This window comes from Schistocerca cancellata, chromosome 2 (assembly GCF_023864275.1).
Source record: "Schistocerca cancellata isolate TAMUIC-IGC-003103 chromosome 2, iqSchCanc2.1, whole genome shotgun sequence".
Classification (NCBI taxonomy): domain Eukaryota; kingdom Metazoa; phylum Arthropoda; class Insecta; order Orthoptera; family Acrididae; genus Schistocerca; species Schistocerca cancellata.
This window is the reverse complement of record NC_064627.1, coordinates 816,618,826-816,907,183: the sequence shown is the minus strand read 5'-3', so window position 1 is coordinate 816,907,183 and position 288,358 is coordinate 816,618,826. Positions and strand designations below refer to the sequence as shown.

General features: G+C 43.1%; 1 protein-coding gene across 1 annotated transcript; it reads left to right on the top strand.

Moving 5' to 3' along the window:
• The first annotated feature begins 49,020 nt into the window (after window positions 1-49,020).
• Window positions 49,021-261,933, top strand: LOC126158891 (protein sister of odd and bowel-like). The gene is made up of 4 exons (XM_049916474.1): window positions 49,021-49,027; window positions 49,126-49,367; window positions 49,524-49,777; window positions 261,489-261,933. The coding sequence occupies exons 1-4, from the start codon at window positions 49,021-49,023 to the stop codon at window positions 261,931-261,933; spliced, it is 948 nt and encodes a 315-aa protein (XP_049772431.1).
• Window positions 261,934-288,358: the final 26,425 nt, after the last annotated feature.

Here is a 288,358-nt window from a genome sequence, read left to right as displayed (position 1 = left end):
TGCTAAAAGCTCGCCCCATTCCTTTGCTTATGAGGCGTCCCAATAACATCTGTTATCTCGGGTCTAGTAGATGTGGTAAGGGTAACACCTGCCTCTTAATAGCGCTATCGATATCTGTACTCCTGCAGCCTTCTGGCTGCTAAGGCTTTACCAACATCTTTAGGCTGTGAATTGATGAGACCGTGTCTTTACTATCGTGTGTGAAGCACCTAACGGATGTCCACCTAGCCACTGGCTACGTGCGATGTATTAATAGGGAACTTTCTGCTATTATACAATATAGAGCGCTTGTTTTAGTGTCAAAATGTATGACTTGACAGTGGACGCAAAACAGGAACTTCAAGGCTTTTTTCCAAATAAAAGTGAGAGATTGGAAAAAGTACTAACACAGATGTCAGTAGTCATTAAAGTTTCTCACAATATGTAGGCGCCGTGAGAAAATAGGTCAGTCTTGACATTAAACTTTTTTTTTTCCTTTGAAGTCTCATGCGAAATCATTTTGTTGATAAGACACAGTTCATTATTGGTGTGGGTCCCCAATACCACGCAGAGTTATAAGAAACTAGTTCATTCAGCTAGTACTGCGAGATATGTAACAGAAACTGCTGATCTTTTGCGTCAAACTCCGAGAGCGGTGACTTCCGAGACGTATGATGAATAAAGCTGTGTTATATTACAATGCTACGGAAGATAAATCACGAAGTCTGACTTGAACATGCGAAAATTCAAGCCAGGCTCTAGCGTACCTATCAAAGCCTAGGTGGCCTATGGCTTCTTGACTTTCCAAAAGTCTTCGCCACACTCTTGTGCTGTTGCCCATTAAATAAATGAATACCTGAGGAACATCGGAAACGTCATGTGATAAAAGTGAATGCTGCACAACAAACAGGGCTCAGTTGGATGTTCCCATTGGGGAGACATATTTGGAAAGGAAGATAGCGTCGGATGTAACTCTGCACGATATAGCCTGTAACCAGGCGGATAGAAAGATTCAGCAGAGTTTTCAAAATGTGGAAAACTTTATTAGCTTGTACACTCTGTTTATGACTTTCCTAGAATGCCCATCATGTGTAATGCTGATTCTTGGATTATGGATATGCACTTTTCCAGTTATTTGAGTTTAAGTGATTAATGTTCTCATTTTTGTCACTTTGCAAAATGCCCCCTTCGTGGTTTTATCTCCCTAACCCAAAAACTAATTGGGAATTGGGGCTGGTCCCTTCTCTAAGATCTATCCTATTAATGGACACGTACACAATTTTAGACGGCTATCGTTTCAGATCCTAAAGTGGGAGATTATATAATAACTAATATGAGCGAGGGTATCCGATAAAAACAATCTTTCGTTTAAACACTCTAATTTAGGTCATTAAAACATTAATCTTTAAATTCACGAGGAAGAAACATTGAAAACAGTTGATGAATTATATCTGTATGAACTTTCTGATTATAGAGTATTATGGATATCAGTAACACTATGCTACATGACAAATTTGTAAGCAGTTAACTCACATACCTGTCTGAGACTCAAATTTAACTCCACAAATTCCTGACGAAAAAACACAGTGACTCGTTTACTGATGATTTCTTAAATCGATCATACACCCAACACACGAATGTTGAAGCCGAGACGGGCGATCGTATGAAATTCCACAAGTGTGGAACAGAATGAACTAGCTCACCGGTGCCGCTTTTAAGGCTCATCGCAAATTTCTATTGCGCTGAGATGAATGCCACTGGTATGGAGGAGCCTCGCCGGAGAAGACGCATTGCGATAACTGAAACACAGTCCCCTAGTCGTCTGCTAAGATGCACTTCTCTCCACATCATCCAAATCCTCCAATGAACCACGCGAATGATGTGCTTACGACTGGAGTCAGCCAGCTAATCTTCACGGACTGTCCTCGACGGAAGTTTACATGTGAAACCCTACGGACCACCGCCAACCCCGTCAATTCTCCATGTGCCGTCACCGACTGAAGTCCGTCCCTGAATCTTAAGATTTAGTTTTCCTGTACGCTCTTTTTTCCGCCGAACGGTGTCTGTTGCCAGCAGGAGTCTTACAAAACACTGTGGTGCAATAGCGATGTTGTAAACCAGACAATGCTTAGCGGCCGTTGTGTACTCCCACACACAGAAAAACAGTTAGAAACCATTGAGTCCCTCAGCACGTTAAAAAATGAAGTTACACAGCGCACCGTACTATTTCCTCGTTGGTATCACACGGTTCTCATTCTCTGAATTACTAAACCGGTATCAACATTAATGAGAAAGGAATGTAAATTTGCCTGTCACGTTTCAGTATGTGTTTTTTGTTGTCTTTTCTAATGGCCTGGTCTAGACAGTTGAGTGAGTTTTCTCGTTCTTCTTCTCTTTTGACATATACAGAAAACCCATATGAAGTGCCACTATCTCAAATGCAACCTTAAACCACCCGAAGAATCAGAAACAGACACATGTTAAACAGACTAAACAGTATCCCCCAAAACACTTCTCATTACCGAAAAAAAAAATTGTTCAAATGGCTCTGAGCACTATGGGACTTAACAGCTGTGGTCATCAGTCCCCTAGAACTTAGAACTACTTAAACCTAACTAACCTAAGGACATCACACACATCCATGCCCGAGGCAGGATTCGAACCTGCGACCGTAGCAGTCGCGCGGTTCCGGACTGCGCGCCTAGAACCGCGAGACCACCGCGGCCGGCCATTACCGAAAAGTACTGGCTATTATGAAGCATATAGAATTAAAAAATGGTCGCATAGAAACAATGGTAGACAAATTACACAGAAAAATAAGGGCACACAAATAATGAAAACATTAACCAAGACACACCAACGCATACAAAGAGGCATACAATCACCCACAACAAATTCACACAAAAAATAGGTAACTTATTCAAGAAACAAGGCATAAACATTGCTTATAAAACAAAAAACTCAATACAAAAGCATATCTCAAAACTGGAATCAAAACCAGAGAGACACCAACAATCTGGTATCTGTCAGCTCAGTTACAGAGATTGTGAAAGAATGTGCTGGAATGACTGGCAGGACATTCGACGCAAGATATGAAGAACACGTCAGACACCGAAGTACGGTGCAAGTCATTCTACATTCGCAGACCATCTGAAACAGGAATACCACAGACCAAGCAATATTGAAAAAGATGTGAACGTCATAAGTATCAGTAAAGACAGACACCCCCTTCCTTTTCAAGAAAATTTCCTGATATACGAAGCATTCACACAAACAGTTGCTCAATGACCAAATAGATAAACCAGACATTATATAAAATAATTGAAAAACGCATGAATAAGAAAAGAGACTTTTCCATCCGTCACCCTCTCCCCTCCCACACAATCCCGCTGCACTAGTGACGTGGGTCGCTCCGACGGATACAGTAAGGGCTAAATGGTTCAAATGGCTGTGAGCACTATGGGACTTAACAGCTGTGGTCATCAGTCCCCTAGAACTTAGGACTACTTAAACCTAATTAACCTAAGGATATCACACACATCCATGTCCGAGGCAGGATTCGAACCCGCGACCATAGCAGTCGCGCGGTTCCGGACTGCGCGCCTAGAACCGCGAGACCACCGCGGCCGGCGATACAGTAAGGCCTTTATCAAATCGGTAAGTATAGGTAAAAAAAAAAAATTATAACAGCTATGATCACGATCAAACATCTATACGAGATACGTAAAAGTCACACCGTCAACAAGTGAACAAAACATCTAATCTAAACCATCTTGGACAGAGTCTTTTTACAGTTATTTTCGACTTAAGCAACCTCGCCGACTAAGTAAGCGCATTGCAGCTGGACTTGTTAAACGAGCATAATCACTCCTACTTGCGAATCTTGGCAATTACGTGCTGTCCCTGCGTATGACTCGTCTGTGTATACTGACTGTGAACGCAGGCAGGCCGCACATTTCCGTCGTGGTCTGAAACCTACCGCTTCAGCGCTCGTAAAAACTAAACAATAGACTGCGGAATATAGTTAGCACTCCGTCTTCAGGCCACAAGTGCCCCACCGGGGCCCTCCGACCGCCGTGTCATCCTCAGTTGAGGATGCAGATAGGAGGGGCGTGTGGTCAGCACACCGCTCTCCCGGTCGTTACGATGGTGTTCTTTGACCGGAGCCGCTACTGTTCGGTCGAGTAGCTCCTCAATTGGCATCACGAGGCTGAGTGCACCCCGAAGGAACATAGTTACCGTATCGGTAATTCCTACCTGATTAAGTATTTGGGCCATTTAGGTCAATCCAATTTTTAGTGTTTATTCCAAATAAATGTTTGCATTTCTCGACTCAAGCTCGCTACATTCAGACGGAGAGCACTAACCCTGGAAACGACAGTGGGTCGCCCCTGTCTGTATTTACCTTCTTACTTCATAAGTTTGTTAAGCGGTCACTTAAAGTAGGTGTACTTAATGAATATGCAAGGAAATAAACACCTAAATAAACCTTATCGGAATAGCAGACTGTTTGGTGGGATTAGTGTGGCAAGTGCTGAGCCATCTTCAGGAAAGTTAGCTTTTCACTATGAGGAACAGTGACAGGAAGCAAATATTAAAGGCCGACAAAGATTAGAAAATTCAAGACGCGTTATTAACGAAGTTGGATGAACTTGAACGTAGAGCTGAGATAACCAGTACAAGACAGCAAGGGATATAACAGCAGTAGTAAGAACGATGACTTGAAAACTGCCTTGAGAAAGGCAGAGAAGTACATTATTAGTGACGGCTAATCCAGGGAGGAAGGCGTGTTCAATTTGTATGCACGGGGGTGCTTGTCGTGTGGAGTTCAAGCGGTGAATTAGAAAAATTTTGGAAGTAACGTCAGCTGTGAAACTTCCTTGCAGATTAAAACTGTGTGCCGGACCGAAACTCGAACTCGGGACTTTTGCCTTTCGCGGGCAACTGCTCTACTAACTGAGCTACCCAAGCACGACTCACGCCCCGTCCTCACAGCTTTACTTCTGCCAGTACCTCGTCTCCTACCTTCCAAACTTTACAGAAGCTCTCCAGCGAACCTTGCAGAACTAGCACACCTGAAAGAAAGGATAATGCGGAGACATGGCTTAGCCACAGCCTGGGGGATGTTTCCAGAATGAGATTTTCACTCTGCAGCGGAGTGAGCCACATCCCCCAGGCTGTGGCTAAGCCATGTCTCCGCATTATCCTTTCTTTCAGGAGTGCTAGTTCTGCATGGTTCGCAGGAGAGCTTCTGTAAAGTTTGGAAGGTGGGAGACGAGGTACTGGCAGAAGTGACGCTGTGAGGACGGGGCGTGAGTCGTGCTTGGGTAGCTCAGTTGGTAGAAGACTTGCCCGCGAAAGACAAAGGTCCCGAGTTCGAGTCTCGGTCCGGCACACAGTTTTAATCTGCCAGGAAGTTTCATATCAGTGTCCACTCCACTGCAGAGTGAAATCTCATTCAACATCAGCTCTATTTGGTACATAAAGTCATTAGAGCTATGGAGAAATGGATGGTGTCTGGAGGCGGCGTTTCAATAGAAATGTGAGTGATAGAGGCGAAATTACACACAAGAAACTTTCAAAATTACGTATCTACGGACACCGGTTATAGAATATTGGCTCCTGTTATGAACGCATTGGTCAAGGTCAAGGGACTTCAGATGGTGTAAAGGAACACCAAAACTGGTTCTTTCAATAAATTAAATGCGCAAGTGTCGGCTACAGGTATTTCAATTTTCATTTCAGCATTGGGTAAGGTCATGCTGAGTGTTTTTTGGGACTGTGGTAACATATTACGCTCGTAAGGGCAAACTTCAGGTTCTTGTCAAGACAAAGCGTCCCTGAAAGCTGTCGAAAGAGATGTTTTTGCTCCTTCAGCATTGGACATAGCCACAAACGCTGCTTCTCTCAATACCCCCCTCCCCCCCCCCTCCACAAATACACACACTCGTTTAGCTTCCTGATATCTCTGGCATTTGGTGACTCTACAACTTTTCCCTGTTGATGAAAGAACAATGTGACAGGTCTTTCCAGCATGACTACCATTTTCAGGGTAGAACGTCTCCTGAACGATCTAAATACATATTTTTACAACCATGGTAACTGCCAGATGATCGATATTTGGGAAAACTGTTTACCATCGAAGGGTGCATATGTAGAGAAGGACTAACAGCATTACAAAGTTTCATTGTCACAGATTGGTTTTATTTTTTTCGATGTGATAAACGACTGCATTTATGTGATTTTATAAGAATTACAGCTTCAAATTTTCACTGTTCTTGTACATAATTAAGATAAAAGTTTGTTTCGATGTATCATTTAATTCTGTGTACTGAATACCCCTTTAGGAGTGACTTGGCTGTATAACGGCACAAAATTGTCAAAAACGAAAAAAAAATATTGTCATCATTAGTAAACAGAAAAACTGAATACCTGAATGGACAGAAAAGACTCATGGAAAAATGGTTTCTGGCCTTGCTTTTAGCTTTTTGTCCACCACTGTTAACCCAGAGGCCTTACAGGAAAAGTTATCAATGTGGTTTGCTTCACATTAAATATTTTTTTTTTTTTTTACGTGAGACGGGCATCTCCAAAAGAGGGACCCGACCTTTATCGGTTCCGCTGCCGGGTTCCGGAATAGCAACTGGATTCCCTTTCAGCCGGTGGGGACCTATGCTACGGTTGCTTCAGATTAGTAAGTGAACAATACAGGCCGCAGACGCACTTCATGACATTCCACGTCCAGTACATTCCTTCCGCAGGCCAGAGCAGAAATTCTGTTGAGGCCGCGTTCTCAGGAGCAGCATCACTAGTAGCAGCTGGGCGCCTGTTTGCAGACAACGCCCGGCGCCTCCGGTGTCTCATTCGCGGATGCCGACGCGGATGTGCCTCCACCCTCAGCTGCGAGGCATTTCCGGCCCGCCGTGGCGCTCTGATTCATGGCCGACCCTCACCCCGCGCGATAGCCATCTCTGTCCTTAAAACAGACACCTCGTTGCGGTTTTGGTGAGACGGCTGTATTTAGACGCAGAGTACCGGTCAGTTCCCTAGCGAAAAAGCCGACACGCTACCGGTTTCTCGGAATTCAGTGGTTTACTGACAAGGCTCCTCTTAATTGCGGGTGTGTTTTATACGGCCTGTGCCAGAGAAAACGGCGAAGCCATAAACGGAACTACCATCTCTCGCACTGTGTACGACTTGAATAGAGCTGTAGTAGCAACGTATAATCTGTGCATTAATCATACACTTGCAATAAACGTTACTAGGCAAAGATTCCGACGTAATGTGAACACAGTAACATCACTCATGACTGACGTCGCTTAAAAAAGTCCGAGGCGAACTCCTTAATTCTACCGCCTACGCGAGTGGCGGAAATTCCAGTTCAATCTTTCCTAACAAACTGTGCGCAAAATGTTTTAGTTAGGATGGTCGTATGAGACAGGATAAATCTCTGTATTTTCGGACTCAAGCAAGTCATCTTCTGCGCTTATGTTAATATCAACTTGTTGACGATAATGGCTGGTTCAAATGGCTCTGAGCACTATGGGGCTTAACTTCTGAGGTCATCAGTCCCCTAGAACTTAGAACTACTTAAACCTAACTAACCTAAGGACATCACACACATCCATGCCCGAGGCAGGATTCGAACCTGCGACCATAGCGGTCGCGCAGTTCCAGACTGTAGCGCCTAGAACCGCTCGGCCACTCGGGCCGGCTGACGATAATGTAATGGGGCCACTAATGTTCATGTTAAACTTGACTTAATTTGTAATCGGTGCTGATTATAGCTTAAGTGCTCATATGGAGATGAGCTACTTATACTTATGTCTAGTGTGACTTCACAAAACCAACCACTGTTCCATTGCTTGATACCTGACAGTAGATACAATTTGGTACAGCATGTATTTGCAAAACATAATTCTGTAGTGCTCCAGTGCAAAACCTGTTATACCCCGATCGAATGATTAATGGCAGCTACACCATCTGCTCAAAAATATCCGAAACTCATGTTATTCCTGGCGTACAAGGGACGTGCCGGGATCTGCATTCGACAAGTCACTTATGAACAGCCAGTGTTAAGTCTTGTACACGGGACCGCAGTGTGTCAACGTTGCTGTGTCACAAATCTCCATAATTTTTTGGAGGGCAGAAAAGTGAGCACAAAGTTTATCCAGCACATCTTGACTCCCAAAGAAAAAGAACTATGCGTGAACGTCTGCAGCGTCTTGATTGAAATGCAAAACGCGCACATTTCTTTTTTGGAAATAATCATCATAGGCTAAGAAACTCGTTGTTATTAACACGAACCTACCACAAAACTACAAAGTGCAACAACTCACATAAAGGGTCAGCGCTTTGATGTAATAATCGACTTTCAATCTAGTGCCTTTTATAGGCAGGACACTTAGAAAATGTAACAGACCTACTAAGGAGATTTCTACACTACGCTTGTCCGTCCTGTTTTAGAATACTGCTGCGCGGTGTTGGATCCTTACCAGATAGGACTGACGGAGTACATCGAAAAAGTTCAAAGAAAGGCAGCACGTTTTGTATTACCGCGAAATATGGGAGAGAGTGTCACAGAAATGATACAGGATCTGGGCTGGACATCATTAAAAGAAAGGCGTTTTTTGTTGCGACGGAAACTTCTCACGAAATTCCGATCACCAACTTGCCGGCCGGTGTGGCCGAGGGGTTCTAGGCGCTACAGTCTGGTACCGCGCGACCGCTACTGTCGCAGGTTCGAATCCATCCTCGGGCATGGATGTGTGTGATGTCCTTAGGTTAGTTAGGTTCAATTAGTTCTAAGTTCTAGGGGACTGCTGACATCAGAAGTTAAGTCCCAAAGTGCTCAGAGCCATTTATCACCAACTTTCTCCTCCGAATGCGAAAATATTTTGTTGACACGGACCTACATAGGGAGGAACGATCACCAAGATAAAATACGGGAAATCAGAGCTCGTACGGAAAGATACAGGTGTTCATTCTATTCGCGTGCTATACGAGATTGGAATAATAGAGAATTGTGAAAGTTGTTCGATGAACCCTTTGCCAGGCACATAAATGTGATTTGCAGAGTATCCATGTAGATGTAGATGTAGTGCGACGCGCGATTTAAATAACATGTGAAGGAAGCACATTACTCACAATTCACAGGACTGTATGAACGAACGTTCAGTGCCTTGTACTAAAGTGGGGCAGGCTATGTAGAACACCTGAACCATCAAAATCACCCTGTTTTCTTTGTATTTTTTCTTTTTTTTTAGTAATCTAGTCTATAAAGCTTTTAAATTCACGGAGTATATATACCTTTGAACGCCTGTTTGATCTGAAGTGTACCTCTACAAGACATCTGCTCTGATGTAAGAGTTCCTACAGCATAGAAAGACGGTGATGTATAGAGGGCCGGGGTGTACTGAGCCTCGTCTGACGGTGCAGCATGGCACCGACTCACAGTGTCTTCACATCGGTGCAACTGAGGGAGTGAATGCCTTTGGAGGTTATCTACACTGCTAGGAACCAGAACACTGACTAGGCGCTGCATAGCACAAGGTGTCAACTGAAATGAGGACTGCGTTCCTGTAGGCCAAAGCGACTGTGCTTCTTCAGAGTGAAGTATCTGGGAGTACGCATTAGGAGTGATTTAAAATGGAACGATCATATAAAGTTGATCGTCGGTAAAGCAGATGCCAGACTGAGATTCATTGGAAGAATCCTAAGGAAATAGAATCCAAAAACAAAGGAAGTAGGTTACAGTGCGCTTGTTCGCCCACTGCTTGAATTCTGCTCAGCAGTGTGGGATCCGTACCAGACAGGGTTGATAGAGGAGATAGAGAAGATCCGACGGAGAGCAGCGCGCTTCGTTACAGGATCATTTAGTAATCGCGAAAACGTTACGGAGATGATAGATAAACTCCAGTGGAAGACTCTGCAGGAGAGACGCTCAGTAGCTCGGTACGGGCTTTTGTTGAAGTTTCGAGAACATACCTTCACCGAGGAGTCAAGCAGTATGTTGCTCCCTCCTACGTATATGTCGCGAAGAGACCATGAGGATAAAATCAGAGAGATTAGAGCCCACACAGAAGCATACCGACAATCCTTCTTTCCACGAACAATACGAGACTGGAACAGAAGGGAGAACCGATAGAGGTACTCAGGGTACCCTCCGCCACACACCGTCAGGTGGCTTGCGGAGTATGGTAGTAGATGTAGATGTAGAGGTGTGTGTAAATGAAGACTGTGGCATGTAAGCAGGGCAGTATGGTGACCCGAACAGACTTCAGTGTACGAGTGGGAGGCCGATGATGACAGCTCTCCACTGAGTGCCGGAGGCCATCTGGTTATGGTCACTGGCTCAATCCTGTCTAGTGGCTGGGTAGGTGTGCAGAGATAAAGCCTCCGTAACTGTTTGCTTGGCTGTCTGGTAGCGAAGGCATGCCGCGTCCATGACTCGTTAAGAACGTCTTGCCGGATATTGACGTAATGTGTAGGATCCTTTGCAGGTGAGCGGTAGTATCAGGCCCATGTCTAGCTTGAACACAACGTCTCAAATCTCCCTGGCATCATGGTACTCCACTCTTACTGCAGCAGAAGAGAGTGAGTGAGTAAAAAGGATAGTTATGTGGATAACTGCAAGTATGTTAAACTGGAAAAACGTAGCCATCTTTAATGCCGAGCTTCCTGTAAGAAATTTACTGTTATGTCAAGAACACTCTCAATGAGAAAATTTACTCAAAGAGACATTACTTTATAGTGATTAAAACGAGATACTGATCGATGCCACATATGTACATAATATGTAGTCGTGATGAATACAATAACTTTCGCTGGGCCAATAATGTCCCTGGAATCTTTTACACATCATATAAATACTGGAAAGGCATTGTACAACATTTATTTGTGATCTAATAGCATAACACAAAGTAGCTAGAGGAGTTCTGTAACCTCCCCACAAAATTTTACAAGGAAATACTTAATAAAAAATGGAGCCAAGTGTAACCTCCCGTAATGAAATTTACTGACAATGACAATTAAACAAAAATTAGCAATCTGACTCACAAATAAAAAATCAAAAACAATTCAGTGCTAATGAAATCAGTGGCAGTGAAAATTCAATTAAACCGAAATATCGGTCTTTGGCCCTGTGCATAAATCAGAATTAAACTCTTACCTCATTGTAACTGCTAATCACATTTCTGCTCTTATTGTTCCGCACTGCTTGGACGAACTGCATTGCAAATAATAATATTCCTTTTTTTTTTGTAATTTAACTGAAATTTGTCTTTAAGGGAAGTGGAATGAATTTTTTTTGTAAAATGCTTTGAAATCAAAATTATTATTGGGGCACTTGTTGGAAATTAATTACAATAAATAAACTTTACATTATCTGATGATTACCTTAATTAACAATATACCTCATTCAGCATCTTGACCAGTGTTGCCGACAGACCACATCACACAACCGCACTGGGCTGCTACTACTGACCGACCGCTCTGCATGACGACTACTCCATAACTCCTCTCAACGACAACTAACTGAGTACTGCTCTCAACTAGACAGAGCTGCAGACTCGCAACGACTTACTCACTGACTGAGAACCGCTCGCAACACTCGCGCGGTCAAGCGCATACTCTCTGGTCACAGATGCTACAATGCCTCGCCATCGCTGCTATGTTACATACGTGTTTCATAACCCTCCACTGGGGGGGGAAAAATTTGGCAGCGATGGTGAGTCATTTGGACTTGCCATCGCAAGAAATTTTTTTACAATTTACAGAATATTCAAATGTAGTACATAAATTAAATTTTGTGCACATGCACTGAGTACAAGATATATCAGAGAAAGACAAAATGTGAATACAAAACATAGTAGCAAATCAGAAAACTGTATATACAAATTATTTAACAGAAACAAAGTGCACACGCACTGAAAAAATTCTTTAGCATATTCAGAACAAATAAACAGACTGGCAAAAAATATTATGTTGACAAGTGGCATGAGTGCACATGCACTGCAGTTGAGAACATATCAGTAACAAATGACATAAGTGCATACGCACTGAAGTATTGAATATACAGAATGAGTACAAATCATATTGAAAAATGGGAAAAGTGCACAGGCACTGAAGTTCAGTAGAAAACATATTAACACACAACATAAGTGCACATGCACTGTAATTCAGAACATATCATTAAAATAAAATACTAAAAAAAATGTATATACAATATAAAAGACAAAAGTGCACATACTGTACTTGAGAACAAATCGAAAAAATGTCTTAGGTATTTTTGCAATAAATAAACATAATGGCAAAAATCATATCGACAAGTGACATAACTGTACTCGCACTGGAGTTCAGCGAATCAAAAATATGTATAGTCATGAACATAAATAATGTTAGCAAAAAATTATTTTCACAATGTGACAAGAATTAGGATAGGAAAGGGAAGGATTGCATCATGGTTGTAGCACTTTAGATTGCACACAGCTGTTCTGAAAGTCCATATCTTTCCACAGAAGTACAACACCAAGTGACACAATTTGCAGTTCTTTTCCCATCAGAATTCATCAGTGTAGCCAAGACACTGAACTCTCGTAGTAATATTTCATGTTCTCATTTTGGCAGTACATTAGGTACACCAAACAGTGGGACCATAATAACGTCTTCATCGCCCACGGTGGTGGACAGCATGTCGTGTCAACACCACGCTTTTACAAGACACACCAACGTAGAAGTAGTGCAAACCCAAAGGTAGTGCTCCATGATCACTAGGATAGACAGGACAAATGGACATTGCAGTAATTCAGGGTAGTTAGCTCATGAGGTGAAGGACATTAAGTCACATAATATTGATAATTACAGTTTGCATTTGGGGCATGCATAGCCCCGTGTTGAACATTTCTGTACCATGAATGTAGTATTACAGAAACTGTTCACAAAATTAAATTATTGGCATCATGGGTAATCGTATTACAATATTTAGTATGACAGAATTGAATATTACAGAACATTACACTCATTCTTGGCACTCAGTGGCCAGCAAGTACTGAATAGTACACAACATTACACTTATTATTGGCACTCAGTGGCCCAGCAAATATCGAATAGTATAAAACATTGTTCCTCATTCAGTATTATTCAGATCATTAAGAAGTAATAACAATTCATTGGGTGACATTCAGATCATTACGAAGTCATTATTAAAAATCAGCTAATTACAGTCATAGCATTAATAATCATACACATTATAAGTAGTCTCATTACAATAAACAGTGGCAGTTATTAGCCAGTTACAAAGCATTATTTTATACATATATTTTTTTTGTATCTTTACGAAGTCATTACTGAAGTGACATACTATTCAGAGTTGATCAGTATTATTCAGAACTTTCTCAAACTGGTATCACTATTTGGGACTGGTAATACATTTTTTGTTAGCAATGCATTGCGTTTGGTAATTATAAGAGAAAGCCAGAAGAGAAAAAGAGAGAAAAAAAATAATTGGTAGTGGGTTGTTCCTGTAAATGAAAAATGTGTAACGTCATTCGTCATGAGTCAGCTGTAGCAAGATTGTGAAACAAGGCAGTAATGTGATCACATGTATAAATGATAGACACAAATGGGTAAAAAAAAAAATAAATGCAAGTACTAGAACAGGTATAATAAGTAACAGGTTTAGTATGTATCATGAAAAACTTCTCCTGGAAAAAATACAAAATGGATTATTGACCTGAAAGAAGAAACGCACACTATGCTGAAAAGTAGTGAACTTCGAATTAACAAGTAGTGAAATGTGTATAAACATGTGTTCCATAGCTGTCCTTTCCAAAACTTTCTGTCATCCTACTATGCAATATAACACCTGCTGTCAAAACAAACTGCAACAAATACTTAAATAACTACGTAGCATAAATACATGACTTCAACATTATCCTCATCTGTAAAAAAAAAACTTCATTGTCAATCACTTCATTATTCATAACTCCATCATTATCATTACCTGTAAAGAAAAACTTCATTATTCATAATAGCATATTCTTCATCATTATTCATCAGTATTCATTATCATCTGCAAAAATATCACTTCATTACTCATTATACAATTATTCCTTATCTCTAGCATATTTCATCACTAAAACTAAGACGTGTAGTTCAGTCTGACAGCCTGCATCAATCACCTTGTATTCTGAAAGAAAAAATTAGTTAAGACTGCTATTCTACGATGAGTATAGTATATTCTTGTTAATGCTTGTTAATCCTGATCCATTTACTCTTCCTCATAAAGTTATTGCATCTTCTATCGTTTATTCCGTAGGTGAAATTCCCATTTCTGTTTAATTTATTTTCTTTACACGTTATTTCTTTCTGAAAATGATGAACAAAGATTAATGTCTTGCATTCAAATCATATACCCACTAAATAATTACTGATTAACGATAACAGAATCAAGCATACAGCATAACATAACAGAAAACGTAATATGTCAAAAGCATAGACAGTGTTCAAAGACAAAATGTACACGGAATATCACAATGCAGCAGCAAAAAAAAAAAAAGGAAAAGAAAAACGTAAAATAGTCACGATGTTGAGACATCATAGGGCAAAAATGTCAAAGTCAACTGGTGTTTGCTATATCTTAACTAATTCATAGTGCATACAAACAAAACAGGAAAACAATCATACACACAAAAAAATGGAAAATGTGCACGGTCTGACGTGTAACGACAAGAAAAGCGACCTGCTAACCTTACCTTGCCGGGCACTTGCCAAGAAAAAATACGACACTCATCAGTAGGTAATCATATAATTGCATAAGTGAATGGCATCATAGCATGTTACATCATAAAGTGATTTCATTCAATGAACGGTTTAATGTTTGAGATATGGTGATTGCCTTTCGATTTTCTGGTTCTCAAAGTTTCGACGTGTACAACATTGGGGTGAGGGATGCTGCGAATCCGATATGGACCTGCGTATAGAAGTTCAAATTTACTGCACTTACCTTTTAATTTACTGGATAAGTAGTGTGTACGTACTAATATTTTCTGTCCAACGTGAAAGTCGCAGCGTGTACAAACCTGTTTTTGCTGTCTTCTCCGGCGCTCTGCGGCACGTTTGATGTTGTTCAGTGCAATGTCAATTATTTCACGGTGTCTTAGTCGACGACAGGTAGGAAAATTTACAAATTCCTTAATTTTGTTTGGTGGTTCAACGTTTTTCAGTATAACAGACGGAGATAGCATAGTGGATTCATTTGGAATTGAATTAATTACATCTTGGAATGAGAGTATGTGTGTGTCCCAATCAATATGTCTTTTATGGCAGTATATTCTACACAGTTTACCAATTTCTTTCATTAATCGTTCACAGGGGTTCGAAGAAGCATGGTACTTGGATATATAGATCGGAGAAATGTTTCTAGCTCGTAACATTTGTGTCCATATTGCAGATCGAAACTGTGGTCCATTGTCGGAAATTACTTTCATCACATGCCCTACATGAAATAAAAAATGCTTTACAAATGCTTTTGAAACAGTTTTAGCAGTAGCTTTGCGTAACGGACTGAAAGTAACAAATTTTGAAGTGAGCTCAACAGCGACAAAGATGTAGCAAAAACCTCTGTTAGTTCTCGGAATCGGACCAAAAATATCTACTGCGGCCATGTGTCTTAATTTAACAGGTACAATGGGATATAAAGGAGGAATATGTGAAGTGGTGTCTGATTTAGCTTTCTGGCAAATTTTACATGACGCTAAAACTCGTCGTATACGTTTCTCCATGTTGTTAAAATAACAGTTCTGTCTCAGTATAAGAAAACATTTTCGTGCTCCGCAATGTGCGTAACTTAAATGAGTATACCAAATTAATTTGTTAACCAGTTCGTCAGGGATGCATAATAACCAATTGTTGTTGTCAGGATGAGAGCGGCGAAACAGAATGTCATTGCGTACAGTGTAGTGGTTTCTAATGGTAACATTATTCCTATCTTGCCAAAGCTGTTTAATTTCTTTCCACACGTTGTCTTTACTTTGCTCTTGTGCTATGTCCTGTAATGACGACGAAATAAAGTTTTCAAATGCTACTTGCTGAATGTACATGACACTGAAATTTGTTTTGCAGAAGTTGGTTGCTACGTCTTGCTGATTGTTGCTGAGAGAACGCGATAGTGCGTCTGCTACTACATTTTGCGTACCGGGAATGTGAACTATTGTAAAATTAAATTCCTGTAAATAAAGTTTCCATCTGCTTAATCTGTCGTGAGTGAATTTAGCTGAAAGTAAAAATTGTATAGCTCTGTGGTCTGTGTACACGGTGGTATGTCTGCCATAAAGAAAATGTCGAAATCTCGTAAAAGCCCATACAACACCTAATGTTTCAAGTTCTGTAACGGAATAATTTCGTTCAGCAGGCGACAAAATGCGGCTTGCAAATGCGATGTTTTTAATTACTGTAGAACCATCTTCTTCAATTTCCTGGAAAATGTGTACGCCTAAAGCGGTGTTAGAGCTGTCGGTGGCAATGGAAAAATTTCTGGTAAGATCTGGGTGCGATAAAAGTGGAGCATTCAACAAAGTATGTTTCAGGTTCACAAATTCAGAATGTGCTTGCTTATCCCAAGACCAAATACTGTTTTTACCTGTTAATTGGCACAACCTGGGTGTGTCTAAAGCGGAGTGATGAATAAATTTACGAAAAAAGTTAATTAAGCCCAAAAAGCTGCGTAATTGTTTCTTCGTCGTAGGAACAGTAATGTCACGTAGAGCTTGAAGTTTTTCCGGATCAGGTGCAATACCTTCCGCTGAAATTACGTGTCCAAGAAATTTTATAGAAGTTTTGCCAAAGTGCGATTTACTAAGATTAACTGTGAGTCCTTGTGCATGGAAAGTTTGTAACAGTTGTTCAAGAATCAGATTGTGATCAGACCAGTTAGCTTCTGCGATAAGAATGTCGTCTACATATGTCGTAATTCTGTCCTTAAGTTCTGTCGGAAGTATTGTGTTCAAACCGCGAATAAAAGCTGCAGAAGAAATAGTTAAGCCGAATGGTAATTTGCAAAATTGATAACAGTCGCCGAAACAGAGAAAAGCTGTATATTTTCTGCAATTTGGATGAAGTTGAATTTGCCAAAATCCCGATTTCAAATCTAATGTAGAATAAATAGCTGTACCATGAAATTTCTGTAAAAGTTCCTCTAGTGTCTGTGGTCGATCTGTTTCATTAATAATAATCTCATTAATGTGACGTGAATCAAGTACGAGGCGAAGTGAGCCATCTTTTTTCTTAACAATATGTAGCGGGTTTATGTACGGACTAACTGCTGGTTCTATAATTCCTTGATCAAGCATATCCTGCAATTCTTTTTTAACTTGTTCTCTGTGAATATATGGAATGGGATAATGCTTTGCTTTAAATGTGTCGTGCTGTTTCACTTGAAATTCATACATAAAACCGGACATAGTACCAGGAATGTTGTCAAAAACTGGAGCTTGCTGTAAAAGAATTTCGTGTAAGTGCGTTCGTTCGTCGTCTGTAGTTGCACTGCTTTGTCTAACTTTATCGGAAATCATTTGCATTACGTCGTAGTCAGCTTCGTCTGGAGTATTATCGTTGTGTACGTACGTATTCGTGAACAATGTGGGATTACAGTCTATGTTACGTGTTGCGGAAATGACCTCTGTGCGGTTAATTGTTTGTTCTTCCGCAGATAAAGAGTGCTGAAATTCTAAAGCAAGTTGTACATTTTCATCCTTTAGCATTAAATAAGAATTTTGAAAATCGATAACTGCGTCGTGTTGTACCAGAAAATTCGTACCTAAAATTACGTCTGTTGTCAATAAAGGAACAATCCAAAAATTAGAGTGGAAAGTATGACCTCCAATACAAAATGATAAATGCGTCTGTAATTTAACGTCTACTCCTTTACTCGAGACTGCTCCTTTCACTTTTGTTTTGCCTAAAGGTAATGTCGGATAAGTATTCTCTTTGTTGCACACGTTAAAAGTCTCCTCATTTATTACTGATATAGGTGATCCAGAATCAATTACTGCTGAGAATTTCGATGAACCAATTTTAATTTCGATGACAGGATGTGAAATAGTTTTCTGAACAAATGGTCTTTCCTGCAAGAGAGTGTCTCTGATGTCGTCAAAAGTAATTACATTTTCGTGGACAACATTTTGCGTGTCTGAAGTAGTGCTTGTATTATTGGAAGATGCGATCTGTACAGTATCTAGTCAGATTCTATCTGACGTGTTATTATTATTAGGAGGATTCTGTGGCATTTCTACTATTTGAACTGTTCTACTACTTCTTCCAGACGTGTTACGCTCTGGATGGTACCTACTGTCGGGTTCATTCATGAGAATAGGTTCTTGTGTAAAACTTTGCTGTTGGTATGTCCGACTGTTATTATATGTACGCTGATAATTGTGCTCATCGTTTTTACGTTTGTCGTGATAGTCATTCCTATACGGTGCATTGCGATAGGAATTGAAATATTGTCTTCTTTGTACGTAGTTGTTTCCTTGCTGTCGTACGTTACTATTTGTTGTATCTGGGACTATACGTGCTTGCGGCGGAACATTGAAGCCTGGTTGACCTTGTGCATTCCATTGTTGGTTAGGTATGCTAACCGGCTGGTTTTGATGTTGTTGTTGTGAAATACCTCTATTGTTACTAAAGTGTGGTTCCTGTTGCTGAAAATTTTGACGATATTGACAATCTGAATTTTGTCTGTGATTTAAGTTCTGGTAGTTGTCGTTCCTAAAGCGTCTGTTACTTTTCCTATTGAAATTACGTCCCTGATCATAATTACTGTAAGTTTGTTGACCTTGGTTATTATACGAAAAGTTTTTATTCACAAATGAATAATCAGATTGCTGTACTTCTAAAAGCTGCAAAAGATCCCTGAATGCTGAAATGTTTTCTTTTTGCTGACCAGTTAAAAGTGACACTCGTAATGACCTTGGTAATTTAGAGATGCATAATTGAATAAGTGCTGATTCACTGTACGGTTCACTTAGGTACTGGTTTTGTTGCACCATGTGTTCAAAAAATTGCGTGACACTGGGAAAATTTGTGTTCTCATAATTTGGTAAGCTAATTAACTGATCTTTAATTCCGCGCTGTGTCGTCTTCGACCAGTACGCTGATAGAAAAGCATTCTGAAATTCTTCTACTGAATAACATTGCCTCGCGATCGGTCTCATACGAGTTGCCGGCTCGCCTTCCAAAAAACTGCAAATAAATTCAAGTTTGTGTGTTACGGGCCAAGTCGGTGGAAGAGCAAAGCTAAATTGTTGAATCCAATCCAGTGGGTGAATCTGCGTTCTATCGTTTCTAAAAACTTTAAACTTTCTCACTGACAGAAAATGTTTGTAGTCGAAATTATCATCTCTGTGTGATGGAACATGTTCAGGATCGTAAGAGAATCTATTGAACTGTGGTTGATCGGAATCTAAGTCCCGTACTCTCTGTAGACTACCCAAATTAAACGCGTTGCGTGAGTCTGGCAAATGTTCGAAAAGTGGCGCCTGCTGTGATGTGTTATTAACTGAAATATTTTTAATCTCTGTTACTTCTTGCTGTAAACTCGACAGTTTTCTACGCAACGTGTTGTTAGACGAGTCGATCTCATTAATTGTCTGCTGCAAATTTTGAAATTCAGGTGTTTGGTTAAATGAAATCGGTGAAGTATCGTCTGATTTATTGTCATTAGCACTTTCGATAGCATCAATACGACTGGCCAATTCATCATATTTTTCAGTCAGTATTTTTGCCTGATCATCGGTTTTAGAATCGGACGCATTAATCTGTTTTTGCAACTTACGCGTAGTTTCGCTCAGTTTTTTAACATCAGCTTTGATGACATCGCAATCCTGTGTCAGTTCTAATTGTTCGAATCTGTCTGTTACTGTTTGAATATCTACTGTGTGTGTATCTGTTTTTGATTTAAGATCAGAGATTTCATCCCGTAATTCCGCGTTCAACTGTTCTATGGTATTAATTTTGTCGGACACTGTAGTAATATTATTGTCTACATACGTCTTCGCTTTCGCGAACATTTTACGTTTGTCTTCTTGTCTTTGTGCAGTGATTGTTTCCATGACCTGACGTTTGACTTTATTTTGATCCTGAATAAATTTGCGGAAACGCGTATTATTGTTTTCTATGTGCTGATTAAAGCGCTCGTTAATCTGAGTGTTCTGCTGTTCGAATTTCGCGTCTATCTTTTCATCCATTGTGCGCGAAAGTTCTGCTGTCATTGCTTTAAACTCGTCGCGTAATTGTGTAGCCTTATCAGAGCATTGTTTAGCGACTCCGCTAATTTCGTTTCTGAGTGTTTCTGTTGCGGCTGTTTGCATTTCCCTTAATTCTTGCGCAACAGACTTAATTTCTTCGCTATTTTTACGTGAACAAGCCTCAATTTCCACGCGCAACTGTTCCTTAGTGTCATGGCACTGCGCGGCAACGGCTCTAATTTGTTCACTAAGCTGTCTGGAATTGTCGTCTAATTTTTCATTTAACTGTCTGGAATTGTCGTCTAATTTTTTATTTAACTGTCTGGAATTGTCGTCTAATTTTTCATTCTGTTGTCTGACCTGTTCACTAAGTTGTTTGAGATTTTCATCATTATTGTCAAGTTTTTCATTTAAGTGTTTGTTATCTTCCCTCTGTTGTTTAAAATTTTCATTAAACTGTTTGAAATTTTGCTGCAAAAATGCCATAATTGGATCCGATTCAAAATTAGCATTTCTATTCTCTGTGCTATTCAATGGTCGATCTGGAATTGTCTCGTTTTGCGTGACCATTTGGTCATTCTGTATTTTACAAAAAGGTTTGCCAGTTAAACATACACTGTCAGTCCCTATTTCGGAATTAAATAAATCCGTCGTACTTTCAGTATCCTGTTCATTTTCATTAGACAAATTTGTCTGTACGTTACTTGAATTTTCCAAATCGGGTATGTTAGGCTGGGCATCGCTCATTACAATAGAGCGTTCCGCATCATCGATTGTCGTCAAATCAACAGAAGACACAATCGAGTTCGTTCGTTCATCATTAAGACAAAAGTCATCATTACTGTTTGGAATGCACTCATTGTTAGTGAACGCAGGACTGTCATCATTACACTGCGTGTCACAATTTCTATCGGTTAAGTTGTTTGAGTCAGTAATTTCGTTCACAATACCTCGCGATACACTATTCACAGTCTTTCGCGGCATTTTTGCAATAGTCACAATTATTCACAAAACAATAAACAAATGCAAAAACAACACACAAATACAACAGAGCAACGAATTGCCGTTGACCTGTAGAAAGAAAGTCACAAGATTAGTAAAAGCGTAGCGCCAAATCCTAATTATATCTAAGCAAATAAGAGCAGATATCTGACTGTTTTTCGGAAGACTCCCACGAAATACGATCCTGGACTGGGTGTCGCCAAGTGTAACCTTCCCACAAAATTTTACAAGGAAATACTTAATAAAAAATGGAGCCAAGTGTAACCTCCCGTAATGAAATTTACTGACAATGACAATTAAACAAAAATTAGCAATCTGACTCACAAATAAAAAATCAAAAACAATTCAGTGCTAATGAAATCAGTGGCAGTGAAAATTCAATTAAACCGAAATATCGGTCTTTGGCCCTGTGCATAAATCAGAATTAAACTCTTACCTCATTGTAACTGCTAATCACATTTCTGCTCTTATTGTTCCGCACTGCTTGGACGAACTGCATTGCAAATAATAATATTCCTTTTTTTTTTGTAATTTAACTGAAATTTGTCTTTAAGGGAAGTGGAATGAATTTTTTTTGTAAAATGCTTTGAAATCAAAATTATTATTGGGGCACTTGTTGGAAATTAATTACAATAAATAAACTTTACATTATCTGATGATTACCTTAATTAACAATATACCTCATTCAGCATCTTGACCAGTGTTGCCGACAGACCACATCACACAACCGCACTGGGCTGCTACTACTGACCGACCGCTCTGCATGACGACTACTCCATAACTCCTCTCAACGACAACTAACTGAGTACTGCTCTCAACTAGACAGAGCTGCAGACTCGCAACGACTTACTCACTGACTGAGAACCGCTCGCAACACTCGCGCGGTCAAGCGCATACTCTCTGGTCACAGATGCTACAATGCCTCGCCATCGCTGCTATGTTACATACGTGTTTCAGTTCAGTATGTCTCATTCACACACTATAGATCCCCAGAGGTACACATATTTTGTTAAGTCTAAAACACCGTGTATCAATGGACCATACTTATAAAGCCTAACTTTTGTATAACACAGGTTACCTAAAAAGTCCAAATGAAGAACATAGATTCATTTCTTACAACTGTATTTTGGTTTTCCTAATGCTGACAGTTATTTGGTTTCCTCCAGTGCTATATTTCTCTTTATTTTCTTCATCTCACATACATTATTTGCCTTGTCATTATAATTACAGACCTACATAGAAGACTGATTAATTAAATGAACTGTTGTGTGCTTACAAATAAGAGGGTACATATAGCTGGCAAGCCGCCCCCTGGTAAGAAGCTGAAAATCTCAAGGTATTAATTACTCTTACTGCTCTCTGCTTCTGGATGGCGATCAAACATGGCATAAATCTTCCTGCAGAATTATATGGAATCTCAAATATTCGCTGAATACACTAAAAGTAATTTCTGACTGGCTACAGCATATCTAATTACTGCTTAAATTCGTAATAATAAAATGATTTGAACAAAATTATCATCACACTTGTGTGACCAATATTAGTAATGTTATTGAAACTTCCTGGCAGATTAAAACTGTATGCCCGACCGAGACTCGAGCTCGGGACCTTTGCCTTTCGTGGGCAAGTGCTCTACCAACTGAGCTACCGAAGCACGACTCACGCCCGGTACTCACAGCTTTACTTCTGCCAGTACCTCGTCTCCTACCTTCCAAACTTTACAGAAGCTCTCCTGCGAAACTTGCAGAACTAGCACTCCTGAAAGAAAGGATACTGCGGAGACATGGCTTAGCCACAGCCTGGGGAATGTTTCCAGAATGTTATTAACATTTATGTGTAGAATTGTTTATGACAATAGTGACAAAAGTTACAAAGTATTACATAAGACACTTCACCTGAAAGAGCACGAATTCAGTTACTAAATAAGCATATTTAACATGCCAATAGACATTGTCAATAAACTACCATGTAATTGTATCAAATGCACCAAAACAAAGAATTCTTCACAGTTCTAAAACGATTAGCCTCCACATAATAGATCAATAACATTGCTTCTTGTTGTTTACGTCTAACAAGAAATTTGTGAATTGGTGTTCATAATATATCTATTAATCTAATGTGGTGAAGACCTCGCAAAAAGGATAAAGATGTTCACTTGACTAGCATTCACCATTCCAGTTTGTACAAAGTATAAAAATTCAATAAAAAGTCACATATTTGTCAGTGTGTAACTAAAACTAAAGTTCATTGTTGATATGATATGATAATTAAGACTTGTAAGGAAATATATTCATGAAATGGTGGTCAAGCAAGCAATTGCCCTTTTGAGTGAAGCTGTAAGACACATGACAGGAGTTTTAAATAAGAAGCAGAGAATTTATTAGGGGCGTTTTGTTATTGTTCTCAGTTGAGTAAAATTGATGAACAGGACTTTAGAGATAGAGTAAATGCCTGGGTTCAGCAAAAATGAGACAGCAAACAATGGTGCTCTTTTCAGCAGAATCACAGTTCTGTTCTGCTTAAGCAGGGTAGGACAGGATACCATTGAACGCTAGCTGAACATGTCTTTGAGTCCCACTACTACCTGATATCAGTCTAGCACTGTTCAATTTTCTTATCACTTGTGTTTCCACTAGGCATTACTGTTTTAGAAGATATAGGGTTTATTTAAAGTGAAATATGGAAATTCATGAAATGATCATAATCATTTATGTACAAATAAAACACTCAAAAGTGTATTTCAAAGTGTCACAAGAACATTGAGTGTAATTGTGCAGTGATCATTCACAGAACAGGAACATGTGTTACAAAAATATGAATAATTGTAAGCAACTGAATGCTATTTATAAGAAGTACAACACTTAAATAAAAATTACATACATGTGAGGCATAAATCAGTAAAATAAAAAAAATAAAAAATCACTGAAGAGGTGAAATTAACACTAAATAAAGCACTTTCTAGTTATATCCCTCATTAGTAGCCTTGTTGGGATAGCAATGAAATAATCATCTAGATATATTTAATTTGGGCTAATAACCCTTGTTAGGATACATAAACCATTAAAAGATAGAAAATTTGAATTCTGTTATACAGTCAATACAGTTCATAGAGACACTGGTTTTAATTATATATAGACTATAACAGTTAAATCTAATAATCCTATGTAGTAGCTATATTTAAAAATACGTTTGGTACAATATCACTTATTCGCAAATGACCCTACAAACTGACATACTTTTATTACATTTTCTGAAAAACATGTTGACTATGACCTCAATGTTAATTTTTGTTTGTAACATATATGGCAGTTAAGAGCAACAATGTAACACTTATTTCCAAACTCTTGTTTTGTGCAAGTTGCTGGTTTCAAATCATTAAGTTTTTGAGTTAGATAATACAAGATGCCATAAAAAGGTGAAAGTTTTAATATTCAAGAGAAGTCTCACATATTATGGTGATTAGAAAGTGAGGAAACAAACTTCTTCTTCATCATGAATGAATTGAGTGTGTCACACTCAGTGACTTCCACATTTTGAAGGACAGAGAGAAAATACAGTCTGTTTCTAGAAACAATTATTTAACATGGGCGACATCATCTGAGCACAAAGAAAATGAAGAAGCTTTATTTACATGGTTTAACAGGCAAACATCGAATAATGTGTCTTCCAGTGAAAGCCAATGAATTTACATATATGTTGGGGAATCCGAACTTCTATTGTTCTTCATCTTTGACTAAAGGTTTCTGAGCTCACTATCAAGTGATTGTCAGGAAAATTTGTGGGGATGCTACTGGTGTACCTGATGGCATAACAGACAAGTGAGTATCTAAGAAGTGGCTTGTTTTGTATGAAGGTTACCAGCAAGATTATATATTCAATGCAGATCAAACTGGCTTGTTTTAAAACATGATCCCCTCAGGTAAGACATTGAAATTTAGAGATGAACAACTGTGTTAAGGTGGAAAGATGTCTACGACAAGAATCACAGTTATGGCTGCTGCAAATATGACACGATCGTGTTAAGATAAGCTTTGGGTAATCAGAAAATGGAGAAAACCTAGACATTTTAAAAACATTCGCTTGATGCCAGCAATTTAAGAAAACAATGCTAGGGTGTGGATGACATCTGCCATTTTTGAAAAGTGCTTCCATAACTGGGAGTCTCAGCTCAGATGAAAGAAACAAATAGTTATTCTCCTGGTCGATAATGGACCTGCTCATCTAGTAGTCAAGACACAGTGCATAAAGCTTGTGATTTTACCTCAAAACATCACTTCAGTTCTACAACTAGGAAGTTAAAAAATTTCTGAAAATGAAGTATGGGAAATATCAAGGGATGAACATGTTACAAAAATCTAATAAGATGAAGAAACAATTTTCTGTGTTCTTGATGTAGTTTTAATAATATTGGAAACACATGAAAATGTCAGTCAAAAGACTATTGCCAGTTGTTTTAAATATACAGGATGCGGAAATAATTCTTCATCATCCCACAGTGAGAGCTACTCGTTTTCAGCAACAGCTGATTGTGCTGATGATGAAGATGAGGATGACATTCCTCTGGTGGAATTATGGCAACAACTTTGTCCATCTTTGCCAATGTGTGAAATAGAGGACTTTGCACAGATATACAACAATTTCACCCTGTATGCCACAGTGAGTGAAGAAGAAACTGTAGCTGGCATCCAAACACAATATGTGATTGACAAACATGAAAATGAACAAAAGAAATGGTTTACTGTGGCAACATTTAATGAATCTCTCACAGCAGTGAAAATTTACTAAAATTTCTTATTTTCAAAGCGGATTTTATTACAAAAGAAACAATAAGACATTAAAATGAAAGCATCAAATACAAAATGTATACACACATCTTAAATGCAAAAACAAAGGCAACTAGGACAGTACACTGCAATGTGTGTGTTACTGAATGGCAGTTTAAAGCAACCGGCTGAAAAACTGAACAATACTATCTTCACAGTGAATGTAGAAAACTAGAAAGTTAAATTCCAGTGTGTGTTAGTTTTTCAAACTGCAGAAGTGGAATAATAGTGTATTTGTGATTGTAGTTTAGTAGTTATGTTTCAGATATTTTAAATATGTTCTGTACAATTCATCAATTTGAACAAGTCAGTGAGAAATCTGGGAAAAAGTGGAGGCTGTGTGTAATTTATATATAGAATGCTGTCTTTTCTTCATTGTACATACAGTAACTGGAATGAAGCTGTATCATTCATGATTCTAAAGCTATACAGCACTTACAGTAAATTGTCCATCATTTATCTCATTGATCATGGAAGACCGTGTTTGAAAGTATTCAGAAGTGTTACATTCTTTCTAGTTCTTTCTTCACTTATTACAGGTTTTTATGTTTTGCTGGCACATGATTGCTGTAAGTACTCCATGAACATAAGAAAAATTCTTCTCTAGTCCCTCTCCACAAATATTCTATTTTAAATATCAAAAGATACTGCATTTCTGCTACTTTTTTAAGTTTTAACTTTTAACTCTATGGCAGTCTAAAGTTCACATGTAAGAATTTGTTATTAGAACAAGCAAAAACCTTGTTTGTGCAACTATTGACTATAATTACCATAAATAATCGATCCCTTCAATATTGTAGTAAATGTTTTCAAATCTTTGTGTGTGTATATGTGGTGTGTGTGTGTGTGTGTTTGTGTGTGTGTGTGTGTGTGTGTGTGTGTGTGTGTGTGTATGTGTGTGTAAGAATAAATTTCTGAGAAGCTCAGGCAATGGGGAACAACAATAAGGATTCAGTTTTCAGGTGTTGAATAAAGACTGAAATGAGATAATAATATTTTGGAATAGAAATCAATTTCAAAATTTGTTGTAAATGAGAAATAAGCTTTTCATACAAAACTGACATTCAAAACCATATTAAAATTTTCTGTAGATGTCACTGTAAGAAGTATTTTGTGTAATGTAGTATGAAGGGGTACACAAGGGAAAAATGATGGCAGCATTTTCATCACATAATTAAAATACATGAAATATCTATATTATGGAAGTTAAACAGAGAGGATTTTTTGAAGGTAACAATGATATATACCAGGTATTACCTGCAATGGTTTAAAGTGGAAATACTGACAATAAAAGAAGCAGCAAATCTTTGTAATTAGTTACATGCTTTATTTTGCACTCAGTTTCTTTTACAATATACTTTTTCATGAAACTTTTATTTCTTGTCATAGTCATGTTCCTCACATTTCACAGTCTATCAACAATGAATAAAAATTTTATTTTAAAAGTAATTCTACAAAATTACTTTTGTTCAATTCATATAAGAACTGATACATTGAATTAGATATTTAGTTTCTTTAATTTTTCTTTGAAAGTCTTTTTAATGTATTCACTCCAAAAATATAAATCTTATTTCTTATTGGAACCATTACAGTGTAACAAGATGATGAATATTGCACAACAGGAGGTTTATGACACAACCCATTCAATCTGATATATATGCAGTAAATACAAAAACTGGATAAAACTCTGATAATCCTTCTCCACTACCTCTATACACAATAGGTACCATCAGACATGTTATTTATGAACAATGAAATACCAGACTACAGCTAAGGAGGAGTTGGAAGTCTCCATTTATTTGTGAAACTAGCAAACAATAGTAGCAAAAAAATTATGTTCCAGCTAAGAAATATTATTTCTTTTATTTTATTCTCTGTTCCTACACCCTTACATCTCAATTCATAAATTTTTAAATCAATATATCATTTCCCAGTTTTCTCCTCTTTCTGCACTGACGTACTTTTATTCAGCTCTCATGATTATTTCTAATGTATTTCCCACGTCCATTATGACCATATTCAACAGCGAAGATGAGCACACCATAATAAAGGATTGTTACTATTAATCCCCCTATTATTTTCAACTTAAATATGCAGAAACTGAATTTTGGTGAAAAAGAAATGAAATTAAATGAATTTATAGAAAGTGTATACACCAACACAAAATGATAACTACAAGATTACAAATGACATATTTTGTATTGCTACAAATAGATTCACAAAGATAATTCCAACCCTTGTAGTGTAAAACATAAGCATAACAAATGCCAAAAAGAAATTAATGTAGGTAAAAATCAACATACACAGAACACAATATGGCAATAATTTGAACTATAAAAAAAAAATACATGTTTACATTATAGACTGTCCAAAAATACTGTGTACCTTAAAAACTGCATGAACAGAAATACATATAAATGATGAAGAGGAACTGAAAAGAAAACAAGCATAAACATACTTTCCAGTTTGACACAGTTAATTAGAAAGAGCTTTATAGTTCAGGCAACAAAGTGTATGGCTCTCTATGAGGACAATTTTCTGCCAGATTTTGCTATGGGGAGTTTGACAAGGAGCTAACCAAGTATTCAATACAAATTAAACATTGAGAAATAAACAGAAACTGCCATAGTTATCATTCTTGGAATGCTTAAGAGAATGATGAATTTTTTTAACAAAAATGAGAAAGTATTTTTTTCTTGAGCTATATAGTAAACCTTCCTTCATCTTCAAACTAGGAAACTGCTCTTCTGCCAGCAGAGAGAGCCTGTCTCTTGGTGCTTCCTCCATTATCTTGAGATCCCAGAGTTCTCCCTTACTCTAACTTATTCAGTTTCTTATGTCCTCTACAGTTATTTTGACAACTGGAATTAGAATTCCATTTTTGGCCAGCACTTATGCAGCATGTTTTGCACATTTGAGCTGAGGCAGTTGGAATTCTTACTCTCTTTACTGGCACAGTTGTTTATCACACTCAAACTGTTGGTTTCAGCTGGTCAACATATTTCCTGCGTTACCCTAGTAGGAGGTTGTCATCAATAAAATTGCTTTAGTCCTTCCTGTGTGGAATGGACAAAGCTCTCACTATTGAGTGTACCTACACTACCTATAATTCCCATGTACAAACAGAAAATAAAAGAGAGCTTCAGAACAGCGTGGTGGTGATATTTTAGAATCCACATAGTATGTGGCAATCAGAAGCATTTTCCAGATGCAAGTTACGAAGTATACATCCAATCAGAGTCACATTTTATTGTTGATTAAACAAGCTTAAACTTTCCTGTAAATGAATTTTGTTTTAACAGAAGACAGACATTGATGGACAGCATCCATACCAATGTCTGGGAAGGTGAAAGTGTCAGAAGTTAAAGTAAGAAGAAGAATATAAGTGGCAATTGTGAGAAAGTAACTGTTACACATACATAATAGTGGATATGAATGTGTGTCTGAATGAAGTGTAGGTTATGTGTAAGCAACAAATGCTTAACATTAAGGTTTGTGAAAAGCTGTGCATCATACATAATAGCAATATACAATTCCATAAACACTGTGTGACTCATGAACTGTTTTGTGTGTAACACTAACTACCCTCCTAATAAGAGGACATATAACTATAATTTAGTTTCATTTGCATGTGACAAACTAACAATACATACATGCCTCTAACATATACACTGTCATGATGACCTAAGGTTTTTCCAAACAGCGCAATAGCTTAAGCATTGTTAATAATATAGTAGTATATATAACAAACTTACATAATTTGCAAATAAGATTCATGCAATACCAGAACACAGTTCAGGTGGCTTGAGATTGAAAGAGATGCAGTACCTTTTTATGATAATACATTTACCGAAATGTGAGGCAGCAGAGGAACAACTAGGCAAGAAGACAAAGCCTAGTGAATTATGTGTGAAATATTAAACTTAAATGATGAAAGGAGAAAATTCAGTAAATCAAGCAAACAAAAGGGAATAAAAACACCTCCGACATGAGCAAAATGGCAAAATCGGAATGGATGGAGAAGAAATGCTAAGCTGAATCATGATTCATAACAATGGAAAAGATGCTGCTGGTGGGAAAAGTAAAGAAACCTTTGGAAGTCGTAACTATGCAAAGGCGATGAGGCTTGTATAGGACAGACCAATGTGAAGAGCTGTGTCTAATCAGTCTTCAGACTGTAGACAGCAAAAACATTACGAACATCAGCGGACCCAAAATAAAAACTGTGTGGTACCATGTCTGATTACTAATGCTATGTAACTGACATCAAACTGTTATGCAAGTAAGATAAAAACCACAAAATGCACTACTGTCACCACAGGCTGCCTTTCCCTGACTGTTATCTGTAATGGATGCCATTGGATTCCATGACTGTTCCTGCAGAGGGTAAAGCTGAAGGGAAACCACTACCAGTGACTTTTGAAGGCAATTTCTTAAAAGACCATTGGATAGTCTCATCTTTACATGATTATGTTCCATTTCTTCACACACTGAATACTGGAGATCATTCTTTAACAGAACAATAAATTTTATGTGATGATCACTAAGGAGATGCAAGTGACAGCACTGGGGGACACAAGGTGATAAAAGTTGAATGTATTAATATACTTACATATAGATAATATATACATATACATATAGATATACATAATAAATATGGTAAGGTAACAGCGGTAAAGCCAATAAATAAGTAATAACGATTGGGTAATTCGATCTGTGTGAAATTACATTAATGTATTCAATTCTTGTCACTTTGTTTCTTTCAGTATTTTCTGTCACATCTCCATAGTAACCACTTAAATTGTCTATTATGTCAAACATTGCACTCCATCAACGAATGTGTATAGAGGAAACTGAATGTAGCTTTGTTTTAAAGAAAGGCGTGACTAATAGCACGTTTTATTCAGCATCCTCTTTGAGAAGGCAACGGCCTTGCCGCAGTAGAAACACCGGTTCCCGTGAGATCACCAAAGTTAAGCGCTGTCGGGCGAGGTCGGCACTTGGATGGGTGACCATCCAGGCCGCCATGAGCGGTTGCCATTTTTCGGGGTGCACTCAGCCTCGTGATGCCAATTGAGGAGCTACTTGACCGACTAATAGCGGCCTCGGTCAAGAATACCATCATAACGACCGGCAGAGCAGTGTGCTGACCCCACGCCCCTCCTATCCGCATCCTCCACTGAGGATGACACAGCGGTCGGACGTTTCCGGTAGGCCACTCGTGGCCTGAAGACGGAGTGCAAAAAAAATCCTCTTTGAGAGATCGGACTGCTTGAGCTTCTTGTCCATGAGTGAAACTTTTCATAACAAAAAATGACATATAGTTGACAATGCAAAGGCGACACTGAATTTTTTTCCCCTATATTTGCTAGTTGAAAAAAATGACAAATTTCGCATCTTCTTACACAGCAGTTGGAATATCATTCATAAGTATCACAAACACCAACAGACATAAAATAGACAAAAATCGTGAGTGGAAGTGATATACAATACACTGCTTTCTGTCACTCTGGTAAGCTTAAGGGGGGTAGGACGTCAAACGGGCCGACTTGGAGCAGGAGAGGCATCTCAGGACATTTTAATTTCCAGTGTCTATACTTTTACAAGTAAATTCATAAAACTTTGTCAGCATCACCAGGAAGGATTCAGGATTCACACTCATTGCAGTGGAAGTTCGAAAACATAACAAAATAATTTTTTTACGTGTGAAATTCATCATTTTTTCTCTTACTGATGGCTGCATTTGTTGCTATAGGTACACTTTTCTTCGTAAGTTAGAGAGATTCTTCGATGAATTTTGCACAGCATACATACCATACTTACAGGTGTATGAAACTCTAGAATTTATTTAATTTATGAAAAAACGAATGATCTGTTGTATTTTAAACTTCATGTTTAGAAAAAACACAAATTTTGTAGTTAATTACCTCAATTTTTACCACAGTTTTTAATAGATTTGGAAAATTCTAGAGTTTCATATACGTTTATGTATGGTTTGTACGCTGTGCAAAATTCATGGAACCATCTCTCTTACTTATGAAGAAAATTGTACCTATAGCAACAAATGCTGCCATTAGTAAGTGAAAAAAATGATGAAATTTCACATGTAAAAAAAATTACTTCGTTATGTTTTCGAACTTCCACTGCTATGAGTGTGAATTCTGAATCCTTCCTGGTAATGCTGACAAAGTTTATTCGTAAAAGTATAGACAGTGGAAATTAAAATGTTCTGTGGTGTCTCTCCTGCTCCAAGTCGGCCCGTTTTCTAGGTCTGCGCGCGTGCGCGAAGCGGGCGCTCGCCTGGAGGGGGGAAGGAGTGCGCGGAGTGACCGCCGGGCGGCGCTGGCGGCGCGGCCTGGCGCGTAACGCGACGAGGAGCCGGAGCGGCGGCGGGCAGCCTGGGCCGCAGCAGCAGCCAGCATGCAGCAGCCGCCGCCACAGCCAGCGCCGCGCGCCGGCGCGGGCTCCGACGCAGACGTGGACCCCGGAGCCGGGCCGGGCCCGGCGGCCGACCCGCCGCTGCCCGACGACGACGACGGCTGCAGCCCCGAGGAGCGAGCCATCTTCGCCGAGAACGTGCAGCGCCTCGCGCTCAGTCTGCAGGTGCGACGCGCTTTTCGCAAAAGCCGCCTTGTCTGTCAGTGTGAGTGTGTCTGTGTGTGTGGAGGGGGGGTCCCGGCGTGCACCACTCTGTGTGTGTATGTGTGTGTGTGAGGCGAGTCACCGCCGGCACGTGACACGTCGTCACGCCCCCGGTACGACATCTTTTTCCTGTAACCGGTCGCACCTCGATATGCAAGTGTGGGCTCAGCGTCACTCACTGATAGTTTTATTGTGTAATAAGATGAGTCACGCCGTAAAGGGATAGCTCCTTCTCGGCAACACGGAGGGAGTGGGGGGTGGGGGCATTCAGAACGTGACTGGCATTCTAGTTATCGCTTGTTTATGGTATCGTGCCACAATCGGTAACCTTATTCGTATGAAACCTAACCCGCTGATCCTTTATTTTAGAGATTTCCTAAACTAGTTTCACGTGGATGAAGTTGCGGAATGTTAGCAGCTGTAAATGTTTTTTTTTTCACTGCCAGAGTGCTTGTGATACTTTTGTATTAATTAATTCCATCTTAAGATTTTTTTTTTTCAAACGTAATATCCTCAGTAAGGTTTTTGCTGATGCTGAAATTTTGGTTAATTTGAAATTTGAAAGCGAATCCTTGGAGCTTAGAACGTAGACCGGCTACCCAAAGCAGCTACAGGCGCTGTGTACCGTTTTCGATGAAAAGGTGCTTCAGTGCCCGCACAGAAATAACCTGACCGCTCGCACCATGTATCTTAGGAACAATAACAGTAGTATCATTTCGTCTCTCCCACAGTTCTTCCTCCTTTACCTTCCCAGCTACCCCTCCATCCACCTGGCAACACACAGTCATAAAAAAATGGCTCTCGATTTCATCATCTCTTCGCGTAATTACAGACACACAGTTGTGATCTCCTAACAGGTACACTCATGATCGCAGTATCGTATCTACCACTATAATTTTTGTACATCATTCTATAGGGCATAGCGAGCAATGAAATCCTATAAAAATGAGGTTTTCAAGTCTTTCGCTGCTGCGTTCTTTCATTAATGCTTTGCGTGCTAATGATGGCTCTCTTTATAAGAAATATAAAAAATGCGTAATACCTGCCTTACAGTAAAGGAATACCCTGCGAACGCCTGGCAGAGAGGAAGCTGTAGAACGAAATGATTTCTCAGCTGTTCTGCAGTGTCAGCTGTTTCTTTAGTGCTTTCTCACAAGAGCTGGAAGGCGCTCAAGTTTAGTTAATTGCTAAATAACGGCAGATAAAATAATCGCTACCGTTCAAGAACTAATGTTTGTCCATTTTAGCCCCAATTGTTTCACTGCTATGATTTTATATCGTTTAAGATAGAGAAAAATTTGAAAATTTCTCGTTTAGAAGTTTAAAATTCATGGAACTAAAAATAAATTCACACTTGTTGCCTCGACAGTTTTGGTTTTCGTCTCGGATTTCACTAGACTGTTTCACTGGTAATCGTCTGTGCAAGAAAAATGTTAACAAAAATTTGTCGTAGTGAAGATGAAGTTTCACGGCAAGAAATTTACGTCTGGTCCTTCAAGAGAAGCGCATTTTTATTAGGTACCTAATAAATTTCAAAGGTGGCACTGCCTGATACGTTTCAGTTATGAATAATATCTTGCCTGATACATGTCAGGAGAAACTTGACAGACAATGGCATCATATATATTAATATACAGCTGGTTTTAATCTTAAAGGCTTTCCTATGTCACTGCAATAAGTATGAAAAAAGTCACAAACATGAGGAAATTATTTTTAGCTACGGTAAATTGTTGTAAACAATTTTGATGGGGGTTTGAACTTTTTAAACACAGAATACCTAAAAAGTTTCATGTTTACGCCAACAGATAAACAAGACTGTGTGCTAGAATTGAATGTGTTCTGGATAAAAGTCAGCGATTGCTAAACATGAGTGATTGCTAAAGGGTATATTTGTTATGCATATTAGTGCAACCATCTAACTGGTTGGACATTCAAATAGGTAAAAAAAAGCGATATCGGAACTGGGTCGGCCACTTACCGTCAGTGACGTTTGTAAATACATAATACATTAGGTACACCTATGATTAGTTGGAATATTTGTGACGAGAAAATAGAATAGAAAAGAAGCGGAATACCACTGGTTTTGGACATTTCGCAAACGTAATAAAAAGAAACGTTATAGACCCGATACAGGGATTCGGCTTAAGCTACTTTGAGCCGGTTTCCTACATCCTATGAAAACTTAAGACACCCATCATTGTGATAAATCGTTACCTGAATCAATTTCGTCGAAATGTAGTTCATTTAGCAATCTAAATGCTGTGTAAAACACTGAAGCGTCGATCCCAGGACCGATTGTTAAATTCGAAGACACATTTCAAGCAAGTAAGTCAGCACTGTACAGCTCTTCACTACCTTATGCCTTTCCTTCTGTTGTTTTGAAAGTAAGATATGTACAGCTTTCTTTCTGAAATTTTGTGTACCATGGACCGCACTTCAGATAATGTCAATCATTTAGTATTCGTCACTTATTTTCCACACATCGTACTTAGTTTTAGGACTGGTATATCCACAGGCCATCAGAATACAACGTGCATCAATTTTGTTATAATCAAAATAAAATTTACTTCCTGATGATTTATTTATTGCGTGGTTATTCAGCGCTAAGATAAAAAATACAAAAGTAAATTATTTAATACATATTGTCTTAAGTTGTTTAAGAGCACTCAAAGGCCTTGGTGTAGATAATGAATTCTATTAACATTTAAAAACAGTATCATGCTTCTCGAGTTGCAAAATAAATTTTTTCGTTTACGACACATGATTTGTGTGTCGCTTTCTTTGTTGCTCTGTTAAGTGCAGGTGGTATCGTGCGATGTTCCTTATTTCGTTTCCATTCCTTGTTTCTTTCCGTTTTTTGTATAGCTCTTCCCTTGTAGTTAAGCCTTCACTATCAACTGGGTTCTTGGTACCGTTACCAATTTTTCTCTCTCGTGAAATAAGCCTTATTACTATTAGTGCTGTACTCGACTTTGTTAACGATAATTGTGAATTCTCAGTATAGGTAAAGTCATCAACACTTCATTGAATCTAATTACATTCTCTATTTTACTGATCACCGCGAGGTCGAATTCTGAATATTTAGTAGAGCTTTGCTGAACTTAACCTTATTGTACTTACAACTTCATCTCAAACTTACAAAATTAATGTCATCATTACTGCTTCACTGAAGAAAAACCATATCTGCACTCTATATTTTTTTTTTAACAAGCAGTTTATCAAATCACTAGTTTTCCGTTAAACCCATCTTCCGCTATGTGTTGTAATGATCACTGTGTACCAGTAATTCAGTTGTAAGCCTCATACCAATAATGTCAGAAGTGCAGATGGAGCTGGTATCCCGTTCACTCATCGACTCTCACAATTTGAGGCAATGAAAACGAAATAAAGCTTTTTTTATTTCCAGCTTGTATATATTCACAGAAACATTGTGGGAACTCTTGCAAGCGTGGGCTTGTGCAAAACGCATTTTCGCATTACACAAAAAGAATATTGTTCATCACAGTGTTGTTCGCTAAAGCATTTGTGCATACACATTTATGCCTGGAAGACCTTGAAAAATCTGCCTCTGTCAATCAGTGGGGTATAGTTATGTTTTTTACACGGGAAATATCACACGTCGTTAGTACATACCTGTGTGTTGTGAAGAGATTGCAAGAAATCCCACTATCGATCGACATGTACATTTGCGTAGATGAGGAATACGTTTCGTTATACAGCCTCGACGATATTTATAACGGCCAGTTCGTACCTGTATTCATGTACAGTTGTTCAAGTTATGACTTCTTGTAAGACACACACAAGCGCGCGCACGCGCGCGCGTGAGCACGCAAATGATTACAAGCGAGTCGAAGCACTTATGCACATATCTAAACTCGTTTAAAACAGCAGGGTTTATGAATATAATGAGGGTGCCTTTGGCAGTTCATTAATTTCTGGAAACGGGCATTCATTTCCGAGCACTCCACGCGGTTAGAGGTGACAATGTTCGGAGAACAGACGCCACGGCGTTTCCGAATTATGCGCATGTTCCCGGCGCATCCCGCCATAAATCCAGGTAGCGCTGCGTTACCGCTGGTTCCCGCTGGGGTCCATTATGTTCGTGCTGGCTCGACACCACCACACTGTTTTCGTGTACGTGTAAAAGGCTTAAAAATGTTCGTCGCTTGTGGACATGTTGACGTCTTCATTCAGAAAATTATTTTCGGTAATGCACGACCGAGCATTATCTCAGCAAGCGCCGGGGGAAAGCCTATCGGAATTTATTCCCGGCGTTGCTTCTTCTGTCCAGCAGATGAATCACCCGGGCTATCTCCGATCGCGAGAGTGGTCCCGAGCCTTTATGCGTCTTCCCTTGTGTTTTCACTCTCTTTCCCCTCTTCCTTCCACCGTATCTTTGTTTCCCTACTTCTTCGGTTAATGCCTGCCCTTCTATGGCCTCTTTCGTTGTGTTTTTTACATCTGTCCCTTCCTGCGTGCCCGTGCGTGTGTGTGGGGCAGGGGGAAGGAGCGGAAAAGGGGGGGGGGGGGAGGGGCAGAAAGAGTGAGTGAGCCGTTGTGTTTCTGGAGCTGGTCGGCTGTTACGGTGTCACTGAACATCCGGCGGAATGATTTCATCCGCTGGACCACCTGCCAGCCGGCGGTAACCCTCGCTTTCTTATTCGTGCCGCTCCGGCCCTTTCTCCGTCTGTTAACACATACATTTCCACATGTAAGAAACTGACAAAACAATGGAAATGTCGCGCTGCTACAGAGATAGTTGTGATACTTTTGAACGATCTTAGACTGTGACGGCCTTTCCGTACGTCAGCTCTGTATTACGCAAATAACCGTAGGGTGTGTGACAGCGAACATTTCCGTTACCCCCTACATTGTCTTTGAGGACATGCCGTGTAAGGTGTCACTATGGATCAATCTGGTGAAGGGAATATGTAAGAACAGCTGACTGGCACGATTTACTTCGAAATTATGTAGAACAAATCAATTTACAGGCTACGTAAACATGATATATCTGCGTTTACAGTTCTATGGAATGCATTTGTATGTTACTACGTGCGTAATATTCAATAAAAACGTACATGTTTGTCTTTGACATTATGCGTGTGACTGGTGGCAATATTTAAACTTAACAATAAAAGAAAACGTCTTTGCCTTAAATACTTCACAGGCCCTTATTAATCCGATAGTACTTGCACGTTAAGTTTACAGCTTCTACAGATTTCAAAAAACTTTCCTTGGCCCTAACGTATACGAGCATAGAGTCACAGTGAAAGTAATCAGACGCTGACCAATATTTGTTAGAAAGAAGTGAAGAAACTGTGCATAATCTGCATGGAAAGATTGCCGTATAACGTAAGTCGAAATTTAAGGTAGATTGTTCACATATGCACAGAAAACACGTGGAACATATTACTTACGAAAGCGTTGTGATAATCGAACATAACTTCTGAAAATCCTTCTTCCACTTAAATTATTTTCGGAAGAGAAATTAGATAGTAACTGAAAACAAAGTTTTCGTGTATGTGTTATTTAAAATGAGTAATCGAATACGGAAAAAGTACGAAATAAAAAACAATAAAATTTAATCTGTTTGTGGCACCGTACATACAACACTATAGTGTTGACTTCAAACAGGATAATGGCTACGCCAGTGTTGTAGTATAAGAGCAATAATGCAATACAAAAGAGATTATAGGAAAAGGAATGAGAATTTACAAATACAGGTGACAGTACAGGTAGGAAAATTCAAGGTTAGGGAACACAAAGGAAAGTGGCTTCATCAAGCAGGAAAAGAATGGAAGCCCCAGACTCCTAAAAAGCTTGACAAATGAATCAGCTGGATGAAAAGATTTTGAACGCTATAGATGAGGTAGTGAGGCATGCTGTAAAACCAGAACATACTTTAGAAGGCGAAGGAGGGAGAGGCAGAGGAGAGACAAAGTGTTCGTGTTCCTAAGAAACATGATTTATATCAACACTTGAGCTTGATGATTCATTTATTACGCCCAGCAATAATTTCGTAGGCTTGTTCTAAATAACTCGGCGCCCTCGTCAATTACCTGCATATTTCTACATTGGAATCATCTCCTTGACTGGTAGCTGACGCACATCTAACCCTTATACCAAACAAAGTAATACCACCTCGACGATTAATTCTCTATGCGGCTGTTCAGCATTGCTTATACGTTTTTGTTTCTTCATGGTTACAAATTTTACACAGTTATCGAGCGAGTGATCAGTCTGAGCGTCACATTATTGTACTACGATCTCATTAACCCTGGATTATATTTCCTCTCCGACAGCGTCGTGTTGATTCTTACCCAAATTAGAATGGCTCGTTTTGGCCTGTACTATGAATTTTATGCTGTTGTGGTTACACTATTACTTTACAAAAATGCGGTTGCGGAACCCAAGACCAAGGAGTTATTTAGTGGCAAGTAACAAACTAATGTAGTGTGGCATATTTTGCAAGGACATAGCACTGACAGAAATATCACCATGAGTTTGACACCCTCTGAACCACGGCCATCAGCCGTCACATGAACTATCCAAAGACCTTAATTGATGATACAATGAAAGCCGGCTAGTCAAAGAACCAAAATCCCAAGAGCAATGAAGCAGCTTCAAACGTATACAATGCTAGTTCTTAAGCCGATTTTGTGTGAACTGATAGGTCAGAGTATTATCCTCTTTATGAAATATTAGCACACTGACGTTCAACGTTTGGTATTTTCTTTTTCTACTAAGTCCCAAGGTTCTCAAAATACGTTGTATATTTTTTTGAATTTTCATCCAACCCCCCGCATGCTTCACTGTCTCAAAATAACTTACGAATTAAAATACAGATTTCATTAGTTTTATTGTGTTTATAGCTATAGCTCGCAGCTAACGTAAACATTGTATTACGTTATGCAATTAGGAACATGAAAGACTTTATATTATGTTATCGGCTTGTCACATAAAGACACACGCTACATCACTCCAGACTATAATGCATAACTTTTCTAATACATTAATAGTGTGATTTTAAGAAGTATGTTCTTTGATCGGGTGTGATATATCACAGTTAGATGAAGCTACCGGATTACAATTTTAAAAGCATCGTTCCTAAGCTGGTCCAGTTGGCGGGGTTGACAGTGAAGTGTCTTTCGAAGCACACAGTAGGCTCATAGGGCACAAGTACTTGTCATGCCCATTGTTTGCCATTCATGGTTCGCTTTGTCTTAGAAGTTCATAAAGGGGTTGTTAAAACAGTTAGCCATTAGACTGTGAAATTACAGAGTAACCAAAGGCACGGAAGAAAGTAACTAGTTAGGCGCCAAGAGATAAATGGGAAATAAAATAGAAAATAGACGTAAAAGAGGTAGCGGAGGGGGCAGATACTTCAACGATCAAATAGAGCGCGGGGATTGAAAATCAGTGGCTTTGACACAGAGATGTAGATATGCTGATTGACTACATCAGGGAATATAGGAAAAGTGGTCTACCCTAATTTGTAACGCAAATAGTAGCACTTCTAGTAGAAGAAGGATGGATGTCCTCACCAGCCGAAGAAGAATGAAGAAACATAACTTCATGGTATGTAGCGAAAGCTACGTTGTGTACAACAGTCACTACCACTACAGCTGAATGAGCGTCCCTGTGACACCTCCGTGCTAACTAAGTGAGACAGTGACGAAACGTGCTGCTCTTCTTTGGAGTTTCTCTATTTCTTCTATCAATCTTATGTTGTACTCAGATACGGCCGAACAGTGGTTTCGAGATCGGACTTCACTTCCTGGGAATTCTTCTAATGAATCGTAGTTTAGTTACTGTCTTTCATCCGATTAGTTCCAAACGGTCGTTTAAATCGATCCGCATGCATACTCCAGATATTTAATAGATGTGACTGCTCCCGGTGAATATTCGGCAATCATGAAATAATGCCTGGTGCCTATAATCAAATCGAAAGGTCTAGGGCTATAATTGTCGTATGGCAGGGAGACTTCGTAGATATTCTGATGCGTTAATGCGGAACCGATTTACGCTGGAAAAAGTTAATTCCAATTTTGGCCACCAGGTGCAAGTCTGACTCTGTGAAAACAATAAAATCGTATATAAATGTACTCGTATGTAATGGAATAGGAACGGCACGTGGGCAGAAAAGGTTGAACAAGTGAGAAAAGCAATTTCGGCAGTTCCCTGTATTCACTACATCCTGTACCGTAAAATGTGCCTCGTGACTCCCCAGAATATTACCCGGCCACATGTCATCAACTTCGATCCACACCAGAAACCGAAGAACAAATCAATTCAGAACATTGCTTTGTATCACGAGGTATGAGTCGCTGCGTCACCTGGACTTTGTACAGGTACCAGTGTAAAATAGAGAGCAAAACTTTCCGTGCTGTTCACCATGGGATGGACAATTCTTGTGATACTGCACGAGCACTAGCAGTACCTGCGGCACAGCTTACGTGGTGAGTTACAGCAACAGCAACCTCGTCAATAACTTCCACTGGGTTCAAATGACTCTGAACACTATGGGACTTAACATCGGAGGTCATCAGACCCCTGGAACTTAGAACTACTTAAACCTAACTAACCTAAGGACATCACACACATCCATGCCCGAGGCAGGATTCGAACCTACGACCGTAGCAGTCGCACGGTTCCGGACTGAAGCGCCTGCAAACACTCTGCCACCGCGGCCGGCAACTTCCAGGTGCCACAACTAGTTCACCCGTGTTTTCAATTTCACTATCATCTTCCTCAAAACTTTCAGTGGGCGATACTCTGTCAGTGTAACTGCTGCCGTTCACATGAAACAGTTTCACTAACTCCGCACGGTCTCTTCTCGAAAGCCAAACTTTGCACTCACGTTATGGCCTGTCAGATGACAATGTGGACGTCAAAGCGTGATACAAACAGTGTACAGCGCCAGATTTGCACCTGGTGGCCGCTGTTGGAACTAATTTGTTTTCCAGAGCAAATCGGTTTCGTATTAACGCAGTAGTATATCTACCAAGTTTACCAAGTTTCGCTGCCACGAGGAATTACCGTCCACACTAGACCTTGTGAGTAACTAACAGCTACTGTGCGGTTGGTTCTGGCGGAGGTTCGAGTCCTCCCTCGGGCATTGGTGTGTGTGTGTTTGTCCTTAGGATAATTTAGGTTAAGTAGTGTGTAAGCCTAGGGACTGATGATTTTAGCAGGTAAGCCCCATCAGATTTCACACACATTTGAACATTTTTGAACTAACAGCTGTTATATTAGTCACCCGGTACATAACAGGTCGTTCAGCCTATTTATGTGTAATATGTTACATTTATTTATGTTGAGCACCAACTGCCAATCCATGCACGAAGTGTTAATGCTGCGTAAGTCTTCCCGCGTTTCTCTAAAATTTCCTTGCACTGCGACTTCGCGTGTGTCAGAGAAACTTCTCTTTAATATGTCAGAAGTTTACTGATTGGGACTGCCGAATTCTAAGCCGTTGTGTATCAACAACTGGTATACCATCAATAATTATAACGATTCGTTAAGACTCCACAGGTCTCGATGTTGTATAAGGCTTAGTAGTAAATTTATAATTATCAACTAGAAAAAAAATAGAGTTACGACTTTGAAACTTGGTGCGGTGTTATCCCTTCCATACATCTTCACCCTTCAATGTTGCGATTTTCCCGACGATGGATGACAAGGCGGAGTGCTTGGTTGTAGAAGTCCGCATTTTCACTCTTCAGGAGACGCCACGTCAGGAAAATGGGGAGTGAGAGCCAAAATTTCAAAGCCCAAAGAAGTTCCGAAGCTTCGATTTGATAGCTTTCCCTAAACCTCGTCAGGAGATTTCGGTGTCCGTCCCCGGTAGCTGAGTAGCCGGCATGGTAGCTCAGCGTGTTCGGTCAGAGGGGTAGCTGCCCTCTGTAATTAAAAAAAAATAAAAAAACTGAGTTAATCGATCAACAACGAACTTAAACGGATGTCTTACGACGTCCGCCCCGAGCAGATACAACGAGCAAAATAGAACAAAATGAGAATTGCCGGCACGGTAGCTCAGCGTGTTCGATCAGAGGGGTAGCTGCCCTCTGTAATTAAAAAAAAATAAAAAAAACTGAGTTAATCGATCAACAACGAACTTAAACGGATGTCTTACGACGTCCGCCCCGAGCAGATACAACGAACAAAAGCGAACAAAATCAGATAAAAAAAAGTCGTCAGCGTGACAGAAAGTCAATCCTAAGGCCCCGGGTTCGATTCCCGGCCGGGTCGGAGATTTTCTCCGCTCAGGGACTGGGTGTTGTGATGTCATAATCGTCATCATTTCATCCCCATCGGCACACAAGTCGCCGAAGTGGCGTCCAATCGAAAGACTTGCACCCGGCGTACGGTCTACCCGACGGGAGGCCCTAGCCACACGCCATTATTATTATAGGAGATTACGGTAGTATGGTCTAGTGACAGTTTGCCTTTAAGAACACAAATGTTAGCACCACACCTTGGCAGTCCCAAAAACACATCAACCATCATCTTACCCGATGATGGGTAGATCTTCGTCTTTTGAGGCGATCGTCAGTCCACATGTTCCCATTGCTTCCTTAGCGCCTTTGTTTGTGGTTTTATGAGATACCCAGCATACATCCACTGAAGAAGTCATTCGAATTGGCGTGACGGTGCTGCAACATTCCCTTGCTCCTTCGGGCTGACCGGTAATGGGTGCGAAATAGCCGTTGAACGTTTGTCACGTTCCAGTAGTTCCAAATGCTGGAAACAGGTCCATAACTAATTTCCACTTTTCCCATCGTCGCCTCAATTTTGGTACGTCGGTCTTTGAGCACTAGGGCCATCACTTCGACTGTGAATCCCTGTTCGTCGCCGAGCGGTGGTCTGCGACTTCGTTTTACGTCACTGAGATTTATTTGTCCACACAATAGGTGTCTACCATACTTAACCATTGTGTCATGTGATGTTTCATTGTTACCATAAATTTCCGACAACTCGGCATCAATTGTTGCAATGTTGTTCCCCTTCAACGGCAGAACACGAATTACCAAACGATACTCCACTTTCATTAATGGACTACGCCATTTTGTTGTGGTTCCTCTAGCGGTACCGCTGAGCCACGATTTCAACGTGGAGCAAGACTGCAGATATGTACCTGTAAATCTACAAGACTTTAGTTACCGCATTTTATTTTTTCTACGTGATAACTAAATCGTTAATTTGACTTCTCGCGTTGTTTTTGTCGAATTAGTTGCCGATAAACAAAATCAACATATATTTTTTCAGTGGAGCATCTACCCACCATCTCCTGATGGGACACTACTGTTGGGATCACTGAACTGACGCAACGTAGGAAGCTACTTCCCCATATGTGGAAAAATCGAATTGACACTAAAGCCCAAAAAGGAAAGACGGAAAATCAAGGTTTAACGTTCCGTCGATGATGAGGTCATTTGAAATGAAGCACAAGTTCGAGTAGGGGAAGACAGGGACGATATGGGCCGTATCTTTTTCTAGCGAACCACCTACGCATATCCTGGAAGGAAATTTGGACCGGACTTGAGGCCATAAACACTGTCTACAGTGGAATGCCTATTTAAAGCGTCAACATACACGAAACAGCTGACTTATTGTGCCTATCTTGCCTACCAGAGTGGACAAATGGTGCAAACGCCAGTAACAGGAAACGTGGTGCCGAAGCCATAAAGGCTTTATTATGGAGTCATTTGGTCAAGTGCCTTGTTTCACGCTGTTTCCAACAACTGGCCGAGCTTTATTCCTAAAAATGAAACATGGTGGGAGTTCGGTGACGATTTGGGCATCCATAGCAAGCAGTAAAGGAAACGAAAGAAAAATTCGGGGTAGGTATTAAAACCCATGGAGAAGAAATAAAAACTTCGAGGTTCGCCGATGACATTGTAATTCTGTCAGAGACAGCAAAGGACTTGGAAGAGTAGTTGAATGGAATGGATGGTGTCTTGAAGGGCGGATATAAGATGAACATCAACAAAAGCAAAACGAGGATAATGGAATGTAGTCGAATTAAGTCGGGTGATGTTGAGGGTATTAGATTAGGAAATGAGACACTTAAGGTAGTAAAGGAGTTTTGCTATTTGGGGAGCAAAATAACTGATGATGGTCGAAGTAGAGAGGATATAAAATGTAGACTGGCAATGGCAAGGAAAGCGTTTCTGAAGAAGAGAAATTTGTTAATATCGAGTACAGATTTAAGTGTCAGGAAGTCATTTCTGAAAGTATTTGTATGGAGTGTAGCCTTGTATGGAAGTGAAACATGGACGGTAAATAGTTTGGACAAGAAGAGAATAGAAGCTTTCGAAATGCGGTGCTACAGAAGAATGCTGAAGATTAGATGGGTAGATCACATAACTAATGAGGAAGTATTGAATAGGATTGGGGAGAAGAGAAGTTTGTGGCACAACTTGACCAGATGAAGGGATCGGTTGGTAGGACATGTTCTGAGGCATCAAGGGATCACCAATTTATATTGGAGGGCAGCGTGGAGGGTAAAAATCGTAGGGGGAGACCAAGAGATGAATACACTAAGCAGATTCAGAAGGATGTAGGTTGCAGTAGGTACTGGGAGATGAAGAAGCTTGCACAGGATAGAGTAGCATGGAGAGCTGCATCAAACCAGTCTCAGGACTGAAGACCACAACAACAACAACAATCGTGGTATTCCATGGACCTCATTGGCAGTGAGCAAGGTTGCATTACGGCCAAGGATTATGTGACAGTCCAATGGTACAACGTTTGTTTAATTGTGCGGCAAAAATGGTTCAAATGGCTCTGAGCACTGTGGGACTTAACATCTTAGAACTACTTAAACCCAACCAAAGTAAGGCCATCACACACATCCATGCCCGAGGCAAGATTCGAACCTGCGACCGTAGCAGTCGCGCAGTTCCAGACTGAAGCGCCTAGAACCACTCGGCCACACCGCCTGGCTATGGTGCTGCAGTGTTCCTAGGCCCGCAGCTCGTGGTCTTGCGGTACCGTTCTCGCTTCCAGTACACGGGGTCCTGGTTTCGATTCCCTGCAGGGTTAGGGATTTTTCCTGCCTCTATATGACAGGGTGGACAGGGGCCCTGCTCACACAGCTCGCGCCGTCCAGGACTGGTTTCGTGGGCGCGAGGTTGGATTGTTACATGCCGCTGACCACCACAATCACTAGATTTCAATATTACTGAGCCTTTGCGAACTTCTCACTGTTTTCAGGAACAGTGGTATGTGTGACTCCCTTAAAAACCATACAGGACCTGCATTTATCCGTTGCGAGACGACTGGAAGCTGTTTTGAATGCCAAAGGCATGATAATTTGTTTTGCTGCTTCCATATTTTTGTCCAACCCCTGTACCTCTTTTGTGGGTGGACTACACGTCCTCAGGAGCCTTATAATGAATCTGCCGTACCTGCCACTAGTTAATGTGGTTGTTTCACTGTATCGCTCCGTAGGCTCACTCCTAAATATTTAATGAATGTGACTGCTTCCAGTAATTGTACTCTAATTGTGTAGTCGTACAATAATGGGTTATTCTTCCTATTTATTAGCAATACGTTAAATTATTTTTTCTTCAAATGGATGACCTATATCTTGTCCGATGCGCTCCGTATCGGTCAACAGTTTTCGAATATGCGTCGTATGACGACTACCCTACATTAGAAAACACGAATTGATACTGACTAGGGGCGGACCTCAGACACGGTCACCCAACTGACCTCATACTTTGCAAGTCGCTTGTATACAACCCAGTACGAAAGACTCTAAGGTATTTTGACTCAGTACCTCCCAGGTTTTGAGAAAACGATGGCTAAAGTTCAATAAGCGGAATCGAATCAAAATTGACGAAATCGATAAATAACCAAAACGAGCGTTTTCACATAATAGTGGGGTCCGCAACGGCGAATTTCCCTAGGAATCGAGGAATGAATTTATTACGAGAGCCATTTAAGTACCCACAAGGTAAACACTATTTAACGAAATAGACCAAGGCATCTGGCACAGGAGCGGAGAACCTGTTCGAGGTCACGTCACAGAGTCAGTGAAAGATCCATTTTAGGGCGACCAGGATTAAAATTTTAATTCCTTAATAATCAAAATCGTATGAGAAATTTATTTTCCACCTTGTTATTACTCCGTATTGAATTTTTTAGCTTTTAACTCTCCTACTCCTAACAAAATAGACAAAAAGGTAGAAATGAAAAAAAAATTGCAGAATACATTTGGGAATCGAACAAAGGTACTCTGCTCCTTAGAGAGATGCCTTGGTTGTATCACTAGGGGCGCTTTCGCTTACTAGCGTTTATGTTATTCGCAGGTAAACGGTACTGGTAACAGTTGCTTTCGTCGCGTTTGAGGGTCCCACATTTGAAGGTGAAATATGTCCAATTCTCAATTACCTATCGCTCAAATAAATTTTGAGTCGGTTGCGCTTCATGAACTTTCGGAGTGATTTTCTCAAAAAACGAGAGTGCGTGGTGGGGGTATTGAGGCAAAATATTTTAGTCTTTTGTTTTAGGTTGTAATCTAGCGACTTGTCAGGTATGAGCCGAAGAGGTTTGCCGTCTTTGAGGCCTTCACCTTTCGAATTGTACCGAAAGTCCTTCTGTATATATGCAGATTGAAGCAACGAATGAAAATTTGTACCAAGGGCAAGATTTGAACCCAGGTCTCCCGGTGACCAGGCATATGCGCTAACCACTACACCACCCTGGCTCTGTATTGGAGTAGCACCTCAGCATCGGACGAAACCTGAAACCAGTCGTAGGTGCTTTGATCAAATGTAACTATATGGTTCCAGAGATCTTTTCAAGTCTTAAAACATGTATGATGTACACATGCAGACTGAAGCGACGGGCCTCTGCAATGCTGTACGAGTTTAGGAAGAATACCAAGCGGGTTGAGGCGTGAATGGGAATGTGGGTAGAGGAGAGTGGCGTGTTATGTTAGTACGTGCTATTCTGTAAAGCCACGGTGGTCAGCGCACGGAGTGGTCAGCGTATCTGCCTAGCCAGCAGGAGACAGGTTCGAATCCTCGCCTTGATGCATACTTTCATTCGTCGCTTCTATACACTACTGGCGATTAAAATTGCTACACCACGATGATGACGTGCTACAGACGCGAAATTTACCCGACAGGAAGAAGATGCTGTGATATGCAAATAATTGCTTTTCAGAGCATTCACACAAGGTTGGCGCCGGTGGTGACACCTACAACGTGCTGACATGAAGAAAGTTTCCAACCGATTTCTCATACACAAACAGCAGTTGACCGGCTTTGCCTGCTGAAACGTTGTTGTGATGCTTCGTGCAAGGAGGAGAAATGCGTACCATCACGTTTCCGACTTTGATAAAGGTCGCGTTGTAGCCAATCGCGATTGCGGTTTATCGTATCCCAACATTGCTGGTCGCGTTGGTCGAGATCCAATGACTGTTAGCAGAATATGGAATCGGTGGATTCAGGAGGGTAATACGGAACGCCGTGCTGGATCCCAACAGCCTCATATCACTAGCAGTCGAGATGACAGCCATCTTATCCGCGTGGCTATAACGGATCGTGCAGCCACGTCTCGATCCCTGAGTCAACAGATAGGGACATTTGCAAGACAACAACCATCTGCACGAACAGTTCGACAACGTTTGCAGCAGCATGGACTATCAGCTCGGAGACCATGGCTGCGGTTACCCTTGACGCTGCATCACAGACAGGAGTGCCTGCGATGGTGTACTCAACGACGAACCTGAGTGCACGAATGACCAAACGTCATTTTTTCGGATGAATCCAGGTACTGTTTACAGCATCATTATGGTCCCATCCGTGTTTGGCGACATCGCGGTGAACGCACATTGGAAGCGTGTATTCGTCATCGCCATACTGGCGTATCACCCGGCGTGATGGTATGGGGTGCCACTGGTTACACGTCTCGGCCACCTCTTGTTCGCATTAACGGCACTTTGAACAGTGGACGTTACGTTTCAGATGTGTTACGACCCGTGGCTCTACCCTTCATTCGATCCCTGCGATACCCTATATTTCAGCAGGATAATGCACGACCGCATGTTGCAGGTCCTGTTCAGGCCTTTCTGGATACAGAAAATGTTCGACTGCTGCCCTGGCCAGCATATTCTCCAGATCTCTCACTAATTGAAAAAGTCTGGTCAATGGTGGCCGAGTAACTGCCTCGTCACAATACGCCAGTCACTACTCTTGATGCACTGTGGTATCGTGTTGAAGCTGCATGGAGAGCTGTACCTGTACACGCCATCCAAACACATATATTTAATGAATATCTGTTTATCACCTGCATTTGTTCTTGGTGTAGCAATTTTAATGGCCAGTAGCGTACTTTCATTTGCTGAGAGTGTTTCTTCCCGTGTACTGTCCGTGAATGGAATCGAAAGGGAAGAAAATAACATTGGTGCTGATCTGTAACAGTTGCTTTGAGGTGGCTTGAGGAGAACAGTGTGGAGTGGGACGGAGGCCGGTACAGAGTCCGTGGCTTACGACAGGGCGCCGTGGTGACGGCTCTGCAGCAGGCGGCGGCCGCGCCCAACCAAGCGGCTGCGGCGGCGCTCAACCTGCACGCCATCGAGTCCTACCTGGCGCTGCAGAGCCTCACGCAGATCGTCGCCTCCAACACGAAGCAGGTGGGCGCGCTGCCGCCGCTGCTGCCCCCGCCGCTGCCGCCCCCGGCGCACGTCCCCGAGGACAGCCCGGCGGTCGCGGCCGCCGAGACGCCCGAGCTACCTCCCGCCGTCGCCGCCGCCGCCGCCACGACCGCGGCTGCCACCTCCGCCCCCGCGGTCTCTGCTGCCTCGGCGCCACAGCCACCCCCGCCACCACCTCCGGCGGCCTCCGTCCCGGCGCCGTCGCCTTCCCTGGCATCTGGCACCTCCCACAGCCACCACGCGCACCAGCACCAGCACCACCGGCCCAAGAAGCAGTTCATCTGCAAGTTTTGCTCGCGGCACTTCACCAAGTCGTACAACCTTCTCATCCACGAGCGCACGCACACCGACGAGCGGCCCTACTCGTGCGACATCTGCGGCAAGGCGTTCCGGAGGCAGGACCACCTCAGGGACCACAGGTGAGTGGTTGCCAACTACTCTTTCCCATTCTCAGGATACGCTGGCGAACGGCTGGACTTACGATTTGACTCATCACGTAGATAAACCTGAATGTGGGTCATGTGTTTGGGGTCTAGTTCTTAGCTGCTGATGAGTCGTGGCCTGGACATCTTCAAAGGCGTTGCTGGAGACACAGAGCTTTGCCGATTCAGCGTCGCCTGGAGCACCTCTAAAAATGTCCAGCGCATCTTTGTACGAAACATGAACAACCAAAAAGTTTTTTGGACGGCCCGGAAGACTCACCAGTATTCAATCATTAAAGGCTTTCTGTATGATCAAACTACTTCTCCCATGCCTTACTTCTCATGTCTCTCGGGGTTGATCTTGTTAGTCTGGTTACGCCAGTCTTAAATTTTTTCGTACTTCTAGGATTCAGGCTCTTCGTTTTCTGGTCTTCCACTAGGTTGCTAACCCGTATATTTGTTGTGCGTCCAGGACTTCTTAGTACTGTTTTAGTCATGCCCGTGCCAGTATCCAGAAAGGTTTTCCACTGTGTTAGCTGCCTGAAAAGAGCCTCTTACTATCTTCACATCTCCAGGCTAGCGTAGCAACCTTGTCTCTGTTACATGGAGCTTCCGTTCGCTTGATTTTCACATGGCCCAAATTTGAACCCTACGTCAGAGCTGGCTTTATCGCTCCTTTCTATATACATCCTTTGACATCTAAAGGCATTCTCTCATCGCACATGGTTGCTGTTCGTGATCTCTCAATTTTTATACAATCTTATGTCTTTATATGTCAAATCTGTGGATGCTATTACTGATCCGATTGGTTGGTGTTAGCAGAGCATTGTGTAAATTAACACTGTCTGACTAAAAGTACTCTATGTGATCAAAAAAATCCGAACACCTCTATTTCATATAAGGTGCATTGTGCTACCACGTACTGGCAAGTACTCCATATGAGAGACCTCAGTAGCCATTAGTCATCGTGAGAGAACGGAATGGGGCGCTCCGCGGATGTCATGGCCTTCGAACGTGGTCAAGTGATTGGGTGTCACTTGTGTTATACGTCTATACGTGAGATTTAAACACTTCTAAACATCCATAGGTCCACTGTTTCCATTGTCATAGTGAAGCGGAAGTGTGAAGGGACACGTACAGCACAAATGCGTACAGGCCGACCCCGTCTGTTGACTGACAGAGACCAGCGACAGTTGAGGAGGGTCGTAATGTGTAATAGGCAGACATCTATCCAGACCATTACACAGGAATTCCAAACTGCGTCAGGGTCAACTGCAAGTACTATGACAGTTAGGTGGGAGGTGAGAAAATTTGGATTTCATGGTCGAGCGACTGCTCATAAGCCACACATCACGCCGGTAAATGGCAAACGACGCCTCGCTTGGTGTAAGGAGCGTAAACATTGGACGATTGAGCAGTGAAAAAACGTTGTGTGGAGTGACGAATCACGTTACACAACGTGGCGATCCGATGGCAGGGTGTGGGTATGGCGAATGCCCGGTGAACGACATCTGCCAGCTTGTGTAGTGCCAACAGTAAAATTTGGAGGCGGTGGTGTTATGGTGTGATCGTGTTTTTCATGAAGGGGGCTTGAACCCCTTGTTGTTTTGCGTGGCACATCACAGCACAGGCCTACATTGATTTTTTTAGACGTTCTTTCTTCCCACTGTCGAAGGGCAATTCGGGACTGACGATTGCATCTTCCAACACGATCGAGCACCTATTCATAATGCACGGCCTCTGACGGAGTCGTTACACGACAATAACATCTCTGTAATGGACTGGTCTACACAGAGTCCTGACCTGAATCCTATAGAACACCTTTGGGATGTTTTGGAACGCCAACTTCGTGCCAGGCCTCACTGACCGACATCGATACCTCTCCTCCATGCAGCACTCCGTGAAGAATGTTTTGCCATTCCCCAAGAAACCTTCCAGCACCTGAGTGAACGTATGCCTGCGAGAGTGTAAGCTGTCATCAAGGCTAAGGATGGGCAAACACCTCATAGAATTCCAGCATTACCGATGGAGAACGCCACGAACTTGTAAGTCATTTTCAGCCAGGTGTCCGGATACTTTTGATCACATCGTGTATCTGAACACCTGTTAGTGCAGATTAATATCGGGTGTGTCCACCGTTCGCCTTTATGGTGACTTGATCTCTGCTTGGGACACTGTCAATGAAGCGTCAAACTGTCTCTCGAGGAATGGCAGAGCCGGAAATACAGAAGATAATGATATTGGATTCCGGACTCTGGAGCCAAATCGACTTTCTAACTCATCCCAAAATGTTCATTTGGGATCCGGTCGGTATTCTGGGCAGGCTAATCTACATCAGGAATTTCATTACCCACAAACCATTGCCTCGCAGACGCTGCTTTACGACAGGGTGCATTTTCATGGTGATGCAATCATCATCTTCAGACTGTTTCTCTACTGTACCTATTACACTATCATGTAAAATCTGTTCATCTTCTTGTACATTTAGCATTTTCTTAAGCGCAGTGACCTCATTCTCACCTCTGAAACACCCACACGTCGTAACAGCACCTCCTCTGTACTTCATTACTGGCACTATATGTGATGGCAGATAAAGTTCTTCTGCCATTCGCCAGACCAGAACCTTCCCACAGGTTTGACAATGGTCTGCAGTCATCTGCGGTCCAATGACATCACTCTTTACATCAGTTCATGTGTCACTTAGGGTTGACTACAGATATATGTGGTTTATGAAGAGCTGCTCGACCATTTTAGTCCACTGTTTTCAAGTGTTTGCTCACAGTCGTGCTCGCTGGGCTGCTGGCAGTACTTCGAAACTCACGAGCGATTCCATCCGCGGATATCACGAGATTTTTACAACCACCTTCCGCAGTTCTCAACGATCTCTCTTCGTTAGAACATGAGGTATGCTTTGGTCTTGGTTAGTTGTCCTTTCGTGCTTCCGCTTCACAGTCTTATCACAAACAGCCGACTTGGGCATCCATAGTACGGATGAAATGCCACTGATGGATTTGTGACTCATAATCAGATGACGTTCAATGGGTAGCTCAGGGTCTAAGTCACTGAGCTTTCCTGACCAATCCGTTGTGCTGCTGCTGCCGCTTGTCCACTGACAACACAGTACTCCCCGCCTCCTTTTATATTGGCCTCTCGTGACATTTGGTGTTCAGTTACGCATTACATAAGGATGTAATAAACAGATTGTTTAGCCGCTGTTTGGAAATGGCGGTCTTTCCTGAAGAGGTGCTAGACTAAAACTGTGTGCCGAACCGGGACACAAATCTGGATTCTTGATTTTAGCGGGAAACACTCTTACCGACTGAGCTACAGTGGCATTATTCTCTACTCGCCCTCACGACTATACATCTGCTAATATCCCCTTCACTATTTCTCGGACCTTACATTCTACTGCATACTTTGCTGGACTGTCACTTCTGGTAGAAAGGTAGTGTGGAGAATTGGCTTAGCCACAGTAAAGTATTGTTTCTTATTTCAGTTGGCCCAAAAATGGAATTTTAAGAACAATTTCTGTACAGAAATATCTGACTTATGGTCTTCTTTTTTCTGAAATTTTTTCGCAATAAATAATCTTTGTGACATTTTAAATTGGAATTAAACTCTCGAATCTAGTTATACGGTAAGTAAAAGGCATATCGGTGGCTCTAGTTTACATCTTATTGGAAGACACATTCTGCCAAACTGGAGGCAGAAATACATAGACAATAAATCTTCTAACTGTACATTAAAGTTTCCAAATGCTCAGGTGACATACTTCCTCTTAAGAATCCAGTCGAATGGGAGTCTAAATTTGAGCAATGTTTCTACCAGCAATAGCTTCTACCAACTCCTTTTGCATGTATAGCTGTAGTATCATTACGTCAGTTCCTTTAACAAATTTTTTACTAGGAACACCTACTCACCCCGTGTTACAGCTCGCTGGAATTATTCTATCTATTCCATATCAGAACAACTCGGGTACTGTTCCGTTATCCTAAGAACCATAATCAAAATATGGATGTTTAGACTATATTTAAGAGAGACTGTATGATTTGATGACCAAGAGACTCTTATTTTAAAACCACAAGCGCATAATCCTCGTTTTTCAGACATCGAAGTTCTCGTAAGACGAGTTTTTGTGTCCGCTTCAAAACTCAGTTCCAACTAAATGAAAGAAAGGAAGTGAACGAAAATTATTTGTTAACAATCAACCGACATGGAGTAGTCTGGAACCGCGCGACCGCTACGGTCGCAGGTTCGAATCCTGCCGCGGGCGTGGATGTGTGTGATGTCCTTAGGTTAGTTAGGTTTAAGTAGTTCTAAGTTCAAGGGGACTGATGACGTCACATGTTAAGTCCCATAGTGCTCAGAGCAATTTGAACAATTTTTCTTGAGCTCATTAGACTTAGTATAGGTTCAATAATTTACAAATGATGATAGAAATTGAGCTTAGACTTGATAAACGGATGTTTTGGAATTCCTGATAAGTTATTCAGGGAAACCGTATAAAATCCAAGATTAGTTTACGAAAAGGAATTTAAGCCACTGGCCCTAACAAAATGGTGTATACCTTACTTCTCACGCGCCACGCTATGTCTCATTCGGAGACTATAATCGCATAGTTATTTTTCTTGTGCATTTTTGTATCATTTGTCTTGTACGTTGCTGTACATTTCTCCAGTGCCTTGATGTTACCATTAAACTGTATACGACACTTTTTTGGCCTGAAACGATTCTCAGACCAAACAGTAAGTCAAGACAGACGGAAGACGGATAATCAATTAATTTTGAGTTATTTACTTAATGAGTGGGGTCGTTAGATTGAAAACTGAGACTGGGCATTGTCGTTTATTTGCATCATTTCGTTTGAAGTTCTGCGTCATGTGTAAAGGGACAGTTCTTAGTTGTCTTAGCAAAAACAAAATTCCTGGTATTAACAAAAGTGGTTTGCTGAAATCGCGGAAACTAAAAAAGGAGCAATCGACCAGAGTTCTGGTCCGCTGCGGTGTGTCCGTCGCTTTGTGATGATGGTAGTAATGATCCGACATTTTATCTCTTCAAGTAGAAATGTGGCCAGTTCAAAGAAGGAGGCGAATTTTCAGTGCAACCTTAGAAGGTGAAAATGACCACAGGATAATGGATACAGACACTCTTCTTTGGCATTATTTCTGTTTTTTGGGGTCTTACACGATGGATACCCCACAATCTACTGTAAACCATTATTATTTTTTGTGATTGAAAGCCAGTCCTGTTACCGCTTATCATTTAAACCAATTGGAATGCCACAAGTCGACACATCTTATAAATTCCTCAATGTAATTTCTCGTCGAAACATACTGTACATCCTGTCTCTAGGGCAGAGGTAGGGAACCAAACCAAAAACTCACTTTAATCACCTACTTACTAGTCGTCATTCGCCTCCCTAAATATTAAAAATATCCCATACACCAGGTCTTTCCACCTCCCCCCACAAACTGTAGTATGTGCGCCCTTGCCAAATATATAGTTCAGTGTCCTGATTCGTTCTGGGTGCAGTTGTCTCATTGCCTCAAACTATACGTTATATGAGGGAACTCAGACCGCAGACCGCAGGTATCAGAAACTAGTAACGAGCTTAGGTATAGAATCACGACTAAGAACGGGTATCTAATCTTCAAAATGGCTCTGAGCACTATGCGAATTAACTTCTGAGGTCATCAGTCGCCTAGAACGTAGAACTAATTAAACCTAACTAACCTAAGGATATCACACACATCCATGCCCGAGGCAGGATTCGAACCTGCATCCTTAGCGGTCGCTCGGCTCCAGACTGTAGCTCCTAGAACCACACGGCCAATCCGGCCGGCATTCTAATCTTCACGGACAAATATATTCGTAGCTTCTCGTTTGAAATGAAATAATGGGAATGTCGTTGACATAACTTATTGCTATAGTGGGAAAAATGCATCGGAGCTTTTATATAAATGAACCATGAGTATCTAGTTACACCGCTAAACATGATTTAACATGAATGTAATCCATATTCTGAAGACAGCTGTGCAGAACTAGTGACGAGCCTTATTTATATACTTCATATTTTCGGTTATTTGTTGAAAAGTCAAGGTAACACAAAGTGATACCTCGCCATAGCAAGTACTGCGCTGGAGATCAGCTAGACCGCAGGTTGGCTCGTCCTTCCAGGAAGCGACGGGAGAGATCGGCGCTGGAAACCCTGGCCAGACCACCCACTTAATTAAGGCTGCCGTTATAATAGGGCGGCTACTACGGTCCTCCCACACCTAACAATGGGAACGGCTGTTACGGCAGGTAGGAGGGCGCCGCTATGGGAGAGCACAGTATAACAGTACGGTACGGTAATAACACTCATTTCGGTTCGGGGACGGATCCGCAACAGATAGCCCCGGCGCGCTCTGACGTTTACTGCCTCCGTGGGAAGGAGTGCGGATCCTTCACTGGACCGAAACTAGCAAAAAAGGAGCACGCGGCGCCCGCTGAGCTTACGAGTGGGTACTGTGTCCGTCCTCTGGTCTCAGGCACCATGTCGTGAAGTTTCTTACATTGCTATGGCGTTCAGTCTCGAGACATACTACGAATATAAGACAGCAAATCACAAGAACCACTAAACACTATCTTATGCGACCGTCAGGTTTTCCCGCGTATAGAACAGTGGTTCCCAACCTTTCTGATACGATAACCCACGACAGAGATCAGTAAATATGCCCGCCAACTACCTAAAAAAATCAAGTGTATACCCAACCAAAAACTCTGAGTCATAAAAAAAACAGGATTGTAAAATATTTTATCAGAGATTCACTTAACTCCTGGATTTTTTTACGAGTCAAAATTTTTGGTTTGGTCTACACTATATATAAACTCTAGGGAGGATACGGGACAGCTGGCCGGAGAGGCCGAGCGGTTCTAGGCGCTTCAGTCTGGAACCGCGCGACCGTTACGGTCGCAAGGTTCAAATCCTGCCTCGGGCATGGATGTGTGTGATGTCCTTAGATTAGTTATGTTTAAGTAGTTCTAAGTTCTAGGGGACTGATACCCTCAGAAGTTAATTCCCATAGTGGTCAGAGCCACTTGAACCATTTTTTTGATACGGGACAAACAAGGTCTAATGAACTTACGTCCTGAAATGCATGGTTTCCATGCTATAGACTATTTATTCAGTCGTATTCTGTTACAGAGACTGTGGTCTAATACGCGCTGTACCGTGCAGCCACAATTACAGTATGCACTGTTTTCTCATAGAGGGTGATACGGTGACAGCGAAGTATTAGAATCGGTGCAGCCGGAATGTGTGGCCCCGTATAATTGGCAACCTTTTTTTGGGGTCTTCCTTCCACGTCGCCTAACAGGCCGGGACTATCGGCGATTCTTGCGGGTGACTTTGCCTCCCCTGTTGGAAGAACTGCCATTGATGACTCGAAGGGTTATGTGGCTGCTACTTGATGATGCTCCAGCCCACTTCGCTGTTAACGTTCGGACGCGTCTCGATAGTGTCTTCCCTGGTCGATGGGTCGGACGAGAAGGTCCAGTTACGTCTCAACCCGTGCGCTTTTTGGTACTGGGCCATCTCGAAAGTATCCAGATGTGGAGACAATGGAGCAGCGTATTCATGCTGCCTTTGACACTGTTCGGCTGCAGCGTGGCCGATGTGAACGTGTAAGGCAGAACATGCTACGGCGCGTCCACGCATGCGTGAGGCACATGGAAACAATTTTCGGCACATACTGTAACTGTTGCTGCATGGTACAGATCGCATTAGACCACAGCCTCTGTAACAATATACACACATCAAAAAAAGTTTTGCATCACCTCGGTTCCGAGAGTTCCGGCACTGTTGGTCCAGACTGTCCCACTCCTCAACAGCGATTCGGCGCGGATCCCTCAGAATGGTTAGAGAGCCACGTCGTCCGTAAACAGCCCTTTTCAATCTACCCCAGGCAACTTCGATAGGGTTCACGTCTGGCAAACATGCTGGCCACTCTAGTCGAGCGATGTCGTTATCCTGAAGGAAGTCATTCACAAGATGTACACGATGGGGGCTCGAATTGTCGTCCATAAAGACGAATGCCTCGCCAATGTGCTGCCGATATGGTTGGACTATCGGTCGGAGGATGGTAATCACGTATCGTACAGCCGTTACAGCGCCTTCCATGACCACCAACGGCGTACATCCGCCGCACATAATGCCACCCCGAAAACATCAGGGAACCTCCACCTTGCTGCAATCGCTGGACAGTGTGTATAAGGTATTCATCCTGACCGGCTCGCCTCCAGACATGTCTCTGACAGTTGTCTGATTGAAGGTATTTGCGACACTCATCGGTGACGAGAACGTGATGCCAATCCTGAGCGGTCCATTCGGCACGTTGTTGGGCCCATCCGTACAGCGCTGCACGGTGTCGTCGTTGCAAAGATGGACCTCGCAATGGACATCAGGAGTAAAGTTGCGCATCATGCAGCCTGTTGCGCGCAGTTTGAATCGTAACACGACATCCTGTAGCTTCACGAAAAGCATTATTCAACATGGTGGCGTTGATGTCCTCCGAGCAATAATCCCTAGGTAGCGGTCATCCACTGCAGCAGTAGCCCTGGGCATCTCATCGACAGCTCTTGTCTCTCTGTATCTCCTCTATGTCGGAACAACGTCGCTTTGGCTCACTCCGAGACGCCTTGTTGAGAGCCCTTCCTGGCACGAAGTAACAATGCGGACGCGATCGAACCGCGGTATTGACAGTCTAGGCATGGTTGAACTACAGACAGCAAGAGCCGTGTACCTCCTTCCCTCTGGAATGACTGGAACTGATCGACTGTCGGATCCCGCCCGTCTAGCAGGCGCTGTTCATGCATGGTTGTTTACATCCATGGGCAGGTTTAGTGACATCTCTGAACAGTCAAAGGGACTGTGTCTGTGATACAATATGCACAGTTAACGTCTATCCTCATGAATTCTGGGAAATGGAGTGATGCAAAACTTTTTTTTATGTGTGTATATAGAGCGCAGTCCCTGTAGCAAATCAATGTATGATTGAATAAATGGTCTCTATCATGGAAACCATGCATTTCCGGACATAAATTCATTAGACCTTTGTTGTTGCGTATCCTCTCATCGACCAGTCACTTGAATTTGCACATGGTATAAATGTGTATGAAACACTGAGAAGTATTGGTCCGCAACACGTCACTGTAAGAGAACTTGTAGAGCAGCGGAACCATAATAAGTGATTTTAGCAGACAGGTGGCGTCCACGTAGATCCAACAGCGCCCTCTTTTCTATTACCGACAGGTCAGTGTTATGTAACACTTAGTCGTTGCGGAGCCGTCATACAAAACCAAAACGTGTAACCAAGTGCCACTATGCCTTGCCGACATCACACGGTGGAATATCTGTATGTGATTGTGTGTTTGAAAGGTGCAGAATGATTTGTCCTCCGGAAGCGGGTCTGTCATTCTGTGACATTGTGGGTCGTACAGGGCACACTGCTTCAACAGTGGGGCGTATGTGGAAGAGGATCGTACACATCTCCGATAGGGTACTGGACGACACAGTGTGACCACAGCGCGAGATGAGGCCCATCGTGTCCGCTTGACCGTAAGGGACAGGACAGCCTCGTCTACATTGCTGTAGCCACGTTGAGGCACAGGTGTGATATTTCTACGTCGAAGGTTCAACGACGTCTTCTGCTGGCTGGACTGGTTGCACACATGCCACTGGGTTGGCTTCCACTGATCAGAACCCACCAATAACGCAGACTGCAATGGGCACGTGAACGCCGACACTGGCGTGCAGCCGGCCGGAGTGGCCGATCGGTTCTAGGCGCTACAGTCTGGAACCGCGCGACCGCTATTGTCGTAGGTTCGAATCCTGCCTCGGGCATGGATGTGTGTGATGTCCTTAGATTAGTTATGTTTAAGTAGTTCTAAGTTCTAGGGGACTGATGACCACAGCAGTTAAGTCCCATAGTGCTCAGAGCCATTTGAACCATTTGAACTGGCGTGCAAAGTGCCAAATTGTAGTGTTGTCGGATGAGTCCCACTTCAGCTTGTCTTACAGTGATAGCTGCATATATGTTTGACGCTACCGTCATGAAAGCAATCGGGCGGACTGTTTGTTGAGTGGCATTCCGGACAAACTTCAAGTGCTATGTTTTGGGATGCCATTGCCTATAGCACACGATCTCGCCTCTTACGTCTTGAGGAAAATCTAAACAACTACCACAACATCAGGGAGTTTTAAAGCCCGAGACACTGCCTCTCCTGCAGGCCAGGCTACACGTCATATTTCAGCAGGACAACACCCAGCTGCATATGGCCAGGAATGTGCAAGCCGCCTTCGAAGAACGAAGGGTACCACTGTTTCCTTGGCCTGCCTGTTCGCCTGACATGTCGCCCATCGAACATGTCTGGGATATGGTCGGTCGGCGACTTGTTCGTTTATATACTTCTGTAGCAATAGTTCATGTTTTTTGGAAGCGTGCACAAACCGCGTGGTAGAGTATTCCCCCAGCAGCATATTCAGCCGCTCTTATTGCATGCCCCGACGCCTAGCGATTCTGAGTGCAGCACGTGGTGGCGCCATTCGGCACCGCGTATCCACAGTGTGAGTGAGTGAGTGTGTGTGTGTGTGTGTGTGTGTGTGAAGGAACCAAGAAATAATGACTCAATAAGAGAATTGCTACTGCTTCTCTCTTACAATAGTTTTATATTAGATTTGGTCACAGCCAACGCACAATGTAAATCATGGTTTAAGTTCGTTTGCATATTCACTTTTCTTTTCGTTGCTACTCGTACTGGAAATTCCATTTCCACACCAGTGAGATGTGATGGACGTAATTAGTATGATGTAATTTTAAGGATGAGGGACAGAAAGGAATGGAAATTGACTACTGGTATCAGATGCGTCAGGACTGTGTGCGACATCAGTGGCGACGAGTGAAAATATGTGCTGGACTAAGACTCGAACCCGGGATCTCCTGCTTAACAGGCAGTTGCGGTAACCACTGTGCCACCCAGACACAGTGTTTATCGCACTTTCGCGGACTATCTCGCCACGCCTCTCGGCCGACTCACATTCCCACCTAGAGCCACCTGTTCGTAGTCCCTGTCCATGTCCATGTCCATGTCCTCCACAAATATGGCTCTGAGCACTATGGGACATAACAGCTGAGGTCATCAGTCCCCTAGAACGTAGAACTGCTTAAACCTAACTAACCTAAGGACATCGCACATATCCATGTCCGAGGCAGGATTCAAACCTGCGACCGTAGCAGTCGCGCTGTTCCGGACTGAAGCGCCTAGAACCGCTCGGCCACCGTGGCCAGCATGTCCTCCACGCTCGCTAAGTTGAGATTCCCACAGGAGGTCCGACGCAAATATGCATCCGCACTGAAAGAACAGACACCACGCGTTCATCTAATCAATACTCTTAATGCTTTCTCTGTTGACGAAGAACCTTGACCAATTTACTGGTATTACCAGTTCTGTTAGTTCTGTGTGATCTTTGCAGAGCCCGGTAAATTATATTTAAGCTGGAATTTCACTCTCTCAAAGTATTCCTTCAATCACTTCTGTTTGTCTGACAACCCAGCCATTAACATCCAATTTTACAGATTTCGAAAACGTTTGTGCAGTTCTGTATATGCACTCTGTGCTTCATTTTCGTATTCTTTCAGCTTTTGCGGTACCGCTTGAAAATGGCCCAAATGCCAGTACTGCAGTTGTGAAATAAATAGCTGCTACAGTCAATGGCGAATATGACGTCCTTTAAAAAATTTTACATGATTGTGAATCCCGACCATGAGAAGTTAATCACTTGCTAACTGAATTTACTTCTTATGTCAAGTACACATCATTGTGCATTGTGGGAAGATCGAAACACATTGAACGTAAAACTTGTGATGGTAAAATTGCAATTTCCCAAGAAAATGGATGGCCTTATTTTGTGCCATCAGAATATTTTTCATATTTCCTTAAAGGCCAACGCTAACACATTTATTTGAACAACGAACCCCAAAAAATATGCCAGTTTTGACATGACTGCATTAGCCGTTTCTTTAGATCGGTCCGCGAGCGAACAATTGACTGACGACAAGCTAATTGGTAACTCTGTCGAACCACTGGACACGCCGCACCACGCAAGCGTAACGTTGCTTAAGTTGTCTTCGCGGCCTGCGCGCTACATTCAAATAACGCAGCGCTCATGAACTCGTTTGTTCATCTGAAAGAAAATCGTCTGAGTCATAAGTATGCACATAAAAAGTCATGAAGTAGGTGCATACGTTACAGATACACTCAGTCCCAAAAGTATTCGGACAGTGGAAAGTTTCACAATAAGTACTCGAGAAACACTGACTACGAAACCCAAACATATTTATTAGCAATATATACGCCTAACAACATTAATTACAAAAGAATTATTGTATTATTACGTTTCCAAAACATAAATAACAGAAAAATTAACAACAAATATGAAACCACCTGCACACCCTGCTGTTACCAAAGTATTCGGACACTATCCAATAAATGTTCATAAGTTGTACGACGAAAATGTCTATACCTTGTGGGTCCATCTTTCATTTTCAATACTTCCTCCAATCTACTAGGCATACTTTCCACGAGTTTTTTCCTGAAATCTGGGCCTATATTTCCCCAGTCTTGGCGCAGGTCTCCTTCGTATAGATGTTGTCCGCGCGGAGGGTCCGTTTCTCTTTATCCCACAAATGTTAAGGTCTAGTGATTGGTGAGGGGGTGCAATACTTTCGGGCAATTGAAAAGCAACCACATTTGTACAATATGCGGCGTATGCTTGGGATCATTAGCCTGATAAAAATGAAATATGTTCGCAATACCTAGATGTCGTGCTCTCTGCTTCAGATGTCCTCGCAGTATATTCAAATACGCTTCCTTGTTCATCGTGTCATCAATGAACACTAAATCACCCACACCATTGCCGGACATGCATCCCCACACCATGATGCAACCCACCTCCAAACTTTACTGTTGGTTTGAGGTTCCTGGGATTCAGGTCTTCATTGGTATTTCGCCACACGTTTGCCTTTCCGTCGCTTTGCAATAATGTAAATTTACATTCGTCGCAAAATATCACCCGATTCCCCCAAACCTGATCGTATGCGGCGTATTCCCTCGCAAACTGCATACGTGTCTTCTGGTTCACTGCATTTATGAATGGCTTTCGCCGTGCCGCTCGACCACGGCAACATGTGTCCAGTCATCAACAGTCCAGTTTCGGTGTTGACGGGCACAGGCGAGGCGTAAAGCTTTGTATCGTGCAATCATTAAGGGTTTTCTCGTTGATGTTTCGTTGAATGGTTAACAGAGTGACACTTGTTTATGGCCCAGTACTGAAATATGCAGCAATTTGCGGAAGGGTTGAAAAATGGTTCAAATGGCTCTGAGCACTATGGGACTTAAATTCTGAGGTCATCAGTCCACTAGAACTTAGAACTACTTAAACCTAACTAACCTAAGGACATCACACACACCCATGCCCGAGGCAGGATTCGAACCTGCGACTGTAGCGGTCGCGCGGTTCCAGAGAAGGATTGCACTTCTGTCACGTTGAACGATACCTTTCAGTCGTCGTTGGTCCCGTTCTTGCAGGGTCTTTTTCCGACCGCAGCGATGTCGGAGATTTGTTGTTTTACCGGATTCGTGATATTCACAGTACACTCGTGAAATGGTAGTACGGGAAAATCCCTACTTCATCACCACCTCGGAGATGCTGTATCCCATCGCTCGTGTGCCGACTATGACATCACGATGAAACTCACTTAAATCTTGATACCCTGCCATTGTAGCAGCAGTAACCTATCTAAAAACTGCGCCAGGCACTAGTTGTGCTATACAGACCAGCGCCGTATTCTTCCTGTTTGCATATCTGTGTATTTGAATAGGCATGCCTATACCAGTTTCTTTGGCGCTTCAGTGCATAAAACGGCTGTATTGTAATATTTGACATTATCAGTAGAAGATGGCAAAGCTCTTTCACTGCAACATGAAGTTACACTGTAGTATAGATTCACTATAATGTTTGCCTGACTTTGAAAGAGCTGCAACCCTGTTTCGTACAGATATGAATGTGAATTAGTACTCGAACAGTCCACGGGTGTACTGCCGGTCTATAGAGCCCAACGGGCACAATATTTCGGCGATCAGACATGTCGCCATCGTCAGGTGCGCTGACGAACTGAGCTCCTGATGCGCGCTGCAGAAGTTGTTGGGGCATCTTGGGTTGCCCAGTCTGAAAAAAAAAATGGTTCAAATGGCTCTGAGCACTATGGGACTTAACTCCTGAGGTCATCAGCCCCCTAGAACTTATAACTACTTAAACAGAACTAACCTAAGGACATCACACACATCCATGCCCGAGGCAGGATTCGAACCTGCGACCGTAGCGGTCACGCGGTTAAAGACTGAAGCGCCCAGAACGGCTCGGCCACACCAGCTGGCCCAGTCTGAAAGACAGGAGTACAAGCCTTGCGGCTACGCCTTCAATAATAACATATATCGGAAATAAAACGTTGGCTTCTTGGTGGGCTTCTTTTTACCAACATTAGGGCACCTACATATTTTCTGGCCAAATACCTTCAAGAAGTACTAAGCCCTTATGTGGGTAAATGCCCTCATCACGTTCGTAATTCTGTGTATTTCGTAAAACGTCTCGACAACTTCAAGCTGAAAGACAGATATCCTGGTGAGTTCTGACGTTGTTTCATTAGTCACCAGGGTGCCTCTTCGGGAGTCAGTTGAGCTTATTGCACAGAAATTTGACGAGAAGACGACCGACCTTTTCAAGCACGTCCTGACCACGTATTTTCTCTTTAATGGAGAATACTATGAAGAAACAGAAGGAGTCGCAATGGGGAGCCCACTCTCGCCTATGGTCACGAATTTCTATATGGCTTCGAGGAGAAAGCTTTGGCGTCATCCAAATGGAAACCTACTTGTTTACTACGTTATGTGGTTGACAAGTTCGTGATCTGGCCCCATGGAAGGGACAAGCTCCTAGACTTCCTTACACACCTGAACTCCATACATCCGAACATCAAATTCACTATGGAGTCCAAAGCAGAAGTAAGATTACCATTCCTGGTCGTCATGGTCAAAAGAAGAGCGGATGGCACCCTGGGCCACGGGGTATACAGGAAGCTGCCACCACCCTGCGCAGAGGAATGGGGTGCTAAAAACACTGGTGCACAGGGCGCGCACCATCTCTGACGCAGAGAGTCTGCCCCAAGAGCTGGAACACCTCAAAACTGTATTCCGGAAGATCGGGTACTCGATATGACAAATCAGACGCGCTCTCCGCCCCACCTCTACAGTAAGCATGTGTAGACCGAAGAAGTCACGGATAAAGAGATAGCCACTGCCTATATACCGGATACTGGCGCACTATCGGGGAAAAATAGGACGAATATTGAGGAAACACCGAGTAGGAACTGTCTTTTGTCCACCAAATAAAACGCGAGCGTTATTGGGAAGTGCCAAAAACGATCTCAGTTTGCGGAAGGCCGGCATATACCAGATTCCGTGTCAATGTGGGAAGACATATTGAACAGACAGTGCACACCATCGCAGATCGTTGCCGAGAACATCAGAGGCACACTCGACTTGGGTACCCCAGCAAGTCGGCGGTCGCAGAGCACTGCTTGTCCGAAAATCACGAAATGGACTACCAACATACCAAGGTCTTGGCACAGACATATAAATACTGGGACAGCGTCGTTAGAGAGGCTATCGAAATTCGTACCAGGGATGGACTCATCAGCCGAGACTGCGGCTACAACCTCAGCAGGGCATGGGAACCAACATTGAGTCTAATTAAAAAGACACTCAGCAAAGGAAACGAACGGGCGGCTAAGGCGGACGAGGCAATTACACCGACGCCACCACAGAGGCCGACGCCAGCGTGTCACCGACCGCTGACGCGCGGGCGCGGACCACGGAGAGAACGCCTCGCGAGGGGAGGGGGTTTAAGACGGCCGCCCGCCGTCAGGAGCTCAGTTCGTCAGCGCACCTGACGATGGCGACACCTCTAATCGCCGAAATATTGTGCCCGTCGGACACTATGGACTGGCAGTACACCCGCGGACTGTTCCAGCAAGAAATACGCCGGGAGAAACTGAAGAACCACATGAATTAGTACTGTTCAGATGAAATCGTCTCAGGCTTCCATATAGGTGGCTGCGTTGAAATGCTGCTACGTATCAGTAACCGTCACTCTCCTCATTTTCTGTCGAAGAAGATGATGAGGGTAACATCTGTACGTCGCGAAATTTCAACGCAGCCACCTAGATGGAAGCCTGAGACGATTTCATCACCAGTGCACGACAGAGAAGTCTATGTTCAAATATACTGCTGTTCAGCAAGTTGTTCCACCGTGATGGCATGTAATATGTGCTGTGTGACGTCAGAAGATGACATATATTTTGAACGGCCAGATGAAGCTGATTCTCAAGCGTGAGGTTACCAAAATGTATGACTGACTTTAATGTCGGTTTTAGAGGCAAATTATTGACGAATTTGGATGTGGAAATAACGTCGTTTACTTTGGTAATTTTCGTCGTCAAATGCACCTTGAACTGTCAGTTAGTTCAGCCGTAGTATCCACTGTTGTACTACACTGAACCGGTAGTGGTTCAAATAGCTCTGAGCACTATGGGACTTAACATCTGAGGTCATCAGTCCCCTAGAACTTAAAACTACTTAAACCTAACTAACCTAAGGACATCACACACATCCATGCCCGAGACAGGATTCGAACGTGCGACCGTAGCGGTCGCGCGGTTCCAGACTGAACCGGTAGTCAAGTGTATTGGATGACGAGAAGGCAAGACTTGTCAGAATAAGTAAAACGCTCAGTCTGCGAGTTTTGTCTTGCTAATGCCTGCGTACCTGCTTTGTGACACTTGTTAAGCATCACGAAACAATTTAGATGTGGAAAACAGTTTGAGGCTCCGTTGTGCCTTTCACTGTCTGTGGTACAGAAATTGAATTTTTCACATATACATGTGCTACTTGTCGTATTTTTTTGGGATACTTTGGGATTTTGGGATACTTTGGATACTTTTGAGCACGACCAAGATGACGGGTCTGAAGTACATTATGGCTGGCTGCTTCACTTTAATAGGCTGTTAAGTGTTTTTAGATGTGGAAGTGCTACAAGTTAGACCTTTAACGTAATTTTTGAGTAAAAAACTTGGCACAAAATAAGAAGTTCAGAGTGTTTAGATACTTTTTTCCATGACCATAATGGCTGCTTTGAGGCTAGATTGTGATTAGCTTTTTCATTTTAATTGTCTGAAAATTAATTTTAGATTTGGAAGTACGACATGTTACACTCCTTTAGTAATTTTTTGGTTAAGTACTTTTGAATAAGCCGAAAAATAAAAAAAACAGAGCATCTGGATACTTCTGAGTATGGCTAAGACGATTGCTCTGGTACCACATTGTTTTTGGGGCTGTTCATTTTAATTGTCTGTGAAGTACCAGGTTCTGATTCGTGGAGACGGGGAAGCGAGGGAAGGGGACGGATAATATTACAAGGCACAATTTGGCTAGTGCTGCCATCATTAAATTTTGTTCTAGAATTTTTCTTTTAGTTTCCCGCTATCTTGCATTTTTAAATTTTCCACCAACGCCATCTTGAATTTTTACATTTCCCACCATCAACCATCATGCCGCCAAATTGCATATTTTTAATTTTCCTGGTAGGTCATCCTGGGTTTTTTAATTTCGCGCCATCCGCCACCTCTTGAGTTTTGGAATTTTTCCACCAGCGACTGCGGCGTTGCGACTGCAGCGCTGAAGACTGGCGGAAATTTGTACTGTGGCTCAGAATGAGTGCGCCCTAAAACACTAATCATCGTGGGTCAGAATGTACACAGCAATCCTAATTCTGGCGCTGTTCACGTCCCCTGTATGTCCTGCCAGGCCTGTTGACAACACTAAACACGAACAACACAAGGGCATTCTGGTGGCCTTTGTGTTTATCATAGAGAACTGCCATTCTACAATCATTTACGTACCTGTCAATGGTATGAACGTGTGCGAAGTTACATTGTCATCCGACCGTGTCTTCTGGATGTTTCACCTTTTATTCGTTTTTTTGCAGGCTGTATACTTCTGACATCTTCCTTGCTTTAACAATCCTCTGCAGTCAGCTCTCTGATTGGCTAAAGGTGGTCCAGCACTGTATTAAGAGTGTTAGAGAGCATGCTTACATTAATTCAATAACTTCCTGCAATGACGAGCAATGTAGACACAAATTAAGATCCCTACATAAGTAAATATAATATCACTATAGAATGTCGTCGTCTCTTTCCTTTGTGTTTTTAACCTCGATCTCAAGATGAAACAAAGTGACTGAATTACATTACATCTTAATAATAGTGTCGTGTGACACTGAGGCTTGGACTTGGGAAAGGTCAACTTTCAAGATCATGAAAAAATTCGAAACTGTCTACAAATGTGAAGATAAATAGCAACCTATTAAGAATGTCGGTCACACCGATGACTATAGGTGCTATGTAACCGAGACAGACACTTTTGTAAAACATGCTCTGACCAAAAGAAAATTTTGTTTCATGCAGCTTATAATTAGAGGTATGAGAGACTATAAATGAGCAGCTATAACAAAGGTAACACGCCTCCAAAATTATTGTACTGGAACCCGCACCGCTGGCACGCTCTCCAGATTATCTGGAAAGCAAGGGGCGGGGGTGAACTCTCCGGAGTAATAATCAACACCCTTGCGGTCAGACGCAGTACTGGAAGGAAAAGAAAAAAAACAAAGAGGTATAAAAAGCAACGAAGTAGAAAACCAATTCAAACGGAGCGGTGCAGATAGGTAGTGAAGGAACAGGTGCAAGTGGGAGATTCCTCTCATACCGTAGCGCATTCCAATGCACACTGAAAAAGTTATATAGAAATAGCTCGAAGTCTGGGAAATATTGCAACTATTGCTGAATTTAAATCCATTACGGTCTTCAGCTATTGATGTCCTCCTTCTTCTGACATCTTAACGAATATTCAGTTACTCAGTAAATTTTATTTCCCATTCGAAGCACCACAAGCACTTGTAGTGTACTTCACACACATAAAGCAGCCCGGGTGAAAGCTAAGATTTAGATCAACGAAAGCTAAGATTTAGACCAAATATGTCTCAATCTGTTAAAGGTCGATGATTTTGTTTGTACCATAATGTCATATTGCTGTCCATCTGCTACTTGTGTAGATACAGGTATGAAAAGGATTATCTTATGCGCACTTGACAGTCGAGACAATTGATCGTCACGACACAAGCCGCACATCTTTGAGCAACGTTTAACGAAATGAAGTCCGAGACATGAAAGCGTGTATTCATTAGACTCTTTGACGCTGTGTCTTTTCCCCTGGTTTATCGTCTTCAATAACTCGTGCTATCTTCTGTCTGTCTAACCAAATCCCTTCAGTTGGTAGCAGGACGACATACACATAAACAATGATATGTGGGCAAAATTTTGTTTGTTATACGTCCAGAGATGATACTAGCGACGCCATAAAAGCGGAAAAAAGCGTGGCAGAAACCATTTTTAGTTTGTGGCAATAGAAGAAATTTTTTTATTTCCCCGTCACACTTTGAAGGCGGTAGTTTCGCGTTTCACCTACATCTCTACCCCGTATATCGTCGCCCGGTCTATGGCGGAGAGTACATATTCACTTTGCTCCCTTACTATCCCATTCGCGGATGGTATACACAAGAAGAAATATTGACAACATACATCAGTGAAAGACAAAATTTCTCTTATTCTACCGTCTTAGTCTTTCGCGAGGAGTATGTTGGAGGAAGTACTTTTCTGCCACTTTTTGAAACTCTCCACCAAGTACGGCGCATTTCTTGTGGTGTGTTCCACTATTCTTTGTAGAGCAATTCCGCATTAGCGGTAATGGAGCGAATCCGTGACGAAGTTTGCAAGGATTCTTTAAATCCAACTTGGTATGGGTCCCAGAATGTCGAATAACAAAAACTGGCCGAAGGAGGACTTTCAAGCGAGTTCTTACTTATGCGAATGCGCTCCTTTAGATTCTTTCGACTGAATTTTATCTTACACGAGGGTGAAAATATGCAATCGTTCCACCGTAAATCCTAGATACTTGGCGGTTGGGCAGATTGCAGTAACTGATTGCCGATCGTAGAATCAAACTACATCGGCACTTTTCGTCTGTTTACGCACACTGCATTAATTTACCGGGTGGGTGGGCCGCAAACCTTAGGACCAACGCGGATCTCCTTCGTATCTCATTCCAAAAACAAGACCGAGCAAGGTGGCGCAGTGGTTAGCGCACTGGACTCGCATTCGGGAGAACGACGGTTCAGACCCGCGTCTCGTCATCTGATTTAAGTTTTCCGCAGTTTCCCTAAATCACTGCAGGTAAATGCCGGTATGGTTCCTGTGAAAGGGCACGCCCGACTTCCTTCCCCATCCTTCCCTAATCCCATGGGACCGATGACCTCACTGTTTGGTCCCTTCCCCCGAATCAACCAAACATAAGAATTTATTTGCGGATCCGTCCCCCTGTACACAATTGCGTCCCTGAGTACAGACTTGGAAAGCAACAGACGCTATGTGCCAGGTCGTTCATACAGGGTGTTTCATAATTTCTGCATCAAACGTCTAGGATGATAAACGACGTCATGGAGAACAACTGTCGTTAGAGACAATATAGTCCGCTTCCCGCGATGATAGGTGTCCTTTAGTATAATGCGACCCAGAGACTACGAGATGTTACAGAACTATTAGTAAACCGCCATGGCCTGATGGATACACTGGTTTACATCAAATTGGCGAAGTTGATCACCGTCGGGCGCGTCAGTTCTTGGATGGGTTCTGTCCACATACGCTGGGTGCTATTGACAATTTCCCCATTCCATTTAAGGCAGAGGTGGCGTGGGGCTGGTGGCGTAGAGTCCCTGGCCAGTTTGCGCTAATGACCTGGGTGAAATTCTAAATCTCTACACAGTGTCTCATGAAGTAAGGGCATGTGACATTATTGATGGGGCCTTAAGCTTGGCGGCCCCCTTGGTGCACTTCGAGTGTTTTCACCACGTTTCACCGTCTCTCCTCTCCCATCATCTCCAACAAGAACAGGGCACTACACTACACACACACTCACAAACCATTACAGTCATCCTTAGTTCCAACAAATACACTTCCACACACAGCTCTATTTCTTCGCGAAGGAAAGGTGCCTGCGGGCGCCAAGGATAGAAAATACCTTTCCACTAATCTGCCTTCGGGGTCTCCTAGCCATTCTACGATACGGCTTCATATACTCTACGGAAGTAGCAGAGTCTGATATCCAGGTCTGCTGCTTACTACCTGCCCCAGTAAATAGGGTGATTTTCAACAAGAAAACATTAAGAACGAGTGTCTCTAAGCGGAGAAAGCTATTTTAGGGAATCAGGAACTTTATAATTCTGTTGGGCCTACTCTTTCATACGGGGCAGGAGACTGGATTACAGGCAACGCGCAAGGCATACACACGATGTAGAGTGCCTACGCCCTGTCTCCTCTCAGGGGCATAACCAATACAAAAGGACGGCTATCGTCTCTGGTAAGCACAGTGATCATTTAGTTCCTAACAAAAGTTTTTCCGCACCACGGGGCATATCAGTACTGAACGTATGACGCAAGTACGGTACTTTGAAAAACTCTGCACATATTGTGAATACTCAGGTCGTATCCATTTACACTGAAATATGGTGGACGCTGCTTTCGCTTCTGACAAAGTGTCTCCAATAGAAATGATGAACTGCGTGCTGTTTGCTAGAAGTCTGCATGTGTTCGAAATAATGGACTTCGTTACATGACGGGGTGAAATTTTTGGCAATACAATAAAAGTGGGATCGGCTTGTGCTCCGCTATGTACTGCCTTCTCTTGCGGTCAGTGGCTACGGTGACCGTGTTGGTTCCCACAAAGGAATTTTCCCCGGTTCCAGAAAAGCAATCGGACACGAGCTTGTTCAATAAGTAATGCAACACATTTTTTCTTGGCAGTTTCGGTTGAAAAATGCGAACTTTGTTGTGGGATATTCCCGGCTTAGCTCTTTTATAGTTCCATGAAATTCCCATTGTTGGCTATACTATGCGTAACCTTCAAACTGGCGTCTGTAACATAAGTGCGTTCCAAGTAGAGAGCTGTCATTGAGTTTCCTTTGGCGGACAACCAGAGCATCTCAGATATCCACAGGCGCTTACAGAATGTCTACGGAGACTTTGCAGTGAACAAAAGCACGGTGAGTCGTTGGGCAAGGCGTCTGTCATCATCGCAACAAGGTCGCACAGACTTGTCCAATCTCCAGCGTGCCGACCGGCCGCACACAGCTGTGACTCCTGCAACGTGTTCGTCGCCACGAAAATGCAAACCAACTTCTGATTCTCCGCGACAACGCAAGGCCTCACACAAGTCTGCGCGCTTGAGAGGGGCTCAAAAAACTTCATTGTGCTGTTCTCCCCCATCCACCCTACATCCCAGATCTCGCACCTTCCGACTTCCATCTGCCGGCCGCGGTGGTCTCGCGGTTCTGGCGCTGCAGTCCGGAACCGCGGGACTGCTACGGTCGCAGGTTCGAATCCTGCCTCGGGCATAGGTGTGTGTGATGCCCTTAGGTTAGTTAGGTTTAAGTAGTTCTAAGTTCTAGGGGACTTATGACCTAAGATGTTGAGTCCCATAGTGCTCAGAGCCATTTGAACCATTTTGAACTTCCATCTGTTTGTCAGAATGAAGGATGCACTCCGCGACAAACAGTACGTGGGTGACGGGGAGGTTATTGATGCAGCAAGACGTTGCCTCGGACATCGACTATTAGAGATGTATCATGTGGACATTCAGGCACTCCAAGAAAGGTGACGTAACTGGACGGAGATTTTGTTGAAAGACAGGTTTTTATAGGCAAATGAGTGGAGAATGATATAGTGTATTGGAATCCTGAATAAAACCAACATGCTTTCAGAAAAAATGCTTTGCATTACTTACTGAATGCCCTTCATATATTTCAGACTTCTACGGCATAGTTTTGTTAATAGGATACGAGAGAAAGTTCTGTCTTCCTGAAGATCGACGAGGTCATTAGTTCTGTGCGCGTGCAGTTCAGCCGACTGTGTAAGGTGGAACAGCCCCACCTCGCTATCCACAGGGAACTCCGCATTCTGCTGATGGTGCTGCAGAGATCCAGGCGTGTCTGCCATTTAGCCGCTGCAGAGTCGGTGAGCAGTTTGCGGGCCCCGTGCCGGATATCCTTGCAGATATGCTAATAGTAAGCCATAGCCGCGTCGCCCCTGCGACCTCCGCCGCCCATTGTGGGGTCGTCTACAGCTTACGCAAGTGTCGCCCGCACCGCAGCAACACGATGCAGCTGCCACGCGACATAGGGCCGCCGTACCAGTGTGCCAACAACCAACAAGTCTCCAGTCGTTTGACGGTACAGCAGTAGCCAGCCCCGACAACTGCACAGCGAATTCCTCGACACCACGCTCCTCGAGAACCTTTTCGAAAGCCTGATTTCAGTTCAGTACAAGACATACTTCGCTTTTACTGCCACTGATATATGTCTCAAGTATAACCTAATGGAATCTATATGGTGATAAACACATTAAAACTATAGTACAGTGAACAGTACACACAGCGTTGTTGTCTGCAATGAAGGTATGCAATGAAGCAAGAGTGTTGTCTGTAATACTAAGCAATTGTGAACAACATTAATTACAAAGTTCAGTTATTTTATGTTAATAGATTACGATGACATTTTTTATTTTAGAAGCTTACTGTCCTTTCCGCATAATCTGTATTCTGCTTCTTTATCTTTTTCTCCAAAAACAGGATTTCCTGTACGTCACTTGGAACCGCTGGTTCCTATTCACATGCTTCTCAGCGATCAACATTTGCGTCTATATTCCGCGACCGTGTACAGAATGTAGCGGAGGATACTTCACGTACCACTACAATTTCTCATCCTGTTCACGGGAAGAGCAACTGCTTATAAACTTCCGTATGAATTAGAATATCATTTGGTAACATTTATACGCGAATAAGTAAAATATTGCTCAGTCATTTGTGGAACGTAACTTCTCGGAATTTAAACTTCCCTTTGACGCCACCCTCTGGGTTTGCAGTTGATGTTGGACGAGCATCTCCATGATGCTTTCGCTCTTACTCGACGAAAACGTGATGAAAACCAATATTCTTTTCTGGATAATCAACGTAACCCTCCGTGAAGCAATCGTTTTATTGCCCCACTAGCAATCTGTTCCATAAATTCCCGGGATTTTTTTAGCACTCCTATTAACCCCATTTACCTAGGTTTAACTCGGAAATTTAATCCCTTTTTAACAGAGATATTAAAAGACATCAGCTAACCCGTTATTCAAAGAATGGACATCTGGCCTAACGTAACGATGGTGCTGATATACGAGAGTGCGCGCGTGCTTGTGTGTGTGTGTGTGTGTGTGTGTGTGTGTGTGTGTGTGTGTGTGTGTCGGACTAGGCCAATGATGCAGAACAGCGGGTAGCAGTTGAATGATGCCGCAAAGTCGATTTTTCTCCGGCCTTTAGGTATTTGAACTAATTCCGAAGGCGTATGGTGAATCCCTGCAGAGACGGAATAGCGCAAACATTTCCGTCGTAGACAGGAATGGTGAAGGAGGACGAAAGCAGTTGTCGATGGTCATCAGTTCAGACCTTTGGAGCGGTATAGTTGTCACTGAACTAACTGTAAAGAATCACAGCGTGAGAAGAGCGCCAAACATCCGTAACAGAGTGCCTTTGTGAATCTTGCGTGAAGATTTAAACAAGCGCGTGTATTCTCACTTGCTGTGACACGGGAACGAATTGTACATCGATTTCAGTCTTCTTAAGAACGTAAACTTTCACGGTCATCGTCGACGATGTCAAAAATTAGTAGCGATTGGTAGAACATATTTTTGCAGGTCTTACAGTCTTCTTATTGAGGCCTTCCTTCGAGAATTGGCTGCACACTGCGACATACTTTCTCTAATTTGAGGGAAGTACTTCACGTTTGCCGTCGTGAACGTTGATAATTGTCTATTCGGTGATGTTGTGTGATTGGAGAAAGCGTTCACCGGTTGTTCTAGACGCTGGAGGGCGAGTCGCGAGTTCCGCCTTGTTTGTGTCTGCGTCTGCAATCGCCGCTGGCGTCCTAGAAGCACTGAGGACAGGCAGCCACGCCAGCGGGTGATTAAAGCCATCGTCACGATCAAAATTGTTCTGGAGTGTACAAATTCGACTACTTGTCTGAATTCCCGTTTACACTGGTAGGTTTCTTTTGTCAAAACACGAAGATTAGCAAAATATACACGCATATCTTGAATACATGTTCGATTATGTCCAGTTTTTCACTGTGTTGCCTAAGCTGCCCCTTGTTCGTCCTCTTTTAGATTTTCTTTAACTGCATGACCTGTCTGCCCAGTTTATACTTTTACCACATTTGCACCTGATTTCTTCCACTCCAGCTGCGCGTAGCAGTGTTGGTTGGTCTTTCGTCGATCTTAATAACATTTTATTTTATGATCGCTTGGAAAAAAAGAAAAGCTTTAATCTTTTATCCCCTTGGATATGTCCTATGCAATCGGTCACTCTCTTTATGGTAGAAACAAGTTGCCGGCCGGTGTGGCCGAGCGGTTCTAGAAGCTTCAGTCTGGAACCGCGCGACCGCTAAGGTCGCAGGTTCGAATCCTGCCTGGGGCATGGATGTGTGTGATGTCCTTAGGTTAGTTAGGTTTAAGTAGTTCTAAGTTCTAGGGGACTGATGACCTCAGATGTTAAGTCCCATAGTGCTCAGAGCCATTTGAACCATTTGAAACAAGTTGCCATGATGCTGCGACTTTTTTCTCTTCCTTGTCTGTTATTTTCTTACGCTTCAGAGCTCGGTGGACTGACTTCCAATCATATTCATTTGTTACCTACGTTTTCCTTAGGTGACTTAACTATTATTTCAAATTTGCAGAGCAACTGATACGATATTACCTTGCTGCTAGCCAGCAGAGAACTGCCTACATGCGCACTGGGTGGTTATGACAATCGAGATGTGTATATACTCCTAATCTGTGGGTTCCTGTGTACCGGGCATCGAAGTACGGCAGACAGCAAATACTCTCTCTTTCCATAGTGGATCTCGGGAATATTTTCTCTTCCCGAAACTGAAAATTCTCGAGTCTATGACTGACTGACTGAAACACTCAAGATTTCCTTGGAATTATGTAGAAACTGAAAAACTGTAATCCATAGCTTCAAATGGATCCAGTGTGGAGTAAACAAACGGTCAAAGCTCGTACGACTTTGGTTTCGATTCTGTTATCTCCTGAATCGGTGAACGCACAATGTGTGTAACAGACTATCACTGTGGAGCATCTGTTAAGTCTTCCTGGTAAGTAGTGTTGTGTGTTTTGAAATTGAATTGCTTGAATTGAAGTTATTTCCTAGACTGGTTTGGGAAATAGTCTTTGCAGACAATCTGGCCAATGGACGAACCTATAAATAACCAAAAACGCCAGAAAGATCGCCATGCTAGTAGCTCGCCCATATGATGTTAGGTGAATGAGCTTAAAGAGCTAAACGTACAACAGTTATTAAGTTAAACATATACAATGTATTTGCTTTCGTACTGAATGGCCTCAAGCCATTCCAAGTACTGTCAATATTTGTACAGCGCCATTACATAAATGAAGATATTAATATAACAAAGCCTATGATTGTTAGTGTGTACATGCTAGTCGATCTTCTTCTCACTGGAATCCTCTAAATGTGCAATTAATAATAGGTTTGAGTTGAACATTACAGAGCATAACTTCAGCTGCATACTTTGCAATATATGCGTGTGAGAACAAGAGAAACATCAAAATACAAATAAAGATTCTAGCACAGATTACATTCCTGTATCGACGTGAAACCCAGATGTTGCGGAACGCAAAAAACTGTATCTTAAAAGCATTTACTCAAGACGACCCAAGAATTAGACCACCTTCTCAAGGCTACACATGCTTGTGCCAATGAAATACTTATTATTAGTAATAAAACACTATTGAAACTGCAAGGTACTAGGGCTTGACAGTAGCCTATCTCAACTATATTTTACTCTCAATTCGCTGTGATATTAGCTCACATATCTCAATAATCTCTTATTCAGCGTATAGTTCTTCGTGACGAAATAAGAGGGTTCTTCATTAATATTTATGAGAAGGACGAAACAACAAATATGCAGAATTGCTGACTAATATTTTTAACGTCCATCTGTTCCAAGAACATTCATCCACAATAATATACTTCCCAGGAAACACCACTTGAGTATAATACAACTCTCTTTTCCCACATACGATAACTTACAAGTAGTTGCCAGAAATGAAAATGTTGACTCCACCTTTGTAACTTTCCTAAGGGCATTCGATAGCATACAATCTGATCAACTGATATCGAAAATGTGGCAAACGTAGTTTCTTTTGAAATAAGTGATTTGCTGGAAGAACTAATTGATAGAACCTAGACGTTATATTACTAGGCGCATATGCCTATTCATTAGACACCAAAATAACACGGGTGCACCTTAACCAAGAATCACAGGACGCCTAATATTTTAAATATATGTACACGACTTATCAAATGGCGTCAGAACCAAAAGCAGTGTTGTCATCTACAAAATTCTATCGACTCTTGATAGCTCTTAAGAAATACAAAATGACATAGACCGTACATGGGCGTGGGGAATTTCAAAGTCATGGTTTCTTAAATATGGAAAAATAGGATATACCGATCAACAAGACAAAGAATTCGATGGTGTCAGATTACAACATCAGTTGTAAATTGTTGAATATCGTTTAAATAGCAGGAGAAGTTACGAATGAAACGAACATTTCTAAGTTTTAGGGAAGGGTAATGGAAGATTTAGGCTGATTGAGAGAACTAAGGAAAACTGCGATCCGTATTTAAGAAAGACGCGAATAAGAATCTGGTGCTCTTATTGTTACTCCAATGTTTGGTGTCCTTATCACCTGTGTGTTGTGAAAGATTTCAAAAGAATTCACTGAATAACTACTAGGACGGTATTTCGTCGATATAGCTCATTCGGATGTGGTACAGAGTAAATAACGGAATTTAAAATTGTAAGAATGGCAACGCTGTTCTCGCTAAAGTTCATTGAGTTAATTTACAGAAACGGCAAAGAGTAATGGGCAACGATTCTAACGACTGAATTGCATATAACGTGTAGAAACCACGCGCACAAGGAGATAGTAGAGTGTGGTACGGAAGCCACTTTTTTCTGGCTACCCAAGTGAAGTACAAGTACACAGAGTGTAATGGGCAGAAGTGCATATATTTTTTTTACACAGTGAAGACCACATAAACGTTTCAGCGCAAATATCTATGGAAGAACAATAGACACTGATAAACGACTTCCGCGGGCGTAAATGTAAGGCAGGGGCTCGTGAAAGTAAATACTATGAGACATTCTGAAACGTAAGCAAATATTATTTTCAACGCAAACTTACACTTTTTTAAATGGACAGCCCGTATAATTTCTTACGCAATTAATAACGTGAAAAATCTCAAAAAGAATGGCGTTGGTTGCATCGCAATACACCAGTCACATCTCCAGAAATTGCAAAGTGAAGTTGACGCTTGAAATAAACAAAAAGCGCCGCTCTTGCACATCCCGAGATGCAAGCGTGAACCACACGCTGCTCGTAACCGCGATATGATTGACGTACTATGACGCAGCAGCCGCGGTAATTATTGCTATTTACACTGTTATTAAATGGACTGAAAATAATACAGATGTCGAGTCATACAATTACGTACAACTACCAATTACCCTTCTGTTAGTCCTTGGTCATTTACCCTTGCCGGTGATATTCGGTTTTTCGTTACCGTTATGTTCCTTCTAGTACTATAGTAAAGATCAATGAAGCTCTAACGAGTAAACCCTTTTCCTACTTTTCATTGTGTGTGACTGGACATTTATACTCTTTGCAGTCCACTTAATAACAGTGCAAATGCTGGCCGGAGTGGCCGAGCGGTTCTAGGCGCTACAGTCTGGAACCGCGCGACCGCTGCGGTCGCAGGTTCGAATCCTGCCTCGGGCATGGATGTGTGTGATGTCCTTAGGTTAGTTAGGTTTAAGTAGTTCTAAGTTCTATGGGACTGATGACCTCAGAATTTAAGTCCCACAGTGCTCAGAGCCATTTGAACCATTTGGACAGTGCAAATAACAATAAGTACAGCGTTTTTTACATCCTAATATGTGTCCGTTTGAAGAAATTAAGTCTCCGCTAAAAATAATATTTGCTTACGTTTTAGACTCTCTCATAGTACTTTCATGAGCCCCTGCAATATATTCTTACACGTGAAAGCCGTTTTTCAACACCTACAGTTGTTCCAAAGATATTTGTGCTAAAACATTTAAGTGGACCACTTTGTAAATGGTACATTAATATGTAATCACATCAGTGTGTCGGCTGGTTTTCCTCTGCATCGAACAATCTTCCCCTAAACGCATCATAAACCTTACGACCTGATGTTTTCTGTATGACCGTAACTGCACTACAGTCGACTATGTCTGTCATTGCCAGTGTGGACGAATCGTTTTGCGTCTACATGTCCACATTTCAACACCTGACATCCTGTCCAGGAGAAAATAAGTATTAAGGACCTGCTCTTGCCACATGGTATTGAAGATATTAACCAATCTAAAAACATATAACATGTAGTAGCTATAATTATTAGTCAACAAATGAAGTAAATACTTATGTAATGTTGTTCAGTATACCGTCCCCAGTCAACAACAGAAACACCTAAACTTGTACCGGTTACATCTTCTACAGATAAAAACATTTCACAGACACGATGAATAACAGAACAGGAATTATAATCTGTGTGTGAGGGCAGTGCAGACTATTTCATTTACTTTTTTCAGTTCGTCTTTCCAACTGCTGTAATGTTCCGTATGTGCCAAGAAAGACTCCATCTCACAACAATGGCGTTAAAGATATCTAACGTTTAACTTGACTCTCAAAGCTCCGTAAATTTACGTACAATACAGTGCATGGTAACGTAAGAGAGAGACTAATTGCGTTCGTCGTAATGCCTCGTTGTTGCCATAGAGGCAGTACTGTAACCTCTGCAGTGCGAAGATATCAATGAAAGCGCAAGAATGAGTAATAGTAATAAAGTCGTGAAATTTTGTCTCATGACTGCAATGCACTTAAACTGAAACTAAAGATACACACAGTATTTCACTCGAAATGCAGCACTTAACCCAACAGTGGCGTGGTACTATGTAGGTAATGTTGTAACTCGCATGTGAAGCTCAAAAGACAAACATCAAAACTTTGTAATCAGTTTAACAAATGAGTCTGTTTCTGTGTTTTTGTTTTATGATTACCAATGACATCGCGCAAGTGGTAATACTTACAACTTGTTCTGTCTGAAATTAAGTTTCTGTTTTTCCCTATTGTATTTGTCACTGTTATCTGATCTTACGTTCGTCGAAATACTTCATTCGTCTTCCTTTTATTGAAGCTTCAACATTTAATCAAACAGAATTATATCGTTTCAAGCCCTGTCTGAATAAATTTTTAAGCCGAGATTAAAAAATTTAGCATGCTATTTTGGCTGTATTACAGATTAGCATTTCTATGCCTGTGTGTGCTGTATACAATGTCCAACAGCCTGCAAATATCGTATGCAAATCTTAACATTGATACTATCGGTAAAATAATATATTATTACTGTTACTTTTGAATATGAAATTAATATGCATCGAACCGTGACAAATATAAACTATATAATTAAATTGTAACAACTTTCGTTAGCTATTAGTTGCGAAGAGTGTCTCAAGAGGTCGACCATTTCCTTGGCGCAGAAATGCCGAAGCAAAAAGCTGTCAGAATCAGTGAAGAAGTGCGTAATCGCGTGGCGAATGTTCTTAAATGAGCAAAAACTTCCGAAAACATCGTTTATAGTCAATAATCAAATGTTCAAATGTGTGTGAATTCCTAAGCGACCAAATTGCTGAGGTCATCGGTCCCTAGACTTACACACTACTTAAACTAACTTATGCTAAGAACAACACACACACCCATGCCCGAGGGAGGACTCGGACCTCCGGTGGGAGGGGCTGCGCAATCAGTGACATGGCGCCTTAAACCGCGCGGCCACTCCGCGCTGCTAGTCAATAATCACTTTTCATTATCTCAGAGATTACTATTGGTTATTTCTTAGATATATAACGTGGCAATTAACTCATTGGACTCATATTCGAGAGGAGTGAATATTTTCCGAAGTTTCCTGAAATAAATTAAGGTGAATTTTAGGTTCATTCCTCTGAGCTCTTCACAATTTCGCTATCCATCCTTGTACTATTTCATCTCGTGCTTCCTCTATGATGATATCTTCCTCGATGAGACGTTTAACGCCTATTTTATTTTGCTTTCGTCCGTGTATTTATTGTTTTAGACTTTATTGTTTCAGAGTTTTTGATTCTGGCCTTGGCGTTTAAATGTCTGGAAATTTGCTCCCCATACAAACACAGAATTACAGTACAGCGCAACACCATATCACGTCAGATGTGAACAAATGTTGAAATCATTCGTCTGTTACTAGAGCAGAAATTAAATTTTGCACGTGAGTTCATATTGAGATATAACTTCATGGTGGATTAAAACTTTGAGTAACTGCAGAGCAGTATTTTGATGAGCAAAAGTAAGTTTAAGGTATAAGAGCTGTCCCGGAACACAGTACAATGTATTAGAAAGTTTGATTTGCCTCTTAACCGCTGATATTTCTCTTTCTCAAAACTGCAAGTTCACGTTTCATACTCTCTCTACTTCTGTCACTGTCAGCTGTTTACCTGTCCACCTACCCAAAACTCCTCTAGTACTTTCAGTATATGATTTCCTGACACAATTCCCTCGTCACCACCTGATTTAATTAAACAACATTGAATTACTCTCGTTACACTTTTGTTATGTTCATCTTACAATCTTTTTATAGCTTCTCGTATCTCAACATGCATTTCTTCAATCGTTCCATTACCTGAGGCGCTTATACACATTTAAAGTCCATAACCGACGCCATGTCTAGGGATACTGACCTTCTTCGCTATCATTAAAAAAACGCCGTCTGGATCACAACTTTTTGATCACCGTCTCCCGGTTTCAATCTGCGTTGCCGATGATCTTCCGGTCTGACGCGGCAAGGTGCTGTTTTCGAACAGTAGAGCAAAGCGTTTTACGGTAATGTTGACAAACTGTACTTCGCGGCGCCAAACCTGATGATCATATGCGGTGCAGTTTGAAACCGGAGGACGGTGATGAGAACCTTTCCATCCAGATGGTATTTGTATATAACTTATAAACTCGCACTAAAGTAATGTATGTTGGCTTTGTATGAGTACTGACCACAATAATGCATTCACTATGATGTTCATAACAGTTAGCCACATTCTTACTTCCTTGTTCATTATTAAACCTACTCCTGAATTACCTCTACATACGTCGTGTTTACTGTCTAAACCACAGTCATAACTGCCAGCCTCAGCAAAATGTAAACATCGATACATTTTGTACACTATTGCTTTGTTTTCGCATAAAGTTTCTGTATAACAGCGGCAATATTTTCTCACTTGATGTACAAACACAAGTTCATTCTTTCCGCCAGACGAAAATGCTACGCTCTTGTTGGTAAATAGACGCGACTCGACTATGAGATCGTGAGACAAGTAAGGACGACTTAAAAATACGTCGATCATAACAGTACCAAATACGCGCATGCCAAGATGTGACCAACGAGAAGGGTGAGGGTGGGGGCGGACGTGCGTGACGTAAACGCGTAACGCACTCGCGTGTGTACGTGTGCGCGGCCGCTGCCGGCCGGTTATAAATAAGCAGGCCATGTGTCAGGATGGGCATAACTCAAAGGCGGAGCAGTAAATATTTGACGGCGAGGGCCGTGCCTCACGGCTCCCAAAACAGGTCGGCAGCCGCCACAGAGCTCTGCGCCCCCCCACCCACCCCCCTCCATCCCCTCCCAACCCACCCCAAACATCCCCCTCCACAACTGCCGGGAAACACTGTGATAAAACACTCTGACGTAACTAAATCAATGTGAAGCAGTTGTAAACCTGAAAGTTGGTTTGGACGCCGCACTGGTTTACTACGCGTCAGGTAACGTAGACGGTTCCTTCTTCTTCCAATCGGTTTCGAAGGAATCAAAAGCGATTCAGTTGCTTCTTTCTATTTCCGGCATATGTCACATGCGAAGAGTTACTGTGCAATGGCCGGACCGTCTCGTCAGGCGCTCCACAGTATTTCTGCTACAGACAGGCTTGCCATCATTGCATCGACTTAGGACTGGGGGCTGGATGTCAAACTTTATTATGTATCCATTTACTTCGCCTAGAAAGACTTCATAGCTAGAACGCATCACAATTTGTACAGTACCTGAGCAATGTACAGTGTGTCCCAGGACGAATGGTCAGTATTCAGGCATATGAGAAGAATGATCGTTCGAAGTAAAGAAAGTCTAGTAAACATTGGCACGAAAATCCATACCTTAAGAGCCACGAGAACGTCTTCTTCAACACTGTGAAGCAAAATCTCTTGCGTTGGAAGTTCTTTGCTTTCCAAAATAAGAAAATAATGCCCAGTAAACTTGATCTCTAAAGTGCACACCTTAAGAACGGTAAGCAGATTTTCATCTTCGCTATGTGAAACACATCGCTTCTACTGAACAAGTGCTCATAGCAATTAAGGTATTCATTTTAGAGCCTATTTATACAAGACAACTTTTTCTTGTTTTTATCCCTACTACCTCTTCCCAAAATATGGAAAGCAAAAGCCGAGCAGTAAAAGAGTTGTTTCAGAGTAGCGAAGATGAAGTTCTTGAGGTATATTTTTTAGAGACCATGTTCACTAAACTTTTTTTCTTCACATGATCGTTCCTTTCATATACTTGAATAGTGACCACTGCGCCTGGGGCACTGTATAATAATAATAATATTATTATTAGTAATAAAGATATTTATAAAAATAAATATGTAGATTTTAAAAAACGCCATTCTCATTAATGCTGAGCAGTTTCCTCTTTACATTTTTGTCGAATGTGAGTAGCAAGAACTAACAGACACGTGTGACAACAGTACAGAAGGAGTCAACGTGGAGGAGAAGTTGACTGATCATAAGAAGAGCGATAAATAATAGTACTCTATTATTTCAGCAAGTACACCAAGTCCTTTCATCCATTCAAGAATTTTTTCACCATTACTAACTTTTCTACAGGAACGGGTATACAATGTAAATGGCATATTACTGTATACATAACTAGGTCTACTTTGGGTCTTCGGATCTATTAGTAGATGAGATGGAAGGAAGAACTTAAGTAGAAAGGTATGAGGAAATCATAGATAGTTTACAGTGTGGCAGCGATATACGATAAAATCCTCGCTGGACAGAATGAAAACAGCAGTAATATGCCGAGACAATGCGTAAGCCGATAATAAAAAAAAAAGCTTTAATCTGCTCTTGAATGTACAGTAGTTTTGGATAAGACGCTGGTTACAGGGCAGTTTGTTCCACAGTCGTATCGCTGAAATGGGGAAGGAGATGGAGAAAGATTTAATGTTATGCGAAGGTATGGCCAAGATGCTAAGAGTGTCCGATCTGGTATTACAGTTGCGGAATGACGACAGGTATTTCACATACAAGGAGAGCTACAGAGCACGCTAGCGATTAAGAAACCGATGCCGCGCGGGATTAGCTGAGCGGTCTGAGGCGCTGCAGTCATGGACTGTGCGGCTGGTCCTGGTGGAGGTTCGAGTCTGCTCTCGTGCATGGGTGTGTGTGTTTGTCCTTGGGATAATTTAGGTTAAGTAGTGTGTAAGCTTAGGGACTGATGACCTTAGAAGTTAAGTCCCATAAGATTTCACACACACTTGAACAAGAAAGCGATGGTGAGAAAATCATTCCACCTATCGGGTAGCATTCAACTTAAATGAGTACAGGAGGGACCGATGTGATTATAACTCCAACTTCCGCTAAGCGTCAACCAGCACGCCTTGAACTCGCCTCTGTAGCTGAAGTCGCTAATGAGTACTTGTGCTGTGGTTCTCAACTCGAGGTAGCTGGATTGAATCCCGAAATCTTAAGTATTTGGCCCACAAGGGAAGGAGAAGTCGTTTAATTTACCTCCTGATGCCACAGCCTACTAGAAAGTCCTAGGTTAAATTTCGAAACACTCCAAGTGGTTCTTGGTGTGAGAGCATGGGCACAACTGGTGATACGTCCGTTGGAGAGCGGTGTTGCCCTTTTCTCATCATCACCAAACAATAACTCGACACAACATTACAACACACTCATTTTGGTCACGTACATGCGACATTTTTTGGGCAAATCACACGATTGATGCCTAAGTGACGTCAATTACAAAGAGATTGGCACAAGGTCGTTGTCCTCATTAATTCGTACATTGAACTCCCATTACGATGACAACTCGGTCCTTTGCCGAAACATTTTTCGTGTCTACGGAGACTTATCGAATGTTTGACCGATAACTCTGTCTTCAGGGACTTATTGTTTGATATAGAATCTGACCCAGTGTATGAATTTTATGTATCATACGTTAAGTGGCACGTAGCAATTTTACTACTGTCTTATCCTTGGGTCCTAAATCTGACAGAAATGGTCAAAGAATCAGGATGTGCCTTAAACAAGACAATGAAGAGAAAGAATGTAAAACAAGATATGTGACATTACGAGGTATGAATGTTGTAATTTAGTGATATTTTCCTCCATAACAAAAAATTTCGATTGTAAACTGTCACACAGACAGGCTCCCATGGGGAAACGTCTTTGTGAAGGATATACAAGAAATATTATACTCGTTTTAAAGTGCTATCGGTACTGTGAGCCTTAAATACGCCAGAGGGTAAAGATGGGAAAAGAAATAAAGATATAAATTATATGTTTTTGCAGAAAAAAGAAAAATAGAAAGAGAATGAATAATTCCAGTTTGGGTAGGAAAATTATACCATCTGTCAACGGAAACAAAATCATCGTGAACGACCACATTCATCAAAAATCAAAAATTTATAGAAGTAGAAAATCAATCAGAACTGAAGTTGTCCGCGTCACTCATCATAATCCGGTTTGTGGTCGGTTAGAACTGGTATGAGTACTGATGATACTTGTGCAATATTTAAACATCGGCACAAACGGTAGGTACCGTGTGGAATACAAACACAGACTTGGACTACAGGATTGCATTTAACTTCCGTTTATAGGACACCAGCAGATGTACTGTGGTCTGTAGTAACCAGACTAGGATTATGTTAGTTAGTATTCCAGTCAAGACAGCAAGAAATACTTTTATCCCACCGAAGCTTTCAACCAAGTCACGTCCTTTTCGAAATTTCATATGTCAACCGTTTTCTGTTTATTTAGTTAGAGCTTATAAACGCGTTCCAAAGTTTGAGAACTTTAAGACATTATTTTACTTTATTAGTTCAAGAAATGGTTGAAATGGCTCTAAGCACTATGGGACTCAACATCTGAGGTCATCAGTCCCCTGCATTTAGAACTACTTAAACCTAACTAACCTAAGGACATCACACACATCCATGCCCGAGGCATTTATAGTAGAAATGTGAGGGACAGTATCGGATTGGAGACAGGTTTCATGTTCACCTTTCAACGGGAAGTGGAGTAAAGTGAACGAAATGCCATGTAAATGTAAGAAAATTTTATTTTAAACGTGAAAATAGAGGACAATAAACGAGACCAAGATATCTCTCACAACCTTAAGACTAATCGTAAAGACTAAGTAGGCAACACACACACTGCAGATTCACCCAGCCTTGCGACTGGCAAGTCCTTGTCCCAAGTGTTCAGCGCAGTCACACTCAGTCTTGTATGTACAAGATCCTTGTAGAGGACACACAACCGTATGGCGCTGCCTGCCAACGTCAGGATTCGAACCTGCGACCGTAGCAGCAGCGCGATTCCGGACTGAAGCGCCAAGAACCGCTCGGCTACAGCGGCTGGCCTTTATTAGTTCCATTTAATGAACACCACTTCTTAAAGCACCAGCAATCAAAAGGTCACCCACTTCTGAAAGTTAGTTGGTGAGGGCGACTGAGCTAAATGCGGTCAAATACCAAATTTCGATCTCAATGGGAGATACTTTTGAGCAATTTGAAAGAAGGTGTTGAGGATGACGGCTGTTCCGTATGTAAAATACGGAAGATACAGAATATCTTCCAGATGTAGAACAAAAGCACCCGTTTGTAGGTTGTGATACTCCTGTTGTATTGCCTCATTACGTTGATAATTACTCTTCTGCATGTCGATGATGGAATGTTTCATCACCAGTACTATTTAATGAACAGTTCGGTGCATTTCATTAAGCACAATGAATTTTGGTACCACTATTGGTTTATTTTATCCTTATGTAGTAGCAGAAATAATAACGTGCCTCGATATTCGAATAAACTTCAATCTTGGGCGACATTCCTTACTTGCGAATTCACTATCATCATCAGCAGCAGCAGGTCTTCATCTTGAAGAATTTCCAACCCCACGCTGGGTCCTTTGGAACACAAGCCTAACCAATTAGTTCTATTTTCCCATCATCTGCTCTCTCTGGCTCTGCCGGCCGCTGTGACCGAGCGGTTCTGGGCGCTTCAGTCTGGAACCGCGCCACCGCTACGGTCGCAGGTTCGAATCCTGCCTCGGGCATGGATGTGTGTGATGTCCTTAGGTTTAAGTAGTTCTATGTTCGAGGGGACTGATTACCTCAGATGTTAAGTCCCATAGTTCTCAGAACCATTTGAACCATTTTTTTCTCTTGTTCCGTCCTCGCCTCTTTTTTCAGCACCTTCCTACACACCTCTCAAACCTCTATCCCTTGGTCTTCCTCCCTGTTGTATCGTTTGCATCTTCATTTTATGTCCTTCTTGGGAATCTTCTTCTTTTCAATTCACTTTAAATGCCCATACCATTTTAGCCTTGATGCTTCTATCCTGCTCTGCGAGGGTTCCTCGTTCACAATTTCCCTTACACTTTCATTCCTCATCTCTTCTCTTCTTGTTATTCCTATCCTACTTCGGAGAATCTTCATTTAACTTGCCTCTAATCTGCTTACGTCTCTTTTCTTCATTACCTATGCTTTAGATGCATGTGTCATTATAGTAACTTCTATATACTGCTTTTTTGTGGAACATCTTTGTTCCAAATCAGGCTCCTAACACTTTGCGGGAATGCTCCTGACTCTTTGCCACGTTCACTGACCTCTTCCTCATTTCTTCTATTTTCCTACTTGTGAATTACTGTTTAGCACTCTTCCGAAAAGTCACTGTAATAATTCAGTGCACTACTTGGCTTTTTTCGAACGTTTGCACCGACATACTGTTCGCTTTCGATCACGCCTCAAGACTACTACCCCTCTGGCGCACGCTCAAAAACAAGTCATCGTAAAACGCGTTGTTGAGGCCACAGATACTTAACCGCGCGTTGTTGCACCTCCCGTAAGTTTTATGTGTTCTCCTATCGATCGAGATGCAGCAACGACAACCTCACAAGGTCACGCAAACAAGCAAGAAGCTGGTGACAAAAATCAGAAAATACAGTTATTTGACTGAATGTGAGCCGTCCGCCTCTGAGAGATGAAACAACTGTCTGCTGTATAGTAAAAGGTTGGTTACAAGAAGCGAAGTCGAGAAGCTATGATCATATCTTAGAAAGGTATCAGAAACAGAAAGAAAAATGACTATTTTAATTAACATGTCGTAAACACAATCATAAGCCTACACGAACAGAGAAGCGAAGAAGAGAGAGTAGTCGTTGGCACATAAGTCCTTCATAAAAAAGCTTAGTAGGTAAAGCGTTAAAATGGAAATTTTCGGCTTAAACCCATCAAGAAGTATTATTTTGCGAAATGGCACATAAAAGAGAAGTAATAATTGTAGGCATTTTTTCACCACTACATTTACGCAGGTTACTTGCTCTTAGTGTACACACTGCATTTCACTTTCATACAGTATAATATCTCTAATGACCTTTTCGTCAACGGGACGTAAGCCATTCTCTTCCTCTCTTCCTTCCTCAATTCAACATTTGTAAACTATGGCGGAATAAAAAATTATTGTGCTCAAATAACATTTGGTCTTCAGTTTTTTCTTTCAACAATCGTAAAATGTAGAATGCTTTGCACTCCCAGACGTTCAATATTTGCACGCAGTGACCAAACTGGTTAATCTAGTAATCTTAGTCGAATGCCACATTCAGCTTGAACTCGGGCTAGACAACATGCCATTGACCAAACGCGCCTATGAGAGCTCAGCTATCACATTCGATTATTTCTAAACCGGTCAGCTTTCGGCGTTTTTATCTTGCTCTAGTAGACTATTCGGGCCGGATTATACCCCCAAACTGTCACTTTACCTCGAGACATCAGTTTTAATCGTACATATACTCCCGATTAGTTTAGATTTTTGTAACAAATGGTTCAAATGGCTGTGAGCACTATGGGACTTAACATCTAAGGTCATCAGTCCCCTAGAACTTAGAACTACTTAAACCTAACTAACCTAAGGACATCACACACATCCATGCCCGAGGCAGGATTCGAACCTGCGACGGTAGCGGTCGCGCGGTTCCAGACTGTAGCGCCTAGAACCGCTCGGCCGCTACGGCCGGCTTTTTTTAACAGTTTCTAATAGTTGTACAGTTGTAGTGCAGCTGCTTAATTTCATTGGATCATTAGCGAGCTAGGTGGCGAAGTGCTTAGTATATTGGGCTGGCGTTAGGGAGGACGACGGTTAACCAGATTTGGGTTTCTCCATGGTTTCCCTAAATCGCTCCAGGTGGTACCTCTGACAGGGCACGGCCAATTTCCTTCCCTATCCTTGAAACAATCCGTACTTGTCTCCGTCTCTAGTGCTCTCCTTGTTGATGGGACTTGAAACCCTAATCTACTTTCCTTTTCATTGAACCATTGTCACAATAAAGTAGAGCGTATTTCTGGATTTGCTGAACGTTATTCGAAGCCCTCCTATGTAGTTAATGCTACGATCTTTCGAGATACGGACTGTGATTACGGCCTGTGTACTCTCAGAACAGAAAGAAAAACGTTTCTACAAAGATGTATCTTATATAATTTTAAGCGTTAGGAAGTCTTTTCTGATGGTCTTTGTTTGGAGGTAAGTCTTTTCTGATAGTACTTGTTTGAAGAGTAGCCTTGTACGGAAGCTATACGCTGACTATAAACAGTATACACAAAAAGAGAAGCTTTCAAAATGCGGTACTACAGGATAATGTCGAAAATCTGGTAGGTAGATCGGGCAATTAATGATCTAGTAATCTTCGTCGAATGCCCCGTACAACGTGAACTCGGTGTAGACAACATGAATCGAATCGGGAAGAAAATAAACTGATTCGTCACAGAACAGTCAGTTTGGTTAAGCAAGGAACTGTGAAGAGGGGGTGGGGGTGGGGGGCGGAGGGAGCGATTAAAACTTGGAGATGGACTCAATACTTGACACATTGACACCGGGGGAGATGACACAGTAGTTATCACACTGGACTCGCATTCGGGAGAAGAAGGTTCACAGATAATGAATATAGGTTGCATTCGTTATAAAGAGATGAATATACCTGCAAATGTTTTTTTTTTTTATTTCAGTCTTTGATCACAATATGAATTCTTTAGACGATGACCGGTTTCAGTCCGTAATGACCATCCTCAGATCTTTTTTTACACCATGTGCTAAAGTAATTACGGACTGAAACTGGTTTTCGTCTAAAGAATTCATATTGTGATCAAAGACTGAAACAAAAAAAAAACATTTGACAGTATTGGATCACTGATTGTATACGTGACCATGTCGCAGTTGGTGAAGATAGTTGCACAGGATAGACTAGTGAGGAGAGATGAAAGACTGTCGATATGTGAGTTAACTGACATGATCTATGTACTGTGTTAGTGCTGTAAGCATTAATGAAAGTATTGACTGCCCCACACAAGTTTCAAATAGTAATGCGTCATATACTCTTACTAATTCGAATCTCAATAAATCGAATTTCTCGACAACTCCAACTAGTGTCGAATCCTTTGAACAAACATCGATAACTCTGAGGAACCCCATGTGTCCTTCTGTCTTGGTCCAATCCCATGTGTCTTGGTATACGCGATAAATGGAAGCCATTGATATAAGAGATCGTTCTCTAAACACTCCACAGTTAGGTCAGCGGAAATTTAACACTCGTAATTAGAATCGTTTTGTCAGTTATTCAGATAATTATTTATTCATGCAGTTCCTCACGACACTCCATTTTATTCTCAACAACGCAAAACTTACTACAGTACATAAATTAGTTATAAAAATGATTTGAAGACGGACAAGTGTTTGACTTCGATGAAGAGAAATAGGTTATTGGTACCGTGAAATGTAGCGAGGAGGATATACCGAAAACTTTCGGAATTCCGTCAGCCGCGCTGTCGACAATCGTGAAACAGGAAAGAGAAGACTGTGCTGGAGACATATTATGAAGAGGGGGAAGAGGTCCTGTGGAGATAGCCTCCGGCGTTTCGAAGAATGCTTACTGAAATGGCTTTTTCAGTCTACAATACAAGATACACGTCTCGGAAATAGCGCACTTAAAAAAAGTTCAGTCATTCGATGTTAGTCTGGGCTTCGAAAGGCTCGCCGCTGGTGACAGGAGACAGTATGAGGATCGTTCCAGATAACCAATGACAGCGAGAAATTATAATTCGCTTTTAGCGCTGAAACTGAAATTTTTCTGCCTGAGTTTGCTCTTAGTGATTTGCGAAAGTGATTACAGTTCAGCCGCAGGTTGTTGACCGCTGTTTTCTCGGGTACACTGCACATCGCCAGGTTGTGGTTAGGTTAGGACGTGAGTTTGAATTCAGGGTGAGTTCGGAACAGGCAACAGCCTAATCCTTGAAATCAGATGATGATGATGATTATGAAGATGGTGGCTACAAAACGTCTCGTTTACCGCAGTTCAGTCATTGGTCACTTGAAATCAGCTGTCAAAAGAGCATCTCGCATTTCCGTCATACCTCGAGGCGGCAGATTCCAACATTTCCGCGCGTAACACGTTATTAGCGCTTGCGAAGTGACCCGACGTGTTTGTGAGTCGCCTATAATCGAGAAGCAGACAGCAGCCGATATCGCAACACTGTAGCGGCGAGAGACAGACGTCAACGGTCAAGTAATTTTAATCGGACTACATTAAAATTGTACAGATCACCCTCTAGGCGTGGAAGACGCTCATTTGACCCTTGCAGCAGAGACACTTGTCTGTGAACTGCATCCGCCACTGGTCCTGACAGCTGCGACGTGTAGACGAGCAGGCGACGTAAGAGCCCCGTACGGCGCCTGTGGCCGCTCTGCCTGCACACCCCCGGCGCCGTGCGGCCGAGAGTGGCGGCTGCTGCAACGGCCGGGCTGGCCGGCCGGCCGGCCGCACTTTGCGTGGGCGGGGGGAGGCGGCGCGGCCGTGACCCGTGCCCGGCCAGCCACCCACGCGGCCGCCGCGCCGCCCGCCGCCCGTCGCCGCCTTTCAAGTCGTCCGCTCACGGCGTCGCTGCCAGGCGGCCGAGCTGCGGGCCCACGGGGCGCTCCCTCCCCTGACACCGGCCGAAGGAGCCGCACTCTCCTACACTGTCGAACTGGGCCCCACCATCACTTCCTGTGCGTATCTACATCTACATCTAGTTTACATCTACATCTATATTCCGCAATCCACCTCACGGCGCATGGCGGAGGGTACCCCGTACCACTACTAGTCGTATCCTTTACTGTTCTACTCGCAAAGTGAACGAGGTTAAAATGACTATCTGTATGCCCGCATACGAACCCCAATTACTCGCGCCTTGTCTTCGTGGTCCTTAATCGCAGTGGGTGTTGGATGCAACAAAAACAAAATCGTTTTGCAGTAAGCTTCAAATGCCGGCCCTCTAATTTTCTCAATAATGGGGGGATTTATACTTGAGTTGCCGGATCACCTCCGTAATATTTACGTGTTGTTCGAAATTGCCATTATTTGCACATAAAACGGAAAATAGTGAGAGGTACCGTACAAATTTATCATGACTGGTAAAAAATTTGACCTGATTGACTGTAAAGTATGGTTTAAACTTATATTTGCGGTTCTCACAATAATAAATAGTACTTTGTTCCACGCAATATAATGTACAAAAAAAACTGCACTAGGTAAATACCGAACCTACGATCTTTCATTCAGTAACCATTAACGTTAACGGGAGACCATTATTACTGTTGTAGCCTTGTCGCTAATCTACATTGTATTAATAAAAATACAGTTGTTACTCTTTCCTATTGCCGCGCGGGATTAGCCGAACGGTCTTAGGCGCTGCAGTCATGGACTGTGCGGCTGGTCCTGGTCCTGGCTTAGGTTTGACTCCTCCCTCGGGCATGAGGGTGTGTCTTTGTACTTAGGGTAATTTAGGTTAAGTAGTGTGTAAGCTTAGCGACTGATGACCTTAGCAGTTAACTCCCTTAAGATTTCACACACATTTTTTTTATTTTATTTTATTTTATTTTATTTTTTTTTTTTTTTTTTTTTTTTTTTTTTTTTTTTTTTGCTACAGCCTACTTTTGGTCGTAGGCCTAGTTTTATTCGAACACACTTTAAAAATATTGTATTCTCTTGTACTTTCGTAATCATTCTCCTAATGTCATAGAACAATTTGCAGACAAAATTTTATGGGATAGATCTGATAAAAATATAAAACATCCGTAATCGTATAGGCACGTTTATCAGTTCTGTTTACTAAGGTACCGCGCATATATATGAATCCAATGCTTTATAACAAAAGAGACATTGGGCGAATTTTCGTAGCAGCGAGTAGCAGGAACAAGAACTAAGTCGATAGAGAGCTTTAAACTAGCAATGGATTTCTCCTTGCACTTGCGAACTAATATTGGTTTCCTTTTGTCCTGCTGACTACTGGATAGGACCAATTTAACGCTAATTACGAAAACAGGTGTTCAGACTCGATACTGCAATAAGAACTGTGAAATCTCCTTTCGCTATTAATCAAGAATAGCAGGGGAAAAACTATGTTTCATGCTCGCCACAACAAATGCTTTTCGACTCACTTAGCTTAAATTTGTTGAGATTTTTTGTTGCTGAATGTCCGACATGTTCCGTTTGAAGCCAGTGATAAATTTTAGCAGTGCATTAGAGCTGAGTGCACTTCTTTAATATACACTGCTAAAGGGCGCAGTGGGCCAAATATGGCGGCCACTGGCAAGTTGGCCATACTTTCCCTATACACAGCTTTAAGGCTAACTGGTATGACTAATGCGGGTACCTCAGTCCATGCTGCCTCAGCTCTACCTCAGACTTCATCAATTGTAACGGCAGTCAACTTGCGGCATGCCAATCACTCGGTAGTCAAGGTTGTTTTTACTGGGCAAAATATCTGGAGAATTTGGTGGCCAGAGTAACAGTCGGACACTTTCTTTATGAAGGTAGGTTACGGCACCTCGGGCAACATTCAGCCTTGTGTTATCTTGTTGAAAATAACATCACTGATAGCTCAAAGTCAGGAAACAACCACCGACTTAACCCCTGCAATGCCATGGCATTTTCTGCATTGCGCATTACCTAGGGGCCGGGGAGTTTTTTACGCCCACCCTAAAGATATTTTTAAAAAATCATTAATTGTTCATGAATTATTTTAACAACACACTTTTTAACGAGGTACTGATGTGTAGGTTGGGTTGAGAACATCAAAACGCCTTTTAGTACACTCTTAGCAGTATCAAATCACTTTCAATAATGAGCACTACTGACTTTATGACTAACATAAAAAATTTAAAAAATGGATATTTTCTTCACTTTTGTAGGCTTTTACTCTCAACATTCTATTTAAAGAGGTAATAAAATGTCAGTAAGGCCTTGAACGTTGAAATAATGAGTACGATATTCAGTGGGTAAAATGACACCTACGCCGAAATTTAAATTTTTAGGATTAAGTTTAACTGAAAAATTTCGTCTTCCCAAACAACGATGGAATTTTTTTGGATGATAATGCGCCATTCATCTGGCGATAATTATTCGCGATTAGTTAGAAGAACATTCTTTACAGTTCTGTCGAATGGTTTGGCCACCCATACCACTGGACATGGAACGTAATTGAGAGGTCAGTTCGGGCATAAAACCCTGCACCGGCAACACTTTCGCATTTAAGGTCAGATTCTCACTCAAATGAGCAAAAAATAGAATAAATTTGGAAATTGTTTTTGAGATAATGAAAAGACACACAAAGGATCTGTTTGGTGATTATGATTGATCACACTTTGAACTTTGTTTTAGATTTCCAACAAAAAAACAAAATGGTACCCGTAATTATGGCTTGCTCGAATGCCTGAGTGTTTGAAGTACGCAGACTGCATGCAATGTAGCTCCTCAGGAGTCATCTAAAATCAAAAAGGATAACGTCAGTCGATACGACATTAAAGTTATGGAAGCTTATACCTAACCACAATGAAGTAAACTTAAATTTAACGAAATGGTCCTAACTCGAGCTTTGAGTTCGATTTTTGGGGCTTTGTTTCACTTTATGATCTTACAAAAAGTAGATAATATTAACAAATTTCATATATTATATGTATAAGCTTCCAAGGAAAGCGTTTACTTTTCGAGGGTTGAAGGTATAAATTAATAGGCTGCACGCACTTAATGAAAAATCATCTCTCCAGGAAAAACCTGTTTAAGACTTAGGGAAAACTTTTATATATATTATTAGTGCATTTTGCATAAAAACTACATGTTATCATTTATTTCTGATGTCGCTGAACATAAATCAGAAGTTGGATTTTTAAAATTCAAAATGGTCAGGCGAATATAGCAGACCATAAATTGTGTAATGACCGATTGTGACCAAAATTTGACCAAAAAAATGTGTTTTCTGTTTTTACGTTTAGTCTCCAATTGCAGGGCCATATATCAACTCTTTATCTAACTCGAATTGTTCCTGGAGAGCAGTTCCCTCGTTCTTCTTGGTGATAAAAGCCGATCTAGCTGAGCTGGATATGCTGCGTTCGTCAGCCTGCAGAACATGCAACCCGTGTATTGTAAGACCATTTCGTCCTAACATTCGAGACACATATACCAATCAAAGTATGCAATAAAAATATTGAATTTTCGACCATCTTGAATGAGGACCTGGCCTTAAGGATGGCTATAAAGACACCATGGCTCAGTACTTCTGCTGGGGAATTCCAACGACTTCTGGAGTCCATTTCACGTCGAGTTGCCGCCCTACCCCGGGAAAAAGGAGGTCCGACACGAAATTGGGAGGTATGACTTGCCACCTCAGTGCATACAACAGCGATTTTAATAGACACTGCAGGTGCCTTTGATAATGTCCGGTAGCCCGCACTGTTTACGCTAACTTCATGTACCCGCGTCACTGTACAATAGTTCCTCGAACTATTGTGAAACCAGAGTAGCAGATGGGCTGGCGGGTACCCGCAGAGTAGTCAAAAAGATCACAAAAGGATGCTCCCGAGGTTCGATTTGCGGACACATCTTCCGGGATGTCAAATCGAAATCCTCCTGCCTCTCATGGGTGATAATGAACAGGGCCATGATTTATGCCGACGACCTACTGGTGGAGGTTTCTGCACACGCAAGACTGACATTAGAGAGTGAAGCCAGTGTTATCCTAAACACAACAATGGTGTCATAGAAACAAATTACCAATGGCGGCACATAAAACGACATATACGTATGTACCAGTAAAAGGTACACTACTAATCCCACAGCGTTTCGATCGGTCGCGAAATGGAAACGACTATGAAAATCCGATAAAGCTTTGCAAAGATGTGTTGGGCAGTGTCTCTAGTATGACTCTACGTACAATTATGTCGCTCTTTTCATTCCTGAGCTCTTAGTGAGTGCGTAAAGATGTTATAGAAAATAGTGTCTCCCGCCAAGTACGAGGGCCTGGTGAGAATCTTCCCCTGAAACTATGCAACCAACATTACATAACTGTCGTGCGGTTTCTTCTTCAAGACAATTCTCAGCCTCGTTCTGCAGGGGCAATGAAGATGCTAACTGTTACAAATGAAACATTGCTGATTTTCATTGTGATTTTCATTTCGCGATCAATCGTAACTTACTTTCTGGACAGCCCTCGTATATGACTGATTACTCGTACGAGCAAAGCTTAGAAACTACTACACAAATTGGCAAGCTGCAATACCACACAATACAGGCCACCAGTTATACGTATCAGATCGTACCACTTCGCTCTCTATGAATCAGCAGTTTGCTTTGCGGCAAGTGTTTGGGCGCAGAGATTCGTTCCTGGCGTGAACAGGACAAGTGTGAGGCGCGGACAGAGGAGTGTGCCCTTGTGGCAGTCGTGGGCATTCGGGGCCACCTCAGTGGAAGCACTGTGTGTGGTGTTGGGAGTCTTTCCGTACGGTACAACAATCAGATACCGAGCAGCGTCCTATTCGTTAAATATGGGAAGACCTGACAAGGTCATGGAAGTTACAGGAGAAAATATCGAACGGATGCCCCAACCAAACACTTGGAGGGTGGATATCGGACGACGACAGTGGGACCAAAGTGCTAAGAGTTGTAGGCTGTACACTTTTTCCCCAGCATCGAAAAGCGGTTACGAATGAAACTTGTCAATCGCATCCGTGGCATGGATCGCTTCCTAACTGGGCACCGTTGTTATGCAGTGCACTTACAACGCGTTTCGCTTTCCGAAGGCAATGACTGCCCGTCAGCGGATTATAGATCCACCGGACATGTAGTATTCAACTGTGGGCGGTACAGGCGCTTACACAGAAACATAACAGGGATAGCGCAGAGACACTACAAGAAACATTCAGGGATGCAACCAAATCGGAACAATTAAACAAACACCCAGATCACATTCTCAAAATTGAAAACACTACTTACAAACAAACAAGATCATATCGACATCGCCGCGCGGAGTAGCCGCGTGGTCTCAGGCGCCTTGCCACAGAGTTCGGCCCCCCCGTCGGAGGCTCGAGTCCTCCCTCGAGCGTCACGGTGTGTAAGCCTAGAAGACCGATGACCTCAGCAGTTTGGTCCCATAGGAACGTACCACAAATTTCCAAAATTTCATATCGTCATTGAGACGACTGGTTGGTTTAATTTAGGCGCTGGCTCCAGCGCAACAGACTCATCTGACACTGATACCAGTGGCGATACAAATGAAGAAAAGCCTGTATATAACACATAACACAAATAACGTCCCACACATGCAACGTGTGACAGTGAATACGAAAACAATAACATACGAAATATACCGCGACCGGCTATTGCCAGGGGCACTTTAAAACTGTCAATAGATTAAGCGGAAAAGATCGTCGGCTGTTATTGTATTAGGCGCCTTGTTAAACCTGTCAAGAAACTAAATTAGCATAGATTTAATGTGAATAATGTATGACAGCATATAAATACATAAAGGACAACTAGCGCTAGCAAGACTTACGTATCAGAATATTTATGGGAGGGGAGAATAAACTAATGAAATCCGAAACGTGCATTATCTCGACTATTCAACTAACAACGATAAGCACATCCCAGGAACGTGGAAGTCGATGTTACGTTCCGAGACCTCCTCCCTGAGCAGCGCCAGTGAAAGGACAACCGTCTCTTAGAGTAACCTCTCCTTTGTTCTTTTCTTTTCTCTACTACTAAAAACATCACTTTTACTTCTCTCTGTTTTTTGTGAATCAAGCCTAGAAACTTTTAGGATAGCGAGGTATGTGTTATTTGCGACTGGTTCCTCCATCAACGAGCAAAGTCGAGTAAGTGCGACAGATCGTAGCTCAGATCGGCCACTCTGACTCACTGGCAACAGAGAGAATACTCATTTAACTACATCATTGCCAAGGAGACTGTTTACAACGCTTCTAAAAGGAGAATATTTATTTCTGTGTTATGTCATGCAAATGGACGAAAAGGAGGCAACAAAGATAGAAACTAGTAGAGATTTAACTGTCACCTGTGAATAAGATTCATGTTTACTGTAAACCAACACCAGCAAGGAATAACTTGTACTGCCATTTCAATGCGGAGCTGCGTGGACAACTATCACGCTCGCAGAGTAGAGCTTTCTGCAACGGCCTTGCCGCAGTGGTAACACCGGTCCCCGTCAGATCACGGAAGTTAAGCGCTGTCGGTCTGGGAGAGCACTTGGATGGGTGACCATCCGGTCTGCCGAGAGCTGTTAGTAAGCGCGGTGCATTCAGCCCTTGTGAGGCAAACTGAGGAGTTATTTGATTGAGAAGTGGCGGCTCCGGTCTCGTAAATTGACATACGGCCGGGAGAGCGGTATGCTGACCACATGCCCCTCCATACCCGCATCTAGTAATGCATGTAGTCCGAGGACGACATGGCGGCCGGTCGGTACCGTTGGCCCTGCCAAGGTCTGTTCGAACAGAGTTAAGTTTTTTATTTTTTTAAGTGTAAAGTTGTCTACGTTAAATTTCATTGCTTCGGACATTCTATAATAATTTACATCAGCATTTCAATCTATTCCAAAATAAGCGTTCACTAACTGTTTATAGCACCTTCAAGAATGTACCCAGTACCTGAACTGGAAAGGGAAGAATCGGGAGGAGGGTTCTCTCACGTTAGTTTTGTAGTGAATGATGAAATAAAACTTCCTGGTAGATTAAAACTGTGTGTCGGACCGAGACTGGAACTCGGGACTTTTGCCTTTCACCGGCAAGTGCTCTACCAACAGAGCCACCCAAGCACGACTCACGAACCTTCCCCACAGCTTCAGTTCCGCCAGTACCTCGTCTCCTACCTTCAAAACTTCGCAGAAGCCCTCTTGCGAACCTTGCGGAATTAGAATTCCTGGAAGAAAGGATATTGCGGAGACATGGCTTTGCCACAGCCCAGGAGGTTTCATATCAGCGCACACTCCACTGCAGAGTGAAAATTTCATTCTGATATGAAGAACAGTTCCGAGAGTTCGCGATGGATCGCCTTGTATACACTTCCTACAAGCCAATACGCATTACTTGTTCTCGAATCTTCAAACTGATAATGATAGATCTGTGTCTCTTCGTTTGGCAGGGCGGAATGCAAGTTCGGTTTCGGAAGTTTTTTTCTTGTGAGGATAGGATATGGGGGCGTGGGGGAAGGAGGGTTGCAACAGTTGAGTATTGCTGCCCTGGCCCCTCTGCCCCTTACAATACCACTCACCCCTGGCTACCCACTTGAACAGTTGTGTTGTAAACGTATTGTGAGTAATGATCTTCGAAGGTGGAAAACATATTTTGTTTGGTATTGAACATTCGCCAAAAGCTTTCGATGCAAGTTTTGTAACCACATACTGAGAGATATAATAATACTGGTTTCTAGCACATATATTGCGTAAGACGATCAGTACGGGGCTTAATCTGTTGATCCCAGGTGTCCGCAGATACATTGTGCCACACTATGAACCAAAGTCACTGAAAGGTGATAAAGAAAAATTGCACACGTACTGAACGAAGATCTATTTGATCCAAGGAGTGAAAAAGAAACCACAGGAGCGTTCGAACATATGGAATGCATACTGCAGAAACAGTAGCGGAAGGAAATGACTAGAATATGCAGAACAGATTATATAGATGAAATGATTATCGGTTTCGATCCTCCTAAGGATCGTCTTGAGATCTGTAGGTTTCGCACTGCGAAAAGCAGTGTCTCAATGGAGACCGTTTAGGCGTATGCTGGGATGAATCATTCGAACAGACTTCGGGTGATTTCCTGTGCTACCCTTGACTGACCCGAGCTTGAGCTCAGTTTTGAATTACCTAGTTATCAAATCTTTAACTCCCTTCCGTCCTTCATTTTCCCGCCCACACGAACGACGCCAATGTGTACAGACGCCTATTAAGACTGCTTTTGCTAAGACTGATTTTCAGTTATTAATAATTTGTTTTTCTTATTGCACATCCGATTTCGGAAGCAGAGGGTTCAGCATCAAATTCCAACAAATAAAACTGATCATGGATTTGTGGCAGTCGGGCGAGTTAGTCACGAGGAATAAATCCACGCCAAACAACGCTTGGGGGCGTAGAAAGAGCAACCGGGGCGCCCACCTCGGGTGCCGACAAGGAACTGACTATGGGACCTGCCGGCAACCCAGCTGAACGTGGCGATGCAGGTGACACCTAATGATGCAACTGGTCCTGCAGTAAAGAAGACAAGTTACTTACAACTGATCGAATTTTTATTCGGTTTATATTTTCCTCAGTTGGGGATGTTCGACTGATCAATTAGTTCGTCTTCCAATAATGCTGGAACCTCATTTTCGAGAAATTCTAGACAACGGCGCCCTGCAAGACGACGTGGTAACACAACAGGCCCGATCAACTTACATAACACACTACAGAAAAGGATTCTTGAAAATATGTCTCTGCAAAAGCATGTGAGGTTTCGTCGGATTACCGTTTTGAGTTACGAGTGTTAGTGACTCCGCCACGAGTGAAAGTGAGTTATACAGTATTAATGAGATCACTCAGTGACTCACAATTAGCCAACGAGAGAATTCCAATTGTCTGCCATCGTCTCCTTCACGAAGGTGTTTAATCCGCTGTAAATAAAGAGAACAGAAGGCGTGCATACGTAATGTTTGATATGATCATGTATGTGAAACACCGAAACATGTAGAAAGTCTCCGTGTGCATGCTGAAGGATTATGTCCAACCAACTGAATAATGCCTTCTACTTAATCCGCACTCTGTTCATTTGCACGTTCACAACAAAAAAATGGCTCTGAGCACTATGCGACTTAACTTCTGAGGTTATCAGTCGCCTAGAACTTAGAACTAATTAAACCTAACTAACCTAAGGACGTCACACACATCCATACCCGAGGCAGGATTCGAACCTGCGACCGTAGCGGTCGCTCGGCTCCAGACTGCAGCGCCCAGAACCGCACGGCCACTCCGGCCGGCCCGTTCACAACAGTTACGACAGATGAGCAGTAAACAAATCTGAAGCAGTTCAGGAAAAAAAAGAGTAAATATCCTTGAATCTAATTTTATGCGATTAGCAAATCGCCTACCGTACTGTCTATAAGTAGCAGCAGTGTTTCCTCTACAAAACCAGTACACAAATACCATACTTGCATACTTAGCGTTTGCAAATGCCTGCGGCATGCTTAAACGTTACAATAGAATCAGCCAAAAAATCACAATATAAGATGAAAAACTGAATAATGTGAACTCAAGAACAACTTCATAACGTGAACTTTGGAATGAAAATAACAATGGACTAATGAACCCATAGCCAGTGAAGTTCCAACATGCGAAATGACAACTGAGCTCTGTAACCAGCTGTACCTCTGTAACCAATAATTGCTGGACATCTCTTATAAGGAATGCTTTATTTGAGGCAGTGTATACTACTGCCTCCTAAAGTGTATACTATCCTCCCGAAACACCTTGTGCGTAACAATGAAAATACGTAGTACTAGGAGTACGGACAGTGTCTGTAAATCAGCCTGGTGAGGGGGAGATAGGGTTCGCCGAAAGGCGTAGTATACAGAAATTTGTGTACATTTGTTGTCCTATTTTGTTGGCCTATCTTGATGCAGGCTCCGCAACTGTATTATTGCTTTTGAATAAAATTCCAGTAGCAGTTACGTATTTCTTTTTATTTTAAAAACCACTACCGGTTTTCGTCCAGGAGGACATTAACTGGTGGTATCTACATGCTATGGAACAACAAAGTACAACAGAATTAGTCAGATGAAGAGCAATGTAGCAATAGACACGAAAAACAGCAAATGTATTACAGAAATGTTCAGGACAACTTGTCCGCCGTGCAGGGTAGCCGCGCGGTCTAGGGCGTATTGTTAGTGTTCGCACGGCTCCCCCCCCCTCCCCCCCTCTTCTGGAGGTCCGAGTCCTCCGTCGGGTATTAGTGTGTGTGTTGTCATCAGCGTAAGTTAGTTTAAGTTAGTTTAAGTAATGTGTAAGCTTAGGGACCCATGACCTCAGCAGTTTGGTCCCATAGGATCTTCCCACAACTTGTCCACACACTTGAACAAATCAACAAATTGAAAAATAATATAGTGGAAACTCGTCTAATATTGAAGTAGAAAACTAAATAATGTTGTCAAACAACTTGCCAACAAACATCACAAAACTACCATAACAAGTCTGTTACCGCGTAGGAAATCGACGTGCAGTAAGTTATGCACTTATACGTCAGGCGTTGTCAGACATCACAGGATGACTGATGACACATTCCACGAGGTGTTACGTAAAGAGGGGAGAAACAAGTTACACGGAGGGCCTGTAAGGGGAGGTGGGTAACCAGGCAGAGGAAAGTGATGAGATATGAGTTAAATAAGATACTAAATGAAATTGAATTTAAAAGATTAATGGACGTACAAAAAAAGATATGTAAAATGTATGATTAAGAAAAGAAAAAGGAAAACACAAGATGGTTAGAGATAATGCGATAGATGAAAAGTCAATATCGGAAACGAACAATGACAAACAAACGGAAGGAGAAAAGGATATAATGTTCAAATGTGTGTGAATTTATAAGGGACCAAACTGCTTAGGTCATCGGTCCCTAGACTTACACACTACTTAAATTAACTTATGGTAAGAACAACACACACACACCCATTTCCGAGGAAGGACTCGAACCTCCGGTGGGAGGGGCCGCCCAATCCGTGCATGACGCCTCAAACCCTGCGGCCACTCCGCGCGGCTAGTCAGTAATCACTTATCACCAGCTCAGAGATTATTACTGGTTACTTCTTAGATGTATAACGTGGCAAGGACAACGATGAACTCATTGGACTCATATTCAAGAGGAGTGATGATTTTTCCGTAGTTCCGTGAAATAAATTAAGGTGATTTCATTCCTCTGAGCTCAGCACAATTTCACTATCCATCCTTATAATATTTCATCTCGTGCTTCCTCTATGATGATATCTTCCTCGATGAGATGTTTAAAACCTATTTTCCTTTGCTTTCTTCCATGTATTTATTGTTTTAGACTTTATTGTTTCAGAGTTTTTGATTCTGGCCTTGGCGTTTAAACGTCTGGAAATTTGCTCCCCAAACAAACACAAAAGTACAGTGCAACATCATGTTGAAACCATTCGCCTGTTACTAGGGCAGAAGTTAAATTTTGCACGCGAGTATTACATTCGTTGTTGACAATGCCAATTGCGAGTCATCTCCACGTGAGTAATTCAGTTTTAGCCTGTTGTTCACCACTGAATAATACGACGGAAATCCCAAAAGTAAGGCCTGCTATTTTTTTTATAAGTACATGATTTCTACAATGGTTTACATCAGTTTACAGCTTGAACATTAGCTATTTTTCGACATAATAATCATTTCTGTCGATGCATTTTTGTAGACGCTGTGGCATTTTATGTATGTCGATGTCATACCAGCTCGCCGCCATGCTGTTCAGAAAGTTATGAACCTCTTCTTTCACCTCGTCGTCGGAGCTGAATCGCTTTCAGGCCAAGTGTTCTGTTAACTTAGGGAACAGATGATAGTCACTGGGCGCCAAGTCAGGACTATAGGGTGGGTGGGTGATTATGTTCCACTGAAACTGTTGCAGGAGAGCAACGGTTTGCCGAGCGATATGTGGGCGAGCGTTGTCATGGACAATGTGTACGCCCTTGCTCAGCATTCCTCTTCTACATTTCTGAATGGCCCGTTTTAGTTTTTTCAGAGTCTCACAGTACTTGTCAGCTTTAATTGTGGAACCAGCGATTCAGCTCCGACGACTAGGTGAGAAAAGAGGTTCATAACTTTCAGAACAGCACGGAGGCGAGCTGGTATGTCATGGACATACAAAAACTGCCACAGCGTCTACAAAAATGTATCGACAGAAATGGCGATTATATCGAAAAATAGCTAAATGTTCAAGCTGTAAACTGATGTAAGCCATTGTAGAAATAAACAGGTCTATGCACTCATAAAAAAATTCAAGATCTTACTTTTGGGATTACCCTCGCACCTATGGGGGCGGAAACTGGTCTTAGGTTTTAAAATAAAAAGAAAAGTGGTGAAATGTGTTTTCTTATATGGCAACCATCCAAGGTGTTCCACCCAATAATATCCAAACAGCAGACTCTGCACACAATTTATTATTTTGCCAATACTAAACTCTTTTAAATAACAACAAATTCATATAACTTACAAAACTTAACAAATGGTTAAAGAGTGAGCTTTATAAACAGTAACAGTGGATTGCCACTATAAAATCAAGAACCTTTTACTATAGTGCTTTTAGAGTTCATCCAAAAGACAAAATCCATTAATAAGTTAACTTGGCATTACAATTTAAAATGATTTGTATAGAAAACTTTGAGGAAGATAATGGCGCTTGGCACCATAAAATGAAAAAAGCGCAACACACAACCAATAAATATAATAACAAAATAATAATTTCATACAACCAAAGGGCGAGGGCAACTCCCAACGCAATCACAGGCGAGCTCTTAACACTTCGGAGCCTTCCCACTAGAAACGGTCCCCGAAATAAACCGCTGACAGCTCCCCGACATGCCTGCCACAACTGCCCATCACTTACGCACCTTGCTTATGTTCTGTAACACACGACAGATAATATCAACACAAGATAAAATTCAAAAATACAGTATAACATCCCGACAGCACATGATAACCACAGCGCTGTTAACTCGGGCTTCTCTGCCTCGTGATGACTGGGTGTTGTGTGATGTCCTTAGGTTAGTTAGGTTTAAGTAGTTCTAAGTTCTAGGGGACTGATGACCATAGCTGTTAAGTTCCATAGTACTCAGAGCCATTTGAACCATTTAACTCGGGCGCTCTTAATAAGTGCCGGGAGCCAACACACGCATCTCAAACAATTCTCGCTTCCTAAAACGAAACAATAAAAGCCAAGCGCACATGAATAGTCAAACCACTGTCTTAGAAGCTCCTTAACGACACCAAACGCGACTATTCCATCAAGTTAATAATGACACAGTAAAAAAAAAAACAGAACATACCACTAAATCCTGTTACAGAACCAAATTGACTAGATCGTGTTGTTCATGTCCCAGAAGACCACATATACCAAGCAACAGTAATCTACTATGTATATACTGTACAAAACCGCCCTTCTTAGGCAGACTTTATCTAACACATCGACTGCCAAATATACCATACATTAACGCAACTCCGGGCAGGACTCCGGTTGAGCAAATAAATGAGTACCAACAAATATCGTAACGAGCCACACACACAGAAAAAAGTTCCAACAACACCGACCCACATCAGAAAAGTTCAGAAACCGCTGCTGGAGCTTCCACGGGAAAATCTGAAGACCCAACCGAGCCCACACCCTAATCTGGCAGACGACTCCAAAATTCATCAACTAGTTGTCTCCGGGCCAGAGAATCACAGGACTCCACTGGACCTCCACGTACGCCGACTCCAATTAATCACCACCGCATGGCCAGCACAACGGTGAGTCGCCTCCGCCCCAGACCACTCTGCTCATATTGCCAGGCACAACAACCTTAAGCCGTCGGCACACGGACCGTGCTGTCGAACGTTAACGTTGCGCGTACCAAGTTCAACGTGCTGCTGAACGCTCAGGAACGATGTGACTTGTGAATACAGTACGTGGGCCCCAACGTGGTATACGAGATCGCAACGCACACCAGTGGCAGCTGCGGAATGCTTCTAGTTCGTAAATCACACTGTTTACTCAACGGGCGCGCGTAAAATTCCCACGTTAGCTCTATTAAAACGCACATTTCCTCCATCGTCCACAAAAGGAAAGTACAATGTCCAATCAGTAAGGACACAGGCTTATAAGAGTTCGATTGCAAACAGTGCGGTACAAATTTGGAATACTTCTCCGCGTAAGATAAACATTATTTCATCATTCCCACATTTTACTAAAACACCAAAGTCAGTCTTGCTTGATCACTGTTTCTAGCCAGTAGCAGAATCTTTGCAACATGTGAATTACGAAGCGTAAAAGAAAAAGGAGCAAAATATACAAGCAGCGCAAGCTGTCCTGTAGATTAAGCCAAAAGGAAGGTGAAGTTATATTTACATAACATCAAATATTCTAGTATATACTTATATTAAACTAATAATAAAGTATCAGAACCTAATAATAACGCGAATGTTAGAAAAAAAAATTGGATGAGTCAAGACGCGAACCACCACCCCAAACAACATTTCTATACTGGACACTGACGTTACTCATTATGCTAAACCAACATCACGTCTTCTGTAATTAATGTTATTGTGTTAGGGCATTCTGAAAACCTTAATGGTAGATATGTTACTGATTGAAATTTAATTATATCCATTTGTACCAAGAACGTTTTGCGTGGATCTTCAGTGTGTCGCTGACTTCTAATAGCCTACTCTCATAAGTTACTGTAATTCTTCTGTCACGAATATAATGTATCTCATTATTTTATTGGAACCAATCACACACGTAACAACCGGTTTTGCAGTGTTTCTCAATTTGCTGGTGCTCAGAAACGGCATATATACATATAGGCTTGAAATGAATGTCAATATGGCACCTCACAACTCTGTACTGAAGGGAGAGGGCGTGCTTGTGACGTCAACTCATTGGTCAACGCTGAGATGCACGCTCAGAATATCTGACATGCCAGATATTGCTCTGCACGTTCGGAATGACTCCCGAGCGTGCTATTCCACGCTATGACGTCAGAAACTCGGCACGCTCAACGCTCAACGTTCGGATGCACGGTCCTTGTGCCGACGGCTTTAGCGCTAGTCACTAGCAGGTCAGGCAGAGCGAACTCCACGTTCCGTGCAGTACCCGGAAAACCAACTACCCTCTCGCTTTCCGCCGGCTACCGCAAACACACGCCAGCGACGTCATAGCAAGCCGCCACCGGAGCGCTACCTGCACCAGGAAAGCGAACTATAACCGATTACAATGCGCGCTCTGAACAAGATCACAGGTTAGCGGCGCGCGCCATATCGAGTGGTAATTGCGCTGGCGTTTTATTCAAACGCAACCTATACGTTGAGTTGAAATTCATAATAGTCTGTGTCGAGCCTTAATTAACGTGCCACCATTAAAATGATTCCTGTATAACATCGACAGTGCGTGTGAGGCTCCAGTAGCCGGCCGCACGCCCCCACGACAGCGCTGGCTGGCTGCTCGCCGCTGGCGCCCTCGGCGGCCGCTGTTTGGCCGGCCGGCCGGCGCGGCGTGTTCCGCCGCGGGGCGCCCGCTCCGCACCGCGCCGCGCAGCTCAGCTCAGCTCAGCTCTGAGCGCGTGCCGCAGCCGAGCCGGCCCGTGCTCCATTATTTAATTAACTCTTCGCCCCGAACCAGTTCCGCCGTCCGCGGCCCGCTGCTTTTATTTGTTCGCGCCTTTTGTAATCAACGGGCCGCGTCGCTCTATCATCATCCCAAACTAGCCGGCAACGCGAGCTGCTCGCAGCCCCGGCAAAAGGAAGAGCGGCGCGCCGCCCGCCGCGATATTAGCCGGATTTACACGTTTCTATTAGCGGCGAGCGTCCGTCCGGCGGGCCGCCGTTCCATTCGGCAGGGCAGGTAGTCTGGTTTCGCGTCTGTTACAGCGATTCGCACAACGTTCCCCGTGCGACAGTGATTTATGGATCAAATTATCGACTTACTACACGCACACACACACACACACACACACACACACACACACACACATAATCTGGGTCGCCTCGTCACCTTCTACCCTACTCTGATCCCATTATCAGGTTATTATTTTCTTATATACGAGGCGTGTTTTTTAAGTAAGTACCGTTTTGAAATTTAAAAAAAAAACATGCTAACATATCTCCACAATTTTATTTTTACTTGTAATATATTTTAACTAAAGTTCAGTCTTGATCACAACACTTATGTCTCAATAACATAGGTGGCCGGTTTCGGTTATATTTATAACCATCTTCAGACATATGGCTTTCTTGGAGGAAGGTAGGCGGAGCTCTCCTCAGCTGCTACGAGGTCCACTGCTCATGTCAGTTGACTTCGTAGCAGCTGAGGAGAGCTCCGCCTACCATCCTCCAAGGAAGCCATGGGTCTGAAGATGGTTATAAAAATAACCGAAACCGGCCACCTATGTTATTGAGACGTAAGTGTTGTGATCAAAACTGAACTTTAGTTAAAATGTAATACTCTATTGATCACTGTTTCCAAAAATGTTTACCAAAATTTTATATGTAAGCCTGTACCTTAATCTACGCACTGAAGCCATTACAGTCTGATTCTTCCTTGTTTACGTTGTGTACTGAGTGTTTAAGATGCCTCCGATAATCGTGAGTCCCGCCGACTGTGAAGTACGAGCTGCTATAGACTTCGTACTGCTAAAGGCCTAAAAGCGATCGATATTCATCGTGAGATGTGTGCAGTTTACGGAGAAAACATTATGAGTGATGGAGTGCTAAGAAAGTGGGCGAGAGCACTTAAAGACGGCCGCACAAATGTGCACGATGAACAATGGAGTGGGCGTCCTTCGGTCGTTAATGAAAGTTTGGTCAGGAAGTGGACAATAAGGTGAGAGAAAACAGACGTTTTACGATTTCCTCCTTGCGGGATGACTTTCCTAATGTTTCTCGTAGTGTTTTGTATGGCATTGTGACCGAGCACTTGAATTACCGAAAATTGTGCGCACGCTGGGTACCGAAAAGGTTGACGGATGTGCACAAAACCAAACGTTTAGCCAGTGCATTGACTTTCCTTGAGCGGTACCACAACGACGGTGATGATTTCTTTAGCCAAATTGTTACGGGCGATTAAACATGGGTGGCCTACGTCACACCAGAATCAAAGCAACAGTCCATGGAAGTTGAGCAAGGGCATCGTGTTGCTGCAAGACAATGCCCGTCCACATGTGGCGAATCAGACCAAAGATCTCATCACATCTTTTCGATGGGAAACTCTAGATCATCCTCCGTACATTCCCGATCTTGCGCCCAGTGACTACCATCAGTTCCTGCACTTGAAGAAACACTTGGGCGGTCAGCGTCTTCAAGACGGCAGACTTCTATGAGGAGGGTATTTAAAAACTGGTGCAACGCTATGACAAGTGCCTCAGTATTGATGGAAATTATGTATAAAAGTGGATTAAGGTACAGGCTTTCATGAAAAAATAAAATTATTGAGATATCTAGCAGGTCTTTTTTTAAATTTCAAAACGGTACTTACTTAAAAAACACGCCTCACGCCTCGTACTTGAGAACTGAGCATCACAGAAAACGCTGAAAACCGTGATTTCCATGCACAAATCGGTTGCTGTCACATAGCTGAGCATTCAAATCTCCCAAATTTTCTATCTCGACTACTTCGGCCACGCGGGATTAGCCGAGCGGTCTAAGGGCGCTACAGTCACGGACTGTGCGGCTGGTCCTGGCGGAGGTTCGAGTCCTCCCTCGGCCATGGATGTGTGTGTTTGTCATTATGATACTTTAGGTTAAGTAGTGTGTAAGCGTAGGGACTGATGACTTTAGCAGTTTAGTTCAAAATGGTTCAAATGGCTCTGAACACTATGCAACTTAACTTCTGAGGTCATCAGTCCCTTGAACGTAGAACTAATTAAACCTAACTAACCTAAGGACATCACACTCATCCATGCCAGAGGCAGGATTCGAACCTGCAACCGTAGCGGTCGCCTGGCTCCAGACTGTAGCGCCTAGAACCGCACGGCCCCTCCGGCCGGCAGCAGTTAAGTCTCATAAGATTTCACACACATTTGAACATTTGACTACTTCGTTATGTCATTACGTGTGAGTGAATACAACACAAAATGGTGAACGCAGTAAAACAGTGCGTGTTGACCGTCGATCGTTACGCGAAGGACGACTTGAAGAAAAACGTGTGCACAACTATTTGCGCAAGTGTTTAAGACTGGAAGTCTCTTCGTGAGACGTCCAGCAAAGTCTGCAATACAAAACATAGTGGCAAAATGGTGTGAAGCGGGCTGTGTAGCGAATAAAAGCCGTGATGTTCAAATTACGAGCTAATACCTTTATACAGGGCGAGTGAGGAGGAATGGTACATGCTTTGAGGGATGACAGTATTACTGATTCTGAACGAAAAAAGACATACGTCTTATTCCTAAAGGTTTCCGAGACAGAACACATTTAATATCACTTTTGTTCGTTTTCCTTGAATAACTGGAAAGCCGCACTCTCCAGCGAAAACATGTCACGGAACAAAACTAAATTTCCTATTGATTTTTTCCGTAGCACTACGACCTTCCATGACAAGAGCGCGATAACGTTGAAAATCTCGCATGAAGAGCATGCGTTGTAGCTTAGATAGTTTCTGTAGGTCTACTTGAGGTACTTCCCTGACATGGTGGGCCACAAGTGTCTCGCATCAATTTGTTCGTTTCCACTTACTCTAGACTAGGGATGTCCAACCTTTTAGCTTAGCCTCATCGATACTTGCTGTGTGCTGCATGTGGTCCGGGGGCCGCGGGCTGGACACCCCTGCTCTAGACTAATGTATGTTGTAAACAATGACGATGTCTGAAACATGCAGAAAATAAACAGCAATGTACATTAAATGTTTTCTGTTCAAATGGTTCAAATGGCTCTGAGCACTATGCGACTTAACTTATGAGGTCATCAGTCGCCTAGAACTTAGAACTAATTAAACCTAACTAACCCAAGGACATCATACACATCCATGCCCGAGACAGGATTCGAACCTGCAACCGTAGCGGTCGCTCGGTTCCAGACTGTAGCGTCTAGAACCGCACGGACACTCCGGCCGGCAATGTTTTCTGTCCTGGAAACCATTCGGAATATTGCAAATGCTCGTATGATGTTTTATGTTCAGAATCAGTAATACTATCACACCATCAAAGCATGTGCCTTTCCTCCTCAGACTGAGTATAAAGGGTGTCACTCCGAAGAGTCGTCAGGCGTATTTTCTCTGGTGTTTGGGCAGGTATCAGCAATTTCGTTTTTGCTATGTGTAGCTGGACTCAACCCAAACAAATACAGCTCGTCAAGCCTTTCATGCGACGGCCAGAGTCTACGGTAAGCGTGCATGTGTTTCCATTACAAACTAGATTATTTCTAAATCCGGATTTTACCTGCCAGTTCGATAGAGCGGCCACAAATTAGTCTAGCGTGATATACTTTTTATCGCTACGTATTAACAGGGACTACAAAATAGGAAGAATAACCGGTACTCCAGTAGCGACAGAACCGCCCTGGCCTGCACTCACTGCAGCCGCCACACAGCTGCGCTGCTTAATCGCTGCTAGAGTACTGATTATTCTTCGTGTTTTAGTGTCCCTGTTAAAGTATATCGACTAAACAAATGTCGCACTAGACTGCTCTATCGAATGGGCAAGTAAATTTCCAGTTTCGAAATAACGGGAAAGCAATCGACGCTTACCTTCGACTATGGGCGTCGCATTACTGACATTACGGAAAGTATTTGTTTAGGCTGACTCCAACTACGTACTGCAAAACCGAAATTGCAAAATATCTTCCGAAACATCAGCGAAAATACGCCTTTTTTTTTTTTTAGCCACCAGTGGGACTTCAACTAGGATAACTGCCTTTCTTCAAATTTTGCTCGTTACGATAAGATAAACATCGGTACGCGTTTTTATTTTAAATGATACCCTATATTTTTTATTAGGTAATCCGCTTCCTCTGCTCAAGATCTGTTCGAAACGTATAACAGTGGACTATTCACGTAAACATGATGTTATTAAAAATCTCTTCCTCTGTTCAAGATCTGTTCGAAAACATATAACAGTGTACCATTCATGTAAATATGATGTTATTAAAAGTGTAACACAACACTGATTTTCTCTCTCCTGTACTAACATACAGCGCAAGTTCGTAGGATAACGTGACTGGCTCATTTGCTGGAGTTGACAACAAACAAATGACGAAACACACGGCAAGAGCACACAAAGTTCATTCAGTCAACAGTCTTCAGTGGAAGGTTTGTGTGAGAAGAATGTATACTAACGAAGAGAAAGTAGAGACGTTACTGATCTGTGGATAATATAAGTTAGTATTTTCCCGTGTTTCGTTTACTGTCAATTTAGCTAGTGGACGAGTTGTGTTATCCTGTCTAAGTGCATCGAGTGCTAGTGCAAGAGAGAAAAAGTCAGTCTGCAGTTACGTTTTTAACAGCGTCATGTTTTCGTGAATGATACGTGATCGTTTTCAAACAGATCTTGAGGAGATGAAGTGAATTAATGAATGGAAAATTTAGGGTGCTATTTAAAAAAGATCGTACCGCTGTTCATATCGTCGTAACGAACAGAGTGACAAGAAAGGCAATAGTGGCGTGTAATACTTCCGCTGGCACTTAAACAACATTTGTTCGATATAGTTTTTATGTCCCTTCGGGACAAAAGTTATTTGGAGTTATTTGGAGTCGTCAAGATACATCGGACGCCCTATATGCAAAGTGTTATGCTTAGAAAATACGACACGAAAATCGTACACATTATGTAAACAAGGACGCGGAGTTTTGCTCCCGATGGGAGGAAATAGCGGTAAGTGAAAGCATATTTAGGCACACCTGAAGAAATCGTGTACGTCTTTATTAATCGGATCTATGTAGAGAATTAAGATAATACCGAACTTCTCATAGAAGAGGCCAAGTTCAGCAACGATCTTGCTACTGATGACGGGTCTCCTAGCGCCACTTCTTGACAAGATATTGCTGTCTAGCTCGTTAATTTGTTGGCGGGCTGTGGTCGTTGTAGTAGCGGCGTGCTCGAGACAGTTCTTGCTCCTTCAGTTTCCAATGACACACTCCGGTAAGAACCAGTACAAATACGTGTACCGTATCTGAGAGCGGTACGTGTAACTAGCTCGAGAGGATAATGCTAAACACTGTGTCAATTTTAAGAATGTAACTGCAACCAGTATGTTTTCTTGACACAGTGTGGTTGTACTCACGTCGACAGCACCTGTGTCATTTGCTGAAGTGTATGAGCCTCCGTCACTAATTCTGGACACGTCCCTGAATTGTACAGATGGCCCACAGTGAGGCTACACAGGTATATTTTAACCTGACTGTTAGATTATGGCGCGCTACGGCTTTAAACTCTTAGCCACAATAAATTTTCATTTAATATATTAAAGCCAAAAATGATTATAGCTTTTGAATTCTGATACAAGGCCCACATTTTTTGGGCTTTATTAGAAATTTATCCACCCACAGATCCTTACACACATTTGATTTAACTTCCTTTTTTTAACTCTAAGGCGCTGCAGTCATGGACTGTGCGGCTGGTCCCGGCGGAGGTTCGAGTCCTCCCTCGGGCATGGGTGTGTGTGTTTGTCCTTAGGATAATTTAATAATTTAAGTAGTGTGTAGGCTTAGGGACTGATGACCTTAGCATTTAAGTCCCATAAGATTTCACAGGTATTTGAACATTTTATAACTCTAACTTCTACTACGCCTAATGTTGGCCACTGTGTTTTATTTTTACTTTACATAACTATGTTCAAGATTCTGCTGATATAGAAATCATAAGTATACCACCTGCACGGAAAACAGAAATTTGTTAAAACTATACCAAGGACAATTGCTCTAACACAGAAGGCTCGGCTATGGTTAAAGAAAATAATCGTTTTTGTGTTGTTTCTAAAGAAGGAAATTCATAATCTATTTCCAGTTACGAAACAATCGTTTCTGAGTGCCTTACATTTCCTCAGTAAATACACGTGCATTTTGACGTGCCTATAAAGTAAAGGTATGTGTAAACATATGTAATAAATGTGAACGTATGTAAGAAAATCACTTCTGTGGAATGCGTCCTTGACCGTGTAAACACTAGCGAGTTATATGATATGCTTGATTATACGTAATGATGCTGTAACAAATTATGTTGAACAAACATATTTACCTGGTGTTCGTAATAGTATCTACTATTTAATTTAAAGAAAGTTGAAAGTTTTCCCGCTTTGCGTTTGCTGAATGGAAAGCAGAGAAAGACAATTATTTACGTAGAAGAGCAAGTAAAGTCAGGTGGAATGAAGCCCTGTTTTACAATTGCATGCTAGTTGCATTGACATAATATGAAACGACATGTGAATAAACTGCAACTTTCCACTCGCTATTTAGCTACTTTCACCAGAACCAGTTAAGTTCTTCATTTCTTGACTCTGTTACCCCTTTATCTGCAAGATTAATCCATAACTTCGATAAAGTTTTTCTTAAGAGTTTACTGCTTGTTGCTAACAATCCGCCATTGCGTACCAATCACACAGCAGCAGTAAATGTCTGGTGTAATGTGGACTGCCATATTATGTGTTCTAACAAAACTAAGCTCCCTGATTGTGTCGTTCGAGGACAATACTATTGCGCGGAAGAATGAGTATGTTCTAAGCAGCGAGTTGCAACATTTTGATACGCTGTAAAATAACCTCTCTTCAGTCACGAAGGTCGTTAAGTAATTGCATCGATAAAGTATCCCAACTGTCACAACATATGCTTGCTGTTTACTAATGATCAAGAGATTCTCTACACAACGCTATCGATTTGAATATTTCTATATAACAATGTACACCGTACGAAAGTCAGATGTTTCGTGTTACGAATTTTTAGTTCTTGCTTGTTTCTCATTCGATTGTGCTTGCTGAAAAACGTCACGACTTATTCAAATTCACTTCCTCTGGTGACGTGTGTGTTTCATCGCAAATGGCTCTGTTCAGGGTACAATGTAAACTATAAAAGCTGTATTCTTATTGAAACCCTACTGAACAGGAAAGAACGCAGGATGTTGAGACAATGTGGCTAACATAATCTCTCGGACCGTTTGGCGGCTAGGCCTAAATCCCAAGCGAGTGCTCAGAATTGCAACCAGCGTATGGCAGGCGTATGGTAACATTTTCCAGCCATCCTTAAAAGTTTGATAACAACCAAGATAATGCTCATGTTTGTCGATTTGTTAAGGAATAAATTCGTCAGAAATCACTTACACGGAAACTAAAATATCTCTACCGAGAGCTGTATACAGTTTTCTGGATTCGTATAACACTGGCTGCTTTAAAAATAATTATAAACTGCGTAAATTAATTGAACGATTGTGGGCTGTAAAACCCTCACCCGCGACGTGTTTGTATCGCAAAATAAAATGAACAAGTCTATGAAAGTGTACATAGGAAATGGTTTTTTTTTCGATTTGTTCCGTGTGCGTTCTCTGTTTTAGATTTGGAAATGTTTATCTGTGTGTTATTTACAATTCGTTTATAAACCACTGCAGACGAGATGTCTACCTGGTTACTGTCCGTAAAAGCAGCTTGGACTGCAAACTATCCTATATAATATGAGGTCGTCTTAGTATTCTACGGTCATGTGTATGTTAAGATGATACGTGGCGTTTGTTTTGTAATTTCGCGACAGTTAAAATTTTATACTAAGTATTATGATGTCCAAATTTTTTAATTCGTGTGAACTACATTAATTTCACAGCATTTTACCAGCGTAGGTTTTTCGGTTTTAGTTCAAAAAGCAAATATAAAAGCTATACTTTTTAATTATTCGATTGCTATCGCCCATAAACGTCACCAAATATTTGTATTTTTAATGGGCTCTGCAGTTTCATCGCATCTTACGAATTTCCGAAGTATCTTTTTTTTGTAGAACAGAAACTACTTCTCTCACTACCATGTGCTACAGGGATATAACATCATTGTCCCAATTGATTTTTTTCCAATTCGCTTGTTAATGAAAGCACGAAAGAAAGCAGCAATCGCTCATAAAACTAGTAACTTAGGACTCATGAAAGAGATAAATTCATTTTTATGTTTCCAAAATTTTTGCAAAAGTCCATATAAGGAAAAAACTTGAAATTAGCGCTACTTTGATAATTTCTCTAGTACCATCTGCACCTAGACATATATCCTACAAGGAAAAGAATACTTTCAGATACAAAAATTATGATTTGAACAAGCATTGTTTAGCTCCTTACTGGAAGCGATAGCCGTTCACACATTTCGACAACTGAGCACAGGATTCGACCAGTTACTCTAGATAGATCAACGCGAAATTCGAAACAGTATAAAATTTACCAGTTCTTATATAGGCTGTACATAAACAGATCTGAAGCCATTTTAAAGAACTCAAAGAAATCCTAGGCGAGTCTAGTGCTCGAGACTCGAATCGCTGGATTTAATAATGTGACGGAAGTGTTTCAACTACTACTGCTACGTCACCTTGAATGTGTAACACAATTCAGTGAAAGGTGCTACTGCGGTGTCCAGCTTATACTGCTGTTCAGTTACACTACCTTCAAATATCTTTTGGTAATACCACAAAATTGATAAGTGTCACACGAAACAATTTCGAGAAAGAAATCATACAAACATTGTAGTGAACACCCATATGCAAACAGAGGCAAACGGAAATTTAAAATACACCGAAACGGCCACCAAAAATGCTGCAACGATATAAATTGAAACACTACTGGTGTAAACAAACGGGAGGAAGCGGCAGAGACCTGTGAGAAGTTTTGCACTCATTTGTAACACGTAACTTGCCCGGTAACGCAAAGTTAACGCGACGATTTTTAATTGCTGCAGACTCATGGCGAGGAGAGTTTATCTTTAGTTTATCTTCATATTGTCAACACTGACCTACTTTTTGCTGCCTAATGAGTGTGCAGAGGAATACATCTTGTTTGCTTAAACGTCAGATATCATTTGACGTACACACTTACCTCAGACTGTATAATGAATATTCATACTAATGACCAGCCGCAGCTTACGTTATGTCGTGCTATTTATTTTGCTAAATTGGCAGCATTAAGAATGTGTTTGACGACCTTAAATGTAGACCTTGTCGCAAGTTACTTGTGTTCTTACTGGAGAACAATATCCGCCTCATCGTTCACGTTTCTGTGTAATCTGTCGCTTAATCTCTATCAGTCCTTCTGGCGATAACAAAACATAGTAATACAAAATGGCATAGGGCGAAATACTTTACAAAATATAAAAAAATGTCGGTGCAGGACGAGCCCCCACGCAGTACTTATTTAAAAGGCATATCAAACAAATCAACATAATGTTGAGCACAGCTGTATTCCAATAGTATGCAGTTTAGTTCAAATCACTCCTAATTTGCACAAATGATTTCAGCATGTAGCAAAACTGTGTCTCTAAAAGTATCTAAATGAAATACGTGTATGATTGTAACAATTCTAAAATGTTAAAATCACTTGTAAAAAAACACCGTAAAACGCAGAACGTGGCCATCTAATTATTCTCCGCTGATATACATGATAAAAATTACGCTGCAAAATTTGCGCCGGCTGTCGTTGCCGAGCGGTTTTAGGTGCTTCAGTCTGGAACCGCGCGACCACTACGGTCGCAGGTTCGAATCCTGCCTCGGGCATGGATGTGTGTGATGTCCTTAGGTTAGTTAGGTTTAAGTAGTTCTAAGTTCTAAGGGACTGATGACCTCAGACGTTAAGTCCCATAGTGCTCAGAGCCATTTGAGCCATTTTTTGACCAAAATTTTCCATGTACACTGTTAATAATCTTATTACCCAGTAACAATTCTTGAAAGTCGTGCGGTGTTACTCATATTGCATCTTGCAAAATATCTACAGAGAAACTGGCATACTAGTGAAAGTCTGAATCGACTATTAGTTGTGAAGATCGTTCATGTTTCTCTCTGACCTGTTTTATTCATTCTTTAGGAGTGAGCTTCTGTGTCTTTTCGAGATACAGTGGTAGATTTCCGTTTGATTCTTGTTGCGTTTCTTGATTGCCACCCCATTATTTTGATTGTTTCACCTGCCGTCGTCTTTTCTTGGACGTTCTCCTCAGTCCATCAAACCAGTTAATGTATTATCGCGCTCTCCAAAGCATCTCCATAATTCTTCTGTTTTATATGCGGACCTCCTTTCTAATTTTTCTACACTAGTACATAGTGTTGATCTTAAAAGATTTTATGAGTTTCATTGCCACTTAACATAGATCTTCACTACACTGGAATCTTACTCTTAGACACTTACATTTTCATTAACATTTTACTTTCCTTTTCCTGTTATCTATAAAAGTTGCTTACAATTCTGATGATTCGGACATGACTTTCTGGATTTAGTTTTACATTATTACTCGATCGCTTCAGTTTACTTCGATGCAGATGATCCTCGATTTCGTTGACCGTCTTCCCATAATTTTGTCGTTAGCAGACAATCTGCTTTTTTTGTTATTCGTCATCCTTAAGTTACTTAAACAAGATTATCTGACATTTTCAACTTTTATACTCCTGTCATCCTCAGTTGTGTATAATATTACGCTACGTTGATAATATTTATATTGGATTTCTATACATTTAACTTTTGTGTAGATCAACATCCACGAAATCTGTAAGTATAATGTAAATTATTACTGCGTCACTAGAGCATCAAAAATGCCGTAACTGTAGATAAGATATTTATGTACAACGTTGTAAATGTAGATTAAATAGCACAGACGAAAATATGTACTTATTCTAGGCCACGGAAGATGTCTTGCAAAGAATGAAGGCGAAACGCATATGGCACAAAAATTGTGCTTCATTCAGTTGTAATTATACGGTATCAAAATAAGAATTATAACATAGTTTAAAGCTTATTTCAATTTTCACAGCTTGCAGGTACACTATAAGCCTTCTGTTTACTATCTCTGATAATCTTTCTTTAAACTTTCGTATAAAGCTACAGAGTTGTTCTTCAATAATTTATAATTTATTCGATCTTAATGATGTACCCGTCTTCGTCATAGTGCCTACTATTTTCCCTCTTGTACAGATACTGAAACCTCCCTCAATAATTTCCTCTCGATTTTCTTTTTTCTGCATTCTATGAAGACGCTTTTTCCTTTGTGTGATTCAACAGTGTACAAGGCACGCGGCAGAACCACATATTAATTTAATTTAATTTATTTATTTTAAGCGTTAGTGTAAGTTACATACCATCACGGAACGGCTTTTCAAAAATATAACTGTCTGTAGGGCGCTGAAAAATCTGTCGTGACGATTAATTCGCATTTGCAATTAAAACTAAGGTTCGTAGTTCTCCGTATCATTGTAGCGCCTCCTTCCAGGATCTGAAAATTGTTCGTGAGGCACTCCAACCACAAATCAGTTAATATTGATTTACTTTCTGGAAGTGCTCCAGTGGTGCGTAATGATCCGTGGCAGCTGTTTGCACGAATGGAGTCGCACGTGAGCCATGATTCACAGACGGCTATTGCTGCGCTCGCTGATTTATGTGTCTTGGCAGCTACAACTCCGGAGCAGAGAACGTTCTTTGTAATCACGGTAACCATTAAGTCGACAGTAGACTGTTTTATATGTATGACATTTGTGTTCTGGACATGTTACGATTTTATATGTAATGCTGACTCTTAACAGGACACAACTAGGTAAGCCACTCTGAAATTTGAACTTATAATTGCCTGTCTGTGGTTTGCAGTACAACGAATTTCATTCGATACGATACGTAAACGTTCCGACGTGTTATCCCACTGCGAGATTTACGCTGTACCAACGTGAATATTTCTGCAATAAATATCACCAGTTACAGCAACCTTTTATTTGTGTTGTACAACAGACATTAAGTTACAATGCAGTCCTGGAAACGAAGCTATTTATGTGAAAACTCCATGGCTTGATGAAAAGCAGAATAGTTGACTTCGACTCCTGAAGCCACAACTGCATCAGGTTCACTGAAACATTCCTATCTAAACGAGAACCGGTATCGGCATGTCACATGGTACTGTTTTTCGACGCATAAAGCAATTAAACAACATAAGTTTTAATCCTTGACAAGTAATCGTAAAATTCTCTCATCGTCTCCATCAAGTCAGGTCCGCATGATCTGTTCAAATGGCTCTGAGCACTATGGGACTTAACATCTATGGTCATCAGTCCCCTAGAACTACTTAAACCTAACTAACCTAAGGACATCACACAACACCCAGTCATCACGAGGCAGAGAAAATCCCTCACCCCGCCGGGAATCGAATCCGGGAACCCGGGCGCAGGAAGCGAGAACGAGCTGCGGACTGGTCTGTTCATTTTGTTTTCCGAAAGTGGAACGTAATTACATTAGAACGTAACTTAAATGGTATGCATACGGATATCGTTACGAAGGGAAAGAAGACTAAGGTTTAACATCCCGTCGACAACGAAGTTATTGGAGGACTAGCTGGAATAAGGCAAGTATGGGGAATAAATCATCTTACTCAAGTAAAATATAAATTAGGATGATATGGCATGGATTTGAACTTCCCTAAAATACAGGGTCTGAGCCTTAACCATTTCACCAACTATATGAAGATCATGAAGTTTGGACGCTTTCGCAAAAGAATACAAGCTTACACCTGACTATGTAGCTAGGTCTTTAGCAGGTTCTTAAGGTGCAACATACTCAGCAAAGAAAAGTCTACATAAATTACGTGGTATGCTTCACATGAAACACTTCAGTAACACTTAGGTGGCATGCGAGGAAACGAAAGAAACGAATTCAGATATCAAGGATTATAATCAATACCGGTGAAACATGTTTGCGTAACAAATAAACAAGTTTTGAATCGAGTTAGATCCTAAAATTATACATTTAAAGTTACTAAAACACTACACAAAAATATTCAGCTACAGATATTTAAATTAAATTAATGGTACCACTACGGCCACTATACTGATGGCAAAACACGCCAGTTTACCCGTTCAATTACTGAGGGAGAGTAAACAGTTTCACATGTACTTGTCAAATTCTTTTTCTTGTTTTTCGCCTTTCCCATCTGTTCTTGTCGTAGCTAATCGAGCATCACAGTACTCTTTTGCTTTGTACTGGTGTGCCAGACACTGCACTAGGCTGTAATGTTCTCATTTTCTCGTATTACAAATATGTTTCGCTTGTTCCACAGTATTAATATTTATTTATTTAGTTTACATCTGAATAGTACAAACTGTTTGTTCATTAGTTTTAACATGTTGTCTTTGACATTCATTAACTAAGTTTTGCGGATAATTACCTTCACGTATTTGATCTGCCAACAATTCTTTTTCGTTGTAGGTGCTAATGAATCAGTGTCTAGATGCCCTCCGATAAACGTTACACAGTTTGTTTTCATAATCTATGATCATTGCTCACTGTCTCCCTCTTCTTGTTTCTCCCTTTGCTAGCTACACAAAGTTGACCACAAAAATCTAATTTTGGCCGTGCGGTTCTAGGCGCTACACTCTGCAACCGCACGACCGCTACGGTCGCAGGTTCGAATCCTGCCTGGGGCATGGATATGTGTGACATCCTTAGGTTAGTTAGGTTTAAGTAGTTCTAAGTTCTAGGGGACTGATGACCTCAGCAGTTAAGTCCCATAGTGCTCCCAACCATTTGAACCATTTTGAAAAATCTAATTTCCGCAGCCTCGATACTTGCATAGTCCTTCACTTGTATTGACCCTTTTCACCGCCATTTGGGTAACATGCTGTAGACATTTTTAACAACATTTATCCTGCTTCATACATTATAGTTTCCTTTCCGTCTTTGCGTGGAATTCTATACCACGCGTTCTTAATTACATGTGAAATTGCAGGATAGCCCAAATAAAAGTCGTTTGGTATTTCAGATAGGTAGATGTTTCACAGCAACAATTTTTTTCTGCGGTAATGAGTGGAAATAACGAGCAGATACTATATTACCTGCGTTTCTGATTACACACACCATACCCCATTAGATGCAAATGTCTCTAATTTTTATTGCGTCTCTGTTCCTAAGCATTGAGAACTACTACCATGAAAAGAGGCTAAAAGGCTACAATTTCGCTGAAAAGATAAGATTTGTTATTAAAAGTATATATAGTACATGGCACTATTGAAAACAGAGCCTGTAAATTTTCTGGATGTAGTAGCACACAAACTCTCTTGAATATCAAAAACAGCTTTGAGTACTGAAAACAAAAAGTGAGCTTCTAGGTAGAGAAACCAAAGCGGAAGTGTCCACATTGTTATAAACAGCACATTAATTATGAGACGTTCATTTCCCGTCCAGGACTTTTTCATTTTCTAACTAAAAACACACATAACACATTCTATAATTTCGGTTGTGTGGATAGCTACGCGTTACATTATAGAAATTACAGAATATCTACGATAAACGGACTGCTTTAATTCCACATACGTTTTGCAATAAAAGTCTGCCTTGAGCTAACAATTTTCTTCTTTTTCATGCATACCTGTTTCGACGATGTTATGGCATCATTAGTGGGTAAGTTTTATTTTCTGTCGAATGAAGTGTAGAAATTAGTATGATAATGTTTACGGTTTATGGTCATTAACATTTTTTCACAAAACGTATGCTGTACCTTAACAGCACGCGCTGCCATTCATGACGCCGTCTGTAGCGTGCAGAAGAGCTGCGTGAATGTAATTATGTGCTGTTAAGGTGTATATTTTGTTAAAGCATTATGAATATAATAGCCATAATTCCAAACCTCGTATATTACCATTCGAAATTCTACCTTTTATTCTACAGAAAATAAAAACTATGCACTACATCTACATTTATACTCCGCAAGCCACCCAACGGTGTGTCGCGGAGGGCACTTTACGTGCCACTGTCAATACCTCCCTTTCCTGTTCCAGTCGCGTATGGTTCGCGGGAAGAACGACTGTCTGAAAGCCTCCGTGCGCGCTCGAATCTCTCTAATTTTACATTCGTGATCTCCTCGGGAGGTATAAGTAGGGGGAAGCAATATATTCGATACCTCATCCAGAAATGCACCCTCTCGAAACCTGGACAGCAAGCTACACCGCGATGCAGAGCGCCTCTCTTGCAGAGTCTGCCACTTGAGTTTGTTAAACATCTCCGTAACGCTATCACGGTTACCAAATAACCCTGTGACGAAACGCGCCGCTCTTCTTTGGATCTTCTCTATCTACCCCGTCAACCCGATCTGGTACGGATCCCACACTGATGAGCAATACTCAAGTATAGGTCGAACGAGTGTTTTGTAAGCCACCTCCTTTGTTGATGCACTACATTTTCTAAGGACTCTCCCAATGAATCTCAACTTGGTACCCGCCTTACCAACAATTAATTTTGTATGATCATTCCACTTCAAATCGTTCCGTACGCATACTCCCAGATATTTTACAGAAGTAACTGCTACCAGTGTTTGTTCCGGTATCATATAATCATACAATAAAGGATCGTTCTTTCTATGTATTCGCAATACATTACATTTGCTATGTTAAGGTTGAGTTGCTACTCCCTTCACCAAGTGCCTATCCACTGCAGATCTTCCTGCATTTCGCTACAATTTTCTAATGCTGCAACTTCTCTGTATGCTACAACATCATCCGCGAAAAGCCGCATGGAACTTCCGACACTATCTACTTGGTCATTTATATATACTGTGAAAAGCAGTGGTCCCATAACATTCTCCTGTGGCACGCCAGAGGTTACTTTAACGTCTGTAGACGACTCTCCATTGAGAACAACATGCTGTGTTCTGTTTGCTAAAAACTCTTCAATCCAGCCACACAGCTGGTCTGATATTCCGTGAGCTCTTACTTTGTTTATCAGGCGACAGTGCGGAACTGTATCGAACGCCTTCCGGAAGTCAAGGAAAATGGCATCTACCTGGGAGCCTGTATCTAATATTTTCTGGGTCTCATGAACAAATAAAGCGAGTTGGGTCTCACACGATCGCTGTTTCCGGAATCCATGTTGATTCCTACAGAGTAGATTCTGGGTTTCCAGAAATGACATGGTACGCGAGCAAAAAACATGTTCTAAAATTCTATAACAGATCGACGTCAGAGATACAGGTCTATAGTTTTGAGCTTCTGCTCGACGACCCTTCTTGAAGACTGGGACTACCTGTGCTCTTTTCCAATCATTTGGAACCTTATGTTCCTCTAGAGACTTGAGGTACACGGCTGTAAGAAGAGGGGCAAGTTCGAAATAGGTATACGAGGAAAAGAAGCAACCAAGTGGACGAAATGAGCTCTCACATCAAAAAGTGTTGATTTCATTAATGTGCTTTGCCCTCAAACCCACTGTTCTGTACATAGTCCCGCGTAGTCAGCGCGTACACAACTTTCCCACTAGAGCGCGCCCCGCTAAGCACAACAGCGCAGGCGCAGCGCTCGTCCGTCTCCGCATTACGAGATGGCGCTGTCTTAGACACGGACCAAATTCTGCTTCCGCCGATCCGCGTATTAATATGTCACGCAGCCAATGAGATTGCTGCCAACGTAGAACCTTTTCTCCTCGCGGATCACACTCGTGCAGTGATGCCTGAACGCGCGAGATATTATAATGAGTGGACAGACCTCCGATTAGTCTGCATGAGTCTGCATTAGTCTATAATAAAGTTTCAGTCTGCACCTAAGAAGATTGTCATATTTCTGTACATAGCCATGAAGATAAATGTATAGACACTTTGTCAAGTATCAGAGTTATGTGAGAATAAGACTAACGTACCAAGACCAAAGGAACTTCAGATTGTCAATTGTAAATAGCATCCAGAATCAAGTTAAGTAATTTTATGATTTTTATTATTTTAATAAATGTGTGTGAAAAGTAATCAAGTTCTATTTAAAGTTGGTCACTGTCAATCTGCTACTCTAAGCGTGCAAGTGGCATTTCTATCATCTGGCCTAATGGTAGAAGATAAACACGCCACGATAAGACCACGAGACATATTGCTGACACTCGCCTACTTCGGTAGAGCGACAAGTCAAATAATCTGATGGTGTTGTGTACCGAAGGTCTTACAGTACACACACGACACCCACTCAGTCCAGATCGTTTGGCTACATTCAGTAGTTCCCAGCTGAGCACACTGCACTCGCAAGTTACCGGCGGGCCAGTACGTTCCTGGACTGCCGCAGTTTGTTACTTCGCTGCGGACAGCCTAGTACACGAGCACCCGCTCTTGGACCGGTGGCCTATTGCCTATGTAGCGGCAGAACACGTGGTGGTGATACGGGCCGCTTTCTCCTCTGCGGGCTCACCTCCAGGTGTTGGCCTTGACCCTATGTCGACGCCTAACACTACACCAGTCGAGTGTTCTCCTTCCAGGAATTCTAAAGGCTGGTACCAAGTTACAGGAATGTGTCGTCTGGCTCTTAATATTATCCTACCTGCAGTCTAAATCTTATCAATCATTTCTGCAGTTTAGGAAATCAGTACAAAATTACACAACTGACAACTTATAGCGCCGGGAGGACCCTGTACAAAATTTTTGGAGTTTAAAGTAGACAACAGTACATACAAAACACTTGATTAGCTTTTACATCAGCACAACAGTTCATGGTAATCTACATTTACATTCCGGGGGAAGAACGATTTCATGTACAGCTTCGCGTGGACTCGAATGAATCTAATTTCACTTTCATGTCCTTTTCGCGAAATATACGGTGGAGGAAGCAACATATTGGGTGACTTTTCTAAGAATGTACGCTTTCGGAACTTTAACAGTGTGACACTGAATGTCTCTCTAGCAGCGTCTGCCATTATAGTTAGCTGAGTATCTCCGAGACGCTTTCGTGCTTACTGAACGAACCTATAATGAAACTCGCATATCTTCTTTGGGTCTTCTCTGTTTCTTCCATCAGTCCTGCCTAGTACGAATGCCATACTGTCGAACAATACACAGGTACTGAGGAACGAGGGTTTCGTAACCTACCTCCTTTGTAGGTGACAAAATTTCCTGAGGAATTTTCCATTGAATCTCACAAGGATACCACACCCCAGTTGCATTTTTGTATTCTTTGTATTTATTGTGCTGAAGCTCAGACCTCAAATATCAATCTGTCAAAGCAGTCCGAGGCAACTCTCAAAAATTGATGATTGACTTTGAAATTTTCCGAGCATGCCCTAAATCAAGCTCTTCCTTTCGATGGCTCGCTCGTCTCTGCGAAGTGGATGGCCTGGATTCCATTTCCGGCTGATGCATATTTTTAAGCTAAGGTGCATGTACTGAAAGCATTTCTTTGAAACATAAAATACATAAAGATACAAAAAAACTGTAGTGCTCAGACTGCTGAACACTGGCTTACTTTTTTCTTCTTCCCATTAAGCTCGCACACCTACGTCATTGAAATATAAAATTCATCATATGTATGCTAATTAAAGCAATTAAAATTGCTGTTTTTATGCAAAATGCACGTATTTTTATTTCTAATTGACACCGCACGCAAAAATTCAATTTTCATTGCAAAAATAGATTCTTAATTAGCGACCTTTTATAACTCATTGTTAATAAAGATTACTTAAATTAAAAACTTTATAATTACATTTTTCATCTTTATATATTTTACGTCTCAGGGACATGCTCATAGAACATGCACCATTTCTTAAAAGTATGCATCAGTCGGAAATGAAACTGGAGACACCAACAAGCCAGGCCCAAAGTCTACAAGTACCTCATAGACATAAGACCCACCGAAAATTTGAGCTTATTTTCGGTTATTGACGAACCTCGGGAAACTTCAAAGTCGATTTTCTCGCGATTTGAGAGAGTTGCATCTAAATGCATGTGGGGATTGATATATTAAAGAAATACAAAAATCCGATTGGCGTGTGGTCTGTCAATCTGACACTTGCCTCACCAGCGAGTAGTTTTATGTGGTTCAAAATGGTTCAAATAGCTCTGAGCACTATGGGACTTAAGTTCTGAGGTCATCAGTCCCCTAGAACTTAGAATTACTTAAACCTAACTAACCTTAGGACATCACACACATCCATGCCCGAGGCAGGATTCGAACCTGCGACCGTAGCGGTCGCGCGGTTCCAGGATGTAGCGCCCAGAACCGCTCGGCCACTCCGGCTGGCTTTTATGTGGTCCTTCGACATTAAATCGCTCCGCAGGCATAGCCTACTCACAGGTACTTCTTGGCTGGAGCTGTTTCTAGTGATTGTTCTGAAATCATGCAATCGTACAATATTGTCTCTACCTGCCTCTATGTGGGCAATATGTTGTATTTGTTTATGTTGAGGGTCAATTGCCAAGTCCTGCACTGAGCGTCGATCCTCTACAAGTCTCCCTGCATTGCCCTACAGTTTTCCAGCGTTTGGACGTCTCGAACTTCCGACGTTATCCACTAGGTCATTTCTATATAGCGTAGAAAGTAATAGTGCTCTAACACTCCATAGGGTTACGCCCAAGTTACTTTTACTTATGCGGCAGCTCGAAACCTTATCGAGGGCCTTCTGGATATCAAGGAACACGGCATAAACCCGGACGTCGGTATCTACTGACTTCTGGGTTTCGTGAACGAACAGATCGTACAGTCTTCCTTAACTCACTAACAATAAGTCTAAAACTGTATGGGAGTTTTAGGGCATTTCCATTTTTATGGAACTACATGATCTGTTAAGGATACGATTGTAAGTTGGGCTAAGACCTTTTCCAGTAGTTATACTCGGTATATTATCATATCATACGTGAAGCAATCCGGTTCCACGACGATGGAAAATTTCTAAACTTACACTTTGCCAGGAGAATGATCAGCTATAGAAACAAATATACAATACAATTAAATAAAATGTTTGTATTCAATTACCCAAACCAGTTTTTCTTGATGGTGAAACAGAGAGCAGCAGTGAATACAATCATTAACAGATCGATAACATCTTACACTAATGAGATGACAACAGCCCAAGAATAAGTCAATAACAAAGTTAAAGTAAAATGTTTAGAACATAACTGCCTTAATAGGATTACGTGTAACCATTGTGAATAGTCACGTACAGGGAAACCGAAAAACGGTGTGTCAATTAGATCGTCCAAAGATGAGACGATGTGGAGACACCTTTAAACAGATTCTGCTGAGAACTTTTACCAGAAAACCATCGTTGTGAAACAGATATGGATACGTGAATGGAGACGTCAGAAATTAGTGAACATACAGCACAGAATACCCGGTTAGTTATCAATTAACAAAGACACTCTGCTATTGCCAATTTATTTTACCCGCAGCTGCTAAGGCTGTAAGTGCCCATGACCAGTTTTGTCTGTTCGAGACCATTTTCAATTCACTATGTTCCCCGTAAGGACCGGGTACGAGGGGGGGGGGCGGACGCAGGTGGAAGGCAGCAGAAGAGTATCTAATAGAAGACTAATCAGCGTGTTGTATGTAAGGAACATTTCTTACGCGAAAATGACGAGTTCAGCCTTAAAAATCGATGTTCAGCATGATACGAAATAAAGGGAAATTAAATTAATTTCCAGATATTTCCAAACGTAAGGATTCCTACAGATTCTGCTTTATTTACTAACCTGGTTTTTAGTATATTGCTATCTATTCACGTAGCTGCTTTTATCTGTTCTTTTTCGCGCTTTTTCTTTCTCCACCTTTCTTGATTTTTTATTTTGCGATTTCGGCCTTATTTAGGAATCGTGTAGCTGGAAATTCGCCTATATTTTCATGTTGTGGAGGTGATATCTCTTAATATCTCTCTTTCAGTGTTTCTGCTTTCTCAGCTCTTTTCTTTTCCCGTAACAATTTGCGGTGACGAATGCAACATCATTGCACGGCAGATCGAGATCTGAATGTGGCCTATGACACAATGAGAAGGACGAGATCTGAATGTGGCCTATGACACAATGAGAAGCTGTCCTGCTCATTTATATCGTTGCCGTGTCTAAGACGGTAGTTCAAACCTTTTATTCTCCATTGTTAAATTAGGGTCCACCAGTAATATTATTTAAGTTACAAGAATTATTTGTCATTAATTCTTCTGCGAAAAACCAATGGAAACTGTATTATCAACAGAAATATGGAGTGAAATCGCCTCTTTGTAAAAGTGACAAAGTAAAGCGTAGTAACAAAAGACTTTGTCGGTGTTTTTAGGAGGTCAGAATTATTGGTATATCTGAACACTTCTTAAATAAGGAGATAATTCAGAGGCTTCATTTACCAGGATACAGGTTGGCTGGCAGCTTTTCGAGGAGCTCTTTGCGGTGTGGGGGGTAGCCATGTATGTGAAAAACGGCATCCCATTTGAGTCAATTGATGTTTCAAAGTACTGCACTGAAAAGGTGTTTGGATGTTGTGCAGGTGTGGTTAAATTTAACGGAGCTAAACTTCTAACTGTTGTTATTTATAGATCCCCAGACTCCGATTTCACAACATTTTCGCTAAAGCTAGAGGAGGTTCTTGGTTCACTTTATAGGAAGTACAAAAAGTTAGTTATATGTGGTGACTTCAATATTAATTGTATAAGTGATTATGCAAGGAAGAGGATGCTGGTAGACCTCCTTAATTCATATAATCTTATGCAAACCGTATTATTTCCAACGAGAGTGCAAGAGAACAGTAGAACAACCATAGACAACATTTTTGTTCATTCCTCATTACTAAAAGGGCATTCTGTTAGCAAAAAGGTGAATGGCCTTTCAGATCATGATGCACAAATTTTAACTCTAAAAGATTTTTGTGCTGCATCACGTGTTGAATATAGTCATCAGCTGTTTAGGAAAGCTGATCCAGTTGCTGCAGAGACCTTTGTAAACCTCATCAAGGAACAAGAGTGGCAAGATGTTTATAGCGCTGATACAGTAGACGATAAATATAATGCTTTTCTCAAGACTTTTCTGATGCTCTTTGAAAGTTGCTTTCCGTTAGAACGTTCAAAACAGGGTACTAGCACAAACAGGCAGCCTGGGTGGCTGACAAGATGGATAAGAATATCTTGTAGAACAAAGTGGCAATTATATCAAAACGTTAGAAACAGTCAAAATGTAAATGCAGCAGCCCATTACAAACAGTATTGTAAGGTGCTTAAAACTGTTATTAGGAAGGCAAAAAGTATGTGGTATGCAGATAGAATAGCTAAGTCTTAGGATAAAATTAAAACCATATGGTCAGTCGTAAAGGAAGTGGCTGATCTGCAGAGACAGGTCGAGGATATAGAATCAGTGCGTAGTGGGAATGTCCGTGTTACTGATAAGTCGCGTATATGTACAGTATTTAATAATCACTTTCTGAATATAGTAGGTGAACTAAATAGAAACCTAGTCCCAAAAGGGAATCATATAGCGCTCTTAGGAAAAAGTGTTCCGAGACTGTTACCTGAAATGATCCTCCATGATACTGACAAGAGGGAGATTGAGTTAATAATTAAATCACTAAAGACCAAGAACTCTCATGGATATGACAGGATATCTAGCAGCCCAGTACTTAGCCATATCTGTAACTTTTCCTTTAGGAGTGGTCGGTTTCCTGACCGATTAAAGTACTCGGTAGTGAAGCCACTTTATAAAAAGGGAGACATTGATAATGTTGACAATTTTAGACCTATTTCTATGCCATCGGTGTTTGCTAAAGTTATCGAGAAGGTTGTATATACAAGGTTACAGGAGCATTTAAATTCACATAATTTGCTGTCAAATGTTCAGTTTGGTTTTAGAAATGGTTTAACAACTGAAAATGCTATATTCTCTTTTCTCTGTGAGGTTTTGGACGGATTAAATAAAAGGTTGCGAATGCCAGGTGTTTTGTTTGATTTAACGAAAGCTTTTGACTGTGTTGACCACAAAATATTACTGCAGAAGTTGGACCATGATGGAGTAAGGGGAGTAGCTTACAATTGGTTCTCCTCTTACTTTAAGAACAGAAAGCAGAAGGTAATTCTCCGCCATATTGAGAGTGGTAGTGATGTTCAGTCCCAATGGGGCACTGTTAAGTGGGACGTTCCCCAACGGTCGGTGCTAGGGCCACTGCTGTTTCTTGTTTATATAAATGATATGCCTTCTAGTATTACAGGTGATTCAAAAATATTTCTGTTTGCTGATGACACTAGCTTGATAGTGAAGGATCTTGTGTGTAATATTGAAACAGTATCAAATAATGCAGTTCATGAAATAAGTTCGTGACTTGTGGAAAATAATTTGATGCTAAATCACAGTAAGACTCAGTTTTTACAGTTTCTAACTCACAATTCAACAAGAACCGATATTTCGATCAGACAGAATGGGCATATTATAAGCGAGACGGAACAGTTCAAGTTCCTAGGCATTCGGATAGATAGTAAGCTGTTGTGGAAAGCCCATGTCCAGGATCTTGTTCAGAAACTAAATGCAGCTTTATTTACCATTAGAACAGTATCTGAAATAACTGACACTTCAACATGAAAAGTAGTCTACTTCGCATATTTTCATACGCTTATGTCGTATGGTATTATTTTTTGGGGTAATTCTTATGATCCAAAAAGGGTATTTTTGGCTCAAAAACTGGCTGTTCGAGCTATGTGTGGTGTAAGCTCGAGAACCTCTTGTCGACCCCTACTCAATAGTCTGGGAATTCTGACATTGCCCTCACAGTATATATTTTCTTTAATGTCGTTTGTTGTTAGTAATATTAGCCTATTCCCAAGAGTTAGCAGCTTTCACTCAGTTAATACTAGGCAGAAATCCAATCTGCATGTGGAATGCACTTCCTTGACTCTTGTGCAGAAAGGAGTGCAGTATTCTGCTGCATCCATTTTCAATAAGCTACCACAAGAACTCAAAAATCTTAGCAGTAGCCCAAACTCTTTTAAGTCTAAACTGAAGAGTTTCCTTATGGCTCACTCCTTCTATTCTGTCGAGGAGCTCCTGGAAGAGCTAAAAAATTAAGCAAATCCCAGTGTTATATTGTTGATTTTCTTTATTTAAACTTAAGACTTGTCACCTGAATATGTTTTTTTATTTCATTTTATCTGTTTCTAATATCGTGTTATAATTTCATGTATTGACTCGTTCTATGACCATGGAGACTTCTCCTTAATTTGGTCCCACGGAACATTAAATAAGTAAATAAATAAAAATAAAAATAAAAACAGCATACCCCACATCTATTCAGTGGCTCGCTGGAGCCCACATTTGTGGCGTTGAATGAACACTGACCACCATTCTTAGGCAGCGGCATGCCCGTATGCTTGACAAAAGGTTATGACTGTTAAATGCTCAGTGCGGAAACTGCTAATTTAACCAAAGACATGTACCTCATTTGAGATCTTCTTATGTCCTGTGCACCACATGATTTGTAATGCAGTAACATTGTTTCTCAATATTAAAAACAGCCGTTCATACCTTTGCAGTTGACATGCTGTACGCCGAAAAGAATGGCTACAAACGCAGAAAATATGCAGATAAACGGCGACAAATATAGAAAGCATGCCGTGACTCAAATGTAGAACGGTACTGTAAAACTAATCACACAATATAGTATCTGGAACGAAACATTACACTTGAAATAATGTCTGTGTAATGTTTTGCATATTTTAGAATGAAGAAACCGACTGATGATAGCGATATTTTCGCTGAAACTAATTTGGGGAAGAAATTATATGAAGAGTTTTGCATCAAGGCGGATCCACATCACTTACGCTAGACTCAACGTGCAATTAGAGGATATCACTGAGAACGTCTAGACGATACATTTTTAAAAAGTAACTTTCGCTTCGTTATGAAAAATACTTTTAAGGTTAACTGCATCGAGTAAGACGTGGGAGAGACGTAATGGGCCAGTTGTCAATGAGAAACAAAAACTTGACAGTGAAAGTTGAACAGCAATATGGCTGCGTTAATAATTCTATTGCAAAAAATGCAACCAGTCGCTTACATTATTCGGAAACTAATTTTGACCCTTCCCCCCCCCCTCCACACATCTCCCACCCCTCACCCCCAACCACCCTTACACCTCTCCTAGATAGCCCCCGAATGATTACACTGGAGAATGATACGGTGCGGAGTCAATAAAACCTTATTTTAGACAGAGTAGACATACTTCACACAAGCGCTTTAGCCTACTTAAGTCTGCAGGCTTTGGTGGCAATTATCTTTGATGGTAAAGTCTTCTAAGTTGTTAGACCACGTCGTGATCCAACTTTTAGATTACTGAACGTTTCCGGCTCATCTTCAGAATTTTTATTTTGTCACAATATTTCTCCCACAATCAAATACGAAAATTTTTCAATCTTACTTTGCGGTTTACGCTGTGACAATTACTGAACAATACGAAAAAAAAGTAAATTAGATACAAGCTACGGCGTGCAGACACTTTATTCCAGATGTAAACGTAACTGCCGGCCGATGTGGCCGAGCGGTTCTAGGCGCTACAGTCTGGAACCGCGCGACCGCATCGGTCGCAGGTTCGAATTCAGTCTCGGGCATGGATGTGTGTGATGTCCTTAGGTTAGTTAGGGTTAAGTAGTTCTAAGTTCTAGGGGACTGATGACCTCAGAAGTTAAGTCCCACAGTGCTCAGAGCCATTTGAGCCATTTTTTGTAAACGTAACTACAGATATTCGGATTTATGACATGCTCGATACGCCTTCCATCATTAGCAATGATGTGGCGCAGACGAATAGCGAAATTCTGCATGCCCCGCTGAAGTGTCGGAACATCTATGCTATCGATGACATCCTGAATAGCTGTTTTGAGCTGAGGACTGGTTTCTGTCACCTCTCTCCCCACATGCACCATTGCTGGCGGCTCACCTCCAACAACGCAAAGCGCTGTTCACATCCAACTGCCCAACACTACAGTAGCGAATATTCCAAAAATGTCAACCAGCCACGGATTGCACAGAGCACACTCAGTGATTTTCATACAGAGTGCTACGTGGCGTTACCAACATAAAAACCTAAACAGGCTACTTACAGTTTGAAGAACATTCTGGACAATTAGACAGGATGATTTGGCAATCTATATCGCTCGACACGAATCACGTCTAACATTCATGAGACTTCATCGAGAAATCAGTTCGTGCGTAAAATGCTGTACCGGCAACGCTTTTGCACTTATGGACGGCAACAGAGGCAGCATAGCTCAATGTTAGGTCAGCTCAGTGTAAGAACCAGTGCTTTCCTCGCAACCGCTTGGATCCCGTGTCGTGTACGTAATGCAAAAACAGAAAGAAACAACAGCAGTTATACAAGAATGGAGTACACACCGTTTAAGCCGTCTTTCAGTGAGATGCTCGCAGCGAGAAAGGAGAAAGCCATTGATATGCCGGCGGTAAAATAAACAAGCACGCGGGGATAGGTGCGTGGGGTGTCGGCGGGATGCAGCGCATCGGCGCAGCCAATCTGGGCCTGTTTAGGGGTAATTGCCGACCGCGGGCCGCAATTAGGCGCGCGCACGTCTAATTGTCGTCGGCGGACAACAATGCGCGCCTAATCCGCCGGCCATCGGCTGACTTATTGTCTGTGGCCGCGGCATTCCCGGCCTGGCGCGGCGTTCCCACGCGCACGCGTGCGTGCGCGCGCCTGCGTGCCGCCGTAATCGTCGCGCTCGCGCATGCGCGTGTGATCTACTGCGGTGCCGGCCCACGCCTAATTTTCCGGCGTTTACGACCGCGGCGCGGGACGGGCGCGCGCGAGCCGCCGGCGACGGGACGGTTCCGCACTGCGCGAATGAAATGTGCGCCGCGGCGCCCAGCCCGTGTCCGCCGTGCTTCACTGTCAGGCCGGCCGGGCTGCCAGCAAATTGTCCCATCAGGCCCGATCCCACATCGCGAACCAACAAATTGGGGGCGCGTCATAACAGACAACAACAGCCGGCTAGATATCTGTCTTATTTGCGAGTTCTGTTGCGTGTAGTTGAGCGCATGTCGATGTGCGAACAGAACCGCACCGAAGTGAGACTAAGCCTTATAACTTAACGCCACGTAGCGTACTTGCATAAAATGTAAAAATGTGTCAGAAAGCCTTCGGCAGTACTACGGGAAGAAGAGTTATAGTTTCTACCCTGGAAAAATATTGATATTTTTATTTTGTGCGATCTCCGCCTTCCTGAATGCACTGAGGTGACAGAAGTTATGGCATATCTCATAATATGGTGTAGAACCCTCCTTTGCGAGGCGTAGTGCAGCATCTGGACGTTACAAGGACTCAACAGGTCGTGGGAAGCCCTCTGCAGAAATATTGAGCCATGCTGGTATTATACACTACTGGCCATTAAAATTGCTATACCACGAAGATGACGTGCTACAGACGCGAAATTTAACCGACAGGAAGAAGATGCTGTGATATGCAAATGATTAGCTTTTCAGAGCATTCACACAAGGTTGGCGCCGGTGGTGACACCTACAAAGTGCTGACATGAGGAAAGTTTTAAACCGATTTCTCGTACACAAACAGCAGTTTACCGGCGTTGCCTGGTGAAACGTTGTTGTGGTGCCTCGTGTAAGGAGGAGAAATGCGTCCCATCACGTTTCCGTCTTTGATAAAGGTCACATTCTAGCCTATCGCGATTGCGGTTTATCGCATCGCGACATTGCTGTTCGCGTTGGTCGAGATCCAATGACTGTTAGCAAAATATGGAATCGGTAGCTTCACGAGGGTAATACGGAACGCCGTGCTGGATCCCAACAGCCTCGTATCACTAGCAGTCGAGATGACAGGCATCTTATCCGCATGGCTGTAACGGATCGTGCAATCACGTCTCGATCCCTGAGTCAACAGATGGGGACGTTTGCAGGACAACAACCATCTGCACGAACAGTTCGACGACGTTTGCAGCATCATGGACTATCAGCTCGGAGACCGTGGCTGCGGTACCCTCGACGCTGCATCACAGACATGAGCGCCTGCGATGGTGTACGCAACGACAAACCTGGGTGCACGAATGGCAAAATGTAGTTTTTTCGGATGAATCCAGGTTCTGTGTACAGCATCTTGATGGTCGCAGCCGTGTTTGGTGACATCAAGGTGAACGCACATTGGAAGCGTGTATTCGTCATCGCCATACTGGCATATCATCCGGCGTGATGGTATGGCGTGCCATTGGTTACACGTCTCGGTCACCTCTTGTTCGCATTGACGGAACTTTGAACAGTGGACGTTACATTTCAGATGTATTACGACCCGTGGCTCTACCCTTCATTCGATCTCTGCGAAACCCTATATTTCAGCAGGTTAATGCATGACCGCGTGTTGCAGGTCCTGTACGGGCCTTTCTGGATACAAAATGTGTTTGACTGCTGCCCTAGCCAGCACATTCTCCAGATCTCTCACCAACTGAAAACGTCTGTTCAATGGTGGCCGAGCAACTGGCTCGTCAAAATACGCTAGTCACTACTCTTGATGAACTGTGGTATCGTGTTAAAGCTGCGTGGGCAGCTGTACCTGTACACGCCATCCAAGCTGTGTTTGACTCAATGCTCGGGCGTATCAAGGCCGTTATTACGGACAGAGGTGGTTGTTCGGGGTACTGATTTCTCAGGATCTATGCACCCAAATTGCGTGAAAATGTAATCACATGTCAGTTCTAGTATAATATATTTGTCCAATGAATACCCGTTTATCGTCTACATTTCCTCTTAGTGTAGCAATTTTAATGGCCAGTAGTGTATTATATATGATCTTCGCCTTGCTGAATGCATTGAGATGACAGAAGTTATAGCATATCTCATAATATGGTGTAGAACCTGTAGTATGTCTTCAACTCTCTCTAGTTCAATACCGGAGTAGACGCAACTATGATGAAGAATGGTGGCACTTTCCCTGAACATGAGCGGCGTGTTAAGTCGGAATAGTCGTCTTCTGATGTTTTCTTGTGTCTTAGCTATTGTTTGAGTGCAGAAGGTACGATTGTATTACGGTAGCTTTTGTCTTGCTCTCGTTTAATTACTAGAACATAAATTACGTGTAAAAGAGTAACGTAAATATAATAAGCTAATCTGGAGTGCAGAGTAATCATTTAAGGAACCACGCCACATTTGTTATAACGCAGGAGTTTGTGTAGCATTTTCTGCAGCTGCTGCGGAGCTAGCCGCGATCATCTTTGACTAAGAAAGTTGGCCGCCATTTAAACTTTTTATTTCCACAGGAAATACGACGAAGCCGGAGCAGAAGAGCTTATTTAAAAATGTTATCTAAATTAATTAGCATCAAATCACAAGATTTATTTTATCATAAAGTGACTATTTTCAGTGATACAATTTATTATAGGTCAGGTGCCTTTTTCCATAAATTTTATTACGCTAACGCATCTGATTATTTGTAGGGAGCCTGTTGCTCGTTTTCAGTCAGAATTTAAAGTTTAATTTGGCAACCTGCAAATATAATATTGCTTATTTGTAATTGGTTCTTACGAGGTTTTATGAAAGATAGCTTTACGAAATTTAACTTCACGAACTTAAATAGAATCCTCATATAACTTACAGCACAAAGAGACATTACAAACCCCCTTTTGCGAGGCGTAGTGCAGCAACTCGACATTGCATGGACTCAACAAGTCGTTGGAAGTCCCCTGCAGAAATATTGAGCAATGCTGCCTCTATACCTGTCCATAGCTGCGGAAGTGTTGCCGGTGCGAAATTATGTGTACCAACTCGAGTATATCCCGTAAATGTTCGACGAGATTCATTCCTGGTGATCTGGATAGTCAAATCGTTCACTCCAACTGTCTGGATTGTTTCTCAAACCAATGACGAACAATAGTGGTACTGTGTCATAGTGCATTTTCATCCATAAAAATTCCATGGTTGTTTGGGAACATGAAGTCCATGAATGGCTGCAAATGGTCTCGAAGTGGCCGAACGTAATCACTTCCAAAGATCCGTTCAGTTGAACCAGAGCAGCTAGACGATTTCATGTAAACACAGCCCACACCACTATGGAGCCACCACCAGCTTGCACAGTGCTTTGTGGAGTCTACCATTCAGCTCTTACCAACCGAAATCGGGACTCATCCGACCAGTCCACGGTTTTTGAGTCTTCCAGCGTCCAACAGATATGGCCACGGGGCTAGGAGAGGCGCTACAGGCGATGTCGTGCTGTTAACAAAGACACTCGTGTCTGTCGTCTGCTGTCACGGCCTATTAACGCCAAATTTCGCCGCACTGTTATCACGCATACGTTCATCGCAAGTGTCACATTGATTTTTGCGATAATTTCACGCAGTGTTGCTTTTCTGTTAGCGCTCACTCAACGTAAACGTCGCTGCTGTCGGTTGTTAAGTGAAGGTCGTCTGCCACTTCGTTGTCCGTGGTGAGAGATAACGCTTTAAATTTGGTACTCTCTGCACACTCTTGATATTGTGGATCTCGGAATACTGAATTCTCTGACAATTTACGAAATGCAATGTCCCATTCGTCTAGCTTCAACTATCATTCAGCGTTCAAAGTCTGTTAATTGCGCCGGCCGGTGTGGTCGAGCGTTTCTAGGCGCTACAGTCTGGAACCGCGTGACCGCTACGGTCGCAGGTTCGAATCCTGCCTCGGGCATGGGTGTGAGTCATATCCTTAGGTTAGTTAGGTTTAAGTAGTTCTAAGTCTAGGGAACTGATGACCTCAGAAGTTAAGTCTCATAGTGCTCACAGCCATTTGAACCATGTGTTAATTGCTGTGGTGTGGTCATAAACAAGTGGGAAACCTTTTGACGTGAATTACCTGAGTACAAATGACAACTCGGCCAATACACTACCCTTTTATACCTTGTGTGTGCGACGCTACCGCCATCGGTATATATCCAATCGCCATCCCACGACTTTTGTCACCTAAGTGCAATGAAACTGGTGAAAGTGACTCTCTGCCGTTTAAATAAAGCTTTATTTAATGACGTAAACTATGTTAATTAGAATTTTATATGCATGAGTCTCTGCTAGTCCTTTGAATTAGGTTCAAGAAAAAGTTACTGACATAGCATCTGCTCTATGTGGTTGTACAACGATAGCGTTGAAATATGTAAATAAATATTGGACTGTACAGCTTTTGTAAGACATCGGACTTCGTATCTTACGAATGAATCAAGCAGGTTTTTGTTTGCAGATAAAGCCAACCGATCGTTCCCACACCTACACAAGCATCAGCTAGTAGCTACAATTACTGAGGCCACCACTATTTCAAACAGGAACTTCAGTTTTATAAGGGAGCGTTTCAGGGTACTCAGACTACTTGAATGAAAGTCAAGACTTATTTTACTCCGGTAATATTGAGATAAAACAGCTCAGACTTACCTCAAGGTGTGACACCAAAGCAGAGAGAAAATCGGAAGAGGATACCGAATTATGAATCATTGTCTTACATCCATTATTTTAAAAATAAACTAGGCATTACTATGGACATTACATAATAAATTACTGGGGGTATTGTTACTCTTTGATAAATTACAGTGTTATCTTTGGCACTCTGGCTATACCTTAAACACTTTACATCTTTTATTTCATGTACTTAACTTTGTGCCATGGAACCCGATGGAACTCATTTAGATTTAGTAAGTTTTATAACTTGGGGAGGAGGTTATAATAGTAAAAATGAAACGCAGCAAAACCGACCATACGGAGAAACTGGATGCAAGAACTAGGTATATTAATCATAAACGTTTAGTCTAGTTTCTAGTAAAGAAACGTAAGAATATTGGTACTTCAACGTGTGTCAGTGTTTCCTTCGTCCTAGAATAATATCTAATAGATAAGTGAGGCCTACTTTCAGTGGTGCACGTTTCCGCAGCTGCGTAATCAGCGCGGTGGATTCTCGGAGGAGTCGGAGATTTTCATAGCTGGGCGACTGGGTGCTGTGGTGTCCTTACATCCGTATCGTCGTAATTCATATTCTACTAAGGAGATGTGAGACGGCTGAATGGGCATGTCCCGAAAGCGAGTAAATTGAACGTATTCCTTGTCTTTCGATGTCAAATGTTTGAACAATGCAACCGATGCCAGAGAATACCTGCGATGGCACCAGGTTTCAAATTGGACGAACCAAAAGCACCTCACGCAATTAATGGACGTCCCCAGTAACCGCATGCAGGCTGGCCAACACATCGAACCTCATCGCTAATCCACCGGGGAGATTTGATCCGGGGCCAGCGCACCTCCCTGTACCAGAAGTTGTGCTGTAGCACGCACGGCTATGTGGCCAGAGGACTCTGATCCACCTTCTATATACATGGTGTTTCAAAAAGAATGTACGTATTTCGAATGTATCTTTCTTTCGCTTACGCCATAGTCTCGCAGTGATCGCAGGGTCGGCGTGGTTACAACGGAATTGGCAGTGTTAGTGTGAGGTATGGCCGGATGCTCTTCCTGCCGCCACCCCGTACCCCCCCAGGAAGGAATCAGTGTACCCCAGTTGTCTGCGTCGAGTGTAATCCATGGAATAGTGCGGCCATGTTCCAAATGTCTGCGATGCGTGTAACTGAGGCGGAACGTGGGGACCAGCCCGGTATTCACCTAGCGGGATGTGGAAAACCGCCTAAAAACCACATCCAGGCTGGCCGGTACACCGGCGCTCGTCGTTAATCCGCCGGACGGATTCGATCCGGGGCCGGCGCACCTACCCGAGTCCAGGATGCAGCGCGTTAGCGCGCTCGGCTACCCTGGCGGATCCGTACGTATTTCTAATTCATATATTTATTAAACTTTAAGACATAGGAATATGAAACTTTACACACATATTTACGAAGCTCTCAAGTTCAGATTACAGATGTTCAATAGGTCCTCCATCAGTGACACGAACAATATCTCATCGATACTCAAATTTCTCCCATACTCGGGCAAGCATGTCCTTTGACACTGATGTTATGGCAGTACGGATCCGGTTCTTCAACTCTTCCATGTTCTGTGGGAGTGGTGGTACATATACGTTGTCTTTTAACGAGACCCCACAGGAAGAAGACAGAGGGTGTCAAATCCGGAGACCGTGGAGCCCAACTGAGACATGCTAAGTCGCCAGCTCCTTGACGACCAATCCAACGGTTCGGTAGGGTTTCATTCAGATATTCACGGACTTGGCGACTCCAGTGAGGGGGTGTCCCGTCTTGTTGAAAAATGAAGTTGTCTTCGTGCAGCCTCGGGAACAACCAGCTTTGTAACATAGCGAGATGCTGCTGACCGTTAACCGTGTTTCCATCAAATAAGAATGGGCAGTAAGGAGATGATCGGGACATTGAACAAAAGACACTGACTTTGGGCGAATCTCGTACATGTTCAATGACTGCATGTGGGTTCTGTAGGCCCCAAATTCGAACATTGTGTTTGTTTACTTGACCACTAACGCGGGAAGTCGCTTCACCACTGAACACGATGCGTTGTGCGAAAGTATTATCATTTCCCATAGTATCAAGAGTTCCGTTATAAAATGCCACACGTTTGCGTTTGTCATCAGGACGCAGAGCTTGTAACAGTTGTAACTTGTATGGCTTCCTAACCTGCCAATATCCCAAAACACGTCAAATTGTTGTTGTAGGCAGTTGTAACTCCCGACTTGCAAGACGAGTTGATTTTGAAGGACAACGTTGGAATGCAGTTTGAATTCGTGCAACATTTTCTTCAGGAACACTAGGGCGTTCAGGACTCTTTCCTTTACATACACATCCTGTATCAAGAAACTGTCGATACCACCTGCGAATGTTCCACCCATTCGGAGGATCAATTTGGTACCTCAACCCGAAACGCCTGTGCACTGTAATCACGCAGTTGCACTTCGCAAACTCGAGAACACACAATGATTTCTGCTGCGGAGTAGCCATTTTAAACATATGACGGTTACCAAGCAAAACAGAAGACCACTGAAATCTATTCGTTTCTCCAATCGCCGAGCCGAGGCGCAGCGATCGATAGTTTGGACAAAATAATACTTTGTAATACGTATATTATTTTTGAAACACCCCGTATAATAACAATTTTTCACTAAAAGCTTTTAAACATACCAGGAATTACCTTCAAGGAACGCAGTTATTTCTTCTCTTTATATTTAGCACTAGAATGAGATTTAGAAATATAGTTTTGTTATCGGAAAGTCTGTGTGGAACTTATTTTGAAAGAAAAAACAATCCACTTTCCCGATTACTAGATTTAGATTTATTTCTAAAGGCATTATCAAGCAATGCATTATCAAGCAATTTATGTCTGACGGCGGCGGGAGGGGAAGGGGGGTGGAACGGCGCCAAATGTCGCTCGTGGGGAAAATTATTCTCGAACCAGCCATGTATTGAGTTATTATTTAGAAGGCATAGTAAACATTGTTGTTATTGAACATGATTCCCTCTCATAATTAATCATACGTTTGCTCACTGTAAGTCGGCCACTGTGGCCGAGCGGTTCTAGGCGCTTCAGTCTGGAACCGCGCTGCTGCTACGGTTGCAGATTCGAATCCTGCCTCGGGCATCGATGTGTGTGATGTCCTTAGGTTAGTTAGGTTTAAATAGTTCTAAGTCTAAGGGACTGATGACCTCAGATGTTAAGTCCCATAATGATTAGAGCCATTTGAACCATTTACTCACTGTAGTATTATTTTCTTTTTATTTGCCACGCCATGAGGTCATCTGATACAATGGATACAACACAGAGCATATAAACAAGATTCTAAAATGATTTGACCCAATGCATGCATTTCATTTCGGACTTACGCGACCTGGCGTAAGATGATTTATGTTTAGCGCTCAGACTGATTCGTGTCATGTTTCACAGGCTTATGAGCCGACAGGTTCTTGGAAGTGCAGGCAGTCTCCTGACGTGCGCTACAGTTACGACCTCCGTTCGGAGAAGGCACTCACTGGCTGTACAGCTAAGCACTGACGCACCGACAGTTCCTTTGAAACACGACGGCTCGTCCATCCAAGCTTGCGGCGCTCCTGACGGTGGCGCCGCCAGCGGCAGTTGCACGTACCTCAGACGAGCGTCCTGTTCTTCCTCAGCAGCGCGGTCGGTCGTGCTTAGACGATTAGTGCAAGTAATTTACCTGACAACGCGAAAAACCGTGCACACATCCACTCTTAGAGAATTTTCTGACTTGCAGGAATACAATAAAGAAATTTTTGTGCCGTTTCGATGGTAAGTCACTTGCTAGAAAGTAAGAGTCAGTCAGGACGACACCTAGCACTTCTCTGCGTCTATCTGACATGGAAAAAAAAAAAAAAAAAACATCATAACGGACCTCCAGCAGAAAATCATGGCACACAGAATGTTTGCTGCTGTTCTGTATACTTGACGATACGGAAAGTGGTATACATCAAATGAGTATGGATGATACATTAACATGAGAGGAGAAAGATGCAAGAAAGAAAAATATGAAATTTGTCAGATGTTTTGATAGAGAAGATTCACGATAGCAAATTACAAATCGACGCTCGATAACCCTATCGTATATAATCGAGAATAATGTAGTAAAGTGCGGGAAACACAAGAGCCCTTTGCCTGCTCTGTCTTCTCGCTCAGTGACTTCAATTGTTATACGGAAATCGTTAAAGGTTAAAAACCAAAACAGATCACAGAGATTTCAGGGTTGTTTTTATTTGCAGTGAATCCAAATTAAGTCAGTCGACAAAATGTCTCAAGGTTCCTTGTTTCACTTTCACCATTTTCATAACATGCTTACTCCATGTAGCTATGTTGTTCACCCGATCTATGATCGCTTGCAACTTAACAGTAGCCCATGTTCAGAAACAACACTCTGAAATTTGTGTAGATATAACGAAAATATGTTAAAAGAAAACGTAAATGCTCCAGTTATAATTACAGTCGCTTAATAATTAGCCTACAGACATAACCAATGCAAATAGAATTATAATGTAACACTTAAAATCGTTGCTTTCTATTCCAAAAACGTCTCTCATTCAGACAAGGTTTAGGTTTAACTTAACTGACGACGAGGTCATTAGACACATACGCAGCTGGATTTGGCAAAGGATATGAGAGGAAATCATCCATTTCAAAGAAATCTTTACATCTTTCGCCTTAAGCAATGGCAAGAAACGACAGAAAACATGAATGTGGAAGTCCGAGCAACAATTTGAAACGGTGTTCTCTCATCTGCGAGTCCAGTGTATTAATAACTACCTGCCTCTTAAATAGTTAAATTTGTTTTGAACAAGAAAGTTTATAATATTTGATGCAGTGAAATACCCCTAGAGGCCAACAGTAAAGAGAATGTTACTAGATGATGTTTCAGGTGGCAGACGTCCTTTCCGTTCATGTGGTCGTCGAAGAAGACATCGTTTATGTCTTTCTTGTCAAAAAGGGTCCGCAGCTCGTGGTCTAGTGGCTAGCGTTGCTACCTGTGGATCACGGGGTTTCGAGTTCGATTCCGGTCCTCGTTGGGGATTTTCTCTGCCCGGGGACTGGGTGTTTGTGTTGTCATCATCATTCATGAAAGTGACTAGGTTGGACTGTGTACAGAGTGAAAATGTGTGCGGGCGCTGTTGAGTGCACAACAGACCGAACGTCATCATCATATTATCAACAAAGGCAGTGATTTCCTAAACGAATCCGCAATTATTATTTTCCGAAAAAAACAGCCTTTAATCGCTTAATATATTTTGATATCAAGTCTAGCCGCAGTGGCATAATTAGCCACAGCCTGGGGGATGTTTCCAGAATGAGATTTTCACTCTGCAGCGGAGTGTGCGCTGATATGAAACTTCCTGGCAGATTAAAACTGTGTGCCGGACCGAGACTAGAACTCGGGACCTTTGCCTTTCGCGGGTAAGTGCCCTACCATCTGAGCCACCCAAGCACGACTCACGCCCCATCCTCACAGCTGTACTTTCTGCAAGTACCTCGTCTCGGCTGAAGCTGAAAACGAGTCAGGTCTAATTACACGTAGTGACTAGTTTTCTTACATCAGAATCGAATCCCTACGCGGAAATAACCCAATGGAAACTAACAACGCGTTGGAATAGTGTAGGGGATCGTAGCACAGTCAGGGTGTCTGCTCCTTTCCGTGGACGTCGGGTAATCACTGAGATCAGTCCAAGAAGTAGAAGACCGTCAACTGCATCAGACTATAGCTCTCAGGTTGATATTTTGAGAGGGGATTGACGAAAAACAAGTGAGGAAATTGTATATGAGGCCAGACTGCCTGGCAGTTCAGTTTACAGAATAATAACTGACGTGTTAAAGATGAGAAAAGTTGCTGCCAGATAGGTTCCGCAAGATCTAAGTTACGAGCAGAAAGCAGGTCCAAAGGAATCGTAGATGAATTCCTTCAACGTCATCGAACGGAAAGAGAAAAGTTCCTGGAGACGAATGTTGCCGTTGATGAAATCTGGATACGAGATTTTGAGCCAGAAGTCTCAGTCGTCACAATGGGGAAGTTCCTACTCTCTACGCACCAAAAAATTCCGGCGCAAAAACAATTAAAGGTAAACTGATGATGAGATTTGTGTATGGCATGACTCAAGTCATAGCTGCAAACAGAGTGCCCCAGGGGACCCCTGTAACAGGTGTGTACTACAAGCTGTTTCAGCAAAATGTTTTGTGCCCGCAGTTTCCTCAAAGAAGGCCTGAAATGCTTGTAGTTGCTGTCCTCACTTTACACGATAATGGAAGATTCCGTATTGCCCTCCCAGTGAGAGAAACGCTAGACACATATGGATGGGAAATACTTCTCCAGGCACCATACAGTTCCGATACGAGCCGATCCGACTTTAATGTGTTTCCCAAATTGAAGGACCAACTCAGTGGAAAACTTCTCATACGAGGCGTGTTTTTAAGTAAGTACAGTTTTGAAATAAAAAAAAAAGACGTTCTAAGATATCTCAATAATTTTATTTTTACATGAAAGCCTGTACCTTAATGTACGCACTGACGCCATTACAAGCTGATTCTTCCTTGTTTACGTTGTGTACTGAGTGTTCAAGATGCCTCCGATAATCGTGAGTCCCGCCGACTGTGAAGTACGGGCTGTTTTAAGATTTCTTAGTGCTAAAGGCCTAAAAGCGATCGATATTCATCGTGAGATGTGTGCAGTTTGCAGAGAAAACATTATGAGTGATGGAATGGTAAGAAAGTGGGTGAGAGCATTTAAATATGGCCGCACAAATGTGCATGATGAACAATGGAGTGGGTGTCCTTCGATCGTTAATGAAAGTTTGGTGCAGGAAGTGGACAATATGGGGAGAGAAAACATACGCTTTACGATTTCCTCCTTGCGGGATGACTTTCTTAATTTTTCTTGTAGTGTTTTGTATAACATTGTGACGGAGCACTTGAATTACCGAAAACTGTGCGCACGTTGGGTACCGAAAATGTTGACGGGTGTGCACAAAACCAAACGTTTAGGCAGTTCATTGACTTTCATTGAGTGGTACCACAACGACGGTGATGATTTCTTAAGCCAAATTGTTACGGGCGATGAAACATGGGTGACCTACGTCACACCAGAATCAAAGCAACCGTCCATGGAAGTTGAGCAAGGGCATCGTTTTGCTACAAGACAATGCCCGTCCGCATGTGGCGAATCAGACCAAAGATCTCATCACATCTTTTCGATGAGAAACTCTAGATCATCCTTCGTACAGCCCCGACCTTGCGCCCAGTGACTACCATCTGTTCCTACACTTGAAGAAACACCTGGGCGGTCAGCGTCTTCAAGACGATGACGCAGTCAAAACAGTGGTTAACAAGTCAGGCGGCAGACTTCTATGAGGAGGGTATTCAAAAACTGGTACAATGCTATGACAAGTGCCTCAGTATTGATGGAAATAATGTAGAAAAGTGGACTAAGGTACAGGCTTTCATGTAAAAATAAAATTATTGAGGTATCTAAGCACGTCTTTTTTTAAATTTCAAATCGGTACTTACTTAAAAAAAACACGCCTCGTACATCTGATGAAGCTTCCCTGAGGCGGCCCGAGTAATCGGACTGCTCAATAATGAAAGTGCCCTATTCGGAATACCGAAGATGCCGAAACGTTTGGAAGCTGTCACAATGAAAGTTATATTGAAGGCTTGTAAGGGTATTTTGAGAAAATAAATAATTTTCTTCGATTCTATCTTACAGGGTGCAGAACTCTTGAAATGACACTAGTAAAAAATTCTTGTATTTGTACATTGGGATAATGTGATTTTGTGTCTTGGCGGAAAGAAAAAACCTACTCACAGGGAGTGAACGTAGAAAGCGCAGATATTGCGTGAGAAATTTCCTTTTCTTCCGAGTTAATTAACAGAGCCACGCAACTGGCAGCGACCGCGGTATAACGACGTTACGTGCGCGGAATGTCGCCGCACCCTGTGGGTGGCGGGCTCACGTCCGGAGCCCCGCAGAGCTCCTTAATGGGATCGCCACCTCTCTCAATTTATATAAAGCCCGCCGAGGCGGCGAAAATACCCGATAAGGCTTCCGCCGTCCATCACCCAGCGGCGTCACCCGAAAGCAATCACAGAATCCACGATGCACTACGCATTGCTGTGAGGTACTCCGTTTTGTATCTGGGGTGGAATAAATTCATGGGATGCTGGGATCGCGCCTATGAAAGCAATGGAAACAAAATACAAATTATTCACCAGTCAAACACGTAATAAAGTTTTCATAGAGGATCTTTACATCCTAGCCCAAATTCGTAGTTGAAGTCACTAAATTTTGTATTAACTAAGCGAAACAATTTTTTTCTTTGTTTCACAATTTTTTTACAGCCTAGGATTCGGGTTGTAAGGCTACCATTTAGTACGCAACTGATTGCAGCGATGGCGTAAAGCAAGAATAAACACACATCAATTTCTTAAACTATCCTTCTCTACTTGAATTATAAAAGTTCTCTCTATTGACTATCATGACACAGTTACATCTGGATTGTACAACCTTATGACATTGATTACGGTAACATTTACTCTAACAATGACTGAACTTACGCTCGAACAGAGTTACGTGCACAGGATGGGCAACTGTATCATTACCTATTTTTTTAATGAAGGTAACCAAGGCTGCACTCCTATGTAGAAATTAGTAAATGTGGGGATACAGATACCTCTTTTTCTTATTTCTAATGTTTCTAATTGAACGAACTTTATACCTTTTTCCTCTATATGTAAGACATCTATTACTTATTTGTAGATCTGTTTCAAGCAATGTTCATTAAAGAATGAATTTGACTTCCATAACCAGTGGTGGTCTCTGTGCGTAGTACAGATAGACCAACCAGCCTGTCGTATGAAACAGGATTGGCGCTCTTGTCCGATAATCTTATAAAACCCATTGTTCATGACGGCAGGTTGTTTATTATTTGAACTGAAAAAGCATCTACCCAATGCCTACGGAACACAGAAAAACACACAGAAACGCTTTATCTTTAAAATGATAGCTATCCGATAAGAAATTTTGCCTATAAAAAATAAACTGCATCATTTCCTTTTTGTCTATCGTAAACGTTGTTCACTGGGTACAGTAGGGATCCGATTTAAACTGAGAATGTTAGAAATAATGTTGGTTTTAATTTCATTATTTGTAGCTATTGTTTTTAGTGTGTTAAGTTATTGGTCGTGGTTGGCTCGGGATGTGGGGATAGGAAGAGAGGGTGGATCATGTAGTGGAATATTACATATTTATAAGCTGTTGGGTTCACAGGAGAAACTGGAATGAATGTTTCACTAAATTTAATCCGGTAAATTTTAAATTTTTGGTTACTGTTTTTTACCTGTAAGTTGATATGTAGGAAATTAACGGTGGTAGAACGCCCTGACAATCCTGATGAATGTCATAATGCTGTACCGGTTGTATCCAACCGTAACAGTCAGAACAGTCAAAAGAGATAAATAATACAGTTTACGTTGAGAGATGATATGTTGACCAGTATTTACTTTTGATTGAGTGTAACCTGTGGAATCAGTTGTGTACTGCAAAAAGGTCCTACAACCAAGACCCTATATTGTACAAACAGAAAAAAAGTTTAGTTAATACAAAATTCATTGTTTCTCCCAAAACCGGCAGTTGAATCAAATAAAATAGTCAGCATGATTGTATCCGACTTCAGAGTAAGCGGCTCGTAATATAGTAGTGAAAGATACGTTACCGTACTCCTTCACTTGCAGTGTGTACAGAGGTGGTGATATGCCGTTTGCAGACTCTAGACTGTGCACGAACGCCATGTCTACCGATTTGTAACTTAACGTAACTGTTACACGTGATGTGTGGTTCTGATGGGAACTTCAAACTCTGCTGCTTCAATAGTGCTGTGCTGCAGGCGTTACAGGGCTCATGAGTATCAGCACTATGGGTTTATAACTTCATAGCTCCAATAGGAGCCAAGATACGGGCACTGGTCGATCTCAGCTCTGCATGAAGTACAATCAACCGTAGGTTGCCCTCCCAGAAAGTCTATAACGAACGCAAACAGGAGCATTTCGACCAGATCGTTGAGTTTCTCTTACAAGATGGATAATTTTATGTCATTCTCGATGGAAAGAAGAGCAGATGGAGAAACCAAAGAAATGAACTGACCCCAGGAAGCATTCTGGCCCCTTCCCTCTTTAGCCTATACCTAACGACCAACCAAAACCTAATCTTACTAAGCATTTCCCATTGCAGATCACTTAGCAATCACAACGAAGTGGAGAACTTTCGAGAAGGTAGAACAGAAGCTGGAGAAAGCACTCACAGTCTTGTCTGAATACTGTCAAAACAACTCGCTTAAACTGAATCATTCGAGGAATTGGGTAAATGCTTTCCACCATAGATCTCAGCAAGCAAAATGAAGGCTCAATGTTTCTTGGAATAATACCACATTGGAACACACTGATAAACTTGCCTACCTGGGTGTGACGTTGGACAGATCTCTGACATGTAAACACCGTTGTGGAAAGATCCATCAGATGGTGGCTTCCAGAGCTGATATTTTGCGGAACCTCGAAAACAGCAAATTGGGAGCAAAATCTGCTGTCCTGGAAACCACCACACAAGCGCTATGCTTCTCTGGATTTTAACATACCTACCTGGTATGGACCAGATCGACCCACATGAAGAAAGTCGACGTAACCGTTAATGAAACACAGCTAATAATAACAGGCTTTATGAAACCCATGCCCTTAGCAAAGCTTCACAGAGCTGCTGGTCTCACGAATTGACAGAGAGGCTGAGACAAATCATCGATGACAGACTCTTTGGCACTGAGTGCGAGCCTGCACAACTGATATCCCATAAAAGGTTCTTAAACAAAGCCACTGAAGAACCACCGGCTGACTATCCGCTAGCATAGGTAGCACCTGGAGTCTCGACAAAAAACTGGGCAACATGGTGGATCCTGAACCACATAACAACAGGAGAGACCTCAATGAAAACAAACACCATGTGGGAGTCGTGGTAACATGGGTGGTTCTGTGCATGACATGAGACACCTCCTGGTCTGTGCAAACTGTCTTTACAGATGCAGCCTGGATGATTTGTGGCTGGACAGAAAAGGAGTCCTAGACGAGGCCCAGTACTGGGCTGAAAGACTATGATTTCTTTCTGGACAGGAAAAAGTGAAATAAGTAAGGGCAAAACCGTGTTTTTCCAGTCCCTGATGTATAGGCTATCCAGCGTGAAAGGATTGCAAAGTGGGAACAGCATCGTCCTGTCAACGCAACCTGTTTTGCAGGGCAGCCTATATGTGACATCAAGAAACGGTTTTCTGAGCCCCGACATTTAGGCTGTCCTGCATGACAGGAGCGTTGTAAGAGTATTATCGGCATGCTTTATTGACTTGTAATCCAGGGGCTACATTTACTGATGAGCAGGGCTGGGGATAGGTTGAGATGGATAGAAGAGGGGATAAACTGACTAGTGGAGGAGGAAATGATGGAGAGAGGGGAGGATGAGGAGATGCATGAGGCAAGTCGACGTTCCAGAAAAGGAATAGAGGTAGATAGAGATAGAAAGAGAAAGGAAGGAGAGACAGAGAGAAGGAGATGAAGAGAAAGAGAGGGTGGGAAGGAGAAGGTACATAGATAGAGGTGGGAGGTCGACGTGGACAGACAGGGCGAGAAATGGGTGGACACAGATAGGGGGAGAAGGAGATGTGTTCAGCATATGTGTTGAAAGCATATGCGGACAAAGCTGTGTGGAACAGACTAGTACGTCCATCAAGTTTACCAACATAGTCCGATTCTGGGACCAACAGACTACCGTTTTAGCAAGTCAAATACAATTATAGGATTAACATCCTCATGCTCGATACGTGGAACCCGCTCCACGCCAAAGCACTGTACTTAAATTTATTGAATTATGTCAGTACCCCACGGTTAGAGCTTTGCACAAATCCAGCTGTCTGTGGATACCCACAGTAATAACTCCTTTGCGGAGAAAATCCTGCCGCGATGGGGGTCGCCCGTATAGCTACAGATATCAGTAGAAATCAAAGTGGTTAAAATTAGATGGCTGTCTCAGTATAACGCTTTTCGTCTGTTTACATTGCATAGTGATTATTATTGTCTTACGCCACTACTGTTACTGATTCAGGCCGCAGTTCCACTATACTGACTTGAAAGCAGTGTCCTGAAGAGGATAAATACTCTCCGCTCTACCTTCGGGCGCTGATAATCTCGCTGTTGTGCGCCCTAAAACACCAATCATCATCATCTCCGCTCTAAAAATGACGACATGCCATTTTTTTATTTCCTTCACAATTACACATACGTCCTGTTTCTGTTATACCAGCCTTATGCCCAGCTGTTTCATCTACATTCAGAGATAGCAAGGGCCGAATAGTGCGACAACTACTGCACCATCAGCTTAACACTTCCTGCAGCCTAGTTGCTGAAAAAAATAATATACAGAAGAATGGAAAAGAAAACTGAGGATCTGTTAGATGATGATGAGTGGCTTTAGGAAAGGTAAAGGCAACAGAGAGGCAATTCTCAGTTGCGTTTGATAACGGAAGCAAGGCTGAAGAAAGTCAAGACACGGTCATAGCACTCGTCGACCTAAAAAGAGCCTTGGACACTGTGAAATGTGGGAATATGTTAAAAATTCTGAGAAAAATAGGAGTAAGCTATAGGAAAAGACGGATAATATGCAAGAACCAAGAGGGAACAATAAGACTGGAAGTCCAAGAACGAAGTGATCGAATTAAAAAATGTTCAAATGTATGTCAAATCTTATAGGACTTAACTGCTAAGGTCATAAGTCCCTAAGCTTACACACTACTTAACCTAAATTATCTTAAGAACAAACCCACACACCCATGCCCGAGGGAGGACTCGAACCTCCTCCGGGACCAGCCGCACAGTCCATGACTGCAGCGCCCCAGACCGCTCAGCTTATCCCGCGCGGCGATCGAATTAAAAAGGGTCTAGGGCAGAGATGCAGATTTCCCGCTTATCGCAAGCGGTCGCCTTACCATTGGCTATGCGAGTTCGAATCATAGCTAGACCCTAACTTCTATATGTTGTCAACCATGTTTCTAAAACCGGTACTCGATCATTGTGTATATTCCCGTACAGGCGAGACATTTTACTCGAAAGTCGCTTGTCCTATAGATATATGGTTGACGACATATGAAAGTTCGAAGGAACATCGCATCGCAATTCGAAAACACAGGCACCGCAATATAGTATCGTATGGTACTATGTGCAACTGTTCCTACAGCGGTGGCGATTATATTGCAGCAGGTTTGCATGTGTAAGAAGGCACCAACCAATAACCAGAAACTTTCGTTTTATTACCTTTCGCTGATTGAGAATTACAGGCTTCTTCACAGATTTGAAACTATTTTAATCTGTAAAGCGTCAAAGGTGACCACAGGTCCCTAATACCAAAATACTCGAAAAATATCCCTACACGACTTCTGAGATTTTGTCGTCGGAGTTCTGGTTTGCCATGTTTATTTAGAACGCTTTTACCTAGAGAAATACACTGAAGCGCCAAAGAAACTTGTATAGGCATGCGTATTCAAATACAGAGAGCTGTAAACAGTCAGAATATGGCGCTGCGGTCGGCAACGCCTGTGTAAGACAAGTGCCTGGCGCAGTTGTTAGATCGCTTACTGCTGCCACAGTGGCACGTTATCAAGATATAAGTGAGTTTGGACGTGGTGTTATAGGCGGCGCACGAGCGATGGGACACGGCATCTTCGAGGTAGCGATGAAGCGGGGACTTTCCAGTACCACCATTTCACAAGTGTACCCTGAATAACAGGAATCCGGTAAAACATCAAATCTCCGACATCGCTGCGGCCGGAAAAAGATCGACGACTGAAGAGAATCGTTCAACGTGACAGAAGTGCAACCCTTCCGCAAATTGCTGCAGATTTCAATGATTGATTCATGGATTTTCGGAGGCGAAGACCCATCGTGTACCCTGGATGACTGCGGGACACAAAGTTGTATGCCTCGCGTGGGCCCATTAACACTCACATTGAACTATTGATGACTGGAAACAAGTTGCCTGATCGGACGAGTCTCGTTTCAAATTGTATCGGGCGAATGAACGTGTACGAGACAACCTGACGCATCCATGGACCCTGCAAGTCAGCAGAGGACTGTTCAAGCTGTTGGAGGCTCTGTCATGGTGTGGGGCATGCGCAGTTGGAGTGATGTGGGACTACTGATACGTCTTGATACGACACAGACAGGTGTCACGTACGTAAGCATCCATTCATGTCCATTATGCTTTCGGACGGCCTTGAGAAATTCCAGCAGGACAGTGCGACACCGCACACGTCCAGAATTGCTACTAAGTAGCTCCAGGGACACTCTTCTGAGTTTAAACACTTCCCGCTGTCCACCGAACTCCTCAGACATTAACATTATTGAATATATCACGCATGCCTTGCAACGTGCTGTTCGGAAGAAATCTCCACCCCGTGTTACTCTTACGGATTTATGGACAGCTCTGTAGGATTAGTGATCACTCCAGCACTATTTCACACATTAGTCGTGTCCATGTTTCGTCGTTTTGCGACACTTCTGCGTGCTCGAGGGGGCGCTGCACGATATTAGGCAGGTTTATCAGTTTCTCAGTCTTTTCAGTGTATAATACGTTAAACTGATTTAACATTGTGGTTAATTCAAAAAATGGTTCAAATGGCTCTGAGCACTATGGGACTTAACATCTGTGGTCACCAGTCCCCTAGAACTTAGAACTACTTAAACCTAACTAACCTAAGGACATCACACACATCCATGCCCGAGGCGGGATTCGAACCTGCGACCGTAGCGGTCACGCAGTTCCAGACTGAAGCGCCTAGAACCGCACTGCCACACCGGCCGGCTTGTGGTTAATTCGCGTACCTTTGATAAATAACTATGTAACTCACTTTTAACAGTATTTATAGTACTTTCAGTAGTATTTAACACAACTTCATTTGTCTTCCCAGTGTTACGCAGAAAATTTCACAGAATATGTTTCAGTAATTAGGACAGAAATGAGTTTGTACAGTTGCGGCTGCTCCACAAGAAGAACTGTTTGTACATAAACATGTAATTTACTGAACGTATCAAGAATCTGACACGCTGTGTCTTATTCAAATGTAATCACAGTAAACCTTTGTGCTATTATCAGTTGAGGTCCGACTTAGCAGACGAAAATTTAGCCTAGTGACAATCCTACCCGTCAGAGCATTGGCTACCGAACGGATTACAATGATGGTAAAATTTTAATATCCAAAAATTTGGATGAAATACTCACGAATTTATATGGAGATAAGAGATTTGCGGAGGCGATGCGAATGCTATTGGTACCTATTAATTTCATAGGTGTTCATATACTAGCATGGGATGTCCATGGCAACATACGGCAATTATCAGAAAGTATGGTGCGATTATCATATATTTTCTCAGGATACGGTTCTAACTGTAGGCCTGGCTCCTACCTCGCTGCATATATGCAACGAGGAACGACCGCCGCCAAGGTCTGGCCGCAGCAGTCGAAAACCACTTTACTGTAATGAGGGCGTGTCCCGCGGTCTCCTTCCGCCGTACAAGTTCACTGTCAGCGATCAGCGCAAGGTCTGCTGCGTTGCGTGAAGCGCATGCCCCGATGTGTGTTGCACGACTGCAAAATACCAGCTGCCTGACTCTGTTCACACAGTGTACCAAAATTACTCGTGGTCGGTAGAGGACTCTTAAGTCAGAGCTATGAGATTAGGGACTCAGTCGGACATGAATATACAGCTTTTTATCGACACAAATAACAGACACGTTACAGCAACAATTAATCGGACAGCAAATATAAAAAAATCGCGACCTCCAGTCTTAATGCAAGCTATACAACGACGCACGAATCTTTGTGTTACTCTTAAATGACTCTACTGTCTGTTGTAAGATGAGACAATTAAGACCACACCGACAAATTCCTCTTCAGTCGTTGCTGGGGCTTAGCTCCATTGTCTTCAGGGGAGGAAATCCACGGCATTGCGACTCGGGGATCGAGCTAATCAAGTGACAGGTCATTCTCTTCCAGTCCAATAATAAGAGTAATTGGTGTTCAGGGACTCAGAGAGGTCCAACTTCAGCAGACGTAAATTTAGCCTAAGGACAATCCTACTATTAGATCTCCTGTATACCGAACAGGTAAGAGTGTTTACTTAATTACTTACTTAAATTTAATACACGCGAATGCGAATAAAAGACTTGTGGATGCGGCCAACGGTCTTGCAGATGATGATCTCATTTCTCTTATCCGCGCAGTTATCGACGTACTCGTATTCTGCCGTCGGCGTCTACTTACAAAAAGTGCGACTCATCTGTCCAATCTACCCTTTTCCCATGGTTCTAACATCCCGTATCCCCCTTTACATAATTTCCTTCTGGGGGAAATATGTTTGACCGGGTTCGCGCGTGTCTCATAGAAAGTAAAATTTCGCAAAGCTATCGTTTCCGGAGGAAAATGTAAAGCTGAATAGTTTGGGAGAGGTTCACAACGAGTTATCTTTGAGGACAACTTATTTCACCTACTCTACTTTCAGTTAAATTTAGTTTAATTATCAAAATCGTGCAATCATTCACATATTGTTCCAACGAAAAGGGATACCACGTGACTCGGGATACAAAACAACAAAACTACTAATCCTTTTGGAATAAATGAGAAAACGCTCACCAGCCAAATGGACACTGTCTGTTCACTATGTAATTAAGTTCCGAATAGCAATGAGTAAGTAATAATTTGAAGTTGACAAATGTAAAGGTATTTTCGGAAGCATCGCAAGCAAAAGTTATAGAGTAGCTACTAATCGCAACATGTATGAATGGTCTAATGTTGCGAAATGCAGAAGACCTGCAGAGAATCGATTATTGTTGCAGGGACTAGCAGCCGACCCAGAACGCAAGTACGAGGGTCACTCCAAAAGAAATCCACACTATTTTTTTTAAATCCATCTTCTATTCTACATGTTTGAAAGTTTTACAGTGTGTAGATATATCCTTTAGGAACAATATTTTCATTTCTCCACATAATTTCCATCCCTCTCAACTGCCTTACGCCATCTTCGAACCAGCGCCTGTATACCTGCACGGTAAAATTCTGGACCGATCTGTTGGAGCCACTATTTGGCAGCGTGCACAAGGGAGTCATCATCTTCAAACCTTGTTCCACGAAGAGAGTCTTTCAGTTTCCCAAAGAGATGATAGTCACATGGAGCAAGGTCAGGACTGTAAAGTTTCTTCAAACCTTGTTCCACGAAGAGAGTCTTTCAGTTTCCCAAAGAGATGATAGTCACATGGAGCAAGGTCAGGACTGTAAGGTTTCAGTGTTGTCCATCCGAGTTTCTTTGTGAGCCACTGTCAACATCCTGGGAACCCACCTGGCACAAACCTTTTTTTAACACCAACACTTTCAGTATTCTGCAAACACTTCCTTCCTCTATCCCAACGTAGCGTGACAATTCGTTCACTGTGATGCGTCTGTCAGCAGCCACCAATTCGTTAACTCTCTGCACATTGTCTGGAGTGTGTGCAGTACGAGGCCTGCCGCTGCGAGGACAATCCTCAATATTGCCGTGCCCGCTTTCATCATGTACCCTGCTTGCCCACCGACTAATTGTACTGCGATCGACAGCAGCATCTCGATACACCTTTTTCAACCTCTTGTGGATGTTTCCCACTGTCTCGTTTTCACAGCACAGGAATTCTATGACAGCACGTGGCTTCTGACGAACGTCAAGTGTAGCAGCCATCTTGAAGACATGCTGTGACGGCGCCACTCACGGGAACAGGTTGAACTAAGTTTGAAAACAAGCGGGAAGGATGTATCTACATACTGTGAAACTTTCACACACGCAGAATGAAAACTGTATTTTTACAAAGTGTGCATTTCTTTTGGAGTGACCCTCGTAAATGCAATGTGCGTACATAGCCAAAGAGACACACTGTTTCATACAAATCAGAGGCAACAGCAACTATCGTAAGATACCTCGGAGTAATCATTCGACATGACCTTATATACGATGACCACATAACACTGACGGGAGGAAAAGCCGATGCCAGGCTGATTCATAGGAAAAATCTTAGGAAATGTAAAAATTCATCCACGAGAGAAGTGGTTTAGAAAACACTAGTGTTACTCATTCTTGAGTTTTTTCTATCAATCTGAGAGTCTTAACAAGTAGGATTAACTGAAGAAGTAGGGAATATGCAACGCGTTTATTCGCCGTGAGAGCGTTACGTGGATACTCAACAAACTCCTGTGACAGGCGCTACAAGACATGCATCGTGGAGAGGTTTGCTGTCGAAATTACGAGTTCGTATTTTTCAGGAACAGTCGTCCAGCATATTACTTCCTTCCACATGCGTATCGCGAAATGATCGTGACGAGAAAATTAGAGCTCATACGGAGCATTATCGACAGCCATTGTTTCAAGTCCAGTTCGTAGTTGGAACAGCAAAGGGGGCGGGGCGAAGACTGTTGTACTAGAAGTAACATCTGCCATGCACCTCAACCTAGCTTGTGAAGTGTAGGTGTCGATATAGATGTAATGGAGGAGTTTTCATAAACACGTTGGAAGTTTTCCGTGTAATCTCTTCTGCCGCGCCAAAGGAAGGCGTCGCTCTGTTTCTCCATAACCACTAACAAAACTTACCAAAGCCGGTGCTTTTGGCGTACATGCAAAGTTCAGGATTTTCGTCATTGAGACAGCGTCGCATTATCCAACCACGGATCAATGCGATGCACACTGATAAGCCAAAACATTATGCCACTGCCCACCGCGACGTTGGATGTCTTCTGGTGGCGTTGCGGACACGTGACGCTATAATAAAACTATGTAAGCGGAAAAGACCAGAACGAGGGAACACACTTGCAAAGATGTGGGCTTCAAATGGGGAAATCCATTGAGATAAGTGACTTCGACAAAGAGCAAATTATTATTACGTAGGGTCTGTGAATCAGCATCTCTAAAACAGGGAAGCTGGTCGAATGTTCACGTGCTACTGTCGTCAGCATCTACGGAAAGGGGCACGACAGTAAAACTACAGCCAGGCCCTCTTCACAGAACGGGGGGTTCGGAGGCTTGTCTGCGCCGTAAAGTAGGCTAGGTGGAGATCTGTGGCATCTCTGCCGAAAGAGCACAACGGTGGTGCACTCACAAGTTTTTCGGAGCACACCGTTCGTCGTACATTGTTGAACGTGGAGCTCCGCAGCCTATCACCACTACGTGTTCACATATTGACCCAACGACATCGTCATGTACTATTATAGTGGCCTCGGAACCATTGGGATTCGACAGTCGATCGATGGAAACATGTCGCCTCACATCGAATCACATTTTTGCTACACTAAGTCGATGGTCGTCTCCACTTACGCCGTCATCGACGTGAAAGGCGGCTCCAAACGTGCAGCGCGCCACGGTCACCGTCTGGTAGGAGCCGTATTGTGCCAACGGAGATATTCTTCTGCGCCTGCATGGGACGTGTGGTAGTAACCGAAGACACACTGGCAGCTGCGAACCACCTACACACCTTCATACTTGATGTCTTCCCCGACGGCGATGTCCTCTTTCAGCAGTATAATTGTCTATATCTCGGAGCCAGAACTGTACTACAACGAGGAGTATTATAGTGAACTGACCGTTGATGTTCCGGTGACCAAATTTGCCTGATGTAAATCCTATGGAACACATATGGATCGCTATAGGGCGCCGTCACCGCGTACGCAAATCAGCAGCCCGTTATTTACGTGAATTACGTGACCTGTGCGTAGACATCTATTGCCATATACCTCCACAAACTAACCAACAAACTGTCGGATCCCTGATACGCAGAATCAGATACGTATTTCGTTCCGCAGACGGACAAACAAGCTATTAATCAGGTGGTCATAATGTTTTGGCTCATCAGTGCATTCTCCTGAGGCGGCAGCTGTTGTACGGGACACGTTCAAATATTTACATCTGCTGCATCATACAGTCGTGACAGCTGCATTAGATCCTGGTCCAGGTCACACCATCAACGTAGTCTCTGAAAGAAGAAGATAAATGTGCTGGCATCTGCAGATACAGATGTTACAGTTCTTCGTGCAACGAATTATACCTTTGACTATCGCAAGACTGCCCTCCGTGGTCCAGACATCTCATTAAAAAGCATTAAGAACTTAAAAATTTTGCTCTCTTTTTGCGTATCTTGCCAAACATTTTAACACAGTGTTTCCAAGCCTAGGAACAAATTATCCCCTCAGGGACAAAACCTAATTTTCTGAGGGCTATAAAAAAAGGGATTCAACTGCGTTTCTGTCACGAAACTAAATTACTTTTAAAAGATTATTACTACTAACATTATTTCTAAGCCTGTAATATTGACAAGACAAGTTACGAATAATTACATTTACTATTTCAAATGCTAGCATTAAGGAATCACAAAATGTAGTTAAGATTAAATCTCTGACATATAAACCACACATGCTTAAACATCTCATGAAAATGAGTTTCGACTGGGAGGTAGTTTCCGTAATAGGCTAGAAAGTGCTTCATTATTTACTTTGCAATAGTAACTGAAATAAATGACGGCACAACACAACAGTAACCATGTACTGGCTACTTCACTTCTGTAGCATCTTCATATTATTATTATTATTATTATTATCATTATCATTATTATTAGTGGCAGTGGTCATACACAAAGCATTATCAGCCTGAAGTTTTTCAGTTTCTGCCAAATCGGAAGTAATGAGTCCAGCAGTGAAGTGATTTACAAACAGTAGGCCTAAGTACAGCGCACACATTATAACTTGGTTGATTTTAAATAGTGGTCCAAGGAGTGAGTGAAGCAAGTGTCTCTAGGGAGAGAGGTGGTTGAGGGAAAACATATTTTGTGATTAGTGTCTGTCTTCAGTGTGGAATGTTAGCTTTCTTTTGTGGAAATGATTGGCAGATAGCGCTCACGATGCACTGAAAAGTGCTTCATTATTCTCTAAAAAATATAAGAAAGCAATATCAATTGTCTCATTGGCTCATTAGTTCGTGGCTTAATAACACAGGTAACAAAACTAAATGCCATATATCTTCTGTAATTTTTAAAAAAGAAAGTGTTCAAAGAATACTATAGCGTACGAGTAATCATTATGCTGGGAAAACTTCAACACAAGGTCTGACGACATTCCAGCGTCTAATGGCTGGCGGAACTATTCCGAAGTGATCCTCCCCAACACAATAGCCAGTTCTAAGTTAATTCAGCGAGAATGTACATTTAGTGAAGAACCTTGCAAGAGGCTTTTCGGCTTCTGCTTTGGGAAGTAAATGGGTTTTCTGTAGCTGTCCGCACCAGGAATACTTCGGAAAATATGACTAAAAGTATAATGTAGCTCCGTCCAAACAGGCCTCGTTAGGCCCAACGGTACCAGCCTACCGCCGTGTCATCCTTAGTCGATAGGTTGTGCATATGGGGCGTGACATGTGATCAGCACATCGCCCTACCGGCAGCTGTCAGAAGACTGAGTGCAGCCCGCTTGCCAACAGCTCTCGGCAGACCCAGATAGTCACCCATCCGACGGTTAGCCAGCCCGATGGCACTTAACTTCGGTGATCTAAGGAGAACCGGTTGTAAGTAGGGACGTTTCACGGTGTTGCCACTGCGGCAAGGCCTTTGGCTGGACAAATATGATATCATCTGAATTATTGCATACTGTTTATGACTTCGTGTCTGTCCAGAGATACCTTTGAGTGGTGCAAATAAATCCAGAAAGTGCCGCACTATAATTGCGATAAGGTGAAAATCTCGGACAGCAGACGTCATCTGAATTTTTAAAAAGGTGCTGAATCTAATTATAGCCATTCATTTGTTGCTTCTAAATACCGCGGAGGAAATGTAGCCGCTGAGATACTACCTAATATAACCGTCTTGTTTATTCCTCTCCTGCGGGGAGAGTTAAGGCGACACTTAGCACGCTGGGAAACTGTGGATGTGTCGCCCGCCTCTGACAACGCGGCGCTGTCAATCTTGGCTCCAGTGTCGCCTTTGTGGGGACCCTCGCCAGCTGTTAGCAAGTGCGACCTGAGGGATGGACGACTCGCCTCCTTTTAGGCAGTCGCCGGCGCGCTCATTATAATGCAACAGCGCCCTGATTAATGCCGGCCATTAAGATATGGCGCTCTTTCCGCGGCTGTAATTACAGAAGTAATATCGCGCCGGCGTGACGCAGCGGTGTCCTCCGCCGCCGTTCATTAGCGTAAACACGCGCGGCCAGCGACTGCGTGATTTGTCTGTCCTCGCGGCTGCGGATTTTTACTCGGAGAGGCATAACTCACCGCTGCCGACGCGCCACGCGCTGTCCATGCAAAGCAGCGTCGCCCCTCCCCTCTACGTCGGCGGCCTGGGCCAGTGTTCCATTGCACAAGATCGGTTGCCTGTTGGCGTTACTCCGAGATTACGGCGAGTCTTGCATCTCCTTATGTTGCAGACACGAGCTGGGAGAAACAAGCACCTAAACCAGTGCGTCGTGGTCGCGTGCTCGTTGAGCTACGGAAATCTCGCACTGTCGCCCTAGGAAATGTCGCTGTGGAAGTATTTCCGTGTTGCGCTGTGTAATTGGGTTCAACTATCTCCACAGCTTGCGATATCACAGTTGCCTGTAACAACGCACGCTCAGGTAGGTTCACCAGACTAAATATCTGGTGGTTATAATAATGGTGTAGCTATTCGCAGAGGTCCAGTTAGGCCGTAATTATCGTATGGCAGCGAAACGTGGTAAATAATGCGTTAACGTAGAATCGATTTAGGCTGAAAAAAAAATACTTCCAATTTTGACCACCAGATGCAAGTCTAGTGTTGTGAATGCAAGAAAGACGATTGGAAATGGAATCAATAATTTGCGAGTACGGGTTTAATGGACGAAGAACGTGATGATGATGATAGTGAATACCTTACTTGGTTTGTGGGGCGCTCAAATGCGCGGTCATCAGCACCCGTACAAAGTCCCAAGTTTTACACAGTCCATTTTTTTGCACAGCCCACTCTAGCCACTTTCACGAATGATGAAGACGATGAAATGATGAGGACAATAGGAACACCCAGTGCCCGGGCAGAGAAAATCCCCAACCCGGTCGGAAATCGAATCCAGACCCGGTGATCTAGAGGCAGCAACGCTAGCCACTAAACCACGAGCTGCGGACACGAAGGACGCTGCAGTATGAGGGGCGTTTGAAAAGTCCATGCAAAAAAAAAAGGAAAAAAAAACTACTCACTTGTTTGGGGTAAACATTTTTTATTTTTTGACATAGTCTCCTTTTAGACTTTTACACTTCATCCAACGCTGTTCTAATTTGTTGATCCCTTCCAAATAATAGGAATCGTCCAAATCTGCAAAATAACTATTAGTTTCTGCAATCACCTCCTCGTTTGATTAAAATCTTTGTCCCGCCAGCCATTCCTTCAAATTGGGGAACAAATAATAGTCCGAGGGAGCCAAGTCTGGAGAATAGGGGGGATGTGAAACGAGCTGGAATCGTATTTCCATTAATTTTGCGACCACAACTGCTCAGGTGTGTGCTGGTGCATTGTCGTGATGGAAAAGGACTTTCTTGCGGTCCAATCGCCAGCGTTTTTCTTGCAGCTCGGTTTTCAAACGGTCCAATAACGATGAATAATATGTACCTGTAATAGTTTAACCCTTTTCGAGGTAGTCGATGAGGATTATCCATGCGAATCTCAAAAGACAGTCTCATAACCTTTCCGGCCGAAGGAATGGTCTTCACCTTTTTTGGTGCAGATTCTCCCTTGGTAACCCACTGTTTAGATTGTTTTTTTGGTTTCAGGAGTATAGTAATGTATCCATGTTTCATTCACAGTGACGAAACGACGCTTAAAGTCCTGCGGATTCTTTCTGAACAGTTGCAAACCATCCTTGCAACACTTCACACGATTCCGCTTTTGGTCAAGCGTGAGCAATCACGAAACCCATCTTGCGGATAGTTTTCTCATGTCCAAATGTTTATGCAAAATATTATGTACCCGTTCATTCGAGATGCCCTCAGCACTAGCAATCTCACGCACCTTAACTCTTCTGTCATCCATCACCATATCATGGATTTTATCAAAGATTTCTGGAGTAGTAGCCTTCACAGGGCGTCCAGAACGTTCAGCATCACTTGTGCCCATATGGCCACTCCGAAAATTTTGAAACCACTTATGAACTGTTATAATCGAAGGTGCAGAGTCACCGTAATGTTTATCAAGCTTCTCTTTTTGTCTACTGAGATGTTTTGCCTTTCATAAAGTAATGTTTAATCACCACATGAAATTGTTTTTCGTGAATTTTTTGACAGTCGCTCGACTTCCTTGATGCACACGAAAGACAAATTCAAAGAAATAGACCAACATGTGTGAAACTTGTTGTGCGTTCTTTCCAGAGATGCTACTAACTAAACATGACATCGATACGCGCCGGTGGTGCCATCTCTCGGTCTTTGCACGGACTTTTCAAACGCCCCTCGTAAGTTGGGAATTTGGGTCAGTCAGGGACCGTGTGCGGATGGCCGAAACGGTTCGAGTCACTATCCGACACAAATTTTCAAGTTTCGCCATTGTATTTCCACAATGTCCCGTGCAGCTAGAAGTCACTAGTTTCCCTCCGACCCCTTCGCTTTCCCTTTCCATGGCATTCCTCTACATCATATATAATGTATACACTAGCCGCATCAGGACGAGTGTTATCTGTTCTGTCGGGCAGAACAGACGGGTTAAGAATGCGACAAGGGCACAATAGTCAAACAATGAGAAAGGTAAAATTAACGGCCGCTTTCACAATTGCTTCATATGAGCTCTGGAGACGTCGACGAGATGCTCCACAGGGCCAGATTTGCACCAGGTGGCAAATATGGGAATTAATTTTTTCCGGCATAAATCGTTTCCACATTAACACAGTAGCATACGTACCAAGTTCCTGTACCATACGATAATTACAGCCCACGCTGGACCTCCGCGGGTAACTGCACTTCAGTTATAACCACTGGGTATTAGGCGCCCCCATTAAAAGAAGACACTGGTCGCTTTGCAGCGCTGCAGATGATTTAGAGCTGGTACGAGGAGCTCATGTGACTCACCAGCTCTGTCTTGTGTGTAAGTGCCAGTCGCTTCTATGGAATCAAAGCAGTAGGATGTGTTGATTTGCGGACGTGACAGCGTGGCAGAAAGGAGTTACTGTATTTTGAACATGTCTCTGGCATCACCATGAATCAAGTTCCCCGATTTGCTGGTGTAGCAAGGCATTCTGTCCGACATGTTCACAAGGAACGGTTTACCACTAACAGCCAGGTAACACTGCGTAAGAACAGTGACTGTAAAAAGACTTCTACCGATAGTTGCACGGAGCTCGTGTAACGCCTTGTCAACGACAACCGGTTTCATACCCGAACGGAACTGCGATTCTCAGTGAATGGGGACCCATCTTAACCAGTTTCCGTGCGAATATTTGGAGGGAAACTGCATGAAACAGCCATTTTTAGTTGAGCACCTTGTTCGCAGCGGCACATAGAGCTCTGCACGTCTTCAGTGGACAAACAACACAGAAACTGGCCAGTAGCTGGCCGGACACGTGTAGTAAGGCACGATGAGTCGCGATTTTGCCTCTTTTCAAAAACAATTTTTTTCTGAATTATTGGTTTTCAAGCTATTACTTTTATTGATATCAATCTTATAATTTTTTTCAAGACATTATCTGTTCCATTCCACTGTTTCTCCAAGTCTTCTTCCGTCGCCGAAAGAATTAGAACGTCATCGACAAACCTCAAAGGTTTTATGTCTTCTCCCTGAACTTTAATTCCTTTGCAAGTTTCTCCTTGGTTTCCTTCATTGCTTGCTCGATGTACAGACTGAATAACATAGACTATATGCAACAATCCTGTCTCAGTCCCTTCTCAACTACTGCATCCCTTCGAGTCTTATAACTGCAGTCTGGTTTCTTCGCAAGTTGCAAATTACATTATGAATGATTAAACATGCGATACTGGTGTAATATTCTAATCGTAAAATATTTATTATTTTACAAACCCGTTTCCGGCTGTTCAGTCGTCGTCAGGTCGCAAATAACCTTTCTCTCCCTGTATTTTATACCCGATATCTTCAGAATTTCAAAGAGTATATAGTCCAGACAACACCGTCAAAAGTTTTCTCTAAACGTACAAATCCCATAAATTTGGGTGTGACTTTCTTCAATCTGTCTTCTGAGATAATTCGTAGCGTCAATATACCCTTGCGTATTCCTACATTTCTTCGTAACCCAAAATGAACATCTCCGAGTTCGAAAACTACTAGTTTTCCATTCTTCTGTGAATAACTCATGTCAGTATTTTGCAAACCATGATTTATTAAAGTTGTGGTTCGGTAGTATTCACATCTGTCATCACCTGCCTTCTTTGGAACTGGAATTATTATATTCTGCATGAAGTCTATGGATATTTCGCGTGTCTCATATATCTTGTACATCAGGCGGAATTATTTTATCACTGATCTGAGTAATTCTGAGAGGCAATGCTTTCTATTCCAGTGACCTTGTTTTGGCTTAGTTAATACAGTGCTCATTCAGATTCCTCTCATAGCATGACATCTACCATCTCATTTTCGCCTACTCCCTGTACTTTTTCTATAGCATTGCCCTCAAGTTTTTCCCCTTATTTAGCCATTCTGTATACTTCTTTCACCCTTTCAGCATTTCCTTCTTTGCTTCGTACTGGTTTGCCATCCGCGCGTTTGATATTCCTACAGCTGCCTCTGTTTTCTCCATAGGTATCTCTAATTTTCCTGTAGGCAGCATCTATCTCTTCTCGATTCATGCAGCATCTAGCCATTTCTGCTTGCCAGTTTTCCACTTTCTGTCCTCCTCACTTTTATTCCTCCTCACCTGCTTCATTCGCTCTGTTCGTATATTTCTCCTTTCGTCAATTAAAGATTTCTACTAGGCCTTTTCTTTTTATCTATTTGATCGTCTGCTGCCTTTACTATTTCTTCTCTCAGAGTTAAGCATTTGTTTTTATTGCAGCCATTTCCTCAGCTTCAGTTAAACGCTGCCTAAAGCTGCTTCTGAAACTCTCAGCAACCTTTGGTTCCAAGAATTTAACCTGGTCCCATCCATGTCCCTAATTAACTACCTTTCGAAATTTTTTCTGAACACTACAAATTCACATTAATTTCGTTTCAGGTTCAGCATTTCGAATCGGATTTCACTGATACCATTTCATGTCATTGCACATCGTTGGTTTGTTTCGCCCTAATTCCTTTCATTTTATTTCAGTGAAATTAATTCAGACACCATGTCTGATCTCTGCCGCAAGACAAGCCACTGCCCACAAATCTATTGCTCTAGTAGTGCACATACATTCCGCAGGAGGGCCCCAGAAAGTATTGCTCGAAAGTAATGAGAGGCAGACAAAAGACAAAATTTTGAATAGAGATTGAAGATGTGCACAGACAGCGTAAAGGTTTAGATGTCTGGTCGCTAAAAGCTGGCTTCCTGCATTCCAACTCCCGTCTGCACCAACCTCCAAGAATCAAAACATAATTACAAGGAAAGAACATTATGTGGCCATATACAATCAGTCTTACAAAAAATGATTGGGGTTAAACGGCACTTATTTTTTCTTATGACGTACCGGCACGTTTGAAGAATGCATTTGACGCACAAAACTGGACTTCAGCCCATGATCCTCCATTTGGCATCTGTCTCCCGTATGCAACACAGTTGCGCATGTAAACTGCGAAAAATATTTGATGGTTCATTTACTGGAATTTTTTGCAATGCATCTTTAAGACATCTACAGTTAGCAGGAGCCAAATTGAAAACGTGGCGTGAAGTACAATACTGCTCACTTAAGACGTAATGGAACACAGCAGAAGTGCGCAACGGATGCGACTGCGTATTGTCTTTGAATCTGTAACTACGCACTGTGCACACTGTGCACAGATCAGTTGATGGTCACATACATGAATGTTCCTCAGCTCAGCAGATGAGACGAAACAGGGTCACCAAGTCACTGAAATATTAGTAATTGTATCTTCTAACTCATACAGACTACATAAACTAATCACCGAACTTTGAGAGAGGGAAAATAATCTGTTTGTGATGAACATTCTATTAACGTGACAAAAAAATGAAGCAGCGCCGATTTATCCGGAAAAAAACCTCTGATTAATGTTAAACATTAAATCATACACTTTTTTACCACCAGAAAGAAATAAACGCAAAAAGAAATTTGGCTCACAACAGTTGGAGCATATGAACAGAGTAAGTCATAATTCGGTGTGCTCGGCTATCTTTGTGTGGAATGTTCTGATCGCTTGGCCCTAGGGGTGGCGGTTACTGCTGAGACATTTGGTTTTCGGTTATATAGATTTTTCTCAACGCCACGTTATCCGGACTGTTAGAACCGCTCAGAATAACCTGTTTCTTATAGAACCGGTTTTCAGTTTTTTTATTCCTATTGTTTCATGTAATAAACTAGGAATCGAACAAAGATTGAAATATTTCGACATCCACAGTTTCAGGATACATAGAATCAAGATCCAGCGAAAAGCAGCGCGATTCGTCATGGGGACATTTAGTCAGCGCGAGAGCGTTACGGAGATGCTGAACAAGCTCCAGTGGCGGACACTTCAAGAAAGGCGTTACGCAATACGGAGAGGTTTATTATCGAAATTACGAGAGAGCACATTCCGGGAAGAGATGGGCAACATATTACTACCGCCCACATATATCTCGCGTAATGATCACAACGAAAAGATCCGAGAAATTAGAGCAAATACGGAGACTTACAAGCAGTCGTTCTTCCCACGCACAATTCGTGAATGGAACAGGGAAGGGGGGATCAGATAGTGGTACAATAAGTACCCTCCGCCACACACCGTAAGGTGGCTCGCGGAGTATAGATGTAGATGTAGATGTAGAAAATATTAAATTGCATTGCAAATAAATGACTCTTATTCCGTCCACCTTCCGCAGCTTTTCTCGAAAAGTGATAAGTGACTGACAACCACGAAATCAAACTTCCTGGCAGATTAAAACTGTGTGCCCGACCGAGACTCGAGCTCGGGACCTCTGCCTTTCGCGGGCAAGTGCTCCACCATATGAGCTACCGAAGCACGACTCACGCCCGGTACTCACAGCTTTAATTCTGCCAGTATCTCGTCTCCTACCTTCCAAACTTTACAGACCGGGCGTGAGACGTGCTTCGGTAGCTCAGATGGTAGAGCACTTGCCCGCGAAAGGCAGAGGTCCCGAGTTCGAGTCTCGGTCGAGCACACAGTTTTAATCTGCCAGGAAGTTTCATATCAGCGCACACTCCGCTGCAGAGTGAAAATCTCATTCTGGAACCACGAAATCACCAGTATATTGCTACTGATTCTAATTTTAGGAAACTCTGCTCAAAAACCATATTGTAATCGGGAATCATACCACTATTTATATGAAAGGGTAAAAAATTGAGGTCGAAGAACTCTATTTTTCGTGTTAATTTGTCCGTTTTCAAGAGCTACAAGATGATGAAGGCATGTTGTGTAGACATTGGCAGCTTCTTTCTATTTTAATTGTAACTATGAATAATCTGTTAAGTTTTAAGTTTTCTCCTTATATTATGTCACAAGTTTGTTGGGGCTATTCCTGTTTTTAATCTCTTAGTGCAAATGGAGCACTGGACTTCACTCATACAGCACTTCGTAAAATATTTCCAGACTAGGGATTGAGCCGCTCTGTAATACAAGCGATGTCCGACGGTGATTGCGTGTAACTACCATATAGACCAAATGGGTGAGTCTTGCACATTGCATGTACGCACTGGTCATCTAAAAGACAATGCCATATGAACGCAATATTTCAAAAATTCGAATTTTAAAGGTTTGTTTATAAAATTAGCACTGCTGCTATGGCTAATTGATCTTTCGGTTTTATACACGGTTATTAATAAGAAAATAAAAACACCTGTTATAACCGGGACCAAACGAATACAGAAAAATATCGGTTGTTCAGAACTAAAACACCGGTATCGGTTTTTACCGGTCTGTTTTTCCCTCCCACACTTGGTCCTCTTTCGTGCAGACTTGCAGCCCCGGACTCGTGTGTGGACCATGGATTTCTCAGGCGCAGAAATCGATGCTACGCGACGTAATGCGCTTGAAGCGTGGAGCGAAGCGTGAAGGCGAGAGTTTCATTTACACACCATGTCTGATACCTGCTCAGGGTTCACGGCTTCGCAGCCAAACGCGTTTAACACGAAACCTGACGTGTAAACTCGGCTTTCGCGATCCTGATCCGCGCGGTATGCCTGTTTAGACTGCAACGAAGCATTTCGGAAATTTAACCTCTCTTTCCAACTCTGCAAGTTAAGAGGCCTTAATTTTTAGCATCACTACAAACATGTTATTGTCTCTAAAACAGTTTATTTCATGTAGATGAATTTTTCCCGAGGGAGAATGCAGCTCAGAAGATTATTATTACGGCAAAGGAGATCAGGAATTCTCTGAGCTTTAGCATAGCAGTGGTTCGTGAACCAATAAAACATAGTAAATGCTCCTGCTGACATCAGACTCATTCTAAAGCTTGTCATGATTAGACCTCAAATGATACTATCAAAGATGCCTTAAAGTACATGTAAGGGCGCAGGTAGATGAAATTAAATTTCAATCTACTAGAAGTCGTTCGTGCTAACTAAGACGAATTTCTACTAAAAAAGAAATAGTATGTCAAAAAATATATACAGAGTGATGAAAATAAAAGTGGTCCCAACGAGTGGCAGCATAAACGGAGGAGAAAAAGACCTACAATTACTTCTAACAGGCTGTAGAAAGAGCCTCTACAGCCGGCCGAACTTTGGAGAACATTTACACAGTCTTCACGCCTGACAGAGAGGAATGCGGAGATCAGATTGGTCGCAGCCCTTGCTGGCCACCCAGGGCACCTGACCTGTCAGTGTGCTATTACATTCCTCAAGTCCAAGGTGTATCGCAACAACCCTCATAGTCTTCAAGAACAACAGCAGAAAATTTCGAATGACACTGCAGCAATTCCAGCAGTCGAGCTTCGATCCGCCTTCAGAAACTTGCTGATCAGTGCCCAAAAGTACTAAGAGATGACTGGTGGTCTCTTTCAACATCTTCTATAGTCGGGTTAGTACAGTATCTCCTTTCCTCGGCTGTGTTTATATGTACGGTGGAACTCTATTCTCCAGGCCACTCTTATTTGACCCACCCCAGTAGGTACTGACAGAAACAAAAAAGAAGAATTCCTGGCAGATTAAAACTGTGTGCCGGACCGAGACTCGAACTCGGAAGCTTTGCCTTTCGCGGGCAAGTGCTCTACCAACTTTTTTTTTACGATTACCATTTTTTCTTTTTTTTTCTTTTTTTCTTATTGTTCATTATTGATCGTTGTGTTTGGTCGTTGCGGACGTCGCAGGACATCCTGTTCAAGTTCGGTGGTTGATCATTCCACTTAGTTTTTTTTATTACAGAGGCCAACCGGCTCTCTGACCAACTGAGCTACCCAAGCACGACTCACGCCTCGTCCTCACAGCTTTACTTCTGCCAGTACGTCGCCTCCTACCTTCCAAACTTTACAGAAGCTCTCCTGCGAACCTTGCAGAACTAGCACTCCTAGGTTCGCAGGAGAGCTTCTGTAAAGTTTGGAAGGTAGGAGGCATATTAGACACCTATGAAAAGGTACGAAAAAAAAACTTTTTGAGTTTTCCGTTCATCAAAAAACGAAATTCATTGTATATGTGTATTAGTTTCAGAAATATAGACGTGCCAAATCGGATGATTCCTTTTGATACACCCTGAGTATAAAACCCTTTTGGTGTGTACATCATGGTGTGAAAGGCCATTCACCCTTTTACTAACAGAACAAACACCTATGGATATCTAACGTGTTAAGGCTGGTGGCTGTGCAGTAGTTTCGAGGCATCCGTGACGATATCTTTAAAGAAAATAACGCGAGAATGCATGTTGGCCGGTCTGGCCTGACGTACGTCCATATACAGGGCGTTCGGCTGTTGCTCCAACTCGCACGTTATCCAGATATTAACCCACTGAAAATATCCAACTATGGGTTTTCGAAAGACTGGCACATCATTCGCAGCCAGTTTGGCGTAGAGCTGAAGCGGCATGGAACAGAGTACTCATAGCGGTTAACCAAGCTCAATTCGACATGATGTCTAACCGGATTAGTTACACATCCTTCCAGTTTAGCTCTGCACTCTGTATACCCCCAGCGTCCTACAAATCTAACCATGGATTCTTCTTTCTGTGCTGCATACGCCCGATAAGGAAAATTTCGTCATTTGATACCGTTCCTGGTGTTGCAGTTTTAATAGCCAATAGTGTACTTATGCTTGGTGTATTGGGAATTACGTTTAGACAAACATTTGCTTCATCTCAGCTCTAGCAGAGATTTGTCTTTTCCTGTATAGAAAGATAAAATGTATGTGCTACGGAGTCTGCCGGTGACACTGATTTAACGGGACAGGGCCGTGGGCTTGCAGCTGCAGGTGAACGGTTGTCGGAGCAGTCCGGGAAGCTGGTCAGTAATTACGGAAGGCCGTCGTTAGCAGACGCTCTGTCATTGGGAAGGCCGGCTGGCCGACCTCCGGCCGTCCGCAAAAAGCGACCTCCCTCTGTTTCCGGACAGCTAGCTGACCGCAGCCGCAGCTGCCCCGAACAAGTCGTCAACCGGCTGCCATCTGGGGGGGGGGGGGCACCCGTCTCTAACCGGAGTCCAAAGACGCTCGTGATGGTCGAGAGGGCTCTAGTGGACACTGTCAACAGCCCACAACGCAATGTGAAACAGTATGTTATGGACCGTACCGTTCCTTTTCTGTAATGTGTCTGCACATACACTATGCGATCAAAAGTACCCGGACACCTGGCTGAAAATTACTTACAAGTTCGTGGTGTCGTCCATCGTTAATGCTGGGATTCAATATGGCATTGGCCCACCCTTAGCCTTGATGACAGCTGCCACTCTAGCAGACATACGTTCAATCAAGTGCTGGAAGTTTCTTGGGGAATGCCAGCCCACTCTTCATGGTGTGCTGCACGTAGGAGAGGTATCGATGTCGGTAGGTGAGGCCTGGCACGAAGTCGGCGTTCCAAAACATGCCAGAGATGTTCTATAGCATTCAGGTCAGGATTCTGTGCAGGCCAGTCCATTACAGGGATGTTACTGTCGTGTATCCACTCTGCCACAGGCTGTGCACTATGAACAGGTGCTCGATCGTGTTGAAAGATGCAATCGCCATCCCCGAATTGCTCTTCAGCAGTCGGAAGCAAGGAGGTGCTTAAAACATCAGTGCAGGCCTGTGCTGTGATAGTGCCACGCAAAACAACAAGGGCTGCAAGCACCCTCCATCAAAAACGCGACCATACCACAACACCACCGTCTCAGAATTTTACTGTTCGCCCTACAAACGCTGGCAGATGACGTTCACCGGTCATTCGCCATACCCACACCCTGCCATCGGATCGACACATTATGTACCGTGATTCGTCACACCACACAAAGTTTTTCCACTGTTCAATCGTCAAATGTTTACGCTCCTTATACCAAGCTAAGCGTCGTTTGGCATTTACCGGCGTGATGTGTGGCTTATGAACAGACACTTGACCATGAAATCCAAGTTTTCTCACCTCCCACCTAACTGTCATAGTACTTGCAGTGGATCCTGATGCAGTTTGGAATTTCTGTGCGATGGTCGGGATAGATGTCTGCCTATTGCACATTACGACCCTCTTCAACTGTCGGCGTTCTCTGTCAGTCGACAGACGACGTCGGTCTGTTTGATTTGTGCTGTACATGTCCCTTCACGTTTCCACTTCACTGTTACATCTGAAACAGTGGACCTAGGGATGTTTAGGAGTGTGGAAATCTCGCGTACAGACGTATGACGCAAGTGACACCCAATCACCTGACCACGTTTGAAGTCCTTGAGTTCCACGGAGCGCACCAGTCTGCTCTCTAACGATGTAATGACTACTGAGGTTGCTGATATGGAGTACCTGGCAGTAGGTGGCAGCTGAGTGCACCTAATATGGAAATTGTATGTTTTTGGGTTTGTCCGGATACTTTTGATCACATAGTGTGCGCTTGAACTCAACAACATAGCCGTGTTGGATAATTCAATCTTGTGCAGTGGGGCTTCATACAGAGGCCTGTTAGAGTGAGACTTGGTGCTGAAAGATATTTCATCGACAGTGTGTAACCAGTAATGTGGGTTAATAAAAGAGATAGAGAATACCCTGAGGAGCGCGGCGCGTTTCGTCATGAGGACGTTTAGTAAGAATAAATGTGTGAAGGACTTGCTCAGCAAAATCCACTGGTAAGCGCTACAAGGGAAGGGGTGAGTATCACGGACAGGCTTACTGCTGAAATGCCGAGAGCGTGCGCTCGGAGAAGAGTCGGATATCTTCCTCTTATGCGTGTCTCGCGACTCGATCACGACGAGAAGATTACAGCAACTCAACGTTTTCGATAGTCGCTCTTCCCATGAATCATTCGTCAACTGTACAGGAAAGGGGAAATGGTAGTTATTCTAGAAGGACACGCACGCACACACACACACACACACACACACACACACACACACTCCGTGACGTGACTATAGACGTAGTTGTACATGTAGCATATAAGGAAAAAAGGTGGCGCACAGTTTTTGATCATAAGACCTAACGCCGACGTCGTGGTTTAAATTTCAAACCCACCCTGTAGTATCCAATGTAGTGAGAGCAAGAGACACTGGTGATGGTGATCAACGCGTTGGATGGAGGCAAACTCGGCGGCTCCCTTGGTACTGTGTAGGAGTAAGGTACGCACCGGGACTAGGTTTTGACCCTCTCACTTCTGTAATCATTGTAACCTCCTCACTATAATTGTGTCTGTCTGAAATTTAGCTCAGTTTTATCTCCCACTCTATAAAAGTCTTCTTATTACCAAAACAATGTCCCCAGAAACTGCTATCCAGCTTAAATTCGTATGCTAACCTTTGACTAAACAGAAACCAATTTGAACTGAAACGTACCTGGTCTGAATACAACGTGTCTTTATGTTAAATGTGCAACTGAAGTAAAACAATTATCTGGCCCTAATCAAAATCTCCACTTACCTCTCGTCTTGACGACATTGTTGCAGATTTCTCGAAAGCACAACAGCAAAACAGGAGCAGGCAGGGGCTAAGCTAGATTTATATTTCTAAATAAAATTTCCAGTTGTTGCATTCCACATATGGTAATGCTTAACATAAACAGCGATGTGGGGAGAGTAACTATTCCTATGGAATGATATTCCAAGACAACGATTTTAGAATGAAGTATGTATTCAAAAAGACAGAGTAAAACTTCAGGTGAACTTCACATCTAACACCGGTCTGAACAGTACTATGCTTAACTACGTGAACAATGATTTAAAGAGCGTACAACGGTAACAAAGAATTTCAATAAAAACTAACTAGCTTAATCAGTTAATATGTTCGTGCATGGCTGGTCGGTGTGGCCGAGCGGTTCTAGGCGCTTCAGTCTGGAGCCGCGTAACTGCTACCGCCGCAGGTTCGAATCCTGCCTCGGGCCTGGATGTGTGTGATGTCCTTAGGTTAGTTAGGTTTAAGTAGTTCTAAGTTCTAGGGGACTGATGACCTCAGATGTTAAGTCCCATAGTGCTCAGAGCCATGTGAGCCATGTTCGTGCATGGCTCAGGGAAGTGGGGTGGCCTTTCTCTCAGATCTGAGCCGGTGATCGGAGTTAACTAGCTCCCAACAATCATTTCTATAAATCAGGTGCACAGTGCATCCTTGTTGTACTTTACAATGAATCTTTCTTCATCTAACAGATACCATGACAGGTCAACACAGCACTGCTGGATAAGTCCATCACCTACCACACTTCAACTAAGAATGCACCAGACTGCGTAGAAGCAAACACTGCCACGACGAGACCAAAGATTGTTTAACAGTAACGTAGCTTGCTCTCTTTCCGACGTGCACATCGATAACATACAAAAATCAAAATGATATGAAAACCTTAATCATAGGTAACACAAAAATCTACATTTACATCAGTACTGAAGGTATGTGGTGGAGGATACTTCTGGTACTACTAACTGATTCCCTCTTCCCTACTCCACACGCGAAGGACGAGTGGGAACAATGATTGTCGGTAAGCCTCGGAATTAGCTCTAATTTCTTGAACTGTTTCCAACAATTTGTCATGTAAGGTAGTCTTTTGCTTTTCTTATTTATGCGCAATATCTTACGTTTATTTATGTTCAGGGTCAACGGCCAGAGCCTCCACCAGTCACTATTCTACAAATCGATACGGTGAACTGCTGTTGCTATTTTCACAAATCAGATGCGATACTCGGTAAGTTCGTATTTTCTTCCCTACACGGAAGTGCTGGACGGTGTGAAATGCCTTCCTGAAGTCAAGAAACGTGGCATCAACATGTGCGCCACTGTCTACAGAGCTATGGATCTCATAAAGAAACAAAGCGAGCAGAGTTTCTTACGCTAGTAGCAAAAATATCAGATTCTAGTGGAATTTTTGATATTACAGAAACAAAAAGGGAAGGGCGTTCGGAAACTTATGCGACAGGTTTTTTTTCTGAAAGCAGGTTGATTTTATTCAGAATTCCGTAATATTCCCCACTCTTTTGGCTAAAAAAAACCCAATTTTTCTACACAATCTATGCGACGGCATTACGCCATCTTACTGGCGATCCAGCGTCTTGCTGCATCAGTAACCACCCCATCATGCACGCACTGCTTCCAGCGGAATGCATCCTTCATTGGGCTAAACACATGCAAGTCGGAAGACGCAAGATCCGGGCTGTAAAGTGGATGACGAAGAACAGTCCAAGGAAGTTTTGTGAGCTTGGAATGCACTACGAACAGAGACGACCAGTTGAGCAGCGAGGCATTTAATTGTGATCTGCCTATGAGCTCTAATGAGAGTGTCCGCACGTTCCAACGTTGCAGGAGTCAGCTGTGTGCGGCCGACCGGGACGCGGGGGTCGGACAGGTTTACGTGACCTCGCTGTGATGATCGCAGACACCTCACCTAACGACTCACTGTACTTTTTTTTTTCATTGCCAAGACTCTGTAGATGTTTTCCAAGCGCTTATGAACATCTGCGAAGCACTGGTTTTTCGCCAAATGCAATTCACTGACAATTCTCTGTTTGGAAAGCACCTGTATTGCAGGCGCCATTTTGAAGCGATCCCCCTATCCGCAGTTTGTGAAACTATAGGCGTCGAAGCGGGAATATTCCATGTTGCACCGCAACAAATCCCGCGTTTTTCAACAGAAGGTGGTCGGGGAAAAAATGTTTAGCATATCTTATTGATAAACTCTCGTAAAAATAAAGCAGACACAAAACTAAACAATTCCATTACTGTAGTAGGAGTGCGTACGGTGAGAGGAGGTTAACTTCCAATGTTAGTAGGCGACCCCAGGTCCCTGTTTCTGCGCTGCACGTTGTGCGACATACTCAAGATTTCAGAACTCTGCCCTCGGCACAGCAAGTAGATCATTGACTTCAATGACCCAGTCGCGCCGTGGCTGGCAGACGATTTACACGCAGCGCGTGACTCGCACTCACCACTGGTAATCGATTTTGACCAGAAGGTCACTCGCGTACGACGGGCTTACGCCGCAGTGGGCAGGAGTTTATGGGTGTCGGGAAGCGCTGGCGCGGTCCTTCCCCGACAGAGGGACTGGAGCAACGCTATGGTCCGCGCGGCGCATGCCGGCCGTCCACAAGAGAATCCCGCGGCCGCCTTCCTTTTTCTCTCCGTGAATGAATTAAGCGCGCGGTCGTTTGACAGCCATTCACACGTTTGCTGTGTCGGTAAGATGATGATTTAGATACGGATATCGACTGCGCGTGACGCGCCGCTACGTCCGGAATGCCGCGAGTCATCTCGCTGTCAACGGCTGGCTGGCGGCACAATGAGAGGGCCCTGTGTTGCCGTGTGATAGGCGCCGCCGCAGAGGGGGGTGGCCGCTCAGGGGGCGGCATTCCTGCAGGGCGCACGCGCCCGACCGCCTTCCACATCCATTTCTCATTTCACTTCGATAATGCATCGGCGCCGCAATCATTCTCCCTTCATGATCCTGAACATCTGCGCGTGCCGCCACAGTGACTCGTGCACGTCTCCCAGACGTCTTCATAACAACATAGTACATTTACCGTTTGTTTCAAACACCGGGCGTTTCAGAGAGATTATATTACTATTATTATTATTATATGTTATTTAATAAGCCACGGCAGCAAAATACTAACACGAAATCTTTACAGACGAATGGAAAAACTCGTAGAAGACGACCTCGGGGAAGATCAGTTTGGATTCCGTAGAAATGTTAGAACACGTGAGGCAATACTGACCCTACGACTTATCTTAGAAATTAGATTAAGGAAAGGCAAACCTACGTTTCTAGGATTTGTAGTCTTTTGACAATGTTGACTGGAACACTCTCTTTCAAATTCTGAAGGTGGTACGGGTAAAATACAGGGAGTGAAAGGCTATTTACAATTTGTACAGAAAGCAGATGGCAGTTATACGAGTCGAGAGACGTGAAAGGGAAGCATTGGTTGGGAAGGGGGGGAAGACAGGGTTGTAGCTTATACCCGATGTTATTCAATCTGTATATTGAGCAAGCAGTAAAGGAAACAAAAGAAAAAATTCGGAGTAGGAATTAAAATCCATGGAGAAGAAATAAAAACTTTGAGGTTCGCCGATGACATTGTAATTCTGTCAGAGACAGCAAAGGACCTGGAAGAGCAGCTAAACGGAATGGACAGTGTCTTGAAAGGAGGATATAAGATGATCAACAAAAAAAAACGAGGATAATGGAATGCAGTCGAATTAAATCGGGTGATGCTGCGGGAATTAGATTAGGAAATGAGACCCTTAAAGTAGTAAATGAGTTTTGCTATTTGGGCAGCAAAATAACTGATGATGGTCGAAGTAGAGAGGATATAAAACGTAGAATGGCTATGGAAAGGAAAGCGTTTGTGAAGAAGAGAAATTTGTTAACATCGAGTATAGATTTAAGTGTCAGAAAGTCGTTTCTGAAAGTATTTGTATGGAGTGTAGCCATGTATGGCAGTGAAACACGGACGATAAATAGTTTAGACAAGAAGAGAATAGAAGATTTCGAAATGTGGTGCTACAGAAGAATGCTGAAGATTAGATGGGAAGATTACATAACTAATGAGAAGGTACTGAACAGAATTGGAGAGAAGAGAAATTTGTGGCACAACTTGACTAGGAGAAGGGATCGGTTGGTACGGCATGTTCTGAGGCATCAAGGGATCACCAATTTAGTAGTGGAGGGCAGCGTGGAGGGTAAAAATCGTAGAGGGAGGCCAAGATATGAATACACTAATCAGATTCAGAAGGATGTAGGTTGCAGTAGGTACTGGGAGATTAAGAAGCTTGCACAGGATACAGTAGCATGGAGAGCTGCATCAAACCAGTCTCTGGACTAAAGACCACAACAACAACATTATTATTATTATTGCCAAGCTAATTTTTTAGAAAAAAGAGAAATATCTTTAGGGAGCTCCTAGGTTCACTCAAATAAAATGGTGATTTCAGAAGACACAAACATGAACTCTGTACACATATATAAAGAAAATCTATCATTCACAGTAGGATTGTTTGCTAGACCATATTACTTGTATGGATCCCATAAGATTAAGGCTGGTACAAACAGACCTCCAGGAAGTGTAAATAACAGAGGAGGGTATGCAGAAATTTATATCGCTCAAGAACAAACTCCAAAAGCGCCTCGTTTTTTTTCTTTTTTTTTTTTTAAAGTCAAAACTAGAACCTTAAGAAATGTGTAGTTAAGTGTTGGAAACTCACGCGAGATTATTGGCATAACGTCAAAGTTCAGCCCCTAGGAAAAGGAAAAGCGCAGTTGAAATTGCGTGGTCCGTAGATCGCTGAATCGACGGCGACAGTTATTAAGTTTTACAAATGTGCCCGTTTGGGTGAGTCTTGGCCAGGGTAGGCATTTGGAGGGAGGTTGTTTAAATTTCTCTAAGCACTATGGTACTTAACATCTGACGTCATCAGTCCCCTAGAACTTAGAACTATTTAAACCTAACTAACCTAAGGACATCACACATATCCATGCCCGAGGCAGGATTCGAACCTGCGACCGTAGCAGCAGCGCGGTTCCAGACTGAAGCGCCTAGAACCGCTCGGCCACAACGGCCAGTGAAGAGAGGTTGTGTTAAAAAAAAATAGCCACTTAGTTAATTCTTGAGTGCGGAAGGTAACGACGCGCCCGATTCGGAATGCGAGACCAAAAATGTATGTGAAATCTCACAGCTTATGGGACTTAACTGCTAAGATCAGCAGTCCCTGAATTATCCTAAGGACAAACACCCACACCCATGCCCGAGCGAGGACTCGAACCTCCGCCGGGACCAACCGCACAGTATATATATATATTGGTTGATCGTTGTGTTTGGTCGTTGGGGACGCCACCTGACATCCGTTCAAGTTCTTTTGTTGATCCTTCCACTCAGTTTGTTTATTACAGAGGCCAGCCAGCTCTCTGACCGAACACGCTTAGCTACCGTGCCGGCGACGCCTTAGAGCGCTCGGCTAATCCCACGCGGCGGAATGCGAGACCATTAGCCAGTGAAGGTTGTCATGGGAAGATGTGATTTTGGAGTTGAAAAAGTTCGAATATTAAGAGGAGAGAGGAGATGTTTCGCGTCGTTGCTATCGGAAAGCAGAAGCCTCGTTCGGCTCACCTGAAGATGGCTGGCAGTTGTCCAGCCGAAATATCGTGGAATGAAGTTTACGACGACCGCTGCAATCCCGAAATCTCTTTCGACAGAAGTAAGTTATAACGACTCATCCGTTCGTAGTGAATGTTCTTCTGTTTATACATATATTTATACAGATAAGACTTTTTCGAAGATTTCTGTATGTTTTCAATGAAATGAAAATGTCGTGTGGCTAGGGCCTCACATTTATTATCTATTCGGAGAATGTCTAACTATTACGTTGATATATACACACTTTCGAGGCGTTGCCCCAACCTGTAACGACAGTACTAGAAAACATGACACGACAGTGAAGTGTAATCTCTAAATGGTGATTAACTATTAAAATAAATTACCGAAATGAATAATAAGCTACCCAACTCGCTATTATCCCATAAACGCAAGTTGCCATGACCAAATGAATACAAAAATATCGCACTTTTTTGTCGCAGGTATGTATAACAGTGACGTTGCTCTGTGCCCAATTTTCATTTGACGCAGCACATATGTTTTCTCGTGATGGAGGGAAAACAAACAAGAATACAACTATTTTGTTTGCATTGGACGAAATTTTGTTGTGAAGCGCGGACTACAGATATCATTTCTCCTTTAAACGAACACATCTGCAATTGTTTACTTTGCATCAATCAGTTTTCATCCTACACCCTCCCCAGTCTCACAAAATAGCTTTGCTAAAGGCCATCTTATCCCGATAATCGGTCGTTTCTCCTTGTCAGCGCTGGTTTAAAGCAGAAAGATCGTCTCTTCTGTACCAACAATAAGTCACCACTACCCTTACACTCCTGCGGGCTTCAGTAAGAGAAAACGAGTCGACGAGTATAAAGCGACGCCATACTTCTCGGAGAACTACAACGGGGACGATCGAAGTCCGTTAGCACTGATGTAACAACGGCACCTTGATTTGTGAAACACGCACGCAACCCGTTTAATCTCTAATGGCAACTAAAGGTAATACGCGCTGTTGTTTCTGCAGTCATCTAAAGACCCTTGCCTTTTGCACCACTTATTGAGTCGTAACAGATTTTAACCCATTTTATTAGGGATATTACTCTCAAATTTTGCGCGTAATGATACCAGAATAACAGCAGTTCTAGTGATACCCGTATGGAAGATTCTGGCCAATTGCTTGCAACTACTTCTGCACCGTTTAAAGCTGTTACACACTTTAAAGCTTAGAGATTCAAATGTTGACGTACGTCAGAAAATCGCTACACTGCTATGCAAAGAAGACTCCTTTAAAACAACGCATTTATTGTGCTGTGCACAGATTGCAGGTTAATGACCCCGTTCTTCTTCGCTGAAGAAAACATTAATGCATTTTCTTACCTGGATACGGCATAACTATCGCTCTTAACGAAACTGCAGCGTGGAGAGGCGGGATTAATCTAGTAACAAGATGGAGTTCCTTCTCAAATGGCTCTGAGCACTATGGGACTTAACTTCTGTGGTCATCAGTCCCCTAGAACTTAGAACTACTTAAACCTAACTAACCTAAGGACATCACACACATCCATGCCCGAGGCAGGATTCGAACCTGCGACCGTATCAGTCGCGCGGTTCCGGACTGAGCGCCTTAAGTACTTTCTCACTGTTCGAAGTCCGTACGGCACTGCTTGAAGACATTGTCCTTAAACTCTGGACTACCTGCAAAGGAACGGATAATTAGACTGCTGCGGCTATGCAGTAACGTATACGTTAACGCGGATTGAGCCAGGCGATTTGTTTCTTTGCGAGTTGGGATCTGGTGTACGCATCTCCCCTACCAGCTGGCGTACCCGACTAGAGAAACAGGTTTGAAGCAGCTGTCGCGTCGATTACTCCAGACAAGCCGGTCAAGGTAGGCAGTTAACACGCCCATCAGCTGAACGTACGCTCACATTGAACTCTTGAAAGACAAATTATTTTAGACAATTTTTTCCCACTTCACGTGTCATTTGTCAATGTAAATCAAATTCAGTACCTTTTAATATACCGATATTCTTTGTCACTTTCCTAAACTAAGCTCCCAATTGTTTACAACTAGTATGCATTACCAGTTTTGACTTTGGGCCGTGATAAATGACTGTCAATGCGAAAACCATACAAAAAATTGGAGATGCTCGGCGAGGAATGGAGAGATGCATGCTTGTAGTTACTAGGAGAGATAGCAAAACGGACAAGAGGACGGGACAACATACTGGATTGGGAGCTGTAATTTTGACTTTAATGATGATATAGTCAGGCGAAAAAATGGTGGATGGATCAAGGAAGTCCTTTGCCTGAATCCAAGAGCTAGAAAAAGACCGAGAAAACGACTTAATGGAAGATGCGAGGATAACATCAGGAAATATGTGGGAGTAAAAGAGACTACTACAACAGAAGACCACAATGCAAGGATATGGTAGAAGCGACCTTAACAAACAATGGACGTCGATAGGTGCTGCATGTGATGATGATAATAATAATAATCTGAAATAACTATGTACGAATCGCGAAAAACGAAATGGCAGACCATCTATATCTAACGAACAGGGAATCTCAGGAAATGTGGATACCTTGCTCTTCGAAGACCTGCATGTCACAATAGAAGCGATAGTAAAAATTGGCCAATCTGTCATGGGTCATGGGGCTTGCGCGACATACTGAGTATGTCGCCAGCTAGGTTCCGAGGCAACGGAAAAAATCTTGCAGCTGTGTCAGAGCTATAGAGATGACGTCTAATCACCGGGACCAGTGTTAGGTGTGTCTTTTTGACCAGAAACAAAGGTTCAAACCAAGCAATGGTAGCATGTCGATTCACCAGTGCCGAAGAGGGCGAAGACCCAATATTCATCGGACGATGTGGCGCTGAGTCTCTTTTGGGGCTGTTATTTTCTGATGCAAACAGATAATGCTCGTAAGTGGCAAACCGTTACGAGAGTATCCAACAGAAATCTCCTGCACAGGTCATCGGTAGCTGTCGAGACGAACAGTGGCACGAAGGTGACTAAGGCAACGTCCTAGTTCATTCTATTCAGAACAAAGTCCTCGGAGCTTTCGCGGTAGCATGTCTGAATAAAGTATTCCAGGCTTACAAGCCGCGGCAATTCGAATAAAACACTCGACCTTTTGACGGCTCTCTCCGAAATCGTCAACAGGAGTAGAAAACCGGTGACTTTCGTGAGTGGGAAGGCGTTCCGCTTATACAGCGTGATCAGAAATAGTCTAAAACGCTTGTACGGGTGTTAGAGGGCAGGTTGCGCTGAGGAATAATTGTTAGGAAAAAGATTCGATAGCCGTCCGCGGTGGTCTAGCGGTTCTGGCGCTGCAGTCCGGAACCGCGGGTCTGCTACGGTCGCAGGTTCGAATCCTGCCTGGGGCATGGGTGTGTGTGATGTCCTTAGCTTAGTTAGGTTTAAGTAGTTCTAAGTTCTAGGGGACTTATGACCTAAGATGTTGAGTCCCATAGTGCTCAGAGCCATTTGAACCATTTGAAGATTCGATACGTTACGCCGTTTCCAAGTTAATTAGCATTGAAGTTAGCCAGTCAGGTCGTTCTATGCGCAAATTCATCCCTACCGCGGGGTACCATTAGTAGATCTTATCACACGAGGTTGCTCAGCCTTTGGCTTAGGTCAGACGCTTACGACCGTCCGAAGTCCTATTGTTGCATCGCTCCCTTGTTCAGTTTTTAGGAAACCAAACAAATAACACGTTTTGTGACACCGTCTGTGGCGAGACGCTTGAATTTGCACGCTCAACGGCCTGACTGGCTAACTTCAGTGCTAACTGACCGGGAAACGGAGCAAAGTATCGATTCTTTTCTTAACAGTTCGAATGGTTCAAATGGCTCTGAGAACTATGGGACTTGACATCTGCGGTCATAAGTCCCCTAGACTTAAAACTACTTAAACCCAACTAACGTAAGGACATCACACACACCCAGGCCCGAGGCAGGAATAGAACCTGCGACCGTAGCAGCAGCGCGGTTATGGACTGAAGCGCCTAGAACCGCTCTGTCACAGCGGCCGGCACTTATCAGTTATTTCTAAGCATAACCTATCCTGCAACACCCTCACAAGCTTTTCAGACTATTTCTGACCACCCTGTTAGGACCAATGGAAGGGTCTGGAATGTACCAGAGAGGGCAAAAGTGACCCATGCGGGGTAAGACGAGCGGGAAGCTAGTAAAAGTTCCGGCACGCCTCGGAATCAGGGACATTAGAAGAGGAATCGTTAGCGCCAGGATTTCACCCGGAACAAGTCCCGCCCACTCACCGCCGGTCTTCCCAGTCTTTGTTCGGCGCCTGGGATCGTTTCAGTTGACCCACGTGGTTTACCGCGTTCGGCTGCACTCGCTCGCGTGCACAGTTGGCCTCAGCTGTGCCAGGTACTTCCACAGCAAACATAAGAGAAAACAATTTAGCACTGAATTCTTTAAATACGAGAACTCAGTATTTATATGAATAGCCTATGAAGAAACACAGTTTTGTGTGAGAAAAAGCACCCAAAGCTAAAACAGGATAAACCTACCCTCAAATAATAATTTGCTCGGAGAAATATGAACCACGGTGTACTTGACACTCCAGTTTCAGAACTCAGACAGTATACGCGAAACAGGCATCAGTGTTCACTATAATTCCAGAGGGCATCAAAGCTACTTTGTTCCTGCACGCTATTTTCGCGTGTTATTCACTGAATAGTTTTGCTGAAACGTTTTAGGGGTGGAAGAAGAGCTAGCACAGCATGAAGAACGTTTTACAGCCGTGAAACACTGCAGCATTTATCTCCTCCATAACTGTTCTGTGACAAACATACACATCATCATTATTATTTTTTTAAAATGGTTTGAATGAAATTTACAAAATTAATGAATCTTTTGGTTAAAAATAGACAAGACAAAGAATAACGACAGATTATTTCCCTGAGACGTTTGCGACAGCATATAGTACATTAATCACACAGAAACAGCCACAATTCTTTATAACCTCGTTTATAATGCGTAGGTATTGCATTGGAAGAATTTACAAGTTAAAATTCACCCATTACCCATGCAGATACTAACGAAATATGTCATATAGGGAAATATCGTACTGCCTTCATTAGGCATTTCTACTTTATGGCATTCTTATATTCTTTAATTTTCGTGAGTTACTATGAGGGCCTACATAAACAAAACGACTTTCACTTATTTCTATATAACGTTGATTTTAGACAACAGAGTTAGTCGACTGCGTCCGTGGCTTTACTATCTACATAACAGATTCAAGACCATTGTTTTCGCATTGTATGTTTGCTCTGCTGTTACCCTCAAATAAACATATTATTAATAAGTGAATTAGTTAATGAAAATTTGTCCTTATTGCCCTTAAATAACATCACGTTATTTTTTTTTGTTTTCTATTGCTGGCGATGCTATCAATTCTCTATAAATATTGTTATTTCTTTAATAATGCAAATTCATGTTATATTACCATCCAGAACAACTTAAATTTCTTATCATTACTGAATTTCATCACAGTGTAACGTGTGTTGGACTGTGACGATAACAACTTTGTTGTAGCTTCCAGTTTGCGGAACTGGGAGCTGGCGGCTGTTTAGGGGAGGGCCTTACACTATGGAGAGGCGTGGAGGGGGGTGAATGGGCGGGACTTGTTCCGGGTGAAATCCTAGCGCTAAGGGCACGTCATTAGAAGGCAGGCGTGACATTTGAAACTGTCACTCCTGGTACCCTACAAGCATCAAACAAACGTCTATGGTGTCATTCGATACTACTTTCGCTAGATATCGAGTGACGTCACTGACCCCACGACTGACCAGAGTTGCTGGTAGCTACCCGACCCCCATACCTGCACATGGATGACTTATGCCCTCTCTGGAAGGTTCCAGACCCTGCTATCGCGACTATATAAGTGGAAAGCAGTGTAATCGCCGGTAGTTAGGGATGTTGGCAACAAGCGTTCGTATCTTACGAGGGCACCAACAACAGGTCCTAGAGGAATGGCTGGGGAAAACTACTGCACGTAATTTGTTACCAAGTAAACTTGAAAACAATTTATTAACTAACAATAATTTGTTTTCCTCATCAGCAAGGAACAGCAAGGATCAGCTTGAAAATCAGAAGAAAGATTAAACTTGAGTTTTCACCATTAATAAAAGGGATTAAACGTGAAATAACAGAAGCTATACAGTTTAAATATTCTTCAAAGTTTTTTTTAAAAAATTGCAGTTCACCAAAACATCAAATACTAATAATGTACGTTGAACGTCATGCTGAAGTATAACATAACCTGAAAATTACAATAGAGTAATACAGGGACGCCATGTCAGGTCAGGGCACAAATCCGCAAACGACACAACAGGAGGCCCGGGGCGTAGAGGAGGAGGAGGAGGAGGTTAGTGTTTTACGTCCCGTCGACAACGAGGTCATTAGAGAAGAAGTACAAGCTCGGATTAGAGAAGGATGGGGAGGGAAACGGCTGTGCACTTTCGAATGAACCATCCCGGCGTTTGCCTTAAGCAATTCAGGGAAATCACGAAAAACCTAAATCAGGATGGTCGGACGCGGATTTGAACCGTCGTCCTCCCGAACGGGAGTGCAGTGTGCTAGCCACTGCGTAGACGTAGACAGACGTAGACCTCGGGACCCAGCCCCCGGTGACGACAAGCTGAAGGAAGATAGGTAGGGCACTACAAAATACATAGCAAAGCTGTCTTAACCAGCGAACAGGTTAAATAAAACCAAAGCCTTTGCTCCGATTGTAAAAGATATCCAATAACTGACATTAAGTTAAAATTAGAGGGCCACTGAATGTTAACTCACTTCGCGATGCTAGTTAAAGTTAACAGGCTCGAGAGAGGAACACACTTAAAGACGGAATTGCTACCGGCCAAGTTGGAGCAAGTATTACCGCTATCTTAAAAAATGCAGAATTAGCCTTCAAACTAGTACCCACAAACCAAGGTATATATATTGCGTTTTATTAGCTCAATGACCAAATTAGAGGTTCTCAAGGACTTCAACTGTCCTCAAGTAATTATTTTTAGCACAATTTTACATATAATTTAACAGAAGATAGCATCATTGGTTTCAAATGGCTCTGAGCACCATGCGACTTAAATTCTGAGGTCATCAGTCGGCTAGAACTTAGAACTAATTAAACCTAACTAATCTAAGGACATCACACACATCCATGCCCGAGGCAGGATTCGAACCTACGACCATAGCGGTCGCTCGCCTCCAGACTGTAACGCATAGAACCGCACGGCCACTCCGGCCGGCATAGCATCATTTAAGCATGATATAAAATCCAGAATGAGATTTTCACTCTGCAGCGGAGTGTGCGCTGATATGAAACTTCCTGGCAGATTAAAACTGTGTGCCCGACCGAGACTCGAACTCGGGACCTTTGCCTTTCGCGGGCAAGTGCTCTACCAACACTTGCCCGCGAAAGGCAAAGGTCCCGAGTTCGAGTCTCGGTCGGGCACACTGTTTTAATCTGCCAGGAAGTTTCATGATATAAAATATTGCTCTTATTTCTCCAAAGGTTTATTGATGCACCTAAGGGAAAAAGCTCGCTGGCTGCAGGAAACGAAGTGATAGTAAACAAAGCGGATGTCTTTTCTTAAGACTAACGTAGTGACAAAATGAAATCACCGGGCGCCGCCCGGTGTGGCCGAGCGGTTCTAGGCGCTTCAGTCTGGAACCTTGCGACCGCTACGGTCGCAGGTTCGAATTCTGCCTCGGGCATGGATGTGTGTGATGTCCTTAGGTTAGCTAAGTTTAAGTAGTTCTACGTTCTAGGGGACAGATGACCTCAGATGTTAAGTCCCATAGTGCTCAGAGCCATTTGAACAATTTTTGAAATTACCAAAACAACAATATGCACTTTACTTAAAACTGAGTGCATAATTTTGAAAAAAAGTTACTCTAGACATAAGCCAATTTTCCCACGGGACAGAGTTGAGCATTTGCCATAAAGCATTTCAAATTACATTAAATGGAAAATGGGGAGGCGCACCACAAAATAAAGAAAAAATACTGAAAAGCCAAGAGGGAGCCATAGCCAAGCCGTTTCGAACACAACCAACAGCATGCAATGGAGACAAGTCACTGGAGGACACACAAACGACGCAAATCATAACAATAAGGAAGCGGAACCGGGCTCTTTCCTTGACCAATGAACCTGAAGAAGGCGTTGACTCTATGTACGACAAAATCCTGTGATGAAGGCGTCCTGATTGTCTACTGCAGAAGGAGGCACGAGCTTCGGGCTTCGCTGAATCGCGCTCAATTCTCCGGGAGGAACCTGGGTACTGCGTGACCAAATACAGCCGGGGCAGGACTAGGCTGGCCCAGCACGGCTGTCAAGAGTCCCACCGCCCTGCACTGAGAACGCCGACTGCCAACGTTCACACCAGAAAAACGATGCGCCGCCAATGCTGACCAGGTGCTCTCCAGGATGCCCCGACGTTCCACCGGACACGTCATCCACCATAACCGCCCAGTACTGTTTGTCACACTGCGTTTCCGCACAACCCATCTTCCCTCTTCTATCAGAGAATAAACCAAAGACCCTGTGACCGGCAAAGAACGTGCTCAACTCTCCGGGCGCGAGCTGTCGAACTCGGCGCACAGCTCAGTCAGTGGTTTCTTAGCCCTGATGACGATGGCAGTAACAGCCGTCGGAAGTTCGACTGTTTTATTTGCAGTGACACAGCTAGTAAAACCAAGACCGTTTTATTCTCACATGTTTGTTTGGACTATCAATATTGCCTCCTGAAATGACACTCTGTGACTTTTTCCTCTTGCATCTGATAAAGAGTCCTTTGCGTACCAGCCGTTCCCTGAATGCTGACGAGATGATTTTCGAGATGGACCGTTCCCTGAAGAGCGGAAACGCAGAGTTCCACAACCACGGTCTTTGCCAAGTCCTCCGCCGTTGGCGAAAAGTGCCACATCGAAGTACAGGAGGTCTAAAATCATCAAAAAATGCCATGGGCGCAACGCGTTCTTATCGAGGTGATAGTTAAAAAAACCTCTCGTATGTCTATTCACCGAATTGCTAGACGACCTTCTTTTTCAGTTTAGCTTCGGCGATATGGCAATGAGCGGACCAGCTGTCCCAGAATGACACGTTCGGGGCCGTGAGAAAGCCGGTTGCGCGCTTGGTGTTTGTTTAATGGCGGCGCATGGGCAGGTACAGGTAGGCGGGCGGCGTGCGGCGTGGGAACCGCCCCCGCAGCTCATTACACGGCGGGCCGTGCCTAGCCGCGCCGTGCCGTACCGCTCCACGCCGGAATGCCCGCCGCGGGCGAGAGCCGCTCTCCCCCGTCCGGCTGCGTGTCCGCGTCCACATGGGTCTCTCCACTGTGGCTGCGGTGGCGGCCCCGCTGGGAGCGAGAAGCCCGTCCACGAGGACACACGGCGATCATCTACATCTACATCTACATTTATACTCCGCAAGCCACCCAACGGTGTGTGGCGGAGGGCACTTTACGTGCCACTGCATTACCTCCCTTTCCTGTTCCAGTCGCGTTTGGTTCGCGGGAAGAACGACTGCCGGAAAGCGTCCGTGTGCGCTCGAATCTCTCTAATTTTACATTCGTGATCTCCTCGGGAGGTATACGTAGGGGGAAGCAATATATTCGATACCTCATCCAGAAACGCAACCTCTCGAAACCTGGCGAGCAAGCTACACCGCGATGCAGAGCGCCTCTCTTGCAGAGTCTGCCACTTGAGTTTGTTAAACATCTCCGTAACGCTATCACGCTTACCAAATAACCCTGTGACGAAACGCGCGGCTCTTCTTTGGAACTTCTTTATCTCCTCCGTCAACCCGAGCTGGTACGGATCCCACACTGCTGTGCAATACTTAAGTATAGGTCGAACGAGTGTTTTGTAAGTCACCTCCTTTGTTGATGCACTACATTTTCTAAGGACGCTCCCAATGAATCTCAACCTGGTACCCGCCTTACCAACAACTAATTTTATATGATCATTCCACTTCAAATCGCTCCGTAGCATACTCCTAGATATTTTATAGAAGTAACTGCTACCAGTGTTTATTCCGCTATCATACAGGGTGTTACAAAGAGGTACGGCCAAACTTTCAGGAAACATTCCTCACACACAAAGAAAGAAATGGACATGTGCGTGGAAACGCTTACTTTCCATGTTGGAGCTTATTTTATTACTTCTCTTCAAATCACATTAATCATGGAATGGAAACACACACCAACAGAACGCAAAGAGAACATTTGCACTGAAATGAGGATTGACACATTGTTACATGAACCATTCGCAGAAGTATACCAGTGGAGGCCAATCAGCTGTTGATAGTGCCTGCACACGCTGTACATGGTACGGAAACAACTGGTTCTCCCGTAGCACGCTCCATACAGTGACGTGGTCAGCGTTACCTTGTACTGCAGCAACTTCTCTGACGCTGACATTAGGGTTATCGTCAACTGCACGAAAAATAGCCTCGTCCACTGCAGGTGTCCTCGTCGTTCTAGGTCTTCCCCAGTCGTGAGTCATAGGCTGGGATGTTCCGTGCTCCCTAAGACGCCGATCAATTGCTTCGAACGTCTTCCTGTCGGGACACATTCGTTCTGGAAGTCTGTCTCGATACAAATGTACCGCGCCACGGCTATTGCCCCGTGCTAATCCATACATCAAATGGGCATCTGCCAACTCCGCATTTGTAAACATTGCACTGACTGCAAAACCACGTTCGTGATGAACACTAACCTGTTGATGCTACGTACTGATGTGCTTGATGCTAGTACTGTAGAGCAATGAGTCGCATGTCAGCACAAGCACCGAAGTCAACATTACCTTCCTTCAATTGGGCCAACTTGCGGTGAATCGAAGAAGTACAGTACATACTGACGAAACTAAAATGAGCTCTAACATGGAAATTAAGCGTTTCCGGACACATGTCCATATAACATATTTTCTTTATTTGTGTGTGAGGAATGTTTCCTGAAAGTTTGGCCGTACCTTTTTGTAACACCCTGTATAATCATACAATAAAGGATCATTCTTTCTATGTATTCGCAATACACTACATTTATCCATGTTAAGGGTCACTTGCCACTCACTGCACCAAGTGCCTATCCGCTGCAGATCTTCCTGCATTTCGCTGCAATTTTTTAATGTTGCAACTTCTCTGTATACTACAACATCATCCGCGAAAAGCTGCATGGAACTTCCGACACTACCTACTAGGTCATTTATATATATTGTGAAAAGCAATGGTTCCATAACACTCCCCTGTGGCACGCCAGAGGTTACTTTAACGTCTGTACACGTCTCTCCGTTGAGAACAACATGCTGTGTTCTGTTTGCTTAAAATTCTTCAATCCAGCCACACAGCTGGTCTGATATCCCGGAGGCTCTTAGTTTGTTTATCAGGCTACAGTGCGGAACTGTATCGAAGGCCTTCCGGAAGTCAAGGAAAATGGCATCTACCTGAGAGCCTGTATCCAATATTTTCTGGGTCTCATGAACAAATAAGGTCTCACACGATCGCTGTTTCCGGAATCCATGTTGATTCCTACAGAGTAGATTCTGAGTTTCCAGAAATGACATGATACGCGAGCAAATAACAAGTTCTAAACTTCTACAACAGATCGATGTCAGAGATTTAGGCCTATAGTTTTGCGTATCTGCTCCACGACCCTTCTTGAAAACTGGAACTACCTGTGCTCTTTTCCAATCATCTGGAACCTTCGGTTCCTCTAGAGACTTGCAGTACACGGCTGTTAGGAGGGGGGCAAGTTCTTTCGCGTACTCCGTGTAAAATCGAATTGGTATCCCGTCAGGTGCAGTGGACTTTCCTGTGTTGAGTGACTTCAGTTGCTTTTCTATTCCTTGGACACTTATTTCGATGTCAGCCGTTTTTTTCGATCGTGAGAGGATTTAGAGAAGGAACTGCAGTGCGGTCTTCCTCTGTGAAACAGCTTTGGAAAAAGGTGTTTAGTATTTCAGCTTTACGCGTGTCATCCTCTGTTTCAATGCCACCATCATCCCAGAGTGTCATCTTACTCGTCACTTGAAATAACGGTCTTCATAGCTACATAGGTCGATCGTAATTACGAGTATCTGTGCCACGAGCATGGAAAATGACTGTCACATGACATATCATACTCACAAACACACCGGACAAACAAATGGTCACCCCTAAAAGACAGACACTAATATCGTTCAACACCGCCTCTAGAAGTGATGATGATCTCAGTTCGGCGAGGAAAAGAATTCGCAAGTTTCTCTAGGTACACCATACCAGCTGCAGCCAGATCGTCTACATCTTCATTTACATTCCGCGAGTCGCTTATGGAAGAAGAAATTTTGTGTACCACGTCATTTCCTTCCTCTCCTGTTCCAGTCGCAAATAGTTCGCGGGAAGAATAATTGGCGGTAAGCGTCCGTGTGCGCTCGAATCTCTCTTATTGTATCTGCATGGTCATTTCACGAAATATACGTAGGAGGAAGCAATGTATTTGTTGACTCTTCTAGGAATATATGCCCTCGGAACTCTAAAGGTAAATCACACCATGATGCAAAAGGTATCTCTTACAGCGTCCGCCACTGAAGTTGGCCGATCATCTCAGTGCCACTTTCGTGCTTACTAAGTGAAGCTGTAACGAAACGTGCTACTCTTCTCTGGATCTTCTTGGTTCCTTATCAGTCCTATATGGTGCGGATCCCAGACTGACGAGCAATGTTCAAGTATTGGTCAAACGTGTGTTTTCGTAAGCTACCGCCCTTGTTAACAGACTATATTTCCTGAGGATTCTTCCAATGAATCTCGTCTGGTTTCTGCCTTTCCTGCGATTAGTTTCATGTGATGGTTCTACTTTAAATCGTTCTGTACGCATATCCCTAGACATTTTATGGAAATAACTGCTTTCAGTTATCGTTCTGTAATAGCGTAATTATAAGTAAAGGTTCTTTCTATGTATACGCAACACGTTACATTTATGTTGAAGGTGAATTTCCACTCCCTGCACCAGGTGACTTCCTGCATTTCGCTACAATTTTCTAGCGGTGCGTCTTCTCTGTATAGGCCCTACAACACCGCAATCCGCGAAAAATCTCATGCAACTTCCGATGTTGTCTACTGTATCATTTATATGCATTGTGAAGAGTAATGGACCTATACCACTCCCTTCGAGTACGCCCTGAATCATTTTTGCAACCGGAAGACGTTGAAAACAACATGCTGTGCTCTGTTTGCTAAAGAAACCACGCTGTTAGTGTGACAGTCAGTTCGCTTGTATTTTGTTCGTTAGCCGACAGTGAGGAATTGAACTGAATACCTTACGGAATTCAAGGCACACTGGATCCATCTGGGCGCCGGTATCCGCCGCCTTCTGTGTCTCGTGGACGGGCAGGGCGAGCTGTGTTTCGCACGATCGTTCGGAACTCATGTTCTTCCCTATAGACGAGATTGTCAGCCTCCAGAAAAGTCATAATACGCGAGTATAAAACACGTTCTAAAATACTACAATCGATTGACGTCAGAGATATGGGCATATATGTTTGTACGTCTGCTCTATGATCCTTCTTGAAAACGGCAATAACGTACGTCTTTTCCCAATCATCAGGATCACTTCGCTCATCCAAAGACCCAGGATGCACTGCAGCTAAACTACCAAGCAGCGGGCATGCTAAATGCGAAATTGATCCGCTGTTGCAAATATTCCTAGGCATTGGCAATACGATTAAGACGCGGTGATTTATCGGACCAGTCTAGACGCGGTAAGCTGCCCGAGTGTTCGTCAGTTCAAGAACATAGGTATGCAGCTTTATGAACACTGCTGTTGTTTTCCTGCAACACTGGGATATTCAGGGTACACCCGCCGTAAGGTTGTAGAAGAAGGGTCACCGCTGCTCTCAGAGAATGTTGAAAGGAACACACAGTTTCACGTTCTCGATTACCTGAAGAGTGGGCCCAAGCCATGATAATGGAGAACCATGCCCAAATGTCATATACACTGATCAGCCAAAACATTATGACCGCCGACCTACTATCGACATAAACCCATTCAGGCGACAGCAGCGGCACCTGGAGAGGAATTATAGCAAGTCAGACACACGTACGGGCATGTAGTATCAGTGAATGTGCTGCCCGTGCATAGAATGGGGAAGGAGCGCGATCTATCTGATTTTGACTTGGGTAGATTGCGATGGCTCGGATGCTCGGCACGCGCATTTCCGAAACTGCACAGCTTGTCGACTGTTCGAGGAGTGCTATGGTGAGTATGCAACTCGTGGCGAAACCAAGGCGAAATCATGTCCAGACGTCGTGGGGCTGGGCGCACACCCCTCATTACAGATGTCGATCGTCGTAGGTTGGGCTGACTGGTAAAACAGAACAGGCGGCGAACTGTGGCGGAACTAACATCAAACTTCAATGTTGGGCAGGGTATAAGTGTGTCTCAACATATATTGCACTGAACACTCCTAAAGATGGGCCAATGTTAACACCACGACATCGGCAACTGCGGCTTGAATGGGCACGTGACCATCGCCACTGAACGTTCGCGCAGTGGCGACAGCTGCATGGTCTGATGAATCCCGATACCTTCTTCATCAAGCGGATGGGAGCCTGCGAATCTGTCGTCTTCCAGGGGAACAGCTTCTTGAGACCTGTACTGCGGAACGGAGATAAGCTGACGGGGGCTCCATTATGCTCTGGGGAACATTGACGTGGACATCCATACGTCGTCGCAGGTTCGAATCCTGCCTCGGGCACGGATGTGTGTGATGTCCTTAGGTTAGTTAGGTTTAAGTAGTTCTAAGTTTTAGGCGACTGATGACCTCAGATGTTAAGTCCCATAATGCTCAGAGCCATTTGAACCATCCATACGTCCAATGGATCTCCTGCAAGGCACCAAGAATATCGCTTCATAATGATCATGTTTCCCGACGACAGTGACATTTTTCAACAAGATAAAGCGTCAAGAGGCCAGGAGTTTAATGGAGTGGTTCGAGGAACACAGTGGCGAGTTGATGTGCAGGCTGACAACTCGCCAAATCTGAAGCCGGTCGAATACATGTGGGATGTGATAGAACGTGGCATCAAAACTCATCGCCCCTCTCACGGAATTTGCGGGAATGAGGTAATTGTATGTGCAAATGTGGTTCCAACTTCCTCCAGCGACCTACCAGGCCCTCATTGCTTCCACGTCACGACGCGTCGCCGATGTTATTCGTGCCATAGGTGGACATACCGGGTATTAGGTAGGTGTCATACTGTTCTGGCTGATTAGTAAATTTCGACCACGGCCTCTCAAGTGGAAGGTTTTAAGAGACGTTCAAGTCTCACCTTGAAATAAGAGCCCTGCACTACGACGTGGAAAAATACAACCTGAAGACCGGAAGTGAAACTTTTTATAATATTTACAGTCGTGATGTGTATGACGAAAACTGCGTGCAGAAATTTTGCAGTCGTACAATATTATCCTTTCGTTGGTTGTTCAATTTTTTCCTGATGGCCACCTTCGCCTTGGCAGTCCCGTACCGGAGATCCGAATGCGGGACTATTCCCTAATCTTTTGCCAATGGAGAAACCATCGTGATACACTTTTTTCAACTATGGAATACATGTCCTGCGGATACACATTATGTGTCTTCAGTGCAGTGGTTTCCATTGGCTTCTGCATCTTCCTGCCGTTTATCATTGCTCATTCCACCGCCTTTTGGCGCAGTTTCTGGATAAGAGAGTGCCTTGGTCCTTTGACTGCTCCTCCGCCACCTCTGACAAGGCTGTTGCTCATGCTTTTTGTTCAGAATCTAAGCGGTGATTGGGTTCAAACCCGGGACCAATGACGTTTTGATTACTAATCAAAGACGCTACTCCTAGGACTTGCTAAGGATTTTACTCAGAAACACTGAGACGGATCCACTCAGCCTCAGAGCCATGTAAGTTATAAAACGCAGTGTTGACCTTTATGGTATTTGTTCTTATTTTTAAGTGTTCAAATGAAACCCATCACTCCCATGCACACGTTTTCATTAGAATCAAGGGTAGAAGTGTTCACCGCCAAGCTAAATTAATGATCTAGTCAATAGCGTGAAGTGAACTGGGAAAATCCGTGGCAAACATCAATAGGCATTCTTTCGAGTCGCGCGGGATTAGCGAGCGATCTAAGGCGCTGCAGTTCGTGGACTGTACGGCTGGTCCCGGCGGAGGTTCGAGTCCTCCCTCGGGCATGGGTCTGTGTGTTTGTTCTTAGGATAATTTAGGTTCAGTAGTGTGTAAGCTTAGGGACTGATGACCTTAGCAGTTAAGTCCCATAAGATTTCACACACATTTGAGCATTTTTTTCTTTCGAGTCACGAACATTCCGTTTATCGTATAACATTTTACTGGTGGGCCATTCCACCCGATAACTGCGCAAGCGGGTAAGTTTCGCTTTTTCTGAGAAGAGTGACCAGCAGAAATGTTACTAGTAACGTTTCATCTCTAGATCGTATCTGCACGCTTGAAACGGCAGGGATGTTGAGTCGATTTCACCAGTCAGTGGGAGCGGCATGTGTAACTTCCTGCACACTCCAGGGGAGCATCCGGGATGCTTGCCAGATCCGTCACGCTTACACGAAAGTTGCCCGCGTCAGCGGCTCAGCCGCGGGGCGGGCCTCGCACCGGTGCTTCCCGGAACAATTGCACGCGAGGGCGACTCCCAGACCGCTCGGCACACGCAGGGAGGAAGCTGCGAAACAATGTAGCGCGAGTGACGCACAGCTCACGTCTTCGAACGTTCTTCCTGGAACGAGCAGTTCGCATTAAGTACACTCATGTTCAGAAGGGGTGGGGGCGGGGGGGACCAGAACGACTAGAGATAGACCTCATATTGACAGGACGGGTACATTAGTGTGTTCTGCAGAAATTATTCGCATTTGAACCATGTCAGCCCACAGGTTGAAGATCAACAATGATATCGCGGCACACCACATACGCGGTAAAATGTGCCTACGGCTCTCGTTGTCGCTATAAACCAAAGGCAATGGAAGAGTGTGACTTGAGCAGAGGTGCAGGACGAATGCGTGAACAGTAACGTCAAATCAGTAAGTCCGAAAGAGACCGCACTATTGGCATGAGAGAATGTGACGTAGTCATCCGGAAAATTGCTGCTCGTATAGGGCGAAGTGTTTCGGCAGTGCAACGGGTGTGTGCAGAATGGTTCATGGAAGGCCGTAGAACACAATATGGGTCAGGTGGCATCACCCAGACCTCACCCTGAGTAGATCGACACCTCTTCCGAATGGCATTGCAGGACAGATCTGCGTCCTTCTCGGCTCTAGCGCAACAGTAGAACAGTGTAACACATCGCACATTGCCAGGGGTAGCAGTACATCACCATTTAGTACGGTATGGGTTACGTGCGCGTCGTCCACCTCTCCGCCTACCTTTGACGAATGTGCAGAAACATGCTAGACGGCAACGGTGTATGGAACGACGTCACTGGGATCACCAGTCCCGAACCCAGATTCTGTTTGTTTGAAAACGATAGCCGCATTTTGTTTCGCCGCAGACAGGGGGAGCAAAGCAAAAGGAGGATAATGGAATGCAGTTGTCTTAAATCGGGTGATGCTGCGGGAATTAGATGGGGAAATGAGACGCTTAAAGTAGTAAATGAGTTTTGCTATTTGGGTAGGAAAATACCTGATGGTGGTCGAAGTAGAGAGGATATAAAATGCAGACTGGCAATGGAAAGGTATGCGTTTCTGAAGAAGAGAAATTTGTTAACATCGAGTATAGATTTAAGCGTCAGGAAGTCGTTTCTGAAAGTATTTGTATGGAGTGTAGCCATGTATGGAAGTGAAACGTGGACGATAAATAGTTTAGACAAGAAGAGAATAGAAGCCTTTGATATATTGTGCTACAGAAGAATGCTGAAGATTAGATGGGTAGATCACATAACTAATGAGAAGTTAATGAATAGAATTGGGGAGAAGAGGAGCTTCTGGCACAACTTGACTACAAGAAGGGATCGGTTGGTAGGACAAGTTCTGAGGTATCAAGGGATCACCAATTTAGTATTGCAGGGAAGCGTAGAGGGTAAAAATCGTAGATGGAGACCAAGAGATGAATACACTAAATAGATTCAGAAGGATGTAGGTTGCAGTAGGTACTGGGAGATAAAGATGCTTGCACAGGATAGACTAGCATGGAGAGCTGCATCAAACCAGTCTCTGAACTGAAGACGACTAAAACAACAACAACAGCCGCATTTTGGTTCGCCGCAGACAAGGGGAGCGTTATCACAGTGACTCCATTCGCACAAGACATACAGCTGCAACTCAAGACTCTATGGTGTGGGGCACTGCGACCAGTGCACCTAAGTGAATGGCATCCTGCGACCCGTAGCCATATCTTAACTGCAAAAAACCCCAGACGCCATTTTTCAGCAAGACAATGCACGACCACATGTTTCTGAACGAACACGTGCCTTCTTGGTGTCACAGGATGTCAGCCTTTTGCCGTGGCCCACTAGCTCATCATACTTGTAGCCAATCGAAAATGTGTGGTATATTCTGAAATGACGGATGCAGCGCTGTGGCCCAATGCAAGCCACCGCAGATGAACTTAGGAACCAGGTGAATGCAGCATGGGAGGGTATACCACAGGACGCAATTCGCGCCTCATATGCATCGATGCCGTCACGCATGGAACAATTTATCAGGTCCCTTGGCGGAACCTGTGCCTACTAGGCAACAGGGTCCATGATGAACTGAGGTGACTGAAATGTTAATGATTTCTGCAGAACATATTAACGTACATGTCCTGTGAATATGAACATCCTTTCTCTAGTCGTTGAAGGTGTTCTGCTTTTTTTCTGAACATGAGCGTAGATAATTGTTTACCCTGTGCGTTTTTTGCATCACGTTCTTAAAATTGCAGATATGCTTTTTCTGGACAGCGCATGCGTCGTAGTAGAGAGAGGAACTGTTTTTCTGTTCAAAATAAAAGAAGGAAGATTAGGATGTAACACCCCGTTGATATGGAAATCAATTAGAGGTGAAGTTCGGACTGTTCCCAGGACGGGGGTGGAAATCGGCCGTGTTCTTTCAAAGAAACCATCCCAGCTATTGGGTGGATCGAATTACGGAAAACGGATTGAGCCATTGCCCTCCTGAAGGGTGTAGTAACCACTGAGCCAACCCGCTTTGTTTTTTTATTCTAAGTTGGCAGGGGGAAGTTCACGACATTCGATGTTCATCTGGATATAAAGGCCTCGAGTTTCCACTCCTTTCAAAATTTCATTCTTAGCATTCATTCATTATCAGCTGCGCACAATGTTTCATTTTTACCGAAACATAGCTCAGTATGATCGCGTACTAATAGACATACTTATGCCTTTTCAAGATATCCCGTAATTAACGGCATAATTCTTACACGAAAAACTAGGAGTCGATGAATCTTGAGACACTCCTGGTAAGCGTTATGTACATTAAATTTAGAAGACTGACTGCGTTTATTAAGTGGTTAAGGCACTCGACTTGTAGGGCGGGGGGCGATGAGATTCTGATTTCCGTACATTTTATTCGATACAGATATCGCATTGTTATCCTAAATAGTGCGAATGCTGCTGGGATGGTTACTCGGACAGAGCTACGGCTAACTGCCTTCTTAAGCTTATCCAACTAAAGCTCATTCTCTGCTTCCATCGATGTCTTGGTGGCGGGACGTGAAACTGTAATCCTTTTTTCTTTATCCTTCTGTTATCAAACATAGGGAAGCCTCTTGTTTTTGTTATCATGCTGAAAAATATAAGGATAAGTATATTCTGCACTAGGTAGGTAAGATACGAATCAAATTAGTGAGCCAAAATGATAGAATTCTGTAAATACAGGTCACCTAAAAAACCAACAGCTGGCCGTCTTCACCTCGATATTCAACACATCTTAAAAACTGTAACTCATTCCCGAGAACGGTAGAGTCAAGAAATGTTGGTCGTTTTAGTTATTCTGATCATGTCTGAGCTAATTTGCTCCATTTCAGAAACAGACTTCCATATGTATTAACTTTACGATCTCGTGAGTCTGGTGGGCTTCCGTGCTCTCGGAACGGCGTCGCTGTCTCGTAAAGCGAAAGTAGTGGATTCGACTGCCTCTATGGGTGTGGTTTTTAAATATACCGTTACTCTGTTACCCAACTGGTGGAATTTGAGGAGAAAGATATAGGTATCAAAAGTCGAGGAAAATAAAACTGTTACAAGTGTACACGAAGATAATATTATGGCAATGGTATAGGCAAAAACCTAAAATGACAGAGAGAGAAAAACTAGTAAGCAAGGAGAAGAATAATCAGCTACTGAGGTACACACTATAAAATTATATATACTAGAAAGTTGTTAAGTTGTTTCGAAGTTCGGAAAGTTAAATGGCCAGAGCAATGTGTTTGACTTGTTCACAGTTTCACTAAAATTCCATATAGCGACGGAAATTGGGATTTATTTCGTGAAGAGAGTGCGACTTTATCGCTGGTGCAGAACGCTAGGAAGTGAGATCTGGGTGCCAAACGAGTTATTCATCATCATTTACAGTTTATTACCCCCACCACACTGCGATCGATATTTACAAAAAATGGCTCTGAGCACTATGGGACTTAACATCTGAGGTCATCAGTCCCCTAGAACTTAGAACTACTTAAACCTAACTAACCTAAGGACAGCACACACATCCATGCCCGAGGGAGGATTCGAACCTGCGAACGTAGCGGTCACGCGGTTCCAGACTGAAGCGCCTAGAACCGCACGGCCACACCGGCCGGCATCGGCATTATCCTATCCAGACTAACCTGCTCCTGTCACCTTCCTTCTGTTTCTCCATTTCTCTCTCGCCTCCTCTTAGCAAGCCACCAAATCCATTATAATTCGTGATCTCTCATGATCTTCAAGCACACATCATCTACAGAACTCCCACCTTTCCATTCCAACATTTTCAACCATTGCTCTTCACAAGTCTACACCTTAAGAAAACTAGTAAACCTTTCGACTCTCATGTTTAACTTTCCTTCTATCAAATCATCACTTCTCACTACAGGTCCTTCCCTCTATGGAATGTTTCATCTAACATCTTCACCGTTTTCACCAGGCTCATAGAATAAATACAGGGTGTGCGCATGAAACGTGCCTGATTTCCAAATGTAACGAAAAAACTTTGACATATACATTGCTTGACAATTAATAAACCGACACATCCAGAATGATATTTTCACTCTGCAGCGGAGTGTGTGCTGATATGAAACTTCCTGCCAGATTAGAACTGTGTACCGGACCGAGTCTCGAACTCGGGACCTTTGCCTTTCGCGAGCAAGCGCTCTGCCAACTTTTTTTTTTTTTTTACAAAACCTTTATTTAAAAAAAACAATGTTACACATACCAAATACATACTAAGTTATACATACATGAAGTTATTTAAACAAAACGGTTTGATCATTTCAATTGCGCTGACATTAAGGAAGGACAACAGAAGATTGTGTTACTGTCTAAATCACCAGAAAGAAGTAAATTAAACATAAATACTTGAGAATGGCGGAAAGGAGATACATAATAAAGTTGACTAGCCTTCCAACTACACTTTCTGGACATTAATTGAATCTAAGTATTTGAAATGATCAGATCTATATAATCAGTCTTTCACTGCAGAAATGAACAGGGCAATGTGCCAGCCATTGAATATTACATTTATCAGATAGAATCTTATGGTTTTAACCAATCGATAAGGAGATTTCTATAAAAACTGTCTATTTCCAAATTTCTAGTACAAGCCAATAATGCACCTTTCATGTTTTGTGTTTGGCACTATTAGACACACAATCTCAATGTCACATAAGTTTTGTACATTAGCTTATAAATTTCAAAAAACTACTCTCTGAAGTAGAAAAAGCACACACCATAAATATACTGTAAAATCTTAAATAGTACCCTTAAGGTAATTACAATACATCACTGTCAACACAGTCTTCTTTTTTATATTAACCAATGCCCATTCTTTCAAATACAATTTTTGGCATATTACCGAACTTTTTCTTGTGATTCGAATAGCTTCTAATTTTGTGGAACTCACACAGCATGTGTACCTTGAACTCTATGATGCTATCGGATCCTAATTTGTTAAGGACGTAGTTAAAATTTCCCAGCAACCAGTACACAGCGTTATTTTTTGCTTCTGGGAAATAGCGTGCTTCAGGCCTGTGTATTAATGACAGCGATATACACTCAGGGGATGTTCTTGTAATCAGAGCTATTTGCTCCCGGATCCACTTCCAAATATTCATGTGACCACTGCAAGCATATCGATGAATTACTGTGTCAACTAGATGGCATTGTTGACATAAATTTGTTTCACAGAGTCCGACTGCGTGCAGTCTTTCATTGGTGCTAACTATGTTGTTAACTGTCTTGTACCATGACGTTTTTATATTAGACGTGATCACATTAGAACTAATGTTTTTCCAAATCTCAGTCCACTCAATTTTTTGAAACTGTCGTTCTATTTTGTCTCTTCCTTCGCTTTTCTTTCGTTCCCGCATTATGGCTCTCGATGTTAAGTGTCGGGACTGCCTGAGTTCAACACTGACATAACTAAACTCAACATAGAAAATCTTCACGTACTGTAAGCGACTGTTGATATTCTGCACGTCAATCGGGGGAAGCAGGCTTGGAGGTTTAATGATCTCGAAAAGTTGGCTGGTTATGCTTTCTCGCGAGTCTCTTATTAAATTAACTTGCCTTTTAATAAAAAGAGCAGAGGCTTTATCCGTTATATCAGTTAATCCTAGTCCACCATTTTTAGGATCTAAAGTGGCTACTGTAGCAGGTACTCTGAACACTTCACCTCTCCACAGAAATTTTGTGATTTTGGACATTATTCTCCTCGCTATCATTCTCGGTATTGGAAACAGCTGGGCAGTATAATAATCCTTAGCAAGGATGCATGAGTTGATATACTGTGTTCTTTGAACTTGGTTCATATATCGAGTTAAATTCTCTACAATGGCTCCTTGCACTTTATCTGCTGCAACTTTCCAATTTAAAGCCGTCATTTTCATAGGGCATGCTGTCAGGGTGATCCCAAGTGTTTTATGTTGTCGGACTAATTTTGCCCACTCGACGTTGATATTATCAAAACCTCTGAGATTTAACATCTTACTTTTTTTCCGTTTGCATTGGCTCCAGATGCTCTACAGTACGAATCAATCACTGTTGCTAGCGTGGTTACCTCGTCATTATTCCTTATAATAACCCCTATATCGTCAGCGTAGGCTCTTATAACTGTTTTGTTTCCTGATAATGTTAAACCTTTTAATGTAGCATGGACATGTCGGAGGAAAGGTTCCAGCGAAATTGCGAAGAGCGACATGGACAGAGGACTTCCTTGAGGAACACCTCGTTGTATTTGCATCGGCCTGGATTGTTGACAATTCACCGCTACTTTAGCATTTATTCCAGTTGCTATGTTCTTAATCAACTGTATAACCTTATCGTTGAAACCTATTTTCTTCAATGTCTGTAGAAGATATTCATGGTTTACTACATCGAACGCCTTATAAAAATCTAAAAACAATAAAGCACACTTTATGTTTGTTACAGAAGTTATTGCAATGATATCCCTGAATTCCGCATAGATTTTGAAAAATGGTTCTGCCTTGCGCACAGTTCTGATGTTGACTAATAATTTTATCTGTAAGGCATGAAATTCTCTTGTTTATTATTCTAGCTATTAATTTATAATCAGAATTCAGCAGTGAAATTGGACGAAAATTATTTAAATCATTGTTTCCATAATTTTTTGGCACCGGAACAATTTTACTCTCCTTAAACTCAGCCGGAATCATTTTACCTTGAATAACCTCATTTACAATGTCCGTGATTTTCGCACCTACTATTGGCCAGTAATGGATGTAAAACTCTGAAACTGAGCTACACAAGCACGACTCACGTCTCGTCCTCACAGCTATATTTCTGCCAGTACCTCGTCTCCTACCTTCCAAAGGTTCTCAGGAGAGCTTCTGTACAGTTTGGAAGGTAGGAGACGAGGTACTGGCAGAAGTAAAGCTGTGAGGACGGGGCGTGAGTCGTGCTTGGGTAGCTCAGTTGGTAGAGCACTTGCCCGCGAAAGGCAAAGGTCCCGAGTTCGAGTCTCGGTCCGGCACACCGTTTCAATCTGCCAGGAAGTTTCATATCAGCGCACACTCCGCTTCAGAGTGAAAATCTCATTCTGGAAACATCCCCCAGGCTGTGGCTAAGCCATGTCTCCGCAATATCCTTTCTTTCAGGACTGCTAGTTCTGCAAGATTCGCAGGAGAGCTTCTATAAAGTTTGGAAGGTAGGAGACGAGGTACTGGCAGAATTGAAGCTGTGAGGACAGGGCATGAGTCGTGCTTGGGTAGCTCAGTTGGTAGAGCACTTGCCCGCGAAAGGCAAAGGTCCCGAGTTCGAGTTTTGGTCCGGCACACAGTTTCAATCTGCCAGGAAGTTTCAAACCGACACTTGTTAAGGAACAACTGCCAGCTGCCAAGGGAAACCAACATTAGCTACGAAACACCCGACCAATGACTGCAAAAGGAAATGTAGAAGACGAGACGTAATACAGCAGCAAACCCTGTGCACGAACGCCCTTTAGGCATCCGGCAGTTCATGAGGTACGATGTTTGACAAAGGAAGTTGTGGAATCGATTAGTGTGACATTCGCTGTGATAAGACAACATGTCTGCAAGACATTATTTCAGTACTTGCGACTGTGGACGAGCAGTTGGATGGCTCGAAGCCGGTCAAAGTGCCACAACGTTGACCAGAGTAATGGGTGTGTCCAAAAGTGTTATTTCACGTTCAAAAATGCCGCTGAAGGTGGAAATATTATGCCAAAGCTTGCCGGTGGTCGTAGGCGAACCACCACACGACAAGAGGGTAGATACGTAGCCATTGTGGTGAAAAGAAACAGACATCTCGCTCCTAGGCAGATCGCTGCAGACGTTGTAGCCGCTACCGTTGCACGTGAGACTGTCAAGAGTCTTTTCGGCTGGTCCCGGCGGAGGTTCGAGTCCTCCCTCGGGCATGGGTATGTGTGTTTGTACTTAGGATAATTTAGGTTAAGTAGTGTGTAAGCTTAGGGACTGATGACCTTAGCGGTTAAGTCCCATAAGATTTCACACACATTTGAACATTTTTGAAGAGTCTTTTCGAGGTGGTTAAATCAGGCTGACTTGTATGCTCCGAAGTCTGTTAAATACATCCCTATTCACGCTTTCGTCGAGAAAGTGTGGTTGAAGCGTTGGTGTAGGGAGCATGTCATTTGGGGTCAGCATCCATGGTTCCGAGTAATGTTTTCCGATGTATCGCGCTTCGCTGTGGTAAGTGATACTGACCACCACCTAGTGTAAAGAGAGTGAGAAGAACAAGATACACACCACAGAATGATCATGAACGTAACTGGTGTGGCCTAGGCGTTACGCTGCGGGCGGGAAATATGCGCAATGGCTGAACACCGATGCATATCTTTGCGTGAAGCACCGGTGCAGCACAACAGTACCGCAGGGATATTATTCTGGATCATGTCCTTCTGTTTAGGGATACTGTAGGTCACCACTTTCTGTTTATAGAATACAGTGCACGCCACAAAGGATCGCTCAGATGTCGAACACACTGGGAAATGAAGACAGTGAACGTATGGAGTTGGCTCCGTAATCCTCAGACATAAACCCTATAGTGCATACCTGGGATGCTCTTTGAAGACGTGTTTCTCAGACAACGGCCCTCCTCAAACTTTGCAAGAACTTAAAACCGCGCCTGCCTGAGTGGCCGAGCGGTTCTAGGCGCTTCAGTCCGGAACCGCGCGACCGCTACGTCGCAGGTTCGAATCCTGCCTCGGGCATGGATGTGTGTGATGTTCTTAGGTTAGTTAGGTTTAAGTAGTTCTAAGTCTAGGGGACTGATGACCTCAGATGTTAAGTCCCATAGTGCTTAGAGCCATTTGAATTTGAACTTAAAACCGGATTGAGAGAGGAATGAGACAGTATCCTGCAACGGCTCCTCAACAGTTTGGTAACCAGTGTTAATAATAGGTGCAAAATGTGCATTACTGCCGGAGGAAGCAACATTTATTACTGAGAGCTTGATTTCGACATTTATGTTGGCAGTCTGACCTGTGTCAAACACGAACGTTATTTATTTATGTCTGTTATTCTGCTTTCCCTTGTGGTGAAATATGTACCATTATCCATTATAAATATACCAGTCCACCCTAATTACGTCTGTGCTGTATTTCATGTTTTCGATCACCGCCTGTGATTATTCTTGTTCAAGAATGTCTCTGTCCATAGCAACTGTAAGGCGGTGTAGATACTTCGGCTTTTCTCCGTCCCAGTAACGTATTAGGACGCAGGTTGGACTAAGGTTTCTGTACTTAGGCACTAGACGATCTGGAGAAACTTGTTTTTGATGGTGTGGTGCAGGCGTGTGGAAATGCTTTTAACTGTTTCACGTACGACTCATGAGCAGTCATTGGCGCTGTGCAGTAATCAATACCCTTGAGGCTGACACCGGTCACCGGGAGTTAAGTAAGACCAGTTAGGAACGCCGATGGAAAGAAGTTCGAGTAAACTGTTGCAACCTTTAGCTCTACAGATTGGTGTGTCAGTAGTAGCTACTCACAGTGATGTGTACAAACTCAAACTGAACGTATCGGTAGTTTGTCAACTAACCATCTCGGTACCGCTCATACGCAGGGCAAGAGTGTCTATAACAGTATTACGAAGTGCTTTTGATGGCAGGAACTGCTATTATCCGACGTAAAGTCAATTGGCATACCAACGTAAAGCGGAATTGGCCAGTAAATGTCACGAGAGGCAGACTCGCTGTTATATACTGAAGCACCAAAGAAATTGGTATAGGCATGCCTATTTAAATACACAGATATGTAAACAGGAAGATACGGCGCTGCGGTCGGCAACACCTACGTAAGTCAACAAGTGTCCGGTGCAGTTGTTAGATCGATTACTGCTACTACAGTAGCAGGTTATCAAGATTTCAGTGAGTTTGAACGCGGTGTGATATTCGGCGCACTAGCGATGGGACACAGCATCTCCGAGGCAGCGATGAGTTGGGAATTTCCCCGTACGGCCATTTCACGAGTGTGCCCTGAGTATCAGGAATCGGGTAAAACATCAAATCTCCACATCGCTGCAGCCGGAAAAAGATATTGGAAGAACGGGACCAACAACGACTTAAGAGAATCATTCACTGTGACAGAAGTGTAATCCTTCCGCATATTCCTGCAGATTTCAATGCTGGGCCAACAACAAGTGTCAGCGTGCGAACCATTTAACGAAACATCATCGATATGGCCTTTCGGAGTCGAAGGCCCACACGTGTGCCCTTGATGACTGCACAACACAAAGCCTTACGCCTTGCCTGGGCTCGTCAACATCGACATTGGACTGTTGATGACTGGAAATATGTTGCCTGGTCGGACGAGTCTCGTTTCAAATTGTATCGAGCAGACGGACGTGTACGGATATGGAGACAACCTCACGGATCTATGGACCCTGCATGTCAGCAGGGGACTGTTTTTAAGCTGGTGGAGGCTCTGTAATGGTGTGGCGCGTGTGCATTTGGAGTGATATGGGACCCGTGATATGTCTAGATACGACTCTGATAGGTGACAATTAAGCATCCTGTCTGATCACCTGCATCCATTTATGTCCATTGTGGATTCCGACTGACTTGGGCCATTCGAGCAGGACAACACGTTACACCACACGTCTGGAATTGTTACAGAGTGAATTTAAACATTTCTTCTGGCCAACAAACTCCCCAGATATGAACATTATTGAGCATGTCAGGGATGTCTTGCAACGTGCTGTTTAGAAGAGATCTCCGCCCCCTTGTACTCATACGGATTTATGGACAGCCCTGCACGATTCATGGTGTCAGTTCCCTCTAGCACTACTTCAGATATTAGTCGAGTCCATGTCCCGTCGTATTGCAGCACTTCTGCGTGCTCGCGGGGCCTGACACGGTATTAGGCAGGTGTACCAGTTTCTTTGGCTCTTCAGTGTAAAAGACTGCGGGGAGTATTGCGTTGTCAGCAGAAAAGCAGTAACAGGAGAATGGGTCGGTCAGGAAGTCTCATTAACTTCAAATGTGGCTGTCACATGACGAGAAACTCCATCAGGGATATTTATGTCCTGCTAAAGCTTCCAAAGGCGACTGTTGGTGATGTAATCGCGAAGTGAAAAAGCTAAACCAACTCCACGCTCGCCTCATTCAGCTCACGTACTGTCGGACAGAGACCGTCGAGCGCAGCAGAGGGTGGCTGTAAACAATCTCATGAAACCAGCGGAAGGAATCAGCAGAACGACTATGGTTAGAGAGTGAAGAAGAATGGTGTTCAACTTTCGAGCAACTCGTGGTTAGCCAGACATTTCTGTGGCCAATGTTAAACAACGCTTAAGGTGGTGTAAAGGGCAACGCTTGATGTGTAGTTTAGAGAGTGAATCTACTGGACAGTGGACGACTGCAAACGAATGGTTTGAACTGGTCAGTCACCCTATACCCGATGGCAAACCGATGGAAGTGTCCGGGTGCAGCGAATGCCTGGAACGTGTTACCGGCTACCATGCTTAGTATAACAGTATGAAGGGGTGGCGTTACAGTACGGAGGTGTTCTTCGTGTTTGGGGACGGACACATTATTGTGCTTAAGAAAAGACTAAACGAAGAAGGACGTGTGCACATTTTACAGTACTGTGTGCTACGTACAGTAGAGGTGCAGTTAGGAGACGATGACTGCAGCAAAACGAGAATGCATCCTATGACAAAGCAGCATCCTTGAGGTAATGGGTTGTGGACCCTAACATACCGTAAATGGACTAGCCTTTCCATAGTCCCCACCTGAGCCCAATGGAACACCTTTCGAATAAGTTAGAATGTCGATTTCGCTCCAGACCTCAGAGTCCAACGTAGCTATCTTCGCTGGTTTGGCTCTTGAGGAAGAGCTGGCTACCATTCCTCCGAAGACATTGAGACACCTCATTGCGCCCCAGGGGAGTTCAAGCCATCAGAAAGGTGAATGGTGGATACACGCCATATTAATGCCCATTAAGAGATGTCTGGATGCTTATGATTGTACTAGGTGATTCAAAATGAAAGAACCGATTTCATTTGTTTATTACAGAGAAAGTATGAAAGACAGAATACATTGCGCATGCCACTAGATAGAGGACGATTCGAAGTTTTATGTTCGCACAGACACTACACCATACAGACGAGCACCATGCGTTGCCCGACAAACATCGAAACGGTAGTACGTTTCATTCCACATACGAATCAATAAATTCCTTTTTATTGAAACGACAGCCTCAATAGTTCGATTTCTTAGCTTTTGAAGATTAGCTGCCGTAGTTGGGACAAAGATTCTGTCTTTTATATACTCCCAAAGAAAATAATCGGAAGGTGTGAGAGAGACTTGGTGACCTGAGAGATCAAAAGCAGTGTAGGAGATCTTGGTTCGACACACAAAGTGATTCCTCTCATAATATAGTCGCCATGTCGCTACAAGCAACAACGCGGCTGTGTCGAAACTTTGAACCTTCCTCTATCTATTGACGTGCGCCATGTGTTTTATGTCTTCTGTTCAAATGGCTCTGAGCACTATGGGACTTAACTTCTGAGGTCATCAGTCCCGCAGAACTTAGAACTACTTAAACCAAACTAACCTAAGGACATCATACACATCCATGCCCGAGGCAGGATTCGAACCTGCGACCGTAGTGGTCGCGCGGTTCCGGACTGAAGCGCCTAGAACCGCTCGGCCACCGCGGCCGGCTATGTCTTCTGTACTTCGTCTGCAATAAGCAACTGAATCTCTTATTTCTTTTCAAATAATCCGGTATAGTTCACGTGAAACGGCCTGGAAACTGTAATGGGACGCAAAAATTGTTCAAATGTGTGTGAAGTCTTATGGGACTTAACTGCTAAGGGCATCAGTCCCTAAGCTTACTCACTACTTAACCTAAATTACCCTAAGGACAAACACACACACCCTTGCCCGAGGGAGGACTCGAACCTCCGCCGGGGCCAGCCGCACAGTCCACGACTGCAACGCAAAAATTGCAAACCTACGAATTCAGAGGAAAATTACCGTGAAGTCTTCTTTGCCTCAGAGAAAAAATTATGAATGCATCTTCGAGTAATCGTATATGTGAAACAGCAAAAAAATGGTTCAAATGGCTCTGAGCACTATGGGACTTAACATCTATGGTCATCAGTCCCCTAGAACTTAGAACTACTTGAACCTAACTAACCTTAGGACAGCACACAACACCCAGGTGAAACAGCAAAAACAGAACAAGCGGGAATGACAAAACAAGTAGACCACCGTGCGCTCAGCGGAATCTTAATACAAGGTGAGTTAGGAGGAAAGGTATATGCTTTGACACGCGATAGTATTAGTGATTCTGGACAAAAAACTTCATATGGCTATATGCTCTATTGTGACTGGTTTCCGAGACAGAACACGTTTAATATCACTTTTGTACGTTTTTCTTTAATATACTGAAAACCACATACTCCAACGAAAATGTGTCTCAGTACGCAATTAAACCAAATTAAATTTTCTACAAAAAAGGTCCTGTTTATTTTTTGTATAGAACTAACAGTTTGCACGAAGATAAAGAGAGAACAATGAAAACCTCGCGCGACGCGCGTGCCCTGTAGCGTAGGTACTTCTTGTGGGCCAGTTTGAGGTAGTTTTCCGACTTGATAGACCACAAGCGTCCTATATAAAAATGTTCGTCTTAAATTCCTCTATATTACTGTGGTACGTTGTAAACAATGACAACGAATAATACAGAATATAAATGTACACTAAAAGTGTTCTATCTCGGTAACCATTCGGAATAGGTCATATATCCACATCAAGTTTTTTGTTCAGAATCACTAATGCTATCACCCGTCAAAACACGTAGCTTTCCTCCTGACTCACCATGTATGTATATATCATAATGATAAACCTGCTTTATTATGAATTACTGCTCATCAATTGTGCCAAACATGATATCGGTAGCATTGTTCTGTTTAGCATTGAAAAGCCGTGTTTAAGTAACTCTTGTGGTAAGAGCAGCGGATGATAACGATGTCAAACCTACTCCGCTACACACAACAGGGTCACCTGCGCGCCATAAACACGCAACTGTACGCGCCGCACGGTTGGCAGGCCTGCTGATGTACTGAGCTGCAGTGCGGCCTTTATTGGCTTTACGAGCTGCAGCAGGAGCACACACACACAGCGGGAGTGTCAAGGCGAATGTCTGCACCCGCCGACCCATTACGGCCGGGTTAAGGTTAATGCGGTGCTCAGCCTTCCACGGGGCTTACGTCACCGCGATACGAGCTTTCTCATTAGCGGACGCCTCTGCCAATACAGATACTGTGCTCGAAATCTGAGAATGGCCGTTGGAAACTATTACATCCGTGGCATGAGAGTTCGAGGGACAGTGGTACATAAGAAAAAAGTGACTAGCGGCCATAAAAATAATCTCTTGAGACAGTCACAGTCGAAAAATTGTCAAAATGGCTTAAAAAAATAATCTCACCTCACGTAATATTAGTAACCCCATTACGAGAGTACACCGGTAGATTTGGAGCGCTGTACATGGTGTAGAGCTTGCACCACGCTGTCACGCGGCCCCTCCAGTGCCGAGTTAAGCCATGGTAGTGAAGTTTCGGCCGTTTGTATGGAATCTGCACAGTAAAATAGGACAACGTGGAGATATGACAGATTGGCACAAAAGAGTTATCGTGATTGTACGTACTCATAACCATGCAGTCAATGAACTCTTAGGATTTTTTCGTTTATCAACACAGCTGTTCAACGTATCTACACGGTTTGATGTTCCACTCAAAGACTTGTAACAAGGCGTAAGAGCAACGGTTGTAAAAACATCTGTACCGACAGGAATCGGATACGGATGTCGCACCTTTATCAGTGACACTCGCTTTCAGACCCGGCACGATTTACTGCTGTCGGTGAATGGAGGTCCATCTCAACCAGTTTCCGAGTGAAACACTGCGAAGGAAACTGCGTGCAATAGACACTTTCATTCGAAGACCTCGAAAAAGATCAGATGCACAGTTTCAGTGGAGCAAAGAACACAGAAACTGGAAGCTGAGTGGAAACGGTATGTGTTATCCGCATTGTCATATTTTGTTTTCAAATTTAGCAAGGCAAATGTGTCCAGTAAACCGACGGCTCAATGACACGCATAAAGTGCGTCTGAAAAGGTCGGTGTATGGTCTCAGAAAATAAAGGAAACAAGACTCATAAACAGAAAACCTTTATTGGCCTTCAAAGTAATTACCGTTAGCTACAACACAGTTCTGACATCGGCTGCGAAGCTCTCTAGAAACTGTCAGTTAACTGTTCTTGTGAAGTCGCTCGAAGCACCGTAGCCACGCGTTGTTGGACATTCGCATCATTAAAGGAGATAAGACATCAATGACATGGTGTTCATCGTCTTCCCCACCTCCCTCGGGTAGAATTTCATGATGGATCAAGCCCTTGGTGTCGAAATAGGCGATTAGCATCGTATTTACTTGGATTTAGTCAGACGACTTTTTTTTTAGGAGGCCGGGAAGACAATGAACACCAAGCCATTGACTGTTGCTCGGTTTCTGGAGCGTATTGATAGCAGCAGATCTTATCTTCTGTAATGATATGGATATCCAACAACATGTGACCACTGTGCTTCGAGCGATTCCACAACAAGAGTTTGCTGTCATTTACAACAGCTTTACAACCGATGTCAAAAAAAATTCAAATGGCTCTGAGCACTATGGGACTTAACATCAGTCCCCTAGAACTTAGAACTACTTAAACCTAACTAACCTAAGGACAGCACACAACACCCAGCCATCACGAGGCAGAGAAAATCCCTGACCCCGCCGGGAATCGAACCCGGGAACCTGGGCGTGGGAAGCGAGAACGCTACCGCACGACCACGAGATGCGGGCAACCGATGTCACAAATATGTTGTAGCTAATGGTGATTATTTTGAAGGTCAGTAAAGATGTCATTATGAGATGATGAGGACAACACAAACACCCAGTCCCCGGGCGGAGAAAGTCCCCAACCCGGCCGGGAATCGAACCCGGGACCCCGCGATCCAGAGGTGGCAACGCTAGCCACTTTTTTTTCAGCTATTGTTCGTTGTATTTGGTCGTAGCGGACGTCACATTACATCAGTTTTGCTGATCCATTCATTTAGCTTTTTCTTACAAAGACTAGCCAGCTCTCTGACCGAAAACACTGGACTACTGAGCCGGCTGTCACTAAACCACGACCTGCGGACTCAAAATAACTATCCGATTTTACTACGGAATCTCTTTTATATGTATGCACATAAAGGTGATACTTTTTACAGTTACATTTTCATTTACTTCCACAAATTTTCATTGCGCCGTCCGCCGGCGGACAACAAGGAGGCAAACGACAATGAAACTTGACATTTGTGAGCTTGTCTGGAGCTTCTTCATTTACCGCGCCGGCCATTGTGGCCGAGCGGTTCTAGGCGCTTCCGTCCGGAAACCGCGCTGCTGCTACGGACGCAGGTTCGAATCCTGCCTCGGGAATGTATGTGTGTGTTGTCTTTAGGATAGTTAGGTTTAAGTAGTTCTAAACTCTAGGGGACTGATGACCTCAGATGTTAAGTCCCATAGTGCTCAGAGCCATTTGAGCCATTTTGTTAAGTCCCATAGTGCTCAGAGACATTTGAAAAAATTTTTTTTAGCATTCATCGCTGTTGGTGTGCGTTGTCGCCGCTCACTCAAAGTTGTTGGCAAGAGAGGCACAAAGACGAGTATTCTACAAACAAACAAACAAATAAACAAATCTTTCCATACAGTGCGATCATGTGCCGGCGGGTGCAGTGATGTAAGGCGGCGTCCGTACGCCACTTACACTGCATGACATGCAGTGCCGTACTCTCGACGAAAAACATGCAGTACAGCTCTAATACAATTTCAGCTGTTGAGCCAGAGAAAGCCAAATGCTTTTGGCTGGTGTGGTAACGAACGAATGAGCTGGGTAGCTCCACCAGAGCAACCATTATTATCAACCACACGAATTGATAACTAACAAAATTCATTTAATTTCGTTGCGTAAGTTAAAACTTTTCACAAGTTTCCATCCTCATTCGCGTCGAAGATATAGTCACGTGAATCCTTTTGGAGCACTTAGTATTGGCTGATTAGTTGATGAAGTGTATGGAGTCGTCTGAATACGTGCTCGTTCTTTAAACCGGTAACAGTTCGCCCATCAATGAGTGGTCAAATTGTCACTGCCCTCACCAATCGCGTATGTCTGGCGTCTCTCGATCTGTACTCTGCTAAAGTCTACTTGAATGCTTTAGGCCCTACTTACACAGATCACGAACTTTCATTCGTTTCAAACAACTTGTTACAAGTATACCCATCCTTTATTAGCTCAGTGATCAGTCAGACATGATTTCTGCTGTGGTAACCTATATTGCATTCCATTGTGTCTTTCCTCTCTCAAGCAGTAAGTCTCCCACCCTCGATTCTGCAAAGAATCAAAATTGCATGCATAAAACAGCTTCAAACGTCTGATTACTGTACTAATGAGTTAAAGTGTTAAATGAAATTGAAACGAGCGTTTGGCATCATTGGCTGGGAGGCTCCTTACGGGGCAGGTCCGGCCGCCTTGGTGCAGGTCTTATTACATTCGATGCCACATTGGACGACATGAGCGCCGGAAGGTGATGAAATAATGATGAAGACAACACAACACCCAGTCCCTGAGCAGAGAAAATCCATGACCCAGCCGGGAATCTAACCCGGGCCCCTTAGAACGGCAGTCCGTCACGCTGACAATTCAGCTATCGGGGCGGACAAAGCGTTACGTAATTGACGTTAACATGTTGTCTTCTTTGTTTTTCAGCCTTTTTTCCCACAGCTGCAGATATGCGTTTGCATAGGTTAAAAGCCGTCTTTTGCAACCCTAGTGAAAGTCTTAGATACCTTAGAATAAAGAGAAACGTGTTTGGTCTTAATAAGACTTTCATCACAATTCTCAAAGACGGTAATTAACCTAGGCATTTTTCACGTTAAGTAAGTAAGCGGGAAAAAGTTTGGAAAAGGTTTGAAATTACACGTAAAGTTTATTGGAAGTCGCTAAGTACCCTCATTATCAAACACTGGACGAGTATAGTCTGTATAATTAGCGCTCCACTTTAAGCAAAAGCTAATTTTTCTGGCATCTCAATGGTTATGACATCAAATCTGCTGAAATATTTCTCGTACAATGATGTAACTTTGCAGGTACATTCAGTGGTATATGAGGATGCAGTCTGCAAAATGTGTTATGAATGAAGTTACCAGGAAAGAAGTAATGAGTTGAAACGTAATGTACTAAGCCGACGTTCCACTACAAGAACAACGAAAATGTAGTAAGCGATAAATTTTATACTTTTCATCATTTTGTGGGGGGAGGGGGAAGGGGGTTCCAGCGAGAAAGGGCTTCGGGAAAGCTTCATATTATGTGCAAAGTCCTCCCATTCTGAAATACTGGATGAATATATGAATATAATAGGCCTATAGCTACTTTGCGAGCCGTGACTTACATTGCCTCTGGCCGAGCTACGGTCGCAGGTTCGAATCCTGCCTCGGGCATGCATGTGTGTGATGTCCTTAGGTTAGTTAGGTTTAAGTAGTTCTAAGTTCTAGGAGACTGATGACCTCAGATGTTAAGTCCCATAGTGCTTAGAGCCTTTTTATTTTTACATTGCCTCAAGCAATGTACATAGTTTCCGTCTGCAATATTTCTTTACTCTGCTAGATCCTTAACGTAAGACTAACCCATTAGTGAGTAGATTATGGCATCACTTTACATTTTTAAATTCGGTCAATAATCATTATGTGAAATATTGAAAATCCAATATTTGTTGCCCCTGGAAGCCGTTACGTAAGTAACCTGGTACTGTACGTAGGTAACATGGTACTGGGATGCTGCACCATGAACCAGGTTAGTCGTTTGATAATACTGATTAATAGTTTCAGACCTGGCGATTACATTTATTTGTGTGTGTGTGTGTGTGTATTCTTGATTTTTTACAGAGCTGGTACGTTTTAGTTTATCGTGGTACCTTTTCATTTTCTTCTCGTGAGGTTGCTAAAGAACCACATGTCGTGCCATTTTATTCTCCTTGCTGTCAAGGAGAAGGGACTATGCACAGAGGCACAGCAGCACAGAGAATACAGCCCCAGGTCTGCCGCGGGGCTATGACCGGGTTCAAATGGTTCTGAGCACTATGGGACTTAACATCTGAAGTCATCAGTCCCCTACAACTTTAAGAACTACTTAAACCTAACTAACCTAAGGACATCACACACATCCACGCCCGAGGCAGGATTCGAATGTGCGACCGTAGCGATCGCGCGGTTCCAAACTGAAGCGCCTAGAACCGCTAGGCCACACCGGCCGGCTTATCACCTGGCGCAACTAGATAAAAGGACCCTTTGATGTACGTCACAGTAAGTGACACTACAGGTCTTCCAAGCAGCAGCGGCCGTCCCCAGAGGTAGTCAGTTACTATTTTAGCCTAGTTGAAAACTTGACAACTGCGCGTTTATATACACTCTCGCTGTCGACAACAGGTGACAACGTTAGGGGCTTTGATGGGTTCACTAAAGGTCTTAACTTCGTCGTGTACTATAGACAGCTTGCACGCATTTAAACAAGCAGTCAAGAATTATTATTGACCTCGTAAGACCGGTGGTGTCACGTGGTGTGACGTACGCGCCGTGGCCTGTCTCTCCCGTGGGCCTCGGGTAATCGCCAGCCGACGTCACCGCCCAGCGCCTCTCGCCGCTCCGCCGTCTCCGCCCGCGTGCTGTACAGGCGTGTTGACGGCTGGCGCTCCGGCCGGCCGTGACGTCACCGGCCTTGGGGCCCGGGCCGGGACTGGGGAGGACCCGCCGCGCTGGCCCGCCTCGCGATGGCGGCCGGTCTCTCGCGCCGCCTGCCTGCCGTCTCTATAGCTGCCGCGCGACGCGGCCGACCGAAATACACTATACTCGTGAAGGTCAGCGGCTGAAATATTTCGGGAAGACAGTAGATCTCTCCTTAGCTACTGTTATGATATTTTTATTTTGTTGGACGTGTTAGAGATTTTAAACCTCTAATTATCAAATGTTTCCTACATCTTTTTGTCATATAACCAAAACTGAGACATCGAAATGAAGCGTAAGGTTGAATGTGCCATTGTGATCAGGTGGCGAAGTTCTGCCCAGAGAATTCCATTGTCGATTTCTCGACAGAAATTCGCCATTAAATAGTGGCGGTAACGTGCAGGTGGCGTAATTTATGCACTGATACCAAATAGTGAATGCTCGCCTCCACAGTTCAGTGGTCAGTAGGCACCGAGGCTGACTACTTTGAGGAGAACCCAGGCTTTCCAGGGCCTCGGCTGGGGCTATTCGCTCCACCCGGGCCGGAGTTCTACCCCCGGCCGGCGCTGGAAGTATCAGACTTTCGAACCCTAGCCTCCCCCTCTGCCCTGCCATGTGGCGCATGCCGGGAACCCCCCTCCCCTCCCCCCGTGTCGACCGTGCTTCGAATCCCACGTGGAGCCTACTCACAAACTACAAACCTCACATTGCCGGCACGGTGGCTGAGAGTGCTCGGTCAGAGGGTTAGCTACCCTCTGTAATAAAAAACGGATCAACAAAGAACCTGAACGGCTGTCATCGGACGTCCGCCACGAACAAATTCATCGACCAATACAGAGCAAAATGAGATTAAAAAAAGGCTCGATGCCTGGGGCTGCCATTCATTTTTCCGCGGTGGGTGACTGGAATGGGATGCCCTCTGCCTCGTGATGCCAACTGAGGGGCTACTTGTACGACAATTTGCGTCTCCAGAACACGAAAACTGACAACGGTCGGGAGAGCAGTGAGCTGACCACATGTCCCTCCATAGTGCATCCAATGACGCCATTGGCGGGGGATGACACGGCGATCGGTCGGAGCCGATGGTCCCACCACTATCTGGTGACAGTTTAAATTTTTTTTAATAACAAGACAGTGAATAATTAATTGGTATAAACCTGATGATGTCAGCATGTTGCTGAAACGCGCAGAAACATAGATAAACGCGACTGAAGGAGGAAGTTGCCCGTTTATAACATTCATAAGACTGTTCCAAATCTCTCCAGATTCATATAACACGGATATATTTAAGTAAATCTCGTTGGTCGCAAGCTTATTTGGACACTGCTCCTTCTGAATACAAGTCCCATTACTTGGCACTGCATCACGAAACTTTCTTACAAAACGGAACAGGAAAGAACAAAAATAGTTCTGCAACAAAATTATATATCGAGCACTGGTTCCGATAGAGGTAAGGGGGCTTGGGGGGTGTTGAGACCGCATTTTAGTCGTTAGTAAATGCATGGTCAAAAAACCCTGCTACACGTGAACATTGGTACCACTGTTCAAATCCTCCAACGACGTACATTATAGACTCCTACTGGTGAAACAGCTATCTTGGCGAAGCATTTCATCATCGAGAAAAGAATACTGTCAGGTGTTACGTCATCCAACCTATCGCTGTAAACCGTATCCATAGATGACATTTCTAAAAACAAGTGAAATCTTAAGTTTTTTAAGTTTTGCTTTTAGGGACGAACTGAACAGCTTCGATTAATGGTCGCTTGTTGTAGCGATTTGCTCCCTGCTTTGATTAAATTTTTAATTTATTAGTTCAATAATCATTAAACCATTTTGACTGAAGACCACAACAATACTTCAGCTGTAGCTTCCACCTAACGCCGCTTTCACACTATACGGTTTTGACCGTACGGCAAAAAGCCGTACGGCTGTAGGTGTGAAGAAATGTATGGCGCCTTTCACATTATACGGCGACGGCAAAATGCCGCTGCCGTGCCGTGCTGCAGCCGTGTCTTGCCACTACAACAGACGGTCGCCGTACGGCAAGTTCGACAACAGTGGCCTACGTGACTAAGTGCATGCTTTCACACTGGACGGTTTTGAGCCGTACGGCGTCGACTAGTTCGTTGTAGTGTCGTTTTATTCATTTGTGTTTATTCTTGTTTACTGAAAAGTGTAGAAGAATGGATGAAATTGATACTGAACTTTTGATAACCTTGGTGGAAGTAAGACCTGTTCTGTGGGACAAAACTCTAGATGCGTATAGAGATCGTATTGCTACAAAGAATGCTTGGCGGGAAGTTTGCGTAGCACTGAAGCAAGATTTTGATGAGATGGAAGACAAAGATAAAAATGCGTTTGGTAAGTATTTATTTAATATATTAATATTACATTTAATACGTTTTAAACAGTTTTTATTTAACGTTATAAATTTTATTCTAAAAGTAAATCGTTTGTTTATAAGTAAATTACTGCTACCAGTCACGTTTTTTTTGTTTTGTTTATATTTTGCACGACGCGTTTCGGGAAATAATTCCCATCCTTAAGTGCGTTTTTCTCTAAGTTTTCATCATGTGTGGTGTCTTTTTATGTGTCAGGTCTTGCATTCTGTTTTCTTTACTGTAATTTATAAGAGAAACACGCACAAGACCTCACAAATAAAAAAACACTACACATAATGAAAACTTAGAGAAAAAAACGCACTTGAAGATCGGAATTATTTCCCGAAACGCGTCGTACAAAATATAAACAAAACGATTAAAAACGTGAGTGGTAGCAGTAATTTATTTATAAAGAAAACTATTTACTATACAGTCGCAGGCTTTCACAAACAATCTACAAAAAGGAAAAGGCTTGTTAATTTATATCTTTGACATCTGCCATGACACGCTTCCAGCATTTGTCATAAAATATTTACAAAGAGTGTTCCTTATGGCGTTGGCTGTCAGTCCTCCTCTTATGTTGGCATCTTGGGCTAAGTCTTCCAAACCAGTGAAGGATGTGGTGTCTTCAATTATAAATCCATCTCTCTGACGTACAAAATTGTGTAAAACAATGCAAGCTTTAACCATTTTTACTGCAAAATCTGGATGAACATTTAAAGGTCGGTGAAACAACCGCCACTTATTGGTGAGGATGCCAAAAGCACATTCCACATACCTCCTTGCTCTGCACAAACGGTAATTAAATACACGTTTCTCAACTGTCAAGTTTGTTCCCCCAAAAGGCCGGAGCAAATGCGTGTGTAGGCCAAATGCTGCGTCTCCCACGAAGAAGTAGGGTACTTTTGGACCTTCCGTACCAGGCAGACATTGGACGTCTGGAAATTCCAGGGAATTACTTTCTATTGACTTCCATAAACTGGACCGTCTGAACACTGAAGAGTCACAGTCTTTGCCATAACTTCCTACGTCGACATAAATGAACCTGTAGTTGGAATCCGCTACAGCCATCAGAACCACAGAAAAGTATTCTTTGTAATTGAAGTACATTGATCCGCTATTAAATGGGGCAGTAAGACGGATATGTTTTCCATCCACCGCTCCTAAGCAGTGGGGGAAATTAGCAGTACGTTCAAATCCAGCCGCTATTGATTCCCATACCTCTTTGGTCGGTCTTTGTATACATTCTTCCCGCAGTGATGACCAAATTGCTGTGCATACATCATTAACCACTTTACTTGCTGTAGAAATCCCAATTCTGTACTGGAAATGTAAGTCAGTGAAGGAACAACCGCTTGCCAGATACCTGAACAAAACGAAAAAAAATCAGTGACATTTAGTTTGCAGTGGACATTTTTTGTTACAGTTTTGCTTTTTTCTATACAAAATTAAAATGTTTTCATACAGTTTTGTTTCCTTTTGATGTAGGTATAGAAGTAATACGGAGGTGGACCAATCTACGAGACTCCTTTGTGAAGTCAAACATAAAAATTCAAGCTGCGAAAAAAAGTGGCTCAGCAGCAAAGAAAAAGAAAAAGTATGTATATTCTGATCAGCTGCAGTTTCTAAAAAAGCTGTATGATGCTCGAGAGACGGAGGACAGTTTTCAATCGGAACGCACCGCCAGACTGGAAGAAGATATAGAAACGCAGGGCTCCGTCGAAAATACTGAGAATGTTTCTGGGCCATTTGATACAGCACCCACACAACAAACATCCAAAAGCGAGTGCCATACAAACAGAAAACATAGAAAACCTGATGCAATCGAAATGAAAATATTACGAGCTCTGGAAGAAGACAAACCTTGCAGCAAAATGTCATTTTTACTTAGTCTGAAGCCTCATCTGGAAAAATTTGATGAACAGGATTATCTTCAGTTTCAGATGGGAGTCCTCAAAGTTATAGAAAATATATATGAAAGGAGAAATATATTGACAGCTCAACCTCCTCCATTTACCCATTACACACCTCCCATGCCCTATAATAATAGATTTCAAGCTTATTCTTATTCACCTATGGAAAATGCTGCTCCAATATCCTCTTACCATACGCATCAGATTCGTCCTCCTCCAGCTGCACCAAACCCAACTACTTTTCTCGAACAACCATTACAGACTTCTCAAGGTCGCAGTTCTTATCAACGAATTAATAAAGTGCCACCACCATACCCTTCGCCTTCCACAAGTAGCCATGAAGGCCCACCATCAACAACGCAGTTCTACAACGTTTTTGCAGAGAGCCTGTCGCCACAAAGTGACAGTACAGTCAGTCCTGCTACAAACTCTTTGGTTTCAACTGCTGATATTGATATTGACTTTTCTACTTCATAATCTGAGCGTAATAAAAATGTAAAACACAAATAAATAAGTAAATAAACAGAACTAGTTTTTATGTATTAAATTACCTTAACGTGATAGCCAGCATTTGAACAGGTTGGATGCAATTGCGGAATTGTGTGTTTTGTCGTTGTAACACATCCTTTAGTTTTCTATGTAATTCGTCAAACGAGGTAATAGACATTCGGAAATAGTTAAAGAATTTATTTCCGTCGTTCCTCAAATCTTCAAAGAGTGTATAAAATAAACCCACTTCGTCTCTTCTCTGGTTAATGGGGTGTACCCACAAAAGACGACCTTTTCTTTTGCGGCGACGATGAAGCAACCACAAAGCAACAACTCGTTTACGGTTCATCTTGATACACACATTAAGCAAACTGAATAGACACCAACAACTGGTCACGTCAAAAAGCCGTGTAATGTGAAAGCAACACAGGCACGGCTAAAACTCGTACGGCTTTTTGCCGTACGGTCAAAACCGTATAGTGTGAAAGCGGCGTAACCAAAGATATTGGCACAATATTTTCTTCACTTCGAACAGTGATTTTTATGTACCATGTAACATTTCATTCAAATTTGAATGGCGGTTTCTCTAATCACACATCATTTATTCCTTTTCGTATTTCAGATAGACACGACAGGAGTTTGAGTTTATTACGCACATTCAAAAATGGTTCAAATGGCTCTGAGCAGTATGGGACTTAACTTCTGAGGTCATCAGTCCCCTAGAACTTAGAACTACTTAAAACTAACTAACCTAAGGACATCACACACATCCATGCCCGAGGCAGGATTCGAACCTGCGAACGTAGCGGTACCAGACTGAAGCACCTAGAACCACTCGGCCACTCCGGCCGGCACAAGTTTCAACAATGTATACAGTGTGATTCAGCTGGCCCTGCCGATATCGTTTCATGCAATCCGCAATGTCACATCTGACTTCATAAACCACACGCGAGATTTTCATATTCTCTCGCGCGCTACTCGCACACTATTAGCCCTACAGAAAAAAAATGAACAGAGTCTTTTTGCAGGAAATTTAATGTAGTTACATTTTGTACTGTTGGAGGCCGCAGTTCTGGAGTCTTTCAAGTAAAACGTACAAAAGTGACATTTCAATGCACCTCCACACCCTACACTCATGTCTCATGAGTCAGGATATCTAGTAGGTTGTTCGTGGCACTCCCTCTTACCAATGAACGCAAATTTCCGACTACACGCACTATTCCCGATAGCCGGCCTTGGTTGGTCTCTGTTGATTGGGCGATTACGCCACCAGCAAAGTCGCCTGTTTCTTTAATATTATTAATGCAGACACGCCTGTGAGGGTAAGGAAAAAAAAAGACTTCTATAAACGTGGCACAAAACTCATTAATTGGAAATTCGATCCAAACTTAACCTTTACAAGCGTAGTAGTTTCGTACTCAGAACGTCTGAAGAATACGATGTAACTGTTTGTTTTATGCTGTTAAGATTCACCAAATTGTAAGGTAAAATTTACACAAACGTCCGTTTACAATGTTTAAGTTCTCGACTAAGCCTGTGATGTAATAAGGCCAGTCAGTGAAGATAAAAGAAGGTCGGATATGGGAAATAACTGGCGCAGTCGCAAATTTTTCAACAGTGGTAGGGGGTAATGCCATTAACATCATAGTAGAAATCCTGACCAGTGGGGTCTGAGTAGGATGGGAGTGCGTTTGAAGGTCCCTTTCTACGGTTTTCTTGAATAACTCGAAAACTATGCGGCCCGCCACGAATTCCTCTCCTGTGCCTACTTCTTCATCTCACAGTAGCACTTGCAACTTACGCCCTTAATTATTTGCTGTATGTATTCCAATCTTTGTCTTCCTTTACAGTTTTTGCCCTCTGCAGCTCCTTCTAGTACCATGGAATCCATTCCCTCATGTCTTAACAGATGTTCTATCATCCCGTGTCTTCTTATTCTCCTTATTATTGTTTCCCGTATGTTCCTTTCCTCTCCGATCCTGCAAAGAATCTCCTAATTCCTTACCATATCTGTCCACGTAATTTTCAACGTTCCTCTGTGGCACCACATCTAAAATGCTTCGATTCTCTTCTGTTCCTGTATTCTCACAGTCCATGTTTCACTACCATACAATGCTGTACTCCATACATACATTTTCAGAAATTTCTTCCTCAAGGCCTATGTTTGTTACTTGTAGACTTCTGTTGGCCAGGAATTCCCTTTTTGCCATTGCTAGTCTGTTTTGATGTCCTCCTCGCTCCATCAGTCACTGGTTATTTTACTGCCTAGGTAGCAGAATTCCATAACTTCATCTGCTTTGTGACGATAAATCCTGATGTTAAGTTTCTCGCTGTTCTCATTTCTGCTACTTCTCATTACTTTCATCTTTCTTCGATTTACTCTCACTCCATATTCTGTACTCATTAGATTGTTCATTCCATTCAGCACATCATGTAATCCTTCTTCACATTCACTTGGGATAGCAATGTCATCAGCGAATCGAGTCGTTGAAACCCTTTCACCTCGAATTTTGATTCCATTCCCTTTATTTCCATCATTGCTTTTTCGATGTACAGATTGAACAGTAGGGACGGAAACTAAATCCCTGTCTTACACCCTTTTTCATCCGAGCACTTCGTTCTTGGTCGTAAACTCTTATTATTCCCTCGTACTCAAACATACCCAGTACATAATTTACCTACATTAAATTTCCTACAAAACGGTCCTATTAATTTTTTTCTGTAGAGCTAATAGTTTGCGCGTAGCGAGCGAGAGAGTGGGAAAACCGCGCACTTGCTTTTTGAAGGCTAGATATAACATAGCGGAATGTATAAAACGACATTGATATGGGCAGCTCAATCACCATGATGTTTCCCACAAGGAAGGAAGTGGAAAACATTTACTGCTTTGCGAAGTACTGTAAGATTTAAAATTTATAGGAATCCGAGAACATCGTGCTTAAGCTGAAGAAACGCATTAAGAGAAACTGACGTGTAAAAGTTTGGTTGCAGCTCCGACTACATTTTCCTTTGCTGCAGGTCTTCAGTTTTCGTGATTTGGAAAATTCATTTTAACTGGACTTTGTACTGGGATATCTTTCCTGCCGCCACAGTCATCAGGTAACCTAAGAGAGGGAATCTGCCTGCCAGTCGTGTTAATAAGCTTTTTTTCTGAGGCAGAGATTGCGAACCAATCCAGAATTTGTCTTAACGGGAGTGGAAAACCGCGTATTCAGGCTTGGCTAGGCACCGACCAGCGGTCGTTAATCCGCCGTGCAGTTTCGGAGTCTGGCTCACCTCCCTCTCTCGAAAGCTAGCGCGCTGCACGTTAAACTATACGAGCGTTAAAAACTACATCAAATAAAGAAATTGCTAATGAAGTGATATTTGGTACAGTTCTTTCGGTGTGTGTGTGTGTGGGTGGGTGGGGGGGGGGGGGATGCAGCTAGCAAAAGGGGGAATCATGTGTAGGTGCGGCAGCCGTTGATACAGTTGTTGCTGTAATCTTTGGACCGAAGACTGGTTTGACGCAGCTCTCGATGCGAGGCTATCCCGTGCAAACCTTTTATCTCTAATTACTCCATCCTAAAACCATCGCAATCTCCTTGCTGTATTCAAGGCGTGGTCTACTTGTTACCGTCCGCGTCGGTAGCTGCTCGGTGGGCGTGGAAGAGTGTTAAGCGAAAGGACCCGGGTTCGATGCCCGGGCGGGTAGGAGATTTTCTCCATTCGGGTAATGGGTGTCGTTTTGCCCTGACTTTCGTATCGTCATAATTGACATTACTATTGAGTGAGGTGAATGGGCTCGACTCGGAAGCAAATAAATTGAAAATAAAAACTAAAACCCAATTTTTACCCCCCGCACTTCTTTACTTTACTATACTGACGATTTCTTAATGCTTCAGGATTATCCTATGAACCAATCTCCTCTTTTAGGCAATACGTGACTTACATTTTTCCCTCTTATTTCCATTAAGTACCTATCCATTAGTTATTCGATCTACGCACCTAATCTTCATTATTCTTTTACGTTTATGCCGCATTTGAAAACCTTGTACTTTCTCCTTGTCTGAAGTGTTCATCGTCCACGTTTCACTTTCGTACAAGACTACACTACAAATGGCTTTGAGCACTATGGGACTTAACTTCTGAGGTCATCAGTCCCCTAGAACTTAGAACTACTTAAACCTAACTAACCTAAGGACATCACACACACCCACGCCCGAGGCAGGATTCGAACCTGCGACCGTAGCGGTCGCGCGGTTCCAGACTATAGCGCCTAGAACCGCTCGGCCACCCCGGCCGGCACTACACTAAAAGCAGATACTTTCATTAAAGACTTTCTCACTACATGTCAACAAATTTCTACTTTTCAGAATAGTATTTCATGCTACAGCCACTCTGCCTTTTATTTCCTCTCCATTTCAGCCATAGGAACTTATTTTGACGCACACGAAGCAAAACTTATCGATTACTTTGAATATAAATTTCCTAATATGGTTCTAACGCAATTCTACTTCGTTTCAGTGATCTAGGATGTGGAACAGTCAGCTGTGAATTAAGAATTAAAAGGTGTCTGTTGTACGTTATTAAAATAATTAAAACGTTCCCATTTCTTTGACTGTTCTAGGTGAATATCTTCGACCACAGAGGTTAGAAAAAACCGACATACTGTCGTCTATGGGTGTATTAATCTGAGGTGGAAGTAATTGATATTTGGTGCAGTTTCTTCAGTGTATGTGTGTGTGTGTGTGTGTGTGTGTGTGAGAGAGAGAGAGAGAGAGAGAGAGAGAGAGAGAGAGAGAGAGAGAGGAGCCGCTAGCAGACGCAAGAGTACGTGTGGCGGCCGTTGAACAATGACTTCATCAGGATTGGAGGAGGCGCAGACAATGGACACGCGACGATAGCATCTGACACAGCTACCAAGGGCTGCGTTTGCCCGCCAGCTGCGCGAAACCCCACTGAGACATGGCGGCGAGCGGCGTGCCTCTTCCCGCTGCTTTACGCAGATTATAGTACGCAAACGGGCGTCTGCTAGCAATAACTAACCACAGGAAGGTCCAGAGACCGGTTACAAGTAAGGATAGAAGGGAGACATCGAGTCAGACGTCTCCTGCGGTGTGTCAATCAGGCCCACGGACAGTTACACGCAGGCGCGGAGTCCACAACATGTTTCATTGCCTGAGGACGTGCGGTAGGGGGCCTCGGGTACGTCTGTGTACTTAACAGCCCGTTTACAGCCGACGTACAGCAACTACTAACGAGGTCCACCGCTCTTGCACATCACGGTCGTGCATTTAAGGCCTCATACATCGTACCGCAGCGCCGGGCGAATGAAAGCACCTATTTATAGATTTTAGTTGCTTTTTTTATTTTTCTGCTAGCCTGCCAAACAAGAATATCAATAACTCCTCACTATAGCAAAAAATTAGTATACAGTATTGCTATAGGAGTTCTTGCAGTCTGTGGTAAAGTCGCAGTGGCAGACTAGCGACCCGGCTTACCCTTTCATACCGAAACTATGAAATCCGAAGAGGTTGAAGAAACAGTCAGCCAGTTGCAAAGCAAAGGTTTTCTAGCCCTTGACCTACGCTTCGATACTTCTAGAGATATGTTCTTCAGAAATATCGAAACCTAGGACAAAGGCTAATAAACCCATGCTTTGCAACTGGTTGGCTGATTTTTTCAGCCTCTTCAGATTTACACAGTTGCTGTTCCGCAACCTGTTTAACAATTTGACTATAAAATCTTTACCAATGTATTTAATATTTGGGGAGAATATTACCAAAGCAACTGAAAACAGAGTTGTGCATTTTAGTACATATGTTTGTTTTAATTTATGTACAAATCAGAAGTGAGACTTCTGAGTCCGCCGGCCGGGGTGGCCGAGCGGTTCTAGGCGCTACAGTCTGGAACCGCAAGACCACTACGGTCGCAGGTTCGAATCCTGCCTCGGGCATGGGTGTGTGTGATGTCCTTAGGTTAGTTAGCTTTAAGTAGTTCAAATGGCTCTGAGCACTATGCGACTTAACTTCTGAGGTCATCAGTCGCCTAGAATTTAGAACTAATTAAACCTAACTAACCTAAGGACATCACACACATCGATGCCCGAGGCAGGATTCGAACCTGCGACCGTAGCGGTCGCTCGGTTCCAGACTGCAGCGCCTAGAACCGCACAGCCACTCCGGCCGGCTCTTTAAGTAGTTCTACATTCTAGGGGACTGATGACCTCAGATGTTAAGGCCCATACTGCTCGGAGCCATTTGAACCATTTCTTTATCACGCCTTGAATCCAGTAAGGAGGTTCACATGGTTTTAGGATGTGGCAGTTATGCAGAGATAAAAAGCCTTGCACGGGTTAGACTCGCATCGAGAGCTGCGTCAAACCAGTCTTCGAACCGAAGATCACAAAAACGGTAACTGTAATGAAACCTAACGCGACTTGTTTTGTGCGGTGCTAACTTCGCGAGATCTGCATTACAGTAGTTTTGCGGGAGTTTTCATCTTGAAACGAAAAAGGGTCATTCTGATCTATTTACCTCTTCCTACCGAGCGGTCGCGAGGCGACGGGTTACTTTCTACTAGCGACCTCGGCTACAGTGGCGGCTGAGACCAGTGACGCCAGCATAACAGCAGTCACCTGCTGGCCGTGCTGAATGGATGTAGCGTTTGGCTGGGGAGCGCAGGCGAGGCGCTACGGCGCTGGCCGGGCAGCGCGGCGTGGCGCGGCGCTGGATTCCAGCGGCGTGACGTCACGTGATTTAATAAGAGTGATGGCGCGCCGCGGGCGCGGCTGGATCGGGCCGCGCCGCGCTCGGCGGAGCCGCGGATCGCCTGATCGGCCCTCTGGGCGCTGCCAGCCGCCAGCCGCCTCCGCTAATTTGAGGCTGTTAGGCCGGCAGGCAGCGGGGGCGGCGGCGGCCCATTGTGGCCGCCAGAGGGCGGGGCAGCGGGCTCCCCAAACCTCAAATAGCACAGGACGCTGTCAATGGCATTAAAATGTTTGTGCGTGTAATGCAGCGTTAACAAATGTAATAGACGTAGATCTGGCGTTTTGATGGTCTTCTGTCAATCACTTCAGTTTGTTCAAACTAAATCTCTAAGGATGTGAGGCTACATATTATTTCATAAACAGTTCAAGATGCATTAATATTCTACATGGCAAGTAAGCACGATAAGGTGCATCTACACCGAAGAGCCAAAGAAACTGGTACACCTGTCTAATATTGTGTACAGCCCCGAGAGAACGCAGAAGTGCAACAACATGACTCTATTGTTGTTGTTGTGGTCTTCAGTCCTGAGACTGGTTTGATGCAGCTCTCCATGCTACTCTATCCTGTGCAAGCTTCTTCATCTCCCAGTACCTAATGCAACCTACATCCTTCTGAATCTGCTTAGTGTATTCATCTCTTGGTCTCTCCCTACGATTTTTACCCTCCACGCTGCCCTCCAGTACTAAATTGGTGATCCCTTGATGCCTCAGAACATGTCCTATCAACCGATCCCTTCTTCTGGTCAAGTTGTGCTAATGTTCAAATGGCTCTGAGCACTATGGGACTTAACTTCTGAGGTCATCAGTCCCCTAGAACTTAGAACTACTTAAACCTAACTAACCTAAGGACATCACACACATCCATGCCCTAGGCAGGATACGAACCTGCCACCGTAGCGGTAGCGCGGTTCCAGGCTGTAGCGCCTAGAACCGCTCGGCCACGACGGCCGGCGCTACTAATGTCTGAAGTAGTGCTGGAGGGTACTGGCACTATGAGTCCTGCAGGGCTGTCCATAAATCTGTTAAGAGAACGAGGCGGTGGACATCTCTTCTGAACAGCACGTTCCAAGGCATCACAGATATGCTAAATAATGACCATGTCTAGGGAGTTTGGTGACCAGTGGAAGTGATTAAGCTCAGAAGAGCGTTCCTGAAGCCACCTGTAGGAATTCTAAACGTGTGGGGCGTCGCATTGTCCTGCTGGAATTGTCCAAGCCCGTCGGAATGCATAATCGACATGAATGGATGCAGATGATCAGACTGGATGATTACGTGCGTGTCACCTGTCAGAGTCGTATCTCGATTTATCAGATGTACTATATCAGCCCAACTGCACACGCCCCATACAATTAAAGAGCGTCCACCACTTTGAACAAAATAGTTCAAATGGCTCTGAGCAGTATGGGACTCAACTTCTGAGGTCATCAGTCCCCTAGAACTTAGAACTACTTAAACCTAACCAACCTGAGGACATCACACATATCCATGTCCGAGGCAGGATTCGAACCTGCGACCGCAGCCGTTGCGCGGTTCCAGGCCGTAGCACCTAGAACCGCTCGGCCACTCCAGCCGGCTCACTTTGAACAGTCTCCTGCTGACATGCAGGGCCCAAGGACTCATGAGGTTGTCTCAATACGCGTACACGTCCATCCGCTCGACAGAATTAGAAACGAGACTCGTCCTACCAGGTATCAACAGTTCAATGTCGGTGTTGACGGGCCCAGGCGAGGCGTAAAGCTTTGTGTCCTGCAGTCATCAAGGTTACGCGAGTGGGCCTTCGGCTCCGAAACTCCATATCGATTATGTTTCGTTGAATGGTTCGCACGCTGACACTTGTTGATGATCCAGCACTGAAATCTACACCAATCTGCGGAAGGGTTGCACTTCTGTGACGCTGAACGATTCTCTTCAGTCGTCGTTAGTCCCGTTCTTGCAGGACTTCTTTCCGGCGGCAGCGATGTCGGAGATTTATTTGATGTTTTACTAGATTCCCGATATTCACGCTACACTCGTGAAATGGTCATACAGGACAGTCCCCACTTCATCACTACCTCGGAGATACTGTGTCCCATCACTCGTGCACGGACTGTAACATCACGTTCAAACTCCCTTAAATCTTGATAACTTGTCATTCTAGCTGCAATAACCGATCTAACAACTGTGGCAGACACGCTGAAACATATTCAAAAACAGAAATATGTAAACGGGCAGAATACGGGGCTGCTGTCGGCAACGTCAATATAAGACAAGTGTCATCGATCTTATTGATTATTTACATCTACTGACTTACTGCAACAATCTAGGAACTTTCTGCTAACATTAACGTTACGATGTTCTAGCACAGTTTTAATACAACAAGCGACATGTTGCCCCTCATGCCGCCAAGACCAGAACGACAAACCTCGAAGAAATTATCGAAGGGAACGGAAATCGGTAAACGTGATGGATGTGTACAGGCAAACAAATGATTATACACAACTGGCCATTAAAATTGCTACACCACGAAGATGACGTGCTACAGACGCGAAATTTAACCGACAGGAAGAAGATGCTGTGATATGCAAATGGTTAGGTTTTCAGAGCATTCACAGAAGGTTGGCGCCTGTGGCGACACCTACAACGTGCTGACATGAGAAAAGTTTCCAACCGATTTCTCATACACAAACAGCAGTTGACCACCGTTTCCTGGTAAAACGTGGTTGTAGTGCCTCGTGTAAGGACGAGAAATGCGTACCATCGCGTTTCCGACTCTGATAAAGGTCGGATTGTAGCTTATCGCGATTGCGGTTTATCGTATCGCGACATTGTTGCTCGTGTCGGTCGAGATCCAATGACTGTTAGCAGAATATGGAATCGGTGGGTTCAGGAGGGTAATACGGAATGTCGTGCTGGATCCCAACGGCCTCGTATCACTAGCAGTCGAGATGACATGCAACTTATCCGCATGGCTTTTACGGATCGTGCAGCCACGTCTCGATCCCTGAGTAAACAGATCGGGAAGTTTGCAAGACAACAACCATCTGCACGAACAGTTCGACGAGGTTTGCAGCAACATGGACTATCAGCTCGGAGACCATGGCTGCGGTTACCCTTGACGCTGCATCACAGACAGGAGCGCCTGCGATGGAGTACTAAACGACGAACCTGGGTGCATGAATGGCAAAAAGTCATTTTTTCGGATGAATCCAGGTTCTGTTTACAGCATCATGATGGTCGCATCCGTGTTTGGAGACATCGCGGTGAATGCACATTGGAAGCGTGTATTCGTTATCGCCATACTGGCGTATCACGTGGCGTGATGGTATGGGGAGCCATTGGTTACACGTCTCGGTCACCTCTTGTTCGCATTGACAGCACTCTGAACAGTGGATTTTACATTTCAGATGTGTTACGACCCGTGGCTCTCCCCTTCATTCGATTCATGTGAAACCCTACATTTCAGCAGGATAATGCACGACCGCATGTTGCAGGTCCTGTACAGGCCTTTCTGGATACAGGAAATGTTCGACTGCTGCCCTGGCCAGCACATTCTCCAGATCTCTCACCAACTGAAAACGTCTGGTCAATGGTGACCGAGCAACTGGCTCGTCACAATACGCCAGTCACTACTCTTGATGAACTGTGGTATCGTGTTGAAGCTGCATGGCCAGTTGTACCTGTACACGCCATCCAAGCTCTGTTTGACTCAAAGCCCAGGCGTATTCAAGGCCGTTATTACGGCCAGAGGTGGTTGTTCTGGGTACTGATTTCTCAGGATCTATGCACCCAAATTGCGTGAAAATGTAATCACATGTCAGTTCTAGTATAATATATTTTTGAATTGAATACCCGTTTATCATCTGCATTTCTTCTTGGTGTAGCAATTTTAATGGCCAATAGTGTAGTTTCAGAAAAACTGGATGAATTATTCAAGAGAAAGAGCTTCACAAACTGAACTAGCCAATAACGCGTTGGACCATCTCTGGACCTTAAGCAAGCAGTTATTGTTGTTGGCTTTGATTGACAGAGTTGATGTGTGCCGTCCTGAGGGATATCGCGACAAATTCTGCCCAACTGGCATGTTAGCTCGTCAAAATCTGGAGCTGGTTGAAGGGCCCTGCGCATAATACTCCAAACGTTCTCAGTTGGGGAGAGATTCGGCGAGCTTGCTGGTCAAGGTAGGGTTTGGCAAGCACGAGGACAAGCTGTAGAAAGTCCTACCGTGTGCAGGCGGGCATTACCTTCCTGAAATGTAAGGGCACGGAAGCTTGACATGAAAGGGAACAAAACGATGCCTACAATATCATCGACGCTGCGCTGTGCTGTAACGGTGTCGCAGGTGACAACCAAAGGGCAATGTCATGAAAACAAATGGCACCCCAGACTAGCACTCGTGGTTGCCGGTCAACCATATAGCGGGCGACAGTGAGGTTGGTACCCCACCGCTATTCGGGGTGCTTGGCCAGCAGGGTTGTCGGATCTCTCCCCAGTTGAAACCTCTGGAATATTAAGGGCAGACCCCTCCCACCAACTCGAGATTATGACAGTTTAATGCGCCAAACGGACAGAATTTGGCACGACATTCCTCAGGACGTCCAACAACTCTGTCAATCATTGCCATGCGAATAATTGCTTAAATAAGGGCCAGAGATGGGCAAGTACGAAGTAAAGTCTCAGGGACAGTGTAAAGTAACAGCCTCAATATTCTGTTATTCATGTTTCTCGTAATAAAAACGGATGTGCTGTATAATGACTTATTAAGTCTACAAATTTCAAGTTCAGAAATGGTCTACGGTTGTTGGTCGCTGCCACTAAAATCGGCAAAAGAAGAAGGGAAATCACGGTTTAATCTTCGGCCGATGACGAATTCATTTGAGACATGGGGAACAGTAGCATAGGAAATCGGCTATGTCCTTTTCAAGGGAATCATCTTGCCATCCGTATTGTCCGATTTAGGAAAACAGTGGAAAACCTGAATCGAAATGGTTGGACAGAGATTTCATCTACAGTTCTCGTTAACAGCGAATCTTGTGGCTTTCCACTGTACCATCTTGCTCGATTAATGTGGGTCAAGTGATCGTGTTGTTACAGCAGAAATATTGTAGCAGTCTAATGTATTGCCATGAACAACTATCGGCTGACATTGGACAGCATTGCATCAACGGTAAACATTGATCACGGTTCATCACACCTTATCATGTACCCTGTTTTCGTGTAGTGCAAAGTGGGTGTCCTAGCAACTGACTTCCCCATTTCAAACAGTTATATTTTGATGAAAAACAACTATATTTTGATGAGTGTGAAGAAATCACCCCTTTAGACAAGTAGATGATTCTTTCATTAGAAGACTCGTCATCAGGATCGTAACGCAGGCCACTACCGCCAACCAGATACAAGGAACGGAGGAACTGCTGACATAAAAAAATGGTTCAAATGGCTCTAAGCACTATGGGACTTAACATCTGAGGTCATCAGTCCCCTAGACTTAGAACTACTTAAGCCTAACTAACCTAAGGACATCACACACATCCATGCCCGAGGCATGATTCGGACCTGCGACCGTAGCATCGGCGAGGTTCCAGACTGAAGAGCCTAGAACCGCTCGGCCACAGCGGCTGGCTGATCATCAAAACCCAAAGAGATATCAACATTGCACAGTTCGCAAAAATGATTCATTTGGTGCAGTAGGCGTTGGAAATGATAATTTCATGCCAGTACATGTGTTTCAAAGTAACAGTTAATTGGTATCTCATTATTAAAGTAGCTATTGCGGATGACTTGCGGTTTTGTTCATATTCAGACTATCGACAGAGATGCAGGAGATTTCAAAGAGCGGCAAATACCTACGTTTCCGCAGTATTTGGGCGTCAGCACCGAAGCTCGATCACCTGTCACCTGATGTCTCCATCTGGTCCAGCAGTTCCTAAGAAATTCTAGTCTGTTTGGCCCGTGAACTATTTTGATACGGTTCATACCAGTAATCAGGTAATCTTGCGTTAGAATATACGTCGATATTCAAATAGTACGGTGTTGATCTGGAGCCATCAATGATGAATCAGTGCGACAGTCGTTGGCGGTTGACTATAATGCGATTTTCAGGCACATGAGAAATGTTACTGAAATACTTACATATCTAATAACATACAAACTTTTCTGTTAATGGCAGTTTTTAGCAGTATTCATTCCCATTATTGGCAAAATAGGTTCCTTTTGCCGGAAGTGATAACTGAAAAATCATTCTGTTAGAAAACCTAGTAGTAGGGAACGGCAGTAAAGAACACACTTTCTGATTCTGAGTTTAATTCCTGCACGCTTAACGTTCGTGAGCGCCTAGCCGGACTTTTCGCCAAAACTGCTGAGAGTTTTGTTTCTTTGCGGCCCACCGCTTATAACTCCTCCTCCTTGGGCGTCGCCTTGGTGTTAATGTGCGCAGCATCCTCCTGTGACCAGGTGTCACGTATAATGCGCTTGTTTGTTTATGGCCCTGAAAGCCCAGCGAGCTTAGTGCTTCTGCCTGAGTGGACAATGTGTAGGCCCAGTCAGCACTTTGCATCTCGTTAATTGCCGAATAAATTCGTACTTCGTGACAGTCGCCTTACATTCGTATATTTATAGTTCTGAACTTTGACGTCTGGCAGTATCTTACGGTATGCTCTGATTCCTAGATAAAGATAGCGTTATTAGATAAAACGAATGCCAACTTGCGTAACATTTATTAAGACGGAGGTTAGTAAGCATTCTCGGACCTTCCTCTTAGCTTCACACAAGTTCTTGTTGCATCATTTGCATATCTGTGAGCGTATGCAGGCTTAGATTCAAATGACTCAGAGAGTGAGGTAAAAGCCTTAAGTTTTTTAAAAAAAATTAATGTGAAACTAAAAACTGTAGACAAAATAAAGGCATTCTGAAAGCACACGTCTTTGGACATCGATGTAATCAAAATCTGCTGCAGGTAACATTTAGAAGGGGGGTGTGGTGTGGGGATGAATAACTCTCATCTTATGATACTGCACAGGACCATCAGATGAAAGGCGGACGGTGTGTTAAAAGGGATCGAGTGAAATTAATGGACAGCTGATGGACACAAAAAGAGCACACTGAGTCGGAAAGCCAGATACTGTGTGATTGTTTGATTACGTCTGCTTATAAAAAATGGTTCAAATGGCTCTGAGCGCTATGGGACTTAACTTCTGAGGTCATCAGTCCCCTAGAACTTAGAATTACTTAAACCTAATTAACCTAAGGACATCACACACATCCATGCCCGAGGCAGGATTGGAACCTGCGACCGTAGCGGTCGCGCAGTTCCAGACTGTAGCGCTTAGAACCGCTCGGCCACCACGGCCGGCGTCTGCTTATAATCCTCCAAAAAGGACTGCTAAAGATGGTTGGATGTTCCTTTTTTTAAAATCTACGCATGTAATTCCTCTATTCAAGAACAGATGGTGGCGGGCGAGGGGGGGAAGGGGATATATTATGATGTTCCCCCACGTGACGTTTTCAACTATCACACTTGCTGCAGTAAATGAATTCATATTATCGAATATGGCCAACAAAAGAGGCTAGTAATATTTCTTGCAAAGGTTAACTTGGATGTGTGTAAGAAAGCATGTAATAGGAAGTGATGTTGCCGAGGTTCATCAGGGATCATTTCACTAAACATTCGCCGATTTGAGCCTTTTTCTCTTTTAAGAGCACACATACATTCCGTTTCCATCGATACTTTCGGGTAGGCACAGAAAAATGAAGGTAAATCTGAGTTACATACTATCAAAAAAATATCAATGGAGAAGAAAGGTTTTCTTATCACAAATGGTGACCGTTTATTCTAATGAAGCATAGACTTGCTAGCGAAATACATTTTGTAATAAGTTCACAGTACGGGATATTTATGGTACAAACAGGAACACAATTTAATATACGGTTTCATCTCATGACACTTATTAAATGTAGTGTCCTTTATTAGATATCGGAACGGGAAGCAGGGGAAACGTTGTCGTAAGTAGGACCAACATCGTGTTCGAGACGGCAACGCAACGGCAAAAGATGGAACAAGACTTATTTAATCCACTTGCACATATCAATCGAGAATGAGGAACATCTATTCTACGGTGTACTTCCACAAACATGTTCAGAAAACAAACACAGAGGGCAGGAATAAGTACCAGACTTGGGACACTGACTACCAAATATTCCATTAAAACTGGTAAAACAGGGAACGAATGAAAATTCTCGAAACGTATAGCTATTCACTGGACGTGCAATTTCACAGTCTGCAATACGCATAGCAGTGTTTAACAGTAGCTAGTAAACCGAGAACATGTTGCGTGGCTCGAGTTTGCAGAGGGCGCTTGAATACAGGTAGACTATACATTCTAGAGGTGCAACTCGTCCGGATAAAGGAAAAGACAGTGCGAAATACGGAGGGCTGGTTGTTGAATCGACGTTTCGTGGCCAGTTCAGCTCCATTTGGACGGCATATGGAGATCGAACAAAGACAAACATCCGGAGCAGTGGATATTAAGTTAAAGCACACAGTTCATCACATGTCTCGTGAAACAATACGTGATCAAACTGGCAGTTACGCAGGTGATAATAACCTAACACTTCAGACAAAGTTCACACGTGGTTGTATTTTCCGAAGAAACAAACCACACCGCGTCAAGTAACCTTCAGTACACGAAATTACGTACAAAGAAACGAAAATATTGATCGCGAAGCACTTCCCTATCACAACGTAGCTGAAATAAATAAACACTTTTGCAAGTTAAGCTATTTCAGTACCTTGAGCTTTTACCTGACTGGAAGGCCTGCAATACCGTGACCTTATAAAGTCGCCGTAAGACTGAATAGAAAAGGGCGCGGCCGCACGTTTCTCGAACGGAGGTAGAGAAGGAGGAAGGGAGGAGGGGAGGGGGAACTGTTAACAGTAGAATGACCAACCACGCCTATTATACACCTCTGACGCTGCCCACAGCTCTCTCCAGTTCGCTTCCCCCAGGTTAAGTTGTAAGGCTCATTTACTACGTTACTAACTCTGGTTGCTTGTGTAAACTTTTGAAATGCACTCACTCTCCCATCCAGCCATTCATAGAAATTCATTGGAAAAGTGGAGGACTCATAGGTCTTACACAACTGAAATAAATAAAGAGGTTGGCTCATACTTTCTCCAGGGCCTTTTTTATTGGCTTGCTCACGTAATGTGTGCTGCGAATTAAAAGTGTTTGATTCCAGTACACTTCGACATTTTCTGTATATGATATTTATGAAACGAATGTAATTGACCGGCCGGCCAGGGTGGCCGAGCGGTTCTAGGCGCTACAGTCTGGAACCGAGAGACCGCTACGGTCGCAGGTTCGAATCCTGCCTCGGGCATGGGTGTGTGTGATGTCCTTAGGTTAGTTAGGTTTAAGTAGTTCTAAGTTCTAGGGGACTGATGACCTCAGAAGTTAAGTCCCATAGTGCTCAGAGCCATTTGAATCATTTTTTTGTAATTGACCTGTTTCACATTCACTACCATTTTTCTCCACAATGTGCACTGTAACATGCTTGCGTCTTTCCTGGTATGCCGTCAACAAGGCGGTGGACACCATGCTGCTCAGTCCTACTTCGGTCTTCGAAGATGGTCCTTCTCAGGCCATCTGGTGAGTGAGAAAGTTTGTCGGGCTGACGCACAGCTTGTTTCAACTGATCCCAAGATTGCTCTCAGATGTGGTCATCTTAGCAGGTGACTCCATCTAACTGCCCACAGCTGGTGGTCTGTGGTTAGCGTAACTGCCTGTAGATTATGAGGTCCCGAATCCGATTACCAATCTGGTAGGAGATATTCCTCGTCCGTGGACTGAGTGTTTGTGCTGTTCTCATCATTACATTTCGTCTTCATCGACTCTCAAATCGGTGTAGTGGCATCAAGCAGAAGACTTGCACTACGCGGCCGAGCAACTCCATGTGGAACCACCTGCCCAATAATTCCATACAATCATTCCATCTCATTCCTTTCCATTGATTCATATCTCCTGGAGAAACGTGTTCGCGTTGTACGTATGGCATCCTCGCGCACTGTCGTCTCGAAAGACGAAACCACAGTCGAAATGTTGACTTTAAAGCTAATAAACAGACTGGAGACTCCTACCCCAATCCTTCACAGTCTTCAAATGTGCACAGATAGCGATGAGAGGCATCTGCTATTCATAATGGCTCAAAACATGACCGACGCCAACTCCCAAGTGAATCCATCAATGACACATGCAATGCTACCAGGCCCCCTCCACACTCCAGTACGACAATCTTCAGGCGTTAGAGAACTACTGAATTGGACGGTGAAGAGAACCCATCAGTAATCCAGGTTTCATTCCAGCTGTTCACCTACCCATATTATTCGCGCACAACATTTCTTGGAGGATGGGAGGAAGTCATAACAGACGACACATAGAGGAAAAATAGATCCGTGTAAGTAGTTTGCTTCGTCTGAATCCAGACAGTCCTCCGAGTTACTTGCACAAAAGACAGCAAGCAGTTGTGGCCCATTCTCCACGGTGTTACTACGAGCCATAATGTGTAGGTAGCAGCCGCCAGCTGGTGTTGTTGATCGTGGGCGGCCACTGGAAGGCAAAACTTCAATGTTTCATGACTCAAAGTAGCTATTAAATGCTCTAATAACATCGTTCGTTCTGGTGTACGACAATTCGGCCGGAAGCTTCCTGTGCTGGTAACTCTTCGAGCCGTAAAGTGAAAATGCAGGGTAAGCTTTGAAAGACGACACTTCGAGGTATGTTGTGAATGTACACAAACTGCGTTGTCCCATTCACAATTCGGGCCATACTGATCTGCGTTGAGAATGCAGATGGCTGTACAGAGTGATTTTCTGGGGTCAACAGAGTACTGAGAAAGCAGTTTTCGGTTAAAGTCACACACACACACACACACACACACACACACACACACACACACACACACACACAAACTAAGTCTTGAGCGCACAGCAAAATGTTTTTCAGTAGTTTGTGTCTACTATAAACTAGCCCCATGTGAGTTTCAAAAGCAATTTGCCTGTCGCTAAGACAGACCTCATTGCACAAGAGTCCGCCCAGCTGACTGTCATGCGGAGAGCCCAGGTTCGTTTCCCGGTAAAACGAGGTATTTGGCCTCGATGCGAGGACTGGAACGGGTACATTCAACCTCATTATGCCAATGTACTTGATTGAGACCTAGCGGCGCCTGGTCTGCCAAACCTACAACGGCCGGGAGAGCGGTATGCATACCTTCCTCCACCCATCCATACCATATTCAAATGACGCCACTGGCAGAGAAGTACACAGCTGTCGGTAGGGCCCGACTAACCCGTTTGTGGCCAGAACTACGGTGCTTCCATTTTTGTTATTGTAGAAGAACTTCAATTGCTGCGGCACGTACATGAGGTTGGCTAATCATTGCAGTAAATAAGGACTAGCCAGCCGCTCTACAAGATATGTAACCGCCCACCCATGAGCTTAAGCTGCAAAAGGGACAATGTTTTATACTTTATAGTCTTTGCTGTCCCATCTCAACGTCAATCAGAACAGAAGGCAGTTTCCCCCATCAATTTATTTTGTCTTGTCATAAATTAATAATTGCAGTGTTAAAATGTGACATATGATGATTTCTGGCCTTAGCTGCACATTAAGAGGATGATTATGATGAAGATGATGAGATGACGATAGAGTAGTAACGAAGCAATACATTGACGGACTGTGCCCAGTTAGGAGAGGAATCAAGATGACTTCGACCTTTCAGAATGGCTGGTTATGAACAATGAGATTGCCGAGTAGCTGGTTCTACTGTCTCACTGGCGCAACTTACTGTCCCCAGCTGACAACCACTCCTTCTCATCCTTTCTGATTCAATAGCGAGATAACAGCTACAACGAAATAAAAAATAAAAAAGCATGTTAGGACGCGCAGCTAAGAAAAACTGAGTTGATCACCAGTTACATGTGTAGTATTGAGGACTAATATGTGCACTCTTGCTAAATTTTAACCAGTGTCCTATCTATCAAACTGCAAATGGCCAGTACGTACGAGGTGGAATCCTAAATTTTCAGGACTGGTGCTGCCATCTGGAAAGTAGGAAGTGGATCATTGCACCACCAGGTGGCGAGAGCTGCATATCTGATGGGTCAGTGTGATGAGTGGCATTCAGCTGGAAGGACGTGTTCCGTGTCCACAGTGATTTCCGTAATACTCTATATTTAGTGTGTGGCGATTTTACGATAGATCCACGAACAGAACAGCGCGTGTGTATCAAATTCTGTGCGAACATCGGGAAAAGTGCTACGGAGACCCTTGCAATGATTCAACAAGTGGTTTAATGGCTCTGAGGACTAGGGGACTTAACATCTGAGGTCATCAGTCCCCCAGAACTTAGAACTACTTAAACCTAACTAACCTAACGACATCACACACATCCATGCCCGAGGCAGGATTCGAACCTGCGACCATAGCGGTCGCGCGGTTCCAGACTGTAGCGCCTAGAACCGCTCGGCCACTCCGACCGGTCTTCAACAAGTGGTTGGGAGACAGAGCATGAGCCGTACGCGTGTGTTTGAGTGGCACACTCGGTTCATGGCCAGCCGTACAGACGTCGAAGATGATGTTCACACTGGAACGCCCTTTAGCCGCACAACGCCAGACATTGTTGCCAAACTTCAACAGTTGGTTCGTGGTGATCGATGTCGAACGATTCAAGACCTTACGGATGAAGTGGGTACTTGTTATGGGACATGTCAACGAATGTTGACTGATGAATTGGGCATGCATCGTGTCACCGCAAAATTTGTGCCAAGGACCTTGACTGCCGATCACAAGGCACAGCGTGTTGAAGTGCGCATGGACCTTCGTCAGACCGCATCTGATGATCCAACCTTCTTGTCACGGGTTATCACCGGTGACTAGAGCTGGATTTACGGTTATGACCCAGAGACAAAGAAACAATCGTCCCAGTGGAAGAGCCTGGGCACTCCAAAACCCAAAAAGCGAGAGAGGTTGTGGTGTCACCGCCAGACACCACACTTGCTAGGTGGTAGCCTTTAAATCGGCAGCGGTCCGTTAGTATACGTCGGACCCGCGTGTCGCCACTATCAGTGATTGCAGACCGAGCGCCGCCACACGGCAGGTCTAGAGAGACTTCCTAGCACTCGCCCCAGTTGTACAACCGACTTTGCTAGCGATGGTTCACTGACAAATTACGCTCTCATTTGCCGAGACGATAATTAGCATAGCCTTCAGCTACGTCATTTGCTACAACCTAGCAAGGCGCCATTACCAGTTACTATTGATGCTGTAAAACATGTACCGTCACGAGCGATGTTCACCATTTATGGATTAAAGTTAAGTATTCCACAGCTACGTCCTTTTTTGCTAGTCTAATTTCCTTGACCTGTTCCAGACCTCACGCCAGCCTGCGTGAGCTAAAACGCGTGCCTTTCGGCTTCCTCTCATACCTGGTTGGCTCTCTTGCCAATCCACAACAGAGGTGAAGAGCAAAGTGAAGAGCTTGATCATCGTTTTCTTTGATACCAAGGGAACTGTGCACAAAGAATTCGTCCCACCCAACCAAACAGTGAATTCCGCGTACTACTGTGACGTTTTGCGAGGGCTCCGTGAAAACGTGCTGCTACGACGGCCCGAACTTTGGCGTCAAGGGAACTGGCTGCTGCATCACGACAAGACGCCCTGTCACACGTCCTTGCTCACCAGGACCTTTTTGGCAAAAAACAACATGGCGGTTGTGCCCCACCTACCGTACTCGCCAGATTTGGCACCTTGCGACTTCCCGCTATTCCCAAAACTGAAACTCAAGTTGAAAGGCAGTCGGTTCGACACTCTATAGAGGATTCAAGAAGCTTCGCTTAAGGTGGTAAAAATGATTGACCAGTGGCAGAAGCGCTGGGACCGGTGTGTACGTGCGGATGGGAACTACTTCGAGGGTGATGGTGACCATTAGTCCAAAGGAAAGGTTTTCAACAGGTGGCAGCACCAGTCCTGAAAATTTTGGATATCATCTTGTAGTTATGTTCACAAACTGATCATTTACCGCTACGGTGGCAGGTTCGAATCCTGCCTCGGGCATAGATGTGTGTGATGTCCTTAGGTTAGTTAGGTTTAAGTAGTTATAAGTTCTAGGGGACTGCTGACCTCAGAAGTTGAGTCACATATTGCTCAGCACCATTTTCTTGAAGATCATTTACACGAAGCCCCACACTATTTCGAACCATAAAATTCAGCAGTTCTGTCGTCAGAGTGTAGAAAACTCACGTCACAGCGTCTGTTGTCAGGGGTGTCCCAGGAAAACGTGATAGGACAGGCCTTGTTCTCCACATACATAAACAGTCCGAAGGACATGGTGAGCAACAGTCTGTGACTGTTTGCTGGTGATGCTGCAGTGTGCGGAAAAGTACCGTCGTTGATTGAGTCGGACAGAATGTCTACTAGGTGTGATGAATGGCAGATTGCTCTAAATATGGAGAAATGTAAGTTAATGAAAATGAACGGGAATAACAATTCTGCACTATTCGGTTACAATATTAATGCCTGTCACAGTCATGTCCATTAAATTTCAAGTTGCACCACTGCATGCGAAGAGCATGGAAGGGCCGTTATAGGGAAGGTGAATTGGTTTTGTTAGGAGAATTTTAGAAAGGAGACCGACTACACCATACTTGTGCGACCAATTCCTCGTTACTGCTCGAATGTTTGGGATCCTCACAAGGCGGGACCAAAGAAAGACATCGAAGCGTGGGCGATCCATGAGCCCAAAGGGAATTGCCTGGAGGGAAGAATCTCATTTTGCAAAACACTATTGACAATGCTTAGAGAACTGGTATATCAACAGGCTTTCACCTGCATATATCTCACGTAGAGACTTGGAAGAAGAAATTAAAGAACAGGGATCGCAGAGAAGCATGTAGACAGTAGATTTTCGCACGCTCCGTTTGCGAATGTAACACGAAAAGGAATAACCAGCAGCGGTACAAGGTATCCTGCACCATGCACCATATGGTGGCTTTCAGGGTGTGGTTTTAGATGTATATTTAGGCTTCTGGACGTGTAGAGCGGTATTTGGTATCGCGAGCAATTGTGGCCTGGTGACAGAGAGCGCTGTCATTCATAATAGTTCCTTCGTTGTCGTCGTCAGTAAAATTTTTCTGGGTTTGTGACCGCATTGTCAATATGCAAAACTACCGACGTTTCGGTCATTGCTGCAAGTGACCTCCTTCAGGGTGTTTTTGTTTACTGCTGAATGAGAACAATTTGTTCCTTATATACCTGTGGACGTGGATGTTATCTAATTCTGATAGGCTGTTAAGAATGAAGGGGAGGGGTGTTAGAAGATCTTTATTGGTGTTTTTATTTTTTCTTCCCACTGGTGGAAACCCAACGTTTTGGTTGGTGTTTGTATTGATGCTTGTGACTCGTGGAAATCTGTGAATGGAAAACCAGGCTGCGCTTGTGGCGTTGTTTTCCTGCTTTCTGGCGCCGGCTGAAGCGTTGCAACACTCTATGTATCTGCGGCCGCTGTGGTCTCCCTAACCTATACAAAGTGAAGCTACATGTTACTACAATAAACGCAGTGAAGTGGAGAAAAATTTTGTATCGTAGGCATAGTTAAAAGCTAGTTTACGCTTGATTATTTCGAGACCTCGCGTAGTTGGGTCGCGTTGGCTGTAGCCATAGATTACCATTGATGCGCACTGTGGTGGCATAGGATACGATGCAGTAGGCGTACCGTATCGACAAACACTCTCAATATCTATGCGGAGGTGACAAAAGTCGTGGATAGCATATGGTTCAAATGGTTCAAATGGCTCTAAGCACTATGGGACTTAACATCAGAGGTCATCAGTCCCCTAGACTTAGAAACTACTTAAACCTAACTAACCTAAGGACATCACACACATCCATGCCCGAGGCAGGATTCGAAACTGTGATAGTAGCAGTCGCTCGGTTCCAGACTGTAGCGCCTAGAACCGCACGGACACTCCGGTCGTACAAGGCTCTGTACAAGCTGGTGGTGGCTCATAATGGTGTGGGGTCTGTTTAAATGAACTGACTGGGTTCTCTGGTCCAACTGAATCGATCATTGATTGGAAATACACTCCTGGAAATTGAAATAAGAACACCGTGAATTCATTGTCCCAGGAAGGGGAAACTTTATTGACACATTCCTGGGGTCAGATACATCACATGATCACACTGACAGAACCACAGGCACATAGACACAGGCAACAGAGCATGCACAATGTCGGCACTAGTACAGTGTATATCCACCTTTCGCAGCAATGCAGGCTGCTATTCTCCCATGGAGACGATCGTAGAGATGCTGGATGTAGTCCTGTGGAACGGCTTGCCATGCCATTTCCACCTGGCGCCTCAGTTGGACCAGCGTTCGTGCTGGACGTGCAGACCGCGTGAGACGACGCTTCATCCAGTCCCAAACATGCTCAATGGGGGACAGATCCGGAGATCTTGCTGGCCAGGGTAGTTGACTTACACCTTCTAGAGCACGTTGGGTGGCACGGGATACATGCGGACGTGCATTGTCCTGTTGGAACAGCAAGTTCCCTTGCCGGTCTAGGAATGGTAGAACGATGGGTTCGATGACGGTTTGGATGTACCGTGCACTATTCAGTGTCCCCTCGACGATCACCAGTGGTGTACGGCCAGTGTAGGAGATCGCTCCCCACACCATGATGCCGGGTGTTGGCCCTGTGTGCCTCGGTCGTATGCAGTCCTGATTGTGGCGCTCACCTGCACGGCGCCAAACACGCATACGACCATCATTGGCACCAAGGCAGAAGCGACTCTCATCGCTGAAGACGGCACGTCTCCATTCGTCCCTCCATTCACGCCTGTCGCGACACCACTGGAGGCGGGCTGCACGATGTTGGGGCGTGAGCGGAAGACGGCCTAACGGTGTGCGGGACCGTAGCCCAGCTTCATGGAGACGGCTGCGAATGGTCCTCGCCGATACCCCAGGAGCAACAGTGTCCCTAATTTGCTGGGAAGTGGCGGTGCGGTCCCCTACGGCACTGCGTAGGATCCTACGGTCTTGGCGTGCATCCGTGCGTCGCTGCGGTCCGGTCCCAGGTCGACGGGCACGTGCACCTTCCGCCGACCACTGGCGACAACATCGATGTACTGTGGAGACCTCACGCCCCACGTGTTGAGCAATTCGGCGGTACGTCCACCCGGCCTCCCGCATGCCCACTATACGCCCTCGCTCAAAGTCCGTCAACTGCACATACGGTTCACGTCCACGCTGTCGCGGCATGCTACCAGTGTTAAAGACTGCGATGGAGCTCCGTATGCCACGGCAAACTGGCTGACACTGACGGCGGCGGTGCACAAATGCTGCGCAGCAAGCGCCATTCTACGGCCAACACCGCGGTTCCTGGTGTGTCCGCTGTGCCGTGCGTGTGATCATTGCTTGTACAGCCCTCTCGCAGTGTCCGGAGCAAGTATGGTGGGTCTGACACACCGGTGTCAATGTGTTCTTTTTTCCATTTCCAGGAGTGTAGTTATGTGCGGCCACCTGGAGACTATTTGCAGTCATTCGTGGACACTATGTTCCCAAGCTACCAATAAATTCTTGTGGATGACAATACGCCATATCAGCAGGCCGCAGTTGATTGCGATTGGTCTGAAGAGCATTCTGGACAATTGGAGCGAGTACTTCGGCTACTCAGATCGCCCGACATGAGTCCCATCGGAACATTTACGGGGCATAATCCTGCACTAGCAACACTTTCGCAATTGAGGAGGGCTATAGAGGCAGCATGGCTCAATATTTCCGTAGGGGAATTCCACTGACTTGTTGAGTTCACTCCTCGTCGAGTTGCAGCACTTCGCCGGGCAAAAGACGGTCCGAAACAGTATTAGAAGGTATCCCGTGACTTTTCTTTACCTCACTCTATGTGCTTACTTAAGGAAACTCTAGGCACTCTGCGCGGTTCCCTAGGTGGACAGTGAAGCGGAGGACTTCCTGGCTGATGGTCCCAAGCCGTGGGCTGCCGCGCTGAGCCGCAGCCGCTGGAGCCGGCGCGCCGTCGGCCAGTCTAATTTATGTCGCCCATAATTTCCGCCGGCGGACGGCCATAAAATAATTTTGGAATAGGGTGCGAGCGCCCGCGCCCTCCCGATTCGAATACCGTTCGCCGGGCCGGCTGGCCGTCCTTTCCTTGGTACCGGTCGTAAAACACGGCGCGCTGTGCCGTACCGGCGCGCTCGCAAGTGAATTGTAGGCCGTTTGTCAGCGGACTCCCGTGCGCCGACGGCGCTGATGTAAGCCGCATCGATTCCACATTTCGAGTATCGAATTTATCGCCAGCGCCGACCCCGCCGTTGCTCGTCGCGCCGGTGGTCGGGTTGGGCCGGCCCGTATTGTTGCGACGAGCGGACCACGCCCTCGCCCTTGCCGGCGCTGGCGCTCCGATCGAGAAATACGGCTGTGTATCGCGCCGACAAATGGTGTGAGCTTGTAGACGTACCCATACATGTTTCTCCTGGTGGTCCGCGGTCACCGCATGTCCCTCACACGTTGCAAACACAGTTTCGATTAACCTTCTCTATCACTTCAAATACCCGTAGTTTAATAACCTACTGGAGACGCCCCTGGGTGCACTTTTCGATCAAAATACGGAGAAAGTGCACGTCTTTGCAGGGTGGTGGAGGAGGAGTGGTCAATATTTAGAGATGTACCAGGAGTGCTCTTTTGCACCATAAAACTACATATGGACATATGCTCTATTCCGATGATTTCCGAGATAAGACATAATTAATGTTCATTATTATTTATATTAATTCTATGGTGAATAATTCAAACAACGTTGGACAGGAAGAAGAATATAGTAAATGGGAAGAAATCACCGAGTCCAATGGGTTCAATTTTGGCTCCCTCCTATCCCTGGCAGAAAAACGTGTCCAGCGAAGAGGTTGAAAGCAACGAGGTAGTTTGGGCTAGCATAAAACACCTAAGAAGTGGAGTGGGTAATACAAATACGAGCACCTAAAAACAGAAGTACATGAATTGCGTTCCATTTCGAACATCATTCGGAATAGAGTGTATGTCCACATGGAGGTTTTTGCTTCAAATGACAGTTTCTTTCGAATCCCTGAATATTGACCGCTGCTGCTGGGCCATCCTGCATTTACATATATACAAGGTGTATTACCTTCGTTTGCCAACTCATTTCAGAAATCGAGTCCGCAGCTCATGGTCTAGTGGCTAGCGTTGCTGCCTCTGGATCACGGGATCGCGGATTCGCGAGTTGAGGATTTTCTCTGTCCAAGGACTGGGTGTTTGTGTTGTTCTTATCATTTATAATAATGGCTAGATTTGACTGCGTAAAAAATTGGAGAGTGAAAAAATTAGGACTTTGTACGGTCGCTGATGCCCGTGCAGTAGAGCGCCCCACAAACCAAACAATATCATCATCATCATCATCATCATCATCATCGGAAAACGACCAAAATATGAAAATTGCAATTGGCCAGGATTGCACCTACGTCAGGGCTCACACAGTGGCCAGGAATGCACAATCATGAAATATAAACAAACATCACTTTCAACATTTCTGCAGTAATGCTGTAATCCCGTAATGCAGGCACGCACTACGGCAGAAACTGTGGTGCCGTTGCCACGCTTTAAACTCTATGTATTTCACAAGGTATAAGTTTTACAACAGTGAAAATAATTTGCCATCACTAACAGTATCTCTGGTTTTCATCCTCGAAGAAAAAACACACAGTATCTTTTTTTTAAAAAGTTGGTCTTGTGCTGGAAGTGTTTGTTGTCATTTATGAATAGTGCATTCCTGCGCATTGGTGAGCTCCTGACACAGGCGCATCCTTGGCCAAATGCATTTTTCACATTTTTTTTCGTTTCCTAAATGTATGACGTGGCAGAGTTATGTGGGACACTTTGTATATAGAGTATATCATAAATAACAGTAAAAACTGATAGGGTGAAAGTACATGATAAAATTTTTGAACCATCGTGAAAGTATTCAGTTTACAAACGAAACCGAAAAGCAGGGATGACTTTCATTTATAGATGTTTCGCTTCGTCACAGAGTTGATGACACCTTGGGACCCGCAGTTTACCGGTAGCCTACTCATACGGACATAAGCAAATAGCAGCCCTCATCTTTCCAAGACGATGAGTGTTCTCAGAACTTGGCTTCACACAGCACGTAACACTGGTGACGAGAACAATCTGCAGGATGAGTTTCTACATTTAAAGGGAGAGGGAGTGTTTGAAGCTGATGGGTGTTCTCCGCAACGATTAAACAACGCGCTACGAATACAAACTAGGGTGAATATAAGGAACGAGGAATAATAAATAGAAATATTCAGATCCGTGCTTTCCTGCCGTACGTGGGACGCCTGTCGTCGAAAATAGGCCAGATACTCAACAGTCACACAGTTAGTTATTTTTCGCCCTCATCCGAAGACAACAGCACTTTTGAGCTACATCAACGATGACTTAAGGCTCCGCAGGGTTAAGTTTAAAATATCCCCTCTGAATGTGGATTTTCGTACAACTGGCAGAGGACCCGTACAGTCCACGAAAGATGAGCTGAACATCGTAACAATACCCGCCGGCTCTTGTAGGCCAATAAACACTCTGAGGCAGAGCACTGCATCGATACCGATCACTCTAAATAGTATGAAATGTCGAAATTCTAGCTGCGACTTCATCTTTCTGGGGGTCGGTGGTGAAAGGAGCAGTTGAAATTCATTTGGCCAAGAATTTAACTAATATAGATAGCGGTTTCAGCTTGGGAAATAGAGGAATACGACACTTTCTGTAACTTTCATTCCATACATATATCTTTGCCGCCGCTCAACAACTCTGGCGCTTGTGTACCTGTGGCCGGTTGCGCAGGGGGTTCTGTTTCCGATTTACAAGGATGGAACGCGTGCTGTAGCTTCAGTCAGTCGGCTCACTCTGAAGACATGCGTAGGATGCACGGCCAAAATACACTGTAACTCCAAGACAAAAAGTGTCTGGAACAGTTGTTACATCGGTTACTGCTGCTACAGTGGCAGGCTATCAAGATTTTAAGTGAGTTTGAACATGGTGTTAAAGTCGGCGCACGAGAGATGTGACACAGCGATGATATGGGGATTTTCCGCACGACCATTTCATGAGTATACTGTGAATATCAGGAATCCGGTAAAACATTAAATCTCCGACATCGCTGCTGCCCAGAAAAAAGATCCTACAAGAACGGGACCAACGACGACTGAAGAGAATCGTTCAACGTGACAGAAGTGCAACCCTTCCGCAAATTGCTGCAGATTTCAATGCTCGGCCATCAACGAATGTCAGCGTGCGAACCATTCAATGAAATCATCGATAGGGGCTTTCGGAGCCGAAGACCCACTCGTGTACCCTTGAAGACCTCACCTTCAATTAAATCATCGATAGGGGCTTTCGGAGCCGAAGACCCACTCGTGTACCCTTGAAGATCTCACAACACAAAGCTTTACGCTTTGTCTGGGCCCGTCAACACCGACATTAGACTGTTGAAGACTGGAAATATGTCGCCTGGTCGGAAGAGTCTCGTTTCAGATTGTATCAAGCGGATGCACGTGTAGGGGTGTTGAAACAACCTCATAAATCCATGGACCCTGCGTGTCAGCAGGAGACTGTTCAAGCTAGTGGAGGCTCTGTAATGGTGTGAGGCGTGTGCAGTTGGAGTGATATGGGACCCCTGATACGTCTCGATACGACTCTGACAGGTTACACGTAGGTAAGCATCTTGTCTAATCCCCTGCATCCATTCATCTTCATTGTGCATTCCGACGGACTTGGGCAATTCCAGCAGGACAATGCGAAGCCTCAAATGTCCAGAATTGATACAGAGTCGTTCCAGGAACACCCTTATGACTCTAAACACTTCCGCTGGTCGCCAAACTCCCCAGACGTGAAAATTATTGAGCATATGTGAGATACTTTGCAACGTGCTGTTCAGAAGAGATCTCCACTACCGCGTACTCTTACGGATTCATAAACAGTCCTGCAGGATTCCTAGTGTCAGTTCATGCCACGTCGTTTTCCAGTACTTCTGCGTTCTCTCTGGGGCCGTACACAATATTAGACAGGTGTACCAATTTCTTTGACTCTTCACTGAATTAGGTGAAGAAATAAGGTTTATGCTGTTGCATGCCCAAGATTTAATGAAACAGTCGCGGCCTTGCGAAACATGAAGATGAACCATAAGAAAACCTTAGAGTATAAAAGTTCCAGTGAACATTGGTAATTAAACGAGTCGATTGCGAGATAATTTCGAATGTGCGGTTACGATCTCCTTCTGACTTCTGTGTAAGTATTGTACTAGTTAGTTCAAATTTACGTGAAATGTAAACTTTTTAATTGATTTGTCTTCTAATTGGGTTCAAATTTCCCCTTTCGCCTATTGCAGCAAGCAATAAAATCCTTGAAACTTCCCGACAGATTATAACTGTGAGCCGGACCGAGACTCGAACTCGGGACTTTTGCCTTTTACTGTCAAGTGCTCTACCATCCTTCTTTTTTTTTCAAAAATCTCATTTTGTTCGTCGCATTTGTTCGGTGCGGATGTTCCATGACATCCGTTCAAGTTCATCGTTGATTCCTCCACTCAGCTTTATTATTACAGAGGGCAGTTAACCCTCTGACCGAACACGCTGAGCTACCACGCCGGCACTATCTGAGCTACCCAAGTACGGCTCACGACCCGTCCTCACAGCTTTACTGCCGCCAGTACCTCGCCTCCTACCTTCCAAACCTCTCAGAAGCTCTCCTGTGAAACTTGTAGAAGTAGCACTGTTGTTGTTGTTGTTGTGGTCTTTAGTCCTGAGATTGGTTTGATGCAGCTCTTCATGCTACCCTATCCTGTGCAAGCTTCTTCATCTCCGAGTACTTAATGCAACCTACATCCTTCTGAATCTGCTTAGTGTATTCATCTCTTTGTCTCCCTCTACAATTTTTACCCTCGACGCTGCCCTCCAATGCTAAATTTGTGATCCCTTGATGCCTCAGAACACGTCCTACTAACCGGTCCCTTCTTTTTGTCAAGTTGTGCCACAAACTCCTATTCTCCCCAATTCTATTCAATACTTCATCATTAGTTATGTGATCTACCCATCCAATCTTCAGCATTCTTCTGTAGCACCACATTTCGAAAGCTTCTATTCTCTTCTTGTCCGAACTATTTATCGTCCATGTTTCACTTCTATACATGGCTACACTCTATACAAATACTTTCAGAAACGACTTCCTGACACTGAAATCTATACTCGATGTTAAACACTGGACTCGCATTCGGGAGGACGACGGTTCAATCCCGCGTCCGGCCATCCTGATTTAGGTTTTCCGTGATTTCTCTAAATCACTCCAGGAAAATGCCGGGATGGTTCCTCTGAAAGGGCACGGCCGACTTCCTTCCCCATCCTTCCCTAATCATATGAGACCGATGACCACGTTGTCTGGTCTCCTTCCCCAAACAACCAACCAACAACTCGATGTTAACAAATTTCTCTTCTTCAGAAACGCTTTCCTTGCCATTGCCAGTCTACATTTTATGTCCTCTCTACTTCGACCATCATCAGTTATTTTGCTCCCCAATATCAAAACTCCTTTACTACCTTAAGTGTCTCATTTCCTAATCTAATTCCCTCAGGATCACCCGACTAAATTCGACTACATTCCATTATCCTCGTTTTGCTTTTGTTGATGTTGATCTCATATCGTCCTTTCAAGACACTGTCCATTCCGTTCAACTTCTGTTCCAAGTCTATTGCTGTCTCTGATAGAATTACAATGTCATCGGCGAACCTCAAAGTTTTTATTTCTTCTCCATGGATTTTAATACCTACTCCGAATTTTTCTTTCGTTTCCTTGAAGTAGCACTGTGTCTCCGCAATATACTTGTGTCCGCAATATGCTTTGCTCCTGGAGTGCTTCATTAGGTTTTCCAAAAATATCGTAAAAACCGCTAATTTTATAGGCTGAGGAGAATGGGCCTTAAAGTTCAATGACCCCGCTGCTGCTGCGTACCAGCACCAGGTCGTCCCCTTTCTGTTCTTTCATCATCATACAACACAAACACGACACTACACAATATCCCTTCACACACGGAGGCCAATCATATTCACGTGCACATAACGTCTACACTTAACGTGCAATTCTCGCAAAATCTTTCCAATTAGGCGGCTTAACTTATCCTCGGGATGTCCAGCCAACCATACCGTATGACTTTTAGCTGACACGAGAAGACTTCTGCGACGGGGAACTTTTTGTGATGCTACGTACGCTGCTGGGGCGGCTGGGGCCAGGTCGCGTGCGCTGGCCGCATCTGGCCGGGTGCTTAAAAGTAGCGTTTATGCGCGGCCCGGGCGACAAGTGTCGGGTGTCCGTGGCGCCGTGGGCGGCCGCGATGACGGCGCTGCGCCAGCGCCCGGTATCGCCTTACAACGGCCGCGCTTCGCACTCGCCTAACCTGGAATTTAGCTCCGCGTCTCCCTCTATGTTTCTCCCACAGCGGCGCCAGGTACACGGGAGGTACAAGCTCTCCTGGGCTATATACCACCAGAATTTTAACGTAATAAAAGACACGGGGACGTGTGTTATGTGATGCACCAGCGTCTTACAAGTCAGCGGCAATGGCCACAGAAAAAAGATAAACTGAAAGAACAAAGGTGAGCAACCACTGTATATGACCACCCCGATTTTCCACAGAATCAGAAATTTTGTACAGAAAATGAGTTCTTGCTGCTTCGAACAAGAACGTGTTTCGAAGATAGCGAAAAGTAATGCATTAGCCCTGCGGTCACCCAGCACTGGCAACTTTCGTTGCCAGGCGAGTGTGATAACTCAGTTAAGCACGATCAAGAGCACAAACTCGACGACACGGTCGATGCCTTAACTCACCTGAACGAGCAGGATCTCTGATGGCTACAAGGTGGTTAACAGATGTGTTAGGAGGTGCACCTTCCTTTGCAAACTGTGGCTTGCGGGCTCAGAGGAATTGGTCTTTGCACTATAATCTACCAAAAACATCGAAATCATTGGACTTTGAGTAAATGGAGAACTGTGCTCCTTACAGTTAAAACTTCCCCTTAGAAAAATTAAGAATGACTGAGCTGGTGAACCTCTTACGTTATTTGATTTTCAGACAGCTGAGCAAAACTGAACGAACCCAGACATTTCTCTCTTTACTTATTCTGATCAACTGTAAACTGACACACTTTTTTTTCTTTTTTTAGCGCAATGCAATCTGACTTTCAATAATCCCTACAAAAGAATCAAAAGAATGGCCCTGAACCTATACCTTTCATGAATCACTTACCTCACAAAAATCTTCGTTACTTAAACTACTGCAATACAGCGTGCGCCAATACTGCCAGCTAAATAAAAGATTCTAACTACTGAAGTCACAACTACTGATAGGTATAGTTAGCAGATCAAAGATTTTGATGGAGAACAAACAATTTATTGACCTTAATAGTGTTCAAAAGTCATTATATATATATATATATATATATATATATATATATATATATATATATATATATGTTCATGGCATCCGGGCATCCGGTCTTACAAAATTCCTTTTTCTGACGCACACACGTCCAGATCGTCCGCTCTCAAAATTCTGTCATCTCTCTCCCCACATCCACCACTGCTGGCGGCTCATCTCAAACTGCGCAACGCTACGCGCTGTTTCCATCCAACTGCCCAACACCACAATGGCAGATATCTCAACAATGCCAATCAGCCACAGACTGCACACAGCACCGTCAGTGATTTTCATACAGAGCGCTACGTGGCGTTACCAACATAAAAACATAAACAGCCTACTTACACAATTTGGTACCGCTCAAATTTGCAGATCTATTTGCTTAGTATGTTGCCTTCAGGACACTGGAATGTTCGTAGTAACATTACGAAAGGAGACGAGTCTGGTGATGGTGATGTCTTAATGTGAGGAGACATTATGTTGAACAGGCGTACAGACTATCATCTTAGTTACCGCCCATAGGCACAAATAAAGAGTACTGCAAATCGATATGTGAGTTTTCATACGTGCACTTCTTTTTCTAGTGCTCTTTAGGAACAATAATAGGGTTGCTGTTGGGAATAGAATTCTCGCAGTTGATAACATGCACCACATGGAGTGCTCGTAGAGGTCTTCTCATACGTCTCTTATACAGCACAGATAGAATGCGCTTATCATTGTCTTCTCCGTCGTTTTACAAGGAGAATTTTATATGCATCGCCATACGTATTAAAGTAAATGTATATATACAGAGTAAAGAGACGAATAAAATTCGTACCAATGTAGGGATTCGAACCCGTGCATTTGTCCAAAGCCACTGAGCTAGAGTGGCTTAGTAGTTAGCACATCTGCCTGGTGAGTGGGAGACCCATGTTCGAATCCTGGCCTTGGTATAAATTTTCATTCCTCACTTCAGTCTGCATATGTATGAGGCGTTCAAAATGGTTCAAATGGCTCTGAGCACTATGAGACTCAACTGCTGTGGTCATCAGTCCCCTAGAACTTAGAACTAATTAAACCTAACTAACCTAAGGACATCACACACATCCATGCCCGAGGCAGGATTCGAACCTGCGACCGTAGCAGCAGCGCGGCTCCGGACTGGAGCGCCTAGCACGACCACCGCGGCCGGCTATGTATGAGGCGTATTCGGAAAGGAAGGTCCGATTAGGCGCGAAATGGAAACCACTGTGAAAATCCGACGGAACTTGGCACAGATGTGTTGGGCAGTATCTTTAGTGTGCCTTTAGATCGCTTCACGTCGCTCTTTTCAGTTCAGAGCGCAACGTGATCATGTATAAATGCCTGAAAAATTAAAAATTTGTGGTAATTTCCCGTGGGACCAAACTGCTGAGGTCATCGGTCCCTATGCTTACACACTGTCCTTACGATAAGGACAACACACACACATCCATGCCCGAGAAAGGATTCGAACCTCCGACAGGGGGTGGGTGGGGGGATGGGGGGGGGGGGGGAGCCGCGCGAACTGTGGCAACGACAGTGTCTCCCACCAAATATGTGGGTCTGGTGAGAGATTTCGCCTGAAGCTGTGAGGCCCACATCACGTAAATGCCACGCGTTTCTTTTTTCAAGACAGTTTTCAGCCGCATTCTGCTGGTCAATGAAGACGCTCCTGCAGCTTTTTCGATGGGAAGTGTTTGATCACCCACAATACGGCCCTTAATTGGCTCCCTCCGTTGTTCATCTCTGCTCATATGTTAACTTTTTGGCACAAACAGCGACCAGTGTGGAGAATTAGCGGAAAGCACATGCAGTTGCTTTCTGTGACGAGGGTACTGGAAAGTTTGTACAACGCTACGACAAATGTTTAAGTCGGAGCGGCGACTATTTAGAAAGTTAGATGGAAGGTGTGGCTAACTGTTGCGAATAAAAAAAAATTTTGATTTTCACTGTGGTTTTCATTTCGCGACCGATCGGACCTTACTTTCCGAACAGCCCTCGTACATCATAGATGTCTGAAACTTCAAAAGGTCTCTCGAACCATAGTTCCATTTGGTAAAGCAACCATGCCTGGGTTTCAGGTAGAATCCCCGGGTGCTGAGGTGATATTCCAGGACAGTTGGAGAGCCTCTGCAATGCTGTTCGAGTTTAGGCGTGAATTGGAGGTTGAGTCAAGGAGGGACGTATCCTAGGGTAGTCTGTATAGTCATGCAAAGCCGCTGTGTCAGCGTGGAAGAGTGAGACCACGGTTAGAATCCCAGCCTTGATATAAATTTTCATTCGTCGCTTCAGTAGTCATACAAACGTCATAGATTATGAGACTTGAAAAGATTTCTGGAACGACAGTTTCATTTTATTAAAGTAACTGTTGGCAAATGACTACTCCACAGAAACACTTCAATTATTTATTTTTGTTTCTCTTCGCTAGTAGTTTCAGAGTCGTAGTACATCATCAAGTGCTCATTCTCGACGAAAGCAGGCAAGCTGTCATGCTGCAACTTCGCAACATCGCTGTCCATAGAACATGAATGAACGCTTCAGAATGGGGTTGCGACCTCGAAGGTCATCGTGAATAAATAAATAAATAAATGAGAAGATACGTGATGTTTACCTGTGGGACTGTCATTTAAAAAGAAAGAGGCAGGTGAATAGATGGAGTGGAGAGACGAATTACTGTCCATCAACAACCATTAACTGTCCTCTAGACCTCACACTTATATTTCTCAGGAATGGGATCGAGTAGTCAAGAGACTTCTTGAATCAGCTTACCGAGAACACTCCACATCGCTGTAAAGTGTATGTGGTAGCCACGTTTCCTCATATTTTATATTAGTGTTCTGTTGCTGTCGTAGAGATTTTCTGCTTTCTTTGAAGCTTTTCTAATATAAACTTTAGATTCTACTGTAACTTTTACGCTACACTCTTCAGAAAACATTTATTGACTACCTTTTGTTTTAGACATCACCTTTTGCCTGTCAAAGTTTTCAGTACATGTTACTGGACTTGCAACAAACTAATATATGAGAGCCCTTAGCATATTTAAATATTTGATTCGCAAATTAATTCGATGCATTATTCTTGATGTGATCTTGCACAAAAAACTCAAGGAAGTAATGTCTTGAGACAAACAGAGCAACAGAAAAAGTTATCACGAAAAAAAAGGGAGAGTGCTCTTTAGTAACATAGTTCCAGAAGGAAGATGAAATGCTGTTTGTGTAGTCCACCCCACTGAAATATTCAGACAATCTTCGACAGCCACAGAATGGCACAATTACTGAACACTCCATAGAGTCGATTTTCATTGCTGTCATATTTAACAGTGCGGTAATTTGTCGAACATTTCTGTTTATAGAATAATGCTTTCGTTGTCGACGTCATTATATTTTGCAATTCAGTCACTATCTTTTGCTGGCGACAACTCCGAGTGAAACGCCTACAGAAAACCAGTAAGTCGTTTTGTCGCGGGTGCACATTACGCAATATAGTCATGAACTGTATGCTGTTCGTCACACCTATAATGTAATTCAAACATAAAGTGCCTCCACGATATGCACGATCGATACATAAACCTCCGGTAAGATCATAATATTTTTCCTCTCCAAGACGATACGAAATCTCATTAGCCCTTGTACTGTGTCATCGTCCTTCAGAACACTTAATTGACATAATAAATTTAGATTTGCCTCGAGAGTGCCTAACATCAAACTAAATGAGCGTCTATGGAGCGCTGCCACGAGAAATATGTGATTCTTAAGCTTGCTGCAACGATTACCGAGAGTTGTAGAATGCTCTTAATTTAATAATTACACCATTTGTTGTCAAGTTCTTGCCACGAATGTCTCAGGTGTGCTTTTTAGAGATGTGGAATTGTAATGATTCTCTCCCAGTAGAGTATGTACAAAATGTTTACTGTCGCTGACATTTGTTAAGACATACTAGAAGCACTAGTTCTACTTTTCAAAATTTATGGTTTTATTCTCACTCAATCAAAACAATCCACAATCACAAACACAGTTCAGTGTCACAAAAAAGGACATAAATTCAGAACAAACATAAATACATAGTAACAGTTTCCTTGTCTTTCTAAAACCCACATATCGAAAGAGCTTCACCTAATATTAACCCTTTCATCAACAAAACGAGTCTGAGGCAATTCGTGGCAGTCAAGGTTAATATAAAGCATGCTAACTGTTCTCGTAGCTTCTAGCACGTTCTATGAGTCAAAACATTGTTTATGTATCTTCTGTTTTTTAAATATTAATTCAACTTTAATTTATTGAGTGCTTTTCATAAGTAGTGATTCCTTCGAGGATTTCTTAAAACAGCATTTGTTGACAAAGTTTTCAAGTTACAGAAAATATTCTTAAAGCTGTTAACTTCAGGTTATAATGAAACATTGGTTGAGTATCGATAGCATTGCAGAAAAAATATAAATAGTAACATGTTTGTCTAATAATATAATTACATTTTACAATAATAATGAATGATATAGTTATATTTTATTAGTACTTGCTGTCATTCATTTGGAATCTTATATACACAGAGTAGTACCGCAGTATATTAAAATATCGGTACATAGACGAAAAATTATAATTGTGGCAAATTTGCTCCCTACGGCAAACTTTGTGAACATCATCAGTTTGGATTACACAGCTTGTAAATAAAACTAGTTCAAATATGATCGGAATTTAGGAGGTATCGCAAATTTACTTAACCAAGAAAAGTTCAGACAGGGTGCTACAAGTTTTTAGGGAAAATGTTCCTTCCAATGTTTTTTGTTGAGCTGCCAACCTCTCCGCAGTGTGTCACTAAATGGCAGCAAGTGATTGATGACGGTGGCGCCTTTGGTGGAATTCGAGAGGAGCTGGTTAATTGCCAGCACCGGGTTTCATCCTCACCCTTGTCGCTGTCATACTCAGCAACATCAGATACGTGACTCTATAAACTCTACACGGATTCATCACCGTCTCCTACACTTGACAGATACACTTAAGGCATAAATCTCAAACTGTCAATACTTTCATACAGATCTTGTAATTAAATTTCCTCATCTTTATCTACGATAATGGTGGAAGCTGAATAAATGAATTAATATTTGTACCACAGCTGGACTAGGTCTCCGTGCTTACTAAGCGGTAATGCTAACCATTAGCATTCTTGCTAGTAATCAAGGAGACCTGGGTTCAAGTCCCGACCACGGAAATGGAAATGCCGTGTGGCTAAGGCCTCCCGTCCGGTAGACCGTTCGCCTGGTGCAAGTCTTTCGAGTTGACGCCACTTCGGCGACTTGCGTGTCGATGGGGATGAAATGATGATGATATGGACAACACAACACCCAGGCCCTGAGCGGAGAAAATCTCCGACCCAGGCGGGAATCGAACCCGGGCCGTTAGGTATGAGATTCCGTCGCGCTGACCATTCAGCTGCCAGAGGCGGACAGTACCGACCATGGCACGAATTTTAATTCATTTATTCAGCTTCCACCATTATCTTATCAACCAAATGTATTCACTGTCGATCATTCTGCAAGTCGATATTGTCTTCTGGTGTTGCCAATTTCTTATAGACAATTGTTTCATCTACGAACGATCTTAAAGAGCTACTGAAACTTTGTACTAGATAATTTATGTACATTGTAAACAATAACGGTGCTATAACACTCTTGAGGTACTCAGGAAATTGCCGGCCGTGGTGGCCAAGCGGTTAAAGGCGCTACAGTCTGGAACCGCGCGGCCGCTACGGTCGCAGGTTAGAATCCTGCCTCGGGCATGGATGTGTGTGATGTCCTTCGGTTAGTTAGGTTTAAGTAGTTCTAAGTTCTAGGGGACTGATGACCTTAGAAGTTCAGTCCCATAGTGCTCCGAGCCATTTTGTACTCAGGAAATTACCTTCACCTCTGTCGATTTTGTTGCATTAAGAGCAACACGTCAAGTTCTGTCTACATCTACATACATACTCCACAATCTACCATATGGTGCGTGGCGGAGGGTACGTCGTACCAAAACTAGCATCTTCTCTCCCTGTTCCACTCCCAAACAGAACAAGGGAAAAGTTACTGCCTATATGCCTCTGTACGAGGCCTAATCTCTCTTATCTTACCTTTGTGGTCTTCCCGCGAAATATAAGTTGGCGACAGTAAAATTGTACTGCAGTCAGCCTCAAATGCTGTTCCTCTAAATTTTGTCAGTAGCGCCCCCTTTCCTCCAGAGACTCCCACCCGAGTTCCTGAAGCATTTCAGTAACACTCACATGATGATCAAATCTATCAGTAACAAATCTAGCAGCCCGCCTCTGAATTGCTTCTATGTCCTCCCTCAATCCGACCTGATAGGGATCCCAAACGCTCGATCAGTACTCATGAATAGGTCGTATTAGTGTTTTATAAGCGGTCTCCTTTACAGATGAACCACATCTTCCCAAAATTCTACCAATGAACCAAAGACGACTATCCGCCTTCCCCACAACTGCCATTACATGCTTGTCCCACTTCATATCGCTCTGCAATGTTACGCCCAAATATTTAATCGACGTGACTGTGTCAAGCGCTACACTACTAATGGAGTATTCAAACATTACTTTTTCCTATTCATCTGCATTAATTTACATTTATCTATATTTAGAGTTAGCTGCCATTCTTTACACCAATCACAAATCCTGTCCAAGTCAAAGAGACTGTTCACAGCAGTGATATTGATACTGATTTGTAATTCTTTTCCTGTTTCACCAGGTACATCCACAGCAAGGAGAAGCCGTTCAAGTGCGGGGAGTGTGGCAAGGGCTTCTGCCAGTCTCGCACGCTGGCGGTGCACAAGATCCTGCACATGGAGGAGTCGCCGCACAAGTGCCCCGTGTGCGCGCGCAGCTTCAACCAGCGCTCCAACCTCAAGACGCACCTGCTGACGCACACGGACATCAAGCCGTACAACTGCTCGGCCTGCGGCAAGGTATTCCGCCGCAACTGCGACCTGCGCCGGCACAGCCTCACGCACAACCTGGGCGCCGCGGCGGCCACCGTCGCCCCCGCGCCGTCGTCGTCGTCGTCGTCGTCGTCGCCGGCAGCTTCCGTGGCCGGCAGCAACGGCGCCAGCACCTCCTCCGCGCTGCCGCTGCCTTTGGCGCTGGCAGCGGCCGGCGGCTTCGTGCTCGAGGCCGCCGCCGCCGCCACGCAGTGATGACGTTACGCGCCCTCGCACCGCCTCACACTACCCGCTGTTACCCCCGAGGGTCGCTGCTCAATACTGAAGAATGTATAATAAATGTTCCTTTGTTTCGTATGTTAGTTTGGTGAAGTGCATCCTCTGCCACTACTATTAAACTCTAATTGTGTCTGACCGCTCCACACCAAAATGGGAATAATTGCTCTCGCAGCGAACACAGCGTCATTTCTCTGGTCACAGCTACAAAAGCACTGTAACTGGCTTCGTGTGCATATGAAATAGTTTCAGACCAGTTACCTGTCGGTAAACTGTAATATGTTCAAAGTCCATTGACTAACTACACGCCGAAGTCGTGGCGGTAGTCTCTTTCAAACGTCGTGCGGTAAGAAATTTCCTATCTTTTCTAGTGCTCATCCCATCCTACCATTATTTTCGTGATTTTGGAAATTTATTTTATTTATTTTTGTGGTCAGATGCCTGCGTTTCCTCAGTTAACCCGAGGCAGGGAAGATGAAAACGGCATCGTTCTGAGATTCGTGTAAACTTTAGTTCTGCGTATTATAGGAGAACTCGGAGCGGAACGGGATACTTAATGATTAACAATTTCTATAAAGTAAGGGATCACAAGGAAACACTTCTTCAAGTGATAAAAAAAACACCTCGTAGTGTAACCTAATGTACCTTATTTTAAAATCACTTAAAACAATACAGTTTGCATTTTTTACAATTTTGCAAAGAAAGTATGGCATATTTCCCGTTCCGCCCCACCCGCGGAGCAGAATGGGATAAGGGTATTTTTTGTTAAATTGCTGCATAAACGTGGAATTTGAATTACGAATATCGTATTGAACTATGACAAAATGTTGTATAACAGGCAATTCAGACTAAGGAATGTGTAATTTAAACAATTAAAAAGTCATTCTTCAAAATAAAAAAATATTTTAATGTCATTCTGAAAAATGTACAATGCTTAATAACCACCAAACCAATAACTACTAGCCCTTTCGACAATAGTCACAAATCAGTATTTCCTCTTCATCTTCACTGTCTGTGCCAGCACATGAATTGTGTGCCCACTCTGGCATGCGACCCAGCCCTCATTAGAAACGGAGTAGAAGTCCCCACAGTAGACACACTCAGCATCCTCTCTCTCTGATTCTCTTTTGTCCATCATCTTCTTCCTTTTATTTTTCTTAAGGTCTTTGATCTTCTCTTTTTTTTTTGGGTGTACTGTTGCATTGCACCAGACGTCTGTGCTGACATTGTTTATATTTGTGCACCCTCCTCCTTTCTGTAGGCCTACTTTACGTACGACAGCATTCTGCAGTTCTTTCTTATAAGGAGAATCTGTTAATACGACGGTTTTTTTCTTTTCGTCTTGTAGTCCGCCGTGTATTTTGACAGATTAGTGGGATTGGAATGACAGCCTCGGGCGATATCTGGAAAGCTGAGTTGTTCGGCGAACATAGCTGGCTGGGAGAGTCTGGCATCCATGAACATCCAGGCTGGGTTTGCTTTCTACTTGCATCAAAATATGACGGGGCATAACGGGACACTATCCCATTCTGCCCCGTCCCGTTCCGCCCCAAGAGCACTTTTGAGGTTAAAAACTTTTATGGAGTGTAATAACTAACGTATTTAAACGCATTACATAACTAAAGTATAACAAATGCCATGTACTTTAAGGGAATGTCTCATTTTAGGGTATACAATTAACAATTAACAGCTTACCTGGCGTTGAAATTCACCAAACGTTAGAACAACGCAAGCGTTAACGTGACGGAGAACAATTCACTTAGATCTCGCACTTCAAACTAAATCAGAATGGCTGCCCTCACTTCCCTTCCATTCGGAGAAATAGTTACATGCCCAACAGGTTGCAACACTGTCCAGTCTAGAAAAGAGCAATTTCCCATTGTGCCCCGCTATCCCGTTCTGCCCCAAGTTCCCCTACATGCTTCAACTTTTGGTGTACTCTATTTTCTGAGGCAGATGTTGAGGACTAGACCAGCATTTGCCTAAACAACCCCATAACCCACACTCACGCTGGCCGATGGAACAGAACATCTCTCATCAAATGGCTGTGCGGATTCGTTCCTGGTCTGATTCATGGCACTACCTTGAAAGCTGACGCGCTTCACATGAAGCTATACGAGCCGGTCGATATAACAAATTTTCCTCAATAGTATTCAGTAACCAAGAGAAGCAAGGAGAGTGGAGTGTAATTCCTGGTCTCGAGATAATGTCTAGGCTTCTCCGTACAGTCTCGTGGAGTAAAGTCATATGACACTGTTGACAGTGAACTGTCCTGATTGGGACGTTAACCTAGGCTGTACTGTCGTTGCTTTCTTGAGACGAAACGGGTAAGTGCTCGTTTGCTTGTTCTGACTTGCGTTCTGTCCGCACTCTTCCACATCACACTACACTGCGTTCCATGATAGAGATACGAGTAAATACTTCACAGTTCGTAGCGGGTCAGAGGAAGGCAACCTTGATGGCAGTTTATATATCCACATTTCCCCCACCATTCAGAGAATACATACGTGTGTGTGTGTGTGTGTGTGTGTGTGTGTGTGTGTGTGTGTGTGTGTGTGTGCGCGCGTGCACGCGTACGAGTTTACAGCTGACACCATTCCTCGCTTCCCACTTTCGATTGCTTCTTGTCCATCCTGTCTCGATATTGAAGATCTGTATTTTGCATTACTTCATATGCATCTTGACTGAGTAATCGGTAAATCTGAGGCGTAAAGCTGAGTGTAGGACCCTCACTGCAGTGACATTTTGGCTGTATTCTCTCAGCCATCTTCTGAGTGAGTAAATACTGTAGAATGGAGTTATGATTTAATAACTGTAGGCAGCTAGCAAGCGCGGACGACTACAGATACTAAGTCAGCACCAAAGAAACAACAATACGGGGTCGGTTATTGTGTCAAACGCCCAGCAGCTTTTGCGTCACAGTGGCACAGCATTCACAATAAAATGCTGTACCTTTAACATTTTTTGGACTCATTTTTGTCGATGTGAGTTTTAATTTCGATAGCTACATGTGCTTAATAGCTGACTGAACAGCAAATGCCAACTTCGACGCTGCGGTGATAACACTGACTAATTACAGTGGCCTGACGGTAAGCTATCAAAACATCAGTACAAGAAGTTAACTACATCCTGCGGCGTATCTGAAAGCTTAGGGCTTGTAAGTTTTCTATCAGTTGTAATGAAATAGGTTTTAACGTCTCTGTTCAGATTCCTTTCCAAACTTTTCTTAACACCCTCGGCATCTCAATGGAGAGACAGTCCAAGCTAGAAATAAAACCAACCCGTATAAAATGTGTCATAATCACTTAGTTTCGTCAATTAGAACTGAAACTTAAGTGTAACATTCATACATATTGATTTTACAACTTTGGTTGTTGTGATAGCAGAAAGCTAATAATATAGAGCATATTGTATTTTGAAATCTCGATCTCTTTTGCCTTACTAAGTCTGGAGAAACGTAGGAAATAATAAGCATGTTTCTCAACATGTTGGAAACAATAATTCATCTCCTAGTAACTTCAGTTACTCAGTTCATTTGCACGAACTTCTGTCTAATCACAGTCCGTCTTCCATTCTTACAAACATGATTTAATGTCGTTATCGGTTCACAGTTTTAGTATCCAGCCAAGATACTAAATTTGTAGATAAAAATATTTGAGTTTTTTCCTTTTTTATGTAGACGGCTACCAGTTGATTCGTCGTTCTCCCTGCAGTTTTACATTAATACTAGATTACATTGCGTTTATATGAGTGCAGTCGATACGCAAGTTACTGTTTCACAGAGTTAAAACATTAGGAATCACATGATGCAAATGAAAAAGCTTTTTTTACTTCGAGCTTAATATTATTAGTAAATTATGTTACTCGAGGAGACTGAACAAATATTTATTACATTGCAGTGACAGAGTCAGACACTTCTGCACCTCCTCTCCCGATCTGCTTGACAGATAAGATATTTGTTCTGTCAGAATACATTAAATGCTCATTCCCAACAACTGCACCCCTGTAATCGTACTGGCTTAACTGCTCTGATGCAGCTCTACACTTTAGTCTACCATGTGCAAGTCTCTTTATCTCTGCGTAACTAGTGCAACCTATTTCAAACCTTGATCTCTGTCTGCAGTTTTTGCCCCCATACTACTTTACATTATCATATTAAGTATTCCCTGAATGCATTCTTTATTTGACATTATCTTCATCATCTTTTGGTTGCCTCGACAGTTCCGTGTAATAGAAGAAATTGTCTTAATCGTTAACGGCGCAACAGCTTTATTTTTGCTTTCAGCTATGACCAGAGAGCGTGTCGCTGTGATCAGCTGGCAATAGCAGCTACGTATTATTAACTCTTTCCGACATTTAGGCTCCCAGCCTACGGTAGTGAGCCGGTATTTAGCCACAGGTTAGAAAAACTCACCACACGAGCCCTCATACGAGCCTCTGCGTGCATCGATACCGCGTCTCAGCATGACACGGGGCGACCGCATGTCACACGACGCCGATAGATGGCTGTGAGGGCGACCACAGGCAGCGTGCACGGGTGGGTGGGTGCGGTCGTGCGTGCGTGCGTGCGTGCGTGTGCGTGTGTGTGTGGAGCCGGGACGTTGGCAGGCAGCGCCATACGGTTGTGTGTCCTCTACAAGGATCTTGTACATACAAGACTGAGTGTGACTGCGGTGAACACTTGGGACAAGGACTTGCCAGTCGCAAGGCTGGGTGAATCTGCAGTGTGTGTGTTGCCTACTTAGTCTTTACGATTAGTCTTAAGGTTGTGAGAGATATCTTGGTCTCGTTTATTGTCCTCTATTTTCACGTTTAAAATAAAATTTTCTTACATTTAGATGGCATTTCGTTCACTTTACTCCACTTCCCGTAGAAAGGTGAACATGAAACCTGTCTCCAATCCGATACTGTTTCTCACATTTCTACCATAAATGCCTCGGGCATGGATGTGTGTGATGTCCTTAGGTTAGTTAGGTTTAAGTAGTTCTAAGTCAAGGTGACTGATGACCTCAGATGTTAAGTCCCATAGTGCTTAGAGCCATTTGAACCATTTTTTCTACTATAAACACAGGAAAAATGACGTGAATGTCACATCCATTATCTACCGATAAAGTGTGATTTTCCTGTAGTTAATTAATTAATTAGAACACATACATACGGGCAGACCGAAAGCGCTCTAACAAATCAGCACACAAAGCCAGACCATGTGTGTTGGTTTGTCACTGACAGAGACACGGAGACACTTTTAACGATTCATACTTACACAGTTGAAACACTGAAGTCTCATATGTTTCACTACCTCTGTTTATCTGATGCACTTACTTGCTGAATGTGTGCTAAATTTTAATTTACGTCTCCTCCGCAGAAGGAGAATGAAGGACTATTTTTTATTACTTTGCTGAGCGAAACTGGAAAAAGGGCTAACCTTACTGACAATGTGAGACACATTATCCCTAAAATCTTACGCGTACTTACAAAGATAAAGTTAATTCGAAAAGAAAACAGTACTCATATACATCTCATGTGATTCCCAGCTGTACTATGAGTGTTCAACATTCGCAAAGGAACAGAGAGTTACCAAATTTGGCGAGTTAAATACTTGGTTGAGCGACTGAATAAATTTGGGAAGCAACAAGGGCCATCATAAATTAGTAGCAGTACAAGCTGAATTAACATATTGCAGCAGACTGCCAGATGCAAAACGAGTAAGCCATGTATTACATAAGGGAAAACAGGCCAAAGGTTACCTTCCACATGGTGGCCAGCACTAGATTCCAGTATCTTAAATCACCAGTAGTCAATTTCTGATCTATAATTGCATTTCAGCGTTTAAGTTTTCTCAGTGATTGTGACGGATGGGTAAGATGGTAAACAGCTGAAAAGAGTTGTCACATGGACAAACATAGCTATACTCTCGAACTCAGTACATAAAGACAAAAACATTTCCTGTGCTCTGTTAAAGACTGATCCAATGCCATTAAATGTATCACTAGAAAAATAATGTATGTTCAGATAGACATTTAAAGAAATTGTCAAGTAGTGCTAAGTCTTAGAAACAAAACTAGCCACGAAAAGGTATTGTCACTGGCAAAAGACATTACAAAAATTCATTCCATTTACGCTTCAGTGTGGGCTAGATATCGCAGTACGCCTTGCATCATCGAATAGTTGGCCCACATTTACAAGAAAACAGAATTCGATCGGGGCGTTCGCCTTCGTGCGACCACATTGTTTGTAATACCCAAACTGGTTTCATCGTTATGAAGGTGTTAAATCATTCGCGAGGCAAATCGGGAACAGAACGTTAATGACACATCCTACCCTCTCTTGAAGCTCGTCTGTATGTTTCACAAAGTTCTACATTCATAGTTTCGTAAAAAGGAAGTTATTGTAAAGTGAATAGCATATTGCTGTAACAACAAGCTTTAATGATGAAGATGTCTTGCAGTGTGACGAGAAAAATCGTTTAAAAATGTTGTGAGATTTTAGAGAAGGAAAGAGGAAATTTTACCGTACTGAAACACACTAGTACGAAAAATATAAAATAATTTTAATGTCACTGTGCGTATGCATTATAAAGCAACAGGCCACTGATGGCGGAATTATCGTCTAAACTAGTATGGGTGTGACAAGCAAGGCGGACGTACAGATCCTATGCATCATCCTGAAGCAGCTCATATAAGTACACTCTCTTATTAACGCTGTGAGCCAAAATGGGAGCGAAGATGTATGCGCCGAGGTGCGAGAGAAGGGAATGTCTAGCTCATGTTCAACGCGACTGGAAATTAGAAAGACCATAAGACAACAATAGGCAATACTGTTTTACTCTTCATGACAAGTACAAACAAGCTGGCCCTCTATAAGACAAGAAACGATACTCTCTTTCTTTTCAGGACAAATACAAACGATCTTCCACAGTAAAAAAGCAAGAAACGTTTGTAATGTGTATAAGAAGGCAGCTGATAAACATTGCTATCAGTAGTCGGCGATATAGGCGTACTTCTGCTTGACAGTCCCTTAGAAAAAAAAAAAAAAGAAAAAATCTACGTGTCAAAAACTACTCAACGATATACATTACTACTGACATGAAACGAATTTTTAAAATATATCATAACCGCTGCAATTCTCATCTACTTGGTTTATGCTCCGTACAGTTTTACAGTTTCGGTTTTCAGTCATTTTCAAGTACACTAATGTGAATTACGAATGACAAATGTAACCTGTCTAGCATCTACGAGTTATTGTCCTGAGACGACTACTTTCGAGAGCAAAAAATTTATACAGCTAAAATTGTCAGGTAACAGCATAGTTATGGCAAAACGCAACAAGGTGGAATTCATAATTACTTCACAATCACATGTGTTAACACTTCTCTACAATAAGACCGAACACATGTACGGCGACAGTGAAAACGGTAATATCTGTCATCAAGAATGACTCCACATTAATCATTCACAACAACCAAGAACTTAACTTAGAGTAAATCTACAAGTTGATTGCATTTAATTTTTTTTAGCAACTGTGGTCTCATGTGAAATTGGGATTGTGAGGCCGAAAGTGCAGGAGGTCAGGTCCGTATGTAGGAGGATAAGAGTGGAGAAACTTCAGGATAAGGAAATCAGGCACAAGTACATAACAGCGATCTCAGAAACGTACCAGTTAGTTGAATGTAGTCAATTACAGTCATTGGAAAAGGAATGGACAAGGTACAGGGACACAGTACTAGAAGTGGCTAAAGAATGTCTTGGAACGGTAGTGTGTAAAAGTAGGATGAAGCAAACAGCTTGGTGGAATGATACAGTCAAGGCAGCCTGAAAAAGGAAAAAGAAGGCGTATCAAAAATGGCTACATACCAGAACCCAGGTAGACAGAGAAAGTTATGTTGAAGAAAGAAACAAAACCAAACAGATAATTGCAGCATCCAAGAAGAAATCGTGGGAAGACTTTGGAAACAGGTTGGAGACTATGGGTCAAGCTGCTGGAAAACCATTCTGGAGTGTAATTAGCAGTCTTCGAAAGGGAGGTAAGAAGGAAATGACAAGTATTTTGGACAGGTCAGGAAAACTGCTGGTGAATCCTGTGGATGCCTTGGGCAGATGGAGGGAATATTTTGAAGAGTTGCTCAATGTAAGTGAAAATGCGATCAGTAATGTTTCAGATTTCGAGGTAGAATGGGATAGGAATGATGATGGGAATAGGATCACATTTGAGGAAGTGGAAAAAATGGTCAATAGATTGCAGTGCGATAAAGCGGCTGGGGTGGGTGAAATTAAGTCGGAACTCATCAAATACAGTGCAATGCCAGGTCTTAAATGGCTACACAGGATAATTGAAATGGCCTGGGAGTCGGGACAGGTTCCATCAGACTGGACAAAAGCAGTAATCACACCAATCTTCAAACATGGAAACAGAAAAGATTGTAACAACTACAGAGGTATCTCTTTAATGAGCGTTGTGGGTAAAATCTTCGCAGGTATTGTTGAAAGGAAAGTGCGAGTATTAGTTGAGGACCAATCGGATGAAAATCAGTGTGGGTTTAGGCCTCTTAGAGGTTGTCAGGACCAGGTCTTTAGCTTACGGCAAATAATGGAGAAGTGTTATGAGTGGAACAGGGAATTGTATCTATGCTTTATAGATCTAGAAAAGGCATATGACCGGGTTCCTAGGAGGAAGTTATTGTCTATTCTACAAGATTATGGAATAGGAGGCAAACTTTTGCAAGCAATTAAAGGTCTCTACATGGATAGTCAGGCAGCAGTTAGAGTTGACGGTAAATTGAGTTCATGGTTCAGAGTAGTTTCAGGGGTAAGACAAGGCTGCAACCTGTCTCCACTGTTGTTCATATTATTTATGGATCATATGTTGAAAACAATAGACTGGCTGGGTGAGATTAAGATATGTGAACACAAAATAAGCAGTCTTGCATATGCGGATGACTTAGTTGTGATGGCAGATTCGATTGAAAGTTTGCAAAGTAATATTTCAGAGCTAGATCAGAAATGTAAGGACTATGGTATGAAGATTAGCATCTCCAAAACGAAACTAATGTCAGTGGGAAAGAAATATAAACGGATTGAGTGCCAAATAGGAGGAACAAAGTTAGAACAGGTGGACGGTTTCAAGTACTTAGGACGCATATTCTCACAGGATGGCAACATAGTGAAAGAACTGGAAGCGAGGTGTAGCAAAGCTAATGCAGTGAGCGCTCAGCTACGATCTACTCTCTTCTGCAAGAAGGAAGTCAGTACCAAGACTAAGTTATCTGTGCACCGTTCAATCTTTCGACCAACTTTGTTGTATGGGAGCGAAAGCTGGATGGATTCAGGTTACCTTATCAACAAGGTTGAGGTTACGGATATGAAAGTAGCTAGGATGATTGCAGGTACTAGTAGATGGGAACAATGGCAGGAGGGTGTCCACAATGAGGAAATCAAAGAAAAACTGGGAATGAACTCTATAGATGTAGCAGTCAGGGCGAACAGGCTTAGATGGTGGGGTCATGTTGCACGCATGGGAGAAGCAAGGTTACCCAAGAGACTCATGGATTCAGCAGTAGAGGGTAGGAGGAGTCGGGGCAGACCGAGGAGAAGGTACTTGGATTCGGTTAAGAATGATTTTGAAGTAATAGGTTTAACATCAGAAGAGGCACCAATGTTAGCCCGGAATAGGAGATCATGGAGGAACTGTATAAGGGGGGCTATGCTCCAGACTGAACGCTGAAAGGCATAATCAGTCTTAAATGATGATGATGATGATGACTGTGGTCTCATGTTCAAAAAATTACAACTAGCATTCATTTTTCTACTGTCAATCATTTTCACAAATATGATATTACATATGTGTACCTATGCATGTGTTTCTTAGTTGTAATTGAAAGAGAATCGAAAGAATGCAATAACTGTAGCACTTTTGCCACTGAAAAAACTGTAGTTATTTGATAGGTTATGAACACCAACTACAACAGTTGCCAGTTCACATGTGAAGATAGACAATTTTGTGCCGCTTCTGGGAAAATAATTGGAAAAAAAGGAAACTAGTCACTTTGCAATGTACATCCTACTCTACCAAATGCGTTCACTATTAGCACTTCCATGGTTTATGATTAAATACAGTTCAATAGCAGAGCAAATGAAGTGATCATTTCACTCTTACAGTTTTGTGAAATTCTAAACCTGGATAAAACTTGTCGTTGAAAGATACAGTACTTCTTATCAGTTCGTAAGACAAATTCCTTATGGAAGTTGTGGATTGCTGACACGATTTACTCTTCGTTGCACTGTTCAAGTACTCCAGCTTCTTTTGCACCTTTCGATCAAATGTGGCACATTATTCAAATGAAAACAGTGACCACTATCAAGAATTTACAGTCGTCCATAAACCCTCACAAGAACAGTACCTCCAGCTAACAACTGAGGGACAGCACGTTACTTCAACCACAGCGACGAGCTGCATGGATGTGTTTAATTTTCAGTGGCAGCACCAAAACAACTAATCGCTCTAAGAAGGTAATGAGCCGCACACTACAAGTTTCCCATCATTTTATCCAGCTGTGGATGCAAACTACCTAGCAGAACAGTACTACTGATACATCTCGAAAAATGTAAGTAATAAAGACAGCCACATAACCATTAGTTATCATTTTCAATACACCTAAACTGATAAAAGGCAACCAACATGTCAGGAGAGATGTCCACTGATTTAAAAAATATAGCAGATAAATCAGATATATAAGTATTGGAACGAAACAGAAACAGACCAATAAAAATTGGCTTTAAGAAAATGGGGGGATGATCTAGTTGTTCTATTAGAGTAAGTCAGAGCAAGTTGTGTATTACTGAAGTACTGTGTTGTAATCAGCTAGGACGATGGTCTTCTGCAGAGGGTGCAACGAGGAATCACTCGATTGTAATATTAAGTATTCTGCGCACCCATTACTGCAAAGCAATTAAAGTCACTTCTCGACAGTATCGTTGTACAATACCGTATCTTACCCACTTACTCGGCGTGTTCCGTTCCAAATAAAAGTCGCTACAAGGAAAAATCTGTTCCATCTCAGAGGTAGGCTGACTGTTCAGTAAGTCGTTTCTTCGCTACTGGTCTGGTACTTACTATGCATCAAGTAACAACAAAGACTAGAAAGTGGCATGTATTAAAAATCGAAAGTCCTCATCCTCAATTCCAAGCTAATATTGCTTAATGATACACATTTAATCTGCACCGAACCACAAAAGGCTTTTGAATTAAATGAATCCTTTGATCTGTCAAGCACTGAAGTTCAACACGTTAATGAAACTTCCTGAAAGATTTAAACTGTGTGCTAGAGCAGAAGCGTCGGGGGAGTTACTAATGGAACTGGTGTGATGGCGGTCTGTGCGACTTACATGGGTATTAAATCAGTGAGATAGTGTTCAGGAAAGCCACCGGCCTGGGTTTGAGGGCCGGTCATACAGCAGTTTCAGTCCATCGCAATTTTTCGCTTCGCAAGAGTGCACACACCTTCGCAGTGTGGAATATTCGTTCTGGATTGACACTTTGTTTCCTGCCTTCCGTGTAATTTACTTCTTAGCACCTCAATGATATCGTCTCAGTACTTGGACTTGACAACAGCTCACATCTGCTTGCGGAATAGGAAGTTCAATTGATCCAGAAAACTTCCGCCCAATTTCATTTATATCTATTGTAGCAGAATAATGGAACGTATCAATTCAAACTACAAGATCTACCCGTAACAGAATAAACTTTTCAAAGGATATCAGCACAGACACTGGAAAAAGCAATCATAACAAACAAAACATGTTCAACTGACGCAGAACAAAAAAATGGTTCAAATGGCTCTGAGCACTATGGGACTTAACATCTTAGGTCATCAGTCCCCTAGAACTTAGAACTACTTAAACCTAACTAACCTAAGGACATCACACACATCCATGCCCGAGGCAGGATTCGAACCTGCGACCGTAGCAGTCCCGCGGTTCCGGACTGCAGCGCCTAGAACCGCACGGCCACCGCGGCCGGCGACGCAGAACATCTTGACTACCATCAATACAGTAATAATGTTGCCACTGTTTTTGGAATTTAAAAAGCAAAATCTGCATAAAATACGTCCTGATTGTACGTCTGAGCAGGCTTGACTTATAACTGGCTCGAAAATTTCTTGACGGGTAGGACACAGTGCATTATTCATACTATAGCGTCACCAACAAACACCTATGTAATAATAATATAATAATGATAATCTCATGTACCTTAAGAAGACAATTCAACTTGCATCACCCTCCCTGTGTGTAGAAGATATAAGTTGTGTTCTCTATGTTAAGGTTCACGCAATGAATATTTTCTGAAGCAGTTTTATTTTGCCAACCCTATACATTAATGACGCAGTGAGTTTCACAGAAGATGTATCTATTTTCGCGGAGATTCTACCTGACAAAAATTTTTGTATCATCCCGTTATATTTCGACAGAGCATCAGCCTGCCTCCAGGATTGTTACAAGGAAACTTTACAATCTAACTTACACATTATTATGACAGGCCGGATGACTATTACAGGATGTTCGATTATACTCCGAGGGGACACCTCACTGGACTCGCATTCAGGAGAACGATGGTTCAACTCTGCATCTGGCAATCTAGATTTAGGTTTTCCGTGATTTCCCTAAATCACACCAGGCAAATGCCGGGTCGGTTCCTTAGAAACGGCACAGTCGATTTCTTTCTTCATTCCTGACATAATTCGATCTTTTTCCCTGTCTCTGATAAACTCGAAGCCGACAGGACATTAAACTCAAAATTTCCTTCCTTCCTTTTTCAAGGTGACACAACATATGATACTATTTTACAATATACTCAAGAAGCTTCTGTAATCTTTCAGTTCCTCAGAAATGAAGATCTACTACTTGGTCATACAGATGGATCAATTTGAGAACGGCTGTCTGAACGTCCCCATCATGGGAAAATTTGGGATTGCAGCGAAACTATTTCTCGATGGCTTGGACACTGCCGTCTGTCATCGATTTCGATGGCCTTCTATTCTGAGTTACTTCAGAGTTATTAAATTTGCGGATTACAATAATGATTAGGACAGGGAAGCAGGTGGAAACCTACATAGATGGATGAGAATTGTTATTAAAGTGAGATTGGTGAAACCCGCATCGTGATCCGAGTTTGGGATCGTAAGGTATTTGAATTTTGATTGACCATAATAATCAGAATTGACGGTAGCTGTGATGGGCGATGAGTTCCATTGTCGTGCACTCAAGGACTGTTCGGATGGGGTTAGTTTAGTTTTTCAGGGAAGAGGCGTGCACAATAAAACGTGTCATTGCGATGGGAGCTGCGAATGCAGCGCTGGGAAGTTTGGGGGGCTGCCATATGAATACCATTTGGAGTAAAAACAAAAATGTAGCATAGTTTGTAGAGGCGAACACCCCGTCAGCTACAACCAGACAGAACAGTCCAAGGTTGTGCAGAACAGATAGGAAAAATTGTCCATCATAAAATTACGTATTGCCATGCTTAAGTGGTAGGAGAAATTATTTCACGTAGCATTCAGAGGTGTCTCTGATAGAACGATCAAGTTACGCCTTTGTGTTATGAGAAAGATTAATATTATTAAACTGTACTGTCTGATCTCACCGGAAAAGTTAGCAGTGGAGGTGACAACATATTGTGCAAAAAGAATGCTCTGAGTGTTGAAAGAGGCTAAACCTCTATCGAACGGCAGCTCCACCTCTAGGGCATAATTTTTCTCTTTGCTCATGTCGAGTTTACAATGACTAATCAAGTACAGTAGCGTAGGCAGTGATTTTGAATGGTACTGATGAGGTATATTTTGAGTGTGACAATCTACACTCACTGAGATGATGAAAGCTTATGTCTTGCAATCAGCTATCATTCCAGTGCATGATGGTAAGTTGAATGATGTGGACGATCTCGATGCCAACTGACTCAGTGTTGTCATTATGTCGTCACTGATGACGTTTTGCTTGCGGGGACGGGTTTAAGTAATTTTCTGTCTAGAAGAATATCATACTGATTATTTCCAGCAGAAACAAAACCATCTTGGTCATGTGGTCTTATGTTCCACGTGGCAGAGAGATGCCGCACAGTACAGTTGTGTCACTGGTGAGCCAGATCCTCTCATACGATGAAATAGAGATTTTGGTCAAGGACCGAATATCATAGAGAGGCAAAAACGACATGATTAACAGGTCAAACTGACTTTTTTCACCCTTAGGACTTGGTGTCGGTCAAGAGAGATCGAGGAAAGTGCAACATGATATCAAAATGTCTTTAATGGTGTGTCATGGACAATTCCTGGCGGAAAATTCACCACATATGAATGCTTATCGACTGTCCATTCAAGATCCAAAATAGTTTTTGGATTAAGGTATGTGATGTTCCTGGGAAAATGAGTGTCTCATTAGGAAAGCGTAGAGGATTTCCCATGCTTTGGGATGTTTCACAGTAGGGGAACAGTGCACACCTGAGATGTGTAGAACAATCCTTCCTTTACTTTTCTGGTCTCTTGCTCTCATACGTGATCTATTTTCTTTCTTTCTAGAGTGGTTATAGGAATCTGAGAAAATTCCTTGAAATAATTTGTAGGGTAGTTATTGAAATGGCAATAGAATATGACAAGTAAATAAAATGTAGATATAAAATGGCAGAAAGGTAATATGAGAAATGTAAAGCATCCCAGTTAGCTAAGTAAGACTAAATGTTTGAATAGTAGGTAAATGTATAAAGATGAGATGAAGTAGAAACTAGCAATAATTCTGGCTAACCTAGGACACTGGAAGTAACGATCTGGGATATTGATATATGAATAATGGGGGAGTGGTTGAGGTTAAAAAGGTTGAATGATGCCAAAATATAAATGAAATGCGGCTTGGAATTGCGGTAACAGCATGGAGTGCACACAAAGTATGAGGACAGCATTTTTTCCCTCAAAGAGATGAGCGTTTTGCATCACATACAAGTGAATGATCTGTAAATATTGTAAATAATGCTACGAATTTACAGAGTGAGCAGCACAGAGCACAAGAGTAATATTAAGACGAAGCAGTGGTCGCATTTCATGCATCTTGTAAATTCTGGACTGAGAAGCATCGAGGTTCAGAATGGTGTTAACTTTTGGATGGACATGGTTTTAGAGTGATTGGTGTGAAAGAAAGATTCAGCAGTCACTGGCACCAAAAAAGGTAGAGAAAAGTTATATATACACTCCTGGAAATTGAAATAAGAACACCGTGAATTCTTTGTCCCAGGAAGGGGAAACTTTATTGACACATTCCTGGGGTCAGATACATCACATGATCACACTGACAGAACCACAGGCACATAGACACAGGCAACAGAGCATGCACAATGTCGGCACTAGTACAGTGTATATCCACCTTTCGCAGCAATGCAGGCTGCTATTCTCCCATGGAGACAATCGTAGAGATGCTGGATGTAGTCCTGTGGAACGGCTTGCCATGCCATTTCCACCTGGCGCCTCAGTTGGACCAGCGTTCGTGCTGGACGTGCAGACCGCGTGAGACGACGCTTCATCCAGTCCCAAACATGCTCAATGGGGGACAGATCCGGAGATCTTGCTGGCCAGGGTAGTTGACTTACACCATCTAGAGCACGTTGGGTGGCACGGGATACATGCGGACGTGCATTGTCCTGTTGGAACAGCAAGTTCCCTTGCCGGTCTAGGAATGGTAGAACGATGGGTTCGATGACGGTTTGGATGTACCGTGCACTATTCAGTGTCCCCTCGACGATCACCAGTGGTGTACGGCCAGTGTAGGAGATCGCTCCCCGCACCATGATGCCGGGTGTTGGCCCTGTGTGCCTCGGTCGTATGCAGTCCTGATTGTGGCGCTCACCTGCACGGCGCCAAACACGCATACGACCATCATTGGCACCAAGGCAGAAGCGACTCTCATCGCTGAAGACGACACGTCTCCATTCGTCCCTCCATTCACGCCTGTCGCGACACCACTGGAGGCGGGCTGCACGATGTTGGGGCGTGAGCGGAAGACGGCCTAACGGTGTGCGGGACCGTAGCCCAGCTTCATGGAGACGGTTGCGAATGGTCCTCGCCGATACCCCAGGAGCAACAGTGTCCCTAATTTGCTGGGAAGTGGCGGTGCGGTCCCCTACGGCACTGCGTAGGATCCTACGGTCTTGGCGTGCATCCGTGCGTCGCTGCGGTCCGGTCTCAGGTCGACGGGCACGTGCACCTTCCGCCGACCACTGGCGACAACATCGATGTACGGTGGAGACCTCACGCCCCACGTGTTGAGCAATTCGGCGGTACGTCCACCCGGCCTCCCGCATGCCCACTATACGCCCTCGCTCAAAGTCCGTCAACTGCACATACGGTTCACGTCCACGCTGTCGCGGCATGCTACCAGTGTTAAAGACTGCGATGGAGCTCCGTATGCCACGGCAAACTGGCTGACACTGACGGCGGCGGTGCACAAATGCTGCGCAGCTAGCGCCATTCGACGGCCAACACCGCGGTTCCTGGTGTGTCCGCTGTGCCGTGCGTGTGATCATTGCTTGTACAGCTCTCTCGCAGTGTCCGGAGAAAGTATGGTGGGTCTGACACACCGGTGTCAATGTGTTCTTTTTTCCATTTCCAGGAGTTTACATGTAGATCACCTATGTTCTTATACTGATGTCTTGCGATAAAGTAGAAAAAGCGAATCAAACCAAGAAAGTGTGATATTCAGTCGATCGTTATAGGACAGGATCGAAACTGGAGGAAAATGCTCAATGGAGCTGAGATTTGGAGCCCTTGGTAGGAGCAAAACGTGATAAGAATTAGCGGCAAGCTTCCAAACTTCCTCCGTTATCCTGGTCATGAGAAAAGGTACTAAGGAACTATCCTGGGAAAGTAACAGGAAAAAAGGACCTGAGCCTAGGTCATAAACAAACTCTGTCACGTGACAAGGCCTTCAGACAACATCGCGTGGCCAAAATTCTGGTGTTTGTGAACGTAGCCCACAGCTGAGAATGAGAGACACAGAGTAGAGCCTGGAGAAGGCAGCACACGGCAACAGTGATGAGGAAGGAGACGGCGTCACCTGAGTGACGCAGTGTGCAGCAGTACTTTCCCCTCTCCAATGACTCTTGTTGAACCAGAATCACCAAATGTCTTTCCAGTCACAATTTTAGCTGTAGTGCCTCAGACTGTACGGGGACAGAAGTCAGAATGTTATATAATGCGAAAGAGTAACAGTGAAAATAACAAATAAACTGTCTGAGGAGGGTGTTCCAGTGTAATTTGGAGTGTTACTCTTGGTTTTGTGTTTAGATCTAGTCTATGAAACGGGAAGTTGAAAGTGACAGTTATATATTGATATTTTTCTCACGATATATCGTGTTAATTGTGTAACGAGAAGATATTGGTAATGCATAAAAGGTAGAATATAAGACTGGCCAGAATTTAAGACTGAAAGGTCTAAAAAAATTGTTATTTCAAGCAAATTCTGGTAGAATTAAAGTATATCTAAACTGTTTAGTAGAAACAAATGTGGAGTTTCTAATGCTTTTATTCCGAAGCCTGGAAGTTTTAAAAACAATGTGGGCAAAGTGAGATATGGCAGTGATCTGTCATCTCATACCGTTACAAAGTTTCCAGATTACAATAATGATTAAGATAATGAAGCAGGTGGAAATCTACACAGATGGATGTGCATTTCCATTAAAGTGAGATTGGTCAAAGCTGCATCACGATCCGAACTTCGAGTCAGGAGTTTTTATATTCTGATTTAATATAGTAACAGAATTTACAGTAGCTGGCAGTGGCAACGACAAGCCATTGTCATGCCATGGGGAGAATGTGTGAACAAAAGAAGTGAGTCATCATGGTGGGAATTCCGAGTGTGGTGTGGGGAAGTTTGGTGGGCTGGTGTAAAAATACCAGTGGGGTCAAGAATAAAAATGCGCCATAGTTTGCAGGGACAGACAGCTCCTCAACTATGAGTGCATGGAACAATCAAAGGCAGTGCAGCACAGCTATAAATAACAGCCCATCATAAAATTATATATACTCAGAGACAGGAGGTAGGGGAAATAATTTCATATAGAATTCAGAGATTGTTTCCACTGGTGCACTTGAGTTAGGTAATATTATGAGAATGATTAATATTCCTAAAGTGGACTCTCTGATGGCACCGCAGCCCAGAAAAGTTATCAGTGGGGGTAATGAGCCATTGCGTAGAGAGGATGCATCGGGTGTTACAGTTTGAATGTGCATCAAATGGCATCTCAACGTCTTAGGCATAATAAGCTTTCTTTTTGCTATGTCGAGTTAAAACTGTCTAATCGAGTACAGTCATATAGACAGTAATTTTGATTGATGTTAACTGGGTATATTTTGACTGCGAAAATCTACACAGACTTAGATGATGAAAGATAATGAGCAAAGCTTATGCTGTGCAATATGCTATCAATCCAAAGGATATCGGTAAGTGTAACAGTGCAGACTATTTACATGTCTATTGCCTCAGTGTTGTGACGAAATCTTCACTGGTGACGCCATGGTCGCAAAGACAGGTTGAGATTATTTTGTGTACTGTAGAGTATTGTATTACTTACTGCCAGGAGATATGCCACACAATATTCCATTCCCCGTAGCGGTCGCGCGGTTCCAGACTGAAGCGCCTAGAGCAGGTCGGCCACAGCGGCCGGCGACATACAACGAAGTAAAATTTGAAAACAAAATGAAAAGTTTTTCCTTGTCAACACCTCCTATTCCGCAGAACAGAATAGATAACCCACATCTGCGTATATAACAAAATAAAAAAAGAAAATACAAAGCCAAATTTACAGCAGATAACTATGTTTACAAATTAATTGGCGATGTGAATGTAAAAGGTCTCGTTTCGTATCATAATGATTTATCATGCAAAATGAACAATAGAACATGAAACTAACTAGTTATATTTGTGTGGAAAATAAATTCTTGACATAAATCCAGTTTTTTTTTTTGTTTTTTTTTTTACGTCGATGACTTTTGTGTGGACGTTTTAGATATGAGAAGAACATTGTGACAATTGTGAAGCATCTTAGAACAATTGGCATTAATTTGAGGCTACATTGCGAAATACACCACGTGTGGTATGCAGATCAAAGTATAAACATTTCTACCTGTTGGCGGTGACAAGCAACAGGGGCAGAAAGTAGCAGTTCATTTCATTTAGCATTTTGAAATTTTGTGGAACTGTAGTTGAGGTAACACTCAGTTTCACCAGCTACACATTTCTAATTCATTAATTAAATGGCATAGATGAACACTGGGTTGTTTGGAAATCAGCCCTATGCAAACACAATTAGTTTATTTTTATATTCACCCAGACATGTTTCGACACATAAACTAATTGTGTTTGTATAAGGCTGATTTTCAAAACAACCCAGTTTTTAAACCGCAAACATGGAAGAACGAGAAGAGGAGCTTCAAACCTTAGTAAAATGACACTGGTTTTAACTGTCTGTGGAGACTGTATTTTATACTCTTTCTCACGTTCCGTTGTGAAAACTAAATAATTTGCAACGAAATTTACAGGTGCGATTGGTGAGACTCCATAAACTATTTTTTGTAGTGGATAACGAAAACATTAGTTGGCAACTTCATCACTTTACATAATTCACATAGAGATTTGTGTGTGTGTGTGTGTGTGTGTGTGTGTGCGTGTGTGTGCCCCCGCGTGAGAGCGAGAAAGAGAGAGTAAAGAATTCAGAAGCAAATATTTCATGCCGTTTTACACGAATATCTTTGATGATGGCGCATTTTCAAGTGATGGGTTCGGAAATAAAGCATGTATCCGAACTTGGCTCCTTTTTTTTTTTTTTACGTAACTGACTGCATCGTTTTCATACTGTGCAGATGAAATACAGAGGTGTGTGTACATATCTACACAAATCAGAAGTAAATATCATATGTTATTTTACGCAAATAGAAATTTTAATAACAGCTGATGAAACATGGAGGTATGCATCTGTGTAAGCAATTCTGGTGCAAGTATATAGCGGCATCTTATGTAATTATCTTTGAACATGTGGCCATTTCAAGGGAGCTTCCATAACTTTTTCGAAAATAATACATATTTTAAAAATAGTGACATTTTTAAGCAACTAACTACTCATTTTAATACTTCGCTGAGATTGACTGGAGAGGGCAAGGGAGGAGGGAATGGGTAACGGGTTACAAAAATCTTGGATTTATTTCTTTTCTTTTTAAGATTTTTTAATTTCCTATTAGCACAGCTGCGTTAGTTCCCACATCTTGAATTCTGATTCGCTACTTAATTTTAATAGCTCCGTGTATTCTGTGATTGGATGCTTCTTTTTAATGGCTTCTAAAATACCAGATGTGTTTGGCGGAGAGGGAAGGGAGAGGGAAAGGGGGGAGGAGGAGGCGTGGCCTGTCAGGTGGTGGTGATGATGACGTCGTTGATATGGCTGATGTCCTCACTGATAAGAGTGATGACGTCACTGTTATGAGGGCCTGTCTTCTGACGTTATCGTTCTTCGCATTTTGATGTGGATTAAAGGCCCTAAAGAAGATTACTAAAAATGGGCTGCACCCGACCTGTAGAAAGATAAGTTTTGATTCTAGATAAATGTAGGAACATGCGCTGCGATACTCATCTTATGTGTCATATAGGGCGATAGGCGGAACGAAGGCAAAGCGACATTTGTAGTATTTCTAGATTTCAAAATGCTGACTTTAATATTATCTTTGAAATTATGGAGGTTGCATGTATCAATTTACAGGGAGTGAAAAGTAATCTACAACTTCTAAAGGAGTTATAGAGATGAAGGACATGAAAGGAAAGCAGTTGTTGAGAGGGGATGGTAGCCTATTCCCGATGTCATTTAATCTGTACATTTTACAAATGAGGGAGATATTTGGAAGAGGAATTAAAGCTTAGGAAGAAATTCATTTTTTTCATGTTGGCTGCTGGCACTTTACTCCTGTCAGAGACGGCAGAGTACTTCGGCACGCAGTGGAACGGAATCGGTAATGTTTTGAATAGTAGTTACAAGATGAGCATCAACTAAAGTAATACACGAGTAATAGAAGGTAGTCGAATCGAATTAGCAATACTGTGGTGATTAGATTAGGAGATAGGATACTAAAATTAGTGTTAATTGGGCAACAAAATACCTGAGCATGTCCGAATTAGAGAGGATATAAAATGCAGACTGGCAACATGAAGAAAAGAACATCTGAAACATCGATTACACTTTTAGATGTTTGGGAGGCTTTTCTGAAGATTCTTGTGAAGTGTAGCCTTGTGTGAAAGTGAAAGTAGATGATTAACAGCTCTGAGTGGAAGACAATAGACAGTTTTGAAAAGTGTTGCTATAGGAGAATGCTGAAGAATTGATGAGTATATTGAATAGCTAACGAGCAGGTACTGATCTGTACTGACGAAAAAAGAAATTTGTGACGTAACTTGGCTAATGCAAATAATTGGTTGACAGGACACGTGGACAGATTATGATGCAACAGGCAATAGTACATTTGGTAATGGGAGGATGTGTAGACGGCAAAAATTGTAGGGAAATCAAGCTTTGACTGCAATAAGCTGGTTCAAGTGGATGTACCAGCAACAGTTATGGAGGATTGAAGACCGTTGCAGAGGATAGAATGGGGAGCTGCCGTAAACCAGTCTTCGGACAGAAGACGATCACAACAAGCTGGCTACAGAAATAAACACACTAAAAGAGGTTCCATCCATTCAGACATTAGTTTACCATATTCCTGTTAAGATATTCCAAATAAATGGTCCAATATCTCCCTATGCGTTGTGTCGTGTTCGTGCTCAAACGTCATTAGATGACCGTCGAATATCTACCGTGTCGAAAGGCATAAAAAAGTCTGTAACACTAAAGACTTCGAAGAGGTGCATGTGATCTATTCAGATAAGCGTTGTTCTGTCATAGTTACCGGATGCATACGGGTAGTTTGATTAACTGCAATCAATAATAAATGACCTTTCGAGTTCACTTCATTGTTACTTCGTTGTAAATGTGTTACACACCTTCTGATGGATGCTGTCTCTTAATGGCTACTCGTTCTCGTTATTAGACGCTGCTCCTGACAAATGCGTGGCGACTCCACAGGTAGCCAGCGGCGTATATCATGTCTGTACTCTCATACATTACTTTTATGGCACTGCGGTTACCCGCTTAGTTTGAAATACATTGTCGTAGTGGCTTCTACGTATCTTCAAGCCTGCGAAGCCACAGAGTATCTGCCTCTGGTAAAACATCAACGCGAATACCATTATAAAGATAGCTTTATTACAGTACTAGTTACAGAAGCAAAGGGTATTAATCGCGATATGTTGTCGTCACTTTCAGTTGCAGTGGCAGCTTAAAAGTCACAGTATAGCGACGATAAAAATAATGCTACCAAGCGCATATATCAACCGTCAACTGTTCCGGAATGTATTGCAGTCGCTTGTTTACTACAAGCATAGACATTCCACGCAGCTCAAAGAAAACTTGAAAATACATGGCCTCCGTCACATACAACGGGTTCGCTATGTTGACCGGCCGCCGTGTCATCCTCTGACAGATGGCGCGATATGGCGGAACGTGTGGTAAGCGCACCGCTCTCCCAGTCGTTGTCCCCTTTTTAGACCTCGGACTGTAAGGTGGAATTCATTTAATAATGAAATGGGTCCAAATGCAATCAATTCCTATAATAGTGTTTTAAATGAGTTAGAAAATATCAGCAAACTTTAATTACGAGGATAATTCCAAAAGTAAGGTGTCCTATTTTTTTATAACCACATAGACCTGTTTATTTCTACAAGTGGTTTACACCAATTTACAGTTTGAACATTTAACTATTTTTCGACATAATCACCATTTCGGTCGAAGCATTTTTGTAGACGTTGTGGCAGTTTTTGTATGTCCATGTCATACCAGCTCGCCGTCATGCTGTTCAGAAAGTTATGAACCTGTTCTTTCGCCTCGTCGTCGAAGCTGAATCGCTTTCTGGCCAAATGTTCTTTTAACTTAGGGAAGAGGTGATAAGTCACTGAGCGCCAAGTCAGGACTATAGGGTGCGTGGGTGATTATGTTCCACTAAAACTGTTGCAGGAGAGCAACGGTTTGCCGAGCGATGTGTGGGCGAGCTTTGTCATGGAGAATCTGTACGCCACTGCTCAACATTCCTCTTCTCCGGTTCTGAATTGCCCGTTTGAGTTTTTTCAGTCTCACAGTACCTGTCAGCGTCAATTGTGGTCCCAGTGGGCATAAAGTCGACCATACCGGCAACCTGTGTTTGTTTTGAATTTACGCGGCTTTGGTGAAGAAGGATGCCGTCACTGGCGTGATCGTTGCTTGGTCTCAGGTGTAAAGTGGTATGCCCAGGTTTCGTCACCCGTGACAGTTGAGTCCAGAAAGTTGTCCTGTGCGGCTGCAAGGCAGTGAAGAAATGCGCAGGAAGCATCAACTCGTTGCCGCATGTGGTTCTCAGTCAGCATGCGTAGCACTAATCTTGCGCACACCTTCCGGTAGTTCAATGTTTCCGTTAAAATTCTGTGAGCGGTGCTTCGGGAAACCTCAGGAATCAACGTGCAGAGATCACCCAGGGTGATACGCCGATCTTCACGCATGCTTTGCTCAACGTTCAACACTGTCTCCTCAGAAATTGACGTCTCCCGCTCATTCGTTCGTCGTGAACTCTCTACATCACTTACGAACATTTTTGACACCCATGCACGACTGACCATACATTTCCGTCAATTGGCGATGGATTTCAATCGGCGCAGTGCCCTTTGCGTTCAAAAACCGAATAACTGCGTGCAATGCGCACTTGGCGGTAACATCCAACGGGAGCTCCATTCTCAACGGCTGCCAAGCCAAAGACTGAGTGCCTCAGCGCGGTGTGCGCGTGTTTACACACAGCGCGTGAAGCACTCTTCATAACAGTGTGACCAACTGCCACACAAACAGAGTTCTGTACTTGTAAAAAAAAAAAAAAAAAAAAAAAAAAAGGAGACCTTATTTTTAGGATTACCCTCGTACTATCCACGAAAATAAGGTGTTTCTACAGACAAAGGGCTTTGCTGTTCTCGTTTCTCCTTCTTTATGTCACACAGTGTATATATGAGATTGCTAAAATAAGTATGACAAGGATAGAAGTTGAAAGTTGCCTGTTCTTAAATCGCAGATGCTCTGCAAAGATGTAGTCTGTGCCGAGCTATCGATTTCTGCAAGCATAACTGTATTTAACATGTTCCGTTAGGTGCCACACTGATACTCTTCGACCCGGCCGGTGTGGACGAGCGGCTCTAGGCGCTTCAGTCTGGCACCGCGCGATCGCTTCGGTCGCAGGTTCGTATCCTGCCTCGGGCATTGATGTGTGTAATGTCCTTAGGTTAGTTAGGTTTAAGTAGTTCTAAGTTCTAGGGGACTGATGACCTCAGATGTTAAGTTGCATAGTGCTCAGAGCCATCTGAACCATTTTTGATACTCTTCGAGGTTCCGGCATACTTGAGGCAATTACAAAAAAACCGCAGAACGTGGCCTGAAAGGGTTCGATTTGTGTGAATGGACAAAGCGTGAGTATTATAGGGAGATTCGAGTGGATCGCAGCGGCGTGAAGTGCACAGTTATGCTAACGGCTTGGAATCTCAATAGAGCAGAATAGTCTTGAGTGATGAGTCCCGCTTCAAACTGAGCGATGATGACTAGCACAGACGTGTCTGGAGACGAGCCGGACAGCAGTGGAATACCAACCAACGTCGACAATATTCTACGCCACGTTTTATCGCTCTTCGTAGCACGCCATCCTGGGCTTACATTTCGACAAGAAAATGTTAGCCCGCACTCGGCGAGAGTTTCTCTTGCTTGTCTTCGTGCTTTCCGAACGCGACCTTGGCCAGCAAGGACGCTACATCTCTCCCCAACTGAAAATGTTTGGAGAATTATAGGCAAGGCCCTCCAACCAGCTCAAGAATTTGACGATCTAAAATACCAATGGAATGGAATTTGGCACGATATCTCTTAGTGCCAAATTCCGTCCAATTGGCACGATATCTCTCAGTGAGGAAACAAAAGAAAAATTCGGAGTAGGTATTAAAATCCATCGAGAAGAAATAAAAACTGAGGTTCGCCGATGACATTGTAATTCTTTCAGAGACAGCAAAGGACTTTGAAGAGCAGTTGAACGGAATGGACAGTGTCTTGAAAGGAGGATATAAGATGAACATCAACAAAACCAAAACGAGGATAATGGAACATAGTCGAATTAAGTCAGGTGATGCTGAGAGAATTAGATTTTCCTAATCTAAAGTAGTAATGGAGTTTTGCTGTTTGGGGAGCAAAATAACTGATGATGGTCGAAGTAGAGAGGATATAAAATGTAGATTGGCAATGGCAAGGAAAGTGTTTCTGAAGAAGAGAAATTTGTTAACATCGAGTATAGATTTAAGTGTCAGGAAGTCGTTTCTGAAAGTATTTGTATGGGGTGTAGCCATGTATGGAAGTGAAACGTGGACGATCAATAGTTTAGACAAGAAGAGAATAGAAGTTTTCAAAATGTGGTGCTACAGAAGAATGCTGAAGATCAGATGGGTAGATCACATAACTAATGAGGTGGTACTGAATAGAATTGGGGAGAAGAGAAATTTGTGGCACAACTTGACTAGAAGAAGGGATCAGTTGGTGGGACATGTTCTGAGGCACCAAGGGAGCACCAGTTTAATACTGGAGGGCAGCGTGGAGGATAAAAATCGTAGAGGGAGACCAAGAGATGAATACACTAAGCAGATTCAGAAGGATGTAGGTTGCAGTAGGTACTGGAAGATAAAGAAGCTTGCACAGGATAGAGGATCATGGAGAGCTGCATCAAACCAGTCTCCGGACTGAAGACCACAATAACAACAACAACATCTCTCAGTGCCACGACGAATAACTGCCTGCGTAAAGACCAGAGGTAGACCAACGCTCAAACTGTGAAGTTCTTTCTCTTGAATAAATTATCCAGTTTTTTTTAACGGCTTGTACATGAACATCGCATCTACCGAATTCCGTCCCATTCGGACAGTTCCTTCATGGTGCGTCACTCTCTCTCTTTTTAGTGTGCTTTAAAATTCCATATTTTTACGAACGAGCCGCATTTTGCAATCGGTATGTAACTATTTCACATGACGTCCATCTAGCCTTCAGCAAAGATAGAAATATTCTGGACTACCACTGCGATCAGTATTAACCTGTCCAGTAATTACGGTTGCAATTCGCTCGTCCATTTCTCTGTCTGCTGTTACAGAACTGAAAGCAAGTCGTCTGCTGTGGTTACTGGGGAAGTTGGCAATTCGTTATTTATATATGCAATAATGGTTGCTTTAAATACTGCCCTTCAGGTTTCAAGATCATA

Excerpts from the sequence above, each read along its gene's own strand:
- LOC126158891 (XM_049916474.1), top strand. Across the intron at positions 49,368-49,523 it reads TGCCGCCGCTGCTGCCCCCG|CCGCCACCACCTCCGGCGGC; the intron begins CCGCTGCCGCCC and ends CCACAGCCACCC. Across the intron at positions 49,778-261,488 it reads GACCACCTCAGGGACCACAG|GTACATCCACAGCAAGGAGA; the intron begins GTGAGTGGTTGC and ends CTGTTTCACCAG.